Source organism: Rhinatrema bivittatum, chromosome 1, assembly GCF_901001135.1.
Source record: "Rhinatrema bivittatum chromosome 1, aRhiBiv1.1, whole genome shotgun sequence".
NCBI classification, from domain to species: domain Eukaryota; kingdom Metazoa; phylum Chordata; class Amphibia; order Gymnophiona; family Rhinatrematidae; genus Rhinatrema; species Rhinatrema bivittatum.
Genome location: NC_042615.1, coordinates 771,081,268 through 771,325,060, shown reverse-complemented (window position 1 = coordinate 771,325,060; position 243,793 = coordinate 771,081,268). Strand labels below are relative to the sequence as shown.

The following is a 243,793-nucleotide window of genomic DNA, read 5'->3' as shown; positions in this document are numbered from 1 at the left end:
AATTGTGAAAAACACTGTTGTATCATTGTTCTCCTGAAAAAAATGAGCACCCCCCTTTCTTTTCTTCCCCATCTTGGAATATAATTGCAAAATGCAGCAAGTGCAAATTTATGCATAGGGTACATCCCTTAGGATTTGATGCACTGCCTCTTACAGCCCCCACCTTAGTGGAAAGAGCATGGCATCTAAGTGGGCAACCACAGTCAGGCACTGATGGTAAACAACACACGCCCTTTTTCTTTTTTTTAATGGATTTTTCTTGGTTTATGTCCTCCTGTGAGGATTTTGACAAAATTATGGTCATTATTAGTTACTATACTGCTGGTACTTAGTTTATTGATGCAATATAATAGTGATTTCTATTTCATTATATCAGACTATGATCCAAATTTGGAATTGTGATTGGGTGAAGCATCAATAACCATATTCCATAGATTGTGACTTGTGAATCTTTAAATCCATTTCTATCAAATATCTCACCTCCAGTTATTTGCTCTTTCATTTGCTCATATACATTTCTTTTTCTATTTAGGAGGCATGAAATTGTTGTAGGCAAATTTTCATATCTTTTGCATTAAAAATCTCCATAAAATTGGTCCAGCACTTCTCCTCCCCCCCCCATGCAGCTGTCTTCAATACTGCAAGGCAGTGTTTTTGTGGATATGATGAGCTGAAACAGGAGCTGGGATCCTTGGGATAATATGTATAGCACATTTCTGTACTGATAACGCTTTAAATAAACCCAATATTTTATACCCCTTCATTTCCTCTGCTTCCTGAACCGACATTATTCAGCTGAGTTGACAATCACATCAGAAGGAAATGGAAAGTCTAAGCATTGTATCATTTTTCAGCAATTAAGTTTTGAACTAATGTCTTTATCCAATTTCAGAGACAAAGACGATCATTATAGAGACAAAGCTACTAACATTATAAGCTCAATATGGACTTTTATTAATGTCCATATATATTATCCTAAAATAATTCTAAATTCATGGTGCCAAAGTAAAATGTTACAGTAATAAGGGGTCAACACATCATCTATTGATAATAAAGAATATAAAAAATAATGTGGACTCACAATTAAACAATGCTTATTACAACAAATGATTTTTACATTTTTTGAAGGCATCAAATCTGGAGGAGGAGGAAGGAGAAGTGCTGGACCCATTTTATGGAGATTTTTAAGATATGAAAATTTGCCTACAACAATTTCATGCCTCCTAAATGGACAAAAAACTTATATGAGCAAATAACTGGAGGTGAAATATTTGATTAGAGATGGATTTAAAGATTCACAAGTCATAATCCACAATCTGTGGAATGTTGTTTGATGCTTCACCCAATCATAATTCCCAATTTGGATCATAATCTGATATAATGAAATAGAAATCACTATTATATTGCTGACGTGCGCATAGTATAAAATGCTATGTCCGCACACACATGCGTGCTGGATTGTAACATCCGCATGCGCATGTGCAGGCTGTCTGTGACTCACACATGCAGGGGAGGGATTTTACAACCTAAGCACGGTGACGCAATTGGCCAGTTCCCATTTCCACTCAGTCTGCTCCAATTAAGGAGTGGACTGGGAGGGAACTTCCCTAACCCTATCTTTCCTCCCTCTTCCTCTCTCCTCCCCAACCCCTAACCTAACCCTACCTACTTTTGCTCCAAAGGAGTAGTATCTTCTGCGCACCAGCTGGCTGCCGGCACACCAGAACAAAGTCTAATGACACTGTCCAGGCCTGCCCCACCCCACCCTGCCCAGACCACACCCCCTGGCCCGGCATTGCTGTGCATAATTGGGGTTATGCACATTGCTGGGCCCTTTCAAAATGTGTGCTGTGCGCGCAGGGCTTGGCCATGCTCATAACCTCAATTTTTTATGCACACAGGGCTCTTAAAATTTGGGCAAAAATGAATACGTACACTCTTTAAAGAAGAACTTCAAACATAGCGACAACAATCACATGACAATAAGCAACCAATCTCATAATGAATAGCCAATGATGTAAGCATGTATGTATAAGACAGAAACATCAAGCATATAATGAAATCAACAGATCCAATTATAAAAACACAGACCAGTCAATATTATTTATTTATTTATCGAATTTTATATACCGTCGTTCGGTTTCGCCATCACAACGGTTTACAAAGTTTTGATGTTTAACAGAGTTTCCAAAGATTCAAGTGATTGTTAGCATGAATATTGTAGGCTTTATAAACATAGCTCGGATTTCAAACTATACAGTTTCAGTTATGTGTTTTATTACGTGTTTACATTGGTTCCATATGTTTGTATAGGGCCAGTAGGAGTGAAGTAATATCTGAGAGTCATTGGGTGTTTTGGTAGGCTTTGGTAAACATCCAGGTTTTTAGTTCTTTTTGAAGGTTTTAAATTTTGTTGTGTTCTAAGTTCGGTTGGGAGGTTGGTTCAAACCATATGGGGTCACAGTTTTTAATGTGGGAATCCATTTTTGTTTGAGATGCAATAATAGCAAATCCAAATTGCTACTTTGAATGGATGGTAACACAATATCCAGGATCCCCTATGTAACAGGCCGATACAGTACAGTGCGCTCTGACGGCGCGCACTGTTAACCTGCACTTGGATGTGCGTTTTCCCTTATGCCTTATTCAGTAAGTATAGCGCCTTCAACATGCAAATGCATGTTGATGGCCCTATTAGTTATGCCCGCGGGATACAGTAAGTAAAATGTGCAGCCAAGCTGCACATTTTACTTTCAGAAATTAGTGCCTACCCAAAGGTAGACGCTAGTTTCTGCCGGCACAGGGAAAGTGCACAGAAAAGCAGTAAAAACTGCTTTTCTGTGCACCCTCCGACTTAATATCACAGCGCTATTAAGTCGGAGGTCCCGAAGGGTGTAAAAAGCAAAAAGAAAAAAGAATTTAAATTGGGCCAGCGGCTGTCGGGCTGAAAACCTGACGCTCAATTTTGCCGGCATCCGGTTTCCGAGCCCGTGGCTGTCAGCGGGCTTGAGAACCGACGCCGGCAAAATTGAGTGTCAGCTGTCAAACCCACTGACAGCCGCCGCTCCAGGTCAAAAGGAGGCACTAGGGATGCACTAGTGTCTCTAGCGCCTCCTTTTGCTCGTTTCTACCGCACCACCTAATTTACATACTGAATTGCGCGCACCGGTGAGTGGCTGGTGCGTGCACCGGGAGAGCTGGCATTCGTCCGCTCTCCCGCGTTTTTACTGAATTGGCCCGCAAGTGATGTGCAAGAATGCTGCTGATCCATACAATGTTGGAGAATTGGGGACTTGCGGTGTTGTGAATTTTTCCTATATGTGAAAAGATCCTCACCTTGGGAGAAGTTAAGTACTTTGCTTCACTGACACTGGGGGCATCAATTCTTAAGTTTTTGAATTTTGTTTGAAACATAAGGATGCATGTTTTATCACTATTTGAAAAAAACAGTAAAAAGGACTGGCATGTGATGAAAAGGGGTGGAGATCTTCACCGTAAGAAATTATTGGGCTGAAGCTCCAGGTCTGATGCCTTCAAAAAATGTTTACATTATTTGTTGTCCTAAGCATTGTTTAATTGTGTATCCACGTTATTTTTGCTATTGCTAAAATAAAATAACCATATATTTCAGTGGTTCCATTCCTTTCAAGTGGCATGAGAAAAGGACAACACTAGTACATGGTATGAAAACATAATTAATTTGCATCCGTTATCTGTCAATGCAATAACACAATTGGCACACTTCCATTAAAAAAAAATAAGATGCAAAAAAAAAAAAACAACTGGATTGGCCTTTACTTATTTCTTGTGTTATTAGGCCACTGCTAGCAGCATATGATAACCCTTAAGATGTGAATGAGTATTTGTGGATCAGTGAAACACTAAATTACTTCAGGAACACTCTTAGAAGGACTGTGTCAAAAGCTGAGAAAGTGAGAATTATAAATTTGGGGACAGATATAGGCACAACTACAGCTTTTCTTGGAATGCTCATCAAAGCAGGCCAATCTTGTTAATTCAGTCTGCATACTATTGCCACTGTACTACATGTGAAAATATAAGTATAACAGGAAATTCAAAAAACACTGCATAATATATTAAATGGATTTTATTCATGCACTTGCATAGAGGATTAACATGCAGAAAACTTTACTTATTTCGCATGGCAATTTAATTACATTTGGTCTCTAATTCATACAGACCTGATTACTTTTACATGTTTATTTTAGGGTGATGTTAGAAACATTGGCCCAACTCTAGGACCTCCAATGCGGATCACTCAGCAAACTTCAATCTCTGCGGATGCCACCATCCCATGCCGCTGTTGAAGTGTGCCTAGGACGCGTGAACATACGTGTACTTGTATGCACATACAAGAAGCTGCCCCAGAGTCTCGCTGAGATGACATCGCCCATATAGGGGATTTAAACGCAGCGTGCCTGGTACTCCTTGCCTCGGCAACAGGTACCCTAAAAGTGCTTGGTCCCTCAGTGCATGTTGCTTCCTTGTTTCTGGTGCTTCTCTGTGCTTCCTGTATCTTGAGGTTCTTTTTCCTACTTGTTTTTCCTCTCCTTTGTATTTTTTCTTGTGCTCTTGGCTCCTTTGGTTTGGCCCTGTTCGTTCCCCTCTCTGTTGTCTGTCCCTAACTGTCTCTTCTGGATTTTGACCTCAACTTGGATTTTGGACTTCCCTGGATTGCTACCTGGCCTTGACCCTCTGCCTGGAACTGGATAATTCCATATGCTGCCTGTCCCAACCCTTCGCCTGTCCCTCTGTCTATGCTGTTTGCTGTTGGCCCTGATTCTTGCTGGAGAATGACTTTGCCTGTTTGTTGACCATCTGGACCCACCAAACAAATGCTGGCCGTCAGAACCCAAAGGCCTAACCTGTGGGGGAAACAGTTGGTAAAGGTGAAGCTTAAGCTCATCCCACCTCGGGGTAATTCAACCTGCTGTAGCATGCTCACTACAGCCTAACGGTTCATGCTCCTAATAGTTTGCAGAGGCTAAGAACCCCGTGGACCGGGCAGCATTACAGGCAGTTCCCAGACTGGCCTCTTGGATTCAGCAAAAACAGAGCATCTTGGACTAGGTAACTGGGGTTCTGGAAAGACTCGCTCTTCACATGAATGCCCTCACAGTGCCTGCTCCCATCCCTGCAGCCATACCTCCGCCGAGCCTCCCCCCTGTAGGGGTGCCAGCACTTTGATTACTACTGCCAACCCTCTTCAGTGGGGACCCTCATGAGTTTGAGGCTTTATCAATCAATGCTGTATGCCTTTTACACTTCAGGCTGTATTCTTCCCAACAGATAAGAACAAGGTCATGTTTATCCTGTCCCTTCTTGTGGGTACCAGCCTAGCCTGGGCATCCCCTCTTTGGGAACAAGAAAACCCGATGTTAGAAGACCTGGATTGTTTTCTTCGAGATTTCCAATTGGTCTTTGATGAGTCTGGCCGATCCACCTCCACCAATGCTGAAGTCTTGCAGATCCAATAGGGGCCTTGCATGGGGGGTGGGGGGGGGGAGATATGGAATGCATTTCAAAACACTAGTATCTGAACTACAGTGGGGAGATGATAGCCTCATGGCGATGTTCCATCAGGGGCTGATTTAATTAAGTATGAACTCGCCAGATGAGATCCACCCATTTCCTTGGAGGACCTGATCCACCTAGATCTGCACTTTTGGAAGAAGGCAAGAGGAGAGGTCCAGAATCATCGGCCAGTATGTCTGGCTTTCAATTTCCAGTGCCCAGTCATCCCTGCTAGGCCTCTGGAACCAAGGGAGCCACTCGAGGAGCCCATGCAGGTCGGCTGACTGTGGATATCTCCCAAGGAATGCCAATGTCGCTGCCAGCGCAATCTGTGCCTCTACTATTCTGGCCCAAGGCACTATGCAGCCCATTGTCCCCTCAAGGTGGGAAACTCTCAGACCTAGGCATGGTGGTGGGGGCCAATCTATATCACTTGGGTACCTCTCCGCAGATTCTACTCCTTATCTGCTTGGTCCTTGGGGAAACTAGAATACACCTCCAAGTCTTCCTGGACACTGGCACCGCTGGAAATTTCATTGAGGAATCTATCATATGCAAATGTCACATCTCCATGGAGGCCATATGGCCAGCCCTTACTGTTTCCTTGGTTTCTGGAGAACCTCTACCAGGGAGGATTACTCAAACCACCATACCTCTAACCATGAGCACTGGCCTCCTACATCAGGAACAACTCCAGCTGTAAATCCTACCACCAGCAGTCATTCAGATTATCCTGGGTTTACCATGGCTGGTTCAACACTCCCCCAGATTGACTGGAGAACACTGCAACTAACCAAATGGGGCCCCATTTGTCATGAACAATGTCTGGCTTATGTCCGACCCTCAACCATTAGTCTCTTGTGTTCTGTGCCTGTGATATCCGGGATACCAGGGGCCAACCTTGATTTCGCAGAGGTCTTTAGTAAAAAAAAAAAAAAGGCAGAGACCTTACCACCACATCAGTAATATGACTGTCCTATCGATCTTGTCCCAGGAATGATGCATCTAACACCCCCCCCCCACCCCCAGAATTGGAGGCCATTTCCCTCTACATCCAAGAGGGGCTTTATTAGACCTTCCTCATCCCCTGGAGCAGCGTTCTTCTTTGTAGGAGAAAAGAACTGCTCCTTGTGCCCCTGCATCGATTATCGGGGACTCAACACCATTATGAAGAAGAACCAGTGCCTCCTATCACTTATCACCAAGCTTTTGATAGCTTGAAGGGGGCTCTTCATTAAATTGGACCTAAGAGGGGCTTATAACCTGATTTGTATCCAGGAGGGTGGAATGGAAAACCACTTTTAATACCCGGGACAAACTTTATGAATACTTGGTTATGCCCTTCGGGCTGTGTAATGCCCTAGTCGTTTTTCAATCCATAGTGATCAAAGTATTCTGGGACTTCTTTTACTCATATGTTGTTGTGTACTTGGATAACATTCTCATCTTTTCCAGGTCACCAGACCAGCACTGAAGACATATCTGACAGGCCCTGAAATGCTAATGGGAACATCGACTTTATGCCAAGTTGGAGAAGTGCTCCTTCAACCAAGAAAATTTACCTTTTCTCAGTTATATCATTTCATGGGCAGGACTATACATGGACCTTGATAAGTTGAAGAATCTGCAACTGGCCCTAGCCAGTGGGGCTCAAAGCCCTACAAAGGTTCTTGGGTTTTGTGAATTACTATCGCCAGTTTGTCCATGGATACTCTTCAGTGGTAGCTTTGCTTGCTGCCCTAACCAAGAAAGGCATTAATGCCCATAACTGGACTCACAAGGTAATGCAGGTCTTCCAACAACTAAAACAAGAGTTTACCAAGAATCCATGTATACGGCACCCAGATCCCACCCAGCCATTCACCCTCAAGGTAGATGCCTCCATCCTCAGAGTGGGGGCTGTCTTTAAGTAACAAGATGATGAATAGCGATTGGCAACCTGTGCCTACTTCTCCAAGAAGATTCCCCCAGGGGAGAGAATTTACACCATATGGGATCATGAATTCCTCGCAATAAAATTGGCTCTGGAGGAGTGATGTCAACTTCTGGAAAGAGTCAGACATACGGTAACCATTTTTACAGACCTCAAAAATCTGGAGTATTTAACATGGGCTCAACACCTGAATCCATGTTAAGCTAGATGATCCCTATTCTTTTGTCATTTTGATTTTGACCCACATTACCGACCAGCCAAGAAAAATAGATGGACCGATGCCCTGTCTAAATCCTTTGACACAAACAGCTCCCTAGACCCAGGGTGTTATGTCATCAACCCTGCCAGGATCATGATTTATGCTACCAACATTGTACCTGCAGGGAAGACTGTGGTCCCCCGATATCTGCGGGAATGAGTTCTTAGGAGGGCGCACAATTCACGCTTGGCTGGACAACCAGGAGTTCTTCACACTAAACAGTTCCTTTTCACCACTATTGGTGGCCCTACTGTAATACCGATGTAAAAAAGTATGTGGACTTCTGGCCCATCTGTGTGGTGAACAAGAGCTCGAGAACCCGACCATGAGGGCTATTTCAACCCTTGCCGGCCTCTAAGGATCCTTGGACGCATCTAGCTACTGACTTCATTACAGATATCCTTTTCTGAAGGTAATATCATGGTTTGGATTATCATGGACCGATTCTCCAAGATGGCTCACTTTGTTCCTCTACTGGACTGCCATTGGCTCCTGAATTGGCCCAACTGTTTGTACAACACATCTTCTGTCACATGGCCTTTCACAAACCATTCTCTTGGATCAAGGAATCCAGTTTACTGCTCTGTACTGGAGAAGCCTCTGTAACAAGTTTGAAATTGTCCTAGATTTCTCCTCCCACCCTCAATCAATTAGACTAGCAGGATAATGGGCTTGATGGACCCTTGGTCTGACCCAGCAGGGCAATTTCATATGTTGGAAGAATGTACCAACCAGTCTTTTAAAACCTTCCTGCATTCTTAAGTAAACCAACCCCAGGATAACTGGGCTTCTTTGCTCCCTTAGGTGAAATCACATTAATCAAGCTTTCTACCTGGACTACGGGCACCACCCTCGAATGCCCATGTCCATGGCAGTTTCAGTAGATTGCTCTGAAGTGAGTCTCAATGCCCAGGAACTACACAATCTCTGGCACATGACTCACCAACTCTTGGAGCAGGTCGCTACCCAATCAAAGAAATAGACAAGAAACGGCACCTGGCACCATAGTTTCAACCAGGAGAGTCAGTGTGGTTAAGAACATGTCACCTTAGGCTTCGAATGCCCTCTCTGAAGTTCACTCCTCACTTTGTAGGACCCTTACCTGTGGTATACAAGATAGGGAATGTAGCTTATGAACTTAAGCTATCACCTACGTTTCAGATCCATGACGTGTTCCACATATCACTTCTGAAACCAGCCATTCTATCCTGACCATCAAGGTCTCTGCCTCAAAATTCAACTGTCCCTTTTAAGGACAACACTCAATATGAAGTGGCAGAAATTCTAGATGTTTGGAGAGTGAGGAAGACTTCAGTACCTCATCTCATTGAAGGTTACGAGCCAGAAGAAAACTCTTGGGAACCTGTAGCCAACATTCAAGCCCCCCAACTAATCCAAAAGCTCCATTGGTAGTTTCCCTCGATGTGTGTCGAGATGTGCCTAGGGCGAGCGCGTGCATAAGCACACTTATACGCACTTACGAGAAGCTGTCTCAGTTACACTGAGATGACATCACCCATATAGAGGATTTAAATGCAGCATACCTGGTGCTCCTTGCCTCAGGTCGGCAATAGGTTTCCTGAGAGCTTGTTCCCTCAGTGCTTGTTGCTTCCTTGTTTCTGGTGGTTCTCTGTGCTTCCTGTGTCTTATGGTTCCTACTCGTGTCTCCTCTCTTTTGTCTTGTTTCTTGTGCCCTTGACTCCCTTGGTCTTGTCCTGTTTGTTCCCCTCTCCATTGTCTGTCCCTAACTGGCTCTTCTGGATTTGGATCTTGGCTTGGATTTTGGACTTCCCTGGATCGCTGTCTGGCCCTGACCCTCTGCATGAAACTGGATAGTGCTTTCTGCTGCCCACCCTAACAATTTCTTCTGTCCTTCTATCTAAGCTGTTCACTGCCAGCCCTGAATCTTGCTGGACATTGATTTTTCCTCTTTGATGACCCCTGGGACCCACCTAAGACTTGCTGGCTTTTAGAACCCAAGGGCTCAACCTGCATGGGAAATGATTGGTGGAGGTGAAGCTCAGCTCATCCCACCTGAGGGTAAGTACACACCTGCTGTAGCGTGTCACTACAGCCCAAGGATCTATGCTCCTAACAAGTGAATTTTAAAAGTCTGGCACATATCAAAATTGGGAGATGCATGCATAAGTCAGTGTCACATACCCACAAAATTTTAAAAGCTGCCCAGATTTGTGCATCTCTCTCACTGCCTGGACATCTCTCACTCGATTTCAAAAAGGATGTGGATAAGAGATATGCACATAAATACTTATACACCCCAGCGCATACCCGAGTCCATTGTCATCTAAACGTACTTCTGCTATAGAGGGTTTTAAAAGGTCTAGAACAATAATTCTCAAATCTGTCCTGGAGGACCCACAGCCAGTCAGGTTTTCAGGATATCCACAATGAATATGCATGCGGTAAATTTGCATATGCAACCGCTATTGTATGCAAATTTTATTTCATGCATATTTGTTGAAATTCTGAAAACCTGACTGGCTGGAGTCCTCCAGGACAGGTTTTGGGACCCTCTGGTCTAGGGTAACTGGGGGAGTACAGTCTATTAAACCAGGGGGGGGGGGTTGGAGGACCTAACAACACTGGGTGAACTGATGGACAAATGGTGAAATTAATCATGGCATGGGCGCCTGCTGGTTTTAAAATACCCTGACTTATATAGTAGAAATGAGATTTATGTACCTAGGCACGAGCCCACTTAAAAGTAGCACATATAATGTGCACACATTCAGGCTATTTTATAACATGTGCGTGTATGTGCATGCCAGTTATTAAATTGCTAACTTACAGGGCGTACTGACGGGAAAGTTACTGCCTTTATGTTTATCTCTCATTATATTGCAGCACTGAAGAAATGCAAATTGAAGAAGCAAGATTGGTCAATCCCACTGAGCAATATTAGTCTTCTATAAAACCATAAACAAATGTCAGTCAATGCAACATTATTCCAAAAACAATTAGGAAAAAAAACCTCCAAAAACTAAAAAAAAATAGCATGTCACTCAGGACCATCTTTAGGTCAGAACAAATGGTTAAAGGGCCTCATTGCAATCACACTACAGAGGCCTAAAGATGATCCTGTACTGGATGAAGAAGTGGGTCCAATTGAAGAAAGAGGAATCGGAGCAGGAAAGAGAAGATTGTGTGAGGCTAGCTGCAGAAGAAGGGGGTCATAAACCAAAGAGCAGGGTAATGACAGAGAGAAGGCATGAACATAGGTCAGGGAGAGAAATAGAAAGGTAATGGGAGGGGGACAATAAACAGGCAGGAATTAGAAGGGAACAGGTGGGAGAAAGAAAAAGGTGTAGACTAAGAAGGGGGAGAGAATGCAGGAGGAGAGAAATCGAAGTATACAAAAAAGAGGAGGGGATAGGGAGGGAAACAGAAGGCGAGAGAATAGAGAGAAAGAACAGGAGAGTAAAAAAAGGAGGGTAACAAGGGACATGAAAAGTGAGAGAGGTTGGAAAAACAGTGAGGTAAGAAAGGAAGATCAAGCTAGAGACACAAAAGAAAAGAAAAGAAAAATTAAGGGGCAAAAGAATAGCATGGGGAGAAACAGGGTGATTGGAATAGAGCATGAAGAAAAAAAAAATATAGACCAGAGGAAGTAGAATGGTAAAGAAAGATATCAAGAAACAGGGAAGAAAACATATAGAAACAAATAGAAGAAAACATTTGAGTGAAAAATACTCTAAATGTGGACTCATTTGTAAAAAAATGAAAAAGAGAATAAAGAAATATACAAGAAGCTGAGAAAAAAAGAAGATAGGACAAAAGAGAAATACAAAGAATGCATTAGAGAACATTACAGGAAGAGAAGGAAACAAAGATTGGAAAATGTCTATTTTATTCTTGAATATTAATATCATGTTAATTACATTATCAAGGACTAGGGAGAAAGAGAAAGAAACGTGTAGGACCAGCTCATTCATTAGAGGGCAGCTGAAAGTGCTAAGAGTTCAAATGGCCATGAGTGAAATGGAGGAGTTGAAAAGAAATAGTAAATTCGATCTCTTTCTCAATCAATAGATGCATAATAGGTAAAGAGAATCCGCCACCAGTCCCCAGAATACTGATCCTTCTTTAGAAAACTATGTCCTTCTAAACCCTGATGGTCTGCCTCTAAAATAATACTCTTCTATCCCTCCTGGTGGCCATTTTATATATTTATGCACAATGCAAAGGAACGAAATACACCATTTTCTATGTAAATGAATCACATCATCTGTATTGAGAGGAACTGTCAGTGAAAAATATATTTACAAGTACAGTGGATTTCAAGAACATAAGACACATAAAAACAAAAAGCGAATGCATGATCCATATGAGGAAATGCCACGTGATTGTATAAATAGCTTAAAAATTCAAAAGTAATAATAATTAAATTAATATTTTAACAGACCGGAATGAGTGTTTATTACTGCATCAGCAGGCATTCTCTACTTTACATAGTGGAATGTTTCCAAGAATTGCTTCTCCCAATTCTATTGTTTGTGGGCATTGGGTGAGTCAAGGGGTCCTTACCTACTGATCACGACTATGTTGAATTGTTAATTGTTAATTCAACTAGATGATGTTCTTCAATATATATGTATGCACTTTTCACACACTGAACTTCGTAAATAAATTAGCCAGTAAATGTACGCATAAGTTTAACTTTCAAAGTAGACTAATGCGCATACTTTTGCTTTGACAATTATCCAGGCAAAACTACACTCACACAATTACACCCAGTATTTGATGCACAGAGTATGAGTTAGTTAATTTTACTTGATTATTCATATTCCTTTAAAAAGAAATTCACATGCTTACTTTTTAAAATAAAAAAACGTGCACATGAGTCCCAGCCCTGCCCAGATTTCACCCTTTGGAATACCTCTCTCTATGCATGTAAAAGGTATACACATAGAGGTGAATTTTAAAAGCCTGATGCGTGCATTAATTAGGGGATACATGAAGAAGTCAGGCTTGTGCGTGCAGAGCGGATTTTAAAAGCTGCCGAGATGCCCGCATATCTCCTGCAGCGCACACATCTCAAATGTTTTCAAAAAGGGGCAGGGCATGGGTGTTTTGGGGCATGAACATGGAAATGTGCGTGTAAATACGGAGACAACCCGGATGCGCCAAGGCCCCTTGCTGCGTAACTTTAATTCTGCTATGGACCCCGTGTAAGTTCAAATTTAAAGAAAACTAGGCAGATCTGCAGGGTTTTCAGGGTCAGGGCTAACTGGGGAGAGCGAAGGATATCAAAGCAAGGGGGATTGGAGGACCTGTTTCTTAACTGGGCAAACTGGGAATAAACTGGTAAAATTGGGAATGGCACTGGTGCGTGCCCCTTTTAAAATTCCCAGGATTTACGTGGTAGAAGCGGCATTTGCGCCCACTTAAAATTTGTCACACTTGTGCGCAAGGCCAGGCTATTTTATAACGTATGCATATGCATGCGTATGTTATAAAATGGCAGCGTACCTGGGTGCGGGCAGATGTATGCGTGCAAATATTCACATGCGCACCGGTTTGAAAGTTACCATCATACAGTGTGCATGCATGTACGTTCATATGTGTATTGTTCACAGAATTTTCAAAGGGCCATTTCTGCGGTTAAAGCACTGCCAATACCAGCAAAAATCCTTGGAAGATTAGGCTCGGGGTATAGAGGAGAGGTATTCCAAAGGGTGAAATCTGGGCAGGGCTGGGACTCATGTGCACGTTTTTTTGATTTTAAAAAGTAAGCATGTGAATTTCTTTTTAAAGGAATATGAATAATCATGTAAAATTAGCTAACTCATACTCTGTGCATCAAATACTGGGTGTAATTGTGTGAGTGTAGTTTTGCCTGGATAATTTTCAAAGCAAAAGTATGCGCATTAGTCTACTTTGAAAGTTAAACTTATTCATAAATTTGCTGGCTAATTTACGCACGAAGTTCAGAGTGTGAAAAGCGCATTCATATATATATTGAAGAACATCATCTAGTTGGATTAGACTTTACATGTTCAATCCTGGCACCCACTTCAAGTTATATATGTTTAACCTGCCAGAAAATGTAAAGATTCCGGCTGACAGATTAAATTTCTTCCATCACATTAATCTCAGCTGCATAGGGGAAGCAATTGAAAGAACCAGGCCCCATTTTGGTTCCCATATGACATATCTAGTTCATTACAGACAGCGCTAAATTCATCTTTCATACATAAAATAATTGTTCAAATTAGTAAAAAAAAAAGTGTTTTTTGAATTACTAAGATTAGTTTGCTTGTTAGAAGTCTCACAGGAATCGGAAAAACAAGGTTAAGGATGGCTTGAAATAGCAAAGGGACGGTGTCCTTAGATGATCATGGACTGGCACAGGTCTTCATTCCTTATGCCCCTAGCAGGCCTTTACATGATCCATAGGGTAGGGTTGGCATGGAGATCACACCTAGCTCTTTTGCTTTCGCAGATTAAGTAGCATAAAGTAAGGTGACATGATCTCAAACGCAGATTCACTGCAAAATAAAGGCAAAAGAATGTCATCCACTATGAGAGCTGTAGGTGTTTTATTTACATAAAACAGAACCTAGCTAGCCAGATTTAAAATTGCATTTTATTCTCCTTCTGTGTTTTGAACTGAATTGAGCGAAATGTGTCTTTGATGTATCATGTCAGTGGTTTACCTTTTTCCTGGAAAAAAAAAACCACTTGAAATAAGTGTGAAGGTAACATTTTAGCTGAAGAGCATCTGATTAAATAAACTGTGATTTTACTAGACAGCAGGCAAATGTTGTAGCGTGACACTGAAACAATATATCTGGGATACAATATTTGCAGCACATAAAAAACAAATCAACGTGCACATATGTCCCAACCCTGCCCAGATTTCACCCTTTACAATACCTCCCCTCTATGCATGTAAAAGTATACACATAGAGGTGCATTTTAAAAACCTGATGCGTGCATTAAGGGATACAGAAAGAAGTCATTTTAAAAGCTGCCGAGATGCACGCTTATCTCCTGCAGCGCGCACATCTGTATCTTACTTGGTTTCAAATAGGTCTGAAGAAGGTGATACCCTGAAATGCTTATCATGTGCTCTCATAGGATGAGCTAAACCTATGTGAAAAGTTACAGGCTTGCTTTTTTGAGAGTTTTAGTCTGTTTGGTTTGCTGTCTTGGAGCCACAGATGAGAATGAGCTGACGTCAACTAGAAGATTTAGCACGAGGGTTTTTCAAAAGTTTTTTTTTTTCCATGGGTAAATACCACTTTACAAATGGAAATGCCTTTGAGAGTTGTTCCCTTCCCACCAACCTCGAACTCCTTCACATTTTATGTTAACTAAGCATGGACTAAAAAAAGTAAGAGGCTAATCGATATGCAAGACTCCATTTAAGTGATCTGAATAATGACACTAAAGATATTATGATCCATTTTAAACATATTTCTTTCCCATGTAATCAGATCTAATGATGTCCCTGTCCAGAAAACAGGTAAGTGTAGGTCCTCTTCTGCCTAGGAGTCAGGGGAACAGAAGAGGGAATTTACTCTTTCTCTGCTCCTCTGATCACTTGCTTCAAATCACCTTGAGAATTAATGAAAGTCAACATGCATAAAGGGTTACTTTATTTCATACTAACAGGTTCATTCATCAAAATGTATTAGGGTCCTAATGCCTGCGATAACACTATAATGCATGCGTTATTTATCACAGTGCACAATGTGTAATTGCAAAATTTATTCAGGTGGGTGGATTTTGGGAGGAGTTTGGGTGGAGTAAATGAAAATGAGATGTCAATATCAGTGGAAATAACTACACCTTTTTTCCTAGTGTCAATTTATTATTTATTTATTTATTTCAAGACTTTTTTATACCGGTATTAGTGAGGACATCATACCGGTTCACATTTGAACAGCAGGTTTGAAAGTACATATTAACAGGGAGTAAAAAACGGGGGAGGGGATCACACAAGTACAGAGTAGAAGTACAGTGCAACAGCAAGATAAAAACTCCTTAACATAAGGTGACTGTCCAAAATTGTCAATATAGGTGACAATATAACATCGTAGTAATATATGCACGGGTAAACATCTTAACTGCATGGTCAAATATACATGGGACAGAGACAGACTAGGTTGCTAAGGAAGAATAGGGGGAAAGGTTGACTAGTCAGGATATGCTTGTTTAAACCATGTTTTTAAATTTGAAGGAGCATGGTTCAAGACGGAGACTTGTAGGCAAGGAGTTCCAGCGTGATGGGCCAGCAATTGAAAGGGCACAATCTCTTGTGGAAAAAAGGTGTGCTATTTTCAGGGAGGGCACAAGCAAGGTTCCTTTGTTAGCTGTTCTGGTGGGCCGATTAGGCTGAGCAACGCTAAAAGGAATATCAAGCCAGTTGGAGTTGTGGGAGTGAGTGGATTTATGTACAATGGTCAGGAAGGGATAGGGAGCCAGTGAAGGTCTTTGAGGATGGGGGTGATGTGGTCTGTTTTGCGGACATTTGTGATGATTCTAGCAGTTGCATTTTGTAGCATTTGCAGCGGTTTTATCGTGGAGTAGGGGAGCCCTAAGAGAAGTGAGTTGCAGTAGTCCAATTTAGAAGAAAGGGTGGCTTGGATCATTGTGTGGAAGTCTTGGGGGTGTAGTAAGGGTTTGAGTTTTTTTAGGATATTGAGTTTGAAGAATCCTTCTTTGAGTATAGAGCTCATATATTTCTTCATACTTAATTGTTGATCAAGGAGAACTCCAAGGTCCTTTACGAAGGGTTGTGCAGCGATGGGCTTAAAAGCTGAGTCAGTAGACGGGGGAATTGGGGGAGAGCGAGGGGAAATGAGTAGAGTTCAGTTTTGTTAGTATTAAGTGCGAGGTGGAGGTTGATGAGTAGGGAGTTGATTGATGCGAGGCAGGTTTCCCAGTGATTCAGAGCATCGGAGATAGAGTTATGAGTAAGTATGATGATTTGGACATCGTCAGCATATAGATAGAACTTAAGATTGAGTTCAGAGAGTAGATGGCAGAGTGGAGTAAGGTAGATGTTAAAGAGGGTGGAAGAAAGGGAAGAGCCTTGTGGGACTCCTTGTTGGAGAGGGTGGGGGGCAGATATGGCATTACCTATTTTAACAGAGAATTTTCTGTTAGACAGATAGGATTTAAACCATAAGAGGGCTAAGCCTAAGCTGCCGATGCCTTCTATGCGGACAAGGAGGTGATTATGGCATATGGTGTCAAATGCCGCAGAGATATCAAGAAGGGCAAGGAGGTAGCTGTGACCCTGGCCATTTCCTCTGAGGAGATTCCGTATTGAAGTTTTTCTGGAAACCAAATTGTGAAGCATGGAGGGTCTTGTGATTTTCAAGGTAGTCCATGAGTTGTGAGTTGACAACTCTTTCCATTATCTTGGCGATAAACGGGAGATTAGAGATGGGGCGGAAATTAGTGATGTCTCTTGAGTCTAAAGAGGGCTTCTTAAGGAGGGGTTTGACCTGTGGAGAGAGAGCAGTTGACGATGTCTGCTATGGCTCTGGCTATTGAGTTAGGGATGGCTAGGAGCACTTTAGGGGGGATGGTGTCATTGGGATGAGAGGCGGGTTTGAGTTTTTTGAAAATGGATTCAACTTCTTTGGAGGAGGTAAAGTCGAGGGAGACCAGTGAGGGAGTAGAGGGTACAGTACCTGAAGGGGAAGAGAGCGGAGAGATGGGGAATCTAGAGAGGAGATTCGCTGATTTGCTATTTATTTATTTATTTATTTAGAATCTTTTCCATACCGTCATTCAGTATATTACCGTCACAACGGTTTACACAGAGGCACATATAGTAAATTGTACATGTTTCTGTTCCTAATATTAGGGTGGTGCCTTATAAGTTCGGTAACATAGTTTCATAATAAAGGCTATATGTTCAGTGTTGTTTAATCTGTCCTGTGACTACAATAAAATACTTATTTATACATTTCAATTAAGGGTGTAGTAAACAAACCATGACGTACATACATATACTGTGCTAGTGCTGTATAAAGATTTTGTGTGTACAGCTTTCAGCGTTTCTCTCTTTCTCGCTCTCCTTGTGAAAAGGCTTCTATAAAGAGCCATGTTTTTAAGCTCTTTTTGAAAGTCTTGAAGTCTCTCTGTAATCTTACCTCTGTGGGCATGGTGTTCCATAGAATCGGCCCAGCCAATGATAGTGCTCTTTCTCTGACTTGTTTTAGTTTTGCAGTTTTTACTGAGGGGATAGTTAGGAGGGCTTTGTTGGCAGATCTCAGGTTCCTGTGTGGGACATGGACTCGGAGAGCTGTGTTTAACCATTCCGCTTTCTCATCGTGGATTAGCTTATGTATAGTGCAAAGGGTTTTATATTTTATCCTGTGTTCAATTGGCAGCCAGTGTAGTTCAGCCAGTGTTTCAGTGATTTGATCTCTTTTTCTTTTTCCTGTTAAAATTCTTGCGGCTGAGTTTTGTAGAATTTGGAGTGGTCTTATTGTCATGTATGGTAATCCTAATAGTAGGGCATTACAGTAGTCAGTGCTGGCAAATATTAGCGCTTGTAGGACAGTTCGGAAGTTAGTTTGATTTAGTAACGGTTTAAGTTTTCTGAGGACCATTAGTTTGGCATATCCTTCTTTGACTTTTAATGATATGTGTTGTTTGAGGCTGAGTTCAGTGTCTATTATTACCCCGAGGTTCCGTACTTTCTCGGCTATTTCAATTTTCTGATTGTTCTTAGGCGGGGTGACTATGTGGGCGGGTTTGAGGTTTAGGAGTTTCTTGGCTGCAAGGAGGAGGCCTCCTCCTCTTTTTTTGGGTCTTGGGATAGAGAAAATCTCACTGGATGGCCTGCGCCATTTTTAAAGATGGCACCGGCGATCCAGTGCTCCCTCCATGTGACAGGGGCCGGCCAATGGCACGGATACCCTGTCACATGGTAAGGGCAAAGGGCCATCGGCGCCATTTTGATTAGTGGCAGCCGACAGCCCGAGAGCGGGAGATCGCTCCTGGGACCCCCACTGGACCACCAGGTACCTGTGAAAAGTTTGGGGGGGGGTCAGGAGGGGGGGGGAAGCTAAGGGATTAATTTCAAAGGGTTGGGGTGGGTTTAGGGATTATTTTTGTGTGCCGTTTTTCCCGCCCGCCCCCAAAATGATAAGAGAACCCCACGAACAATATCGTGGGGTTTTCCTATCAGTTTTGGGGAGCCCCCGATTTCTGACGATTTTGAAAATATCGTACAATATTTTCAATCGTCCAAAATACGATTCACATCCCTATCAGCGAGTAACTCAAGGTGAGGTTTTGGTACTGGTCTAGGGTCTGGGGGGAAGTTTTACATGCAGAATCAGAGGTACGAACAGGACAGTACACATCAGTGAAGATTTGATGCAAACTAGGTCGAGAGTACAATGAACAAATCTCATCTTTGTGTATCTTTCCTCACTCCAAATCACATCAAATCTAACCTGATATGTATCGTGCTGTTCGTACCTATGATTGTGCATGTAAAACTGCTCCCCAGACCCTAGACCACCACCAAAATCTCACCTTGAGTTACTAGCTGACCCTCTAACAGTGATATAACTAGTTTGCTTATAGGAGAGCCTTATAAAGAATCTCTCTCTCTCTCAGAAAATTTGCCTGTTCAACTGTTAGACCTGAAAAATGATGAATCTAGGCCTAACAATATTACCATACAGACATACTAGGGAGAGAAATTCTCAGTCATTAATATAGGGGTACTTGCTTTTAGGCAAGGATGTATTTAGTAGTATAACAAAACGCTTTTTAAATTGTCCCAGGTATAGTGTTGATTATCTATTCAGAATAACCCAAATATAAATGTATTCTGCCAATTTAGGGAAAAAAGTAGTACTGAGATACTTTGCTAAATATACATTATTAAAATATACATTATTAAAATATACATTCTGAAGACTAATTAAAATTTGGAGTGAGATAATAACATCTTAGCATGATGATAGTTCCAAAGAGTCTTACTTTACAGAGACTGCTTTTGAATCTTTCAACTTGTGATGACTGGACCAAAATTCAACATTGTCTTTAAGTTCTCTATTCTGTAAAAAAAAAAAAAGAAAAGAAAAGAAAAGAAAAAAGTATACAGTTTTTACTTTAGCTTTTCTATGGTTTCCTAACCTAAGGCACTATATAATTTCATATGGACTTGATTTACTAAGGCTGTTCTTCCATTCTGTGTCTAAGAGAAAAAATATTGATAAATCTGGCCTTATATCTGAGTAAATAATATAAACCCCTTCTCTGAAAAGTTTGCAGTCCAAGGATGTACAGGTGGCCATGTAAGTTAAAGGAGCCCATTTACTAAACTGTGATATCAAGAACACAGGTGTTAACACCTGTTAAGGGCCTACATTACTGCTTAATACATGTGAAAGAGGTGTTAATGCATTCATGTTAACAGTAATGCTTTTTTCCCTGTAACATGGGGGGGGAGTTATTATAATTTAAATGAGTTGATTAAAATGTAAAATAATGGTAATCGCTTCATTTAAATATTATACAGATCATGTTAACATAAAAACTTGCATTAATACAAAATTTTAACTATACCTCTACAAGTGTAGCTTAGGTTTTGGGGTTGAAACCACATGGTAATGCTTTGTATGGACATTGCTATAGTGCTTTAATGGACTATTCACTAAAGGGCATAAAGCTTTACAAGTGAATTTTCAAAGGAGTTACTCATGTAAATGTAACATTATCAGAGCAATTTTCAAAAGTCATTAACCCACATTAAGTGTATTCAATGTGGATAAAACCTATGGACAATACAATGGCATATATTGTAGCAGTTTTCAAAAGCCCAATTACAAGGATAAAATACATTTACACATGTAAAACATGAATTTTAAGTATGATAATGCTTTTGAAAATCAGGCCCTTAGTGATTAGCCTTTTAAGCACACGATGATAGTGCACATTACCATGTGTTTTTAATGTAATATACTAAATAAGTAATGATGAATTTTTTCTCTGATCTCATCAGAACTTACTAGAAAATAAGAGATCAAACATGGATAACATGAATCTTTAACAATGCTGATCTGATCGCTATGCTGCTAGTTAGAATTGAATAGTGGAAACATTTAAAACAACTCAAATATGAAATTGTGGATCTGTTGCAAGTAATCTGTAACTTATCATTAAAAAACTCACAGTACCTGAACACTGGAGTGATGCCAATTTGAGAAAAGGGCTCCAGGGGTGATCAGGGAAACCAAAGACTGGTGAGCCTGACATTGGTGCCAAGCAAAATGGTAGAAGCTATTCATAAAAACAAAATTACTGGCCATATGATTAGATCTGAATGAAGAAAACAGGAAACAGCATAAGTACTGGTAAGTCAGGTGTAAAGATTGATAAGGAAGACAAAGAGAATTTGAAAAGAAGCTTGCAGTGAAAAAAATATATAAAACTTTCAGTACATTAGAGGTAAAAAGCTTGCGAGGGAGACAGTTGAACTATTAGATGATCAAGGGATAAAAAGAGCATTTAGGGATGACAAAGCCAAAGTAGAGAGACTAAACAAATTCTTTGCTTCAGTATTCACTGTGGAAGATGTAAGAGACTTACCCATGCCAGAAATGATATTCAAAGGTGATGATTCAGAGGAACTGAAACAAATCTCAGTGAACCTGGAAGATGTACTAGGGCAAATTGACAAACTAAAGAGTAGCAAAGTACCTGGACCAGATGGTATACATCCCAGAGTGTGGAAAGAACTGAGAAATTAAATTGCAGACCTGCTACTGGAAATTTGTAAACTATCGATAATATCATTGGCAACCCTCCTGAAGACAGGAGTGTTGCCAATTTAATGCCAATTTAAAAAAAGGGATCAAGGGGTGATCCCAGAAATTACAAACCAGTGAGTCTGATGTCTGTGCCAGGCAAAAAGGTAGAAACTATCATAAAGAACAAAACTGCTGAACATATAGATAAGCAAAGTTTAATGGCACAAAGACATCATGGATTTAGCCAAAGGAAGTCTTGCCTCACAAATTTGCTACATTGTTTTGAGGGCATAAATAAACATGTAGATAAAGGAGAACCAGTTAATTCAGTATATCTGAATTTCCAGAAAGCGTTTGACAAAGTCCCTCATGAGATACTTATTAGGAAATTAAAAGGTCAAGGAATAGGGGCAGTGTCCTAATGTGGATTGCCAACTGGTTAAAAGTTAGAAAACAGAGAATGGAAAAAGGTGAATAGTGGAGTGCCCCAGGGATCTGTTCTAGACAAAATGGTCAGACAGATGATGAAATGCTAAGAGAAATCAGAGAAGATAACCAATTTGAAAATGCAATAATAATGGGAGATTTCAATTATCACTGAGCAACAAGTGCAAGCAAAAAGATAAAGTTCCATTCACAGTTCAAAAGTGTATTTATTGTATATGCTGGTAATCAAAATTCATTCAATCAGGCAACTCCTTTTCGTGAACAGAAGCAATTTTTAAATATGCCCCCCGACACGGTCCGTGTTTCATGTTAACTGCATCAGGAGGGACCACGGCATACTATAATCTTAGCGAGGAGCGCTAAGATTATACTATGCCGTGGTCCCTCCTGATGCAGTTAACATGAAACACGGACCGTGTCGGGGGGCATATTTAAAAATTGCTTCTGTTCACGAAAAGGAGTTGCCTGATTGAATGAATTTTGATTACCAGCATATACAATAAATACACTTTTGAACTGTGAATGGAACTTTATCTTTTTGCTTGCACTTGTTGCTCAGTGGACTTGCTTATGTGCAAGGTTTGCCTCTGTTGACTTTCAGATTTCAATTATCCCAATATTGACTGGATAAATGTAACATCAGGACTTGCTAGAGATATAAAGTTCCTGGATGTAATAAATGTCTGCTTAATGGCGCAATTGGTTCAGGAACCAACTAGAGAGGGAGCTATTTTAGATTTAATTCTTAGTGGATCGCAGGATTTGGTGAGAGAGGTAACTGTGGTGGGGCCACTTGGCAATAGTGATCATAACATGATCAAATTTAAACTAATAACTGGAAGAGTAACAATAAGTAAATCTACAGCTCTAATACTAAATTTTCAAAAGGGAAATTTTGATAAAATGAGGAAAATAGTTAGAAAAAAAACTGAAAGGTGCAGCTGCAAAGGTTAACATTATTCAACAGGCATGGACACTTTTTAAAAATACAATCCTAGACACGCAGTCCAGATGTATTCCACGCATTAAGAAAGGTGGACAGAAGGCAAAACAATTACCATCATGGTTAAAAGGTGAGGTGAAAAAGGCTATTTTAGCCAAAAAAAAAAATCCTTCACAAATTGGAAGGATCCATCTGAAGAAAATAGGAAAAATCATAAGCATTGTCAAGTTAAGTATAAAGCATTGATAAGACAGGCAAAGAGAGAATTTGAAATGAAGTTGGCAGTAGAGGCAAAAACACATAAAAACTTTAAAAAATATATCTGAAGCAAGAAACCTGTGAGGGAGTCAGTTGGACCGTTAGATGACCGAGGGGTTAAAGGGGCTCTTAGGGAAGATAAGGCCATTGCAGAAAGACTAAATGAATTCTTTGCTTCCGTGTTTACTAATGAGGATGTTGGGGAGATACCAGTTCTGGAGATGGATTTCAAGGGTGATGAGTCAGATGAATTGAACGAAATCACTGCGAATGTGAAAGATGTAGTAGGCAGATTGACAAACTAAAGAGTAGCAAATCACCTGGACCAGATGGTATACATCCTAGGGTACTGAAGGAGTTCAAAAATGAAATTTCTGATCTATTAGTTAAAATTTGTAACCTATCATTAAAATCATCCATTGTACCTGAAGACTGTAGGGTGGCCAGTGTAACCCCAATATTTAAAAAGGGCTCCAGGGGCAATCCAGGAAATTATAGACTTCAGTGCCGGGAAAAATAGTGGAAACTATTAGAGATGTGCAAAGCCCGAACCTTTTGGTTCGGGCTTCATTTTCAGCCCTAACCTGCGGTTCAGGCTTTTTAAATTCGTTGAAATTGCCTAATTCGTCCTAGACGAATGCACATCTCTAGAAACTATTCTAAAGATCAAGACTGTAGAGCATATAGAAAGACATGGTTTAATGGAATACAGTCAACATGGATTTACCCAAAGGAAGACTTGCCTAACAAATCTGCTTCATTTTTTTGATGGGGTTAATAAACATGTGGATAAAGGTGAACCTGTAGATGTAGTGTATTTGGATTTTCAGAAGGTATTTGACAAAGACCCTCATGAGAGGTTTCTAAGAAAACTAAAAAGCCATGGGATAGGAGGCGATGTCTTTTCGTGGATTACAAACTGGTTAAAAGACAGGAAACAGAGAATAGGATTAAATGGTCAATTTTCTCAATGGCAAAGGGTAAACAGTGTAGTGCCTCAGGGATCTGTACTTGGACCGGTGCTCTTCAATATATTTATAAATGAGCTGGAAAGGAATATGAAGAATGAGGTTATCAAATCTGCGGATGATACAAAATTATTCAGAGTAGTTAAATCACAAGCGGATTATGACACATTACAGGAGGACCTTGGGGACTGGAAGACTGGGCATCCAAATGGCAGATAAAATTTAATGTGGACAAGTGCAAGATGTTGCAAATAGGGGAAAATTACTCTTGCTGTAGTTACACGATGTTGGGTTACATATTAGGAGCTACCACCCAGGAAAAAGATCTAGGCATCATAGTGGATAATACTTTGAAATCGTCGTCTCAGTGTGATGCAGCAATCAAAAAAGCAAACAGAATGTTAGGAATTATTAGGAAGGGAATGGTTAATAGAACGGAAAATGTCATAATGCCTCTGTATCGCTCCATGGTGAGACCGCACCTTGAATACTGTGTGCAATTCTGATCGCCGCATCTCAAAAGTATATAGTTGCGATGGAGAAGGTACAGAGAAGGGCAACCAAAATGATAAAGGGGATGGAACAACTTGCCTATGAGGAAAGGCTTAAGAGGTTAGGACTATTCAGCTTGGAGAAGAGATGGATGAGGGGGGATATATAGAGGTCTTTAAAATCACGAAAGGTCTTGAATGAGTAGATGTGAATTGGTTATTTACACTTTTGGATAATAGAAGGACTAGGGGGCACTCCATGAAGTTAGCAAGTAGCACATTTAAGACTAATTGGAGAAAATTATTTTTCACTACACACAAGTAAGCTCTGGAGGTTGTTGCCAGAGGATATGGTTAGTGCAGTTAGTGTAGCTGGGTTCAAAAAAGGTTTGGATAAGTTCTTGGAGGAGAATTCCATTAACTGCTTTTAATCAAGTTGACTTAGGGAATGGCCTCTGCTATTACTGGCATCAGTAGCATGGGATCTTCTTGGTGTTTAGGTACTTGCCAGGTTCTTGTGGCCTGGTTTGGCCTCTGTTGGAAACGGGATGCTGGGCTTGATCGACCTTGGTCTGAGCCAGCATGGCAATTTCTTATGTTCTTATGACTACTGTTTTTTAATATATCTATAAACAACCTGGAAATGGGAACAACAAATGAGGTGATCAAATTTGCAGATGACATAAAATTTTTCAAAGTTCTTAAATCACAAGAGAATTGTGAGAAATTGCAAGAGGACATTGCAAAATGAAATTTAATGTGGACAAGTGCAAAGTGATGTACTTAGGGATGAGTAACCTAAATTATAGCTACATAATGCAAAGCTCCACATTAGGAGTCACCACTCAGGAAAAGGATCTAAGTGTCATTGTTGAAAATACGTTGAAATGTTTTGCTCAGTGTGGAGCAGCAACCAAGAAAGCAAATAACATTCTAGGGATTATTAGGAAAAGAATGGAGAATAAATCAGAAAATAACATAATGTCTCTGTATTGCTCCATGGTGCAACCTCATCTTGAGTAATGTATGCAGTTCTAGTCACCACATCTCAAGAAAGATACAGCAGAAATAGAAAAAGGTAAAGAGAAGGGTGACCAAAATGATAAAGGGGATGAAACAATTCCTCTATAAAGAAAGGCTAAAGAGGTTAGGATTCTTTAGCATGGAGAAGAGACAGCTGAGGGGAGATATTATAGAGGTCTATAAAATAATAAGTGGAAGTTTACTCTTTTGAAAAGTACAAAGGCCAGGGGACACAATGAAGTTAATATGTAATACATTTAAAACTAACAAGTGAAAATATTTTTTTACTCAATGCAAAATTAAGCTCTGGAATTCATTGCCAGAGCTTACTTGTGGTGAAAGCTATTAGTGTCACTGCATTTAAAAAAGGTTTGGACATGTTCCTGGAGGAAAAGTCCATTAACCATTATTAAGGTAGAGTTGCAGAAATCCACTGCTTATTCTTGGGATAAGCAGCTTGGAATCTGTCTACCCCTTTGGAATCATGTTTGGCTTGGCCACTGTAGTAACAAGATACTAGGCTTGATGACTCTTGGTCTGACCCAGTATGGCAAGCCTTATGTTCTTATGACATGGTTTAATGGGGAAGGGCCAACATGGATTTAGCAAAGGAAAGCTTTCCCTTCCAATCTATTAGGTTTTTTGAAGGTATTAATAAGCACATGGATAAGAATAAACTGATCAACAGAATGTATCTGGAATTTCAGAAGGTATTTGTCAAAGTCCCTCATAACAGACTCATATAGAAATAAAAAAGTCATAGTATAGGAGGCAATATCCTATTATGTACTGCTAACTTGTTAAAAGATAGGAGATAGGGAACAGGAATAAATGGTTAGTTTTCCCTTTGAAGAAAGGTAAAGAGTAGAGTGCCCCAGGATCTGTATTGGGACCACTAGTGTTTTCCATATTCATCGATTATCCAGAAAGGGAAAAATGAGTGAAGTAATCAAATTTGCAGATGACAAAAAATTATTAAAAGTTTTAGAAACATGAGCAGATTGTGAGGAACTGCAGAAGGATCATGAAAGACTGAGGAACTGGGCATATAAATGACAGATGAAATTCAAAATGGAAATTCGCAAAGTGATGCACAGGAGAAAATATAAAGCCTTCGTTTTTGGTAGGATTTTTTTTCCACGGATTTTGTTTCATGGATATTTTGATTTTTTTTCCATTTGTGAGAAAAAAGAAATCAAATAAACAGCCAAAAAATGAAAATGAGGCCTCCCACCTGCCCACCCAAAAACATGCCAGGGCTGGGATCCTCCCCCCAGCCCCCACTTGCCCGGTCAAGCGGGGATCTGCCTGCTTTGGTCTGGCCCAGGCCGAAGCCATGGTCTTGGGTAGGCTGAAGGTGCAATAGGTCAGTGTGACCTCAGCCTACTCAAGACTAAGGCTTCACCTGACCTGGAGGCTAGGTCCTGATTCCAGGGCCTCGGACCAGAGCCAAGCCCAAGGTTGTGACCCAACTCGAAAGCTGGATCCTGACGCTGGGGCCTTGGGGGCCTGGACCCAGAGAAGACGCTGCAACCTGACCTGAATGCTGGAGCCTGATGCCTGGGCCTTGGCCAGGCCCCGAACCCAGGCCTGATGTCATAACCTGACCCGTAGCCTGGGTCCCCATCCCGGGACCTCAGCCAGGAGCCTCTTCTTCAAGTGCTAAAGAAAGAAGAGGACAAAGAGGCGGCTCTGAGGCCTGGGCTTGATTCTGGGCTGAGGCCCAGATGTTGGGTCCCAAGGTCCCGGTGTCAGGACTAGGTCCAAGCCTAGGCCCCAGCATCAGGACCCAGACTCTGGGTCGGGTTGTAGCGTTAGGCCTGGGTCTGGGTTGAGGCCCCGGAGTTGGGACCTGGTCTACAGTAGGGGTGTGCATTCGTTTTCGCCATATTGGCGATCCGCAACGTATATTACACTATTCATAGTATTCGTGGGGAAGCGAAATGTATCGCGATTCCTAAGAATACACGAATCTTCCCCGAATTATATGGCCACCTAAATAAAAATTTAAACAAACCCCCCACCCTCCTGAACTCCCAAGACTTACCAAAACTCCCTGGTGGTCCAGCGGGGGTCCGGGAGCCATCCCCTACACTCACACCCTCGGTGCTGGTCTCATCATGGCGCCGATAGCCTTTGTCACAGGGGCTACCGGTGCCATTGGTCAGCCCCTGTCACATGGCCATCGGCGCCATCTTGTGCTCCTACCATGTGACAGGGGCTGACCAATGGCACCAGTAGCCCCTGTGACATAATATGGGCAAAGGCTATCGGTGCCATTTTGAGTACTGGCATCGGACGGCCGGAGTGCAGGAGGTCACTCCGGGACCCCCATTGGACCCCCAGGGACTTTTGGCCAGCTTGGGGGGGGCCTCCTGACCCCCACAAGACTTGCCAAAAGTCCAGCGGGGGTCCGGGAGCGACCTCCTGCACGCCGGCCGGCCGATGCCAGTACTCAAAATGGCGCCGATCGCCTTTGCCCTCACTATGTCACAGGTACCGACGGTCGGCCCCTGTGACATAGTGAGGGCAAAGGCGATCGATGCCATTTTGAATACTGGCAACAGATCACCTTTGCCCTCACTATGTCACAGGGGCCGACCGTCGGTACCTGTGACATAGTGAGGGCAAAGGCGATCGGCGCCATTTTGAGTATGGCATCGGACGGCCGGCGTGCAGGAGGTCGCTCCCGGACCCCCGCTGGACTTTTGGCAAGTCTTGTGGGGGTCAGGAGGCCCCCCCAAGCTGACCAAAAGTCCCTGGGGGTCCAAAGGGGGTCCCGGAGTGACCTCCTGCACTCCGACTGTCCGATGCCAGTACTCAAAATGGCGCCGATAGCCTTTGCCCATACTATGTCACAGGGGCTACCGGTGCAATTGATCAGCTCCTGTCATATGGTAGGAGCACAAGATGGCGCCAATGACCATGTGACAGGGGCTGACCAATGGCACCGGTAGCCCCTGTGACAAAGGCTATCGGCGCCATGATGAAACTGGTACCGAGGGTGTGAGAGTGCAGGGGATGGTTCCCGGACTCCCCACTGGACCACCAGGGAGTTTTGGTAAGTCTTGGGGGGGTCAGGAGGGTGGGGGGTTGTAATTAATTTTAATTTTAGCTGGGACACGAATAGAAATCGCCGTATTAAGGCATCGGGGCGCCATACGGCCGAATGCAACGTATTTGCTCCCCAACGAATCCGAATCACGAATGCAATGTATGGCGTCCCTCTGCACATCCCTAGTCTACAGGTCGGGTCACAGTGTCATACTTGGGTCCGGGCCGAGGTTCTGGCGACGGATCCTGGCTTCTAGGCCAGGTTGCGGCATAAGGCCTGGATCTGGTCCCATGCCTAGGCTGAGGCCCTGGCATCGGGACCTGGCCTTTGAGTTGGGTCTCCGTGTCAGACCTGGGTTCAGGCCTAGGCCCTGGCATCGGAACCCAGCCTTTGTCGGATATCCGATGGATAAGGTAAGGGTTTTTGTTTCTTGTTTAATTTCTGAGGATCTCAGTCGAGACTCCGGTGTCATGCTTGGGCCTAGTCCACAGCCCCTGCTTTGGGCCTTGGCCTATGCTCTAGGCGAGGCTCCGGCTTTGGGCCTAGACCTAGGCCTGAATCATTAGTTTAAAATGAAACAAACAAATTAGCCTTATTTGTCACGATTTGGAGTTTCATTTTAAATGAATCCATAATGCAGGATAGGGACCAAGGGGAGGATGAAAAGCCTGCAAAATTTATTGATTATAGCCTGATAGGATTTCAACCAGACTAGTACACTGTTGCTTATCCTAGTCTCTCTGAGCAGTGAGAGGAACATGATCTGGTCTACCATGTTGAATGCCTTTGAGAAGTCTATAGCTCTAAGATAGAGATAAATAGAAGATGGTTAAATACCCTTTACAATAGTATTAGGACTAGATGACATTAAGTGAAACTAACAGGTAACAGAATTAAAGCAAATTGGAGAAAGTATTTTTTTCAGTCTATGGACAAATGAAGGTGTGGAATCTGTTACTGGAGGACATGGTCAAGACATCCAGCATAACTGGGTTTAAAAGGAGTTTGAACAAGTTCGTAGAGGAAAAGATGAAAAAAACATTATTACCCAGGTAGATTTGGGAAAGCTACCATTTATCCTTGGGAGCAAACAAGAAGAAAAGGATCTACTCTTTTGGGATCTGCTGGGTACTTGTGACCCAGATTGGACACTGTCAAAGACAGGATGCTGGGCTCCATTGAAATTTTGATCTGACTCAGCATAGCATATTTTATGTTCTTCCAGGATGATAGAAATGAACATCAATCTCTGCTTTGATGGTGGGGGGAAAAGGGGACTTGGATTCAGAAGACTGACTTTTATAGTGTGGGTACTGATATGCAGACAGTGAAAGCACAAAACTGCTTCTATGGCCAAGTCCAAAAACAAAGCATTTTCAAGCAGCATTGTCTGAATTATCAAGAAGGCTTCTTACCCCGTAAAAATGTTGCTAGCACTAATTTTGTTATGGGTTTGACAGTTGTTTGGTTTTGATTATAAATATTACTACCCTTAAGAAAACACATGGGATAACCTGCACGAAGCATCCGTTATTTATTTATGGACAGTTACTACTTTAAGAAACTTGCTGAGCAGATTGGATGGACCATTCGGTCTTTTTCTGCCGTCATTACTATGTTACTATGACAGAAAGCATCGGTGGCAGAAGATGAACTGGAACAAAGTTCTCCTGGTTTCCAGTTCACTACTCTAACCATGAGGTCATTTCATCTTCCATATTTGTGAGGATGTAAATGAAGCTAGTCTGGGTTTTGCCTAATGACATCTATTTCTATTTTTCTAGATTTATATTCCGACTTTCAGACACTTCAAAGCAGATTACATTCAGGTGCATCTATAAACTTTTAGCCCTGCTTTTATTGAGAAACTGAAACTACAAGTCAATAGATCAATTGGGATAAAACTAATATAAGTTCGGTCTGTTCCTTATAACATGGAGCCATCCAGTCATTATATATGCACCTAAATTACTATGCACGATAGTTTCAATACTTTCATTTGTATTTGCAAAAATATCTAAGTTATCCATTTCATATCCAAAAAAATAACATTCATTTTCTCTTTTACCTGAGCTTCAAGTGCCATAATTCTGCCCTTAAGATCATCTATGGTTTGATCCTGACTTTGTAGTTCATTGTTCAGTTCTTCAGTCTAAAACAAATAAATTAGCAATTACTTTAAAAATGTGTTGTGATACAAAAGATAAAATTAAACTTTTTTTTTTTTTTAGAAATTCCATCTAGAGTAGCTCTCAGTGAAACCTACCATAGATCTGTAAAAATCAAGCATTGCTTTATTAATGTGATTATATGGAATATTTAGAAAGACTAAAATGTTGACAAAAATATTAAAATATAAACATTTTTTTTTTTACCTAGATCAATATATTTTGTAGAAAGAATAAGAAAAGCTTTAACAAAAATATCTTCTCCAAGTAAAAAATGCTTTCCCATAGATCACTGAGTTTTCATTTATAAACCAATTTTCTTGATATTTGGCCCAATATGAACAGTGGAATGTCAGAGCTTAAGAGTTTTTCTTCTCTGCACTTAAAATCTGAAGGACTGTACGCATAATAAAGCTGATTGCATCTGAAGCAGAGGTTTCTTCTTGATGAAGAAAAGGTCTCATCTGGCAGGGCAACTCTTATATTTTCACTAGCCTATAATAGCTATAAAGTTCTCACCCAAGATATACTTCAAGTCTACAGAAAAATACCTTGCTCAAATCTTCTGCTAAGGAAGGAATTCTCTTAGCCTTGAAGCCTATACTGAGACCTCTCAAATTCAAAAGTTAGAATTCCATTCCAGCAACTCTGTGTTTGAAACTTTGATCAAGTCATTCAACCTCTTTATGTCCAGCCTCAGGTTCTTTATGTTCCTTCTTTAATCTATCATTGATTTTATGTTTTTAGGTAGGAATTATTCAACAATTTTTGTCTAACTATATTGCTTTATACAAAGAAAATCCATCAGAGACAATTATATGTGAGAAAGGTCTTAGATATTTCATTGAAGAGTAGGTTTCATGGCTGTTGAACCTATTAGTGATTTAGGTTTCATAGAGCAGAGAAAAATCTACACAAAGAAGGAAGGAAGGAATTTTATGCCGCCATTACCATGCACATTAAACTGCATATTTTATGGATCACATTCACAAAGTATTGCAGTTTGTATGCATACAATGATGAAATACAGCAATCAGGCCAATGTCAACTCATTCTCCCAAGTACAATGCAAGAACCAGTCTCTATAGCTGTACAAGCAATCTGCAGGCCGGACAATGGGGTAAAGCTATAATTCTTCGATAACGTGAAGTGATTAGTCAGGAAACAGGGGCACACACCCTTAGCTTGCAGCAGGCATCTTGTCTGACTTGACACAAGGAAGATGATTGACATATGAGATTAAGGGAGAACATGGGTAGTTTCCCTTGTGACTTGGGGTGGAGTAGCAGAATCCAGCAGACAGGGGTATACATGTAGCAGGAATCATAAATATTACTCAGTTATTGCTCTCCCCTGACGTGCTTACAAAGAAGAGAGTTCTGGGACTCAAGCTGGCCAATTGATCCTGATAATTGTATAAATGCTATACTTTGTCACTGTTTCTAGATCTAGGTCTTAGGTGGATTTGCCTAAGAAATATACATTTCAGTGTGTTTTATACTAAAGTTACTAGAATTTGGTAATGGTTCTGCTCTGTGGTCTATATAAAGTGTAGTGGTTACATTGGTTACACCAAGCCTAAATCTAAAGAGTCAGAGGTAGAAGAACAGAAAGAGACTGACAATTGAGACTAAAGCAAAGGGTAGTCAGAATAGCAAATAAAATTACATAGTGTTATCCAGACAGTGGATAAAGACATTAATATAGAAAAAAACTCTCTTCTTCCTAGAGACAGAATAATAATGGATGAGAAGGGGGCAAAGTTTTGATTAGATTGGGTAGATAGGTAGAAGGAAGATTAGGGAGAGTTGGAAAATAAAATATTTAATATATAATTTGAATGTGATCAGCTCCACTCTAATCTTCACTACCCCTCTTCTATCCTAATTGAACTAAACATTGCCCCAGTTTTCACAGAACAGTGAGAGTGAAATACTGGGTGGAGACTTTAACCTGTATCCTGGATGAGCAAACACCGAATGAGAAGGGATCAATTGCAAATAGCTTTAATGCAGAATGAACCACCACATCTCCTCCACATGTTCTTCTGATTCTTCTAGGAGGTGACAACCTTGCATCTGTATGTACATATGCTGCTTCTTCCTCGCAAGCGGGGGGATTTTAAGATACGCGCATCGACACCATTAGCTATTTTCCCAGTTCTTTCCCAGTTTGTTCAGTTAAGGGCTAGGACTTCCAAACCCTCCCCCACCCCCTAGTTTAATAGCCTCCCTTCTCCCCTGTTAGCCCAACCTTTAAAAACCTGCTGATATGCCTATTATTTTTTGTTTTACTACTTACACGTCATCCATAGCAGAAGTAAAGTTGCACGGCAGGAGACGCCAACACCCGCCAGAGTGCGCAAGTATTATGCGCTAATTTCAAGTTAAAACCCAGGAACGCCCAATTCCCTGCCCAGATCACACCCAAACCCCACCCCTTTTTGGAAACATATTCTTTGTGCGCATAGCGGGAGATTCGTGCGCCCTCGGGCTGCTTTTAAAATCCGCTGGGCGCCCGCTGGCCCAACTTGTGTTTTTGGCATGCGCTGGGCTTTTAAAATTCACCTGTCTGGGAGCAGGAAAAGATGTTAATACCTTTTTAGCATCTAAAAAAGATTTAAGTAGCTCGAGGGAAAGGAAAAGTAAGCAATCTGTACGATATTTCACAAAGCATGTACAAGGATATTTTGGGGTGAGTGAAGCATCCAATGTCAAAGTATCTTTCCTGAGAGCCAAAAAAATCCTGTGTCAGCCTTGATAAATCTAGGTATATGCTCACTTTTTGACTAAGAAAGTTTACAGTTAAATTCCTAAAATATGCATCCATCACTTTGCTTACATCAGACTCATTTATAAAAGAAACACGGAGAGTAGCGCTCTCTATAAATTTCAGGCCTAGATGATTCCAAAATCTCTGTTAAGTTTAATGAAGTTCAATTAAAGCATTAGAACAGGGAGAAGATGGCAAAAAATATGCTTTACTTAAAGAAGGAAGCGTCTCAGAGGGCAAATGTAGAGCACCCACAAGATATTTTTTTTTTTAAGTTACCCAAGAAAGCTCCCCCATTATTTTGGGGAAATTTAATATGCAAAGATTAAGCTGCCTAGAAAAATGTTCTAAAGTCTCAATCCTGCATGACCTCTTTCTTGAATCCTAGTTGACTGAATTCCTTGCATTTTCCCCAAATATTTTTTTTTTTTCATGTTCCTATCTGGAAACCTATAGATCAAGCTTCAGAGGAAAAGAATCCATTTTTTATGGCTGAAACAAAAAGAATCTGACTAAGCATAGCCATTAATTCTCAAAGGGAATCCAGGGTTACCACAGCCGTTTCTATCAGCAGCTGAGCAAACTCACTCGCAATGAGACCCTTCTGCAGCTCCAGCCAATTCAGAATGCAAACCCACAGAGCATCCAGAATTCGCTGCAGGGAGACACCCCATGTGCTGATAATGTTGGGACAGATGCTGAATCCTCCTCAGCCCCCTCCTACACAGGCACTGACATCATCATCAAGTGCCAGTGCAGTTTCCTGGGAGGGTCACGTCTGATAACCAGAGGGTAGTCTAGATCCCGGGGGCTGAAGGAAACCTCCTTCCCTGGCTGGGCTGGTGCTCCTTCACCTTGCCCTACACAATGGAGGATCTCACCTCTGGGTAAAGCAGAAATCGGAGACATGAAGGATGTAATCACCTGCCTGCCTGGAAGGTGAGTCTGCTCGGTGGGGAAAACCCTCACCTTCCCTTTATGTTTAGTAGCCATAAAAAGAAGCCTTTAAAGAAGAAACTAACAGGCACGGCAAAATGTCAACGTCTAGGTGCTTGCAGACATCTTGCTCTTCCCCACGCTACCCCGAATGGATAGAATCGAAAGATTCTCCAGCTCTTCATGTTTAACAAATTCCTCCAGATTCTCTAAGAAAGATGAGTCTAGATCCGCCAGGGACAAGGACACTATATAGTGCCTTAATTGCACATAAGAGAAATAACTTTTATTGTTCAGAGTATATTGATTTTTCAACACTGAAATGCCATAATCATACCATCCCCCTCCAACATATATTGTAATTGTGTTATACCCTTTGACGCCCACTGTTGAAAATCCACAGTATGATTGCCAGGAGGAAAATCTAAATTCCCCTGAATCTGTAATAATTGTGGGCAGTGTGGTGACCTCTTAAATACCTTTTATTAGTCTCACCTAAGCCCATTTAAGTGGGGATATCAGAATACACTTTGACCACACTTTAGGCAATTTACTGAAAGAGGTCTGTAGGACAAAACTCAAACTGAGAGGCACAATCAGTGTTTTTTTCTCCCACCACATTAACATATATAGATCCTTTATATAACCAATCCTGGATGATCCTCAGTAATTTAGCCACATTATAGGCCTCCAAATCAGGAAGTCCCAAACCTCCATGGGACCATAAGAACATGCCATAGTGGGTCAGACACAAGGGTCCATCAAGCCCAGCATCCTGTTTCCAACATGGCCAAGCAAGTCTCAAGTACCTGGCAAGTACCCAAAAACTAAGTCTATTCTTGCTACTGTTGCTAGTAATAGCAGTGACTATTTTCTAAGTCAACTTAATTAGTAACAGGTAATGGACTAATCTTTCTTCAGGCATATAAGCGGGAATCGTGACTTTCCCTCCCTAAATAAATGTTAATATTAATTTGTCTAGAACCCTCAGGTCCTTCTTCAACAAACGAAATGATAAACTTTGGAGGATGTAAAGCCATTTTGGAAATAGCAACATTTTAAAAAGATTAATCTGTCCCACTAGGGACAGTGGTGAATCCTGCCTAGCATGAAATTTACGTTTAGTTTGATGTTATAGCAGGTATATGTCGAGGCCATATAATGTTCCCAGGTCAATAGGATCTGCAAACCTAAATATCTAAAGATTCCATCAACCCTTCCACTCCATCATTCTTTTAGTGAGTTTAGGAAAGCTCAGGCTTCAGAGTTTTCTTTATTGAGTTTAAAACCTGAAAATTCTCCTATCTCCTCAAAAAGGTGCAAAAAGGCCCCAAGGGATGACTCGGGCTTAGTAAGAAACACCAATATATCATCAGCAAATGCCACCTATTTAAACTCTTGAGTGCCCATTTGCATACCCGCTATCTCCTTTACCATTTGAATATAGCACAACACCATTCTATGGATAGAAAAAATAACAGTGAAGAGAGGGAGCATCCCTGCCTCGTGCCCCTCCCTAATGTAAATAAGTCAGACTGGATGCTTTGCAGTGATACTGGCCATTGAGTCGCTGTGTACAGCTGTTAAAAAAGGTCTGTCAATCCCATATGATGCTCGAGAGCAGTTTAAATTCCTGTGTATGTCTCCAAAGATATACCATAGATATTTAAAAACTGGTACAATATGTGATAATTGCTATAACAATATAAGGAGCGATCACATATAAAGTGAGTGTTATGACGTATTAAACCCTCATATTTCTGAGCATACCATACATATATGCTGAATAAGCATCTTAATATTCAAAACACTTTGAAGATTTAGTGTTTGCTTATTCAGCGTATATGTATGGTATGCTCAGAAATATGCTCCAAAGATATACCGGCACATTCCAGGAATTTTCAAAGTGAATTTACATGCATAAGTCCACTTTAAAAGTTCTGGATAAAGTTTGCAGATACATTGTACCTTCAGCCTTTAGCCCTATACGAGCTGTTGAAAATTAGCCTCTTAGGGCCATATTTCTATGCATGTTTCCCATGGACATAAAATGGGAGAAACCCTTTAGTAAATAAGCCCCTTAGTGCATGCTAACATGATTTAATGTGAAGTAAGTCAATTTAGTGAATGCTAAAAAATAATTTAATGAAAAGAAAAATGACAACATATTCCTACTTCAAATGCCAACAACTTCACACAACCACATATATCCTCTCCACAAATACCCCAGATGCCCTAAGGACACTACCCTTCCACCCATAACCAACTTATACACGACCTCCACCCGACCTCCTGCCGACTTCCTGCCGACCTCCTGCCGACCTCCACCCGACCTCCTGCCGAGCCGCGCAGCCTACCCCCGTTCCCTCCCCTCACCTTCCCCTCCCTTCCCCTACCTAACCCACCCGCCCGGCCCTGTCTAAACCCCCCCTTACCTTTGTCGGGGGATTTACGCCTCCCAGAGGGAGGCGTAAATCCCCGCGCGCCAGGCCGCGACCTGGGGGTGGGTACGGAGGGCGCGGCCACGCCCCCGGACCGCCCCGGGCCGTAGCCACGCCCCCATACCCGCCCCAAAACGCTGCCGACACGCCCCCGAAACGCCACGATGACCGGGCCCGCCCCCTGACACGCCCCCGACACGCCCCCCTCGGAGAACCCCGGGAATTACGCGAGTCCCGGGGCTCTGCGCGCGCCGGGAGGCCTATGTAAAATAGGCTTCCCGGCGCGCAGGGCCCTGCTCGCGTAAATCCGCCCAGTTTTGGGCGGATTTACGCGAGCAGGGCTCTGAAAATCCGCCCCTAATTGTCTAGCACGCTGAAAATTACTCTGGATATCTAAAATTTGATACAACTAGTGATCTTTGAAAGTTCACTCCACTTATTTGTCTGACCTAAAACACTGAAACTCAATTTTAGGAATATAACTATATAGGCTGTGAAATTTTAGCACTAAAACAGAGTTGGTGCTTTCAGACAGATTAAACAAAAAAATGTTTCTTGAGGGTCTTTGAGGCTCTCCAGCAAATGTCCTCCTTGTCAAGTAACTGTGCTGATCTGTAAAAAAAAATGCATTTCCCATTGAAAGCATGCGACTTACACAAGTGGCTATGGAAAGGCAGAAACAGTCCCACTTAAAGCAAAAGAGCCACCATGGGTTTCTTGCCAGTTTCACAGATCTAAATCTGCATGGATCATTAAATTCAAAGCTTGAGTTATTCGCAAATAGATGTAGAAGAGGGAGCACTGACTTTTCTCCCAGCATAACAAAAATGGAGTTTTCCTTGTAAAGATTTTGTATTCGCATCAGTGATTTAACAATAGTTGGTTTTAATGACTATTAATTATCTCTGACACCAGAAAACACATTAATGGAAGCTAATTGACTGCAACTTCCTCTTTAAGGCCTGGAATTGTCTGCTTACAGATCAGGTGTTTCATATCTTACCTCTTGTATCACATTGCGGAGGAGCTGATGTTGGTACATAATAACTTTCTGCAAGTGATAAATTTGTTCCTGTAAAGTAGAAATCTCCACTCTGAGGGCCAAACAGCTGAAAAAAGAAAACAGTCACAAACTGTAAGAATAGAGCTTAGTGCATTCAGAATATTGCATCAGGAATGGGCAGACTGAATGGGCCTCAGGGGGTCTGATGTTTTCTCTGTTTAACATAGCCTAAAGCTAATGGGGTGGTTTTCAAAAGTGGCGTGGAAGAGTAGCCTGGTGGTTAGAGCAGCGTTCAAATCCTGCTGCTGCTTCTTGTGACCTTGGGCAAGTCACTTTACTCCCTTTTGCCTCCGGTACAAACTCACCCCTAGATTCACCAAGCAATAATGTTATTTTTCATGCAGGGGGTGGGGGGTGTCTTTTGAAGATTTTGAAGTTGTACTCACCTATTTTGTAATTGTGATGAATGAGATTTTTGCTAAATTGGATTGTTATTTAAGTTTTGTAATTGTTTCCCCTGAAGAAGCTTTGACGTGAAACATGTTGGGAATAATGATATTTTAAGAAGTTTGAGTGAATGGCTTGTGGATGTTAGGTCCTTTTTGTGGGTATGTTAGGTCCTTTTGTGGTGGCTGTGTGATATCTGTGAATGTGAGGTGTATTTTATTATATTTTACTGTTAAGATGGTGATTTGTGTAATTGGTGGCTTACTTTGTAATAAAGATTTATTGATTTTAGATTTAAGTTTCTTAATGTATCATTTATGTTTTGGGATTGTTTTGTTGATAAATCTTTTGCATTATTTCATTTATCTATGGTTTTAAAAATAGCATGCACACATGTATTTGCTGTTTTATGTGCTTGAATACAAATTTTTAAGCACACTTTTGAAAACTCACCTTTATGATTGTAAAGTATCTGGGGACAGGAAACTTTAATATACTTTAATATAATCTGTGAGCTAAATCTGAAAAAACAATAAAGTCTCATCTCATTCCAATTACAACACCTGGAGACTCAGATTTGAATTTTCACATTATGAATCAAAGTTTTGTGAATTTATTTGAATTCCTTGTTCAGAAAGTGAGATTATAAACTATTCATCCCTAGGACCTTGTAGCCATGTGATTTCCAGTGTTGTGTCAATCCAATATAAATATCATCACAAAATTATGAAATCATTACTGTTACTGTTGTTCAAATAGCTTGGTTTCCTATTTCATCTTACTCCTTAAACCCATAATTTTTTAGCCATGTAATTTCTCAGCACCCCATCCTGCAGTATTTCTGTTTTCAGGAACACTGCATAAAGGAGAACTGTGAAAAAGAAGTTTAGTCAGTTAAGCCAAATGAAAAGATGGACATGACCATAAAAGAGCAGATGAAATACCTCTTACATTTGCAGTATGATATCTTCTTTTCAGAAGCTACCATGACGGACCCCCCCCCCCCCCCCCCAAGACTTGCCAAAAGTCCCTGGTGGTCCAGTGGGAGTCCGGAGCGATCTCCTGCACTCAGACCGTCAGCTGCCAGTATTCAAAATGGCACCGATAGCCTTGCCCTTATGATGTCACAGGGGCTACGGTGCCATTGGTCAGCCCCTGTCACATGCTCCTACCATGTGCCAGGGGCTGACCAATGGCACTGGTAGCCCCTGTGACATCGTAAGGGCAAGGCTATCGGTGCCATTTTGGGTCATAGCAGGCCCGACGGCATGGAGGGAGAGATCGCTCGCGGGACCCCGCTGGACCACCAGGGACTTTTAGTAAGTCTTGGGGAGGGATCGGGATGGTGGTGGTGGTGGTGGTGGTGGGGGGTATAAGAAAGTAAATGTGAAGGGTTGGTGTGGGGTTTTTTTTTATGATTCGTTGTTTGTTTTTTTTTTATTCGTTTTTCCGGTTTTGGGTTCGGGTTCCAGTTTCGTTTTTGGCAAAAAACGATCTGTGGGAAAACGGGTTTTCCCACGAAGCGCCCGAACTGAAACCCAACCCGAGCCAGAAAAATGAAGTTCATCTCTAGCCTCTATTGGGCGGCTCAGGGACACTTTGCTAGCCGTTGTCCCGAGAAGTCAGACAAGTTTTGAGCTTAGGGTTGGTCAGAGAGTCAACCCTAAGTCCATCTTCATCCTCTCCTCAGTTGCTCGTTACACTTTGCCTCATCTCCCACCATAGTGCATAGCCAGGATTCCTGGACTCAGGCACTGGAGGCAACTTTATCAATGAAGCATTGGTTTGCCAGTACAATCTCCCCACAGTAACCTTGGTCGAGCCTGTTACCATCTCTTCTGTTTATGTTGAATCCCTTCCTGGCTGATTGGCCCTGGTCAATGCACAGCAGAAATGCGGAGTAACCAAACACACATGTAAGTCAAAGCAGGAGGAATAATGTGTGGCTCACAAAATTAAAAGGCACTGTTCAATATGTGAAACCATCAATTTTATTTAATTATAGGCAACAAAGGAGATTTTCAGATAACAATTCATTCCTTGAACAGGGAACCCTGGCTTTGCCAGTTACTACTGGCAGTTCTTACAGAGATAATCTGCATTGGCAGCTCCCCTCATGGCCCTCATTAAAAAAGGCACTGACAGCAAAAATTGGGCAGAAGATGCTACTGTAGCTTTCCACTGCTTCAAGCAGGCCTTCCTTAAGGATCCCTGTCTCAGACACCTGGATCCATTTAGACCCTTTATTATGGAGGTAGATTCCTCTTCCACTGGGGTAGAGGCTGTCCTCACTCAACATAATGGTAAAGGAACCCTCATGCCTTTCTGCTTATCATGATTCATTATAGGTGGATAATAAGTACTGTAATCAATTAAATAAATAAATGCCTTGCTTTTTCTTCTACAAAATTCACACCTGCAGAAAAGAATTATACCATCAGAGATGGAGAAGTCCTGGTGGTAATACTGGCCTTGGAAGAGTGGCACAATCTACTGTAGGGAGTTAGACACCCAGCCTCGATTTTTACCGACCATAAGAACTTACAATATATCCAGCAATCCTAGTGGTTAAACGCACGTCATGCCTGATGGTCTCTCTTTAACCCTTTGAGTTTGAGCTCCGATACCAACTGACAGAAAAGAACCAGCGGGATGATGCCCTCTCACAGTCTTTTGAAACTGAAGACTTGCCAGAACTGCCTGATCACTGCAAGAATCATGATAACCACAGTAGTTCCCACCATCAGGGAAAACAGTGGTTCCCAGACACCTCTGGGAGAAGAAACAGATGTGGGCCCACAATTCCCACCTGGCAGGCCACTCTGGGGGTAACCAAAATCATGGAACTGCTTCTCTACCACTACTGGTGGCCTTGAATAAGAAGTGATGTATGGTGCTATGTGGAGTCCTGTCCTAATTATGCAATTAACAAGAGCTCCCATGCTTGCCCTTGGGGGCTGTTACAACCATTGTCAGCCCCTGAGAAACCATGGACTCATGTGACCAGGATTTTGTCACTAACCTGCTTCTCTCTAATAGCTGTACTTTAGTTTGGGTTGTGGTAAACCGGTACTCAAAAATGGCTCATCTTATGGCACTCCCTGAGTTCTCTTCAGTCCCAAAACTGGCGCCCTCTTTTATCAACATATCTTCCATCTCCACGGCTTACCAGAACATATTCTATCCTATTGAGGATTTCAGTTCTGGAGAAGCCTGTGCAAGACATTCGGAATTTCTTTGGACTTATCTTCAGCATATCACCCACAAAGTAAAAGGCAGATGGAGAGAACTAATCATATTCTCAAAGGATTCTTAAGAGCCTATGTAAACGAGTTTATCTGCATTTTAGATCCTGTACAGCAGATTTCTATGGGTACCACTTCCTATATCCATGTTCTGCAGCTGATGTCATGGGCCAAGACCTCAAGGATTTGTGGAAAAAGATTTGCCAATTTCTCACTACTGCTGCTGAAAGGTACAAAACATAAGCAGATAGGAAACACTGGCTGGTGCCTCCTCTCAAACCTGGGGATTTGTTTTGGCTCAAAACCTGCAACTAACAGCTAAAAATTCCTTGTACAAAGTTCTTTGCTTGCTTAATTGGACTATTTCTAATTACTCATCGGATTGGACCAGAGGCATGTCAATTAAAGATTCCACCTGCTCTTAAGGTCCACAACATTTTTCAGGTCTCTCCTTAAGCCTCTACTTCTGTCTTGTCCCTCACAAGCCAATTCAGATGACTTCAGAAGAGGAGTGCATGTGAAACAAATTTCACTACCTCATCTTCTGGAAGGGTGGGGCCCGAGGTGAATTCTTGGGTTGCAGCTTCAGCTCCCCGTCTTACCCAGGAGTTCATCGCTTCTTCCCACGTAAGCCTAATCCTAGGACACTAGGGAGGGGGCTTAGGAGAGGGGGGTAATGTAACATTTTGGTCAGCCACGGGATGTCCAGCCACTGGCTGCACTTACACCAAATGCCGAGGCGTTGCCATACAGCCATGTTCCCTGGCTCTCCCTAGGCACACGCCACACCTGTAGTTAAAGGCCCTATAGCAGGAAACTGAACTGTCTGCAACTGCTGCTGATGTCATGTGGTTGGATATTTAAACCCCAGCCACGCTCCTACCCTTTGCATCGCAACTAGTCCTCTTTCCCAGCAGTGCATGCTGCCTTCTGTGTCTTGCCTCCATGTTTCCTTGCCTACTTTATCTTCCCTTACCTGGTCAGGCTTGTTGCTTGGGTCCCTTCTGCCCTCTCCCTGTCTAGTTCATTTGCTCTGCCTGACCTTCTGGTTCTGCTACAGATACTGACCACTCTCCTGGACTGTCATCTGCAGCTTAGGCCTCAATCTGCCTTCTTGCTGCCTGCCCCGCCCTTGACTTGGACCCAGATTCTGCTTTCTTGCTGCCTTGCCCCGACCTTGGCCTGGTCCCGGATACTGCCTGCCCCGACCTTGGCCTAGACTGAACCTTGGATTCTGCTTGCTTGCTGCCAGCTCTAACCTCTTTATGAGATTTGACCTCACCTGACTGCTCCATACGGAATTCTCACCAAGCCCTGCCACCCCCTGGAACCCATGGGTTCAACCTGTGGGGAACGGGGCTGGTATAGGTGAAGCTCCTGCTTCAGTCCTAGTAGAGCAAGTCCATGAGATGTCGGCATGGGCCTAGTAGGTTGGCCTGTTAGCTGCGTTAAGCACGCCCCAGCCCAAGGGCCCACATTCAAGACAATGGTAGAGCAAGCTTTTAACTTTTTACCCTAAGACAGGCATATATTCTGAAACATGCCCATGCCGGGTATCCTCTAACAACATAGGTTATTCAACAACAACATGTTTTAATTTTCAATACTTTTTTGCATGTGAGTCTTTTCTGTAAGGACTGTATATGATTTGATTTATACATACCAATGGTTTCATGTGTATTTTTAATGGGTTTTTTTTTTTTTACTGTATCGATGTGATAACCCTTTAATCTAGCTCTGTTTCTATGCTAGAAGTCTACCATTGTATTACTTCCGTTTATATGAATGTCTATCAAACTTGTAACATTCATTTTATTTATGAATGTTTTCCTGTAAACCGTTATGAAGCAGAGATCCTCACATGGAATGACGGTATATAAAACATTTAAGTAAATAAATACATAAATAAATACTACTATAAAATATACCAAGTAGGCAATTTTCAAAGGAGTTACACGCTATTGTAGCCATTTTCAAAAGCCCACTTACTCTAGTAAAGGGCATTTATACACGTAAACCCCAGTTTTACGCATGTAAATGCTTTTTAAAATCACATCCTATATTTGAATTTTAACTTTTTCTATTACTTTTTCCTTTATCATTTATTATTCATTTTTATTTAATATTTACACTTTTATCTATCATACCTTCCTCTGCTCCCTATATCTTAGCTATTAAAGTGCCGTGAGCTGACCCTGTTGCTTTTTTTTTTTTTTTTTTGCTGTACTCTTGACACAAAAGGGAGAGGAGAGACAGTAGAGCTCAGGCCCATTCGGCTCAGTCATGCAGATAAGGCACTGGTGCTTCTGGAAGTGAGGAAGAGGAGCTACTATTACCTCTGCTGGTGGAAGAGCAGAACTGAGAGGAAAAGTCATAGAAGACACTTTCTAAGCAGCCCTCAGCCTGCAAGTGAACTTGCATCACCCTTACAGACTCCCTGAGGAAGCGTATTTCACTGACAAAAGAATACAAAAGATAGTCAATCAAGGCCATGCACAAAACTAAACTGCCTCTCTTTCCAAAGCAGGTTTTCAGGTCCTTTTCATTCTTAGACATTGTGGACTGGAAATGTGGAAACTGCCTTGTGATTACACTGGCTATCTCTCAGCAAGACTGCCTCTATTTTTTGTCTCACATAATTTCATGCTATCTTCAACTTCACTAGCATTTCAACTTGAGCCGCTGCTGGAGATTTAAACAGACAGTTCCTTTTCTTGGAGGAGTGAAAAAAATGTAGGCTGGAAAGAAAGGATAAACAGGCTTTTGAAATGTTTTCTTCTTTAGTAGAAATATCAGACTGATGGTAAATGTTTTATTTCTACTTATAACTACTTTACACCTTTACAGTAGGTATAAGCTAGTTCAGAAAGGAATACTTGACATGGTTGATATACCCACTTTCTTCAAATGCCCATGAATGCCCACTTTCTTCAAATGGTGCTCCAAGGCCAGCATCAGAGCCTGAATAAGGTCCTCATGGTCCTCATACATAATATTTATTTATTTATTATTTTTATATTCCGATCTCATAAATATGTATCTGATACTTTTATATTTGACACTAGATGCGGGTAGGCAGCTCTGGCCCTAGAGTACCTCAAACAGGTCTGATTTTCAGGACTTCCATAACAAAGATGAATGAGATTTATTTACTTACAATGGAGGTAGTGCATGCAAATTGCCTCGTGCGTATTCTTTGTGGATAGCCTGAAAACCAGACCTATTTTTGGCACTCCAGGACCGGAGTTGCCTACCCTGGCTTAGATAGTAAAATATGCAATAACTATGAGGTCTATATTCATTACTATGTTAAGTTACGTTGCACATTTATTGGACTATATTTTAATATAACCAACTAGGTTTAATAGTTATCTGGGCACATGTTCTCAGATAACTTAAATATTAACCAATCAACTATATTCAAAATTTAGCCAGTTAAGTAGTTAAGTCCCCCCCCCCCCCCCAAACAAAAAAAAAATCCTTCTGGGCCAGCAGGTCCAATTCACCAACCCTCCAAAATCTGTAAAATTGATGTTGGGCATAGCATTTGATGGGCCTCTCCCCAAGAAAATTAAAATAAATTGAGGGTCATAGTGGCCTGAAGAGCCTCCATGCCCCCATCCCCCGATTTAGAAAATAACAGGCAGCCTCCAGGCACATTCTTAACCAATGTGCAACCCTCCTCCTACCCCCAAGAAACCTCCCCACCATAAAATACCCCATGCTGCTGAGAACCCGGTATATTTGTGCCAGGCCTGGCGGTGTCCAGTATTGTCAGATTGTACTCTGTTACCACCAGAGACGATACAAATGTAGTTCATTTTTTTTTAAATGTATTTATTTCCATTTGATATAGGCAAGGCACAAAGCAGATTATAAAGAAAGATGTAAATTGCATAGGTCTGAGGGTGGAGGGGACATAAAGAACATACAACTTGGAACTGAACAATGGAAAATTATAGAGGCAGCAATGCACAGTGTAAACTGATTTCAGAGCATAAGGAGGAAACCTAGCAATCAGATAAACAAACCCGGCACATATAAGTAGAATACTGTTGTCATATTTGAGGGAGGATATCTAGCAGTAAGATGGGCAGAAATGGAGAAGGCTTGACTGAACTGCTTTTTCACTCCTGGTGACTTGGGAGATTTGTGGGAGTTCCAAGAGGGGCAGGAAAGTTGGGATAGTGACTGCACATAAGAAGGGGATTAGGAAGGGGCCTGGAGGCTGCCTGTTATTTTCCAAATCAAGAAGGGGAGTGTGGATGCTTCTTGGGTTGCTCTGGCCCACAATGTACTTTGCTTTGCTTGGATGGCTTAAGGGGGCCATCAGGTGCCATACTTGACATCAATTCAACAGATTTTTGGAAGTTAGGGAGGGGGTGAGGAATTGAACATATTTGCCAAGAAGGTTTTTTTGTTGGGGGACGGGGGGGATACATGACTGACTATATTGAACATAGCCGATTAAGATTTAAATTATTTTATATATGCTGTAACCTGATAACTTTAGGGATACTCAGAGACAGCCAGATAAATTTGCCAAAAAATGCCGGATATTGGCATTATCCAGCTAAGTCATCTGACTAACTTTGCTCTGCCCCATAACACCTCCAGTCTACCCAGTTATCTGGCTAAGCTAATGACTTAGCCAGATAACTCAAGGGCAGTCAAATAGTTAGCAGTTTCAAAATTCATTTGAATATGAACCTCTATAAGTCCTAGTGGACAGTCACTTGCATAGCTGGGTTTATCTTGCAGACTGCAATAGTAGTCTTAATTAGCAGCTGGGTCTGTTTTTGCTGTTCATGCAGTCTAGCTGACTGCATGAACAGCAAAAGCCAGAAATCCATGTAGATAACTCTATCTCCTGTGTTGACTGAATTGGTGAGGTAGGTTTTTGATGGCAGTATGCCATCCTTAAAATGCCTCAGTAATCTAAGAGGTGGAATGCTTGCGTGACAGCTGCACTGGTGTTGATGGCTGGCAGATCATTATCGGGCCTTCTGGTAGGACATGGGAAGGAAAGGGTACTGGGTACAAACCAAAAAGGGCTTCTTGCATTCTTAACTACATAGAAGGGTAGAGTACAATAGAGGATGAAGACAAAACATGTCTTTGATAAGAAATGATATCCTTCAGGCGGTCACACTCTATGACTGTCAAGTGGGATGTATCTTTAGCAAGGTAGACAGAAACAACTAGGCAGAATGAATGGCCCAGTTAGTCTTTTTCTGTCATGTATTTATTTATTTCAAAACTTTTATAGCCTGCCTATAATGAACCTGCTGAACTAACTCACCCGAAGTTAAAGTGCCGCCTTGCAATGGTCCAAATATAGAATATCAGACTAAGCCCTATAAAGAGGCGCTCTCTCTCCCACCCCCCCTCCCATTCTCACCGGATTCTTTGTTTAACGCTATAGCAAAGCAGCAAAGTGGAGCTACGTGCATCACTGCTGGCCCCACCTATAGAACATCCATACCCTGCCCCTTTTTCCACCTACATTTTTTGGGTGTGCGTTCCTTAATGTACGTGCACCCTTCCCGGCTATTTAAAATTTGCATAGCTCCTGCACGGCCCACTTACACGTGTATTTGGCCATTTTTGCACCATGCATAAAAAGCAGTCATTTTATATTTCTCTCTCAGTTTCAATATATTTATCCCCTTGTTATTTGTAAACTGATGTGATATGTTTATGAACGTCGGTATATAAAAAGTTTTAAATAAATACATAAATTTTTACACACAAATAGTTCTGTTTTGCAGTCTCTTTCCAGTAAGGAGCAGGTTGCAGGCTGAATGTCTTAAGACTCTTTGGGCAAGCTTAAAATACCAGTTTAGGAACAGTCTCAATTGCTTGTCCAATTGCTATGCTCAGTGCATGGCACAACACAGATCTTAGAATTATGAAGCGCGAACTCCGTAAACTGGAAAAGAGATGGCGTAGAAATCAAGATCAAACACATCTACAGAAATTCAAATCCCTACTCCACAAGTATCATAAAACGACAGATGAAGTCAAGAAAAACTACTACACAGCAAAAATTCATCAATACCAGTTCAACCCGCGTGCTTTATTCCAATATATTGCTAACATTATTACCCCACCATCAAACAGCAAACCAGAAAATGATGATAAAAACAAATGTGAGAAGCTAGCTACCTATTTTTATGACAAGGTTTCTAATATTATGGCGCGCCTTACCTCACATTCTCCACCGGTATCCCTTCCACCCACAAGCACCATGATCACCTCACCCTCACTCACTAATTTTGAAAACACGACTGCATTGCACCCTATGGATATCATGCCTACAAAAACACTCCTCTCCATCCCTACTAGGATTGCACCTCCCATCTCCAACATCATCAACAAATCTATATCGACTGGTGTTTTTCCTACGCAACTCAAGCATGCAATTATAAAGCCGACTCTCAAAAAACCAGACCTGGATCCATCTGAACCGGCCAATTATCATCCTGTCTCGAACCTCCCATTCTTGTCAAAAATCATAGAAAAAGTAATCAACAAACAACTCACTGACTATCTAGACGATAACCGATTACTATTCCTGTCACAATATGGTTTCCGTAAGAACCATAGTACTGAAACGCTGCTAGTATCCCTATCAGACTCTATCCTAAAAACACTAGATTCTGGTCATTCATACATTCTTGCCCTTCTTGATATTTCTTCGGCATTTGACACAGTCAATCATAATATCCTACTAGCCCTCCTCTCTCAAATCGGCATCACTGGCACTGCATTATACTGGATCCAATCTTTCCTGAAAGACAGGACATACAGTGTCAAGTTGGGATCCCAAATATCTAAACCAAGAAATCTGCTACAAGGTGTACCACAAGGCTCATCGCTATCATCAACCCTGTTTAACATTTACTTAGCTCCTCTCTGTCGACTCCTAGCAAAGCTGAATCTCCGTCACTTCATATATGCTGATTACGTACAGATTCTCATCCCTATTAATGATTCCCTTTCTAATGCTCTGAAAACCTGGGAATCAGCCCCGGCTGAAATAAAAAAGCTTCTCACAGAAAACTTCCTAGCTATAAACACTTCCAAAATGGAACTCATCCTCATCACGCCACACAATAACATCTCCTCCAACACATCCCATCTTTCAACTTCAGTTCTTCCCCAACTACAGCAAGTCCGCAGTCTTGGCGTCATAATTGACAACCATTTTACATTAAAGAAATTCATCTCTGCCACAATAAAAAATGGTTTTTTCAAACTTCACACGCTAAAAAGAATTAAACCTTTGCTTCATCCACAAGATTTCTGGACGGTATTGCAAGCTACCATACTACCAAAAATTGACTACTGCAACGCATTACTCTTAGGTCTCCCTAAAAACTCAATTCAACCTTTACAGATGTTATAGAATGCAGCAGCTCGACTAATCACCAATACCTGCCACCATGATCACATTACACCAGCTCTCATGTTCTTGCATTGGCTTCCAGTAGCATCTAGAATTATCTTTAAAGTTCTCTCCCTGATTCATAAGTCGGCCTACACCCAAGAGATGCAATGGTTCTCGGAGCAGTTTGTTTTCCATACCTCTAAGAGACCAATAAGAAATATCCATCAAGCTAAATTTGCAGCTGCGCCTATTAAACATATCAAACACGTGAACACAAGAGACCGCTCTTTCTCCATAGCGGGAATCAACCTATGGAACAAGATGCCCACTGACTTGCGTCTGGAACCCTGCCATAAGAAATTCAAACAAGGCCTCAAAACGTGGTTATTTGAACTAGCTTTCACACAATGATATCCAATTAAACTGAAATGCCATTCAATTTGCAACCCCCTTTTATCCCCTGCTCCTTGTCCCTCCCACCCACTATCCCTCCCTAAATTCTTCCTCTCCCATTCGCCCGCACTATCCCCGATTATGTTATTTTAATTGATTTTATATAATAGAATTATACTCTGTTCAATTTAGAACTTGTATTCCCTCTCAGCACCGTTATTGTATTATATGCTCTATGGTTTTAGTGTTGGTTCGTAAATATTTTTAGTTACTTCAATTTCATTATTGTATGTTAAACAATAATGGATGGTCCACGGTCTGTACAGCCTGTTTTTCCATCAATCCTGTTATTTGTAATTAATTCTAATTAATACTTATTAATAATGTCAATTGTAAAGCCTGTTGCTAAGTTATTGTTAAATGTAAACCGCGGTGAATTATATCCTTACGTACTGCGGTATATAAAAATCTCTAAATAAATAAAATAAATAAATAGGCTCAGGAGGAGAGGGATGCAGATTTGGGGAGCTTGTCACATCTTTATTTCTATTGTGATATGTCTTGTTATCTTGTTTTTGTTTTATTAATACATGTTTATTCACTTTTGCTGTATACTGCTGTGTAGCCTATTTCAAAGGAGCATTCTAGAAAGGAATAATAAATAAAATAAATTCCAGCAAAATAAAGTTATTGACTCTAGATATCTCCTCTGCTCCTCTTGAAGACTTCAATTGATTCTGAATAACCCCCCACCCACACACACATCCTCTCAATAAACCCTGAGGTCCATAGCACGGGACCAAACTAAAGATGGAATCCCACATCACAAAAGTTTGCAAGAAATAAACACCTTCTACTACATCCAGTGAGTAAATCAGATAAAATTATACATGGCAAGACAAAAACTGTGATGTAGGCATTTGTATATAAGGCTCCCATAAAAACTCTTAAACCATCCACAGCTAGTGAGGATGTTATCTGACTGCAGCCACAGGGACCACATTACCCTAGTCCTCCAGAATTTCCACTGGCTACCAGTTCCCTATCAGACCCAGTTCAAAGCTTTCTGCATTACTTTCAAATGACAACATGACCAGAGCCCAATCTACTGTATCTGAAGGATCTCCTGTCCCCCTACAAATCATCTTAAAGATCCAAAAAAAAAAGAATTAGAAAAAAAACCCCTCCCTGCTCCTAAAGAACCCCTAGTGTACCGTCTCTGTGTTCAACAGGCGGCTCTGGAACACCCTCCTAGCAAAGGACAGATTGACCACTGACATACAGACATTCCACCATATGCTAAAGACCTAACTCTTATATGAACCCTTTCCTTCTTAGCCAGGAACATACATACCCATGGTTGTTTCTAGTAAGCTATAACACTAGCTCATAACTCTGTCTTCCCTCATGCCAACAATCTGGCCCCCTACTCCACTGCTTTTTCCTTCAGGTCTTTGGTACTCCATGTATTTATGCCTTGTTATATAAGATGGATTATGCTTATGGACCATGTATTACATAAATCATCTGGTAACCTCGTACTTCCATTGTTCTCACTTATTCAGTAATCCTGTACCTTGTCCATGCCTCTTTCCATTTGGTTTGGTGTGTCATGTTTATTTACTGTGTATCATGGATGTAAATTGTTTGATAATCCTGTACACCATTTTGAGTACTCTGGTACGAAAGTGAACAAATACTAACTGACCTTTCAGGATTTTCAGAGTTTGCCATCCTCTGTATAATCTCCTTTTCAACTGATTCTTTCTTGTCTAACAATGTTCTCCTCTCCTACATAAAGAGAAAAAAATTAAATAATTAGTAATTCATGAACATATACAAATAAAGACTATAATAGCAGTGAGAACAAGTGCAGAGTCCTCACTTTCTATTGCAGTTCCACAGACCCTACTTGTTCTCTAACTTCTCATCACTAAGTACCCCCTATGCCTGTCCCATATTGTCATGCTTGCATTACCTACTCCATTAAGAAACTATTCAATGCATCCGACACCCTTTTAATGATGAAATGCTTCCTTACACTTCTCCTAAGTCTAGTCTCTCTAAATGATAAGCAAGTGAATTTATTTAACAGTGCCTAGTACTGCCTCAGGCATAATCACTGCTAATACACTGAGGCCGATATATTCAACAGAGGGATGTGCATTCAAAACAAAATGATGGAAATAAACAAAAAAATGTTATGCTTTTTCTTCCTTTATTTTACTGTGCACTATTTCTGAATGGTGTGTACTATTCATAAACAGTGCACATTATTTTTCAAATAATGCACACTATTCAGAAATTGTGCTCACTCTTTCCAAAATATAAAAAAAAAAAAAAAAAAAAAGGGAAAACATTAACAAAAATGAAAATCAATCCCATTGAATGAAAGAACCTGTTTTCGCCTGCACACCTCTATTCATGAATTATGGTTGATTTAACATGTGCTGTTTTTCAGCTGGGACTTACATGCTAATAAACTTGGTAGAAAAATAGCAAGACATTTTTCCACAGGAAATTCTGCAAAAACTTTATCTCTCATTAATGTGTAGTTCATTTTGTGAAATCGATACTGAATCAAATTTGGTGAATAATGTTGCTATGTGCTAAAGTAATGAGATGCTGTACAAGTGTAAAACTATTTGGAAACGAAAAATATTTTTTAAAATTTGCTTTCCATGCTAAAACGGCAAATAGTGCAAGTTATCTGAGTTAATGTACACCAAGGTTTGTGCATGAAAATGGACTATGTGGAATTTTTCTGTTCATTTGTTTTATTACATCTGATATTCTGTATTTTTATTGAATAGCACATTGGCTTCCTTGAATGAGAAAAAAATACATGAGTTTTTTACAAATTTTCATACAGGCACTTCATGCCAGTTGAATCTGGCTGCTCATATTTAAAGACGTTTTTATTGTAATTTTCAAAACAGAGGTTTGCAACCAGAAAAACAAGGCATAACAAATAAAGTTTGCTGGCACTAGACGTTCAGCTATCAGCAACATAGAATATGCAATGTCACATGGCAAAAAAAACTCAACAGCCAAATAGAGATAGCCACACCGAAAACTATACAATTTCAAGGATGCAGCCCCTGTTCGAGTAGTAAGTGCATTCATTGGCCGGCGCGCATGCATTAATGTTATTCTTTTTTTCTTTTTAAACACGACTTCAGTAGATACACACGAAGTGCAAACATATGAGGCAATTTTTATAACTACTCACGTCGGCCCCAAAATCTGCAGATCCTTTTACACAAGTTTTTCAACAGTTTTCAAAGCGTACCTTGTCTTTGAAAACTGCCTAAGGAAAACGGACCCACAGAGGATCTGCAGGCACTTTTCCCATGGAAAATGGTTGTTTTGAAAATGAAAACCGATGCCCGTTGTCACTCTGAGCCCGCTGGTAAAAGTATGCAAGGGGCTGAGATTCCAGTGTGGACTTTGACGTAGGCAAAGGGTGGGCAATTTTCAGACAGTGCATTTAACTGGATAACTATTGATGAACCTACCTTTTCCATCCTTTGTACCAACCTCTCCAGGTCTAGGATACGACTATGTTTTTCTTGGAGTCTGTCGGCTACTTTGTTTATGTTTTCAATACTTTGCTTGAACCTCTCTTCTTGTTCCATATTATAAGTCTTAAATTAAAAAAAAAAATGCATAAAATGCACAAAAGCTGCCAATCAGTAAAAAATAACTAATACAAATATTTAAGAAATGGAAAACAGAGAAGATACATTTTCAGACAGATGGCTGCTAAAGGACAAAAGAACTTCCCAAATAAACTCTTCCTTTAAAAATTATTATGGATTCATACAATATTGTGATTGCAATGCAGGAGTAGGTAATATTCAAACCGCACAGTCTAGCAAAAGTTCATAGGTAGTTTATACCCATAGGGGCAGATTTTAAAACCTATGCTACCCAGCGTGCACAAATGTATGCCCGATTTCATAACATGCGTGCACAGCTGCACGCATGTTTAAAATCAGGGAATGACACGCACAAGGGGGGTGCACACTAGTGCAACGTGCGCGCGCCGAGCTGGCTTTCCCCGTTCCCCCTCCCACCTTCCCCTACCTGTCCCGCCCCCAGTCCGAAAAAAAAACCCAACCTTACCTTTGTTGTCGAAATTACACCTGCCAGAGGCAGGCACAACACGTGCGCGCTGGCTAAGTGCCAACGCGCAATCCCCCGGCCCAGAGGCCTCTGGCCACGCCCCTGCCCCACCCATTTTTTCAAGCCCCGGGACTTATGCGCGCGGCCGGGCCTTTTGAAAACAGGCCCGGCGCGCTTAGGGCTTTTAAAATCTGCCCCATAGGGTTAGCCACAATAATTAAAGCAAAACTACAAGGGTAGCTTTGCTTTCATTTTTCTCTTATCCAAAGTACACTTACAAATATGCATCTGCTTTTTTGTGTAGTTTTAAACATCCAAAACTCTGCATGAAGTTCTCTCTCCTGACCTAAACCTGCCCCAGGAAAGCCTAAAGAAAAACATGGGTAAAAGTACCTGGGTTGTTGACATACGTGCATACTTTTACCTGTTTTAAAGGTTGGGTAATAATCAAACAGGCCTTGGCTTTTATTCATGTCCTCAGTGTAAATGGGCTGTTTGATTATTGCCCAGCCTCTGCGTGGGTAAGCATCCATGCATATGTCAACACCACAGCTACTTTTAACCCACATATTTCTATAGGCACTCCTGAGGTGGGGTTAGTTCAAGGGAGGCAAACTACACACAGTAGTTTTGGATATCTAAACCTAAGTGCTTTGGTTTGCCTTAAAAAACATACCCACACAAAAAAGCAGGCACACATTTGTGCAAGTTCTTTTTTTTTTTTTTTTTCGGGGGGGGGAGGGGGAGCAATAATAAAATCAAAACATTCCATGTAATTTTGCTTTGTTTATTGGGGGTTTGCCAGACCATGGGTAGTTTCATCATCTGTCCCTTAATATCTATCTTCAAATCAATACTCCAAAGTGGTGTTGTCATTGATCTAGAATAAGGGTTGCCAGTTAGGTCCAGATTTGTCAGACGGGATTGATCCAGCCCAGGGTTTATGCCATTGCACGCGGGGACTTGGAGTCTTAATTTTCTTAGGTTATGCAATAGGGAAATCAAAACGACAAGCCCCTGCATGCTACGGTATAAACTCTGGACTGGATCAATCCCATCGGACAAAGCTGGAGCCAGCAGGCAACTTCTCTGGAATTAATTCTACAATTAATTACATGCTACTAGAGAGGATAACTTTGAAACAGCTACTCGGGCGCACATGTATGCACGTATGCCAACTCGCGTCCAGAGACACATCCATTTTATAGCATGCGTCTCTGCATGTAAGTGTGCACACGTTTTTTGGCCAGTCCCGACACTCCCAAACCCACACTCTACCCCTTTTTAGAAATGTTTCACTGGTGCCTGCAGCGGGAGATACGTACATCCATGGGAGGCTTATAAAATCCGCTTGGTGCGTGCCACCCAAATTGTGCACATCTCTCATACTTTTGGCGCGCAAAGGCCCTTTAAAAATCCACATAATATGGGGGAGAAAAAGTATTAAATATAGAGAAAGAGGGCTAATTTATGCAGAAAAATGTAATGTGATATGGGAAGATCACACAGGGAGCAATGTAGCAGATACAAAAATAATATGATAAACATTTCTCCTATTGCCTGATTTGTACTGGAATTTTTCCTTATTTGTAATTGTGAATTTTATTGGGTGCGCTTATGAGCTGAGCTGGACTCTTCCAAAGTGTAAACTGCAGTGGAATTAGGCTGTTTCATGAATAACCAACGCCCGTTGTAAGAAAAAGGGTCTTCTTTATGGCAATTTTAGAATTAGCATGCTAACATAGGTAGTATTGTGGGGAGCAGTAAAGTTTTCACACCTCATGAAATGCAGAGAGAGAGAGAGAGACTATTTAGAAGGCCTTTATACTACTCAACTAGTTATATCTCTATAAGAGGGCCAACTAATAGCTCGAGGTGAGGAGTTGGTGATGGTTTAGGATTTAGGGTCCAGTTTTACATGCAGAGTAAGACATACGAACAGCACAGTACACCTCAGTGAATGTCATTTGGAGTGAGGAAAGTCTCACAAAGTTGAGATTTCAACTATGTTCTCTCACTCTAGCTTAATGGAATCTATAACAAGGTACTATCAAGCAAGGGTGAGAGAACATAGTTGAAATCTCCGTGAGACTTTCCTCACTCCAAATGACATTCACTGAGGTGTACTGTGCTGTTCCTATGGCCCCTAAACCATCACCAACACCTCATCTCATCATTGTGTGAGTTTCCTCACTCCAAAGGACATCAAATCTTCCCAAGTGTACTGTTCTGTTTGTACATCTCACTTTGCATGTCAAAGTGGCCCCTAACCCCTACACTACTACCTAAACCTCACCTCGAGATACTAGGTGGGCCTCCTATAGAGATATAAATAAGTAACTACTACAAGGGCTTTGTAGATTCATTCTCTCTCTCTTTCTCTCTCTCTCCTGGATGTGAAAAGTAGAGTTTATTGCACTGTGGGATAAACTTAGGGGTAGATTTTAAAACATTACGCATGCATCCATGTGCATGCACATGTATAAAATGCAGGGTCGGCACACGCAAGGGGGTGGACTGGGAGGGAACTTCCCAACCCCCTAGCCTGATTTCTCTTGCCCTCCCCCTATCTTAAATCCCCCCAAAATTGTTAACTTACCTTTTGCGCCTGCTCCTGAGCAGGAGCAAGTTGCGCGCACCAGCACCCTGCCAGCACGTGATCCCTCGGCACAGCAGCAAATGGCCACTGTGCCGGGTGCCTCTAGCCCTGCCCCGCTCCCTGGACCGCCCCTTTCACTAACCTCAGGACTTACACGCATGACCGGGCCTTTGAAAATTGGCTCAGCACGCATAGGTGATTTAAAATCCAGCCCTTACTGTGCAGTGTGATAATACTGATGCAAAGTGGTAACGTACTGCGTGGTGTGGTAACTCCCAAATTTCCCTAAACATGCCCCTTTTTCTTAGCGCTGGCGCTATTGATGAATCTCGGGGATAGTGATATAAATAGTTGAATATAGTGAAGGCCTCCCCAGAGTCTCTCTTTCGGGCATATTGCACAGCTTAAAGCCAGGGAAAAAGGAGTAGTTAAAACCATGCAATAGCATGCGCTGTGCTATCACAGAGTGCAATATTGCCCCTCATTTTAATTAATCCCGCCCCTTCAAAAAATGTACATTCGCACTGTGCGGTAACATGATTATCGGATATGTTAACACGTTATCACGTGCGTTAAAGCCATAACACATTTTGATGAATGACCCTACAAGGTTGCAAAAAAATAGAAGCACTACATTATTTTGAGGCTTTAAGTCAATTTTGAGCATAAGTAATTTGTTTGAGGAATTTTTTCTCCATCCTGTGCTTCCCTCCTCTTTCGCTCTCTCCTCCTCCAGCTGCCTGGATCAGAGGTCTTCAAGTAAGCTCTTGCTGACGAGGTAAAATGTGCGGATTAACTTCCCTGTTTTCTTGATCACAAAGGCACAGGAAAAGGAGTTTCTCTGTGATCTGCTCATATTTAGTTCTTGCTCAGATGCCTAAGCACTTTTTCTTCCGCTGCCTAAGCTATTTAATATGGGGTAGATTTTTAAAAAGTGCGCCTTCGCGTACTTTTGTTGGCGCACCAGGCGCAAACAAAAGTACACTGGATTTTAGTAGATACGCGCGTAGCCGCGTGTATCTGCTAAAATCCAGGATCGGCGCACGAAGGCTGCCGATTTCGTGTAGCCGGCGCGCGCCGAGCCGCGCAGCCTGCCTCTGTTCCCTCCAAGGCTGCTCCGAAATCAGAGCGGCCTCGGAGGGAACTCGCTTTCGCCCTCCCCTCACCTTCCCCTCCCTTCCCCTATCTAAACCCCCCCCACCTTTGTCGGGGGATTTACGCCTCCCGGAGGGAGAAGTAAATCCCTGCGCGCCAGCGGGCCGCTAGCGCGCCGAGATGCGACGTGGGTGCGGTTCCGGAGGGCGCGGCCACGCCCCGGACCACCCCGGGCCGAAACCACGCCCCCAGGCCCGCCCCCGAAATGCCGCGCCGATCGGCCCCGCCCCTGACATGCCCCCCCTCGAAAAACCCCCGGGACTTACGCGAGTCCCGGGGCTCTGCACGCGCCGGCAGGCCTATGGAAAATAGGCGCGCAAGGCCCTGCTCGCATAAATCCGGGTGGATTTACACGAGCAGGGCTTTTAAAATCCGCCCCTATATGTATATTAGTTTCATTAAATCTATGGTAACCCTCCGCTACCCTCCCCCCCCCCACCTTCCAACCCCCTTCCAATCCCTCATTCCTACCCCCTCCCTCGGAATACCCTGTTACCCCAAAAAGCCAACTCTTATCAGTTCTTACTAGGGATGTGCAGAGCAAAATTTTATGTTCATATTTTTTATGTCCGAAAGGGGGTCCCACTTGCGGCCAATATGGACATAAAAAAAATCCAATGAGTTGGGTATATGTACATATGTGCAAAAAAAAAAATTTAAACCCCCTCACCCTCCTTAATCCCCCCCCCCCCGACTTACCACAACTCCCTGGTGATCGAGCGAGGAGTGAGGACGTCATTTCTGCAATCCTTGGCGAGAAGCATGTGACGTCGGTGGCACGTCGAGTGACGCGGCGTCACGTGATTCCCGGCTCGTTCGCGCCAGACGGCTCGTTCGGCCCAAAAAGAACTTTTGGCCAGCTTGGGGGGGCCTCCTGACCCCCCCAAGCTGGCCAAAAGTTCTTTTTGGGCCGAACGAGCCGTCCGGCGCGAACTCGCCGGGAATCACGTGGCGCCGCGTCACTCAGACGTGACGTCACGTGATTCCCGGCAAGTTCGCGCCGGACGGCTCGTTCGGCCCAAAAAGAACTTTTGGCCAGCTTGGGGGGGCCTCCTGACCCCCTCAAGCTGGCCAAAAGTTCTTTTTGGGCCGAACGAGCCGTCCGGCGCGAACGAGCCGGGAATCACGTGACGCCGGCGTCACTCGACGTGCCGCCAACGTCACATGCTTCTCGCCAAGGATTGCAGAAATGGCGTCCTCACTCCTCGCTCCATCACCAGGGAGTTGTGGTAAGTCGGGGGGGGGGGGGATTAAGGAGGGTGAGGGGGTTTATATTTTTATTTTGGCTCAACAATCGCGATTTCCCACATATCGAACATATCTATGTTCGATATGTGGGAAATCCGATCGTTTATGTCGAATCAATTTTTTAAGTAAAAAAATAATATGAGTTGCGTTTTACTAATGCGGTCAATCCGAATGCACACCCCTAGTTCTTACCAGTTTTGACACGTTACTCCCCATGCTTAAGCTGTATCCAAGTTTTTCTCTCCCCTTGTTCTATGTAAGACAACTTTGTCACTGTTTTATGGTTGCAATGTAAACCGGAGTGATAATTAACTCAGTTATTTGAACTTCGGTATAGAAAAGTTATAAATAAATAAATAAATAAGTATCGCCGCAGAGCTATTTAGCAGTCTGCATGGCTACATTCTGTGGCTTGATTACCAGGGCAAATGGATTGCAGTTTGTTTCCCTTTTGTGTGTTAAAAAAAAAAATCCATTATAGGATCACTTGCTGTGTTTTTCTGTAATAATATATCAAACTAATCCCTACGCTACAATATACTCTTTTAGTTTATCAAAAGGTTTTGTAGGACTGTTAATTATAAGAGCAGTGGGAAAATTGTTATCAAGAATCTATGAAGTCATTTCTGATCCCAGTTTTTTTTAAATTTTCGCATGCAATAAAATAAAGTGCAAAAAAAGTGTTCCTTAACTTTTTAGTCCATATCAAAATTACTTCACTGAAATAGTTGCAACTTAGTCATCTCCTTGGTGTCATCCTCTCCCTGAGGATGTCTAATGGTACAGCCCCAGGTCCAGAACGGAAGGTTAGGGCCTTCGATAGTGTATATACTATTTTTATTCTGCTACATCCAAGTAAAATTTATTTTTGAACACCCACACTGTGCCCTGCCTGTTCCTGCAGGCTAACATTATTAAAGGGGACAGTAACACACCTCTGAGGGATACAGCTACACCGGCTGGGCCTAAAAGGGAAATTTAATGTTATAAGTTCCTAGGAAATTGGGCTGGCATAAACCTTACTTGTAAGGTACCATTCCGGGGTGATTCTGCTGTCGCGAGAGAGAAATTGCAAAGTGGGAATGCTGAAACACGACATAAAGCTCTTTTAGTGTAAATGCCTGTCTCTGAGCAGTCCGTGCCAAGGAGCTGTCAGCAGGTTGTGCAAGGCAAGGCTGTGACCTGTGACAAGTCTTCAGAGGGATAGCCGTGTTAGTCTGGTGGAGCAAAAATGACAGAAGTCGAGTGGCACCTTATAGAATAACTAATTTATTAAAGCATGAGCTTTAGAGGACAGAGTCCACTTCGTCATATGTGACAAGACTGCCAAATTAGAACAGCAGATGGACTATGTGAAGTTGGTTAATATAGCAACTGTTAAAGATTTAGTAGCTGTTCAGATTAAATGGGACATGCTGGAAAATCATTCAAGGAAAATAAATTTGGGTGACTCTGCATTATGTTGGATTGCTTCTTTCCTATCATAAAGCTAAGATATCTGCGAAGGGTAATCTTTTGGCCTCAGTAGAACATAAATGTAGAGTTTCTCAAGGATCCCTGCTATTGCCACTCTTATATAACAATTTTCTACAACCAATGGAAAGCCTTTTTCTAAATCTTGATTTAAGGACATATTTTTATGCAGATGACATTCAAATTGTCTCAGCTGGTGAGGATAGGTTGAAGTCTATTAATAGCTTTAACTAATGTGACATCTGCAATTTTAAAAAAGGAAGTTTTAACTACAAAATTAACATGGGCCTGTAATGATAGATCCAATTCTAGCATGACACTTAAATTATTCATATGGTTAATAATAGGTATATCAAACCCTCAAAATTGAAAACAGAAGGCCTATTTCTAGATGGAAATCTGTTCAAAATAATCACCTTTACTTTCTGTACAGTGAGGGCTAGTTTGTTGTGGAATAACCACTTTTGAACAGATGACAGACAGATGGAAAACATGCTAAACGTTGAGGCCCATATTGCCATGGCCAAGATAAAAACTGTATATCATGCGCATACCGCCAATAACCAGCATGTAGTCCACACAGTAACTTGCACATTGGTGACATATCAACTGTATGCCATGAGGATATCGTCAAGCTAATTTTCAACTGTTATTAGCGTTCGCTAAGATAAGATAAAAACCAGCTCAAGACGGGGTCTAAAAAGCCAAAATCACTCAACCAAGATAAAATTTCGTGGTTGAGGGTATCAGATTAATCTGACACGTCAAACAGGACCAGAACATAGTTTTGGTCACCATCAAACCCTCATCTGAAAAGATCCAGGCCTGACTACAATGAAGTCTGTGCTAAATGGGTGTTGGGAAGTAGCCTCATCCTAAAGCAGGGAGACCAGGGTTCAAATCCCACTGCTGCTCCTTGTGACCTTGGGCAAGTCACTTTACTCTCAGGTACAAACTTAGATTGTGAGCCCTCTGGGGATAGAGAAATAACTACAGTTCCTGAATGTAATCTGCTTTGAAATGACAAAAAGCAGACTGTTAAAAAAAAAAATCTAATAAATAAATCATCTATGGAAACCAAGTAGCCCCTGCAAACATATTTCAATAAGAAAATACTAATATAAAATCAGATTCAGTCTGTTATCTCAGAGGATAAATTAATATATATTGATTATATTGTTAAGTCATGAGCTGCCTCTTACCAGTCTTATTAACATGCTTCACAAAATTACCTTTTTTCTTGACCTCAGCTGTTTAGGTCATCATGCTAAAACGTGATACCCAGCTCAAATACACGGTTAAAAAGTATAACATTTCCAGCTGATCCACTAAAGACCTTTCATGTTACCTGTATTATGAGTTTCTCATCTTGTTGCTGCTTCTTGAGTTCATCTGACCGTTTGCGGTAGCTGTCGTACAATTTTCGTGTAGCGGTTCGTAAAGCTTCTGCCCCGGCTTCTCGAGTCGCCTCTAACTAGAAGAGAACATGGCAATACATTTCAGAAAATTGACAGCACTTTAGAAATGACAGAGCACCATCTGATTACAATACAAAAATACTAAATATAGCTGTACTCCTTTACTTCCATAATTTGATGACTGCAGTTGCTGCTTTCTTATCTGAGGTTTCCTTCTATAAAATGCATTTCCAAGACAGTTAGTTTTTCCTGCTTGAAAAAATATTGTAGCAACTAGGGATGTGAATCGTTTTTTGACGATTTAAAATATCGTCCGATATATTTTAAATCATCAAAAATCGTTAAAGGCGATATATAATAGGAATTCCCCCGATTTATCATCAAAAATCGTAAATCAGGGGAAGGGGAGGGGAAGGGGGAGGGCGGGAAAACCGGCACACTAAAACAACCCTAAAATCCACCCCGACCCTTTAAAATAAATCCCCCACCCTCCCGAACCCCCCCAAAATGTCTTAAATTACCTGGGGTCCAGTGGGGGGTCCCGGTGTGATGTTCCACTCTCGGGCCACGGGTGCGTTGATAGAAATGGCACCGGCGCTACCTTTGCCCTGTCATATGACAGGGCAAAGGTAGCGCCGGCGCCATTTTGGTTCCTGTCCCCCGACGTCACGAGCGTAGGAGATCGTTCCCGGACCCCCGCTGGACCTCCAGGGACTTTTGGCCAGCTTGGGGGGGGCCTCCTGACCCCCACAAGACTTGCCAAAAGTCCAGAAAGGATCCGGGAACAACCTCCTGCACTCGAATCGTGTTGCTGTAATGCAAAATGGCCATACGGCCGGCGCCATTTTGCAACGAGTATTGCAAAATGGCGCCGGCCGTATGGCCATTTTGCATTATGGCAACACGATTTGAGTGCAGGAGGTCATTCCCGGACCCCCGCTGGACTTTTGGCAAGTCTTGTGGGGGTCAGGAGGCCCCCCCAAGCTGGCCAAAGGTCCCTGGGGGTCCAGCGGGGGTCCGGGAGCGATCTCCTACGCTCGTGACGTCGGGGGACAGGAACCAAAATGGCGGCGGCGCTACCTTTGCCCACAGGGCAAAGGTAGCGCCGCCGCCATTTCTATCAACCCGTGGCCCGAAAGTGGAACATCACACCGGGACCCCCCCACTGGACCCCAGGTAATTTAAGACATTTTGGGTGGGTTCGGGAGGGTGGGGGATTTATTTTAAAGGGTTGGGGTGGGTTTTAGGGTTGTTTTAGTGTGCCGGTTTTCCCGCCCTCCCCTGATTTACGATTTACACGATATTTTAAAAAACAAAATTGCGACGATCCGATTCCCTCCCCCCCCCCAGCCGAAATCGATCATTAAGACAATCGATCACACGATTCACATCTCTAGTAGCAACCATTATTTTCTTTCTACCTTTTACAAAATAGCAGCTTCCATGCTAGGGATCTGAGATATAATGGGTTGCAATTTGTTCCTATGCAAAGATTAAATGGATATGTTTTCCTAATCACTGAAATGTAAAGGGAAAAGTCACTGGTATTTCTAAACCGTAGAAATTTCTTTCTCCTAAAGGCCCTTAATTTTGTGACCCAGGAGAGGTGACAGGTTCATATCAGCAGTGTGTGTGTGTATTTTGTTGGCGGGGGGGGGGGGATGGAGAAGAGGAATTAACAATTTGGATGTTTTTAAATCTAAAGATAAGCCTGCCTATGAAAACAAATAAATCACAGATAAAGACATAATTAAGATACAAAAGTTGACGCAATAATGTATATGGAGTCCCCAAGAGCAGGTGTTAACTTACAAAGCACCGGGAAAAGTGTACAGAAAAGCAGAACAAACTGCTTTCCTGTACACCCTCTGACTTAATATCATAGCGATATTAAGTTGGAGGCATCAAAAAGTTAAAATAAAATTAAAAAAAAAAATCTGCCGATTTAATAAAAAGTGCGGGAGAGCCGCTGCTCCGAGTTGAGCGCCCGCTCTCCCGACGTGCGCCCAGGCACCTCTCCTGGGCACGCAATTCTCTATTCAAATTAGGCCAGGAGCTAATAAGGAGGCGCTAGGGACAACAGCGCATCCCTAGCGCCTCCTTATTAGAGGAAGAGTCGGCTGTTAGCAGGTTTGAAAATGGATGCTCAATTTTGCCGGGGTACGTTTTCCGAACCAGTGGCTGTCAGCGGGTTTGAAAACAGACTCCGATAAAAATTAAGCCGACAGCTGACTCTTCCACTAATAAGGAGGTGCTAGGAACGCGCTATTGTCCCTAGCGTCTCCTTATTAGCGCCCGGCCTAATTTGAAAACAGAAATTGCGCGCCCAGGAGAGGTGCCTGGCTGAATGTCGGGAGAGCGGGCGCCGGCAGAATTGAGCGGCTGTTTTCAAACCCGCTGACCAGCGGGCAATATATTTTTTTTTTTTTAATTTTTGGTGCCTCTGACATATCACTGACATTAAGATGCAGGGTGTACAGAAAAGCAGTATTTTTCAGTATTCAGAGGGAATAAGTAATAGACTAATCAACATTCATTTTCATGTGGTGAGCGCTATTAGTTTCGGGAGGGGTTGGCTGCACGTTTTCCACACGTTATTACTCCTTACAGTATAAGGAGTAATAATAGCGCGTCAAAATGCATGGCCAAACGGGGGCTAAACGGTGCGCTCAGCTGAGCGCACCTTTCTGTATCGGCCTGACTGTGCACAATCTTAAAAGTGAGAGGAAGAGCGGGCTATGTATGAGCCCCTTCCTTCTTCAGTGCCAAATCTGCTGAGTCAGTGGTGCGCCACAGAATGAGCATCGTGTCATCTTCTGATCTGTGCACCAAGAATTGTCTCCATTTACCATCTAAATTTCTTGCTGCAAAAGTTTCAGTGTTTTCAGAATAAGAACCAGTTATTTTACTCTTCTTTGTTCTCTGCGCTGTTAAAATCATTGCAAGTGCATATTTATAACAATATAATCTGTTGAATTACTAAAACCATAGAAATTTGAGCACCTTAATTTGTAGTGCTTGGTTTTCTTTGTTAATTGATAATAGCTGTAGTTCTTTGTCTTTCATCTTCTCAACAATCCGATGGTATCGGTTTTGAAAGGACTTTTCTGCCTCTGCCACAGTTTCATCTTGGGATGTCTGGAAGGAATCCTGGAATTCACAAAAAAAAAAAAAGAAAAGTGAATGAGAGATAAAGTTGTTTTTTTTTTAAAAAACCTTCTATTTATTACATTTTGAAAGATATACAAAGCAAATTAATCGTTATGTACAGAAACTTATTGGAAAACAATACAAAGAAAAACATTATAAATCCCTAAACTTGGAAATCACATGTCTATTTATATGTTGAATTATAAATGTAGTTTTCTTTGTATTGCTTTCCCAATATGTTTCTGTATACAAATATTAATTTGATTTGTTTGTCTTATAGATTTAAGAAATAAAGTTAAAAAAAGAAAAATAGATTAAGCAAGACTTAGTAATTCAGCAGGCTATGAAGATAGCCAGGCTGGGACCAGCCGGGTACAACTCAAGAGTAAGGACGACAGGGAAAAGCTTGGTAGCTGGGTTGGTCTGGCAGGGCTACAAGTTAGGGAGTCAGCTGGGTCTGCCTGGTTGGTTGATCTGACTGGCAGACAGCATAGAACTAGTGCTAGGAGGGCAAGCCTTTCACACATCAAGAGCCACAAAACCAAAATTCACAGTAGTAGAGAGTCACACTTTTGTGGAACAGTAAGAGATGAATTTTAAGACCCACGCTTGTGCACACGTATGCCAGCTCGTTCACGTGGATGCGGTGATTTTATAACATACGCACTCTGATATGGATGGTGTGAAAGTATTAAAATAAAAAGTACTAGATGAGTCAGCAGGGTTTTAAGTGACAGGGTTAAAAAGGTAAAAAGGGAGGCTAACATTGTGAATGTGATATTGCCAAGCGCCCTGATCAAACCTATTTGAAAGTGCGGTATATAAAAATTTTAAATAAACAGGGGGGAGGTTAGGAAATCTAATCTGTTAACTAGGTAAACTGGGAGCGAACTGGGAAAAATGGCTATTGTGTCGGCACGTGTTTCTGATAAAATCTCCCACCCCACTTAGGCGGTAGAGCTGGCATTTGCATATCCATATAAAATTGTGCCCACATGTAAATTAACCCACCCTAAAGCTGATATTAATTACATAAGTTCAACCAATTTGATGATCATTACCCGATTTGATTCCAGTTATACCCTGTTTGTATCAATTGTTGAAAAAATGTACTAAGTTGTTATATCTGTAAACCGGAGTGAAGGCAGCTAGCTAAACTTTGGTTTAGAAAAGCATTTAAATAAATAAATAATTAAATAAATAAATATGTGCATACAGCCAATTTTTATATCATACACACATATATGCGTTTATGTTATAAGATGGTCATGTCTCTGGTTGTGAGCCAGCATATGCACGTACACATACACCCACATAGCTGTTTGAAAGTTACCATCTTAGTTCTTAATTTTAAAAATGGGAGTCTTCTGATGAAGCTCAGGAAATTAACCCACTATGTAATGGTTTTCTGTAGGCAGAAAACTCAAAACCTATAGAATGAAGCATCCTGCTATAGAGTCAGTTAGAAATAGCAACATTCTGGACTCCCTTGAAGGAGCACTTCTCAGATAAAGGGTAATGGACTCCAGAGTGAAGGGAAAATACTGGTACTGGAACGTTTTTCAGGGCTTCCTCACACATATAGGGGTTCCTCCACTCAAAGTTTTATGCACTGAAATCAGGATTTTAAATTTAATTCTCTTGCTGGTCAGCAGCCAATTTAATAAACATATGACTGGGGTGTTGTGATCTTAATGCTGAATTCTCTTCAGTATCCTCACAGTCCAGTTCTGCACTATCTGCAGCACTCCTTTAAATACTATATCAGTGTCTTTTTCCTCCTCCTTTTATTGATTTTCCTAATATAAAGGTTCCTTGTTCTATTAGTTTAGCAAACTGTTCTACTTCACATAGATTGTTTAAAAAGAGGAGAACCTTACGAAGGTGCTAGCAGGATAGAACAAAGTCAATGCCATTGAAATCCATGACTCGGACATTTTTGCACTCACTCTTACATTACACCACACCATTTGTTGATCACTGGAGCTCAGGCGAACACCTGCTGGAAAATAAGAAATGCTTTCCCCATTTTTAAGTACATCTGTTCTTCCTGAATAATCTCATGAACAGGCACTGGCTCAATATTATTTGGGGGTTCCACAAACTGAAGGATGTCAAGCATCTTAGCCCTGTGAACTCTTCCTCCTTTTGCAATGTAAATGGATGGAATCCACCATTCTCTTCATAAAATTGGCAAAGGAGAGGTCCCCAGGAGGGCATTATTTGCAGAGGAGAAGGGGTCCTAGGAAAGACCTGTTGGTCAGAGAAGTCCTTTGATCTGTAGCCATACCCCCAAAAATATTCTGAGTCTGAACCCAACTGGTAAATTAGGGACATGAACCTGTACCTCACCCATCTAGCAGACAAGGCATCAGAGTATGGAGCACTTGTCTGTTGGGGCCTAGACTTTGATGGGCTGGAGATTATCATTCATGTTTCAATACCCAATGTCAATATTTTTCCAGAAACTGGTTTTAGGGCCCTTTCCCCAGGACCCAGCATGGGTTCCAGTACTGGATGGGCGTCCAGCCGTGGTGATGGTGGGGGAAGGGGGAAAGGTTTTCCAGTTTAAGAACATAAGAAAATGCCATACTGGGTCAGACCAAGGGTCCATCAAGCCCAGCATCCTGTTTCCAACAGTGGCCAATCCAGGCCATAAGAACCTGGCAAGTACCCAAAAACTAAGCTTATTCCATGTTACCATTGCTAATGGCAGTGGCTATTCTCTAAGTGAATTTAATAGCAGGTAATGGACTTCTCCTCCAAGAACTTATCCAATCCTTTTTTAAACACAGCTATACTAACTGCACTAACCACATCCTCTGGCAACAAATTCCAGAGTTTAATTGTGCGTTGAGTTTCTAGCTAGTAACCATTTGGCGGATAGTCTTAGTTGTAAAATCAAATTTTGAAATGTACCCAGTATCTCTTCATCTTCTATTACATACAACAAAAGCAGTTTAGGATTTAATTTCATTGAGATATTAAATAATTCAGAGAACTGAAAGAATTTCTCTTTCTAGAACCATTTAACATACCAACATTCCTACTGCATGTGATAAAAATTCCCTAAAGTGTTATGTGTTCTCCAATAATTTGGGGCCAACACCGCTGACACAGCCTATGGAAAATGGGAGAAATAATAATTTCCAATGCAGAGAGCAGCATCAGAAGGAGAGTTCTCAGAGGAAAGCCAAGTCTCGCAATGAGAGAGAAAGAGGTAAGAAATGTAGGCAAGCTTATTGGAAATGAAGTGGGCATTCCACAAGGAACATGAGAAAGGGAAAGAAGAGGCAGGAAGAAGGGGGTTAGAGTTGAAAGAGTAACAGGTTGAAACATTCAGATTGGGTGATAGTTGCCTATGATTGAAATTGATGTCTGTAGCTGAAAGGGGAAGGAAGAAGAGAAGAATAGGAGAAAAACAGAGATATGTTGACAATGACAAGCATAATGTGCCCTCAGGGATCTAAGTAAAGACAGAATGTACAAGGTCTTGATTGAAGGAAAGATACTGTTTTCGTGGTGAGCACTTAACACCTTTGCACTTGGTTTGTAATTTGTGATCCTTTTTTCTATGTCCTCTTTAAATATCTGTTTTCGAATCTTCTTTAATGTAGTTCGAATCTATGGGGAAAAATAATATTGCTATTATACAATTTTTTTACATTTTCTAAATTTCATTTTGCTTTTCCTTCTCTTTCTCTTTTTGCTTGCTGATGTCAACAATTATTCCCCTTATGCTATAAATACAAACAAAAAAGCATTGCAGTATTTTTCAATAAGCAGAAATCCTATTTATTTATTTGCAGATTTCAATTAACCTAGGACCTGACAAGGCAAGTCAACCAGTAAATTGGAGATATTTACTGCAATGTATCAAGTCAACAGTTAGAAAATTTTGGTTGTGAGAATTTCAATGATTTTTCCTCAGTAAATTATGAAGTTTTTCTCTCTATTGGCAATCAGAGAGCTGGTTTTCAGGATAATCAAGAATGCTAATTATAATCCAATTATATCACCATCAATGAATGTTAACATTGATTTGTGAATTTTAATGATGTGAAACTTGAAAAATACACTATTTCAAGGTCTTAAGGTATTTAGTCATGTCTAGTCCCAAAAGGCCTCCAAAAATTCAGCAATGCCCTTAGCTGGCCCAGTTGTCATGAACTGTGAACCTCAATATACAACTTTAATTAATCTGCACATTTTCTGCAATTCCTTTCCATAACAATACAAGAGAAGAGTGGAAGTTATTACTTTCACAGTGAACACTGGAATGGCATCTGAAAGTTTTAGCCTTCATTATAGCTTGGAAAATCTCATCTAAAATGGCCTCCAAAACAGGCTCATAACCATTCTATGCTTATGCAAAAATCTTTGTTGAATACATCTCAAACTACCTTGGAAAGTTTGCAGTTGCCTTGTATTTCTACCACAATACTATGTACTAAATCATCCAGTTGAAGAGATCTCATCCTTTTTTAATGTTACAAGGTCTAGTGCTTACTTATTAAAATTCAGCATTATAGGAAATGAGAATTAACACAAAAAAGAATTTGAAAAAGACATGAGTGTAATCCTCTTCAGTTTCTGCTACCTTTTTAACATATTCAGTTTCTTCTGTGATTTGGGCAGAAGTCGATCCATAAAAAAGGATGTGATTTTCATCTGTCTGTTTGTTCTTTCCCAAAACATCATTTTCGATTAGTTGCAGTGTTGTCATTTCCAGTATGGGCTCCTGTATATAAGAGAGACAACTTTATTTTCCTTTACTGATGCAAAAGAAATATAACAAACACATGGCTCGACCAACTTTGCTCTGCGCACACTGCAATATTTTAATTTGTCTTCGTTAGTGGTTAATGAAAAATATACAATGGTTTACAATCTATAAAATAAAATGTCACATCCTTCCATATCAATGTGGTGATATGAAACAAGAAAAGAATCTAATTAAGCAATAATGACATGAGAATAAGCGCAGTTATTTAACCAGGCTTATAGAAATAAAGATTAACAAAAAAAAAGTGTAGGTGCTACCTTTTTATTGGACTAATACTAATGATTAGTTTTCAAAAGTTATACGCCCTAGGTTTAAATAGTACTAAGGATAGCATTAATTTGAAATGAATGGGTAAAACTTGACACATGAGTCCATAATTGTTTCATTTGCGGCTTCCCCGGAAAGAATAATCTTTGTCTCATTCATGTATGTTTCCCATTTCATTTCTATGGTCCATTGAAGTTTGGGGCTGGGTACTGCTGAGAAAAAAATGACAATTACAGCAATCAGCTCTTGCCTCTGTGACCTGACTGCTTTGTCAGAGCTGTATTAGACTATCAAAAACACAAGCCTCTGTGTCGAGCGGGCATGAGACTCAACTAGAAAATGAACAATTTTGATAACAATGGCGTCAAGCAAGATAGGTTCCATGACATGTTGTATTTACCAAAGCAGAATCTACATCAGGAGAGTTGTTATTTTTGTACAAGTACTCTATAAGAAACCAGAATGCTTACTTGATGAGTTTTAATCTGCATAGAAAATAAACAAAAATATTTAGCTATTTAAGTAGCTGCATACAGATCAAAAACGGTACTTATTCACCAATTGAATTATAACCAAAGGAGTGGTTATCACCCACAGAAAATATACTGGTCATCAGAATTCGGCAAAGAAATATTGACTCCCTGTTGTGTTGTTTGTTTAGAGCTGTATTAGAGCCAAGGCAGGACAAGTTGGCATAGAAACCATACAAAAAACAAATCGTAGGGAGGCATTTTTCCAAAATAGCCTATAACTGTTATTTGCATCAAATTACACTGTCATCCCACTCTAAACTCTAAGCATGTGCAAAAAGCCTTATATTTTCTCTAGTAGTTATTAGGGAAATACAGCACCTGTGCTGAGAAGCTGTCAGTTTAAAAAAAAGCTTTAAAAGTTTTTAATTTGGCACTGGCTTATAGTTGCTTTCGATCTTTTCTGTGCTGCAGTGTTCTCATTCTAACTGTGCCAGAAAAAGAGGCAGTGCACTGTTGACGGCAGTTGTAGCATTGCTAGTAATAGTGACTTTTTCTGTTTGGTCACCAATGAGGTGAGCAGCCAATGTACCCTCAGACTGAAGAGAAGAGTCATACCAGTTGCAAATATTTTTGGTGCTCTTAGGGGGTCGATTTTCAAAGCAGTGTGTGGCCATCCATGTGCATGCGGTTCCCAGCGCATGCACATAGATATGCCAATTTAATAACATGTGTGCGCTAGCTCACACATTATAAAATCTGATCACTGCGCACACATGCTCACTGGATTTTAAAATCTGTGCACGCATGTGCGGGCAGCATGCGTGGGGGTGGGGGTGAATTTTCAAGTAATATGCACAGCAACGCAATCAGGCCTCTCCTAGTTCCCTCCCCGTTTGCTCCAATTACAGAGCAGACTGGGAGGGAAGTTCCCTACCTCCTGCCTAACCTTCCTTCCCTTTCCCCTCTCCATCCTGACCCCTAACTCCTACCTAGCTACCTGACATTTTTAAAATTTTATCACTTACTGCTCCTCCGGAGCAGAATTAGTTTCCGCGTGCTGCCTGGCTGCTGGTGCGTACTTCCCCAGGTCAGCAGCTAATAGCCGCTGTCCCGGCCAGCCTCCATCCTGCCTTTCTCCTCCCCACCCAGATCCTGCTCCCCAGCCCGCCCCTTTTTCAGGGCCCGGTACTTGTGCATGTACCTGGATTTACCCATTTAAAAATGTGCCTGGCCTTTTTAAAATTGGCTCATTAGTGTTTAACAGTTGTATGTGTAGAGTTAGTTAACACTAGAACACACAGCACAATACACATACACTGTATATGTGTCTGTGTGTGTGTGACACAGTTCTATATACTGTGAGTGGTGGTAAAGTATGTTAAGATTTGCAGCTCACAAGTCAGCCCCATAAGCTGCTTCAATTTTTCCCGATGCCACCATCTGATATAGTCTGGATGCTGTCGGCACACCATTGTCATCTTCCTCTTCAATGAGGCCTCATAGGTGTTTATGCTCAGCGTATGCTCACACTTAAAGGGGCCGTGGTGGGAAACGTCCATGTGATATCCTTTGATGATGTCACTGGCTCCTTGTATAAAAGGTTCCCTAGAACACTGACCCAATGCCTCAACAACAGGTCCCCTGATGTGCCCTGGCCATCAGTGAGTGTTATTTTTGTGTTCTTGTTTCTTCCAGCCTTGCTGCGTCCTCGCCCAGCCTTATCTCTCTAGCTTGTCTTGTCTTTTCTGTGTGTCTTTTCTCCCCTTGGCCCAAATCTCCAGAACTTGACCTCTTGTTTGGACCTGACCACGATTTCTTGCTGCCTGGATCTAACGTCTTGTTTGGACTTGACCATGATTGCCTGCCATCTGGCCCTGTCCTCTTGCCAGGACCTCACCACCCTTGTCTTCTGCCTACCTCAATCTTGGCCTACTTCCAACTCTGTTAGTTTGCTTCCTGCCTTGATCATGGCATGCCACTGGACTCTTGCTATTGCCACTATCCTAGGACCCATCTTATACCTGCCAGTCACCAGAACCCAAGAGCTCAACCTGTGGAGGAGGTGGCTGGTATAGGTGAAGTTCCAGTCTGTCCCTCTACAAGGTGTGTTTATCAGCTAACTGCATAGGCCTCGTAGGTTTGCTTATGAGGCTGCATCAACTACACTGCAACACAAAGAGCTCACACCCACGCTACCCTTTACACAGTAATAATATCACTAAATACATTTTTAACATCTAAACCCTCCATAGGCAGTGCACTTGAACAAATTCCATTATGTCAGGAAAAGGGAGAAGAGAGGATGTTGGCAGGGTGAAAACAAGTGGTGCAAAGGCAGCCCCAACATAGTAGCAGTGATAAAATAGTCAGTTTGTCCTCAAAATTAAAGAGAGGCATTTTTGGCGACAAAGTGGCATGAGTTGAAGGTAACAAGGCAGAAGAAATTTAAATTTGGAGAGCATAAGCCACCATCATCTGTTCCTCTCCCTCATGCTTGGAGCAGAGGGAAAAGGAGCAGAGGGAAAAGTCAGCCATTCAAGACAGACAGTAGACTGGGGCAGCAGAAGTACAACAGTCAAAACCAGCTGCACATTCCTCTATATTGGTTACTGCTTCTCAGGCAATAAAGTCAATGTTTTTGACACTGATTCTGAGGAAGAATCTTGTCTAGGATTCCACAAATCAAAACTTGAAGACTTAGTAGTTGAAGAAAATTTGGGAGTAATAGTAGTGTTTTAGCCTCTACTTCAATGATTGGGGGATAAAGGTTATGATACTGAGGGTGGTGAGTGCAGGCACACTGGTGGGACCTAGCTGAGGCAGGGGCTGGCAGCATCTCTAGCAAGGACAGAGCCTCAGGATGCAGGTGGGCTTTGATCACATCCAGTTGATGTATAGTCCCTATATCTCATTGAATATTCTTTAAGCCAGAAGAATGATGGTGAAGGAAACAATTATATCAGAGTGGCAGGTCTTCAAGCAATTTCTTTGAGGCAGACAGTGGTCAAAAAATGGTATTGGCAATAGAAAATGGGAGCTATCTGGGTATCTGTTGCTTTGCACGCTTGCTGTACCTGGTAGTAAAGGATGCCCTGAGGCTGGCGACCAATTATGACAGGAATCCATTCCTGAAGGACCTGGCAGTGTGATGTAGGAAAATAGCAGGGCACTTCCATCGAAGCATGAAGATAGGGCAGTTTTTCAATGAGAAGTAGGAAAAATTTGAGATGCCTTACAAGCATCTGATTCAAGATGTTAGCACCCACTGGAATTTCTCCTATATGATGCTGTAGAGGTTAGTGGAGCAGAAGACACGCATTCATGATCCATCTCTGGAGTCAGACATAGGTGTGCACTGCACCATGACTGTAGAGTGATGAGGCAACTAGTATAAATCTTGAAGTATTCAAGATGCATGGAGGATCTGAGTGTCTGAAGCAGCAGTCTAAGTGGGTTCATACCTACAGTAAATATTCTGGAGGAAATGCTAGGAAGGCTTCCATGAGCAAGAGGGAAGGGAAGCAGAGGTGTGTCAAGTTTCTGGACTCCTTGCAGCTGTAGGTACAAGAGAGTCTGAAACCTCTGAATAAAAACAATACATAAAGGCTTTTTATACTTTGTCATCCATGGGTGAAAGGAAGCCTTACCTTCCAGTCCCAGCATCTCACCTTCATGAAGGAGATGCTTGTAGCTAAGGTGTGGTGATGTAGCACAGGAAAGACTAGCCACCTCAGATAGTAGTGCAAGTAAGAGCAGCGCTCTGTCAGGTACCAATTCCTTCCCTACCTCAACATGCCAAAGTTATGTTGCCCACAGATAACCATCTCTCCTGACAAAGGCCACATCTAAAGCAGCTGGCAAGAGAGACCCTGTCCAATCCAGCAAAGAATATCCCACCTCAAATTTCTGTGACAGGCTATCTCACAGGGCCCATTGAGAAGATGGACACAGATTTGCTGGCATGTTTCACACAAGTCCTCACTCTGGTCAAATGTAGCCAAGGTGGCTCGGTGTTATCTTTCAAGTCCACCAACCAGCATGTCCAATGAACATGTCTTCTCAATGACAGAGTACATTATGAGCTCATGTCCCTCAAGGTTGGTGGAAAAGCTGGTCTTTTTGAAAATCAATCTGCCTTTGCTTGGGTTTCCTGAATTGCCATGTGAGTGGCAAGATAACTGAAAGCATCTTGAAGGTCTTGCTGCCACTCTGCCAGCCTGCCAGTCCCTAAATACACCAGCATACGAATCTTGCAGCTACCACTCTGCCTACCTGCCAAGAACCTGATGCACCATCTTAGGGTTTTGCTGCCACTGCCTACATTCCATACCCCTCTCATATACCATCTTAGAGATCTCTGCCTACCTGCCATACCCTGATGTACCATCTTGGGAGTGTTGTTGCCACATGCCTAACTGCCATGCCCCTCATATACCACCTTAGAGGTCTTACTGCTATTGCTCTACCTACCTGCCATGCTCCAGATGCACCACCTTAGGGTTTTTACCACTACTGCTCTGCCTAATTGCCATGCCACAGATGTACAACTTTAGGGGTCTTACTGCTACTGCTTTGCCTACATGCAATGCCCCAGATATACCAAGTTAGGGCCTTGCTGCTACCACTCTGTTTACCTGCCATGTCCCTTATATACCACCTTAGGGACCTTGCTGTCATATACCTACCTTCCATGGCCCAGATGCACTACCTTAGGGGTCTTGCTGCTACTACTCTGTCACTACATGGTTAACCCTCTATAGTTTCACAAATGAAATGACACAATGTGAAAGAAGTATCCAGTGTCAGAAGACTGTTGCATGCTGAATCTTCTATATTGCATGTGTATTCTACAGGATATACAAGCATATCATGATCTTTTAAAATCTAACAAATAATAAGAATGTTACTATTCAAAGACTCAATGAGTAATGTTACTATTCAAAGACTCAATGTTACTATTCAAAGACTCAATGAGTAAGTAAGTCACCCAGATACACCCAGATACATATTCAGCAGCACTTATACAGGTAAAAGTGCTGCTAAACATACCCAGATGATGTTAGCCAGATCAAATTATCTGGGCAATTCTAGGATAGCAATTTGACTAAAGTTAACCCTGAAAATGCCCTCGGAGCTGCCGCTTTTTACTCAGGTAAATTTAGTGAAGATTTAATACCCCTCTGCTACTGGGCCCATGGCTTCCTCGCTATGGTGACCGAGATGTTATAGCAATATGGGGTTTGAGATGTTATACCGGAAGTCACTGCCTCTACAAAAAAGTGGTGATAAGAAAAAAAATGTGCCCTTCTTCCTGTTGGGGCTTCCCTTTAATAGGAATCTAGGGGACTGGAACCCACCCAATTAGTCTCACAGGAGTAGGGAGGGAAGGCAGGATCTTTTAAAATTAATAATAATAAACATGTCAGATGAATGCAAGATTTGACACAAAACACAGTTTTTCAAATTTTATTCTTAAAAAAAAAATGGTTTGATGAAGCCAACAGTTTAAAGTATTTGCAACATTTTCAACTATCACATTTAGCTCAAACAAATGTTTCTTTCAACATAGATTGTGTTACAATACAGAAGTTTTGAGGGTTGTTGGTGGTTTCACCCTTATGATGGTGATAAAAGGGTATAGCCAGTGACCAGAAAGGTTTACCAGTCTGTAGTTTGTAAGGTCTGAAGAGTTTAAAACAGAAATGGATTCTTCAAACAAAGAAAGGCAGAAGTCTGGATTTATTAATAAATTGTCACTCACTAAACAGAGGCAACAAAGAAAAATGAAAGGTGGGTTAATAATTTTTTTGTATCTTTTTTGTTTTTAGATAAATAAAAAAAATAAAATAAAATATTTTTAATTTTTATATACCGAAGTTCTTGTGAGAATGATTTTAAATATGTATTTTATTTATTATTTATTATTTTATATTTTTTATTTATATATTTATATTTATTAAATATGATTTTAAAACTGTAGTAAAAAAAAAGTGTTTGTCTGTTTTATTATTAGAACAAGAAAATATCGCAAAAACAGATACATTGTTGAGCACAGACTAACAACCGGGTTGTAGCAAGACCTCAGAACAAAAAACAAAACCCCAAGACATTTCTGACAATAATACAAATGAAGGTAAGAAAATGTTTTTTCCTTAATGTCTATGCCCAAATGCTCTTTTCCTCCATAACAACCAATGAAGCAGAGAGCTATGTTGCAAAGACATCAAAAGCATGTGTGACCCAGTATTTTTTTATTTTGTAATTTTTAGAACATGAAAATGGTGCAAACAAACCTATATCCAAAAGAAAGAGAAAAGACAGTAACATCTTAACAGAGGGGGAACTGGTTGACGGTAAGGAAGCATTTTTTTTTTTATATCTATATGGGGAAACCTCCAATAATTTCACAGCTGTGAAATGAAAAGGTATTACCATGTGTTTTTTTACATAACAGACCAATATCAGGGTCCTCTGAAAATGCATCTGCAGAAAATGAACCGGATAATTTTGTGCAATTTGTGAGAAGTGGAGCCATGATTTAGAAAAATTTAATGGCGTACTTTATTCAGAGGAATTTTGTTTTATTAATTTAGATAGAACAGATTAATTCATAGATGCACAAAACATTGTGAGGCAAGGCATACAGCACGTTCTAAATGAAATAAGTAATAGAATGTTATCTAATGATTATGTTCAGGTACATTTACATTCTACAGGTTTTCATAATTCTTTGTATTCAGGAAAGTTAAACCCTCAGGATCTGAATGCTGATGATTTCTTAGATCAAGTTAGTAAACTTCTGCAGAGTTATAGAGAGATACAGTTTGGTGAGATATTCCATATTGTCGTTCTTGTTATACGGAACAGTAGGGGAGGGGCACGAAGGGTTTTAAGGTCTATTCTATACAGCCAAATCATAACTAAAAAGAGAATGTATTTAATAGACTTGAATAACACAGGTAACACTATGTTTTGCAGGGAGCCTTGCAGCCCTCATGTCACCAATAAAGCTCACAGACGCAGAGCTGTTAGACCGTGCTAAAAAACTGCACACAGAGCTAGGGTGGTCAGAACATAAAAATATCATGCTAGATGATGTCTCAAAATTTGAACAACATTTAGGTATAAACATAAGGGTTGTGCTTTATACAAAAGAATGGGGTTGCTTTAAGACAAAGGACAGACCTGAATTCCATAAACTGTTTTTATGTTGCTACATGATGACCATTTTTATGGAATCTTAGATGTAAAAAAGCTGAATGGGGAGCGAAACATCTGTAAATTTTGCCAGAAACCGTACAGTTATGATCATAATTGCACACTGTAGTGCCGTCTCTGCTTAATAGCAACATGTATAGACAATGTTGGTGTACAACAGAAATGTCCTAAATGCAGACTGTATTGCCGTTCTAAAGAGTGTTTAGAAAGTCATACAGTTCTGGCTTTAAAAAAAAGAATTTGAGTGCTTGTTTAAAATACTGTGTGAAAAATGTGAAGCATATGTGGACAAGAGGCATAAATGCAGGGGCAGACATTGTAAGCTGTGTTCCGAACACTTAACAGCTGGCAACAAGCATTTATATTTTATGCCTCCTATTGATCATGAACAAATATTTGAAAAATATATATTTTATGATTGTGAATGTATGCAGGAAACAGGCTTTCATGTTCCAAATTATATATATATGCAACAGATTTAAACAACACAAGAAACTGAGAGTTCAAAGATCTTGAGAGTATTTCTGAGTTTGTTAAGATTTTTTGGGACAAAAAGCTCAAAGGATACACCTTTATAGCACATAATTCTAAAGGCTATGATGGTTATTTTGTAGTTAGAGAGCTGCTAAAGGAAAGAATGGATATGTGCTTGTTAGCTCAGGATGCTAAGCTCTTACAAATCACAATAGAACCCCTGGGTATACAGTTTAAAGACTCTTTAAATTTCCTACCCATGAAGCTTAGCAAGCTTCTACAAGCCCTGGGGTTTCAAAGCTGCAAGGGCTATTTCCCACATTTTTTTTAAATACGCGGGTTAATCAAAATTATGTGGGGCCTATGCCTGGTGTTGAGTATTATGGAGATGGGAATATGATGCCTGGAGAAAGAGAGGCATTTTTAAAGTGGTACAGGGACAATCAATATAATACCTTTGATTTATAAAAGGAGCTTGCCTATTATTGCCAACAGGATGTGAACATTCTGAGACAGGCGTGTATCTTATACAGAACTGAAATCATGGCCATGACAGAGAGAGGTGGTTGTAGAGCAGGATGGCAGATCTAAAACTGTGAAAATATGTATAGATCCCTTCCGATATATAACACTGGCATCTATGTGCATAGCTATGTACAGGTTTATGTTTTTAGAACCCAAGACCATGGCACGTCCCTCCAGACAACTATCATAGACACACAAAGAGACATTCAATGCCCTCTATCCAGTGGCTGATGTATACAGTGTTCCAAACTCAATCAGTTGTGGACCCTTGGTCCGGAGGGTACTCACCGGGGAGATGTCCAGATGAATTCCCTTCCGGAAGTTGGAGCAGTAACTCGATACAGGCGCCAGGCAAGACAAGGTCCAGTTCCGGGCAAGGGCAGGCAAGACAAAGTCCAGTTCCAGGTAAAGGTCAGGGCAGGCGGCAGGCAAGGCAAAGTCCAGTTCCAGGCAAAGGTCAGGGCAGGCGGCAGGCAAGGCAAAGTCCAGTTCCAGGCAAAGGTCAGGACAGGCGGCAGGCAAGGCAAAGTCCAGTTCCAGGCAAAGGTCAGGACAGGCGGCAGGCAAGGCAAAGTCCAGTTCCAGGCAAGGTCGAGGCAGGCGGCAGGCAAGGCAAAGTCCAGTTCCAGGCAAATGTCAGGGCAGGCGGCAGGCAAGGCAAATCCAATCCAGGCAGGGTCAAGGTAGGCAAAGATAAGACAGCACACCAACAGCACCAGAAGAACCTTGTTGCAAAGGCAAAGAGCCTTCTGTGGTTAATTTCTATCACCTTGTCAAAGACACCATACACAATCATATTCACCGTGTGTGGCAAAGCTTTGGCAAAACAGCTCGCAGATTACATTTTAATCAAAGAGTAGTGGTCCGTGCACTCTTGATCGGGTGATAGGTCAAAGGCCAGTAAGGTATAACCTTGGTAAAACATGAGACGATCAATCAAGAGAGCACTGTCTTTCAAATGTTTACCCGTCGCTTGAACCAGTTGCATGTATTCTCTGACACAACAGCCATTATCGAAATCCGGTTGGAGAGGTTTCCCAGGGACTTGCTCACCTTCCATTCACAGTGCAGCAAAGTTAATATCGTAATGTTTAAAATTGAAAAGTTTTTTTTTTTTTAGAGTAATTACCACTGAAAGCATCATTATCCACAAAGCCCAATTTTATAATTTTGGGTAGCTGCCCCAAAAAGAGGTTTTCCTGGTTAGTCATACAGGGGCCAGCTGGTATGCTAAAGACTTTCAGACCTACACGGTCCATGGCGTACTTGACAATAGCTCTCAGCAGTGCTTCTGCATGCCCCAAGCGCACTCCTGGGGACACTTTCACTCTCCTTACTAAGAGGGCTGCAGATAAAAAAAGGAATTTGTACTTCTCATTGGCATCTCCGCTCATTAAGCAGAACGTATCTTTGTCCCGCGTTAGTTTAATTTTCACATACATGCCATTTATGAGCAGCTTTTCTTGAAAAAACAGATCGCTATATAAATGTCCCAGAAGCTCTACTTTATGGCTAACTGCTGTAAAAAAAAAGCTCTTTCTGTAAAACCGGTATTACAGAACCCCACATCTCTCACTTCGTGGTTTCCAGCTGTGTCTTTATAAAACAGACCACTTGCAAACTGTGTTTTGAGAGGGCCCTCACCATAATTGAGAAGCAGTTCTATGAGGTCTCTTTAAGGATAACAGTTCTTGCTCTGACTAATGAATCTGTCTCATAGAGTGACATCCAGCTGGCTAAAAATAAAGGCTATTGGATAGTTCATGAGAGCTACTTTGGCTCCTACATCAAGATCGGACCCATCTTCTTTCACAATTTTACAGGTCAGGTACAACAACGTGTTGTTCAAATCCAGGTAATCCTCGCCATGTCCGGCTATATAAAAATCTAAAGGGGCTGTTTCTGACAAGGCAGATAATGGCGGAATCTCCACATAAATACTTTTTTCTATGCTGGTTTGTATGGGGGCCAGTTGAAACAGATCCAATTCTGATTTTAAGCACTCTTCAGACCCCTGATGTACAAAAGCCATAGTTTTTTAGAATATATCTTAAGAACATAACAACATAAGAAAATGACATACTGGGTCAGACCAAGGGTCCATCAAGCCCAGCATCCTGTTTCCAACAGTGGCCAATCCAGGCCATAAGAACCTGGCAAGTACCCAAAAACTAAGTCTATTCCATGTAACCATTGCTAATGGCAGTGGCTATTCTCAAAGTGAACTTAATAGCAGGTAATGGACTTCTCCTCCAAGAACTTATCCAATCCTTTTTTAAACACAGCTATACTAACTGCACAAACCAAATTCTCTGGCAACAAATTCCAGAGTTTAATTGTGCGTTGAGTAAAAAAGAACTTTCTCCGATTAGTTTTAAATGTGCCCCATGCTAACTTCATGGAGTGTCCCCTAGTCCTTCTACTATCCGAAAGAGTAAATAACCGATTCACATCTACCCGTTCTAGACCTCTCATGATTTTAAACACCTCTATCATATCCCCCCTCAGTCGTCTCTTCTCCAAGCTGAAAAGTCCTAACCTCTTTAGTCTTTCCTCATAGGGGAGTTGTTCCATTCCCCTTATCATTTTGGTAGCCCTTCTCTGTACCTTCTCCATCGCAATTATATCTTTTTTGAGATACGGCGACCAGAATTGTACACAGTATTCAAGGTGCGGTCTCACCATGGAGCGATACAGAGGCATTATGACATTTTCCGTTTTATTCATCATTCCTTTTCTAATAATTCCCAACATTCTGTTTGCTTTTTTGACTGCTGCAGCACACTGAACCGACGATTTCAATGTGTTATCCACTATGACACCTAGATCTCTTTCTTGGGTTGTAGCACCTAATATGGAACCCAACATCGTGTAATTATAGCATGGGTTATTTTTCCCTATATGCATCACCTTGCACTTATCCACATTAAGGGGTAGATTTTAAGAGGCGCGCGAACAGCCTACTTTTGCTTGCGCATCAGACTCAAGCAAAAGTACGCTGGATTTTAGTAGATACGCGCGGAGCCGCGCGTATCCACTAAAATCCTGGATCGGCGCGCGCAAGGCTATCGATTTTGTATAGCCTGCGCGCGCCGAGCCGCGCTGCCTCCCCCCGTTCCCTCCAAGGCCGCTCCGAAATCGGAGCGGCCTCGGAGGGAACTTTCCTTTGCCCTCCCCTCACCTTACCCTCCCTTCCCCTACCTAACCCACCCACCCGGCCCTGTCTACACCCCCCCCTTACCTTTGTCGGGGGATTTACGCCTCCCGGAGGGAGACGTAAATCCCCGCGCGCCAGCGGGCCTGCTGCGCGCCGGGCCGCGACCTGGGGGCGGGTACGGAGGGCGCGGCCACGCCCCCGGGCCGTAGCCACGCCCCTTACCCGCCCCCAAAACGCGGCCGACACGCCCCCGAAACGCCGCGTCGACCGGGCCCGCCCCCGACACGCCCCCGACACGCCCCCCTCCGAAAACCCCGGGACGTACGCGAGTCCCGGGGTCTGCGCGCGCCGGTAGGCCTATGTAAAATAGGCTTACCGGCGCGCAGGGCCCTGCTCGCCTAAATCCGCCCGGTTTTGGGCGGATTTAGGCGAGCAGGGCGCTGAAAATCCGCCCCAAAATTTCATCTGCCATTTGGATGCCCAATTTTCCAGTCTCACAAGGTCTTCCTGCAATTTATCACAATCTGCTTGTGATTTAACTACTCTGCACAATTTTGTGTCATCTGCAAATTTGATTATCTCACTCGTCGTATTTCTTTCCAGATCATTTATAAATATATTGAACAGTAAGGGTCCCAATACAGATCCCTGAGGCACTCCACTGTCCACTCCCTTCCACTGAGAAAATTGCCCATTTAATCCTACTCACTGTTTCCTGTCTTTTAGCCAGTTTGCAATCCACGAAAGGACATCACCACCTATCCAATGACTTTTTACTTTTCCTAGAAGCCTCTCATGAGGAACTTTGTCAAACGCCTTCTGAAAATCCAAGTATACTATATCTACCGGTTCACCTTTATCCACATGTTTATTAACTCCTTCAAAAAAGTGAAGCAGATTTGTGAGGCAAGACTTGCCCTGGGTAAAGCCATGCTGACTTTGTTCCATTAAACCATGTCTTTCTATATGTTCTGTGATTTTGATGTTTAGAACACTTTCCACTATTTATCCTGGCACTGAAGTCAGGCTAACCGGTCTGTAGTTTCCCGGATCGCCCCTGGAGCCCTTTTTAAATATTGGGGTTACATTTGCTATCCTCCAGTCTTCAGGTAGAATGGATGATTTTAATGATAAGTTACAAATTTTTACTAATAGGTCTGAAATTTCATTTTTTATTTCCTTCAGAACTCTGGGGTATATACCATCCGGTCCAGGTGATTTACTACTCTTCAGTTTGTCAATCAGGCCTACCACATCTTCTAGGTTCACCGTGATTTGATTCAGTCCATCTGAATCATTACCCATGAAAACCTTCTCCATTACGGGTACCTCCCCAACACACTCTTCAGTAAACACCGAAGCAAAGAAATCATTTAATCTTTCCGCGATGGCCTTATCTTCTCTAAGTGCCCCTTTAACCCCTCGATCATCTAACGGTCCAACTGACTCCCTCACAGGCTTTCTGCTTCGGATATATTTAAAAAAGTTTTTACTGTGAGTTTTTGCCTCTACAGCCAACTTCTTTTCAAATTCTCTCTTAGCCTGTCTTATCAATGTCTTACATTTAACTTGCCAATGTTTATGCTTTATCCTATTTTCTTCTGTTGGATCCTTCTTCCAATTTTTGAATGAAGATCTTTTGGCTAAAATAGCTTCTTTCACCTCCCCTTTTAATCTTGCTTCTTGGTGGAGAGGTTTCTCTTCTTAGCCTTGTTGTTAGTCTTTTGAGACTTGACACATTTGGTCTTCTTTGTTTTAAAAGTTTCAGGAGGCCCCTGTTGATTGGTTCACTTTCTTTTAACAGCTCTTCTAATAACCACTAATCCTGACCCCTCCTGCTCTGTGTTATTGTTCATTTTATTCAGAACGGCTGACAATATAACTATGAAAGATTTATGGAAATTGCTGTCTAATGTTAATTATAATATTATACAACTGAATGATTCATTGTCAGCTGTTGTAAATACAACTAAAGTAAAGGTAGAAGAACAAATGAAGGAAGTAGCTACTCTGAAAGAGGAAGTGGGAAAAATTACATCAAAAATTAAGTTACTTGAAAATATTGACTCTGCCCATATTAGAGATAGTCTCTCTGTATATAGAGAGCTAGAAAATATAGAGAATATAATGCGATATAAAAATCTGCGAGTGATTAATTTTCCGCAGACTAGATATTTGTCATCAATTGAAATGTTTAAAAAATATTTAAGGGAGATTATGCAATATGAGGAGAAGGAGATACCAGTAGTTTCAAAAAATTTTTATTTTTCAAAGAAAATGGGAGAAAAGGAAGAGGGAAACTCTATATCTTCAAGTGTGGGAGTTTTGACTTTTTTAGAAGAGTCCATAGATATCATCCAAAGGAGAGCCACTTTATTTGTGTCTTTTCAGTTAGAAGCTGATAAAGATAAAGTGTTTAGGGATTTCCTTAAACACAAAGAATTAAATTTTTGTGGTCAGAGGATCTTAATTTTTCCTGACATCTCACGAGCCACACAGGCAATAAGGAGACATTTCCTCTCCTTGAAGGCTAAATTAATTGCCATGGGAGCAAGTTTTGTTTTTTTTTTTTAAAGTATCCATGCTTATGTTTAGTAACCTATCAAGGTAATAAGTACAGTTTCTCAGACCCATTGCAGTTGGAGACATTTTTTGTTGGATAAAAATGTAATAAGAGGTAGTCTTGATGATCAATAGTATTCCATTGTCTCTCTCTCCTTTAAAAATGTTTAATTTTATTTTGACTATTATGAAACAGCTCCCCCATTTATAGGTTATGTAATGGAGATGTAGATGATTATGGAAATTGTTATTATGTTAAGTAATTACATCTGTATTACTTTCTGATATTTTTGTTTGAAAAAGTTTTAAATGAAAATTCAATAAAGATAAAATAAAAAAAACCATGGGAGAACAGCCATAATGAATCTGGCCCTAAGTGAGAAAATAAAAAGATAATTGGTCCCACCTTAAACTTTCTCACAGAGGGAATGTATGATGTTCTTTGCCACTCTAAAGAAGATTTTTATTTCTATTTCACTCATACTCACATACAAAACTCTTCTGTTGATACTCTCAGTCACTGTTTATTTTCTGTGAGCAAACTTGTACACTTACAGTATAACTGAATAAAAGGAAATGAACCTCTCACACTATTGAACCTTTTTGTGGTTTGCACTGTGCTGACTCAGAGTTATATGTTTTTAGAAATTAAGACTGCCAACTATTGTACACAGTAAGTATAGTACTTGTAGGAATTTTATGGGGAATGTTCCTAGTCATTAATAAGTGACTCTTACACAGATTCCTCTTCAATCTATCACATGTTAATAGAAATGCTGCAGAACAGAAAAGCTTATTTTACACTTTTGCAATAATGGGGAAGATGTGCTTCTTAATTTATTTTCAAATTTTCAACAAATGAAAATCACCCGAGGTGCCTCTATAGCCCTTTTTAGGCTATTTCCTTCTGCACCCAGCAGCACCATGCTACCGGTGAATGTCCCCATGCAAAAAAAAAAAAAAAAAAAAATGCTGTTCCAATGCTGCAAGGGCCAAAACAGTCCCAAAGCCAGTATGCAGCCTCCTCCAGCTAGCATCCACAGCACCCAGGTACGAGTTATGACAGCCCTTAGTCCCAACAGATCCCTAGCAGTACTCTCTCTCCAGGAACTCAGGATCCAGGTCAGTTTTATATTTTTTTATTTTAAAAAATTGTATTTTAAATGTTATTACTGTTTAAACAGACAACAATGTTCTGGGACAATATTTAGCTGGGGAATTGAGAAAATTTCAGATCTCAGGGGTTTGTTCAGCTAACTCCAAAGGTTAGTTGGCCAGCTCTTTGCATAGGGACCCAAAGGTATCAACTATTTCCTGCATTTCTGAAGCAAAAACAAACCCCATGTAATGGGATGGAAACCAATTAAGTGCTGCTTGCATGTTATCTATTTTTTATTTAATTAAATTTTATTTTCCACCCAACAGTTCCATGCTCTTAGCAAGTTACGAGATTCATAAAATAAATATATATAAGAAACAAAACCTTAAAAATCCACTACAAACCAGTATGATCGCTATAAACAACAAGCATCACAGGAAGCATCACAAAAGCAAACATCATACTCAGATACAGCACATTTAATGTGCCATACTCAACACTGAATGATAGCACAGACATTAAAAATGGCAGCCCCATTCCTGGGATCCCAGAATTAACCAGAACACAAATCAAAAACAACCAATGGTGCTTTTACAGAATATAATTCCTAATTACACTAACAACTAAAGACTCTTTGCACTTCATGTCCCCTAATTACTCTCACTCTATTTCACTAGTATGCCCTACCACTCTACTGATATCTATTTCTATAGAAAGCATTCTGAAACATATGTTTTCAGGTTACATCTAAAAAAAAGTATATCTCACTAGTCCTGATGTCAAATGTGATAGAGCACAGCAGTGCAGAAATAACTACACCTTTTTGTACCTGCATTAGTTGGCATAGAGAGAGAGAGAGAGAAAGTTGATTTATAGAATGCCCTCTCTACCTAACTTGAAAACAGCAGAACATCTTCAGTGAAGTCAACTTTGCTGTTTGTACCTCCTACTGTGTATGTGAAACAGCCCCCCCCCAAAAAAAAAAAAAAAAACCTACCCCGCTCTGAGTTAAAAGTGCCCCCTCTTACAGAGGGAGAGAGAGAGAGAGAGACTCTTACAGAGTCTCCCTTTTCCCGGGTGATGCTGTCATTTTTTTTTTTTTTATCATGGGCGCTATTTCCAATATATTTATAGCATTTTGATAAATCTAGACCTAGGAATATTATTCCAGTGTTTTGGAAACACGCATTGAAATGCTCTGTCTCTATGGTGGAAAGTAACCTCCTTCATTTATGGGTTGATCAGCAAAGCCCCCTGAGATGATTGCAGCAATTGACTGGAATGATACCATTTTAACGATGTTTTCAGGTATCTCGCATCCTCTACCCGTTAACAATTTAAATCTTAAGCAACAGACTTTAAATCATATCCTGTACTCCACAGAACACCTATGCAACTTTGCCAGCACAGGGTTCATTCTCTACCACCTCCCACAACCCTTACCACATGTGCAGCCACATTCTGAACCATTCACAGGCTATGGAAGGTCACTCATCACTGCATTACAATAATCTAACGTGCTAGCAATCAGTTCATGTACCCTTTTCAGAAAATCTTTCTGCACTGACAACAAATGAAGGTGATGAAGTCTCAATGGAAAAAAATAACTATGAATCAAAGAATGCACATGTGCAATCACTAACTATTCTTTGTCAGACTGAACAACCAGATTCCTAACCTCATCCTGAATCATAACAAAAACTTCATCGGATAGCCACACCTCATTCAAATCCATGGGACCAGGTTTACCAACTGTGAGGACTTCACTTTTAGTTATATCCATCTTTAACCAGTTTCTTACTATCCAATTATAGGGTTTGATTCATCAAGGTCTTTTCCCATAGACTCAGAATGGGAGAAAAGCCATAGGGGCGGATTTTAAGAGCCCTGCTCGCCTAAATCCGCCCAAATCCAGGCGGATTTAGGCGAGCAGGGCCCTGCTCGCCGGTGAGCCTATCTTACATAGGCTCACCGGCGCGCGCAGACCCCGGGACTCGCGTAAGTCCCGGGGTTCTCCGAGGGGGGCGTGTCGGGGGCGTGCCCGGTCGTCGTGGCATTTAGGGGGCGTGTCAGCAGCATTCTGGGGGCGGATCCGGGGGTGTGGTTACGGCCCGGGGCGGTCTGGGGGCGTGGCTGCGCCCTCCGTACCTGCCCCCAGGTCGCGTCCCGGCGCGCTAGCGGCCCGCTGGCGCGCGGGGATTTACGTCTCCCTCCGGGAGGCGTAAATCCCCCGACAAAGGTAAGGGGGGGGTTTAGACAGGGCCGGGGGGGTGGGTTAGGTAGAGGAAGGGAGGGGAAGGTGAGGGAAGGGCGTTAGAGGATTCCCTCCAAGGCCGCTCCTTTCGGAGCGGCCTTGGAGGAAATGGGGGTAGGCTGCGCGGCTCGGCGCGCGCCGGCTATACGTAATTGATAGCCTTGCGCGCGCCGATCCAGGATTTTAGCGGATACGCGCAGCTCCGCACGTATCTACTAAAATTCCGCTTACTTTTGTTTGCGCCTGGAGCGCCAACAAAAGTACGCCAACACGCCTTGTTTGAAAATCTACCCCATAGTGAATCAGGCCCATAAATTGCATTATTGCAATTTAATAAGTCTGCCAATGTGATATTATGTTTGGTCTCCATTGGTATACTAATGCTGTATACTTATCGACACAGAAAAGATATTTGATCCAAAACTGCTAAATTAACTTTCCCAATGGTCTCATTAAGCTCTATAGGAGAGACAATAGTTCCTGCAGTATAGGGCCTGAACTCAAATAATCTATCACCACTACTTGACTGCTGTTCATTGGAGAAGACCTAAATTATGCCATTGCCTTTCCAACTACTCCTGCACTGTATTAACTAATAATTTCAGAAGGCAATGTCTGTTAGTAAAACACAAAAAAAATTGGAAATATAAATCATACAAAATAAATGATGCAATTTGCTTATGAAGCATAATCATCTCAGATTTATTGTATTTTAGTATTTTCAGTTCTTTCATACTCTAATTAAGGGGGTATACCGTAGTTACATTTTTTTGTGTTCCCAATGGGTTAATACAATTTGTGTTACCTAACCTATTTCAGTATTAATGAGATGCTTTGCATGAATTTGTATGTGACAGCACATTAACATTATTATTGCATCAGTCTGCATTAACAATAATGTAGACTAATAGGCTGAAGTTTGATAAACAATGCAGCATTAATGCATATCAAACAGGTGTTAACACAGGTTTTATGTGCATTAATGCTGCATTAGTCTTGCGGCATTTTAGCACATTGATCCCTTATGGATAGTTGTAAAGAATTGTATATTTTTTATGAGATAATTAAAGGCAAATGATTTAATTCAATGTAGACCTTCTCATTCAAGCAATCAAAGTTAATGTCTTTCCTGTTGACACTTGTTGATGTGCTTCACATTGTATCTTATAATAGATCGATATGTATAGTGTTGGTACGTGTTTCTGTATTGTGCGGATGCAGAATAAAGATTTAAAAAAAAAAATTGAATGAATTTTTATCTTCCCCGAAAAACATTTATGAGGATAATTTGCAAACATCCTGCATACCTCATGCCACAAACATACATAAGTTAAACCAATTTTCAAAGTGAATTTATATGCACATATTTGCTTTGAAAATTGTCCCCCATAATCAGTAAACCTAAACAATCAGAAAACGCAGGCAAATCTCAAAAAGAAACAAAACCAATATAAAAGGTAACCAGTAAAACCTCAACAATATATGTAAACAGACACAAAACTTAAAAAAATTAAAAAAAATTGCCAAAAAATGAGGATATCTGATAACACACGGGGAACAAAGTTCATCCAGCTGTCACAATGCTTGAGGGCATTTGAGGAATCATGGTACGACATACATTCTTTTCAATCATCTTTAATTTTCTGGAGAGGGTATATAGATGACATTCTAGTTTTTTTTGGCAGGGATCCAGGATTCCTTGGAAGCCTTTCATGGTTGTGTAGGGCGATATCTCATGTTTACCAATGATGAACCAGTTATGAATTATAATAGCCATGCACAGGATACATTTTGACAAGCCCGGAACCCTGCTACAGCAAGAGAAGGACTTTTACCCAGGTGAACTTTAAACCAGCTTGCTTCTATGGAAACTAAAGGCCTTGTTTCAAGCAATGTTAGAGGCCTTGTTTCAGCAGGATAGAAGGTGTTATCAGATGTTCCTATTTGCAGTTCCTGTGCAAATAAAGAAACCATACAGAAGAGACAATATGACCTAAGATCCTAAGCAGAATGTCAGGGACAGGCAAGCAGACCTCCAACTTTGCAAAGAAGAGCAGCTTGAGACACTGATGCAGCTTGGGATGACTACAAAGAAACTGGGAGGGGGAAAAAGGACCTGCCAACGTGGCAGTACCCCCCCCCCCTCGAAGTATAGAAAAGACCTGCAATGCGGCAAGAGACCCTCCACACACCACGAGAGTATGCATGAGCTTAGGCATATTTATCAACTGGGAAGTTTAAGACTGGGGGGCAAGGAGGCTGAAGGGGGTTTCCAAGAAAGAGTTCTGTTGGAAGGGTGTGCTGTTCTGAAAGAAAAAAGAAGGTTTGAGTCTGGTAAGAAGAGGCCTAGTTCCAGGAAAGAAATGTCGTTCAATTCCAGAAAAGAAAGAGGCCTGAAAGAAGAAGAACCTCCTGGCAGAGCAGCCCAGATGCCAAAAAGGGAGCAGGGAGGCAGGCATGGACCCCCAGAGGAAGAGGAGTTCCCAAATCCTGAATACAAAACTGTTGAGAAAATCCTGATAGCGAGAACCGGTGCTGAGGAAGCGAAAGGAGAGTCTGAAGCCGACCAGTTCTCCCTGCGATCCAGAAGGGTGAGAACCAGCCCCGTCAGTTCTGCAGCCAAGCCCGGAAGCATTTACGTTTACATTTATTGAATTGTTTAATCGCTCAACACAATGAAGGCCTGAGTGATGAACATAAAATACATACATAATAAAATTAACATAATAAAAGACAGAGAAAATAAAAAATATAAAATCAAATAAAGTACTGACTTCAAATTAAATGATACATGGTAAAATAAAATATAATAAAACTAATTGCAGATCAAAACAAGGTAAACTAAAATAAAAAATCAGAAGGTAAAAGCAATGAAAAATTATTAAAAATAGCATCATTTAAACAGATATGTTATTACTAATTTTCTGAAGTCTTTAAGTGAGTCAGATTGTCTTAAGTCGAGTGGGAGAGTATTCCAAAATGAGAGTCCTGCTACCGAAAATGCACCCTCTCGAGTAATGTGTAGCCGCACCACCTTTGGGTAAGGAATCTCAAGAAGATCACGATGTACTGACCTTAGGGCTCTTCTTGCTGGTTGATAAAATTTAAGCATTGAGTTGGCCCAGTACGATGAGTCATCATTTAAAAGTTTATATATTAGCATGGCAATTTTATATATCACTCTTTCTTGTATTGCTAGCCAATGAAGATTTACCAGAACTGGTGTAATATGTTCTGATCTTTTCAAACTGGACAGCAAGTGGGCAGCAGAGTTAAGCAATAACTGTAAGGGATGTACTGAAGTAGTCGATGATGGGGAAACTGGAGGCATGAAGCATTGTATGAAAATCATTTTTGTGGAGCAGTTTTTTAGACCAGCAAGAACCCGTAATCTGTAAAAACCCTGCAAAATTACTTGTTTGATCTGAACTCGAAATGACAACGTTTCATCTAAAATAGACACTCTTTTGCACCCACCTAACCTAGTAAATATGTTATCTTCCATATTATTTTGTATAAATGCAATACTTTGTTCTATGTTATATTGTATTATTTTGCAAGCTATCGTTCCTTTTAGTTAATTACCTGTCCTTTTTTCCATCTCTCATGTATATTTGCTCCCTACCTCACCCGCTGCTCCCCACTCCCCGTCCCTGTTTTTTGTATTTTCTTTCTTTCAGTTACATGTAAACCGATATGATGTACTCACGAATACCGGTATAAAAAAGCTGTTAAATAATATAAATAAAATTACTCCTAGACGTTTTATATTCTTGTTGATCATGATGGCATTTTCATTGAACACTGAATATGAACTATGAATTGCAAGGAACTCACTCCAGCCGGAACCTGTATCTGAGGTGAACAGAAGAATCGCCTGAATGTTAGAATCACGGGTAAGTAAGTTAGCCACAATTATGTATGTCAAAGCAGGCTAAGGTTTATTGTTGCGACCGTCGCTGCCCGACATCTCCACTACGCCCACCTTACCTCTTTGGCGACTCCCTCTTTGCCTGCTGGACGTTTGGCTGCCACGGCGTCATCTTGCCGTTCTCCTCCGGCGTCCCCGGACCAGCTGGATGCTGCACTCTGCCATGTTTTCCAGCAGCCTAAGGGCACGAGTGTGGCGCAGCCCTGACTCACGTACCAGCAGTGGTGCGAACCTCAGGGGCGTCCCCCTGAGGTGACGTCATCCTCACCGGATATTTAAGGTCTCTGAAATCGCTAATGAATCGAGTTAGCAAGGGCTTTCCTCCAGGTATCGGAGGATGGGATTCGCTCTCCACATACCTTGCTACTCTGCCTCCTCGGACTGCCCCCTGAGGAGTGGGTTCCAAGGGTACCCACTCCTCAGGGGCCTCGCTTTCTCTTTGCTTTTCAGATTGCAGTCTGGAACCGGTACTCGCTCCTCCAGGGCCTACGTTCCCAGACATGCTACTGAATACCACTTCTGCCAGGAAGTCATCGCTGCCTCCAACACCAGTGAGTTACCATCTCTCTCTCAGAGCATTTCCTGGAACCAGGTACTGGCTCCTCGAGGGCATACTTCATTCCAGCTCCTGGGTTGCTTCTAAGAGACTATTGTGTGAGTGTTACCATCAAGGTTCTGTTCCTGAACTCTGCATACCCTGCCTACTCACTATCTTCAGTTTCTCTACAGCTCAGATATCCAGGATCGCTGTTCCAGTATCTGAGGGACTACAGCCCAGCCGGGCACTTCCAGCTCACTACTGCCACCTCTGGTGGTTCGATATACTGTTTAATAAAAGAACTAGTGTGTGTCTGTCTCCATACTCTGAGCCTGACCGGTGGTCACTCTCAGTATCTTCCCCCGGGGGCATGGTCATCTGCTACCGGCCCAAGGATCCACCCACAACTACCATGAACACTAACATTTATGGCATGTTTTGTTTCCAAAAAACGAAGAGGGAGCACTACTGCACGCAAAACAATCAAATAAAGCAGGCAAATGTGCAGAAAAAATATTCAATGCCACACATAATTTTGAGTGAAAGAATTATATTTTTGAGATGGCAACACCGCAGTGTTATAACAGGGTATGATTCAGGACAGGTCCCCCGACACGGACCCAGTGACGCCGTTTGTGAAACCGGTCTCAGAAAATATAAAATATTACATAAGAACATAGCAACATAAGAAAATGCCATTATGGGTCAGACCAAGGGTCCATCAAGCACAGCATCCTGTTTCCAACAGTGGCCAATCCAGGCCATAAGAACCTGGCAAGTACCCAAAAACTAAAGTCTATTCCATTTTACCATTGCTAATGGCAGTGGCTATTCTCTAAGGGGTAGATTTTTTAAAAAAGCGCGATCGCGTACTTTTGTTCGCGCAGCAGGCGCAAACAAAAGTACGCTGGATTTTATAAGATACACGCATAGCCACGCGTATCTTATAAAATCCTGGATCGGCACGCGCAAGGCTGCCGATTTTGGGAAGCCTGCGCGCGCCAAGCCGCACAGCCTGCCTCCGTTCCCTCTGAGGCCGCTCCGAAATCGGAGCAGCCTCGGAGGGAACTTTCTTTCGCCCTCCCCTCACCTTCCCCTCCCTTCCCCTACCTAACCCACCCCCCGGCCCTATATAAACCCCCCCCCCTTACCTTTGTCCTTCGATTTACGTCTGCTAGAAGCAGACGTAAATCTACGTGCGCCAGCGGACTGCTGGCGCGCCGTCATCCTACCCGGGGGCTGGTCCGGAGGCCTCGACCACGCCCCGGTCCCGCCCCGAAAACACCGCTTCATTCGGCCCCGCCCCCTTAAAAAAAACCCGGGACTTACGCACGTCCCAGGGCTCTGCGCGAGCCGGCGGCCTATGCAAAATAGGCGCGCGGGCGCGCGAGGGCCCTGCTCGCGTAAATCCAGGCGGATTTACGCGAGCAGGGCATTTAAAATTTGCCCGTAAGTGAACTTAATAGAAGGTAATGGACTTCTCCTCCAAGAACTTATCCAATCCTTTTTTAAAAACAGCTGTACTAACTGCACTAACCACATCCTCTGGCAACAAATTCCAGAGTTTAATTGTGCGTTGAGTAAAAAAGAACTTTCTCCAATTAGTTTTAAATGTACCCCATGCTAACTTCATGGAGTGCCTCCTAGTCTTTCTACTATCCGAAAGAGTAAATAACAGACTCACATCTACACTTTCTAGACCTCTCATGATTTTAAACATCTCTATCATATCCCCTCTCAGCCTCTCAGTCCTAACCTTTTTAGTCTTTTGCGCAGCCTGACGGCGAAACACGGGTCCGTGTCGGGGGACCCGTCCCAAATCATACCCTGTTATAACACTGTGGAGTCGCCATCTCAAAAATATAATTCTTTCACTCAAAATTATGTGTGGACATTGAATATTTTTTCTGCACATTTGCCTAATTTATTTGAATGTTTTGTTTCCACCCATGATACAGAATTTTATTTAGGGAAATCTGGTGCATGGTGCCTATGCCCTACATAGGTATTTGAATCCCTATGGGAGGGCTACCTACTAACTCGGGGTGGGGATTAGGTATGAGCGTCGGGGGTTGGGGGCCACTTTCGCATTCCACATGAGACCTACGGACAGAACAGTGGTCTCTAGTGCAGATTTGCTGGCCGTCGGAGTGAGGACGCTCACTCCAAGAAGTGGTTTGGGCAACGTTCTCTCTACCTAGCTTGATGGACACTCTACCTGGGCAACAACATGCTAGGTGGAGAGAATGTTGGCCAAATCTCCGCTTGGAGTGAGCGTCCTCACTCCGACGGCCAGCAAATCTGCACTAGAGACCACTGTTCTGTCCGTAGGTCTCATGTGGAATGCGAAAGTGGCCCCCAACCCCCGACGCTCATACCTAATCCCCACCCCGAGTTAGTAGGTAGCCCTCCCATAGGGATTCAAATACCTATGTAGGGCATAGGCACTATAGTAAGTCAGTCTGTCTGTCTCTCTCTCTCTCTCTCTCTCCCCCCCCCCCAGGGAGCCTGAAACAGGCTGTCCGGAACTATCGTGGATGGCGATAATCCTTTTCTGGCCCGTAGCGAAGTCCATAACGCGAAGTTGGAGTTGTAGTTATTAGCCGCGATAGCAGCCGCGCTAACACTGCGGCTGTTTCGCCGCACACGATACACAGGTTCCCGCTTTACATATGCTCCGCCCCAACTCCGCCCCCTGAATACCAAATGACTAATTCGCGTTAACAGCTGTTGCAGAGGAGTGTACACATTGTCTTTTGCCTTACTTAGGATCGCAAGGAAGGTGGGGGGCAGCTAGCAGTGTATTTAGCAGACACCTCCCCCCCCAACCTCCCTACAGTTGAATTCCCTGGACTTATATTTACATTTTGCCATGCAGGTGGGCAAAATTTGAGTGTCTTTTTTGAATTTAAGGACTATAAAAAATATCAGTGGTTTTATATTTCCTTATACAGAAAACTGCTGAACTGGAACAGTCTCCTTCATTTTGACAGCCCTTATATGAGGCGTTTTAAAGAAATCTACCTATTGGGTAATTTCTTCATCTTTGACGATTCTAAATCACTAAGGAAGATTTTGTTGTTGCCGATCTGAAGTTTCACTTTATTAATCAGGTGTATCCTAAGGCTTGTGTGAAACATGCTCTTATACATGCTTATCACTGCCACAGTGGTTTTCCAGTATATTGATTGATTTTAATTAACACTTAATCTTTGTCCTCATGCACCCATTAATCATATACAAATGTTAAACTGTGAGCTTGATTCTTCAGCAATGTGATTGGCCTAATACCTGAAAATATTAATCCTGCAGCTTTTTATTTATGTTGCAGAGCAAATAACCAGGCAAACTAGAGAAGTAGTGATTGGATATATTCAGCTCTGTCTCGCTGAATTTTACTTCTTCCACAAAGTGAAGACCAACCCAGCCACTTCATACTAATGTCTCACACTCTTACAAATTCCACATCCACCTTCTTCACTCACCCATTTTCTTTAAGTCTTACCTAATAAGAACATAAGAACATAAGAAATTGCCATGCTGGGTCAGACCAAGGGTCCATCAAGCCCAGCATCCTGTTTCCAACAGTGGCCAAACCAGTCCATAAGAACCTGGCAAGTACCCAAACACTGTAGCATCCATCCCTTCCCGATGGCTTCACTCCGCCTACCTTTCTTTCTTTGCACCTCCTCCTGCTGTGGATGGACGCCTGGCTGCCATGGCGTCTGCCTGCCGTCCTCTCCAGCGTCCCCGGACCAGCTTAGGCGCTGCCTCCCGCCATGCTCCACTTGTACCTTAGGGCACGCGTGCTGCGTGGCCCTCACTCTTATTCCCTACTTGGCGCGAACCACAGGGGCGTCCCCCTGTGATGACGTCACGCTGCCCGGATATTTAAAGCCTACATTGTTTGCTAGCCTTTGAGTTAGCAAGGGATACCTTATGGATGGGATTCGCTCTCAGTACCCAGCTACTCTGCCTCCAATTCCACTGGACTCAACGATAACGGGGTACCCGCTCCTCGGGGGCCTCACTTGCTTTTCAGGTCGCTATCAGGAACCAGTACTCGCTCCTCGAGGGCCCATGTTCCCTGACTCGCTGCCTGGAAGGATTCGCTATCTACAACACCAGTGAGTACTACCATCTCCACCTCAGAGCTTTCCCTGGAACCAGGTACTCGCTCCTCCAGGGCCTGCCTCCATTCCAGCCCTGTGCCATCTTTGTGAGTACAATACCTTCAAGCCTCTCAGGGATCAGGTACTCGCTCCTCGAGGGCCTGCTCTCCCAACCTGGGGTTCTCCATACTGGGGCTTGTTCATATTCCACTGTACTCATTATTCTCAGTTCTTTCCACTACAGCACTGCTACCAGAGGAGTCGCTGTTCCAGTGCCTGAGGGATACTAGCCCAGCCGGGCTACTTCATCTGCTCACTACTGCCACCTCTGGTGGCTTCATCACATTGGGGTACATTTAAAAAAAAAAATACTCGCGCGCGAACAAAAGTACGCCGGATTTTAAAAGATACTCGCGTAGCCACGCATCTTTTAAAATCCAGGGTCAGCGCGCGCAAGGCTGCGCAAAATTGGCAGCCTGCGAGCGCCGAGCCGCGCAGCCTGCCTCCGTTCCCTCCGTGGCCACTCTGAAAGCGGAGCGGCCTCGGAGGGAACTTTTTTTTTGTCCCCCCCCCCGCCTTTTTCCCTCCCTTCCCCTATCTAACCCACCCCCCCCCCCCACACCTTGTTCGATGGAGTTACACCTGCCGTAACTTGCTCGCGCTGGCTGGCCAGGCCCCGACACAGCCCGCTGTGTCGGGGCACTCGTCCACACCCCTGGACCGCAGACACGCCCCCCCCGGACCACCCATTTTAGCAAGCCCCGGGACTTACGCATGTCCCAGGGCTTTGCGCGTGCCGGCGGCTTATGCAAAATCTGCGCGCGTAAATCCAGCAGGATTTACGTGCGCAAGGCTTTTAAAATCTACCCCATTGTCTAATAAAAGATCAATCTCTGTGTATATGTGTCCTAAGATGAGCCTGACCTGTGGCCCCTCACGGGACTTCCCCCCATGGGCATGGTCAACTGCCAAAGTGTCCAAGGTCCACCCAAACCTCACTAATTATAACAAACACCAAGAAGATCCCATGCTACTGATGCAATTAATAGCAGTGGCTAAGTAAACTTGATTAATAGCAGTTAATGGACTTCTCCTCCAAGAACTAATCCAAACCTTTTTTGAACCCAGCTTCACTAACTGCACTAACCACATCCTCTGGCAACAAATTCCAAAGCTTTATTGGGCGTTGAGTGAAAAAGAATTTTCTCCGATTAGTCTTAAATGTGCTACATGCTAACTTCATGGAATGCCCCCCAATCCTTCTATTATCCGAAAGTATAAATAACCAAGTCACATCTACTTGTTCAAGACCTCTCATGATCTTAAAGACCTCTATCATATCCCCCTCAGCCATCTCTTCTCCAACTTGAACAGCCCTAACCTCTTCAGCCTTTCCTCATAGGAGAGCTGTTCCATCCCCTTTATCATTTTGTTTGCCCTTCTCTATCCCTTTTCTATCGCAACTATATCTTTTTTTAGATGTGCCAACCAGAATTGTACTCGGTATTCAAGGTGCGGTCTCACCATGGAGCGATACAGAGGCATTATGACATTTTCCGTTTTACTAACCATTCCCTTCCTAATAATTCCTAACATATCTTTCCTTTTCTTTCTATGTTTATCTCTTTCCTTTCTATTTTAAGATAATGCTGGCACCTCACATCTTGTCTTTTTTCCTACATATTCCATGCCTCTGCTTCCCTTCTTCCATTTGTTTTCCTCTACCCAACATCATGCACTTGGTTTTCCTCTCCATCTTCTTTACTCATGCTCTCTCTAACATACCTTCTTCACTCTGTGCCTGGCAGCTCTCTGCCTATTTCTCTTCTACCACTTATTGACTTTGAATCTGGAGGATTCTTGAGATGCTTCTCCTTTCTCCATGGCTATGAAGTCTAAGTGTTGGGCAATGCTATCCCAGAAAGCAGCTTCCCATAAAGGTAAATTTTAAAAACTCGACACGCGCATCAATCAGGGGTTCGTGATTATGTCAGGCCAATGCGCACTGAGCGGATTTTAAAAGCTGCCTGAATATGCGCGTATCTTCCGCTGCACGCACAAATTAAATATTTTCAAACAGGGGCGGGTGTGGGCATGGTTTGGATGGGGCATGAGTGTTCCAGGATTTTAACCTGAAATTTCCACATAAACACTTTTGTGCACTGGCGTAAACCTGGGTCCCCTGCCACGCAGCTTTACTTCTGCTACGGATAACATGATAAAAGAAAAAAATCTAGGCAGCTCAGCGGGGTTTTAAAGGTCAGGCTAACAGGGGGGGAGGGGAAGGAAGGCTATTAAATTAAGGGGGATTGTAAAACCTATTCCTTAACTAGGCGAACTGGGAACGAACTGATTTAGTGGCAATAACGTTGGCGTGTGCATCCCTTTTAAAATCCCCCCACTTACATAGTAGAAATGGGATGTGTGTGTACATAGCCAGGTTATTTTATAACATGTGAGCATGTATGTTATAAAATGGCTGCGTCCCTGGGTGCAGGCCAATGAACGCATGCGCACGTGCCCGCATGCCAGTTTAAAAGTTACCATCCTTTCATCTGCTATGCCTGTCGGTCGCAGATGGCTGCAACTGCGAGTACTCACTTCTTGTACCACTCTCCTGCCCTCCCTGGGTCTGCTCGCAGCGCGGGCCTGCCTACACCGCCGCATTCCTCGGGACTCCTTGCGGCGGCATGGATGCCGCTACTTCCTACTTTGATGTCGGGCCTTCCTAGACGTGCACGCGCGTCACAGGCCACACCTTTGAAGCCTCTTCGGCAGGAACCTCGGGGGCATCCCTGATTGATGATGTCATCAGACTCCTGAACTTAAGCTCCACCTTCGCCCTCAGCTAGCCGACTTGGCAACAAGTTCCGTGCGAGTCCTCAAGTCCTGCCTTGTGTTCCTGAGACGTCGCTATGTGCTTGCTCCTGGACCCTGTCTGGCATCCCCTCCTCGAGGGTCAGTGTGCACTCCTACGAGGACTTGCTCCTCTAGCCTATCCCGCTCCTCAGGCTGGCTCTGCGCCTCTTGGGTCCTACTCAGCAACAAGCTCCTGCCACTCTGGTCTCCCTTGGAACACTGCGGCAACCTGTGAGTTCCTTGGCTAGCCTTCCCTGCTCCTCGGGGTTACGCCTGTGTTCTAGCAAGACTGCACACACTCTCCCACTCCTCAGGCTGCGCTCTCTACTCAAGAGACTACCTAGAGCCTCCCCGCTCCATGGGGCTTGCTCCGGTTTATTCAACGACTTGTCAATTGTCCCGCTCCTCGGGCCTGCTTCTCTATTAGACTGCCGGCTCACCTCCGCTCTCCGGGTTCCTGCCTACGTCAGCAGCTGAGGCTGGCCCCGGGCTTCCCTGCCTCATGGGCTGGCCTGCGCCTCCAAGTCTACACCCACTACGCTGCAGTTCCGCCCTCAGGGCTGTCCTCCTGGAGAACCTTCTGCACTGCTAATCCTGTGCCTACCATTCCGCAGCCTGTCTGGCGCCTCTCTCTTCAGGGTCTCGCTCCAGGTACTACCAACGGTCTGTCACCCTATGGGGGTCACCCTCCTGGTCCCTGGAGATCTCTCCACTATTGTGCCCAGAACTCCCCACTGTGCCTGTACGTCGGCTCCTGCGGTGCGGACCTGTGGGGCTCCTCCCCATGGGCTTAACAACTTGCACATACCCACAAACCATAACATCATCTATGTTTTTATTTATTTATTTTCTTATTTATTTCAGTTTAATATTCTTATTAAGGGAATACTCAGAGTATGAAAGTAATGACTATGTTTGTTTGTTCTAGATATATTGCTTGAGATTAGGGTTTGGGGTGAGTGAAATCATAATCCAGAGAGGATGTTTGTGTGATAGTGACTAGGAGATGTCAGGGTGGCCCCGGGAAACATAACATTTCTTTTCCCTATATGCATCACTTTGCACTTGTCCAAATTAAATGTCATCTGCCATTTGGATGCACAGTCTTCCAGTCTTGCAAGGTCCTCTTGCCATTTCTCACAATCCTCTTGTGATTTAACAACTTTGAGTAATTTTGTATCAATCAGCAAATTTGATCATTTCATTCACTGTTCCCAAATCTACGTAATTTATAAATATGTTAAAAAAAACAATGGTTCTAAGTACAGATCCCTGGGGCGCTCACTATTCATCTTTCTCCATTGATAAATTGACCATTTAGCCCTACTCTGTTTTTCTATCTTTTAACCAGTTTTCAAACCACAATAGAACATGGCCTCCTATCCCATGACTTTTTAATTTCCTCAAGATTCTCTCATGAGAGAGTTTGTCAAATGCTTTCTGAAAACTCAGTTACCTATATCAACGGGCTCACCTTTATCCACATTTATTCACACCTTCAAAAAAATGTAGCAAATTGGTGAGCAAAACTTCCTTTGGCTAAATCCATGTTGACTTTGTCCCATTAAACTATGTCTATCTATATGTTCAGTAATTTTGTTCTTTAGAATATGTTTAACCATTTTCCCCGGCACTGGACAACAAGCTCACTGGTCTGTAATTTCCCCTGATGACCAGTGAGAGAGAGAGAGACAGAGGCAGCTTGGTGTGTGTGTGTGTATATGTGGTGGTGATGGGGGTGACGATTGGAGTGACTGTTTGGGGTGATAGATCACCCCCCACACATATGAAGCTGTCTTTCTCTCCCCAGTCATCTGTCACCCCATGAAGTCTCACAGTTCACCCGAGTCACTCTCACCTCACACCAGTCATCCCTCCCCCCCGCCCCCACACAACAGGCTGCCTTTTTCTCACCAGCTACCACCCCATCCATTCTCTCTCCTACCTGTCATCCCTGTTACTTCCCCTCTCTCCAGTCACCACCCGCACACACCAGGCTGCCACTCTCAGTCACTACCCCAACCAGTCTCTCTCCCACCTGTCATACAGTCACCCGAGTCACTGCCTCTCTTACCAGTCACCCCACCTCACACCAAAGGAATTCAAAGTATGCATATCCCAAAATGCCAGGGCCACTTTCTTAAAATTGAAAGTGATTGGCAAATTCAAAATGTACATAGCATTACATGCTTTTGCTGACTAGAACTTGATGCAATTATTATATCATTTGTTTCTTACACTTGTTACCAGGAACTAAACATTCCCCATAAACACCATCTTGCAACCCTGGCAACACAAAGAAGAAACTAAAGAGACAGCCAATGGGAATGTAGAACCATACCTCTAACTAACGAAATGTTCCCCCAATTGACAATTTTCTAACTTAACTAATATTTTCATTTAGTGAACGCTAACGTCTCATTAGTGCACACTAACACAAAATTCCAAATATTATGAAATTTTGTCATTTTTAAATTTGTTGCATTTGCTATTTCATTTAAAATGCTTGTACACCCCTTACATGTACACTTATAGGCCAAATTTAAAACAAACACACGTGTGCCCATACACTTAAGTAAGCTCCTAATTTTAAGAGGTTATTCAAGCAAACCTACTTTTCATATCTTCCATACGACTTTACCGGCTAAATTTACCACATGTACATAATCAGAATTTTAAACATGCTCATGTGAGGGACTTTTCCAGTTTTTCCAATTAGTCCACCAATTTGCCCAGTCAATATCAAGTTCTTCCAGACCCCTCTGGTTTTTCATCCTGCATGCCTGCCAGTTGATCTGGCCCCCTCACCCTGTAAGCCCTAAAACGTGAGGTCGACATACTTGCTCGACATCAGGAGCAGCAATTTACACTGCTAATAAGCTGACATGTGCTGTGAACTAAGGTTTTAAAACATGGAGTTATACACGTAAGTGTTGGCCCCACCCTGCCCTGGACAGGGGGCACTCCATGAAGTTAGCATGGAGCAAGTTTAAAACTAATCTGAGAAAATTCTTTTTCACTCGATGCACAATTAAACTCTGGAATTTGTTGCCAGAGGATGTGGTTAGTGCAGTTAGTGTATCTGGATTTAAAAAAAGGTTTGGATACGTTCTTGGAGAAGAAGTCCATACCTGGTATTAATCAAGGTGATTTAGAAAATAGCCACTGCTATTACTGGCATCAGTAGCATGGGATAGACTTAGTGTTTGGGTACTTGCCAGGTACTTGCAGCCTGGATTGGCCTCTGTTGGAAACAGGATGCTGGGCTTGATGAACCCTTGGTCTGACCCAGTATGGCAATTTCTTGTGTTCTTACGTTCATGCCCAACCCCTTTTCCACCTCCTGATTTTTGGCACACACACGGGTAGATATCTGTGTAAATGACTTTTTAAATCTGCATTGCTTGCACATGGCTCACATATGCACATGTGTGAGTATTTCTGCCCTGAGCAATGCTTTTAAAATTGACCTTTTAGCATTCTATCTTCTTCCTTCCTAACCTCGCTCAACTTTCCTACCTGATGAACCAGCACATACAGACAGAAACAGTTCTTAGTTCTTCATGTTCAGGACAACCTGATTATTATGAACCTAGGCAACAGGGAGAGAAATTATATAAGGTGGCAAGGCAGGGAACACAAACAGAACTATGTGATTAAATGCTCGGCAATTTGCCCTCGAAAATGATAAATTCCTTGCTGCTCTTTTCAGAGTCCCTTATTTAGTTTCTTTCTTTACTGTGGTTCCATAATTACTTTCTTTTTTTTATCTCTCAGTGCACTGCAGGTTAATAAACTGAACTAGAGATTTGAACAATTGCCTCATTCATGCAGGAGAGAAAGGGCAATTTTGAGTAGGGATTGACCACTTTCACCTAGTAATCTTCTCTAATTCCTTTTCCCCATACCAATACATAAAAACCATCATCTTTCAGTGATACAATGCCAAAATATCAGAAGTGAAGAAAAGGTTAATAAATATGTCTTAGAAATAAGTGTGAACAAAGCTGCAGAACTGGATGGATTACACCTCAAGCTGCTCAGGGAACTGAGGTAATATCAGTGGCATTACAGATTCTTTGTAGTCAGGGGTTATACCAGCCTTTTTGTTGATAGTTTATGTGATCAGGGGATAAGAAAAAAAAAACAACATATAGCTATTAACCAGTCAATCTGACATTGGTAGCATGAAAACGTTAGACGCAGCTATAAAGAAGGAAAAGATAATGTAATGTCCTTTAGAAGGAACTGGAACTCAGCTGGGAGTCAAGGAAAAGTAGTCCCGCTAAGTCTTGAATTATAATGTTTTCTTAAGAGCATCACAAAGGACATAAGCAATGGAAGTGATGTTGAGTTTGTAACCCTGGATTTTGCCAAAACATTTGGCACGGATGGGTTTATTCACTTGGGAGGGGAATTCATTTTCAAAGGTTTTTCCAAAGGTAAAACAGTGGTTTTTTTTTTGTTTTTTTTACCCAGGGAAATGGTTTGTTATAAAATTACTTATTTGACATGTGCAAATATCCTGTAGGTAGGTAAGCTTACCTGGACTGAGCAGAGGTGTTTCCGGACTGGATTTGGGGGGGGAAGGGTGTGGATCCATGAAAATGAGGGAAAATGGGCAAGTGGCTAAAAATTGGTTGAGCAAGATGTAAATTGCCACAGGTTACAAACATAAAAGTACAGTAGGTGGGACAGATCTAACAAGCAAAGTACCATTAACTCTGTATTGGTCCAATTACTATCTGATATGTGTTATGATTTCAGTCACTAAGAACATAAGAAAATTAGGGATGTGAATCGTTTTTTGACGATTTAAAATATCGTCCGATATATTTTAAATCGTCAAAAATCGTTAGGGCCACGATACAATACCAATTCCCCCGATTTATCGTCAAAAAATCGTAAATCGGGGGAAGGGGGAGGGCAGGAAAACCGGCACACTAAAACCCCCTAAAACCCACCCCCGACCCTTTAAATTAAATCCCCCACCATCCCGAACCTCCCGCCCCCAAATGCCTTAAATTACCTGGGGGTCCAGCGGCACACTAAAACACGGCACACTAAAACCCCCTAAAACCCACCCCGACCCTTTAAATTAAATCCCCCACCCTCCCGAACCCCCCCTCCCAAATGCCTTAAATTACCTGGGGGTCCGTAGCGGCGGTCCGTAGCTTAAATTACCTCCGTAGCCTTAAATTACCTCCGTAGCGGCGGTCTGTAGCTAAATCGGGGGAAGGGGGAGAGCAGGAAACCGGCACACTAAATCGTGTAGTCTTCAGCCGGCGCCATTTTGCAAAATGGCCGCCGCAAAATGGCGGCGGCCATAGACCAAAACGATTCGACGCAGGAGGTCGTTCCGGACCCCCGCTGGACTTTTAGCAAGTCTTGTGGGGGTCAGGAGGCCCCCCCAAGCTGGCCAAAAGTTCCTGGGGGTCCAGCGGTGGTCCGGGAGCGATCTCCTGCCGCGAATCGTTTTCCGTGCGGAAAATGGCGCCGGCAGGAGATCGACTGCAGGAGGTCGTTCAGCGAGGGTTCCGGGAGGGTGGGGGATTTAATTTAAAGGGTCGGGGTGGGTTTTAGGGGGTTTTAGTGTGCCGTGTTTTAGTGTGCCGCTGGACCCCCAGGTAATTTAAGGCATTTGGGGGGGGGGGTTCGGGAGGGTGGGGGATTGAATTTAAAGGGTCGGGGGTGGGTTTTAGGGTGTTTTAGTGTGCCGGCTCACGATTTTAATGATTTTCACGATACTTTACACACCCAAACGGCAACAATACGATTCCCTCCCCCTCCCAGCCGAAATCGATCGTTAAGACGATCGAGGACACGATTCACATCTCTAAAGAAAATGTCATACTGGGTCAGACCAAGGGTCCATCAAGCCCAGCATCCTGTTTCCAACAGTGGCCAATCCAGGCCATAAGAACCTGGCAAGTACCCAAAAACTAAGTCTATTCCATGTAACCATTGCTAATCGCAGTGGCTATTCTCTGTGAACTTAATAGCAGGTAATGGACTTCTCCTCCAAGAACTTATCCAATCCTTTTTTAAACACAGCTATATTAACTGCACTAACCACATCCTCCGGCAACAAATTCCAGAGTCTAATTGTGCGTTGAGTAAAAAAGAACTTTCTCTAATTAGTTTTAAATGTGCCCCATGCTAACTTCATGGAGTGCCCCCTAGTCTTTCTACTATCCGAAAGAGTAAATAACCGATTCACATCTACCCGTTCTAGACCTCTCATGATTTTAAACACCTCTATCATATCCCACCTCAGTCGTCTCTTCTCCAAGCTGAAAAGTCCTAACCTCTTTAGTCTTTCCTCATAAGGGAGTTGTTCCATTCCCCTTATCATTTTGGTAGCCCTTCTCTGTACCTTCTCCATCGCAATTATATCTTTTTTGAGATGCGGCGACCAGAATTGTACACAGTATTCAAGGTGCGGTCTCACCATGGAGCGATACAGAGGCATTATGACATTTTCCGTTTTATTCACCATTCCCTTTCTAATAATTCCCAACATTCTGTTTGCTTTTTTGACTGCCGCAGCACACTGTACCGATGATTTCAATGTGTTATCCACTATGACACCTAGATCTCTTTCTTGGGTTGTAGCACCTAATATGGAACCCAACATTGTGTAATTATAGCATGGGTTATTTTTCCCTATATGCATCACCTTGCACTTATCCACATTAAATTTCATCTGCCATTTGGATGCCCAATTTTCCAGTCTCACAAGGTCTTCCTGCAATTTATCACAATCTGCTTGTGATTTAACTACTCTGAACAATTTTGTGTCATCTGCAAATTTGATTATCTCACTCGTCGTATTTCTTTCCAGATCATTTATAAATATATTGAAAAGTAAGGGTCCCAATACAGATCCCTGAGGCACTCCACTGTCCACTCCCTTCCACTGAGAAAATTGCCCATTTAATCCTACTCTCTGTTTCCTGTCTTTTAGCCAGTTTGCAATCCACGAATGGACATCGCCACCTATCCCATGACTTTTTACTTTTCCTAGAAGCCTCTCATGAGGAACTTTGTCAAATGCCTTCTGAAAATCCAAGTATACTATATCTACCGGTTCACCTTTATCCACATGTTTATTAACTCCTTCAAAAAAGTGAAGCAGATTTGTGAGGCAAGACTTGCCCTGGGTAAAGCCATGCTGACTTTGTTCCATTAAACCATGTCTTTCTATATGTTCTGTGATTTTGATGTTTAGAACACTTTCCACTATTTTTCCTGGCACTGAAGTCAGGCTAACCGGTCTGTAGTTTCCTGGATCGCCCCTGGAGCCCTTTTTAAATATTGGGGTTACATTTGCTATCCTCCAGTCTTCAGGTACAATGGATGATTTTAATGATAAGTTACAAATTTTTACTAATAGGTCTGAAATTTCATTTTTTAGTTCCTTCAGAACTCTGGGGTGTATACCATCCAGTCCAGGTGATTTACTACTCTTCAGTCTGTCAATCAGGCCTACCACATCTTCTAGGTTCACCGTGATTTGATTCAGTCCATCTGAATCATTACCCATGAAAACCTTCTCCATTACGGGTACCTCCCCAACATCCTCTTCAGTAAACACTGAAGCAAAGAAATCATTTAATCTTTCCGCGATGGCCTTATCTTCTCTAAGTACCCCTTTAACCCCTCGATCATCTAACGGTCCAACTGACTCCCTCACAGTCCAACTGACTCCCTCACAGGCTTTCTCTCTTAGCCTGTCTTATCAATGTCTTACATTTAACTTGCCAATGTTTATGCTTTATCCTATTTTCTTCTGTTGGATCCTTCTTCCAATTTTTGAATGAAGATCTTTTGGCTAAAATAGCTTCTTTCACCTCCCCTTTTAACCATGCCGGTAATTGTTTTGCCTTCTTTCCACCTTTCTTAATGTGTGGAATACATCTGGACTGTGCTTCTAGAATGGTATTTTTTAATAATGACCACGCCTCTTGGACATTTTTTACTTTTGTAGCTGTTCCTTTCAGTTTTTTTCTAACAATTTTTCTCATTTTATCAAAGTTTCCCTTTTGAAAGTTTAGCACGAGAGCCTTGTATTTGCACACTGTTCCTTTTCCAGTCATTAAATCAAATTTGATCATATTATGATCACTATTGCCAAGTGGCCCCACCACCGTTACCTCTCTCACCAAGTCCTGTGCTCCACTGAGTATTAGATCTAAAATTGCTCCCTCTCTCGTCAATTGCTCCATAAAGCTATCATTTATTCCATCCAGGAACGTTATCTCTCTAGCGTGACCCGATGATACATTTACCCATTCTATATTGGGGTAATTGAAGTCTAAGAAGCAACAATGAGCAAGTACTGCACCTCAAGCAAAATCGCAAAGTACACACAGTGCAGGTGAATATTCAATCCTGACAAGATACTTTGAAAGTCATATAAAACATAAAATGTTTTATTATTTCAGTAAGGCAACTCCACAAGTTTATACACACACCGACTTAATGGCGTCCCCCGACACGGTCCCGTGTTTCGCCGCGGGCTGCATCGGGGGGGGATCGCCACCGCAGGGATTCACAAACAAGCTGACAGCAGCATTTGAAAAGTGACAGGGAGCGCTCCCTGTCACTTTTCAAATGCTCATCGTGTACCAACCACTTTTTTGTTTGCTTTGGCAGAATTGGCGCTGAAAGAAAACTATTTTGTCTTTAATGGATGCTTTTATAAGCAAATTCATGGTACTGCCATGGGCACTACCATGGCTCCCAGCTTGGCTAACCTATTTATGGCTCATTTTGAAACAACACATGGATATTCTTCTCCTTTTTTTTCTCACATTTCTAATTGGGTTCGTTACATTGACGACATTTTCTTTTTATGGCATAGCAGTGTTCAACATTTACATCAATTTTTGGATTGGTTGAATTTGGTTGATAAGAATATTTTTTTTACTTTGCATTATCATCATTCTCATATTAATTTTTTGGACATTTTGATCACGAAAACAAGATGATCATTTAATTACTTTGTTATATAAAAAACCTTCTGATTGCAATACTTTACTGCATTTTTCAAGCTGGCACTCTTACAGCCTTAAAATGAATCTGCCTATAGGACAATTTTTCCGGCTACGACGCTTATGTTCTGAAAAATTTGATTTTCATGTACAAGCACAACATTTAGCCACAAATTTATTACAACGTGATTATCCAGCTCACATCATTAAGAAAGCATGGAAACGTGCATCTAACGTACATCGCCAATGGTTACTGTTAGATAAGCCGTCTACTGCTGATGAACATCCGCTTGTATGTACTATTCGTTTCTCTTCAAAATCTGCCACTATAGCGACCATAATACGGAAATATTGGCATGTATTACAAACGCACACGATTTTTGCTGAATTGCCGATAATCACGTATAGCCGAGGCAGAAACTTAAGAGAGATACTCACTCATTCATTTTTTTCACCTTGTCATGCTGTTGCACAGGATTTACCTATTGGCCATTGGCCTTGCCATAAATGCTCCTTATGTTCACTTACCTTAGCAGGTCCTGATTGGACGGATATTCAAGGAAGAACATGGTCGGCTAGAGCTCATTCAGATTGTCAGACTACTCACGTGATTTACATTATCAAATGCCCCTGTGATAAACTATATGTTGGCCGCACTAAACGCTCCATACGGACAAGACTTATTGAACACAGAAGTTGCCTACAAACTGAAAAAATTCAAGCTCCTATTGTATCACATTGTCTCTCTAAACAACATCAGTTTATGGATTTAAAGTGGAGGGTAATAGATCGCATTGTATTATCAGGGAGGGGAGGTGATCCACAAAAGATATTGAACATTAGAGAACAACAATGGATTTTTAAACTAAATACCACACAACCGCAGGGGCTCAATATTGCGGTGGAATGGTTTTCTTTGGTTTAAATGCCACCTGTTGACAGCTACGTCACCATTGACGCCGTGTCTCATGATTGGCCACGAGCACGTTTAAGTAAAGGCGCGCTCTCAGTTTGACTTTGTTGAAGAAACGTATGATCGGCAGACGCCGCCATCACAAGCCGCTCCGTATCAAGTTGGTGTACTGATGTTGCCCGCTACAATCAATAAGTATTAAATTATTTTTGGATTAATGTTTTGAGTAATTGCGCATTTCTGTATTGACAGCTATTTTCGGCCCCCGACGAAGGCATGAGCCGAAACACGGATCCAGTGTCGGGCTTTGTTCCATACTAGCCTCACAGGAAGAACATGGCGTTTCTTCACCATTCATTAAGCTAAGTCTAAAAAAGACATTGAATATTTATTAATTAATACAAAAAAAGAGACAACTTTTATTCTCACCGTTGGTGCAATGGTTTTATGAAAGCACACTTGAAAAGCACATTGAAAAAAACTATCAATGACCTGTGATTATAAACTCTGGCAAACTTGAACACATGCTATTTAGCATTACAATATATGCCTGTTTATGAGGTCTGGTACAATTAAAAAAAATGTTCCTTCACATGTGGTGATTAGTAATTTTCAGTATATAAATTGTGGTGTTACAGCATTTTCTGTTTTGATCAATGTGTAGCTGTTTCCACATTCAAAACATTTTTGAAGAGAGTCTTTTTTGATTACAATCATTTACTGCTATACATTCTAATTCTCCCATCTTACTTCTTAGACTTCTGGCATTAGCATACAAACATTTCAAAGTTTGTTTTTTGTTTGTATTTTCATTCTGCTTTTTAATTGATAGGGATAAGTTAGAATTTTTTAGCTCAGGTGAGTTTTTAGTTACAGGCACTTGGACTACTTTTCTAATTATTGGAACCTCACTGTCGGGATGCCCTAATTCTAATGCATCATTAGTATCCTTTAAAGATACCTCTCTCCGAACCATGCACTGCTGAGTGACTGTCGGCTTTCCCCTTTGTTCTAGTTTTTCCCAATCTCAAGATACATCTTTTAGATACACACACATTCTATGTATAGGAGGTTTGATTTAGGGAAAAGATCTTGGTTTTGTGAGAGGAGAGAGAAAAAGAGGGGATATTGGAGATGGGGAGGAGAGATTGGAGAGGGAGGGAAGGATCATAGAGACAGAAGATAGAAGGATCAAGAAGAGGGAAGAATATAGATGGAGGGGAGGAACAAGCTCCAGGAGGGAAGGAGAAAGGAAGGGAAAAGAGATCAGGGACTGGGAGGAGGAGGAGAGTGAGAAAAGATGGAGTGTGTGGGATTTGGGCCTGGAAGGAGGAGAGGGAAGCTACATTATAGGACTACTCAGTCCATCATTCAAGCAACATCTCAGGATTCTAAAACAATGGAGAAAGAAACTTCTAGAGACATTCCTGATCTGTTTTGGAGCATCCCCAGCAGCACTCATGTCTTCAGCCAGTCCTCAATCTCTCTAGATGCCCAAGCACAAATATAATCATAGGACGCATACTCTATTTCCAAAGAATGCCCCAAATGCAAATGTGGGAGGAAGGCAATGAAGCCTGACATTGAACATAAAGAGGTGGAGAGCTTGGTCCTGAAAAAGTGAACGCACATTTCTACAGCATTATGTGGAGCAGATCAGGGCCATCAACGATATTTGGAAGCAGCAGATACAGAAACAAATATGGACACAAGCCAGGCCTTCAGGAATCTTGAAGATGTCAAGCCTAAATGAAGACAAGCAATCGCAGGTGGTCTACCTGGTAGGCAGAGTGTTTCATCATCTTAGTAGCACTCTATTCACAAAATTAGAGTAGCTCACTATCATTGCCTTTATAAAAACGTGAATGTCAATGAATTTTAGATTGGATACTGCTATGTGTGCTGGAGTTTGCAGAAATGGGGGAATGAGGAGAAAAAAGGGTAAAATATTGGCGTGAAGGCAGACAATAAGGAAAAGGCATGTGCGGGCTGTTTAGAGGAATATAAATGTGTCTTCCACAACAGTAATCTTTTATTGCACAACACAGATTCAAAACAGCAGTAAAGGTCAATAAATAAAATGTATCATGAGGGCAGTTTTCAAAGGCATTTCTGTAGCTAAAACAGTGCTTTACCCACAGAAATTGGGTCTTTGAAAGCTCTTTCTACTCTATCTGCAGATAAAAGTATATGCGTAGTGGGGCCTAGCCTGGGCAGGGTTAGCACTTATACAGGCACTTTTTAAATTCAATAAGGATGTGTGAACATTTCTGAGGAAAATTACCCCTACAAATAGCAAGTATAGGTTTGTGCATGTATTTTATCTGACTCAATTTTCTAAGATTACTATTTCCCTTTGAAAATTGGTAAAAAGTCTGTGGGTAAAAAGTAACCTCAGATTTTACATTTCTGTGCAATTTAAAAAGAGTTACCTTCTACATGTATAACAGGGAGGGCAAATTTCAAAAGGATTTACATGCTTAAAACAGGGTTTTACATGCAATGCAATGCAATGTGTAAAGTGGGCTTTTGAGAATTTCTGCACTATATGCCATTGAATTGTCCATAGATTTAAATGTGTGAGCGCACAATAGTATGTTACACTTACAAGTGTAACTCCTTTTACCTCCTAAGGTTTCAAAAACATTACACAAACAAGTGATGTAAATCATTGTTATCCACTGTAAGAAACTGCTGCTACAGAAAACAAAGCACAAACATTTCAGAGGATGGAAGTAATGATGCACAGGATGGTGACCATGAGATCTCCAAAAGTTAATTCATGAGGGACACCATAGCAAGGAACTGTAGGGAAAACAGGACTAAAGAATCCATCAGAGGTATTATCTTTTCCCTCTTCAAGGATGTGTTGATTGAAAACCCAACCAGCTCTGGTTTGAGGGCCTCAGCATCTTGGGCTACTTCTGTATTTAGAAAGGGTCTATATAGATTTGGTTGAGATTGTAGAGGGTAACTCCAGTGTTTGAGGGCCTCTATCTCCTGCCTCATTATACTGCCTAAATCATACATTGAGGAAACTAAGTTTTCCCCAATCATATCCAAGTGTTCACACATTTGGGGAGGGCAGTGCACATCTCAATTATATTTTGGTTCGACTGCAGGATATCCTTTCGCAGATAATTGATTGGCTTTTCTCCTCTATGGAACCTAATTTTGAAAGTCTCTTCCAATGACAACCTGAGGTTCCTTAAGGAGGCTACTTGGGGTTCCAGAGATGGTGCTGTGGGGATTCCAAAAGAAGGAATGGGAAGAATATGTGTCAAGGGAGTGCTGGAGGAGTTTGTCCTCAGCATGACTTTCTGAATCCTCATATTCTATGTCCTGCTCAGACTCATTCAGGAGCAGCCTGAAGACTCTGAGGTTTTGTCCTTCAGCTTCTTAGAACATAAGATTTCCCATACTGGGTTAGACCAAAAGTGCTGGAGGGATATCCTGATTCTTGCTAACAGGAAAAGCAGCTAAGATGAACTCTCTGGTGTCAGAAAAAATTGACATTTGCCTGTATGGCTTTCTGCAGCCAAATGCAGAGATGAGAGACTTTGCAGTTGCTGGGTATGTGATCAGCTTGAGATATTTTCTGGCCCCTGCCAGCCTAGAAAGTACCATGTTGTGGCAAGAGAAAACAAAAGGACAATTGGTGCTATGTAAATATGTAGGGTCCTCTTTTTATGACTCTGGGGCCACTCCCCAGAGCAGAATTTATCAGTTCACTGTCAGATGTAAATAACTGGCAGTTCTCATACTGGATCCTCTCTGAATCTGAAAAAAGAAACAAAGAACTATGAAAAGCATGTGAAGCCACAGCCTATCAAAACCTTAATTGTGTATTCACTTTACTATGCATGAAGCTGCTGAATTTTGCATAGGTGAGCCCTTAAAAGCAGCAGGGAGCAAGAATTCAAGTTTCGTCGGTTGACCATTGCTCATCCAGAAGAGGAAGACAACCCAGCCGAGTGCTTCTTGCGCTTCCCTGCCCCTGGGGTGAAAGAGAGACTGATCCAGACTGAGATATTCATGAGTGGGGTTGCTGAGCGCAGCTTGTTGCTGGCCAGAGATAAGGTGAAGCCCTCCTCAGCTCTGGACAACCTTGCCAATGAAAAGCAGATCCGGCCACTTCAGAGTCCAGAGGCCATTTCACAGAGACTGTGCTGAATATCAATTGCAATGGTCAGAAACTAAGGGTTAAAATATATCCCCTATCAGTGGATCAGAAATATAGGCTTTTTAGCTCTGGTATGCAAGTCTATGCTAGGGGATGTGAGGTTAGCATTAACTCTGTAATCTGATAAACATTGGTTGTCAAGCATTCATTTCTAACTAATGTTTTCTTATATTTGTTTCTCTAATAACTGTCTCTGAATTAGTGTCATTAAGATAGCTATGTGTATTTCACAGCAATTGGATGGATCACTAGAAAACGGAAGCAGTGGGGAGGGAGGTAAGACCCCCAAATTTCCATATAGTCCATCAAGCCCAGGCAAGTATTCTGCTTCCAACAGTGGCCAATCTAATTCACAGCTACTTGGCATGATCCCAAAAGGTAGATAGATTTCATGCTGCTTATCCCAGGGATAGGACAATGAAGAAAAGGCATGTGAGGGCTATTTAGAGGAGGGATAAGCAGTGGATTTCCCCAAGTCTATCTTAATAATGGTTTATGGACTTTTCCTCCAGGAACTTGTCTAACATTGTTAAACCCAGCTACATGAACATCTTTCACCACATCCTCCATCAATTAATTCCAGGCTTTAATTATGCATTGAGTAAAAAAATATTTTCTTTTTGTCTTAAATGTATCACTTAGCAAATTCTTGAATGTCCCCTAGTCTTTGTTCTTTTTGAAAGAGTAAATAATCAATTTGCATATACCTGGTCCATTCCACACATTATTTTATAGACCTCTATCATATTTCTCATCAGCCATCTCTTCTCCAAACTGAAGAGTCCTAACCTCTTTATCCTTTCCTCATAGGGAATCGTTCCATCACTTTTATCATTTTGGTCACCCTTCTCTGCACGTTTTCTAGTTCAGCTACTTTTTTTTTTTTATGTAATGACCAAAGGAATTATCTTTTGGAGATCTTCTCAGTCACCATCCTATGCATCATCACTTCCATCCTCTGAAATTTTTATGATTTGTTTTCTGTAGCAGTAGTTCCAAATAACATTTAACTGCACACAATACTCAAGTATCAGTCGTACCAGGGAGTAATAAAGAGGCATTATGATTTGCTTTCTTGCATGCCGCCACACACTGAACAGAAGATTTCAACATATTATCCATGAAGACGTTTGGAATCTTTTCCTGAGAGGTGACTCCCAATGGGGAATCTTGCATTGTGTAGCTATAGTTTAGGTTGCTTTTCCCTACATGCATTAATTTGCACATGTCCACATCATATGCCATCTGCCATTAGGATGCCCAGTCTTCTGATCTTGCAAGGTCCTATTTCAATTTCTCATACTTGTCTTGTGATTTAACAACATTGAATAACTTTGTTTCATTAGAAAATTTGATCACTTACTCTTTGTTCCTATCTCTAGATCATTTGTGACTATGTTAAAAAGCAGTGGTCCTAATACAGATCAAAGGGGCACTCTACTATTCACCTTACTCCATTGAGAAAACTGACCATTTAGCCTTACTCTTTGGTTTCTATCTTTTAACCTATTCTCAATCCACAATAGAACATAGCCTCCTATCCCATGACTTTTTAATTTTCTCATGAGGTACTCTGTCAAATGCTTTCTAAAAATCCACTATATCAACTTGCTCACCTTTATCCACATGTTTATTTACCTCTTTTGGCTCCATCGTTAAGGGTAAATCTACCTCTAGTACATCCTGGGTCCCAGCTGCAGGGTATGGTGTCACATTCTGGTTGGCCAGTGTATCACATAGTAAATATTTATCACACTTTATTGAGTGGTGTCTCGGATGCCAGAGAGTAATGTAGTAAAAATATTGTACAATAATTTTGCATATCAGAAATGAAGCATAATATTATATTGGCCTTTTTCACATAGTAAGTTTGATGCTTGAACAAAATTATCACATTTTAGTTCAACTACCCCATAGTTAATCAATCATCAGCTCATGTGCCTACATATATGAGTGTGCCATCCCCCAGGTTGGTAAAGTTTTTTATACTTCAAATTTAGCTGATATTATAAGATTGAGTTACGGGAATAAGAAAGACTATGCTTAGCAATCTGAATTCAGTTGTGTACATAGGATCAGATAAGGGAAAGAGGCCTACCCATCTGGTCTGAACAGAAATTTTTGAAATAAGTATCTTAGGGCCTGTTATACTTAGTATGTTTCACAAAGACATAAAGATCCTGTTTCACTAAGGCTCTTCTCCCATTCTGTGTTTTTGGGAAATTACCTCGATGAATTAGGTCCTTAAATGGGAAAAAACATTTAGTACAACAGACCCTTAAGACAGCTCATCTATGCGTGCACCTGGATATAAAAATGAATAGATAAAAGGATCGCTGGAATTTTCATTACAATTTTGGCAGACTTTCCTTACTCACTTCCTCTTGCAAGCATGACAAATATGATCACAGCATGCTAGAACAAGGCATCTGTACAAAGGAAAGGCAGTGCCTCAGTATGCCTGTGTCTAGAGTACCACGGGCGAGATGAATGAAAGGAAATCAAATGTAATTGCTTCAGTACAAGAAGAGGAGAAAAGAAAAAGGTATGAATAAAGAAGGATTCCAAATGAAGAAAATGTGAACAAATGAGAAAGGAAAATTATTAAGGAGAGGCTAGCACTAAATGCATCTTTCGGGTACAGGGGGAAAAAAAACCCCTCCTCTCCCCAGTTACCCCCATGTTGAGATGCTTTTTGCTTCCATAACCACTGGAAAATCTCTGATAAAGTCATACAATCGTGCTTTCATCAATTTTATATAACAAAAAAGGAAATCTCTGTGGGCCCTCTAAACATTATGGATCTTCAGAGACAGCCGTTTCAAGCTTATTTCACCTTCATTGAGCCATTTGAGGAGAACATGTACTTACTGTCTCTTAGCCAAATGCAAGACTATACTGCCACAATGCATGTATGGATATACTACAAAGTCTGCATGTTCTGCAATAGTCACACTATTAGACTAGGAGGAAGGCATCACGTGCACATATACATTACTTCACCATATTATGATTTTTCCATGGGAAATAGGTTGTTGCATCTCTGCAGAACTGCTAGTTCAGACCTGAAACCCCCTAGAATATCCTGCTGCTTTGGAAAGATTTCCCTGACGGCTTTGTGTTTTTGGAGTAAAGGAGCAGCCTAGTAGTTAAGAACAGCAGGTCTCATTTACAAAGCCACATTAGGCTGTTTACCAGCTAAATGGCAACTGTTTAAATATTTTGGGCATTTATCTGGCTAAATTATACATGGATAACTTATTATCCATGTAAAATTTAGCTGGATAACTTAACATAAGGGTTTTCCAAGGCAAAATTAAGTTAGCCCAATAAGTTATCCAGCTCTCTCAGATATTCAGAGTAAGCTGGACTGATCTGACAGAATTCAAGGAAAGAGTTGTTTCACCTGTAAAGCTGGAGAACTTATCTCGATATTTCTGGTTGTGCCAAAGAGTTAGCCGGATAAAGTTATCTGGCTTTTTTCTACATAGCCAGCTATATTTGAACATCCCTCCAAAGTTAGCCAGATGCATTTATCTGGCTAAGGGCATGATTCACTAAAGCATTTCCCCCATGCGGTGTCTATGGGAAAATGCCTTGATGAATCCGGCCCTATCTTTGCAATCTGGCTAGTGGCTGAATATCAGGGATGTGCATTTGTTTAAAATGAAACTGCAAAACGTGATGAATAAGGCTAATTAATTTCATTCCAGGGACCCGAAACAAATTGGGGGGCCCCCAAATAAAACAAACTTTATTTGTTCTTTCATTTTTAAAAAAGGCTAGGCCTGAAACCAGGGTCTCGCCTAGCGCATAGGCCGAAGCGCATAGGCCGAAGCGCATAGGCCTAGCGCATAGGCCGAAGCACCTGCTTTGAGCCTTGGTTTATGCTCTAGGCTTGGTGTCGGGACCTCCATAAGCCCTCTAATCTTCTTCCCACTTGAGAAAGAGAAATCCAGGGCCTATACTCAGCCGAGCCCTCCCTGGGTCCCTCTGACACCAACACCTACAGATTAATAATCCAGCTCGGTGTCTGGCTGGACCTCCTTGGGCCCTTCTGACTCCCACTCCTTCATTAAATATTTCCAGGGGGCCAGGATCCTCCATAGTCCCCATTTACCCCTTTCCCAGCAGTCAGAAGGGCAGAAGCAAAGCCAACTTGTTCCTGAGCTTGCATTTGGCACTATAGAAATGATGACAAAGGCCCATTGGATGATGCCAAAGTGATGTCATTTTGGCATTTGTATCAGGGAAGACCATTCCATTTCTATAGTGCTGAGGGCAGGAGTCAGTGGACTTTGCTCCTGTCCTTCTGACTGCCAGGCCCAAGAATAGGGTAAGTGAGGGCAGGAGAAGATATTGGCCCCAGAAAAAAAATATAATGGCTGGGAGCAGGGGTCAGGGAACCCAAGGAGGCTCAGCTGGATTTGAACCCATGGGGTGGGAGGTCAGAAGGGCCCTTGGAGAATCTGTCTGGGCCCAGAGAGGCCCATAAGGGTAGAATCAGGCCTGGGTTCCTCTTTCCCTCGGCAAAAGGGGGTTAGAGGCCCAACAAGAGGCATAAATTTTGCACAAAAAATAAAAATACCTGAACATTTTCAGGGTCTGTGAGAGGTGAGAGTTTGTATAGAGAAAGGCCTGGAGGGAGGGACTTCTTTATATATTATTTATTTAGAAAATATATACTGTTAATGTATAACAAATACATTCACCGATGCTTAGACAAACAGAAACTAAAACAAAATCATTTATTAAAACTAAAAATCTTCCAATTTTTCAACTTTTCCATCCTGTCTTCTGGTAACAATTATTCTGAAAATGTTTCCTTGAAAAACAATGTTTTCAATTTTTTCCTAAAGCTTTTTCATCAGCTTCCATATTAACTTCTATCAAAAGACCAGTCTAAAGTTTGGAGCCAATGACTGAAAATGCATTATGCATGTTTTTCCAACCTCCATTCCCTGAACAATAGAACCTTAGGGATATGCAGAGGCAAAATGTTTGTTTCAGTTTGTTTATTCCTTTTGTAGGCCACCTCAATTCATTTTATTTGTTTCAAATAAAAACATTTTTAATGTATTTCTTCCATTCATGCTTTTTGTTTCCCATCAAAGTCAATGGGGGAAACAATGCAAACTATTTTGAGCTTCATAATTGGAATTTTCTAATCAATTCTAATGAAACTTCTGGGTAGACATCATTAGAAGGAGGAAGAGAACTCCAAGGCACTTAAGCTGTAGGAAACTGGCACCAAAGTTGGCATGAAGAGCCGGAGACACCAGAAAGGGGCAAAAGGGTACCAGCAGTGGCAGGGGTTCTTCAAGGCACCATCAAAGGAGAAAAGCAGGAGTGAGAGTAGCAAGAACACCCACAGGCTTCAAAAGAAGGCCCCGGTAACAGTGGCAGGAACCAAAAGGCAGCACAAGAGGGGCAAAGTGACACCATGAGTGGCATGAATATCCCAAGGCACCATGAAAGGGGAGCAAAACAGCAGAGGTGGCAGGAAAAAAAAAACTTGGCGCTGATCGAGAGACAAAGCAGCACAAAGAATGGCATGAAGACCCCAAGACAACGTTAAAGGTGCAAAGCAGAACACCTCCAGGTGTAGGTCTGGGGTAAGGCAGCAAGGCTGAGTGACAGAAAGATCTCCTGGGTGATACATCAGGAGAATGACAGCAAGACCCCCAGGGTGTTATATCAGAGGTGTGGAAGCAAGGCCACCAAGCTAGAGAGTCTGGGGTGGCAGGAAAACCTCCACAGAGGTACATCAGGGGCATGGCAGCAAGAACCCCCAGTCTAGTGTCAGAAGCAGGACATCTAGGCAGAGTGTCAGTAGCACTGTCAAAAGGTAGCCTGAGCAGAAGGGCCGCAAGGCAGAGAGGTAGCAAGACATCCTATTTTCTACTCCTGCCATTCCCTCCTTTCCCCTTTGCTCATAATGGCATAATGGAATTAGAAATGGCTACTGGGGTTTTTAATGTCACAATTTTCCTTATTGATACTGTATCAGAAGGCAACTGTAATAATGATTGAACTTTTGTCTGTCACTCATAAATAGTCAAGCTGACAGATTGCGTTCACTTCAGTGCTTAGTAAGCACAGCGCCAACTTGCCGAGCAGAGTTAGCAGCTTACTATTTGCATAAACCCACTTTCTGTCTGGCTAGTGACTAAGGCTATCCCTCACTGTGGAGTGAATTTTAAAAAAGAATTGCGTGCATTAGAAGGCCCATATCTGCATCGAATGAGTGCGAGCAACTCATATTTTGAAACGGCCCAATTATGTGCGTATATAGGCATGCGTGAGTAACCCATCACGAGTGAGAAAAAGGTGGAGTTAGGGTGGGGCAAGGTGTTTTGGGGTAGGGGGCCAACATTTACGCTTGTAAATACAGATTTTAAATCCCACACCCACAGCATGCATCAGGCTGTTACCCATGCTTATTTACGCCTGCCCTTGATGAGGTGTAAGTCTGAATAAAACGTGTTATAGCCAAAGACTGAATGGGTGAAGGGTCTGGGTAAACTGGGGGGAGTGCAATAGGGATGTGCAGAGCAAAATTTTATGTTCATATTTTTTATGTCCGAAAGGGGGTCCCACTTGCGGCCAATATGGACATAAAAAAAATCCAATGAGTTGGGTATATGTACATATGTGCAAAAAAAAAAATTAAACCCCCTCACCCTCCTTAATCCCCCCCCCAGACTTACCACAACTCCCTGGTGATGGAGCGAGGAGTGAGGACGTCATTTCTGCAATCCTTGGCGAGAAGCATGTGACGTCGGTGGCACGTCGAGTGACGCGGCGTCACGTGATTCCCGGCTCGTTCGCGCCGGACGGCTCGTTCGGCCCAAAAATAACTTTTGGCCAGCTTGGGGGGGCCTCGGGGGGGGGGGGATTAAGGAGGGTGAGGGGGTTTATATTTTTATTTTGGCTCAACAATCGCGATTTCCCACATATCGAACATATCTATGTTCGATATGTGGGAAATCCGATCGTTTATGTCGAATCAATTTTTTAAGTAAAAAAAAAATATGAGTTGCGTTTTACTAATGCGGTCAATCCGAATGCACACCCCTAGAGTGCAAGCTGAAGAACCTGAGGGGTCTTGATGACCTCGAGATACACTGGGCAAACTGGTGGACTAAGTGGTGAAACTGGTTATTTACTTCATGTGCGCCTATTTTAAAATTGACTCACTTGTGCATGTTAAAGCCGACAAGTACTAAAGAAAGATATGCAAAGAATATTTCCTCGTGTCACTGCTTAAAATTAGGAGCATACAGTAGATAAACAAATTAGGGGTATTTTAAATCTGCACAAACTTGAGCGGACAATTTAAAATTCCAGCATATGTGGACACGTGCACCCTTGTTTGAAAGTTATCACCCCTGTGTGCAAAAATGTCTCTTATACACACACACACAAACACAGGGCATGTGTGCACACTGCAGATTAACTCTTTTGCACAGACCAAAAAAATCCTGTGACAGAAAATATACAGGCAAGGCAGCACTTCTGTTCTTTCCCTGCCAGTCAAGCAGTGCACACTGTGCATTTAGAGACAAGAAAAATCACTATCACTGCTGTTTGGTTTTTTTTTCTATCAACATTCATTCCCCTTTTCCTTGCTCCAGTTAACAAATAAAATGCAGCACCACCTCTGTCTTTCATTCATAATGACAGCAGTGCACTGTGACTGCAGCAGTGAGGATTTAAAAAAAAAAAAAAAAAAAAAAAAAAAGCCCTTTGTCAATGCCAAAATTCCTCTCTCTCCTATTAAGAACCTTTTATTTCACTCTAAGAGAGCTTCTGAAAAGACAAGCTGATGCTCATACCTCTCAGTGGGGGGATGTCACTGTCACTTCATCCAGATGGCAGCTATAGGCTAGTTAAAAAATATGCTTCACCTTAATTGGTTCTCTGTCCTGTCTATTTTCCTAGGTCTATCTCATTGGCACTGGCCTGGTTCCTATGTCACATGCAAGGGTTAGTTGTTATAATTACCAGTTAGTCCCTGCAGCTTTCTGACTAAAGCAATTTTGAATATGTTAGAAACTTGAATGGGGACATGAATGAATAAAATTAAAATTTTTCTTTAAATTCATTTTGAGGGTGTCCAGAAATGAAATCAAAATGATCTCATTTGTTTCATTTTACCCATTTGTTTCAAACAAATGCACATTCCAAGTAAACAGCTGTATATATTGCAACCAGAGGAACTAAGAAGGATCATACAGTATTCCTGCAATATATAGATGCCCTTTCTTGTAAGAGACACAAGCATCAAGATTTTAAATATTATCCCTTAGGGCCAACAGTAACCAATGGGTTTCTTTTAGGAAAGGGGTCATAATTTCACCCCTTCAACAGCCCATGATCAACAAAGCTGCTGCATTTTGAATTAGTTGTAATGCGCTTATTTGTCCCTTGAGTAGCCCTATAAGCAGGCCGATGCAAAACAAAGATGCCAAAAATGTGCGTCCGTTCAGGGTGCCCACTGTTTCACCCTGCACACAGCCACCTCTCCTGGGCACGCGGTGCACTACAATAGTCCAGTCTGCTTAGATCTTTGCTCTAAGATCTTCCTTTGACAAGAGATATTCTTCTCAGCGCATCTTCCTGCCATCAGCATATATTTTACATTCAGTTTCAAAAGACTGCATGATTTGTTCTAACTGACTTAACTACAAGGTAAATAATATTGCTGACAGAGCCAAGTCTTGGGTCACTCCAGAAATAATGCTCATTATATCGGATATAGATTCTCCTATCAAACTTGGAAGGTTTATTATGGAAAAAAAAGGACCAAACCATTGTAATACAACTCCTCTTATCCACATTCTCTCTATTTAATTCAGAAGTAACTCATGATAAAGTGTTAAAAGCTGCTGTGGTTATAAAAAATTGTACCAAAACTACAGATTTTCGTTTATCCAGCTTGTTTAGTACAAAATCAGAAATTAGATACCTGTCGAGTCTCTGTACAGTGCCTGGCCCTGAACCTGCACTGAGATGCATAAAGCATATTGTCTTCCTCTATACATTATTTTAATTGAGGTAAGGCATGTTTCTCCACTGTCTTTGCCAGGTTTGGGAGATTTGAAAAGGGTCTAAAGTTAGCTAGATCATGGGTCCTTACTTACGGGGTGAATAGTAGCTTGCATTAACACTGGGGGAAGATAACTTTCCTTCAGTGAGATATTCACAATTTTTGCCACTTCTTTAAACCTTACACTATCCAAAGGGGGAAGAATCAAGTGGTGAAGCCATAGACTTTGAAGCGGTGATCATCGGTGCCACTTCAGTAGTAGTTATTTCAGTTTCTAAATTGTGACAGCATTGACACTAGTGTTTTTCAGCCATGGGAGGAGGACCCTAGCACCTTCCTTTGGTTTTGGTGGGGTTTTTTTTTTTTATCAATTACTTTATTTTGTTTCAAATAAATGAAACAAAACAAAAATGAAAGCAAACAACAAACAAATAAAATGCACACCCCAAAGAAGCAGGGAGGTGGGCGAGATGGGAAAAACCAGCCAAGACATCAAACCAGATGAAAAGGTGAGTGAGTGTATGTATGTTGGGTAGGGGAGCTAGAAAAAGGGTGATGGAGAGCTGGGAGGTTTTGGAGAAGAGTCAGGGAGAATAAGATGAAGGGCAAGATATAGGGAGAGGAAGAGAAAGAGCCAAGAAGAGGGCTCAGAGGGGTCAATGCGGAAATAATCAGGGAAGTGGATACATGGAAAAGAGTGTGAGATACAGGCACCTATACTATGTGTCTGTAATTTGTTTTGATGTGCCAAAAGGTGGAATACAAACAAACATTAAAAAAAAGGATGAGAGAAGGAAGAAAGAGCAAGAGAGAAAGATAGAGCTAAAGTACTGTTAAAAAAGTGAAAGAGGTAGTTGAAGAAGAAGAGTTGAAAAAAAGGATTATAGAAAAATATTTGAGACACAGAAAAGGGAGAGCTGGATGAAGAAAGGAGAGGAAAAAAGAGAACAAGAAAACATAGAAAGGAAACCTGGAAACAAACAGGCCGATAGAGTACAGTGCGCTCCAATGGAGCACACTGTACTATATCTATATATGTACTATATATGTTAACCGGCATTTGGATGCGCTAGCTTTACCCCTTATTCAGTAAGGGGTAACAGCGCATCCAAAACGCGCGACCACCCCCCCCCCCCAACCTAATAGCGCCTGCAACATGCAAATGCATGTTGATGGCCCTATTAGTTATTCCCGCGCGATTCAGAAAGTAAAATGTGCAGCCAAGCCGCATATTTTGCTTTCAGAAATTAGTGCCTACCCAAAGGTAGGCGCTAATTTCTCCGGGCACCAGGAAAGTGCACAGAAAAGCAGTAAAAACTGCTTTTCTGTGCACCCTCCGACTTAATATCATGGCGATATTAAGTCGGAGATCCCGAAAGTTTAAAAAAGTAAAAAATTTAAAAAAAATTTTTTTAAATGGGCCCGTGGCTGGCGGGTCGAAAACCAGACACGCAATTTTGCCAGCGTCCGGTTTCTGAACCTGTGGCTGTCAGCGGGCTCGAGAACCGACGCCGGCAAAATTGAGCATCGGCTGTCAAACCCGCTGACAGCCGCCGCTTCCGTCAAAAGAGAGGCGCTAGGGACGCGGTAGTGTCCCTAGCGCCTCTTTTTACCACCGGGACTAATTTTAATAAATTAAAATACTGAATCGCGCGCACAGGAGAGTGGCCTGAGCGCTCACCCGCTCTCCCGCGTTTTTACTGTATCAGCCCGACAGTATCTAATTTAAAATTCTTCTATTCTGCCTATATAACAATGTTAGACTAAGTAGATTCAAATTAAAACATCAATCACATTGAAGCATAAGCTTCACTAAAAAGAGCTGCTTTTACATGTTTCCAGAACAATTTAAAATCCCCTTCACATGCATGGAAAAAGATTTTAGCAAATTTAGGAAACGCCTCAACAATTACAAGCATTTGACACTTGATTCAGACTTATTCATTTCAAGGTCAAACAAATGAAATCTATCATATCTACAACAATAAATATATAAAAACATGTACAAGGTACAATCAAATTTTTCAGTTGTAGAGAACTGTTTTATAAATAACAAGGCATTGGTCCTTAGTACACCAGGGCACCTCCAAAGTGTAGTCCTGGGGGAATTCTGTGCTATTGCGCAGCGCAGAATTTGCGAAGAATTTCCCTCCTGTGCAAAATTGCCAAATTCTGAGCAGAAAATGGCAGAGGAGACCCCGGCATGCCGCAAACAGAGCATACACTGTTCGCAGGGAAGACGAAGGTCCCGGCACACCATTCGCGGCGAAGAGGAAGGCCCTGCCGCACCATGAACGGAGCGTGCATCGTTCACAGAGAAAAGGAAGGCCGCCATAGGATGCGCTCTGCTTGCAGTGAAGAGGAAGGCCCTGGCATGCCACGCTCCGCTCGTGGCGAAGAGGAAGGCCCCAGTGAGAGTGAATGTGTGTAGAGAGTTGTGTGTGAGGGGAGGGGGAGGGGGTGAGAGAGCAGGGGGATGAGTAGGAGCGTTTGAGAGAGGGGAGGGGGTGTGAGAGAGAGAGGGGGAAGGGTTGGTGAGAGAGCATGGGGGTGTGAGAGAGACCAGGGAGGGTAAGCAGGAGGGTGTAAGAGAGAGCCGGGGGGGGGGGGGGGGGTACTTGAGTGTGGATGTCAGAGAGAGGGAGCCTATATGAGGAGATTGTAAAGGAGTGTGTATGTGTGTGAGAAATTGGGAGCTCATGTGTATGAAAAAGGGATCATGTGTATGCGAGGGTGCTAGCCTATGTGAAGGGATTGTGTGTGTGTGAGGCAGAGCCTGTGTGAAGGGGTGCATGAGAGAGAGAGAAAGGGAGCTTGTGTGGGTGTGTATGCAAGAGAGAGGGCCCTGTATGAGGGGATGTGTGTGTGTGCGAGAGAGTGATGGAGCCTGTATGAGGATGTGCGTATATGACCTAGAGCGAGGGAGTATGTGTGTGAGAGATGGAGGGACAGAGGGAGCCTGTGTGAGGGGCAGTACTGAGAAGTGAGAACAGGGTCAAACACTGAGAGTGGAAGGGGTTGAGCCTAGAGGTGGAGGGGAGAGATACTGGCAGGTGGAGGAACTAGGGCCTGAGAGGGCAAAGTGGCCAGGGGAGTAGGGAGAGTGAGTGGAAGGGACACTCTTACAGTGAATTTCTAGGGAAATTCTGCTCAAAATATTTAAAATTCTGCACTTTTAAGTAATAACTTTTTTTCTGTATTAATTTAAAATGTCATTACTTAAAGACTGTCATGTAAATTGTGTTATTTTGACCAATATAAAGTTTGCAGAATTCCCCCAGGAGTACCCTTTTGGTTGCCATGGCAGTCTCCTCCCACAATCTGTTCCTTGCTATCCTGGACCTTTTGATGGATTCTCTTTCAGTGAGTACTGGGTGGGGTTCAAGGACAGGGATAGGCAATTCTGGCCCTTGAGGGATAACCCTAATGAATATGCATGAAATAGATTTGCATACAGCTAAGGCAATGCACATGCAAATTCCTCTCATGTATATTCATTAGGGATATCCTGAAAAACCCACTGACTTGCAGCCCTCGAAGGCCAGAGCTGTCCGCCCCTGCTCTAGAACCTTGAAGAGAAGGTGTGGAATCAGATGCTGCGGATCCTGGATCTGGGTTGGAGGGTCTTCGTGCTGTTTGCTTCCTGGCAAGCCACTTCCATATACAGTGGTTTAGGCTGCTAAGCAAGCTTGCTCCTTTCCTTCCTCTCCCTGTTTCCAAGTATGGTATAAGATCTGGTTGCCAAAGTGGCGTTACTACCTTTAAATTCCTTGTATAAAACCACAATGCCATTTGAGCTCAATTAATACCTAAGGGGTAATATCTGCCTCAGAAAGAAAATCTTGGCACTTCACTATCTCTTTGGCAATGTGTTTCCTGAGGCTTCTTCTTTTGTCTACATTATTGTTTCTAAACAATTTTCCCTCTTTCTTTCTCTCCTTCCCTTCTGTATTTCTATTTCTTCCCTTTGCCTCTGCTACTACAAATCAGAATACAATAAGATGCTTCATGTTAGTAAAAGAAATAGTCCTTTGACATGTGGGGTTTTCACACCTGCAATTTGCACTTAACGTAGCCTCTATCAGGTTGATACAGTACAGTGCGCTCCAGCGGAGCGCACTGTTAACCCGCATTTGGACGCGCGTTTTCGACGTGCTATTACCCCTTACTGAATAAGGGGTAAAGCTAGCAAACCCCCCCCCCCCCGAAACTAATAGCGCCCGCAACATGCAAATGCATGCTGAAGGCCCTATTAGTTATTACCGCGCGATTCAGTAAGTAAAATGTGCAGCTAAGCCGCACATTTTACTTTCAGAAATTAGCATCTACCCAAAGGTAGGCGTTAATTTCTGCCGGCACCGGGAAAAGTGCACAGAAAAGCAGTAAAAACTATTAAGTCGGAGGTCCCACAAGTTAAAAATAAAAAAAAAATTAAAAAATTAAAATCGGCCCGCGGCTTGAAAACTGGACGCTCAATTTTGCCGGCATCCGGTTTCCGAACCTGTGGCTGTCAGCGGGTTTGAGAACAGATGCTGGCAAATTGAGCATCGGCCGCCGCTCCTATCAAAAAAGAGGCGCTAGGGACACCCTAGTGTCCCTAGCGCCTCTTTTTACCGTGGGCCCTAATTTGAATAATTTTTTTTACTGAATCGCGCGCACAGGAGAGTGGCCTGTGCCCGCGATTTTTACTGTATCGGCCTGTATGTCTGGGGTGGTCAACTCCAGTCCTCAAGAGCTGCAAATAGATCTGATTTTCAGGATATCCACAAAAATCATGCATGAGATAGATTTTCATCCATTGAAAATGGTGCATGCAAATCTGTCTCATGCATATTCAATAGGGATATGCGAAAACCAAGCCTTGAGGACCAGAGTTGGCCACCACTGCCCTAGATGTCAAATTTTCCAGCACATTTATTTTGCAATAAATATCACATCATTTATTGCACTTTAGTACATACATAATCAGTTCACTATTTTTTTATTTGCACATCCATTACCATATTTATATATGAAGTCACAATAAATATCATGACTACGATAGCATCATTATATATCTTAAGAGATGTAATAACTTATTTATACTTACACTGAGTTGTTTATCACACTTTCCTACATCTACTCTCATAGGTCTAGCTCAAGAAAAGATTTTTTCCAAAGGCCCAAAAATGAGAGAAGCCCTTTTTGAATAAGACCTTAATGAAGCTAATTAGATGTATTTCTAAACAACAAACTTGGTAGTCTTTGTTTTGCAGGTACTACTTTGTTCTGAAGTGATGCAATGTTTGATTAATATCCAAGTAAATGTTACACCCATCTTGGGTCTGACCCAAATGCAAACAAACCTGCAAGCCTAATAGGGCATCCAGCAAACATTTAAATAGCTTTAATAAATAAATAAACATTGCAACTAATTCTTGCACTCTTGTTAAACAAGCAAGTCTCACGTGCAACACTGATCAGAATTTCAAATTATAAAAGACAAATGAAAAAAGAAACACATGAAAAGAAGGCCTCAATGTGGCTTAACTTTCTCCACCGAGAAATCAAGTGAATCAAACCTAGTCTCGTCAATGCCATGCTATTGGAAACAAGCAAAAGTGAAATTAAACAGGTAAGCTCGCTACCTCAACCGAACGCATTTAGGAGGTAATTTTTGAAAGCATTTACACTCCTAACATGCAGATTTATGCACGGAAATAGGCTTATTGAAAACTACCCTGGGGTTGTGAATAGAACAGTATGCGCAGAAACAATTTCAAAATGTACTTTTAATCGGATTGCAAAGAGGCCCTCCATGGGGTGGAGATGGGCTGGGGGGAGTCATTTGCACGCATACTTTTCATTTTCGAAAGCATGCACGAATAAAGTTTGTGTGAACAAATACGCTTGCTGCTCCCTGGCGGCGCGCCTATGCTGCACTCAGATACACTCAGTCCTGCTAATTTTCTGAGAGGATGTACGTGCAGAAGTCCACTTTGAAAATTCAGACTGAAGTCTGTGTGCACCTTCTGCACGCAAACTTCGGCCTACGTGCCCTGTTGTAAAATTGGGCTCTAAAAAGGAAGCATATATGTGATGGACTGCAAATCTGTTTTCAGTAGTCAGTGAGCCAAGCCTGTAAAAAGTATTAGGGTCAGGTAGGGGTGTGCACAGACATTTTTTTTTTTTTGTTTCCTTTTGGGTTTTTTTTTTTACTTTGGGGTTTTGTTTTCCATTTTTTTGGTTTTCGTTTCATTTGTTGTTCATGTCATTCTTTTCATTTACTTACAATGAAAAAACAAACAAAACTTTTAAACAGAAACAAAAAAAAGTTGGACCCATCTCCCCTCCCCCCTCAAAACCCCAACCACTACTGTGCACTCCTCCCAGTTCTCCCCGCTCCAAAATTCTCTTACCAAGTTGACGTTCTTCACAGGAAAGGCTGGTGCCATTGTTAATCTTGCCATACAAAATGGAACATGTCAGGCTCAGGCCCAGTCTGCTGGCTCAATGTTTGGCTGCAGTACTGGTGGGGCAGAAGGGACCAAGGATCACTTTTGCCCCATGAAAAGCATCAGCTTGGTAAGTGATTTTGGGGTGGAGGGTGAGGATATTGGGAGTAGTGGGGGTTTCGGCAGCATAATTTTTTGGAAACAAAAGAAATTCAGTTTCATTTATATTTTCTTTTCATTTCATTTAAAAAAAACAAATTGAAATGAAACAACAAATTTTGTTAACATTTTCCATTTTGTTTCAACCCTAGTGTCATATCAAGGTCCATGGATGGCATTTCCATCGTTTTCGCCAATCAGGATTGCAAGCTGTGGCTGTGCTGACTGTACAAAGGGGCCTTATCCAACTTAGAAACCGCTGGTCTGCTAGGAATATGCACAACCACACTCACAGTACTAAGCCTGGAGTCACCAGCTAAAGGAGTCCCAAATATTGCCAACTCATTTTCAATGAAACATGCTTACCCCCAGGTTGAAAGCATATTGAGAAACTATCATCTGCCAACTGAAGTCCATGCAAATCTCGTCCACGAAGGAATCAAAAGCATTTGTAAAAAAAAAAAAGAAAAAAAAAAAAGGCTTTGATTTGGAGGTGATCTGATCTCTATTTGTGAGCATATAATTTAATTGGTGCTTTAATTTCTCTTTCTCAAGCAGCCTTAATAGCCCCAAAGGCATCTAGCTATCAATATTGTCTATCTTAGGAAAGTATCAAATCTTCCCAATTACCTCCTGGTTTTCTTTTCACAAATTTTATTTATGGCAGACTAATAATTCTCACTCCCGCTTTTTCACCATCGACTGTAATTATATTGCTAAACATAGCATTACTGGAGTGTATCAAACAATGGTAATGAAACAGTTTAGCAGTGTAATAATGTGGCACAGTTTTATAATGTAGTCATAAAGGATATACAGGGTGTTTGACAAACCTGCATTTTCGTTTTTCAGATATACTGTATACTGTGGTCTCAATGATTTACCCATACCACATCTACTAACACAGTTTAAAACGTGGGTCTTTTTCATTCTTTTATATTCCTGTGCCTCAGTTTGCTCAATTAATAAAAATATTATTGTTTTTGCTCTTTCACTCAGTTGGGATTTTTGATGTAGTCTAGGTCGGGGGGGGGCAATGCTGGCCCTTGAAGCCCTCCCTAACCTGCTGGGTTTTCAGGATAAGCCTTAGGAATATGCATGAAATTGATTTGCATATAATTGAAACAGTGTATATGCAAATCTCTCTCATTCATATTGATTAGGGATGTCATGAAAACTCTACCGTTAGGGGTCCTGGAGGACTGGAGTTACCCACCTCTGGTCTAGGTACTGGGTATGTGATGCCTGATCATGCATTGGGTTCCATGTTAATTGAAAGCAGAGGCATCTCTAGACAGTAGTATTTTTTTTTGGGCGGGGGGGGGGGGGGAATAACATGGGGGCAAGCTAGGTATGGAGAAGGGCAAATCAAAGTTATAGTTTCATACATCACATCCACCCTCATAGCAGAGCACTCTGCCTTTATATTGGTTACAAAAACCTGCAAGAAGTCAAAAGTACATAAGGACATAAGTTGCCAAACTGGGTCAGACCGAGGGTCCATTAAGCCCAAAAGCCTGTTTCTGACAGTGACCAATCCAGGATACAGTTACCTGGCAAGTACCCAAACATTAAATAAATCCCAGGCTAATAATGCCAGTAATAACCAAAGGCTATTCCCTGAGTCAATTTAATTAATAGCAGTTTATGGACTTGTCCTCCAGGAACTTGCCCAAACCTTTTTTAAACCCAACTAAACTAACTTCCTTAACCACATCCTCTGGCAATGAATTCCAGGGCTTAATTTTGTTTTGAGTGAAAAATAAATTTCTCCAATTTGTTTTAAATGTGCTATTTTCTAACTTCCTGGAGTGCACCTTAGTTCTTTTATTAGCTGAAAGAGTAAATAATTAATTCACATTTACTCCCTCTAGTCCTCTTATGCCTTTCTAGACCTCTATCATATCCCCCTCTCAGCAGCTTTTTGTCCAAGCTGAACAGCCCTCACTTTTTCAGCCTTTTCTCATCGGGGAACCATTCCATCCACTTTTTCATTTTGGTCATCTTTTTCTGAACCTTTTCCAGTGCAATTATATCTTTTTAGAGATCCACTGACTATCTAGGGGCCTTCTATGTAATAATGAAACTACCATTAAAATTATTTGATAGCATCATTCAACCAGTTATTGTACATGGGAGTGGTCTATTTTGAACATGCTTTTGCTTAAATAGTTATGTTAATTATGTTTTATGTATTTATGCAAATTTTATGATTATGATTTTTATTTGTTCTAAACAGGAAGGGACAAAATTTCAATACAAATCTTGCACCTTCAGTTCTGTAATACACTCCACTTCCATAGAAACTCTCCCAACTATGGATACACAGCAGAATTAGGATGTTTCACTTTACAACTCAACAAACAAAAAATTCTGTTCAAATTCTGGGATCACCTCAGTGACAGAAGCACAAACTCCCTCCTCTTCCAGACACATTCAGGTGAATTTTCAAAAAGCATTATACATGTAAAAATTTGCATATATGTGGTTCAAACTGCACACGTATTTTCAGTTTCACATGCATATGTAAGCGTGTTAAAAAGTAGGGTTGATCTAGGAACGTTCCTGGGCAGGGCCAGCAGTTAGGCACGAAAGTTACTATTTTAAAAAAGAAACTTACCTGCAGACGTTTTCCAACTTACTTGCGTATTTTTACACCTGCTAATTATCTGCTGTAAGTGACAAACATGCTTGTTGTGTAGTACTGACTGGGTGGGAACAGGGTCGAGTTTCCCATAAGGCCAACCTAGGCCATGGCCGAGGGCGCAGCAGTCAGGGGGGCGTATATACAGCAGAAATAATCAAACATTTACAAACTTTTCAGTATTATTTTGAACAGGCCATATGAAATGCTGTTTTTTAAATTTACATCCATATACTTTAAATAAATTGAGCGGTACATTTACGTTCCCCATCTCTACAGTTTGCGCTGTCTTGCTCAGTCACAGGAAAAAGCATCGAATATGCCATCTGGGTGAATAATTTAAACTAACCAAAGAAGTAATCGTTGTACTTCGTATTGGTTATATAGGCAGACATCTGCATTTTGCGGGCTGGCCCGACTCGAACCTGCGGGCCAGGTTCAAAATATTTCAGCGCAGGTCGGGTCAGGTCGGACAGAATAATTTCCGCGGGGCGATGTGGGTCCCGCTGGCTAAAACATTTTTTTTTTTTTACTGGTTTTGGCCTGTTTTATTTTGCTTCTGGGTTCACTCGTTGCGAGTTTAAATATTTTTCGAATAACTGGCAGGGAATAGTTACTGAATATTTCATATTTACAGCCTGCATCATGTTCTGACTCTGAAGAAAAATTGCCTTCGTGATATACGAAAAGACGGTTTCTGTATATAGACGGCGACTATAGATTCCCATTAATAACATCACGCTGACTATTCAAATCAGCCTAAAAATCGGAATCCTCAAAAGTCGCTAAAATACTGGGTTCAGGAAACGTCGAGAAAGAATTTGCATTACAGCTGGAGTATCCTGAACCATATCTGGACATTTTGGTCCCGTAGAATCATCAAAATTTACCCACTGATAAACTACACCTCAACTTTTGAGGGGGAGGGGGCATAGAAATGTGTAAATCCAGCCCTGGGTGGGAAAGTCGTGTGAACTGGGAGGAGTTCAGGCTGGGAGGGTCTCGATGACCTGGAGAAGGAATGGGCAAACTGGTGGACTAATTCATTATAATTGATAATTTCACCCTCGTGCATATATTTTAAAATACAACAATTTACGTGTGTGAATACAGACTCACGCAAGCAAGGTCTACTTTAATTTTGTGCAAAAAATATATGCGCAAATATTTTAATAGTAAGGTGGGTAAAGTATGTATTGAGATACGTGGTTTCAATGCATTGTATGTATTCACGCATTGGCCTACATACACACGTATGTTTTGGGGTAAACGTTATAAAATACAATGGTAAAACTAAACACGGTTAAAAGCACACGCTGTGCATAGTTGTTTCAAAGTTATCCTCCCTGTGGAGTAACACAATCTGTGAAAAAGACACTCAGAAACCTTTCAAACCATATCATAAAAGCAACAACACCCAAAACTCAAACAAATACCAACTCTACCTATGAAAATGCAAATATTTCACCAGGCCCTAGAATACAAATACACCCTCTATTGTGAAAACAGAACATGCTGGACTGCTACAGATCCTTACACAGGAACCTCGTGCTTGCAGAATCTGAACAGAGGCTACAAATTAGAACAAAATACACAGACAGAAAACTAAATTGAAAGCCGGAGAAACCAGTCCCTGTGAGCAGTGAAACACTAAATAAAAAAACAGAAATGCATTTTCTCCTGTGCTGAGCAAAATACAGAGATATAAGAAATGCACATTCCAACAGTTGACATATTCCCCTCTAAAAGTGGAAAATAAAATGCTTTTTTGTACCTTTGTTGTCTGATCATTCAAGTTTGTCAAATCGGGAAGGTCCCAGTCTCTCTTTTCCACTTCTTTTTTGTAAGTCTTCTCAATCCTTTTCCAGGATTTCATTTAAATTTTTTTTCTCTTCCAGTCTTCTTCCCTTCCTCTTCTATATCTGTCTCTGACATTGCTCTTTCCATTTCTCATTTTCTCTCGTTTGCCTCTCTATCCACTCATAGTTAGATTTTACTTCTTTTTCTTCTCCTCCAGTCCTGAACTTCCCTCTTTTTACCTCTAACCTACCTCCCCAGCCCTCCTATTCTCCCCCTTTGACTCTCACTCCTTTCCCAGGCTCCTAGTGCTCCTCTGTCCTTCACCCACTCTCTACAGTCTCCCATTTCCACCTTCTGAACTCAATCCCTCTCCAGCTCATTTACTTCTCTCTGAGTTTCATTCTTTCACCAGCCCCAGACACATCCCTGTCACTCATTCTCCTCTCCTGCCTCCAAACCTCTTCTGTCTCCTACACCCAGGGCCACTTTCACCTACAGGCAAAATGGGCAGCAGGGGCCCCCTTCTATGAGCACACAGGGCTCTGCCCCTTTGGCTATATTAACCAGTGCCCATCTCAGGCATCAGAGAACAGCCCTCCCCCTCCCAGAAAGTGCGAAGGGAACAGAAGGGAGGTTTAACACAGAGCACAAAGCAGAGCAAAACAAGAGCCACTTTGCTCCCTAATCCAGAGATTCCAGACCCTCTCCCTCCTGTCATTCAGGGATAAGAGCTTGAAGCAGACCCTGCAGATAAAGAACAGCCCTTCTGCTTCCTAATAGAGCACCGTATTCTCTTGTTCACCCCTCTCTTGTCTGCAGGCAACAGGAGGGGGACTGGTGATACTTAAAGAGCAGAGCACAGCAAGGAAGAATTTGGTTTGTGTCTAATTCTATTTTTAATTTATGGTCATTTATTCTGTATTTGGTGAGGGTCTGTGTTCTTCATGTGTGGCCGAGGTGAGGTAACCTGCTAGTGTGTAGAGTCTATGGAAGGATCTGAAGCAGTCCAGATTGTTCTATTTTCCCAACTGGAAGTATATTGGCATTTTTGGGCCTAGTGGAATATTTTGCAGTGCTGCCTTTTTCATGGGCAGGGTTGTTGCTGTTTTGAGCTCTGGGAATCAGTACTCTTTCAGTGTGGTAGGTTTGCCTCATTCCTCAGTCCCTTCTCTTCCACCCTACCCAAGCTGAGTTCCCACTTGCACTCCCTTCCAAACTCTGAGTCTCCAAGTGCATTCCCACCCAAGCCCTGGGTCCCTAATCTCCTTCCAATACCCAGCCAATTCCTCAGTCTGTGCTTTTCTGCTTTCCCACCCAATCCTTGAGTTTCCATCTAGCTCCGAGTCCCTGCTCTCCCCCTCCCTTTGTCCCCAGTATCTGCTCTCCTACCTCTCTCTCTTTTTCCCTAGCATCCACTCTCCCCGCCTCTTCCAATTCCCTAGCATCTTCCCCTGACTATTCCCCCCTCCCAGCCTACTTCTCACCCCAAATATCCATACCCCTGCCTCTCCCTGACTCCACCTTCTCATGCCTCCCCTCCCTCCACAGTATCTGTCCCCATCTCTCCCCTTCACTAGCCTCTGCCCCTACCTCTCCATTCCCAGCATCCACCTCCACTTCTTTCCCCAGCATCCCACCCTCTTTCCTTCACCTTCCCCAGCATTTTCCCGCTTCTCCCTTTCTCCACAACATTTGCCCCTTGCCGCTCCCCCTCCCTTTACAGTGACTGCTCCCTGCTTCTCCCTCCTCTCCAACAATACATGCCTCTTGCCTCTCCCATTCAACGTCCCCCAGCATTTGTGCCCCTCTGCCTCCCTCCCCAAGCTCCAGCATATACCCCATGCCTCCTGTCTCTCCACCCTCCCTCAATCTGGTTAAGCATTGAAGCCTGTCCCTCCGCTCCCTACTGCTCTACCATCTCTGTCAAGTAACCACACAAGATCAGCTGCATTTACTTGAGGTGTTGGCAGGTTTTTTTGACAGAGGCAGAACAGTAGAGAGAAGAGAGATAGGCGTGCTCCTCCTGCTTACAGTGCTGGATCTCTTTGGCTGGAGGGGCCTGGGGATCCCCACTGATTAAGCAACGCTACTTGAGGGTAACGCTTCCAGCAAGGTATGCCCTGAATAGAGTGGCAAAGGGTAGCAAGCAATATTGGGTTTTTGTTTGGGGGGGGGGGGGGTGGAGAATTTGCAATCCTTTGCCACCATGTAGCAACATCTATAGTTGAAAGCCACTACAAAACTTTGAATTATTATGATACTGTTAGCACAGCATTCATCCTAAGATAAAGAACATCAGATGCAGCACCTCATTCCAAACTAGTCTAGAAGGAGAAGAACCTGAAATGTTGCTGTAGGTGCAGGATGAGAAAGTCCTTTTTTATTTTTTTTAAAGTAGGGCAGAAAATGTAGGAGTGTGCACTGGAAAATGCCTTTTTATTTTGTTTTTATATTTTTCATTTCATTTGTTGTTGTTTTGTTTCATTTATAAAAAAAAAAAAAAAAGACAAAAAAACAGCAAAACAAAATGAAGCAAAACAGGACCTGCTCACAAAACCTGCAAAAATAAAAAGGCTCCCTTACACCCCTGGACCTCTCTGACCTCCTCCCCCACACCTCCAACCCCTTCTTGCCCCATTGGTTGGTCTTCCACAGGCAGGATCGAACCTCAGTTGCTGCCGTTGACATTTCCTATTTGATTTCAAATGAGAGCACATCCCTAATGAAATGTGAGTGACAGCATTAGAAACTGGGTGGCCTAAGAACAGGGACGGTGGCTTTTAAACAGGCGCGGGCTGACATGTGAGCGTGCTCATTGACCCGGTCCCGAGATGGGTTGGTTTTATAAAATGTATATGCGTATTATGTGCATGTCATAAAATAGGCTGGCCGCATGTACTTGTGTGCTCAATTTTAAATGGACGCACGCATGTGCATGCAAATCCCACATCTACCGCGTAAGTGGGGGAGTTTTACCAGGGACCTGCGCCGACGCCATTGCTAGTTTTCCCAGTTCATTCCCAGTTCACCCAGTTAAAGGATAGGCGTTCCGAAACCCCCTAATTTAATAGCCTCCCTTCCCCCCAATCCTCAAAGCCCCGCTGATTTGCCTAGATTATTTTGCTGTAATACTTACATACCATGCAGAGCAAAAGTAAATTTATACAAGCAGGGGACCCGGCATGTGCAAAGATGCACACATTTCTTGGCCAGGACCCGACATGCCCACAGCTCACCCAGTCCATGCTCACGTTCCGCCCCCTTTTTAGAATCTTTTTACTTATGCACACAGTGGGGCCGATGCAATATTTTGGCGCAGAAAGCAGGCACCTTACAGACGGAGCCCGCTTTCTTAACGCGGGGATTAGTTAGTGCCTCTACAACCACCCGCGTCCAACTGCAGGTTAACAGTGCGCTATTGCACGGTCCCCAGTGGGAGGTACATGCATCCATGGGCAGCTTTTAAAATCCTCTCGGTGTGCGCCGGCCCAATTTGTGTGCAGATCTCCCAGTTTTGGCACGCGCAGGGCTTTTAAAACTAGCCTTTAACAGAGTCGGAAGCAGAAGACTGGGGTTCAAATCCTGCTTTTTGCCATGGGCATTCTTGGTGACCTTGAGCAAGTCACTTTATCATCCATTGCCTCAGGTACTCAAACTGTAAACTCTCTGTGGTTCTCTGTATTGCAATTTGTCGCAGAACACCCTAGTTTAGGGTGCGGTATAAATATCAAAAGAATAATAAAAATCAGTTAATCCTTGAACTGTTATGCCAGAACAGAGAACTGACTCACTCCACACCCCGGAACAATGCAGTTAGTTCCACCTGCAGGGCGCTTTGATTCAGTAATGCTTAAAGAAGTACAGTGAACCGGTACTCACAATTAGAATAATGCTCGAGGAAATGCAGGATCCGTCTCTGAGAAGTTTAAAAGTCATTTATTCCAGTCATCTCAAGCGTGAAACTCCCTGGTGGGTAAAAGAGAAAAAAAAAAAAAAACAGTTTCAGGCAACAGCAGAAACACGATTCTCTTGTGTAAATTTCCCAGGACTGCTCCTTCCTACCTGGATTTGTGCCACCCCAGAGAGTTAAGGCACCTGAGACGTTTCTCTCTCTCTCCCTTTAAAATGATTATGGAGCAGAATGCTCGGATACGTCCATGCCGAGCCGGCTGGGCCCCTTTCCCCCTTGGAAGTCCGAGCTGTGTGCAGCGCTGCGGAATGCGCCAGGAGTTTGCTGAGGTGCAACAAGCAGAGAGAGAGAGGACTAGGGAGGGGCTAGGCAGGCACAGCCGCAGCGTCAGACTCCTAAAACAGGAAGCACTCGAAGGCAGAAGTGCAAAGTTTCAGCCCTGCCTCTTTTCTGGCTCACCTGTCAGGTTCCTGTTACCTCTCTGTCATATACACACACTCTATCAGCGTGTAAGCAAATTATCTGCATTTATCATCGAACGTCTAGTCCCTTACTCCTCTCTAATCCTTTCCTCATTCCTCCTTTTTCTTTCAGTCAGGTTTAAGCCCAACCCCCATCTATTCTTCTGCTCCATTGTTCAGTTTCTATAGGTTATATTGCACTCTCTCTCGTCTAATTGCTGTTTCTTTGCATCTGGTGTAAAATGAAGCTTTGTATATCTTAAACATAGAACTGCAGATGAGGACGCCATTAGCCTTATCAGGTGAGACTCAAGGATGCAAATATGTATATATTAGAGGGAATCAGAAAGCAACATTCAAATACCATAAAGTTATAAATATAAATAATGCACAAGGAGCAAACAGTTTTCGATGGGAAGGAAGTTCAAGAACAAGAGGTTATAGCATAAGGCTGAATAGGAGAAGACTGAAGAGCAACACGAGGAAATATTTCTTTAAAAAATGGATGGTGGATATAATTCATTGTACCCAGTGGTGGAGTCCAAAACAGTATCAGAATTCAAGAAAGCATGAATAAGTACAAAGGATCCCAAGTTGCAGGAAAGTGAAAGAAGAGTAGGGTCCTTAATATTTAACAAAGGGAATAATAGGCAGCCCAGAAGGGCCTTACAATCCTTTTTTACCATTACATTCTGTGCGTCTATAGTTTTCTATTTGAAAATTTGTTTCATATCCATTATCACTCAACTATCAAACAAGCCAGGCTGAAAGTATTGTTAATGAAAATTTACAAATGCCAGATATGATACAAATATGGACTGATGCACTAAGCCACACTAAACTTGGAAGTTTACCACCCACAGTAAAAGTAAGTTTACCGTATCATGCCCTTTAAAAAAGGTTATTAATAAAATCCATGGCAATTTTCCCATAGTAACAGATACTGGGTCCATAACCATGCAGACTACGGGCACCATAATATTGTAACCACAGAATGTACCCTTTCTTTTCCCCCGTCCATAGCAACCAGCCCTGTACCTCACGGTTGGGATGCAAGAGGTTATAAAAAAAAAAAAATGTGCCTCTTCCTGGCAGGATATAAGAAGCATAGTTCTCCCCTCTGCTTCCCGTGCCAGGTCATTAGAATGCGAATTAGCCCAGAAAATTGAGAAGGCCTAATAGGTGCAAGGATAGTATAGCACAATCCTCTCGCCAGTGAACATGTTTTCATGCTACTGACCCTCCAAAAAATTGTGACAGTGCAGAATGAAATAATGGATAATATGGTCATTATCCCCCATGTCTTTACACATCTGTACTAAAGTTTAATACAGTTACAATACGGCGATTTAATGCTCTTCTAACCTGCTATAAATCCTTGGTGCACACAGTATGATCTTTAATAAATGCACTAAAACTTGTTAGCATTCATGCTAAAGATGAGCGTGATCTTATGTATTGATTTCTTAATGAACTGAAAACAAAATCAGAGATAAAATTAGGATAGTAAGACAAAGAAGGGAAAATTGCTGTTAAATTTGTAGAGAAAGAAGATTTGATGAAAAGGAGTTCATTTTCAAATACTTACACGGGGGTTATGTATGTAAAATTGCTCACACACACATGAGTACACTGTGTGGAAATTTATGCATGAACAAAGAGGGCATTTTAAGGGTGTCCCGGGGCAGGGTTTGGAAGTACACAAACATTTATGTATTTTATAAATAAAGTACATGCATACATCACAGACACACTATTATACCTGCTAATCAAGTCACAGAAATTAAATCTGATTAACTTTAGGGACACCTAAATATTAAGGGTGAGCAGGCCAAATTTTGCATTTTTTTTTCCTATGGTTTTATTTTAAAACTGACATGAGATTATTATTTATTATTATTTCGTAATTTTTTATATACCGCAGCACGTTAATAACATCACCTCGGTTTACAATAAAACAATAAACCAGCAACAAGCTTTACAGTCAATAAGAGATGTCAAATATCACATGAGATGTCATGTGATGCGGTGAGCCTGAGTGGTTGTGGAGCTGTGGAGCTCTGGGTGCCACCCCTATAAAGCAACTGCACTTATCCACTGCAATCTCTTTAAAAGCACGTTTTTTGGGATGCAAGGAAATCCTGGAAGTCAGATAAATGGTGTGATCTGTTTATTTTTTTAAAGTGAAGCTGTGATGACTGCTATAATTATGAATAAAGAAAAGGACAAACTATGGCCTAGATTCATAAAAAAGCTATCAATATAGTGAAAAAAAAAGGGGAGGGGGCTAGGTAGAGAATACATTATACAAATCAACTTCTCTTTTTACCTTTTATCGCTCCAAATGACAGAAAATCTTCAGTGATGTCAAATATGCAGTTCGTGCCTCTGACTGTGTATGTAAAATTGTCCCCCCCAACCCACCTTACCCCCAAACCCCACCCAAATTAAAAGTGCCCCCTCTTTAATAAATATATTGAAGTATTCGGAGTCTGTGATTCCGGCTATTTCAAGAATATATTACCTCCCCTTAAGGGGAGAAGAGAAACAGCAGTTGGAGGAACAATCTGAGATAAATTTAGATCTAACAGATATATTGGAGAAATCATTTGAAGTCAATATAAAATCTAGGGCTACCTTGATTGTGCAATTTGCATTCTTGATGGAAAGGGATTCAGTATTGAAGTTATATTACTGAAATCAAAAACAAAACTTCTATGGTCAAAATGTAAGGATTTTTCCAGATTTAGCCCGTCGTACTCAGCTTCGACAAAGGAAGTTTATTTCAATGAGGTCTGAAGTTCTTGGAAGAGGGGCTCAATTTATACTTGTTTCCTTGCCGTTGTTTGATTTTATATCAGAACACTAGGTATATTTTTAATTACCCTGAACAGTTGAGATTATATCTGGACTCCCACTCTTGAGAACCCCATAGATTTGGGAAAAAAAAAATTTAGAAGATGACGAGATAACAAGGTTGTTCTTATCATTACCTAAATGACTGCTCCAAGTGAAATACCTGTACTGTCTCTAAATTTTAGGTATTAGTATATAGAAGGAGTATGATGAATCTTTGATTGTTGGTTAAATAAGAAATGAATGCAATACCTTCTTGTATATTGTTTTACTGTATTCTGTAAAAATATGAAAAGTTTAATAAAAATTAAATTTAAAAAAAAGTGCCCCCTCTTATAATGGTATAAATAATAATGTTATATATTGGTCTCTACAGAGGTTCTCTCTCTATCTCTCGCTCGCTCTCTCCAATAAATTTATTGCAGCTTGTATGAGTCCATCTGAGTCTTATGAACTGTGGCACAGTGTAGTCAGGCTCCTCTCCTTCTGTTAGCTTTGTGCTTAACAGTCTTTGGAAAATTATAGGCTTGGAAACCATTGACACATGTACACATGCCATGTGAATGCTGTGTAAGAGCAAAAGCAAAACACAGTTCATTTCCTGTACTGCAAACAAAAGATAACAAACAAATATTGGATCTAGTTTGTATAGATGTTTGTGGCTCCTGTCAGTAAAAAACAAAAGGTGGCAAGAGCTATTTTCTTATTCTTGTGGACTTCTATTCAAAGTACACTAACACCTATCTGTTGTCAGATAAAAGTGAAGTTTTTGAAAAGTTTAAAAATTGCTATATCTACGTTGAAAATAATTTTTCTGAGAAAAATTGATAGATTTAAAACTGACAGTGGAGAGGAATTCTGCAGCAAAGAAATGGAGGAATTTCTATGAGAAAAAGACATAAATCATGAAACGACTATAAGCTAAAGGCCTGAACAGAATGGACAGGCCAAAAGAAAGAATCAGAGCTTGCTAAGCATGACTAGATGTCTACTGTTGGATGGATCTGATGACTTTTGGGGTGAAGGAATCAGGGTTATTATCTATTTATAGAATTGTCTACCAATTAAGGATGCAGATAAAACACCTGTGGAATAGGCACAAGCCTAATTTATCTCATCTGAGAGTATTTGGCTATAAATCTTATGTGCATATTCCCAAAGAGAAGAGAAACAAACTTCAATGCAGGAGTGAATTAGGAATCACGCTGGGTTATACAGTAGGAGCTAAAGATTATAGAATCCTGGATCTCAAAATAAAAGAAGTAAAATATGCAGTGTGGCATATTTTAATGAAGAAAGAATGAATCATTAAGCCTGGGATCTGAAATAACAAAAGCAAGATCCACAAGTAGCACATAGCTCTACTTAGTAAGAGAGCAAGAAGGGGCTACTGAGACAGAGGTTGTTGATGTTATCATGCAAGCAGAGGCATGTACAGCTGCCAGTGATACTGACCTACAAGAAGAAGAATATACAGTGGCTGATGGTGTTTCTTCTCAAATAGAGAACTTCAACAGTTTCAGAACCTGAGGCGCATGACAATGAAAATCATATAGAATGAGATACAGCACCTATAGAACAAGAGCAAGATCAAATAATTAGGAAATCCACCACAATTGCTGCCCAATTCAAAAACAGAAGCGTCTGACCTGACTTCATGAGAGACATTGAGACTATGATTCCTGCTGAGGCATAAAAATGGAGAAATGCAGCAAAAGAAGAACTAGAGACTCTTCATAAAAATAAGTCATGGACGCTGACTACATCACCTTTTAGATCTTTTTAGAAATTGTATTGTATGGCTACGATTTGCTATTTCCATGTACACTTTCATTTTATTTATGGATGTCTTTTATAAAATATTGTAAACCGTTGTGATGGCATGTCTGAACACTGGTATAAAAAAATCTGACAAATAAATAAACAAATACATTTCCAAAAGCCAAGCAAACTGTAGGATGCTGTTGGATTTTTAAAACTAAGTATGATGCAGCGGGAAATGTGCAAAGACACAAGGCTAGATTGTGTGTGTGTGTGTGTAAGAGAGCATGTGTGAGATTATCTGTTTGTATATGTAAAAATGCATGTGAGAGACAGCATATGTGAGAGCATCTATGTCTGTATGAAAGAGCATGTTTGAGAACATCTGTGTGTATATGTGTGAAAAGAGGTGTAACAGCATGTGTGTGAGTCAGAAGAGCATACATCCACAGAACTCTCAGGGTGACTGGAAATCAAAAGTTCCCAGATATGGAAAGTGGGGATTTTTTTGTTATCCTTATTAGTTTTCATTCGGGCAGATGCAGTAAAGTGTGCTCAGGCCAAGCACACCGTTATCCCCCATTTGGATGTGCGTTTTCCACGCGTTATTTTTACCCCTTATACAGTAAGGGGTAATAGCTCGTGAAAAACGCGCGTCCAACCCCCCCGAAACTAACAGCGCCCGCAACATGCAAATGCATGTTGATGAGCCTATTAGTTAGTCCCACGCGATACAGAAAGTAAAATGTGCAGCCAAGCCACACATATTACTTTCAGAAATTAACGCCTGCCAAAGGCAGGCGTTAATTTCGGCCATCACCGGGAAAGTGTACAGAAAAACAGAAAAAAAACTGCTTTTCTGTACACCCTCCGACTTAATATCATACCAATATTAAGTCGGAGGTCCCAAACATAAATAAAAAATCTGCCCGCGGGTTGGAAAACGGACGCTCAGTTTTGCCGGCATCCGTTTTCCGAACCCGTGGCTGTCAGCGGGTTTGACAACAGACGCCGGTAAAATTAAGCGTTGGCTGTCAAACCCGCTGACAGCCACCGCTTCTGTCAAAAAGGAGGCACTAGGGACGTGCTAGTGTCCCTAGCGCCTCCTTTTTACCGCGGGCCCTAATTTGCATACCTGGGCTTTCTGAATTGCGTGCCCAGGAGGGTGGCCTGGGCACCTGTTGGGAGAGTAGGTGCTCGCCAGCTTTCCCACGAAGTTTTCTGTATCAACCCGATTATTGGGTGTCATTTGATGTCTGCTATTTTGAAACATTATTGATGTTTGAGAACTTTATAATTTTTATGAGTTTTAAATTATTAGCTGTTATTCTATTCATCTGCTGCTCTGAAATATTCTTTTTATTAGTATGTTTGTTGCACTCTGCTGTGCTCGCGGGCCCATCCGCGAGCAGCCTCACTCACCTCCTTTCAGCGGACGCTGGCGTAGTTCCACTCCTGCGGCCTGGAGACGTCACCAACGCTGTCCATCTTCTTGAAGCTGGAAACTTCCTGCCAAGGAGGCCTACTTCTTTGTAACTGGAGTGCCGCTGATGCTACTGCCACTGCTGCAGTCTTTGCGTTGGGCCCAATGCTGCTTCCACCTCTTTACAGCTGGGAGTTTCCACCACGGCTGCTCCTGCCATCCTATATGCGGCCGGGAGCACCACCAACATGATCTTCTTTGTGGCTGGGCCGCTGACCATCTCCTGCACCTGACGCCGAATTCATTAGGCACGCATGCACCTCTCCTCTGAATTTAAAGGGTCCATGGCGGGGAAAGTCCCACGGACCTCTTTGATGATGTCATCATCTCGTCACATCCTCAGCCCTATGAAAGAGCTCTCTGCCAGTTCCTTGGGGTCTTCATGTTCCTTGGGGAATCCTCATGTTCAGCCATGGCTCTTCTTCCTGCAAGATCTTCCATGGTCATCTCCTTGTCTTGATGGTCTTCATGTTCTTTGTTGGATATTCCTAATCTTCTTGTTCCTGTTCCATGTTCCAGTTCCATGCTCCTTGTTTCCTTGTTCTTCGTCAGAGCTCCTCCATGTTCTACGCTCCATATTCCTGGTTTCTTTTCAATGTCTCATCCAAGTTCTCTGAATCTTCGCCTTGTCTGAATTTTCAATGAAGTTCCTGATGTTCCTGTCTTCATTCCAAGGTCAGCCTTCTAGATCCTCCCTTGTCCTTCATCCAGGTGTGTCAGTATCATGGTCTGTGACCAGCCCATGGGGGCTGCATATGGCACTTCCTGGCACAGAGCCTGTCTCCAAGTCCTTCTTTGCTGGATCAAGTCCTTGAAGTCTATCCTTGTTTTTAGAGTTCCAATTTCCTAGTCATGTTTCAAGTTAAGTCTCGAGTTCCAAGTCATGTTCCTAGTTCCAGGGCTCGTAGAGCTTGTCCAGCCAGTGGATCTCCATGTTCTGCATTTCAAGCCATGTTCCTCATTCCAAGCCATGTTCCTTGTTCCAAGGGATATCTTGGCTCCTGTCCTCATTCAAGTCTCAGTCCTGAGCTTCTCTCACTCCCAGCGTGGTCCGCATCAACTTGTGGCAGGTTGTGTAAGGCACGCAGTAGGACAGCGTGGTCTGCAACCAGCCCACCATGGGCTGTGTAGGGTGCACTGAGGTGCAGTGCCCATGAAAACTAACCTTTTATCTGTACCAAAGCCTTTGTCCATGTTCCTCGACTCCAGAGCCTTCGTCTAGGTTCCAAGCCTTCAGTGTCTTCATCTATGTTCCTTGTCATGCCATTCCTGTCCTCAGCCTTCTTCTGTCCTGACACATTTGCCGTTCAATGCAGCAGGTCCAAAAGGGTTATCGAGTAGCCGGAGGGTTATCCTAGAGACTAGCAATGGATTGCTGGGTCTCACTTTGTGCGTGCAGGTTCACCAGAGGCCTGAGAGCGATGTTCCAAGTCCTGCCCATGCCTGATTACTCTCACTTCCCATGTTGCATATCTTGCAGCTCCGCCCTGAGGTTGTGCCATGATTCAAGGGCTCTCTCTCAAGCAAGCGACCGTACCTTGCACTCACAACATGTTTTTTGCTATTATGACATATTTTATATTCCTTGATTTTATTGTTTTGAATAATGGCATTTCTGTTTTACCATTATTGCTCTGCAGACTGGCTTTTTGAGGTTTCCAGTTCATTTCTGTTTATATTTCATGGACTCCTTATTGTGTATTTGGTGAAAGTCTGTTTGTGTTCTCATGTGTGATCGAGGAGAGGTATTTTACTGCCATGCCACGCTCGGCATGTTCTGTTTTTCTAATAGGAGATATATTGGTGTTTTGGATCTGGTGTAATTTTTACATTGTTACCTTTTCATAGATGGGATTTTTACTGTTTGAGGACTGATAGTTAGTGCTCTTGTAGTATGGGAGGTTTACAAATATTATAATTGTAATTAAGTTTATTCTGGGCTTTCTGAAGGCAAAACCCATCATGCAGTAGTATAGGCCTAATACCATATGCATTCCAAGTGTGTTTTTTTGCAAGGTTCTCATATTTTGTGATATTTTTACCTCAGAAGACTGTACTCTCAATGTCCTTTTTCATATAAAATTGATTATTATAACTGCAAATTGTTTAATTGTGTGATGAGGGCAGGGGAGCACAGACACAAGGCTGCAAAGCTCGTCTAGATTACCTTGTGCCCTTGCACCAGCCCGGAGAGTATGCCACACAAAGACCCCCACCATTCACCCATCTCCCACTTCTCCAGGGGAAAATGCAGAGGGAAAGGTAGGAGGCAGGGTTCCTGGGAGTGTGGCAGGAGACATTATCACTGGCACTATCTGCCACTCCTCTGGGAAATCTGATTCCTGTTTCCCCCTTCCGCAACATTTGAAATCACTGAAAGTGCCAGACTATAAAGAGACCTTCTTGCCCCCCTTGATGAACTGACCTGTACCATGCTGGGGGGGGAGGGGGGTCGCCATCTTATCTCTTGCCTCAGGCAACAGATTGCCTTGAGCAGCCCCCAAAAAGAATGACAACAGCTCAGAGATCATAGACTGTTTAAACAAAGAACATAAGAAATTCCCATGCTGGGTCAGACCAAGGGTCCATCAAGCCCAGCATCCTGTTTCCAACAGAGGCCAAACCAGGCCACAAGAACCTGGCAAGTACCCAAACACCAAGAAGATCCCATACTACTGATGCAATTAATAGCAGTAGCTATTCCCTAAGTAAACTTGATTAATAGCAGTTAATGGACTTCTCCAAGAACTTATCCAAACCTTTTTGGAACCCAGCTACACTAACTGCATTAACCACATCCTCTGGCAACAAATTCTAGAGCTTAATTATGCATTGAGTGAAAAAGAATTTTCTCTGATTAGTCTTAAATGTGCTACTTGCTAACTTCATGGAATGTCCCCTAGTCCTTCTATTATCCGAAAGTGTAAATAACCGATTCACATCTACTCGTTCAAGACCTCTCATGATCTTAAAGAAGAAAAACTGATAGGAAATAAAGGTTATTATTTAGGGACTCAGATACAACAGGATAAAGATGGACACTCTGTGTTGAACCAAAGGCAAAAGATCAAAGATCTTGTAGATTTTCAAAGTCTTATCTGAAGCTAATGAAACTAGCATGCCCATGGAAACCAGCTACCAAAAGGGAGGTGGAAATAAAAACAGATTAATCAATAATAATCATTTCAGGACAGCTACCGGGAAACTTCTCTGTATTGCAACAGTGACTTGACCCGACATATCCAATGCTGTGAGCCTGGTTAGTAGAAAAGTAACTAATCCAACTCAGGAGGACAGGACAGCAATATAAAGGCTGAGAGGATACCAGAAATGTACAATGAACTTAAAGCAAGTTACCAGCCCCTAAGAGTTCAGACCTGACTGGCTATGTGGATGCAAATTGGGGAGGAGACAGGATGGATAGAAAATCATTGCTAAGATGTGTTTTCTTTTCCAAAGATGCAGCTATCATGTAGTCAAGCAATAAACAGATTGTTATGGCTTTGTCTTCTACAGAGGCAGAGTGCTCAGCACAAGCTGTTAGAGATCTTGCATGGCTGTTTAAGTCATTCTCAGACTTTGGGCTCAATCAACCAACTCCAATATAGCTTTTTGAAGACAACCAAGAGTGCATCAAAATGGTGGACACAAAACAAGTCAGGCCAAAATTGAAATATGTGGACATAAAAAGAACACTTCATGAGGGATATGTGTGAAAAGGGACTGGTTAAGCTGAAATACTGCCCCACAAAGAACATGCTGACAGATAAATTAACTAAGTCTTTCTCCAGGAATAATTTCTTTGCCCTGCATGATGAATTGTGACTAGAGTAATAATGGACAGAAAATGTGTGAAGTTGCTGAGATGGGGAATGTTGGGAACATTAACTCCTAAAAGTGTGAACAGGAGGGAAGGTTTTTATGTATGTTTATGTGTATTGAACTAATGCACAGTTATGTAAAATAAGATATAATGTTCCCTTTTTCTCTGTTAGTGTTTAGCACTTACTACTTGTCATTGGATAAGGGGGTTGAACCAATGTCATAAGACACACAGAACCATAGAAACAGAAAATGACAGCAGAAAAAGGCCAAATGATCCACCCAGTCTGCCCAGCAAGCTTATGCCAGTATCTGCTGCACTGTGCAGGTTTCCCCCATGCTTATCAGTTTACCAGACCATAAAAGACAGGGCCCTCAGATGCTGTTTGAATCTAATTACCCACTGGTGTGAAAACAGACAGCAATGTTGGAGTTGCATCAAAAGTATTAGGTTTAGTGATTAAGGGTAGTAAGCTCCTTATCAGCTAGTTACCCCCTTATTTATTTGTTCCCCTAACCGTAAAAGTTGGGACCCTCGTTGGTTGCTATCTGACTCCAGTTCCCCTTTTCTCACTGCCATTGAGGCAGAGTTGCATTAACAGTATCAAGGCTTAATTGTTAAGGATAGTAACTGCCACCCCAGCAAGTTACTCCCAGTTATCCCCATGCACTCTTTTCTTTATTTCCATCCTCTGGTCTTTAGGGATTCACAGTGTTTATCCCATGCCTCGTTGAATTCCTTGACTGTTTTCATCTTCACCATCTCTTCAGGAAGGGCATTCCAGGCATTCACCACCCTCTCTGTGAAGAAATATTTCCTCCAGACGAGTGCAGAACAAAGAACACACCAACAGATAAAACCAACAAAGAGAGGGGTGTGTCCAATCAGGTGAGACATCTATAGGCACAAAAAGCCATACTGGAGTGAAAAAAAAAGCTTTTATTCACTCAGGGGTAGATTTTTAAAAAATGCGCGTTCGCGTACTTTTGTTGGCGCACCAGTCGCAAACAAAAGTACGCTGGATTTTATAAGATACGCGCGTATCTTATAAAATCCTGGATCGGCACGCGCAAGGCTGCCGATTTTGGGCAGCCGGCACGCGCCGAGCCGCGCAGCCTGCCTCCGTTCCCTCCCATCACCTTCCCCTCCCTTCCTCTACCTAACCCACCCCCCCGGCCCTATCTAAACCCCCCCCCCCTACCTTTGTCCACGGATTTACGCCTCCCGGAGGGAGAAGTAAATCCACGCGCACCAGCGGGCCGCTGGCGCGCCGAGACGCAACCCGGGGGCGGTTCCGGAGGGCGCGGCCACGCCCCCGGGCCCGCCCCCGAAACACCACGTCCCGCCCCCAAAATGCCTTGTCGATCGGCCCCGCCCTCGACATGCCCCCGACAAAAAACCCTGGGACTTACGCGAGTCCCGGGGCTCTGCGCGCGCCAGCAGGCCTATGAAAAATAGGTGCGCCGGCGCGCAAGGCCCTGCTCGCGTAAATCCGGGCGGATTTACGCGAGCAGGGCTTTTAAAATCCGCCCCTCAATGTAGTTAGGCAGACAAATCTTGCATTTGGAAGCAGAGGAGCACTAAATTATAAAACATTGTTGGTCCCCCGACACTGCCGTGTTTTGCACTGGCTGCATCAGGAGGGACAAAACAGGAGATCGAAATATCTTCAACAATATGAGAACATATACATCTGTGAAATATAAAAGTAGATGATAAATGGCAAACACCCACAAAAACATTCATAAAACATATTCCCCAAGGTAAACAAAAGAAAACTAAATGTGGATACTTGCTTAGGGAAAAATGTCTCTAGAAGAGACTGAGGTAACAGCCAAGCAGAGCAACGAGCGCAAATAAAAATATGCGGTGGTAAAACTCAGATATAGTGACAGTCCAGGGACACTCAAAGACAAAATCATGAAAAAATATTGCCCAAGGTGAAAATATAATGATGAAAAGTGACATCGCTGGAAGAGGCCAAGGAGACAGCTATGCCGAGCAATAAGCAATGGTCAAAAAATGGTGGTAAAACTCAAATACAGTAACAGCCCAACTATAATAAAGCAAACAGGAAAAGTTGCATGTACTGGATCTATGTATAAATAAATAAATAAATAAATAAACAGTGGAGGGGATAGGGAAGGAGAAACAAATGTAACAAGTAGTACGAAATACCTTCGTGTAACCAGGACTACAAAGTTTCAAAAGAACCCCGATATAGGCGGTCAGGGCTACGAAGTTACAATGGTCTGTAAAGGTTAAACATTAATAGAGAAATACCATTAAAAGGATATTGCAAACAAGATAAAGTATGAACAAGAAGTAAAAATGAAAATAGACCAGTGCAAAGGGCATATCTTAACAACCAAGCTTCTAACTGACGTATACAGTTATTCACTCCTTCAAAAAAATGTAGGAGATTTGTGAGGCAAAACTTCCCTTGGATGTGTTCCATCAAACCATGTCTATCTAAATGTTTTGTTATTTTATTCTTTATAACAGTTTCCGTGATTTTTCCCAGCACTGAAGTCAGGCTCACCGTTCTGTAGTTTCCTGGATCACCCTGGATCCCTTTATAAATATAGGGGTTACATTGCCCATCTTCCAGTCTTCAGGCACATCGGATGATAGGTTACAAATTAATTGAAATAGGTCTGAAATTTCATTTTTCAGGTCTTTCAGAACCCTGGGGCATACACCATCTGATCCAGTTGGTCATTAGAATACTGACACACAAAAGGTAGAGAGATCATTAAGGAAAAAATAAAAAGTGAGTGTGGGCAGAGAATCAACATGGAAGGAAAAAACGAAATAAAAGCATTAAAAGGCTTTAATTTACCGACACACAAAAGGTAGTGAGATCGTTAAGGAAAAAATGAAAAGTGAGTGTGGGCAGAGAATCAATATGGAAGGAAAAAACAAAATAAAAGCTAAATAAAAAAATATAAATAATAAATAAAATTTGCAGACAAGAACTCAGCAAACATAGGGCCTCATTTTCTAAAGCTATCGCTACTTTAGAAAATGAGGCCCATAAGAACATGCCATACTGGGTCAGACTAAGGGTCAATCAAGCCCAGCATCCTGTTTCTATCAGTGGCCAATCCAGGCCATAAGAACCTGGCAATTACCCAAAAACTAAGTCTATTCCATGTTACCATTGCTAATAATAGCAGTGGCTATTTTCCAAGTCAACTTAATTAATAGCAGGTAATGGACTTCTCCTCCAAGAACTTATCCAATCCTTTTTTAAACACAGCTATACTAACTGAACTAACCACATCCTCTGGCAACAAATTCCAGAGTTTAATTGTGCGTTGAATGAAGAAGAACTTTCTCCGATTAGTTTTAAATGCCACATGCTAACTTCATGGAGTGCCGGCATCATCTTGTGCTCCTACCATGTGATAGGGGCTAACCAATGGCACCGGTAGCCCCTATGATATAGTGAGGGCAAAGGCTATCGGCTGCCAGTATTCAAAACACAAGATGGTGCCAGCCATCCATTGCTCCTACCATATGACAGGGGCTGACCAATGGCACCGGTAGCCCCTGTGATATAGTGAGGGCAAAGGCTATCGGCTGCCAGTATTCAAAAAGCACAAGATGGTGCCAGCCATCCATTGCTCCTACCATATGACAGGGGCTGACCAATGGCACCGGTAGCCCCTGTGACATAGTAGATCAAAGGCAATTGGTGCCATTTTGAATACTGGCAGCCGAGAGTGTGAGTGCAGGAGATGGCTCCCGGACCCCCGCTGGACCACCAGGGAATTTTGGTAAGTCTTGGGGGGGGGGGGTCAGGAGGGTGGGGGGTTTGTTTAAATTGGCTCCTTTATATGGGCTTGGGGCCTATTTAAACCTGGCCCAGCCCATGGGACCTCGCCTCGGCAACAGGTCCTACTCTCCAGAGCGTTCGTTGTCTGCTTCCGGTTTCCACGCTCCTGATTCCTGTTCCCGTTCCTGGTCCTGGGTTCCTGATTCCTCCTCTTGGTTCCTGCATTCCTGTTCTCCGCTCCTGGCTTCTGTCCTCTCCTTGCCCTCTCGGACTGATCTCCTGGCTCTGACCACTGCTTGGCCCTTGGATTTCGCTCGTCTGCCGCCTGCCTCGATCATCTGCCTGTTTCTGGTGCTCCTTGACTGCTGCCTGCCCTGACCTCTGGTATGTCCGGCCCCGCTTCTTCGCCTCTCTCCTGGGAGGATTATTCCTCAGTGACCCGCACCTAGGTCCTGCGTACCCAAGGGCTCAACCTACGGGGAACAAGGGCTGGTAAAGGTGAAGCTCCTGTTGGGTCTGCTCTCCTCAGCTGCCTTCCGATGATGAGGACCTGCAGGGGCCTTCCCCTGGAGGTAGCATCAACCTCATCTCGGCCAGAACTCCACCAAACAACAACCACCCTCTCTGTGAAGAAATATTTTCTGATAGTTCTGAATCTTCCTCTCTGGAGTTTCATTTTGTGACCCCTAGTTCTACTGATTTCTTTCCAAAGGAAAAGGTTTGTTGATTCTGCATCATTAAAACTTTTCAGGTATCTGAAGGTCTGTATCATATCTCCCCTGCACCTCCTCTTCTCCAGGGTATGCATATTTAGGTCCTTCAACCTCTTCTCATAAGTCATTTGATGGAGATTCCCCACCATTTTTGTCACCCTTCTCTGGACCTCCTCCATCCTGTCTCTGTCCCTTTTGAGATATGGTCTCTAGAACTGAACACAAAAATCTCACAGGAACTTGTACAGGAGCAATATCATCTCCCTTTTTATGCTGATTATTTATCTTCCTATGCAGCCATTGCTTTATCCACCTGTTTGGTCACGTTAAGATCATCAGATATAATTTTCCCCGGATCCTGCTCTACTTTCATGCTTAGAAGAATTTCACTACCAATACTGTACCTCTCCTTGGGTTTTTGAAGCCTAAATGTATTACTCTCTATGTTTTAGCAGTAAATCTTAACTGCCAGACCCTAGACCATGCCTCAAGCTTCACTGGATACCACACTTTCCTGGCTGTCAACCCCATTGCATATTTTGTTATCATCAGCAAAAAGACAAACTTTTCCCACCAATCCTTCTGTTATGTCACTCGTGAAAATGTTGAAAAGAATTGATCTATGGAACGATCCCTGAAGTACCCCACTTGCAATGCCCCCTTCCTTACAGTAAACTCAATTTACCATACTACCCTTTGTTTCCTCCCACTCAGCCAGTTTCTAAGCCAGTTAATTCTAGTTACCTTAGGTTTCATAGCAAGGGTGTTCAATTTATTTATAATTCACCTATGCAGAAATGTGTCAAAGGTCTTATTGAAATCTAAGTATACTACATCTAGCACTTTCCCTTGATCCAATTCTCTAGTCACCCATTCGAAGAAATTGATCACATTTGTCTGACAAGATCTACCTCTGGTAAAACCATGCTGCCTCAGACCTTGCAATCCATTGGATTCCAGAAAGTGCACTATCTTCTGTTATAGCAGTGATTACATTAATTTGCTCACCACATAGGTTAGACTAACCAGTCTATAATTCCCAGTCTCCTCCTTACTTCCACTTTTGTGACTATGAATCGCATCAGCATGTTTCCAGTTTTCCAGAACTACCCCCAAATCTAAAGAAGTATTAAAAAAGGTCAGCCAGCTGAGCAACCAGGACTTCTCTAAATTCCCTTAGTATCCTCGAATCATTCCCACCCAGCCCTATTGCCTTATCTTCTTTAAGATTAGTTAGCACCTCTTGAGCACACTTTTCTGAAAATCAATGGAGGTTTACCTCACTTTCAATCTTAATTGAGTTAGGATTGTATTCAGTCCTGCTCCAGGCCCTTCCACAGTGAACACCAAACAGAAATATTTGTTAAGCAATTTCACTTTTACTTCATCAGTCTATACATATTTCTTCCTCTCACCTCTGAATCTCACACTGCTACTTTTGCTCTTCCATCTATCAACACATCTAGAAAAAGTCTTATCCCCCTATTTTCCGTATTTGCTATTTTTACTTTCATTTGAATTTTTGCATTCCTAATTAGTTTCCCAGCTTCTCTTAGCTTTGTCTCAGAGTTTGTAACTTATCTTCTTCTGTCTGTGATCTTTTGTAGTTGATAATCCCTTCCTTTACTCCCTTACCTTTTCAGCTACTTCTTTAGAAAACCATAAGGGTCTCTTTTTCCTCTCCTTTATTTACTTCCTTAACAAAATGGTTAATTGCCCTTATAATATTTCATTTTAGTTTTGCCTACTGCTCTTCTACTTCTCCTAGATTTGTCCATCCAGCTAATGACTCTTGAATACCCCTCATTTTATCAAAGTTAGATTTCATAAAGTCTACGATCCTCACCTTTTAATGAACCTTCATCTCCTGTGCTCTAATACTAAATCACAACATCTGGTGATCACCGGATTCCAGATGATCATCCACTGCAACATCTAAAATACTGTCCCCTTTGGTAAGCACCAGGTCCAGTATTTCCCCCCACCCACCCCCACCCCCTGAGTAATTTCCATTACCAGTTGACATAACAATTCTCCTTGCAGAAAATGCAGGATCTCCATGCTTCTAGAAGACACCACAACAGGGATGTACCAATCAACATTCAGCAGACTGAAATCCCCTAGCAATAGCATTTCCCCTATCATAGCAGTTTTGTGAATGTCATCCATTATATCTTTATCCATGTCTTCGGTCTGTGATGGAGGTCTGTATATTACACCAATATGTTCCATTCCCTTTTTCCAAATTAACCTACAGGATCTCCTCCTTACCCGATAAGCCCTGCAATTTTGTTTCTTTAATATTATTTTTTAATTATAGTGCCATGCATCCTCCTTTTCTTCCTTCCCAGTCCTTCCTGAATAGATTGTAGCCTGGTATAACCTTATCCCAATCATGGTTTTCCATGTATCATGTCTCTGAGACAGCCACTACATCTTCTTCCAGAATTGCCTCTGAATCCAGGACTGTATTTCCTATATTGTGAGTATTGGTGTTCATAGATTTCTAGATGTTGCCCTTTTTCCCATTTCTATACAAGTATTTAATGTTTACTTACCTTAGGGGATAACACTAGTAAACAAAGGTTTTGTTTCCTTCAGGCTTTTTGGTGTTACAAATAGATTTTTTGATGCTGATCACAGATATTACACTGAAATTTGTACATCACATATGAGTTTTGAGAAATGGCCAATTTTGTGAAATTTTAAAACATAATCTCGCAAACATATAGGGGTAGATTTTCAAATAGCGCAATTTGGCGTACTTTTGTTGGCGCATCAGGCGCCAACAAAAGTATGCTGGATTTTAGTAGATACGCGCGTAGCCGCTAAAATCCGGGATCGGCGTGCGCAAGGCTATCGATTCCATATAGCCGGCGCGCGCCGAGCCGCGCAGCCTACCTCCGTTCCCTCCGAGGCCGCTCCGAAATCGGAGCGGCCTCGGAGGGAACTTTCTTTTGCCCTCCCCTCACCTTCCCCTCCCTTCCCCTACCTAACCCACCCGCCCGGCCCTGTCTAAACCCCCCCCTTACCTTTGTCGGGGGATTTACGCCTCCCGGAGGGAGACGTAAATGCCTGCGCACCAGTGGGCCACTAGCGCGCCGGGACGCGACCTGGCGGCGGGTCCAGTGGGCGCGGCCACGCCCCCGGACCACCCCGGGCCATAACCACGCCCCCGGGCCTGCCCCCGAAACGCTACGGCCCACCCCGAAAACGCCGCGTGGATCGGGCCCGCCCCCTCAACACGCCCACGACACGCCCCCCTCGGAAAACCCCAGGACTTACGCGAGTCCCGGGTTCTGCGCGCGCCGGTAGGCCTATTGAACATAGGCGCACCGGCGCGCAGGGCCCTGCTCGCCTAAATCCGCCCGGATTTAGGCGGATTTAGGCGAGCAGGGCTCTGAATATCCGCCCCATATTTTCTTGCTGGACAGTAGTTTTTATGATTTTGAAATTCAAATCGTATTTTTGACGGCCATAAGCAATGTAACATTGGCCGGCGCCATTTTGCGCAAAATGACGCCGGCCGTACGGCAACACGATTTGACTGCAGGAGGTCATTCCGGACCCCCACTGGACTTTTGGCAAGTCTTGTGGGGGTCAGGAGGCCCCCCCCATGCTGGCCAAAAGTCCCGGGGGGTCCAGCGGGGGTCCGGAACGACCTCCTGCAGTTGAATCGTTTTTCCATATGGAAAAACGATTCACGGTAGGAGATCGTTCCGGACCCCCGCTGGACTTTTGGCAAGTCTTGTGGGGGTCAGGAGGCCCCCCCAAGCTCGCCAAAAGTCCCTGGGGGTCCAGCGGGGGTCCGGGAGCGATCTCCTATGCTCCTGACGTCGGGGGACAAAAAAACAAAATGGCGCCGGTGCTACCTTTGACCTGTCATATGACAGGTCAAAGGTAGCGCCGGCGCCATTTCTACAATGCACGGAGGTCCGAGACTAAAAGATCACACCGGGACCCTTCCTCTGGACCCCAGGTAATTTAAGGCATTTTGGGGGGGTTCGGGAGGGTGGGGGATATATTTTAAAGGGTCGGGGTGGGTTTTAGGGTTGTTTTACTGTGCCGGTTTTCCCACCCTCCCCCTTCCCCTCCCCCTTCCCCCGATTTACGATTTTTTGACGATAAATCGGGGGAATTGTTATTGTATCGCGGCTCTAACGATTTTTGATGATTTAAAATATATCGGACGATATTTTAAATCGTCAAAAAACGATTCACATCCCTAGTCATTTGTAACTTTCTAGGCAACTATAAGGCAGCAGACTATGTCGAACAGATTGAAAATCTGCTTCAGGCATACAAGTTGATGAAGTGCAACATGTCATTGAAGATACATTTTCTTCATTCCCACGTGGACTTCTTCCCAGACAACCTTGGCACTGTGAGTGACGAACATGGTGAAAGGTTTCATCAAGACATTGTCAAAATTGAGAAACGGTATCAAGACAAGTGGAACCCCTCTATGCTGGGTGACTATTGTTGGACTCTCATCTGCGAAGTGTTGGACAGTGATTATAAACGAAAATGTGCGGCAAAACATTTTTAGTTTTGTTTTCTGATGCCAACATTGCCATTATAGCTTATGCCACTACAGACACGTAACAATGCTTAATGTATATCACACTTTTCTGGCAAACGGTACGTGATGCAGACATAATAAATGCATATTTGTGTTCAGATTGTTAAAATGTACTTGTTTCACTGAAGGTTGTGGAGGAAACAATGTTCCCAGAAATTTGTTTACAGGATTTACATGCTTAAAACTGGGTTTTAAGAATGTAAATGCATTTTACCCATATGTTTGCATTTGAAAATTGCTACAATATAAGCCATTGAATTGTCCATAGGTTTTGCACATGTAAGTGCACTTTATGTGTGATATGGCTCTTGAAAACTACTACAACAGTAGTTACATTTACAGTTGTAACTCCTTTGAAAATTACTTCCTTAGGATTTTGTTAATCAATTTCCAACAATCCTAGTTTAAAGCCCTCCTGTCCTCACTAGGTTTGCCAGTCTGTGTTGGAAGATGCTGCACCTGTTCTTCAACAGGTGGACCCAATCTCTGTTCGGTAGTCCTTCAAACATTCTAATGCAGCCATTCATTTATCTCCAGAATGTGAGCTTCCCTGCCTGAGCCTTTTCCCTTGATTGGGAGGATGGAAGTTAATAACATCTGCTTTGCCCTCTCTCCAAGAGCCATAAAGTCATTTTTTATATGATCTGTGTGGTACCTAGTAGTATCATTCATGAGCAGCATCGGATAATAGTTTGTCGTTCTGAGGATTTTTGGCAATCTCTCCGTAATGTCTTGGATTTGGCACCTGGCAGACAACACATTTCCTGGGACAACATTTCTGTTTGGCAGATGGATACCTGCACGCCCCTCCGAATTGAGGTACTACTCTCTTTCTCTCCAAGGTACAGTAGTTGTTGAGACCAGAGCCTTGGGGCTTCATGTTTTAGTTCCTCCTCATCCTGAGATGGTTTCTCTTCCTCAACTTCCATGCTGCATACTGGTTCTGTAGCTCAAGGAAAATTGAAGTCATGGTATAGAATCTAATAGCTGTAGTAATCTGAGGCCAGCTGTCATCTCATCATTCAGTTTCACCTTCCCCTTTGAGTTTTCCATTTTTGACACCTCAATAAGCATTATTTGATGAAGTCCTCAGTCTCTCTGATGCTTTTCAGTCTTGCCACTTTCTCTCTGAGTTCCGCTACCTGTTTCCTGAGGGAGTCGATCTGTGGACAACTTTCACAATGAACCAGTTCCTCACTGCGGATCAGTACATCTGTCTGGTCAGCACTACAAGTAATAACAGCGGTGACAACTTTAGTGATACAATGTTTGCTGGCCACCTTTCAGTTGTTGGGAGCTTCTGGTACCTGTTTGTAGTTCAGATCCTCCAAGAATGGCAGATTTTTCTTAGCTTGGATGACCTATGTACATAACTCAGATCCTGATACAATTAACATAGGTATCAAGCTCCTTTCGGCTCCCAAGGCTTTTAAGAAAAACTTTCCCTTTGAACTACTAAATTCAAAGGCAAAAAAAAATCATCACTAGAGTAAGGCAACTCCTACTCTTTCTTTCTAACCTAAACAGTAATAATACCTTAGAATCAAAAAAACTATGCAAAATGTCCTTTTTTCAAAAATAAAAAGAAAAGCAATGAAGAAAAAAATATCCTTCTTCAAAATAAAGTCTCAATGGTTGAATTCATGCAGAAAAATTACCTGTTTATAGTTTAGCTCCTCTGCTACAAATCAAAGTAGCCTAGGATATTGTGGCCTTCAGGAAAGGAGTGAATACATGATTTTTTGAGGCAGCCTTTAGTCTAAACTAGAGTCACAAACATTTTCAAGCCTACCACACACTGTACTTCAGTATGTAGGCACATTGAACTATTTGTATATAATAACAACTAAAGACACAAACTCTCCCAAAGATTCTAGCCCATTATATATACAAATTTGCTCTACTGCACTATTAATGTGATACACCTTACCCTAATAATATTATTTAAGCAATGTAATCCCTCAGCTCTCTATCTACTGTTTATCTAAATAATTATTTTATGGTTACTATTTTTAGGTTGGACCTTGCTCCAGCAAGGGCTATTTAACTACTGTTAACTTCCGTGAATGACTTACCCTATAAGCAATAAACTACACACTGTATATAGAACTAAATGTAACATGCTTTGAACTCCCTAATGGAAAATCAGGTCAGAAATAAATGATTTATTTATTTATTTATTTATTTATTTAAAGGCTTTTATATACCGGTATTAGTGGGGACCTCATACCGGTTTACATTTGAACAGCAGATAGAAATTACATGTTAACAGGGAGTTACAACTGGGAGGGGGATTCACACAAGTGTAGAGTAGTTAACAACAAGTGAATAAAAGCGTCCTAATCAAAAGGGAGCATGGGGGTTCTCAGTATAAGGAGGGGATGGGGTAGTTTATGTAGGGGATAAAGAGTGCAATTAGGGTTGCTTATGAGGGGGTAAAAAAGTGCAATCGTTATGGGGAGGAAAATGGACGACAGCTAGAATGATGGACCTTTATGGGGGCGTGAGGTAGAAGAGGTGTGGGGGGGGGGGGGGGTTAGTCTGGGTAAGCTCATTTGAATAACCATGTCTTTAACTTCTTTTTGAATTTGAAGGTGCATGGTTCGAGTCGTAAGTTTGGAGGCAGGGAGCTCCAGAGTGAAGGGCCCGCAATTGAGATGGCTCAGTCGCGTGTGGAGGAGAGGTGGGCAGTTTTGAGTGGGGGTATAAGGAGGGTGCCTTGGTAGGCGGTTCTGGTGGGCTGGGAAGAGTGGTGGGTGTTAAAAAGAGTGTCTAGCCATTTGGAGTTGTGAGCGTGGATGGATTTGTGTACAATGGTCAAGGTTTTGTAGTGAATTTGGGATAGGATGGGGAGCCAGTGTAGGTTTCTGAGGATAGGGGTGATGTGATCGGATTTAAGATGATCCTAGCAATCACATTTTGTAACATTTGTAGCGGTTTTATCGTGGAGTAGGGAAGCCCTAGGAAGAGTGCGTTACAATAGTCCAATTTGGAAGAGATAGTGGCTTGGAGCACTGTGCGGAAGTCTTGGGTGTATAATAATGGTTTAAGCTTTTTTAGGACATTGAGTTTGTAGAAGCTTTCTTTAAGTATGGAGTTAACGTAGTTCTTCATGCTTAGTTGTTGATAAAGGAGAACTCCAAGATCCCTTACGAAGGGTTGGGCTGTGGTAAAATTAAGCTTAGGGTCACTAGACAAGAGGGGGGAGGGGGGAGAGTGGTCAGTTTTGTTGGTATTGAGTGCAAGGTGGAGGTTGGTGAGTAGAGAGTTGATAGATACTAAGCAGTTTTCCCAGTGCTTCAGAGCATCAGAGCTGGTGTTGTGCATAGGTATGATGATCTGGACATCATCTGCGTAAAGATAGAACTTAAGTTTGAGTTCGGAGAAAAGTTGGCAAAGTGGGGTGAGGAAAATGTTGAAGAGGGTGGATGAAAGTGAAGAACCTTGTGGGACTCCTTGTTGAAGGGGATGGGGGGCAGATGTAGCATTACCAATTTTAACCGAGAACTTTCTATTCGAGAGGTAGGATTTGAACCAAGCAAGGGCTAGGCCTGAGATGCCAATGCTTTCTAGGTGGGCAAGGAGGTGATTATGGCAGATGGTGTCAAAAGCCACCGAGATATCAAGGAGGGTGAGGAGATAACTGTAGCCTTGGCCCATTCCTATAAGGAGGTGGTCAGAGAGGGTGAGAAGTAGCGATTCGGTATTGAAGTGTTTCTGAAAACAGAATTGTGAATCATGGAGGATCGAGTGGTTTTCAAGATAGTCCATGAGTTGTGTGTTTACCACTCTTTCCATTAGCTTGGAGATAAATGGGAGGTTAGAGATGGGACGGAAATTGGAGGGGTCTTTCGGAACAAGAGAGGGCTTATTTAGAAGAGGTTTGATGACTGCATGTTTGAGTGTGTCTGGGGCAGACCAATGAGAGAGACAACAGTTTATGATGTCTGCTATGGCTCTGGCTATGGAGTTAGGAATGGCCAGAAGTGCTTTGGGTGGGATGGTGTCATTGGGATGGGAGGCAGGTTTGAGTTTTTTGAGGATGGCTTCAATTTCTTTGGTAGAGGTATAGTCGAGTGCAGTCATAGTGGGATGGGAGGGGGCAGGATATGAGGAGGGAGAGGAGGGGGGAGGGTAAGGGGAGGAAGGGAATCTAGAGAGGAGGTTTGTTATTTTGTTCTGGAAGTAGGTGGCAAGTTCTTCACATTTGGCAGCTGCTTCAGAGTCTAGTATGGTGGGAGGGATAGATTTAGTGAGACTTGAGACATAAGAACTATAATATGCACTATTGCATATGTTCGTTAACAAGTTTATTGTTTATTGTAAATGTTTATTGTTTATTGTAAAGCACTGTTGCACATGTTCGTTCTATTTGGCACAGCTGCAATGTTTCTGTTAATTGTGAACCGATGTGAGGTTACTAAACAAATGTCGGTATATAAAAACTGCAAATAAATAAATAAAATAAATAAGAGAAGAGCGCTTTGGGGTTGAATCTGTAGTCATGGATTTTCCTAGCGTAGAAATCTCATTTGTGTTTTAGTGTTGTAAGACTGTAAGAGTGTAGGGCAGTTTTGTAGACGGCGGAGTGCTAGGAGGTTGGATCCTTACGCCATCCATTGTCTCTCTTTTTGTCTGAGTTTATTTTTTAGGGTTTTTAGCTCAGGTGTATACCATGGCTTGGCTTGTTTGGAAGTGGTGTTTATAACACACTTGGACGTAGGGCAAAGTTTGTTGGCGATGTCAGCTGTAACGTTAATCCAGGATGCTAGCGCTGCGTCAGGGTCAGAACAGACTAGATTGGGAAGGGCAGTCGATAATGCAGCAGCTAGATCATTGCTGGGGCAGGATTTTCTGTATATGATAGTAGTGCAATGGGTGTTACTGTGTGGGGGGTGGTATTGATGGAGAGAAGGCCTTCTATTAGGTAGTGGTCAGTCCAGGGAACTGGGGTGCAGGTAGGGGTGGTGGTAGCGAGGACATCTGAGTTGAAAAACATCAGAGCCAGGGTATGCCCTGCTTTGTGGGTGGGAGATGCAATAATTTGTTGGAATCCTATAGCGTGGCGGGACTTGATGAAGGTTTCACAGGACGATGACTGGGGTAGGAAGTCTCCATGGAGGTTAAAGTCTCCGAGGATAACAGAGGGAATATCAGCATTGATCCAGTCTGCAATGAATTCAATAAGAGCCGAGGTGAGGGGTTGGCATCGAGGAATGCAGGAGGGGAGTATACTAAGCAGATTTGGAGTTCAGCTGACCTGAAGAGCCCTATTTCAAGTTTGGGCGGGGTGATTATGTGAATGGGTTTGAGGTTTAGGTATTTCTTAGCTGCAAGGAGGAGGCCTCCTCCTCTTTTTTTAGGTCTGGGTATAGAGAATATCTCATAGGAAGAAGTAGGGAGTTGGTTGATGAGGACAGCATCAGTGTCTTTGAGCCACGTCTCAGTGACAGCACAGATGTCAGGTTTGCAGTCAGTTAGCAGGTCGTTGAGGATAGGTGTCTCTTTTGAGAGAGATTGAGCATTAAAAAGTATTATGGAGAGGGTGGTGAGGCCTAGGAGTTGCGTCAGGGGAGAGGTGAGGATGGGGATTAGGGTTTTGCGCAGGGGGGAAGGATAGTAGGCGGGAGAGGGTGCTAGTCTGGCAAGGAGATGGTGGATGTGGGGGATGGGGTATGTTGCCATTCCAGAGGGTAAGTGTTGGCTGAGGGGGTAGACCGTGGAGGAGGTCTCAGGCTGAGCGGGTGTGGTAGTGACAGAGGCAGGATGGGCAGAGGGGCATGAAGGGGGATGGAGGATCTTTTGTGGGTGGCGGAGGTGAGAGGAGAGAGAGATGGGGGGTGGGAGGATAGGCGGCGAGATTGGTGTAGGTTAGCGGGCTAATGCTAGGCCGTATGTTAGTGTGTGAGATGGTGTAGCAAATAACACAGTGAAATGGCGCAGCAAATAGCACAGTGAGATGACGCAGCAAATAACACAGTGAAATGGCGCAGCAAATAGCACAGTGAGAGATTTTGGAGCTAGTGTTCAAAGGTTGAGAATGTGCGTGGAGAAGCCAAAAGTAGTCTGTGGTCCAGTGCGTCGTCCGGGGCAATGGAGGGAGGAGTAATACGGTAGCAATAAAATAAGGCAGTGGCGAAGGGAGGGATGTTAGAGGGTCGTGGAGAACCAAAGGAGATGCACAAAGGAGGGCGCTAAGGGGGCAGGCCCCTTAGTTGTACTCCTTCGGTGTGCGACGCACGGCACGCGGCACCTACAGCTCACCATCGCGGTATTTGTGTGTCCTCCCTCGTCGCTTCAGGTGACGTCGATGGGCATGGACTCCGAGGTGCAGCTGGCGAGGCAGGCCGATTCAGTGGTCAGCCTCTGGTTGGCTTCCTGTTGCTGGTGCTGGTGCGGCTTCGGGATGAGGTAGGCCCCGGAAGGTGGTAGGAGGTCCCGGACTGGAGGAAGGCCTGGGATCGGGGGGCCTTTTCCGTGGTCAGCCTCAGGAGGTAATAGGCCTCTGAGCGGAGCCTCTTAGTCACGGTCGGCCTCGGGGCAACGGGCGGCCACGGGCTCTTAGCCGTGATCGGCCTCGGGGCAGCGTGGCCGGGCAGAGGCTAGCGAGGGGATCTAAACGCTGGCCGCAGGCGAAGAGGCTATGATGATGATAGTGGTGAATTGTTAAGGGTGGTGAATTGTTAAGGGCAGAGAAAGTTACCTGCATTGATTAAACATTTTACATATGCCAATTCTTGCTGGTGAAGCATAATGGATAAAGAAGAAACCAGCAGCAAAATGAATAGATAAGATGAAGCAGCTGAATATGGACTCTGCTACTTAGCCGGATAAACCTATCTGGCTAACTAGCGCTGAATGTTCATGGCACAGCTGCACCACTGAATATACCCAGCTATCTTAAAGTTAAACACTGCTTTGTAGTATTGCAGTGCTCAGTTAAGGAGCTAGTATAGTAGATAGACCAATCTGCAACATTTTTAATGACATTAAACAGAAACATTTCCTTCAATAACCTTTGCGGCAAATTTATACAGACAGATCCCAATTTCAGTTCTGCTGATCTTATTTCCTCTGCCAGCATCTGACAAACACTACCTAGTGACTCAGCTCAGGAGCATGTTCCCCTACTTCTAGTTACACATTGATTTTTTTTGTCTAACTCTGGATTAATTTTCTTTTTTCTCATAGACACAAAATAGGAAGAATGCCTTAAATTAAGCCGTGTGTCTTGTTCTTGTTATAAGATAAACATTCTCTTTCCCATTTTGGCCTCTCCATTCTTTTCTTCTCAAGATTCAGTCCCCTCATCTGTTTCCTCAGTTTCCATCTTGTCTTTTTCTCTCCATGTGTGATTGTTTTATTGTATTCAGTGTAGGGTAAACACTCAGGAAACTCAACCACTGGTCCATCACCAGCACTGGTCTTGGGTAGCATTTCTGTTGATCTGTGGCGCATGATCATTGTAGGAGAATGAGAAGAAAGCAAGACCTGCTGAGCAGCTCACTGCACTCTGTACCACAGCCAGCAGAGACTTTTCCTAACCCTCTCTCCCCACACTGCCCTGTCCTGCTAGACGTTTGTTTTCCAGTTGGAAAGGGGAGAGGGTATCTAAAAGTCAGAACTTACTTGTCTATAGACTTCCTATAGAGACCGTGTTAATGGCCAGCTCTGTGATTTGCCTACTTTTTAACCTTGATTGCAAAAGCAAAAGTCCTCAATAGTTTATGACTTAAATACCTTCATCTGAATTGGGACATATATGGGAAGTACATAACAGGGTAATTTTATAACAGTCTACATAGCGGTAAAATCTGCAGGTTCCTTATATTTTCAAAGCAAACCTAGACACATCAGATTGCTTTGAAAATCCTTGGATAATTGGCGGAGTTCAAGCATAAATTATCTTACACTAAGCTACACTTACTTTAAGCAGAGTGTGACTTCTCCGAGGTAACTTACCTGCATATGTATTAAAATAAAAAAGTATACGCCAAAGTCATAACTTTGCCCCAAATCTGTATCCCCCTCCCCCCATCCCCCCACAGATGGCATCTCCCCAGAATGTGTATAAGTAATCATGAAACCAGGTCACAATTGTACTTTTTTGCACACCTGCCCATAACTGATTCTCAGAATGCCATTTTCATGCATAAAATATTTATTTATTTATTTATTTTATTTAAATTCTTTTAATATACCGATGCTCAAGACCAGGTCTTATCGTACCAGTTTACAATAAACTAGGGGGTGAACCAGTTAACAATGAGAGCAAACGTTACATTATAACAGGGAATGTGGAACTAGGCTGTTAGAAAAAAAAGGAAAGTTTAAACAATTTCTAACTGGAAAATAGGATTGTATGTGTGTAAGTTGCTTTGAAAATGAAGCCCAGCATTATAAGCTTTTACTTGCATGAAAAATGAAATAATATGAATGGACTCAGTAGGACCAAATAATTATAATAAAAGAAGCTGGGAGATTATGGAATTTCTAAATAACCTAGTATAAATTATGCAGCTTTATACAAATTCAAATTTGAATTTAATATTATAGAAATAATGCAATTATTAGCCACTAATTTCTGATACAGTTTGAAAGAAAGCGAGTGGGAGTATCTGGCCCATATACTTTTAAACCTCCAAGGTCTTCTTTTCTTTCCCTTTCACTGTTAACAAGGTTTCCTTTCTCTTCCCTTTTTCCTTATCAGCTCCATAATCAGCTAAGCTTTGTTGCTCAGCAACCTGAACCTGGAAAGGTGAGGAAAACCAATAAACCTTACCCATATTTACATAACCCTGGCCCATGCTAAGATAAAGACCTGATTGAATTACACATGTGCAGTAAAAAACTGGAATTTCAATGACGTTTGCCGGAGATCTGTATGTGTATTATGAGAATAATATATGTGTGTTTGTTTGTAATGCTATGTCCAGATTAAGTCCTACTCAGAAGGAATTATGGTATTGCTATTTCTCTTTTTGATAGTTTAGAAAAGTGGTTCTGTGTGCTGCAGGAGCGATGTCACACAAAGGTATCCAGCAGCAGCCTGTGTGGTGCAGGAAGGTCCCTGGAAAACTGGCTGAGAGTGGGTGCAGCTGCACTGAAGAGCGCCCTCTAGCTGGGAAATAATAGCGGAGGACCCAGGCACAGCCACTAAGTCAGGCCTAGCTGGAAAAATATCAGGCTCTGTAGTCATGAGCAAGTCTTAGTCTGCCTAGTGTTAACATGGCAGGCAAATGAAGGTAATTAGTAGGGTCTATTTGATTTGTGTATAAAGTATATATTCATATGCAGTTTTTCGGGGCCAGGAGAGGAGGGGGAGAAGCAATATGACAGGCCACACCTATCTATGATGATTAAGATAAAGCTAGAGTTCAAAAAGAACCTTCTCGGTACACAATCAAAAGGGAAAAATGGGCCTTGCAGTCTTTTTCTGTCATCCCTTTTCCAGATTTGTTTTTATAGAAATATATATACATGTACATCTTTGTTTAATTGATGAAAGCAAGGGTGGCCTTCTGTCCTCAAGATCCACAAACAACAGGCTTTTACGATATCCACAATGAATATTACATGAGATAGGTTGCATGCATTGCCTCCATTGTATGCAAATGTATCTTAAGCATATTCATTATGCATTATGTTTGCACTTCTTCCTATGGCTACTTAGATGCAGAGTGGGAGGGGACAGTCCGAGTTGCTCTTATAATTGTCCAACTCCCAGAGACACTGTGGCAGGGGCTATTTTATTTGCTCCTCAGGCATCCTGCCCCTAAGGGGGAAAGAATCAGGCAGTGAGCTGCCCCTCCTCATACAAGCTGTCTACAAGCTTTGGCCGCTGCAAATGTAGTGTTTTTGATATTCACTGAATCTAACATGAAGGGGTACCAGTTTGCTATATGAGATGTGATTTCATTCCAGTCAATAAGAGATGCAAAAAGGGTCAGATCAATTTTCCTTTGGTGACATTCAGTAATTTTAGTAAGTTTAAAGTAGATTTCACAGGCCATTCTCAAGTTAGATATAAATAAAACACACACACACACACACACACACATACACACATACACACATATATATATATATATATATATATATATATATATATATATATATATATATATAGTTTGATTATATATATATACCCTCTAGAAAGAGAGAGAAGTACAAATACACCCCTCTCCCACACACACACACGTAAATTAATAATAAATAGGTAGATGTGCAATTGCCCTCCATATATGAACTTTTGTGAGAGATAACGCCTGAGTTAAAATCAACCAGTAACATGCAATATTGGCTGATTTTAACACAACTTAGTACATTGGAAATTATTTCCAAAGTAATGCTTTGTATGCTTTTTCTACCTTTTATTTCATTTACTTTTCCAAGTGGATAGCTATCTTGTTGAAGGCTTTTAAGAATTCATAGCAAATTTTAGGACTGTAGAATACAAGTTAAAAGGCATGAGAAATAAGTAGTGAATGACAAGCATACCCTGGCCAGCTAACACTGGCATGCTCTGTTTATTACAGCTATGCTCCCTGAGGGCAATATTCAGTAAAAGCAGCAAATGGACAACTTATCTGACTAATGTTAACCAGGGATAAAGTTATCTGACTATATGAATTGGCTAAAGTTATCTGACTATATGAATCGGCATAATTTTGAGTTCATGCAGGCCTAATTCCCCATTCTTTAGCCTTTAAATGAAAAACCGACAAGCGCCTGCGGGGAGGTCCCCCTTAAAAGGGAGCTTGCCGGAGTGGGTGCCCCCCCTCCCCCACTTCGCCTTACCTCGGTGAGGGGTCCGGGGGTTTCCGGGGGGCGGGACGAAGTGGCCCGACCTGATGTGGTGTCGTCATCCAAATTGATGCATCGATGCACGATGACATCATCACATCGGTGCACATCGACCAGCCCCGGGGCCCCATGAGACCCCGGGCTTTAAATCTGGGGTGAGCGCCGGGCTAGGCCTCTTTTCACTGGCCAGCGCTCGCGTTTTCCTCCCACCCACCCAACAAAGAGAAGAGGGAAGAAACAGTAACCAGGGATAATAGGGATGGATAGTCAGTAACCAATAGGGATGTGAATCATGCTTCTGACGATTGAAAATATTGTACGATATTTTCAAAATCGTCAGAAATCAGAGGCTCCTCGAAACCGATAGGAAAACCCCACTAAATTGTTCGTGGGGGTTCTCTTATCGTTTTGGGAGAGGGCGGGAAAAACAGCACACAAAAATAACCACTAAACCCACCCCGACCCTTTAAAACTAATCCCTTATCTTCCTCCACCCTCCCGACCCCCCAAAACAACTTTTTCAGGTACCTGGTGGTCCAGTGGGGGTCCCGGGAGCGATCTCCCACTCCCGGGCCATCGGCTGCCACTAATCAAAATGGCGCCGATGGCCCTTTGCCTTTACCATGTAACAGGGTATCCGTGCCATTGGCCGGCCCATGTCACATGGAGGGAGCACTGGATGGCCGGCACCATCTTTAAAAATGGCACCACTGTTGGCCACTGTTGGACACAGTTGGCCACTGTTGGACACAGGATACTGGGCTTGATGGACCCTTGGTCTGACCCAATATGGCATATCTTATGTTATTATGCGCTTATTCTTAGGCAAAGCAGCAAATTCCCCCTACAGCCCCCTTAAATATTTGAAAAACATTGTGAGCCTATTGGCCAAAGCTGCCTCCCTACCCCATACCCTATAATTTAGCAAATATATCAGACCTCCAGGCCCCCTTCTCACAACATCCTTCCCCTTCCCCCTACAACATCAACCCAAAACCTCCCGCCCCATCAAGCACTTCCCAAATACCCCATCCTACTGGTAGTGCATTACAATTGTAGCACTCTCAATGCTGGATGACAGCAGGAATGCTAGGCTCGTACTGCATTCTCAGTGATAAGGGGGATTTCAGGTGGTTGCAGGAGGGGGCATGAAGGTTCAGGTTAGAATTGCAGGGGGAAGGGGGAGGACGTATAATCCGGAAAATGACTGAATATTATCCCCATTACCAAAAACTTGCCCCGTTATTGAGTGTTAGTCTGGAGACTCCCTGAAGTCCGAATTGGAGGTTACACTTAATACAATTGCTTTGAATCCAATGAAATTATCTGTTATGTCCCTGATTTGTTCCTCTCAAAGGTCTGAAGTAACAGTATTTCTATTGTAATCGAGATGGCTATTAATACCTGTTTCACTAATGTACAGTATTTCCTTGAGGCAGTAGTTGTGACATACCAACGTTAGTACATAATTTCTTTTCTTTGCTGCCAAGTTCCTTTACATGCATACAAGGCTGTTTATTTTTATATCAACCTTAGGGCCTGATTTACTAAGCTTTTTTTTCCCATAGACCCTTTCTTTGCTAAGTTTTTAGTGACTGCTATAATGCTGCACTTTATTTGTTTTTTAGGTTGGGCCTTGGGCTTGTTGTACTATGTGAATATTGGCTTAGCCTTTTCTGATACCTGCTCAGTGGTGCAGAAAGATTTTTTCCCCCTAATTCATGAATATATTTAGCCTAATGTAAAATTTGTTTAGCAGGGATTGTGTCAGTTTACATAGACTCTTAAAGCATTAAAAAGGCTTTATTTTCTAGGGATATACAGCCCCAAATTTTTTGGTTCAGTTTGTTTCTTGTTTTCTTGGGGGGGGGGGGGGGAGATGCAATTTTTTGGTTGTTTAAAGTTTTTTTCAGAGCAGTTTGTTTGCCAAATTGAAAAAAACAGTTAACTGCATCCCACTCCGCCCCAAAAATGAACCATTTATAAAAAGGGCCTGCTGCAGCTTGTTACATTTGGCAGGTCCTGGAACAGCCCCAAGACCGGCCTCACTCACCCCATCTGCCACGAAAAGACTCTACAACGTAGCTGGGCCACCACAACCATCTTCCTTCCTCCAGCCTCCATAGGTGCACTGCATGCGCGCGGCATGCACCAGAACTTAGAGGCCCCTGCAGCGGGAAACTGTCTTAGGCGCCAGGAGATGACATCAGAGCCAGCTGGGGACTTACACCCCAGACATGCTCCCAGTCAGCATCTCAGAAACAGGTCTCCTGTCTTGAACAGACTGTGCTGCCAGGGTTCCTGCCCTGCCTTGTCTCTTCATCTCCAGCCTGCCCTGCCTTACCTCTTTGTCTCCAGCCCACCTTGCCTTGTCTTGCCTAGCCTGCCCTGCCTCGCCAAGCACCTTGTCTTCACCTCATACTGACTTCTGGATCTGAACCTTGCCTGGATCTTGACCACTCTTGTTTGCCACCTGCCACTGACCCTTCCTTGGACCTCGACTACATTCGTGTGCTGCCTGCTCTGACCCAGTCTGATCCTGGAATCTTTGTCTTGCCCTGAAGGACCGTTGCCTAAGTCCTGCCAACCCCAAGAATCTAAGGGCTCAACCTGCGGGGAAAGGGGCTGATATAGGTGAAGCACCTGACCAGTCCCATCCCAGCTATCAGTCAGGCCTATCCTGTAAAGTGCGGCCGTGTTTACCCTGCTCCTAAGCCGCTTCTAACTCACGTTTCGGCCGCGTTAGCCCTTCCTGCGATCCCGAATCCCCTTTAACCTACTCCTACCGCGTCCTAAATTCCCCGGGTAACCCCTTCCGCCCGCGGCATGCATATTGCATGCAAACGAGCAAATTAGCGCGATATTGCATGCAAACGAGCCAATTAGCTATTCCCCTAGCATCCCGTAACCCGCGCCCCGACTAACGCTACCTTTCCCTGCCGTTTTGTCGCGCGTTTAACCTGCAAATTTACAACCTACCCTGACCCAGGCGGTAGAGGCATGGGTAAGGGTAGGTGGCAAGCTTTCCCCCAGCCCCCGCTCACCTGCCTCGGCCGCGATCATGGGTGCCGGTCTCCGTGGCAGCCCCAGTCCTCTCCCCTCCTCCAGAAGCCAAAAAAAAAAAAAAAAAAGCGAAAAAAAACGTGGCAGCCCCCCTCCGATGTCCGGACTGGGGCTGCCACGGAGACTGCAACGGCAAAGCGAGTTTTCAGTGTCCCCCCTCCTCTCGGAGCAGGGCGCGAAAAGCCGCCTTGCTCCGGGAGGAGGGGGGACACTGACAGCGGCGAAGCAACGCAGAAGCAACGGCGAAACGACTTTTCAGTGTGTCCCCCCCTCGGAGCAGGGCGCGAAAAGCAGCCTTGCTCCGGGAGGGGGGGGGACACTGACAGCGGCGAAGCTTTCCCCCAGCCCGGACACCGGCAAAACTTGCTGTTTTGCAGCCATGAGCCACGAGCAGGAACGCGAAGATCTGGCTCCGATAGCTCCTCCCGACAAGATGGCCGCCTGCATGGGGAAAGAGTACAATTGGCCGCTGAAGACGTGACATCACGACATCACGTCTTGAGCGGCCAATTGTACTCTTTCCCCGTGCAGGCGGCCATCTTGTCGGGAGGAGCTATCGGAGCCAGATCTTCGCGTTCCTGCTCGTGGCTCATGGCTGCAAAACAGCAAGGCTGGGGGAAAGCTTCGCCGCTGTCAGTGTCCCCCCCCCTCCCGGAGCAAGGCTGCTTTTCGCGCCCTGCTCCGAAAGGGGGGGGGGGACACTGAAAAGTCGTTTCGCCGTTGCTTCTGCGTTGCTTCGCCGCCGTCAGTGTCCCCCCCCCCTCCCGGAGCAAGGCTGCTTTTCGCTCCCTGCTCCGAGAGGAGGGGGGGGGGGACACTGACAGCGGCGAAGCAACTTACTTTTGCACCCGATCGGACCAGACTTCCTGGTATCTGTCATTTCAAATGACATTTGAAATGACAGATACCAGCGTGGCGTGAAGCCTTAGGCCCGCGCACCCAGGATCCTGTATAGGCGCTCTATCCAGTATCCTGGGTTGCGCGGGACTAAGGCTTTTCGGACGCGGCTTACATTTACATATAATTAGGCTTCAGGATCGAGCGGTAGGTGAGCTGCACTGTGCGGGCGGTAACCGCGGGTGCCGTAGGCACTAACGCAGCTCTTCCTACCGCTCGGTACTGGATCACCCTGAGTGTGTGCCTAGAGGGTTAGCTCTCCAGACTGCATCAAACATACCACAGAACAGGGGTCCACCTCCCTTACAGATTGTTGAGGCCACGGACCCGGCAGACCTGTCCATCCTCAAGCCATTCCAGCATTGGCTCAGCATATATAACAGCAGCAAGGCATCCTAGATCAGGTCACCTGTGTTCTAGAGAGACTAGCCATCAGAATGGATGCCATGCAGCTTCCACTCCCATTGCTGGCTCTGCCCCCCATGGCTCCATTCCGCATTTGCTGTCTCCTCCCCATTATCACAGAGACACAAAGGAATACAGAAGATTCCTAAACCAGTGCAGGATGCACTTCAAGTCTGCTCTGTTCCCTATAGACAAGGCCAAGGTCACTTACATCGTATCTGTTCTGGGGGGGCACAGCCCTAACCTGGGCCTCCTCACTGTGGGAACGAGAAGATCCTATGCTACAGGATTTATAGGCGTTCCTCTGCAAATTCTGCCTCATCTTTGATGAGCTGGGCCATGCTTCCTCCATGGCAGGCTGACTTCCTCTGCATCTGGCAGAGTACATCTGTCGGAGTTTGCAATACAGTTCCTTACCCTTGCCTTGGAGCTTTATTGGGGAGAAGGTAGCCTGACAGCCATTTTATTGCAGGTCTTATCAGGCTGAGTTAGCCAGTCGTGACTTCCTGACCACCCTATATGCCTTCATCGCCCCGGCTGCCTATGTAGTTTGAAGATTCCAAGAGCGAGCTCAGGAAAGTAGGACCTTCCAACCCCCCTATCCAGTTGACTCCCTGCTTTCAATAATCTCGTGTGATTTTAAGCAATGCAGAGATGAACATTTTGGCAAAAAAGGCATATCTCTTGGTGCCTCTTTCATGCTCAGGCTCCCATGCAAATGTGTTCTTAAGTATGGGAGGGACAATTATATTTTTTTCCAGCCCGAGCAGCTAAGGAGCTTTGTTGATGCTAAAAAGTTGAAACAACAGATGGGTGGTAGTTTAAATGGTCCAGATAGAGATACCTGATGTTAGTTCGTTATTTCCTGTAGCTATTGTTTTTTCTCCCTTGATTTTGCAGTACACCACCCCCCTTCATTCTTGAGGTCTAATGAGGTGTAATTAACCTGGGATATTTAATTCAGATAATATTTCCTTTTGTTAAAAAGTTTCCTGTGATGAAAATCACCATGTTTCTGTAACAAAGATAAGCTTTGTATATTATTGATTTAAAAAACCTAATAAAGAGAAAATAAAAAAAAAAAGACATATCTCTGAAACACTGTATTAACTATAGGGGCTTAAAACCATCACTAAGAAGAATCGATATCCTTTGCCACTTATCTCCAGGACTATCAAGGATTTTCACCAAACTGGATTTATGGGGGAGCATATAATCTCGAACATATATGTGAGGGAGATGAGTGGAAAATGGCATTCAATACAAGAGCTGGTCACTACGAATATTTACTCATGCTATTCGAGCTTTGTAACATCCCCACCATATTCCAGAATATGGTAAATGTGATTTTCCGAGACATTTTATACTCCCATGTGGTCATCTATCTTGACAATAACCTCATATTCTCCCAGTCCCTGAAGCAAAACAAGGAGCATGTCAAGCAAGTACTACAGAGGATGCAAGAACATCATCTCTATGCTAAACTGTAAAATGCATTTTTGAGCAAGATAAGCTTCCCTTTTTGGGATATATCATCTTCCAATGTGGCTTTCATTTGGATTTCTCTAAGGTAAAAGCTAACCTAGGCTGGCCCCAGCCCATGGGACTTAAGGCATTGCAATGATTTCTCAAGTTAACGAACTACTATAGACAATTTATACCTGGGTATTCCTCTCTCAAAGCTCCACTTATGGCCCTTACTAAAAAGGGTATGGACACCAGACGGAGAGGCTATACAGGCCTTCTACTCTCTCAAATGAGCATTCTCATATGAACCTTGTCTGAAACATCATGATCATACTCAACCCTTTGTCGTGGAGGTAAATGCCTCTACCCTTGGGGCAGGGACTGTTCTCACTCAACATAATGACCAAATGACTCTTATACCATGCTCCTTCTTATTTATTTATTTTATATATACCGACATTCAATCTGAAATATCACATCGGTTTACATTCAGGTATAGTAGGTATTTCCTTATCCCCAGAGGCTTACAATCTAAGTTTTGTACATGAGGCAATGGAGGGTAAAGTGACTTGCCCAAGATCACAAGGAGTGACAGCAGGACTCGAACCCTGGTCTCCTGGTTTGTAGCCCACTGCTCTAACTACTAAGTTATTCCTTCTCTCTTCTCCAAGAAGTTCACACTAGCGGAGAAAAATGATACGATCAGGGATTGGAAGCTTTTCACTGTCTAGCTGGTGCTAGAAGAATGGTGCCACTGCCTTGAAGGAACCAGATATCCAATCACTATATAACCCACAAAACCTAGAGTACCTACAACAGACACAGTGTCTCAACCCATGTCAGACCAGGTGGTCACTGTTCTTCAATCGCTTCAATTTCAAGCTTCACTATCAACTGGCAACAAAGAACCAGTGAGCAGATGCTCTATCATGTTCCTTCCAGATGGAGAATATCTCAGAGTCCACTCAACACATCATAAATCCGGCGAGGATAATCACCAGTATTGTAATGCCATTCCCATCTGGGAAGACGGTAGTGACCACATGACTCCATGAAAAGGTATTGAAATGGGCCCACAACTTGCGTATGGCAGGACATCCTGGAATTGCCTGAAGCCTAAAACTGCTTCTTTGCCACTACATAGATTCCTGACCTACTTGTGCCCAGTCTAAAAGTCCTTGTGCCTGACCTTGGGGGCTGTTACAGCCATTGCCAGCTCCCAAGGAACCCTGGATCCACTTGTCCACTGATTTTTATCATGGACATCCCTCTCTCTAATGGCAACACCACGATATAGGTTGTTGTAGACAGATTTTCTATAATGTCTCATTTCACATCACTCCTGGGATTGCCATCTGCATCAGAACTGGCCCATTTTTATGTATAGCACATTTTCTGCCATCGTGGATTTCCCTCATATCCTTTCACACTGAGGCATCCAAGTCACAGCTAGATTCTGGAGGAATCTCTGCAAAATGTTTGGAATCACTCTAGACTTTACCTCTGCCTACCACCCCCAAGGAAATAGGCAAACAGGATCAGTCAGATCTTTATAAACTGCTTGAGACTATATGTCAATGAAAGACTTTTCTTCCATGGGAGGAGTTCTCTCAAAATAATCCCATTGGCAGCTCTACGGGCTCATTGCCCTTTCAGATAGTCTATGACAAGGAACCACGAGTACCACTCTCTGTCCTGCTTACTGTACCTTGTCCAGCAGAAAACACTTCCAGTCAAGATCTCAAGAACCTGTGGCAAAGAACTAACCAATTACTCACCATGCAACCAGCTGTTTCAAGAAATAGGCAGATAAGAAAAGAAGCCCAGCTCCTCAATTTCAGCCAGGGGAATCTGGTTTTGGTTCAGTACACAAAGCCTCTGACTAAAAATACCATCAACTAAATTTGTGCCCCAGTTCATTTGGCCATTTCCCATCCTGCAGTAAGACTGAGTAGTTTACCAACTGAGGCTACCTACATTAAAAATTCATAATGTATTCCATGTATCCCTGCTAAAACTGCTTATTCTCTTCTGGCCATCATGGCGAGCCCCCAAACTCACAGAAACTGAATCCTAGGCCAAAACATAATTTGAAGAATCAGAAATCTTAGACTCCAGAAGATGGCAAAACCAATTGAAATACTTGATCACCTGGAAAAACATTGGTCCAAAGGAAAATTCTTGGGAAACTTCGGCTAACCTTCAGGCTCCTCATTTATGGGCTGATACAGTAAAAATGCGGGAGAACGGGCAAACGCCTGCTCTCCTGTGGCGCAATACAGTATCTTAATTTATTTAAATTAGGCCCGGCGGTAAAAAGAGGCACTAGGGACACTAGCACGTCCGTAGCACCTCTTTTTTGATGGAAGCGGCAGCTGTCAGTGGGTTTGACAGCTGACGCTCAATTTTGCCGGCGTCAGTTCTCGAGCCCGCTGACAGCCACGGGCTCGGAAACCAGACGCCGGCAAAATTGAGCGTCTGGTTTTCGACCCGACAGCCGCGGGCCCATTTTAAATTTTTATTTTTTTTTATTTTTTTACTTTTTTAAACTTTCGGGACCTCGGACTTAATCTCATGTGTACTCTCCCGGTGCCGGCAGAAACTACGCCTACCTTTGGGTAGGCGCTAGTTTCTCAAAGCAAAATGTGCGGCTTGGCTGCACATTTTGCTTACTGAATCGCGCGGGAATACCTAATAGGGCCATCAACATGCATTTGCATTTTGCGGGTGCTATTAGGTTCGGGGGGGGGGGGGGTTGGACACGCGTTTTGGACGCGCTATTACCCATTACTGAATAAAGGGTAAAGCTAGAGTGTCCAAATGCCAGCTAACAATGCGCTCCGTTGGAGCGCACTGTACTGTATCGGCCCATTTGTCAGAGAGTTGTATCAACAATTTCCCAAAAGCCGAAGGACAGAAGCCTGGGAAGGTAACTTGTGGGGGGGGGGGGGGATACTGTTACATTTGGCTGGTCCAGGACAACTCTGAGACTGTCTGCATTCACCCCTAGCTGCCGCCGATTCCAACAGACTCTGCAACATAGAAACATGACGGCAGAAAAAGACGGTATGGCAAATCCAGTCTGCCCATCTGTCCAATTAATCTAGAATTATAATTCTCATCACTTCTTTAGAGATCCCCCATATTTATCCCATGCTTTCTTGAAATCTGATACTGTTTTGTCTCCACCACTTCCACTACCCTCTCTGTAAAGAAATATTTCCTAAGATTGCTCCTGAGTCATTTGGCCTTCCTTCCACCTTTCTTAATGTGTGGAATACATCTGGCTGCACTTCTAAGATGGTATTTTTAGACACTGTCCACCCCTGTTGTACACACTTAACCGTTGTAACTGAACCTTTCAGTTTTTTTCTAATTATCTTCTTCATTTTATCAAAGTTTCCTTTTTGAAAGTTTAGTACTAGAGCTGTAAATTTCCTTATTGTCCCCCTACCAGTCATTTATTCAAATTTGATCATGTTACGATCACTGTTGCCAAGTAGCCCTACCACTGTTCTCTCTCACCAAATCCTGTGTTCTACTGAGAATTAGATCTAAAATAGCTACCTTTGTGGTTGGTTCCTGAACAATTGCTCCATAAAGCAGTCATTTATTCTGTCCAAGAACTTTTCCTCTCCTGATTTTACATTTACCCAATCAATATCGGGGTAATTGAAATTTATTGTTGTGGTTTACCACTGACTCTTTTTGTGTAAGTGGTAATTGAAATTTCCCATTATTACTATATCGCCAAATTGGTTAGCTTCCCTTATTTCTCTTAATATTTCATCGCCCATCTTATCATTTTGGCTAGATGAATAATAGTATACTCCTATCACTATAGTCTTCCCCAAAACACACTCTCCCAGTTCTGACAGCTACACATGTTCTGTAGAAGAGATAAATAAAGAAGAGAAAAAAAATGTAACTGAAACTAGAAACGGCAGTATAACGGCAGTGCTGTACAGGTCATTTCAGAGGTACAAAATGATTCAGAGTTTACTGATTTTCATGCTTCTGTGTTTTAAGGTACAGGGGATCTAGACACCATGACACTTGTCCTTGCTGTGAGTAAACAATGCACTAACTAGAGAGCAGGTCCTTCATACAGGATCACTTCCTGCTATACCAGGGAGATGCTCTCCAACCAGGTGAGCTTCTTCATTCAAAGCAGCACCAGGGCTGCTAGACTTGAATTGGAACTTCACTACTATGTCCCTGGAGGTCTCCTCTATATTTCTCTCTGTCTGCCTCAGTTCCCTCAGGTCTGCCACTCTAACATCCGGAGATAGGATTCATTCTCTGACTGCAAGGAGCTCTTTCCACAGAGTGCACACATACAACTTCTCACCAATGGGTAAAATATCATGCATGTGACACTTGATGCAAAAGAAGGAAGCCACCCCCCTTGCTGCTGGACTGCTGCCTTCATCTTAATTTTGTTGAGTTCTTACAGGTAGATTTTAAAAGCATTGATCGCTCAAAAATGGCCCCATACACTTGTAAGTGGGCTGCACATGAGCAACACGAATTTTAAGAAGCTGAGAAGAACGCGCTTACATACCTGTGCATGTGCCAAGAATAAGGAGGCACAAAAGGGGTGGGGAATGGGCATTCCGAGGTGGAGTTTTGCCAAGGCTGACCATAGCAATGTGCGCTATGTTACTTATATACTTGTCCTGATGAGGCACTAGTCTGGAGATTTTTGGGCCAGAGGAATCCTGAAAAGAAAGAGAGAGAGAGATAATCTGACTCTATATATCTCCCACTATAAGGGAGGCACTTTCAACCCAGGGTAGGTTTTTTGGGGGGTGATACATTGGTCTGCCTAGGGCACAAGGGTCTGTAGACCCTTGTAACACTGCCCCCCCCCCCCCAAAACCCACCCTGAGTTGAAAGTGCCTCTCTTATAGTGAGAGATATATAGAGTGTCAGATTGTCTCTTTAAAAGAGATGCTCTCACTCTCTCATTCTCTCTCTCTCACTCTCTCTGTCTCTCTCTCTCTCTCTCACACACACTTGTGAGTATACATGGTAGGGATATTTAAATGATACACATTTACTTGCATGCATGATATAAAATTGAGCATGTTTATGGGCACACATGCACTCCTTTTAAAATTTACTTGTTAGGTAAGTTAAGGTTGCTAAGGGAGTAGGAATGCATAAGTTAGAGTCCTTTAAATTTATGGTGTATTCCTTTTTAATCTGGTAGTGACCTACAAGGAGATAAATAAACTGGGGCAATCCTGTGTTTTAGATAAAAGCCTAATTGATTTTTATTGTGAAAGTGTCTCTCATCTATAAATCAAAGGATGAGCTGGAGTTAGAGCTTGCGTCAGCCTCGAGCTTGTAACGCTCAAGTCTTTGCAATCCTGTTGTGCTGATGATGGGATGGAGCGCAACCGAGAAGTCTCCAGTGTAGAACAAGGAGAATGTGTGCCCTTGCGGTGAAGACAGTTCAAGTCTGGGATTCAGGAGCCTCGAATCCTCCGCCGACTTGCACACCCATGAGATCACCAATTCTGACTACTCCTAGCCCTTTCGGACCTGCCATAGGGTGCAGCAGAGGTGACAGGCCGGACAGAGATCACAGTGGAAGGAAGCCGTAGGCACTGGAACTTGGAATGATGACTCTGATGTGGAGCTCGAGACGAAGACAGGAAACAAGAGGGATGAACAATATCCTCAGGCGCCCTACACAGCTCGTGGGGCTGGTTGAAGACCACACTCTCCTTTGCGCCCTACACAGCCGGATGGCTGGTCGTGGACCTTGAGGAGATTGGGACAGGATCAGAAAGTCTCATAGCGCAGGTTAGTAGAAACCCCTGGGATCCTCCAGAGTCGGAGCTTGGGAAGGCAAGATAAAACCTTGGAGCTTGGAAACTCAGATTAAAAGCAGGGAATCTCCGGAGGCACAGGTCCCACCAGACCTGAAGCATTAGGACCGGGAACATGAAGGAACTTGGGACATCAGGACATCAACCAGGAAGATAAACGAAGATCCATGGAAGAAAGTCAAGATGCCAGGAAGGAGCTGGAAACAAAAAGTCCTTGGGTGGACTAGCCCAGGAGGACTAGCTCCTTGCTGAAGCAAAGATGAAGTGAGCTCAGAGCCCTTTTGTAGGGCTGAAGTGGCAACTCCCTGGGAGGAGCTTGCGGGAGGAGTTCCAGGAGCTGCATTCTCACCATCCCTTTAAATAGGGAAGAGATCCCCGGGCCTGCCTCTTAGGAGGAGCTGTACAAAGGGGCAGAACCCTGGACAGTGACCATGCTGCTGCAGACGTACAATGGAGCTGGAGGAGGGCCTTGGACAGGCCCCGAGGAAGACGGCGGCGTCCAAGCTACTGAAGAATCACCGAGGGTGGCTCCAGCCACAGAGGTCCCGACTTCGACGGCCTCCAGGCTGCGAAGCAAACAAGGTCACCAGCGGCTTCCTGCCACTCTAGGGAAGGCCCGGCACGGCTCCTGCCATGCTGGCAAGATGGCGGCCGGGCCATAAAGGGCCCGGCGTCGGCAGCTCCTGCCATAGGCAGGAGAAGGCAGGCTGTGGCCTTACCGGGCCGTGGGGCGGCAGCGACGTCAGCGGTCCCACCGTGGAGGTAAGAGGCGGCTCGTGGCTCCAGCCATGGGCCACATTGCAACAGCTGGGGTGGGTTGGAGGGAAAAACAGACACTAGAATTACCTACCTTAGGCTTGTTTTTTATTATAGGCACACACACACAAGAAAGAATATACCCCACTATTTCACCTCTTCTCCAAACTTTTTAAGTCCTAAAATTTCCCAAAGTAATACTGACTGATCCTCTTCAGCCACCAGCAAGATGATCTTCTCCTCTCAAGGCTACACTGGAAAAGAACTTACCTAGCTCCCTGGTCTTCTTTTTTTAATCAAAAGGCACACACAAACACAGACACTAGAAAAGAACTTACCAGGCTCCATGGTCTTTTCTTTTCTTTTCTTTTTTTTTTTTTAATTAGGCACACACACAAACACATTAAAAGACATTACTTTGAAGTTAGTTTACCCCACAATTTCACCTCTCCCCAAACTCAAGTCCCAATATTACCCAACTAGCAATACTTACCAATCCTCTTTAGCTGTGAACAAAATCTTCCTCTCCTCTCTGTACTTCCTCACAGAACCATCTCTTCTGACACAGGCAATAGCGAAATCAGCCAGCAAGAGAGACCTTCAGCTCACCTTAGCAAAGGAGAACCCAGTAAAAATGTTGATGAGACCTTCTCTCACAAAGCTCATTGAAGACGTGGACACAGAGGTGCTGGCATATTGGGCACACAAGTCTCTGTAGTCTGGCCAGACCTAGCCAAGGTTGCTCACCACTATCTTTCTTGTCCACCAAATGGTGTGCCCAGTGAACATGTCTTCTCAATGGCAGGGGATATTGTAAGCTCATAAGAACATAAGAAATTGCCATGCTGGGTCAGACCAAGGGTCCATCAAGCCCAGCATCCTGTTTCCAACAGAGGGCAAACGACACCACAACAACCTGGCAATTACCCAAACACTAAGAAGATCCCATGCTACTGATGCAATTAATAGCAGTGGCTATTCCCTAAGTAAACTTGATTAATAGCCATTTAATGGACTTCTCCTCCAAGAACTTATCCAAACCTTTTTGGAACCCAGCTACACTAACTGCTCTAACCACATCCTCTGGCAACAAATTCCAGAGCTTTATTGTGTGTTGAGTGAAAAATAATTTTTTCTGATTAGTCTTAAATGTGCTACTTGCTAACTTCATGGAATGCCCCCTAGTCCTTCTATTATTCAAAAGTGTAAATAACTGATTCACATCTACTTGTTCAAGACCTCTCATGATCTTAAAGACCTCTATCATATCCCCCCTCAGCTGTCTCTTCTCCAAGCTGAACAGCCCTAACCTCTTCAGCCTTTCCTCATAGGGGAACTGTTCCATACCCTTTATCATTTTGGTTGCCCTTCTATGTACCTTCTCCATCGCAACTATATCTTTTTTGAGATGCGGCAACCAGAATTGTACAAGGTGTAGTCTCACTATGGAGCGATATAGAGGCATTATGACATTTTCCGTTCTATTAACCATTCCCTTCCTAATAATTCCTAACATTCTGTTTGCTTTTTTGACTGCTGCAGCACACTGAGCCGACAATTTTAAAGTATTATTCACTATGATGCCTAGATCTTTTTCCTGGGTGGTAGCTCCTAATATGGAACCTAACATCATGTAACTACGGCAAGGGTTATTTTTCCCTATATGCAACACCCTGCACTTGTCCACATTAAATTTCATCTGCCATTTGGATGCCCAATCTTCCAGTCTTGCAAGGTCCTCCTGTAATGTATCACAGTCCGCTTGTGATTTAACTACTCTAAATAATTTTGTATCATCCACAAATTTGATAATCTTACTCGTCGTATTCCTTTCCAGATCATTTATATATATACTAGCTGTTAAGCCCGTAACAACAGGCTACATTTGTTGCAATCCTGCCCGCGAGGAGCGCGGGCAGGCTCTTACCTTCTCGTAGCCAGTCGGGCTGCTGACGCTGCTGCTTCTCTTTCCCTGAATCAGCTGGGGCCGTCCCCGCAGCTGTTGCCATGCAGCCGGCTCCTCTGCTCCTGTTTCTGCCTTCCCCCGACGTGCTGCTGCGATCCCGGGACCTTCAGCCAGCAGGGAGGCTGTCCCTCTCAGTGCCTGCTTCAGCCTGGGTCCTCACCCGGCAGGGAACCGCCCCTGCCGGTGCCTGCAGCCTCTCCAGCTCCCTGCAGCCAGCCCTTCTCTCTTCAGCCTTGCAGCGTGGAGCAGTGCCTGCAGCCTGCTACAGCCCCTTGCTTCCCCTGCAGCCAGCCCTACCTCTCTCTGCTTCTTCCTGCTTCAGTCCTTGCGGCTGGGAACTGCTCCAGCAACCTGCCTTCACCCAGCTCCAGTCCAGGGCTGCTCCACGGCTTCCTTGGGCCCTCCATGTGGCTGAGGACGCCACCAGCTTCCAGCTCTTCTCTCCAGCTTCCTAGGGCGCGGGCGCGCGCCTCTCTGCTCCTCTTCTAGGGCTAGCCAGGTGTGGCCCCCTGCTGACCCCTCCCTGGGCGTTGTCCATCTCAGCTCTACTAAAGGGCTCAGCGTTCAGTCTGTCTTTGCCTTCGCAAGGAGTTGGTCACTCCTGAGATCCTTCGCTCCAGGAAGTCGTCCGTGTTCCAGCACTTCTGCAAGGTCCTGTGTTTCTTGTTACCTGTCGGAGCTCCTCGTCCAGTCCTGATGTCTGCCTGCCATTCCAGTCCCAAGGTCTGTCTCTTGATCCAGTACCTGTGTTCCAGTCCTGATGTTACCTGCTGTTCCAGTTCCATGTTGCAGCCCTGAGGTGTGACTCCTATTCCAGTATCTGTGTTCCAGTCCTGATGTTACCTGACTTGTACAGGTCCTTGGTGAGGCCTCACCTGGAGTACTGTGTTCAGTTCTGGAGACCGTATCTACAAAAAGACAAAGACAAGATGGAAGCGGTATAGAGAAGGGCGACCAGGAAGGTGGAGGATCTTCATCGGATGACGTACGAGGAGAGATTGAAGAATCTAAATATGTACACCCTGGAGGAAAGGAGGAGCAGAGGAGATATGATACAGACTTTCAGATACTTGAAAGGTTTTAATGATCCAAAGGCAATGACAAACCTTTACCATAAGAAAAAAATCAGCAGAACCAGGGGTCACGATTTGAAGCTCCAGGGAGGAAGATTCAGAACCAATGTCAGGAAGTATTTCTTCACGGAGAGGGTGGTGGATGCCTGGAATGCCCTTCCGGAGGAAGTGGTGAAGACCAGAACTGTGAAGGACTTCAAAGGGGCGTGGGATAAACACTGTGGATCCATAAAGTCAAGAGGCCGCCAATGAAGAGTGGGTGACTCGCCAGAATGATGGCTACTGCCTGGACACAATACCCTTATTCAATAAACATACACATGGTTACTGTGACTCCAACATCACTCTAAGCTTCAACAGCAAGAGGAAATGTGGAAAAAAGGATTTGCACTCACAAAGCTGGGAGTAGCTGGCTTGTTACGGCGGTTACTACCCCAAACCAAATGTGCCTGATACTTCACTTTAGATGCATATCCAGCATAGCTCTCTGCTCCAACGGCAGGGGAGAAGAAAAACTGATACTTCACGCATACCCAGCATAGCTTCAACGGCAGGGGAGAAGAAAAAAGGATTCACACTCACAAAGCGGGGAGTAGCTGGCTTGTTACGGCGGTTACTACCCCAAACCAAATGTGCCTGATACTTCACTTTAGATGCATATCCAGCATAGCTCTCTGCTTCAACGGCAGGGGAGAAGAAAAACAACCAATAAGGGCTGTATAACATAGTCTGGGTTAAAACAAATAAGCATGGGTGTAGCTTGCTTATTGCGGCGGTTACTACCCCTACTACCCCCTAACTAATCAAGCTTGATATTTCACTTGGATGCAGCTCCATCACTGCTCTCTACATTAATGGTGGGGGAGGAAGGGAAATAGAACCAAGAGCTAAAAGAAACAGATAAGTATGAGAGAAAAAATGTGTGAAGCTTGCTGGGCAGACTGGATGGGCCGTTTGGTCTTCTTCTGCCGTCATTTCTATGTTTCTATGTTTCTATGTTTCTATGTTCCAGATGTCCTTGTTCCAGCCCTGAGGTCTGTCTTAATCCTTGTTCCTGATTCTGATGCTTTTACCTGCCTTGAGCTGCCAGGAGTGCAGCGTATCCTTGCCTTGAGCTGCCAGGAGTGCAGCAAACCTGCTTCCTCTTTCTTGTGCTCTCCCGCTCTCAGCGTGGTCTGCGACCAGCCTTCCAGGGCTGAGTAGGGCGCGCATGAGGCAGGGTGGTCCGCGACTCAGTCCCGCGGGTGGTCTGAGTAGGGCGCCCTGGGGGACGGTGCCCGTGTCTTCCTTCAGCCCTCGTTCCTGATTCCACCTCTGTGCGTCCAGTCCTGAGTCCACGCCTGTGCCTGTCCACGTCTATGCATCCTGCACCTCGTTCCTGAGTCCACGTCTTTGCCTGAGTCCACGTCTAAGGATCCTGCACGTCTATGCCTGAGTCTACGTCGTTCCTGAGTCTCGTCTGAATCCATGTTCCAGTCTTCGCTGCCCTGGCCTCCATCTGGCCTGCCGCTTCGTGCCATACCCTGCGGCAGGTCCGAAAGGGCTGGGAACGGTCGGAGGACTGTTCACAAGACCAACATTGCGTTGTCGGGTCTTCCGAAGTGTGCAGGTCCGGAGGAGGGCCTGTCTTCCGGTCTTCACTCCAGCTTGCCTCCGTCCAGCCCATGCTCGGGCATGCCACGCCTCCTGCGGCACCTCTCCAGACCCCTCTGGCGTCGAGCCGCGGCCCAAGGGCACACACATCTCCCAGGAGTGGGATCGCTCTCCTAGCGCTCCACAACAACATTAACATTTTTCTTTCGGTCCATTTCCTTACCCCTCATTCTTCCCCCCCCTCCCCCCTCATTCTCCCTCACCCTGTAGTCTCCCTCCCACCTCCCACCTCCCCTCACTCTCCTCCCCCCTCCTCTCTCCCCTCACTCTCCTCCCTCCCCCTCCCCTCACTCTCTCCTCCCTCCCCCCACTCCCTCCCCCCACTCTCTTCCCCCTCCCCCCCTCACTCTCTCCTCCCCTTAGTCACTCTCTCCTCCCTCCCTGATGCTGCTTTGCTCCTCTGACGGTGCCTTGGATAACGCCTGCCATTGCTGGTACTGGTTTGTCCCAATGCAGGTCCTTGAGCTGTTCATGCTAGTTTTGGTGCCACATTGACATAGTCTTAATACATTTGCATGCTTTCATCGTTCTGATAATATCTACCCACCAGTTTCATTAGAAATGATTAGAAAAGCTCAATTTGGGAGCCCAAAATAGGCTGTATTGCTCCCCCCCCTTGACTATAATGCTGAACAACTGAGCAAATAAAGCAAACAAATGAAAATATTGTTTCCTTATGAACCAAACCAAATGAATGACTGTGACTACAACACAAATGAACAAACCAAAATGAATTTTTTGACTCTGCACATGCCTAATCATGCCACACCTACATGATTGGCTTTCTTTGCTTTTTAGGTGAGGTTGTTTTTGCTCCATTATCACTTTTCTTTTACTCTTATCTCTTTGCTGTTCTTTCCTGAATTCACAGCTGGACACAGTTCAGTGCCAAATGAACCTTTTTGTATTGGGTTAGCTGTGATATCAGGCAATAATATTTCATGCATTCGGTACATTTAAGAACATAAGAATTGCCATATTGGGTCAGACTGAGGGTCTATCAAGCACGGTATCCTGTTTCCAACAGTGGCCAATCCAGGTCACAAGTTCCTAGGACAGGACTTCACAAACCTGTCCTGGGAACCTCACAGTCCGTCAGCTTTTCAAGATATCCTCTATAAATATATATGAGATAAATATGCATAACATGATGGCTCGGTATATGCAAATTTATCTCATCCATATTCATTGTGGATATACTGAAAACCTAACTAGCTGTGGAGTCCCCAGGACAGGTTTGGGAAGCCCTCACCTAGGAGGATCCCAAATGGTAGATAGATCATGTAATGCTAACGTCCATGTCTAACTGGGTAATATGTTTATGGATTTTTCCTACAAGAACTTGTCCAAACTGTTTTGGTTTCTCTTCCTTGTAAATTCTTTTATGCATTTTAAGCTGTGATTTGTTTGCAAAAATGTTTCTCACAGCCAATGCATTAAAATGTTTCACTTCAGTGTGAAATATTTTATGAGTGAGCTATAAGAAAAATATATTTCAGGTGCCATATACTTAAAAGTTTTCTCTCCATTGTAAACTTTCTCTTCTGTCAGAAGAATTTTTGCTAGTACATTTTTTCTCACATTCAGTACTTTTAAATGCTTTCTTACATTTTCTGCAAAAAATAGAGAGATTGTGGATGCCCTGCAAGGGGCTCTGCTCAAACAAATAATAATGGAACCCATGAGGGAGAGTTTGATACTTGACCTAGTGCTCACTAATGGGGATAATGTCTCTAATATCTGGCCAGGTGCCCACCTAAGCACCAGTGAACATCAGATGGTATGGTTTGCTATCGCAAAAAAGATACAGAGAAGTCACATGAAGACCCGAGTTCTGAATTTCAAAATACAGACTTTGACAAAATGGGGATGTACCTGGAAGAAGAACTAGAAGACTGGGAGAAAAAGAGCAAGGTGGAACAACAGTGGGCCAAATTATAAGGAGCTAATACAAAGGTAACAAATCTATATGTTAGAAAAGTAAAAAAATGGACAAGGAAAAAGAAACTAATTTCATTCTCAAAGGAGATGGCTGAAAAAATAAAGGCAAAACGAACAGGAATGATATAGAATCCCAAAAAGAGGAACACAGGGAAGAATACCTGATGAAATTAAGGGAGACGAAGAAAGAAATCAGGGAAGCAAATGGTGAAGTGGAAGAAAAGATTGCAAAAGAAGTAGAGAAGTAACAAAACATTTTTCAGATATATCAGAGAAAGAAGTAAGGCCAAAATGGTATAGTGAAGTTGAAAGGTAATCGGATTGTCGCAATTGCAAATTAGTCATTTGGTATTCAGGGGGCGGAGCATATGTAAAGCGGGAACCTGTGTGGCGAAACAGCCGCAGTGTTAGCGCGGCTTATGGACTGCGCTACGGGCCAGAAAAGGATGAGAGAGAGAGAGAGAGAGAGAGAGAGAGAGAGAGAGAGAGAGAGAGAGAGAGAGAGAGAGAGAGAGAGAGAGAGAGAGAGAGAGAGAGAGAGAGAGAGAGAGAGAGAGAGACTCTTACTATAGTGCCTATGCCCTACATAGGTATTTGAATCCCTATGGGAGGGCTACCTACTAACTCGGGGTGGGGATTAGGTATGAGCGTCGGGGGTTGGGGGCCACTTTCGCATTCCACATGAGACCTACGGACAGAACAGTGGTCTCTAGTGCAGATTTGCTGGCCGTCGGAGTGAGGACGCTCACTCCAAGAGGAGATTTGGCCAACATTCTCTCCACCTAGCATGTTGTTGCCCAGGTAGAGTTTCCATCAAGCTAGGTAGAGAGAACGTTGGCCAAACCACTTCTTGGAGTGAGCGTCCTCACTCCGACGGCCAGCAAATCTGCACTAGAGACCACTGTTCTGTCCGTAGGTCTCATGTGGAATGCGAAAGTGGCCCCCAACCCCCGACGCTCATACCTAATCCCCACCCCGAGTTAGTAGGTAGCCCTCCCATAGGGATTCAAATACCTATGTAGGGCATAGGCACTATAGTAAGAGTCTCTCTCTCTCTCTCTCTCTCTCTCTCTCTCTCTCTCTCTCTCTCTCTCTCTCTCTCTCTCTCTCTCTCTCTCTCTCTCTCTCTCTCTCTCTCTCTCTGACTATCGTGGCCTGCAATGATTTTGTGCACTGCGATAAAAGACTGAAAGAATCATCGTGCACTGGGAAAACATTGCGTGCGGCGATGTTTCCCCACTGCACGAAAGAAGCCTCATTTGCATTGGTAATGCCCCCTAATGTGATATTGGAAAATAAGGCCCTTTGTGTAAATCTAAAACCCACCCCGACCCTTTAAAATAAATCCCCCACCCCCCCAAAATGCCTTAAATTACCTGGGGTCCAGAGGAAGGGTCCCGGTGTGATCTTTTACTCTCGGACCTCCGTGCGTTGTAGAAATGGCGCCATTTTGTTTTTTTGTCCCCCGACGTCAGGAGCGTAGGAGATCACTCCCGGACCCCTGCTGGACCCCCAGAGACTTTTGGCCAGCTTGGGGGGGCCTCCTGACCCCCACAAGACTTGCCAAAAGTCCAGTGGGGGTCCGGAACGATCTCCTACCACGAATCGTTTTTCCGTACGGAAAAACGATTCGACTGCAGGTCAAAGGTAGCGCCGGCGCCATTTCTACAACGCACGGAGGTCCGAGAGTAAAAGATCACACTGGGACCCTTCCTCTGGACCCCAGGTCATTTAAGGCATTTTGGGGGGGTTCGGGAGGGTGGGGGATTTATTTTAAAGGGTCGGGGTGGGTTTTAGGGTTGTTTTAGTGTGCCGGTTTTCCCGCCCTCCCCCTTCCCCTCCCCCTTCCCCCGATTTACGATTTTTTGACGATAAATCGGGGGAATTGTTATTGTATCGCGGCTCTAACGATTTTTGACGATTTAAAATATATCGGACGATATTTTAAATCGTCAAAAAACGATTCACATCCCTAATAAGGAGCAAGGTGTAGAGACAGATGAAGAAATGGAAGAAATATTAATCAAATACTTCATTTCTGTGTTCACTAAAGAAGACCCTGGAGAAGGACCGTTGCTGGTTGACAAGACATAGATGGGAATAGGGTAGACCCAACTCCTTTTACACAAGAGAATGTGTTCTGTTTGCTGGCTTGCAGGACAGGTCATGAGCCAGTTCATTCACCCCAATGCCTGCCTCCCTAAAGCATGGCAGGATGCTGTCAACACATGGCCGGACACCGCCACTCCTGCAGCCTTCTGATGCACCCCGAATTCAGACATATTTAAAGGGCCTGTGGTGGGAAAGGACACGCATCCCCCTCAGCTGACATCACATAGCCAGCCCTATAAAGGGCTCTCACTGCCTTTCCCTCACTGCCTCAGCAATGGGTTGATTACCATCCAGGTGTGAGTTACTGCTTCAGTGCTTTGCCTCTTCATCTTCAGCCTCATTCAGCCTTGCCTCTTTTTACAGAAGAGAATGTGTTACATGTGCCGGCTCTCAGGACAGGAAGTAAGCCGGCTGGACACTGGAACACGAAAGCAAACTCACTACACCAATGTCGATGCAATTGCCAAGGCAGGGATCAGGGGTTTGAGCCTTGCCTTATATATGGAGCCTCAGTGATGTCATCAGCATGCGCCTCCCGGGTTTTCCCGCACCACTCCCTTTAAGAGTGATGAGGTCGGCCGCACGCTCACCTAGGGGTGGAGCTGAGCCGGCTGAAGATGCAGAGCCCCGACGGGAGCTCTGCTATGAGGCTTGCAGGGACGGAGACGCCGAGGAAGGCCGCAGTGAGCGACGGGGACACCGGGGGTTCATGGCAGCGGGCAAGCTTGCGCTAGTGGATGGTAATGCCAGGTGAGCAAGCCCAGTCGCAGCACCCACGCGGCCAGGATCCATTTACAATGCTATTCTTGTAATTTTTCTCCTTGTCGTAAGACACAGGTTGGCCCTGAATTTTCACAGGGGAACTCCAAGGGGAGTTCTAAAAATTTCCTTCCTTGGAATCCCAATTCCTTTTTCCCTGCTACCTGCATCAGAACTTCTTAACTGCTTACTTACTCTATCAAGAACAGCATGCTTCACAATGAGGTCAATATTCAAAAGCCATTTAGACAGATAGCTGAAAAATTATCCATCTAAATGGAAAACTGACATATTTACAGCTAAATTCTAGCTGGATAACAGTTACCCTGCTAGAATTTAGCCACATAAGTCGGGGGGTGGGGGGTGGGCATTTCGAGGAAGAGTGGAGTTATGCGGCTAACTCTAGTAATGCCGCTGACCTGTCCTAAAAATGGCTGCATAAACATATCTATGCCACTGAATATACCCTGCTAGTTAGCTGAATAACTTTATCTGTCTAAGTAGCCGAGCCACTCAGCAGCTGAATATTGCCCCCTCAGCATTTTCCCTTAAGGTCTCTGCATTACCTTCTAGAGGTAGAATCCACTAATTGCATTCACAATACTGGAATATATAAAGAAGGAATTTACCTTTTTCAAAGGCAAATGAGTACATAGCAAGGCCAGAGTGTCCCTACAGTTAGTTTTCTTGTATTGGGAGCCTCTTGCTTGTTAAGTTTTCTTGGTATATTTTTGTGACTGGTGTATATATTGAGGTATTTAGTGAGTGGGTGTAGAGCATCAAGCTTGCAGGCACTCATATTTTGGGGCTCTTAACCAGTTATATATAGTAATTTGATTATAACTGGTTAAGATAAAGCTATTTGGGTACACATACAAGGAAAAATTTAAACCTAACCAGCTATATTCAGTCATAGCCAATTAGGTTTGAAAGTTATCTGGGAAATGCTACCCAGATAACTTTCTTAGACTTACAAGTATATTCATTGGGACATTTATCCCACTGAATATCCCTTTCAACTTACCTGGCTAACTTTAGTCAGTTAAGTTGTCTGTTACCTGCTTTTCTGAATATGGGCTTCTATTAGTCTACTACTGGACCTAAGGCAGGTGCTTCCGTTAGGCAGACTAGGGCGCCACCTAGAGCACCAATATGTTGGGGGTGGCAAACTTCTACCGGCATGAGACCCAGAGGAGTGCTGTGCCAGAGCCAGTACCAGTACCACCAAAGAAGGGAGTGCTGGGCTGGAACCGCTGCCACTGGTAGGAAGGCATGTTGTGCTGGAGATAACTTGGGGCAGGGGGCATGAATGGCCGAAAGTTCGCCTAGGGCACCAAATACTCTTGCACTGGCCCTGTGAGGACCTAAAGCAATAAAAAGCTTATAAGAGGGAAAAAATAGTAATAAAAATAATAGCTCATATGCAAGTTACTGTACTGGGAAAACTTGTGCCCGCTGCTAATAGTTTGGAAAACTAATCATAATAGGCTTGAAGAAAGAAACGTCTTTAAGGAATTTCTAAACTTAATATATTCTTTTTCGAGACATAGGGCTAATGGAAAGGAATTCCAAAGACTGGGAGCAAGGTAGAAAAACTAATCTCTCAGGTGTATTCTAGCCTTATCTTTGGAGAGGGCAAAGTTTGTAGCTCTTGCTGAGAGGAGTGAAGTGAGCAACATGACTGATAAGCTGCATGAAGATTGGAGAGGTATGGGGAATGCCCCGCCAAAATACTTTGAAAGGTTAAGCAGCCGATTTTGAACTGGATGCTTAGTGATATGGGAAACCAATGGAGCAATTTTAATAAGAGTGGTGTGGCTGGTTATACTTATTTTTGCCAAAGATGATCTTGGCTGCCGTGTTTTGTATGCTTTGAACACACTGTATGTGATTGGTAGAAAGACCATGAAGCAAGACTTTGCAGTAATCAAGTTCTCAATATAAGTGAGTCAAAACTTTAAAATGCAGGTATCTGAGAATGGCTTTATTCTGCATATATAACATAGAAAATAATAGGAACTTGGTTCATTGTTGGAGATATAGTGAAAAAACTGAGTGAAGGATCGACCTGCATTTCTAAAGTGGTGAGAACACTTTTCAGTGGAATCGGCATCCCTGCTATAGTGGTAGAAGGAAGGATCTTTGCTCCCAATAAACCACCTTATTTCTAAAGACCAGCAGGCCTTTAGAAGCTCTTTAACATGTACTTTTTAATTTGAATCTGGGGAGTTTTCTCTCCTGTTTTTAACTGTGTTGGAATCATTTTTTAGACTTATTTTCTATTTTTGTACTCCATTTTACTGGTGTTTAAAAAATTACAGCAGAATAAATAAACACATTAAAGTATATTTTAAACTTCCATTTTTTGTACTGCCTGAGGACTTATTTCAAGGGTAGGTGACATATAAAAGAAAAGCAAATGAGAATGAGAGCCAGTGTATATTGAAGAGAGAGAGACAGCATGTGAGAAAGAGACAGTGTGTGAGAATGAGAGCCTGAGTGTGTGTTTGAGAGAGGAAGGGAAGAAGACAGGTGGAGAGAGAAGAACAGAAAAAAAAAGAGACCGTGTAAAAGGAATTGGGAAAAGATCAAGAAAGGGAACGTAAAAAAAAAAAAAAAAAAAGCCTGGGACCAAATGATTAGAATATTAAGATCAGACAGCAAAAGTAAAAAAAAATTAAAATTTTATTTTTAGTGATTGGCATCTGATATCTTTGGGAATGTGCATTATATATTTGTATTTGTTCTTTCGGGCTTTCCATTTGATTTTTGCCTGCATGTTTCTGTTTCTAATTTTTAGACCTTTATTCTATATTAGGTAAGGATCTGTGTGTGTAACTGAGGTAAAATGATGGAAAAACTCTGGAAAAAGCTTTGTTGTCGTTAAAATAGTCTGATAATTCAATGTACCAGCGTTAGCTGTAACAGGATTTCACTGTAACTTTTCTTGTACTCCCTCTCCTGCGTATTATTCTAATACCTTCCTGCTCTTGCACTTTACCCCTGCTACTTGTATAATGTACAATTTCTCCTCGTAGTTCAAATTTGAGCTTTTGTTACTCTGTACCCTTTATAGTATATATTAGTCACTGTTTGTATGCCATATTTTTATCGCTTGTTAACCTCCTTAAACTTACCCTTTACCCCATTTATAGTGTATATTAGTTTCTGTTTCTTTTTGCCATATATTTATTGCTTGTCACCTTTCGTAAAGTTCCCTATTGCATTTCCATGGTTCTTCACTGTTTTCCCCGATCCTCCCACATTGTATTTCATTTAGTTCTCTGTAAATAAAATAAATAAATAAATCTGCAGGCCTGCAAAAACACATTATTTATTATTATTATTTAACAGCATTTGTGAATTGCTTTACAGATTGAAACAATTGCCCAAAGTGATGAACAAACAAAACCAAATACAAAATTCATCATTTAAAACATAATCATGCACTAACTACTGGAAAAAGGTAGTTCCTTGGTGAGTCAATGATATGCATCTAAAGGCTTTCTTTTAGTGCTCATTGCTTTAATATGACAGTTTGCTGCCATCTGGTGGTTATATTATAAAAATTCAAGGAATGTTAATATTTTGATCTACAACAAACATAAAAAGGGGTTGAACTCACAATTTTCAACTTGCGTTAATAGCACACAGAAGGAGCAGATTTACTAGGGATGTGCATTCATTTTAACCAAATTTGCAAATCGCAACAACTAAGGGACAATTTATTTCAATCGGAGAGCCCCAAAACAAATTGAGAGCCCCCTGAATTAAACAAATAAGATTTGTTTAATTTGGTTAAAACTTCCAATCAGGCCTACACCTAGGCCCGAAAACAGACCCTGGCCTAAGGCATAGGCCAAGGCCCAAAGCAGGGGCTTTGGCCTAGACCTAAGCATAATGCTGGGGTCTAGTCCTAGGCCTGGGCCAATGATGGGGCCTCGGCCGAGAACTAGGAAAGGTACCCAGGCCCCCCTGAAAAATTATCTACCTAGTCCATCAGGTATCCAAAGCCATGGCCAGGACAGGTCCCAAGGCCTAGCGCGTTGGCCCAGGCCCAACACCGGCACCTGACCCAGAGACCAGGTCCTAATGCCTGGGTCTAGGCCAGAGCCTGAGCCTGAGCCTATGCCTGATGCCTAGATCTCGGCCCAGTAGTCCCAGAACTGACATCAAGACCCCGGAGGCCGGGTCTTGATACCTGGGCCTCGGCCTAGGATAGAGCCCAGGCCCAGGTCTGACACTGGGGTTCAGTATAGAGGCCAGGGCCCAATGCCAAAGCCTTGGCCCAGGCCCAATGGCGGGTCCCAACACCTGGGCCTTGGTCTAGGCTGGAGCCCCTGATGATGTAGCCCAATCTAGAGGCCAGGTCACAATGCCTGAGCCTCGGTCCAGGCCCAATGCTACACCTGAGCCTCAGTCAAGGCTGGAGCCTCCAATGATATAGCCCAGTCCAGAGGACATATCTCAATGTCAAGGCCTCGGTCCAGGGGCAGGCCAGAGCGATGGCCAGAGCGATGGCCGATAAATCCTCATCTTTTGTCTTCACAAATGACGGCATCTGCTAGGGACACACTGGAGTAAATTAACTCCGGCACATCCTCCTTACTGAAGAGCACTATTTTGCTGTACCGCAATGCTTAGGCCTGTACCTGAGCTCTGGCCAAGGCCTAGGCATCGGGACCCTCTTCCTGGCTGCCTGATGGCTGGGTTGCTACTTCCAGAGGATTGCTGTCCCTTCTTTGCTCATTCTTACTCCCATCCCTTCCTCCTCCTCCTCCTCCTGTACTTGCTTTGGGGCCAATGCAATAATGTTCGCAGAAAGCAGGCGCTGACTTTTCAGCACCCGCTTTCTTAACGCATGCATGGTGCCTGCAAGGGGGGCACCATGCAATATGTAAATTAGGGGGTCACACTAGGAAGGATGTGCTAGGGTCGCTTGCGCGACCTTAGTGCCTCCTTGCTAACACGACCCACCATGGCTGCTGATTGAAATGAAGTTGGCCATAGAGGCAAAAACTCATAATAAAAACTTTTTTAAATATATCCAAAGCAAGAAACATGTGAGGGAGTCAGTTGGACCATTAGATGACCGCAGGGTTAAAGGGGCTCTTAGGGAAGATAAGGCCATTGCAGAAAGACTAAATTAATTCTTTGCCTCCGTGTTTACTAATGAGGATGTTGGGGAGATACCAGTTCCGGAGATGGTTTTCAGGGGTGATGAGTTAGACGAACTGAACAAAATCACTGTGTACCTAGAAGATGTAGTAGGCCAGATTGGCAAACTAAAGAGTAGCAAATCACCTGGACCATATGGTATGCATCCTAGGGTACAGAAGGAACTCAAAAATGAAATTTCTGATCTATTAGTTAAAATGTGTAACCTATCATTAAAATCATCCATTGTACCTGAAGACTGGAAGGTGGACAATGTAACCCCAATATTTAAAAAAGGCTCCGGGGTGATCCGGGTAACTACAGACCAGTGAGCCTGACTTCAGTGCCAGGAAAAATAGTGGAAACTATTCTCAAGATCAAAATCGTAGAGCGTATAGAAAGACATGATTTAATGGAACACAGTCAACATGGATTTACCCAAGGGAAGTCCTGCATAACAAATCTGCTTCATTTTTTGAAGGGGTTAATAAACATGTGGATAAAGGTGAACCAGTAGATGTAGTGTATTTGGATTTTCAGAAGGCATTTGACAAAGTCCCTCATGAGAGGCTTCTATGAAAACTAAAAAGTCATGGGATAGGAGGCGATGTCCTTTCGTGGATTACAAACTGGTTAAAAGACAATAAATAGAGAATAGGATTAAATGGTCAATTTTCTCAGTGGAAAAACGTAAACAGTGGAGTGCCTCAGGGATCTGTACTTGGACCGGTGCTTTTCAATATATATCTAAATGTTCTGGAAAGGAATACGACAAGTGAGGTTATCAAATTTGCGGATGATACAAAATTATTCAGAGTAGTTAAATCACAAGCAGACTGTGATACATTACAGGAGGACCTTGCAAGACTGGAAGATTGGGCATCCAAATGGCAGATGAAATTTAATGTGGACAAGTGCAAGGTGTTGCATATAGGGAAAAATAACCCTTGCTGTAGTTACATGATGTTAGGTTCCATATTAGGAGCTACCACCCAGGAAAAAGATCTAGGCATCATAGTGGATAATACTTTAAAATTGTCGGCTCAGTGTGCTGCAGCAGTCAAAAATGAAAATAGAATGTTAGGAATTATTAGGAAGAGAATGGTTAATAGAACGTAAAATGTCATAATGCCTCTATATCGCTCCATGGTGAGACCGCACCTTGAATACTGTGTACAATTCTGGTCGTCGCATCTCAAAAAAGATATAGTTGCAATGGAGAAGGGACAGAGAAGGGCAACCAAAATGATAAAGGGGATGGAACAGCTCCCCCTATGAGGAAAGGCTGAAGAGGTTAGGGCTGTTCAGCTTAGAGAAGAGACGGCTGAGGAGGGATATGATAGAGGTCTTTAAGATCATGAGAGGTCTTGAACAAGTAGATGTGACTCGGTTATTTATACTTTCGCTCCATGGAGAGACCGCTTCTTGAATACTGTGTGCAATGCTGGTCTCTGCTTCTCAAAAAAGATATAGTTACACTGGAGAAAGTGCAGAGAAGGGTGACCAAATGATAAAGGGGCATGGAACGGCTCCTCTGTGAGGAAAGGCTGAAGAAGTTAGGGCTGTTTAGTTTGGAGAAGAGACGACTGAGGGGGGATATGATAGAGGTTTACAAAACATGAAAAGACTTTGAACAGGTTAATGTAATTCCGTCTCTTAGATAATAGAAGGATTTAGGAGCACTCCATGAAGTTAGCAAATAGGTTTTTCACTCAGCGCATAGTTAAGCTCTGGAATTCATTGCCAGAGGATGTGGTTACAGCAGTTAGTGTAATTGGGTTTAAAAAAGTCTGGATAAGTTCCTAGAGGAAATATCCATAAACTACTATTATGGTAATTAATAAGCAATATTAGCTTGTGATTTATCTAATATTTGGGTAACTTGTGACTTGGATTGGCCACTGTTGGAAACAGGATGCTGGGCTTGATGGACCCTTGGTCTGACACAGTATGGCATATGATATTTTCTTACGATCTTAAGTCCTTACCTTCTAATGCGGAACTCAGTCATTACTCCTCATAGAAGATTATCTACACCTGGCAGCATGACAGCTATCTGTCAGAAGCATATATGATATGTAATTTGTCAGAGTTCCAGACATGGGCTCCTCCAGCCCTCAGGTGGCCCTAAATGCTTGTCTTTCTACATAACAACACTGAAAGTGCAGAAGCAATCATGTCTAACACACAATACATCTGGGATCAGTTGGCCTACAGATTTAGCACTGTGCCAGGCTTTGGATAGAGGGTGGTTGATGATGGCTCATGAGGTAATCAGCTGACAACATCATCTCTAGCCTTTATTCTGTGCAGAGCTGAGGAGTGAAAGTCTATCAATACACCTTTCTCAGTATCCACAATGTCCAAAATGCTCAAACACCATTAGAGATGTCTCCTATAGGACAGCTACTCTGCTATGTTGGCCACAAGTGTTTCCAGCCATGTGACCAAGTAAGGGTCTTTAACCATTAAATACCAGAAAGGTGGCGAATCTGCTTGGAAAATGGCCATACTGCAAGCTTCCTGGGATTTCTGAGCCTTTGTACTTTAAGGGTGGCCACAGATAGGATGAGGTGTGGAACTGCTACTACCATTTGGAACAAACTACACTGCCAATTTCCCATGTCCTGACAAAAAGCTGGCCAACATGACTAGCCCTGAGCTGGACAGACAAAGAGCCATACAACACACTGACATCTCTATATTTCCCAATGGCTACTAGTGACATGTTAAGCTAGGGAAAAAGCTTTTAAGACAGCTTTGCCTTGGGTTCAGTGAGGTGAACCTTTTGTTAGCAGACATGTCAGTGGTATTGTAGTTCTCACTAAATATATTCTGACCTATAAATTTCTGACATGACTTTGTACTACAAGTGAAGGCATGACAACATCCTGTTCCCGATCAGCCTTCAGATAGTCATACCAGAACCCTTGTCTAACCTCCCCCAGGAGCTAACATAACATCTGAAGGTCCAATGCCCTGACCATCAATACTTTTGACTGTTTGCTTTGCTAAGTGGAGCAGGGCTCTGCCGTATATGGTTGTGAGATATGCTAGCTTCCAATGACCAGTGATTGGTTTTGGGTTGCCACTGTCTTTGAAATGGGCTTTCCAAAAGGATGAAAGTGAAGAGCTGATAGGTGATGTCAGCACTGTCATCCGTGACGTTGCAGGCCCATGTGACACTATGCATCCGATGTACATGTGGATATGTTAAGATGCACACAGATATGAGGTAGGGAATCAGGCTACAAATCTGGATTCTGTAATTGATGCCTGTAAGTGTAAACTTGTAACTTCAGCGTGTGCCTTTAAGCAGCTGAGTTACTAGTGATTTGTTAGACTTCCAGAGGACTTGGCTCCATGTCCTAGGCCCTGCTGGAGTTCTATCATACCTAGGCCACTACCTCACTAATATGTGAGAGCTATGATAGGATCCAAGACGAAGCCAAGGCAAGCAAGAAGGTACCGGCTATGGCAACCTCTGTACATTGTGTTGCCAGTCCTGCACAAAGGCTATGGCAAGACATTACTCTTTTGGACTGCCAATCACTATGAAAAGATTAGGCCAGCCACATCTCAATGGCGTTAGGTTTATTTAGTGTGTGCATTGTGTACTAAAGTCTCTTACTTAATGGTTTTTATATACCGATAACCGTTTTCACATCGTATCGGTTTACAGGGAACAATAAACAGGCCTAGGCATATGGCACAAACAATTACAGCGAATGGAATAAACTAGAAAACAATCCTAAGTAAATGATGATACAAGCAAGAGCAATATTATATGCGGTAGAAACAGTGTAACTAAATAAGTATAAGGGCAAAGTAATAACAAGTAGCATATGTATTGGAGATGTAGTAATAATAATAACAAGGTAATAACAGATAGCATATATATTGGAGATGTAATAATAAAAATAACAATAGGTGTAAGGATAGAATAAAATCCAGTATATAAAAAATATGTTAAGGGTTAAGAGGGAGAGTGGGCGTGGGAGGGACAAGATGGCCTGTAGGCAGATGGGAATACTGGAATAAGTACAACAAGTCGGCTGGGGGAGTGAAGGAGGCTATGATGCAGACATTCTCTGTTTACCTATTACATTCTCTTGCACCTATTGCTCCTTTATGACTAGGTGGCCTAACTAGGCCTATGTGGTTGCTGTGACACACTGACCCAGACAGAGGACCTGTGATTATAAGATAGAGATGAGACCAGTTCAAAACATTCTGCTCAGCTGTCTTCCATGGAAGGGAAAGAAGTAAATGAGGACTATCACGCAAAGTAGTATTGGATGATGCTTTGCCGAAGCTGTCTGCCAGTCTGTGTGGTTCCCCAGCTTCTGCGGAGGGACATCGGAGTTCCTGGGGGACATCGGGAATGATGTCTACTGGGAGACCATGGAATAACATCAGATTATGGAATACACAGCAGAGCAGCACTATCTCAGTGACTCTGGGTGGAGCATACATTAAACCTCCCCCGATTTGCCAAACAGCAAAATCTACTTTTGAGAACTCCGAAGGTGCATTCTGTGATACAGCGGGTAGAACATAAGGCCTCATTGTACCTCATCTTTGCCAGCATGTTGGGAATAGAGATTGGTGTGAGAAGCCATGTTCTGCAACCGTATCCTGAATCTCCTGTGGTAAACAAAGAATGTCTGCGTCATTCACTCCACCCTGGCTTGGTGATCTCGCTGCCAGCACACAGCATGCTATCAGACATTAGAAGCTAAACTAAACCAGACATTAAGCCTGACAGAGCCTTAAACAAAGTTTTTGTTTCCTTCAGGCTTTTTGGTGTTCCAAATAGACTTTTTGATGCTGATCACAGATATTACTTCGAAATTTGTAAATCACGTAAGTTTTTTGAGAAACAGCCAATTTTGTGTTACAATAATTGTGAAACTTTAAAACAATCTCGCGTACATATATTTTCTTGCTGGACAGTAGTTTTTATGAATTTTAAAATTTATGTCGTATTTTTCATGGCCATAAGCAACGTAACATGTAACAGTGACTAACTTTTTATAAAAATGCACCTAGAAACTCTGCCTGATCATGCCAGAACTTGCTCGGGCAAACCCCAGCTCGGCTGCAAGATTCCAACTTGTTTCCGTGAAGACGCAGCCTTATATAAGCAGCAGCAATGAGTAGTCTCCTATGCAACGTCTGTGTGAATGAGCGAATCATATCGCTAAAACTGAGTTTAAAGCTTATGGATTTAATTTCACATACTTTATGAAATGTCACGTCAATGTCATCATAGCTGTGACACGTTTTGTTACAGCTGTGATGAGTTTACTCTGAAAGCACAGAAAAGGAGTTTGACTGCACTCATTAAGAAGGCATACGAGTTAAGTTTCGGGTGCAAAATTAGTGACCAGGACAGAGTATGGGCTCCTCCTATATGTTGCACATCTTGCGCCAGTAGTCTGCGAGCTTGGCTGAAAGGTGTGCGACATCCATGCCGTTTGCCATCCCAATGACATGGAGGGAACAGAAAGATCATATAACTGACTGTTTCTGGTGCCAGCATTGCCATTATAGCTTATGCCGCTACAGACACGTAGCAATGCTTAATGTATATCGCACTTTTCTGGCAAATAGTATGTGATACAGATATAATAAATGCATATTTGTGTTCAGCTTGTTAAAATCTACTTGTTTCACCGAAGGTTGTGGAGGAAACAAAATGTTCCCAGAAATTTGTTTACCAGTGCTATTGGCAAGCTCTATGTCCATGGGCCTTGTACTAGGACACAATGTGAATGCTCTAATGCTTGCTTATGCTGCGTCAGATCTTCCTGATTGGGAAACTGCTTCAGGGGTTCCTACACAATGTGTCCATCTCACTCACAAGCAGGCTCTAGTAAGCCATTTCTTGCACTCCTCTAACACAAAAACTGTACATCACAGCTGCCACAAATGTCATGGTAGAAAGACTGCAACCTCATGGTATGATTGTGCATGTCCCTGGCTGTTCTGCAATGTCCTCCAGAGATACACGTTTGTCTGATATGACAAAGTGAGTCTGATAGGGCCAAGATGTACAATCCCCAACTTCTCTTTAACCTGTGTGATGGTTAAGACTTACTGTGGCTGAGATCCGGGCTGACAGATTACTATCAGGGCACACCTGACCTGGAAGTCCTTGCAGTGTAGACACCAAATGGGATTGATTTACAAGTGACCTTTCAACTCCTTCAAATGGGAGCATTTGATAAGTCACTGGTTTAAAGTGAACCAGTAAGAAGTATGTAGTCCGTGGTCATATATAGAGTTTTGTGACAAGTGTATTGTTTGGGAACACAACATTAGTAGACCTCTCCGGCAAGGAAGAAAGCAGGGCTTGCTGTCTTGTCGACCGACCTGTACAAGCCACTTGTCATGTCACCTATTGCTGTCACATCCCCAACTGCTCCCCCCCCAATATCATTGCCATTTGCTGGAAATACATAGCAGGAGAGGGACTAGAGAAAGAAGCATCAGAGTTAAGTTAAAGCTCGTGCCTGGAGACCGGTTTTGCTAGCATTAGTATGGTTGTTCCTGCAGCTCTGGGATAATCATAGACGATTACCTTCACTTATTCCAGATGTTTGTTTTATTCTATGAGTCAGCAGAAAAAATCTCTGCTGCATTATTCATGCCTATTGGCCTCCACAGGAACAGCTGCCACGCGGTCGGAGACAGAACATGAAGGGAATAGACATTGCTCTACCCATTTTCAGTTCCACTCCCAGACAATACATTTCTTCACTGTTTTATTGAAAGGGGAAGACTCCCCCCCTGAGAATCACTTGCGGATCACCACATTAATGCAAGTATTGGCGCCGGTTTGTGCGTGTTTCAATACTTAGGGCTGTGAGCGCGTGTTTGTGTTTTTCCATGCGGGTTTAACATCAAGCTGTGGTAGTGCAGGATATCATGAGGTATGCGCAATATTATGCATGGCCCTGCTTAGGTTGCCTCCCCTATTATAATGACCTGCTTTGCATGTGATTTGCATGCATGGATAAGGCAAATGCATGCAAAGAAAGTCATTAATAGGCAATTTTATACTAATATTTCATTGCAGGTGACCAGGGTTAGGGAACACCAATGAGGGTTTTTGATACAATGGGGGGTATCCCCACTGAACCCCAGTTATGTTAAGTTGTACCTATGATGTAGGGCATGTTGGGGGGCCACTATACCACAACAAGATAATTTCACTATTGGAGGTGTGGGGGTCACCCTGAATCCCAATGACTTTTATGTTAATCTTTGGGGGGGGGGTGGAGGGGCCATCGCCATGCATGGCATTTAAACTTTTTTTGCCACAATGCATTTTTGCTTTTAGCAATGGCTCTTTAAGGCAATGGCAGTCCCTTGAGATTGGGGATCACTATTGTACCTAAAGAGTTGCTAGCCACATTCTTTTGTTCCACGGTATTTGGCCACAAACAAAAGAACAGTCTATAGAGCCACAATGTATTTTGGGGTGGAGAGTCCCCACTATCGTGGATACACACCCCTGCGATAGTGGGTCCCCTCCCATGAAAAAACATTGTGTTTTAGTGGCTCCTGGTGTTAGTTTATGAGCATTTTGGGGACAGGAAAAATACCTACAGTACCTGAATCTAGCTCACCTTGAGCTGCAATGAAAAAGCATGAGCTAAACACACTAAATAAAATAAATATTGATGAATTCAAAACTGGCTCCTCAAAATCTGAGACTTACAAATTTGCCACATCTGGTGCCATTGAGGCCCCCATAACCAGTTGCTGGGTCTGTAAAGAAAATTACCCTTCAAATGCAAAATAATGATTGTGAAAGGTTAATTTTAAAAGCCCTACGTGCATCAAAGCCGGGAGATAAGAGTATTTCGGGCTGGCGCACACCATGTGGATTTTAAAAAGCGCGCGAGTATGCGCACAAATCAAAAACTTTACAAAAGTGGTGGGGCATGGGCGTGGTCTGGGCGGAGCATGAGAGGGACATGTGTGTTCTGGGAACTGGCCTTGAAATGTGGGCATATTTCTATGCCCAAGCATATGCCAGGATCCCCTACCGCATAACTTTACTTCTCCTATGGAAGGCATGTTAATATTAAAATTAAAGAAACTAGGCGAGTCAGCGGGGTTTTAAGGGTCTGGTTTAAAAAGGGTAAGAGGGAGGTAGGGAATCTGATCCATTAATTAGGCCAACTGGGAGCCAACTGGGAAAAAGGGCTTTTGCATTGACATGCGTTTCTAATAAAATTCCCCCCACTTACACAGTACAGCCGACATTTGCACACACATGCGCACATCCATATAAAACTGCATGCAGATGTATGCGCATACAGGCAATTTTATACCATACACGCAAATGAACGCATATGTTATAAAATGGCCACATTTCTGGGTACAAGCCAGCATACACATAGGCCCATGTGCTTGTTTGAAACTTACTGTCTTAGGTATGAATTCAGTTCCACTGTAGGGGCTTAGAGCCTTCGATGTACACTGATGATATTTTCACATTTTGTAGTAAAAGTTATATTAATGTTTGACTTTTCAGTATCAGGCATCTGTGGTGATTGGATTTGTCAATCCTATAAGAGGTGCGGAGCCCTATTTTGATTGTAGTTGACAGTTTACATGTCCATTCACACCAGCTAATCCTTGGCCCACTGTTAGAAAGGCTCTTCTCTGTCCCCTCTGACATCAATATGTGCAGTTCTGCACTTTTGCTGTTCTCCTCCCCTGCTCCTGTTTACTGGTGATCTCATTCTTAGCGAAGAGATGCTGAAACGATAAATTACTGCTCCTCTGCCAAATCATGAACTGTGGCAGACTCAGGGCAAGCCACCAGGATACTCAGCAAATTTGATGGGCGGGGAACGAGGCAAGGGAGTAGACCTTATTCCTCTGGGCAACCAGAGAGCTTTGAAAGGCGAGGGAGGGGTAGGATGTTTTAGGGCTTTTCAGCCTCTTTAATTGTGCTGGCCCCACTCCTATTTCCAAATAATGAAGTGCCTCCGCCTAATTGCTACACTGTCCTAATTCCTTGCACATAATTCAAAATGGCTTCCTACTTCTTCCCCCGCCCATTGACGAACCCTCCTCTTGCCTCTCAACTAAAAATAAACTCCCTTCTTCATAACTCCCACTCTTTATCACCTAGGATCCCCTAAAGTCAGCCAACAGCAAACAGTTGGCGGATAATTTTAGAAACTGTTTCTGTGGGTAAAGCAGCAATTTATCCCTAAAAATAGGCTTTCATAAAATTGACCACCTATTTATATGAATAAAAATTAATGTGTATAGCCTGTATTTGTATATCTGTAGTTGCAGAGCAGAGCGGTTTTCCTGGGGATGATTTTAGGGAGGGATTCTGAATTATGTGCATAGTTTTTAATTTTAAAAAGTATGTATTTATTTTTATATTCCACAATTCTATTACTATTCAATGCGAATCATGTAAAATCAAGGGCAGCTCAAGAGAATCTTCTGCCTGAGGCGAGGGATGAGATGGAACTCTCCTACCCTTTCCCTCCCCACCCCACTCCACCAGAGAACAGCACAGGTCAAATCATCAAGAGGGGAATCTCTTTGTAGTCTGGCCCTTTGAAATGCTGCAGAAGGTGGAACGTAGGGGGCAGAATTCCCAGAGGAGTGGCAGATAGTGCCAGTGATAATGTTTCCTGCCACACTCCTAGGAACCCTAAGACCTGCCTCCCACCTTTTCCTCAGCATTTTCCCCTGGAGAATTGGATGACTGGTGGTGATCTGTTTAAGGTGCTCTCTCTCCAGGCCAATGCAAGGCAGACCAGGCCCTTTACTGCCTTGTGCCCATAAATCCCTGCACTCACCACATACAATTAAAAATTCTGCATTTGTAATATCAAATTATATATGAAAAAAGGTCATTCAAAATAAGTTTCCTCAGGTAAAAATATCACAACAACATATATATTATTTGTACAAGCATTGCTGTGGTGCCAACCAGCAAACTCTGCAAAAAACACACTTGGAATGCATGTGGTATTAGTGCTGTTAAAATGCATGTTGGATGTGGGCTTTGTCCTCTGAAAGCCATGAGTAAACTGAATTATAATTACAATATAGTAAGCCTTCCATACTAAAAAAGAATACTAATTCAAAAAGAAAATTTTTATTTATGAAAAGGCAAAACTGCAATTATTACACCGTGCCCTAAAACAAATATACCTCTACTAGGAAAACAGAAGAAGCCAGGCTGCTATAGATTTATTTTATTTATATTTATATTCGGCTTTTCGTACTTTTTCAGTACTTCAAGGTGGATTTCATTCAGGTACTGTAGGTATTTCCCTATCCCCAGAGGGCTTACAATCTAAGGGGCAGAATTTTTAAAACAGTGTGCGCGGGGTACATTTGTGCACACTACCCGGCGCGCACAAATGTACACTTGATTTTATAACATGCGTGCGCTGCCGCGCGCATGTTATAAAATCCGGGGTCGGTACGCACAAGAGGGGTGCACACTTGTGCACACCGAGCCCTAGGGGAGCCCCAATGGCTTTCCCCGTTCCCTCCAAGGTGGCCTCGGAGAGAACATTCTTTTTGCTCCCCCGCCCCCACCTTCCCCTCCCTTCCCCTATCTAAACTGCTCCCCAACCCTACCTAAATCCCCCCGTACCTTTGTTATCTTCTTTACGCCTGCCTGAGGCAGGTGTAACTTGTGCGCACCGGCCCGCTGCCAGTGCACCATCCCCCGGCATGGCCACTGTGCCAGAGGACTCGGGACCACCCCCGGACCGCCTCCCCACCCCTGCCCCCTTCCCGCCCCTTTTTCAAAGCCCTGGGACATACGTGCATCCCGGGGCTTGCACATACCACTGAGCCTATGCAAAATAGGCTCAGCGTGCGCAGGGGCAGGCTTTCGAGGTTACACATGTAACCCTTTGAAAATCTACCCCTATGTTTGTACTTGAGGCATGGGGGGCAAAGTGACTTTCCCAAGGTTACAAGGAGTGACAGCAGGACTTGAACCCTGCTCTCCTGGTGCATAGCCCACTGCTCTAACCACTAGGCTACTCCTCATACAAACTACACACTAACAGGATTCCTTACCTCGTTCACATATGCAGAACACAGACAGACCTTCACCAAATACAGAATAAAGAGACCATAAAGCATAAACAAACATGTTGACAAACACTGAACTGGAAAGCACAACAAGCCAAACTATATGCAGTGTAATGGAAAAATAGAAATACCATTCCTCATAGCACATCAAACAAAATATCAAAGAATATAAAACAATTATAATAGTAAAACCATATTAATAAAAAGAATAAATATTTCAAAACAGCCAATAATTAAAATCTCTAATAAAAATTATTAAAATATTTCCCAAACACCAAGAAAATATTGCGAGAGATCAGCATGAAAGAAGTGCTAGCTCAATGAATTTTGAATATTCAGGGGCCCAGCCCAAGAGAAGGAGCAACAGCTGAACGGGCTCCCTCCTGCTTCCAGCCGGATCATGCACAGGCCTCTTCTTGTCTTCGCAGCCAGAGGGATGGGTTCTACCGGTGGTGCTTGAGGCCTACTTTCTTTGCTCTATCTTCGGTGGTCATGAAGCCTCTTCTTTTCCTCCTGCTGCCAGTGGCCATGAAGCCTTTCTTCCTCCTGCCACCGATGATGCACAGGGTCGCCTTCTGTTTTGTTCACCGGTGGCGGGTGGGAACCCTGCGACATTTAGCTAAGTATGTATCAAGAAGCAGGGGGATGCGGCCACCTGGCTTTTTAGAGGGCACTTTTCCTGCTTCAAAATTTTGCTGCCTCACCCTACCTCATTATAGAACTTGCCCATACGTAAAATTCACTTGGAAAACTACAGCCATATATTACCGTGTAAATTTGTGTAGGTAATTATCCCAATGTAACTATCAAATTGAAAGTAGACACATACTTTTGCTTTGAAAATCAGTCGAAAGTTAACAGGGAAAACCACCCACAGACTTTGTATTCTTTGAAATGTACCCCTTCGATGTCAGTCATTACTCTGACAATGATGTGAGCAAGTGCACGGTGATGCATATAGGAAAAAATAACCCTTGCTGTAGTTACACGATGTTAGGAATTAGCCTCCAGGAAAGAGATTGTGTCAGTTCAGTGTACTGTAGCTGTCAAAGAAGCAAACAGAATGTTAGGAAGGGAATGGCAAATAAAACGGTGGTGAAACCGCACCTTGAATACTGTGTGCGATTCTGGTTGCCACATCTCAAAACAGATATAGTTGGCTGCACACTGGAGAAAGTGTAGAGAAGTGTGACCAATTTCTTTCCCCTCTATCCAAAAAGAATCCTCTTTTTTCCTCTCACTCTGCAGCAGCTGCACTGATTTGATTCTGCTTTTCTCCCTGTCTCTCTCCATCTGCCCACAACAGATTCCTTTCCCATGCGCCAGAGTTTTTCTGGATCAATATACCTCCAGGCGTCCCAGACACACATTCCCAGACCTTTATAAGAAAGTTCTTTAGCTGCCCAAAAATACATTTCTGAATATAGGGACAAACTCACTTTTACCTTTGTAAAGATCAATGGAACGCTTCGATGTCTTCCCTGTCACTCACCTGGTGTTCTTATACTTTTTCTTTTACGGATTTCACAGGCACATACCTCATCAAATAACACAAGACACTGATCAGCTGTAGCCCACTTTGGGGTGTTTCACAGCTCTATCTCCCCCCTCTATAACAGGGAGCCATGGTTGCCACTGTGATCCCTGAACCTGTTACAGGGAACCAATATGTCGCCTACACATGTTGCAGGTGGGCCACGCAATTTAAAACATGCCATTTGGGTTGAATTATTTCTTTTATTTTTGCCTGGCTTTATTTTTTTACAGTGCAAGGGCTCCCCACTCCAATTGACCCCTGAAGCTCTCCCTTCCCTGGTGGTGGCAGCACTGCAGCGACCTGGTGATCTCTTCCAGGTTTGTGGCAGCCACTGACGTCACCGCAGCATGCGTGGACCTACAGCGGCACAGAGACAGTGGTGAGAGCCAGCGAAAGTGCTCCTGACCGCTCCTTTTCACTGTTGGCCGGTCAGCCCCTTTACTGCAGCTTTGAGCTTTGCTCTCTGCTGCTTCCCTTGCTGCCCAGCCTTCAGGGTGGGAGCTTTCAAATCTGCTTCTGGCCGCTTCCTCAGGCCAGTCCCATACTTACTGCTGCTGCTGCTGCAACAGAGGCACTTGGTAGCCTCCTTCTACTGCTTTGATCTATCTTGTTGTCTCTTGCATTGCCCTAAAAGGCAGTCAACAGATCTCTCACTGTTCTGCCCCTCTCCCTCCCAGGTAATTGGGTGTTTTTATTTTAACTCTGTTATAGTTGTATTTTGTCTGCATTTTGTTTAAAAATCATTCTGTTTGGAAAGTTATTTTCTACTGGATCTAAGGGCAACATGCATTTTACTTTACTTTGCTTAAGTGTGCATGGTTTCCTTCTTTGGCTTATCACTGGGGAAGCTGGCAAATGGACAGAGCTTGAAAGCTCAGAAACTGTCATTGCATCCAGGTTATGTTAGTAAACCAAAATGCCAATCATTAAGCAGAAAACCACTAGATTAGGTATGTATATTTGTTGGGCCTGATGAGGTTCCTTATTCCATCAATGTCGAGGAATAAGTGCTACCCAGTTTCTTCTTTATTTTGAAATTGTTTTATTTCTAGATCTGATGAGCAAAGAAGACAAAAGAGCAAGCATCAAGTATACATATTAGAAATTATAATTCTGTCTACTTTTTGCCAATTTTGTAATTAATAATCTGCCTCTCAAAATAGCAGAATATAACAGATAATGCACTTAGCCAACAATGACAGAAACAGATCATACTGTCACAAAATGTGGAACAGTTTCTGAAATTAATTATTCAGTGTCAAAGAAAGGCTAAAGGATTTTATTTTAGTTAGGATCACAGTGACAGCAGGATTTGAGTTTTTATTTCACCTAAGTGGTACTGGAATAACTATAATTTTTCTCTTAGAATTGCTGCCATGTGAAAATCAACTTGTATGGTATGAATCAGTCTATAGATCAAATGTCCAACTCCTGTCTTCAAGACCATCAAGCAAGTCTTGTTTTGAAGATATCCACAATGAATATGCATGAGCTATATTCTCATACAATGAAAGCAGTGCCTGCTATCTCATGCATATTCATTGTGTACATCTTGAAAACCAGATCAGTTTGTGCCTCTTGAGGACTGGAGTTGGCCAACCCTGCTATAGATTTTAAGAAACTTTATTTCTTCTTTGTTTCCTTTGATTTCCACCCTCCTCTTCTTCTGAAATCCAAGCAGTACATGCCCTAGAAAGAATTATCTAGTCATCCAATTGATAAAAACAATTGTTTGACATTCTCTAGGGGTGTGGATGTGTTTGAAACGTATTGGCAATCAGCAACGTATATGTCCATATTTGTTGTATTTGTGGGGTCGTGAAATTTATCGCAATCCCCCACGAATACAACATATCATCCGTTCCATACGTTTGGCGTGCTTGCAGTGATTTCTTAGTGGTCATTTCTAATAGGGAGAACGCCATTTGGGTGTATCCATAGCCAAAAACCAGCCCCTTCCTGTGAGTCATCAGTGACCTCACAGCCCTGTCAGAGGGGGTCAGACAAGTTGGCAAGGAGACCAGAATGCAACGTATCAGTGGTAAGAATTTTTGCAATGCAGCCAATTGTGCTCTCACTCAGTGGTCGGTGACGCTTTTGCTGATGACCCAACACTATATATACTTAAGCACGTGGCAAGCCACGCACTTTCTTTGCAGGGGTGGTGTGGGGAGGTGGTCTGCAGAAGGTGGCTGCACTCAGAGCTAGTCTGAGTTCTCAAATCTGTATTATTTAATTGCTAGCTAGCTACTTCGATAGAAAAAGATATTTGTTCTGCATTTGGCTGCAGTGCCAGCTAGCCCTGGTTTTTTTTAAAGCACTTTTTTTAGTTGATCTGAGATAATCTCTCTGTGCCACGGAGAGAAACTGCTAGCACTAGCAGTGACATTTTGCTGCTTAATTCACCCCCTGGGGTAGGTTGCAAGCCACATTTGGGTGTTGTGGGTGGGAGAGATATATTCAATTTCTAGCTAGTTTGGTAGAATTTCCATTGAAAAATATATTTCATCGATTTTCCTGCTGTGCCAATTCCAGCTTTTTTATTAACTGCATTTTTTTTATTTGAACTCACTCAGTCTCTCTGTGCACTGGGCATCAGTGCCAGTAGGCACTGGGTAGTTTTGCAGACTCAAGTATATTGGGACAGTGGGTGTCTGTGAAGCCAAATCCCCAGTGGGCCTCTTTTGCATATAAGCTTGGTGTGTGCATACACATTACATTAGTGCACATCAAGGCACTGTGCCCGTGGGCAGCCAGTTTTGCAGACTCACATATATTGGCACAGCAGTGCTCCTCTGTAAAGCTCCCAGTGGGTCTCTTTTGGAAATAATTCTTTTAATTGAAATCCCTAGTAGGCAGTGACATTAAATCCATAATATCAGGGAAAGCTAGACATGGTTGGGTGATTGGGACTGGGAAAGGAGATACCTCAAAAGGGAGTGCCTGTCCCCCATTAAAGTTAAAAAGGGACCTGTTGCAATCTAAACTCTTTGGAGGGGTAGGCAGTTCCATCCAGAAAAAAATGAAATCTAAACATGATGCATCGCCACCACATGTTTCTGACCCTGTAGTTTTGGAGGTGAGGGAAGGGGAGGCAGAATCATGCAAGACAAAATGTCAACACCCAAAAGCAGCAGTAAGATAGCAGTCTCAACTTAGAGTTGACAATATAGCGCAGGCACTGTTTGATTCTGATTCCGATGAAGAATCATCTTGTGTGGGATTCTCATCAGAAACAGAAGAAGTAATAGCTGATGAAGTTTTAGGAGGATCTTAGCCTCCACTTCAGTGCAGCAGGGGAGAGATTAAACTGATGATGATGATGAGGAGGAAGAGCAGCCAGCACAGGCACAGAGTGTGACTGATGCCCCTGGCATTGCTTCTCAGCTCCAGTGCAGCATCCACCCCCAAGGCTATACAGAAGGGAGGATCACGAAAGACATCTGCAATCTGGAGCCACTTTAAACTGACGGATGACCCATGTTTTGCTCAGTGTAATTACTGTGGCAGGGCTATTAGCAGATGCAAGCAAATGGGACATCTATCTAATTTTGGCATGACGCATGATATGAAGAGGCAACACCCAACAATAGTACTGCCATGTGGGGATGGTGGCAGTACCAGACAGGGGACCCCTTTTTCCAGGCAGCGTAAAGTGGTTGAAAAGGAGCAGAGTCACCCCATGCTCTCAGCCCCTTCTAGGAGTCAGGTGGTAGGCCAGCAACCCCCTGATGTGTGGCAGAAGCGACAACCCACCATGGAGGAAATGGGGTGGTGTTTGGTAACGCTATCCCGGGGAAGGAGGCAGGCACTCTCAAAAGTTGTAACCAGGAGCATTGGGGAAATGATTGCCCTTGATGACCAGCCCTTGCAGGTAGTGGAGAATGTGGGTTTCAAGCATTTGCTGAAGGTCTTAGTTCCAAATTACAAAGTCCCCTCCAGATCCACAATTAGCAGAAAAGTCATCCCCAGCCTGTACAACCAGTGTCGCAGTCACATCCAAGCGCTGCTAGCTAAGGCAGAGAGGAGTGTGCATTTCACCTGCAATATCTGGACCACCATGAATGCTGCACACTCTTACCTCTCCCTGACAGCACACTGGTAGGACCTGGCTAAGGCAGGGGCAGGCAGCAGCTCTATTAGTGAACAAGTATCAGGGTGGAGGTGGGGTTTACTGCATACCCACCTGATGGACGATGCCCATACCTCAGCCAATATTCTAGCATGCATCAGATAGATGCTGGCATGCTAGCAGCTATATCAGCAAGACAGGAATCTTCAGGCAGGGTTCTTAGTCACAGACAATGGTGCAAAAATGGAAAGGCAATATCCAACAGGTGCTTTCAGAACATCCGATGTTTTGCACACACTCTGCACCTGGTAGTGAAGTCAACTCTGGGGTTAGAATCCAAGCACCAAGAGAATGAATACCTGTAGGACTTATTACACAAGTGCAGGAACATAGCAGTGCACTTACACAGAAATGTGAAGGTGGGGCAGGTTCTCCGTGAAGATCAGACTCATTTGAGGATGCCTCACAAGTGTCTCATTCAAGACATTGGCACCTGGTGGAATTCCATATATATATGATGCTGCAAAGGTTAGTGGAGTAGCAGAAACCCCTTCATGAACTTTCTGAGGAAATGGACATAGGTGTGCAGAGTCCCCTAGGGCATCATGATTGGTTAGTCATGAGTCAGCAGGTAAAAATCCTGCAGCCCTTCAAGGATGCCACGGAGGAACTGAGTTCCAGAAGTGCCATCTTGGCTGACATCATCCCTATAGTTAATTTTCTGGAGGAAAATTTGTAGGGATTTAAACAGAAAGAGGGAAAGACAGTAGAGGTACTGCTTTGTCTGGACTTTATGCAGAAGCAGGTGCAAGACCTTTAACAAAAGACCACAGATTAGAGATGTGAATCGTGTGATCGATCGTCTTAATGATCAATTTCGGCTGGGGGGGGGGAGGGAATCGGATCGTCGCAGTTTTGTTTTGTTAAATATCGTGTAAATCGTAAATCGGGGGAGGGCAGGAAAACCGGCACACTAAAACAACCCTAAAACCCACCCCGACCCTTTAAAATAAATCCCCCACACTCCCGAACCCCCCCAAAATGTCTTAAATTACCTGGGGTCCAGTGGGGGGGGGGGGGTCCCGGTGTGATCTTCCACTCTCGGGCACACTAAAAAAAACCCTAAAACCCACCTGACCCTTTAAAATAAATCCCCCACCCTCCTGAACCCCCCCCAAAATGTCTTAAATTACCTGGGGTCCAGTGGGTGGGTCCCGGTGTGATGTTCCACTCTCGGGCCACGGGTGCATTTGATAGAAATGGCGCCGGTGCCATTTTGGTTCCTGTCCCCAGACGTCAGGAGCGTAGGAGATCGCTCCCGGACCCCCACTGGACCCCCAGGGACTTTTGGCCAGCTTGGAGGGGCCTCCTGACCCCCACAAGACTTGCCAAAAGTCCAGCGGGGGTCCGGGAACAACCTCCTGCACTCGAATCGTGTTGCCGTACGGCCGGCGCCATTTTCAAAATGGCGCCGGCCATATGGCCATATTGCCGTACGGCAACACGATTCGAATGCAGGAGGTCGTTCCCTGGACCCCCGCTGGACTTTTGGCAAGTCTTGTGGGGGTCAGGAGGCCCCCCCAAGCTGGCCAAAAGTCCCTGGGGGTCCAGCGGGGGTCCGGGAACGACCTCCTGGACTCGAATCTTGTTGCCATACGGCAATATGGCCGGCGCCATTTTCAAAATGGCACCGGCCGTATGGCAACACGATTCGAGTGCAGGTCGCTCCCTGTGACAAGTTAAGGGCAAAGAAGATCGGCGCCATACTGGCAGTCGATCGCCTTTGCCCTTAACTTGTCACAGGGAGCGATGGTCGCTCCCTGTGACAAGTTAAGGGCAAAGAAGATCGGTGCCATTATGAAACCTCCAGCGCAGCACCCTCACGGCACGATTGAATGGATGGCTCCCGGACCCCCCGCTAGACCACCAGGTACATGTAAAAGGTTTTTGGGGGGGTTCGGGAGGGTGGGGGAGGGTAAGGAATTTCTTTTAAAAGGTCGGGGTGGGTTTAGGGGTTGTTTTGGTGTGCCGGTTTTCCCGCCCTCCCCCAAATAATTCCCGAGAGCGGGAGATCGCGCCAGGGAACCCCCCCCCCCACTGGACCACCGGGTAACTTAACATTTTGGGGGGGTTCGGGAGGGTGGGGGAGGGTAAGGAATTTCTTTTAAAAGGTCGGGGTGGGTTTAGAGGTTGTTTTGGTGTGCCGGTTTTCCTGCCCTCCCCCAAATAATTCCCGTGCCCTATTTAATGATACAATATAAATGCTCCTGACGATAAATCGTGGGCATTTGTATTGTATCGTGTACTCTAACAGTTTAGAAAGATTTTAAAATTATCGGACGATAATTTTAATCGTTCAAAAACGATTCACATCCCTACCACAGATACATGTTCGCCACAGTGAGATCCCCGTGTGAAAGGGAAACTCACCCTATAGCCGATTGTCTCACATTTGTGAAGGACCTGCTGTTAGTAAACGTCTGTGAACAGGAGTGCCATAGGCAGAGACAGATTAGGCATGAAGCAGAGGCAGAAACAGCGGGCACTTCAGAGAGTAGTGTAAGCCCAAGAAGGAGCAGCACTCTATCAGCAACAGCTAGTACTTCCTCCTCCACTTCAGTACAAAGCCATGTTGCCCCTAAAAAAGCATCTGTTCTGGAATGGGCTAGAGCTAAAGCAGCTGGAAAGAAGGACTCTCAGCCCACCCAAGCAAAGGAGACACCAGCACAAATGTCAGTGACACAGTATCTCACTGAGCCCATAGAGGACATGCAGACAGATCTGCTGGCATATTGGGCACACAAGTCCACTGTCTGGCCACACCTATCCAAAGTGGCTCAGCGATATCTGTAATGTCCACCAACCAGTGTGCCCAGTGAATGTGTATTTTCAAATAAAGGGGATATCATGAGCCCTCATCGCTCAAGGCTGGCACCAGAATTGATGGAAATGCTAGTGTTTTTGAAAATAAACATGCCTTTGCTTGGGTTTCCAGATTTTCCCTGTGAATGGCAAGATGAATAAAAGCAATTTAAACCCTTCTAGCAGCTCCAACTGCCTCATATGCTGCAGATAATATCAGCACATGTACCTGACCTCAACCGCTGTGCCTGTCCATCCAGCCCTTACGTCACTACAAGGGCCTGACCCCAAACTCTGTGCCTGTCTGTCCAGCCCTTACATCACTGCAAGGGCCTGACCTCAACTGATGTGCCTGTCTGTCCAGCCCTTACGTCACTACAAGGGCCTGACCTCAGCTGAAGTGCCTGCCCATCCAGCACTTATTTCACTACAAGGGCCTGACCCCAAAACCTGTGCCTGTCTATTCCGCCCTTATGTCACTACAAGTACCTGACCCCAAACGCTGTGCCTGTCTGTCCAGCCCTTATGTCACTACAAGGGCCTGACCCCAAGCGCTGTGCCTGTCTGTCCAGCCCTCACATCACTACAAGGGCCGACCCCAAACGCTGTGCCTGTCTGTCCACTGTCCAGCCCTTACGTCACTACAAGAGCCTGACCTCAACTGATGTGCCTGCCCGTCCAGCCCTTACGTCACTACAAGGGACTGACCCCAAACGCTGTGCCTGTCTGTCCACTGTCCAGCCCTTACTTCACTACAAGGGCCTGACCCCAAACGCTGTGCCTGTCTGTCCAGCCCTTACATCACTACAAGTGCCTGACCCCAAACGCTGTGCCTGTCTGAGTTTAGTTCTAGTATGTCTAATTTCAGTTTCATGTATTTGTGCATCACTTCTTTCCAGAAAATTCTTTTTCCTGTTTTGGAACATTTGGAATGTAGGAACATAAAAAGCTGACTTAAGATGTTTGGAGCTTGCATATTTCATATGCTCAATAGTTTTCATGACCTTCATAATATGGGCCATTTTCCCTAAATCTTTCTTAGGTGCCAACATTAATATTTCTAGTACTATAGAAAACTGGTGGTAGTTGTACTCTAGTTCATCCTCTGTGTTCCCATAGTTTACAGAACACTGTGTAGGGTACAAGGTCAACACAGGTTGATATGGTAGAGTTGGAGTTGAGTAGCAGTTTTCTTATTTATTTTTATTTTATTTATTTAAGGGTTTTTTATATACCGTGGTACGTTAGTAACATCACCTCGGTTCACAGTGTAACATAACACAGCAACAGGCTTTACAATAAATTCCAAGTGTAACAAGTATATCAAGTATAACAAAAATTGAGATAACTGGGAACATTTCGATATATGGAAGCAGGGATAAAAATTAAATATTTAGTTAATATTTGCAACTCAACAAGGGGATTTAACCAGGAAGAAGAGGGTTTATGCATAGCTATGGAATTATTCCGTGGGGAAGTAAACAGAAAAAGGTATAAGAACGGTGAGGGGCGGGATCCTATTGAAGGGGGGGGGGGAGCAGAGGAGCAGGATGTGGGGACAGAGGGGCGGGAGGGAATGTTTTATTCTTATTTCTGAGAGTTCTTTAAGTTCCTTTGTCATCACCTGGAGTGCATAAGTACAGTTAATAGCTTCTGGGTATTCACAAATAATCTCCAGCTCAGTTCTTGCTTCACAAATGGCAGTATCTATTGCTCTAAAAACATCCTCTGTTCAATTATCTTTCACAAATGAAAAAGATGCCATTTTCTTCTGGCAGTGAACCAGTTCAAGAAGAAGTGACAGATCAAACCACAACATACCTGCACAAAGGAAAGAGAACTCTCACCAGGTGTAGCCTATCTCTTAGTACCCGCTGACACATGTTGAACCAGAACTGCTGTTCACATGGAAACCTCCTCCACTTTGCCACACTTTGAAGGCTCGTGCCTCACTCTTGGGGTGAACCCATTTCAGGGAGCCCTTTCCTGTGCAAAGGAAAGGGAACTCTCCCGGGTGTAGCCTATCTCTTAGTACCCGTGGACACATGTTGAACCGCTGTTCATATGGAAACCTGTTCTGGCTTCCGGCTGCGGGCAGCCACGGCCGACCCTCCCTACCTTGTGTCGTAGCATCGGGGCCACCGCCACGGCAGCGGCAGGGAAGTGCTCTGGTGCCGGCCTCCTGCTCTCCCCACTCGTCCCCACTCTTTGGGACGGGCCGCCGCCGGATTTGCTGATGGGGGAGACGCCCCCTGGGCTTCCTCTCATGGCGTCGGGCCACTCTACAGACACTTCCGGGAACAGCCTTGGCTGCCCTGCTCTTAGGCGTGAGGCTGTGCCTCCTGAAGATATTTAAAGGGGCCTCGTCCTCTAAATTGCATTCACCTGCTCCAGATGGGCTAGGTGCAGGGAAGTATTTAAGGAGACTTCCTCCATTTACTCTTTGACTTGGCAACGAGTCTGCTCACTTCGGTGAGTCTTCTGGTGCTGTGGATTTCCTGGTACCTGCTTCTATTTCTGGACAATTCTCTGGTGTGTGACCTCGGACTGGCAAGTGACGATTCTTTGGTGTGTGACCTCGGACTGGCAAGCAACGACTCTTTGGTGTATGACTTCGGACTGGCAAGCAAGATTCTTTGGTACTCGACCTCGGACTAACTTCGACGGACCTTCCATCTTCAAGGGCCCAGCTAAGTCCCAGCCATCCGGGTCCCTCAGGCTCCTCACAGGGGGGCCGTGGGCTTCCAGTGGTGAAGATCCAGCTGGCCCTTGCACCAGCTTCATGTCTCTTCGACCTCCCAAAGGTCCACCTAAGTCTCAGCGGTCCGGGCCCCTACAGCTCCTCCTGGGGGGCCGCAGACTTCCAGTGGCGAAGATCTGGCCAATTCCTGCTTCGATTCAGCCTCGCCACCCAACAGGAGAACCCAAGGAGCCGTCTCCTCAGGTGGTACCAACTCCCCCTCGGTCCAAGGGTTCACATCTTCTTCATTTCATAACAGATTTCCAAGTCCATGAATCTGGTAAAAGCTTCTGCCCATCAGGCCATCCCAGGGATGGCCCAACAAACGATGGACCAGCAAAAAACCTTGGATGCCCTTGTCTCCGCTGTGGAGAACTTCAATCAATGCTTTGAGTCTTTAGGCCCCATGAATCCTACCTTGCCATCTCCACCTGCAACTTCCGATGCCCATCCGGTAATTCGCCTACCGACACCTCCGCGTTTTTCAGGTGAACCCCGATCTTGTAGGGATTTCATTAATCAGTGCAATATGCACTTTTGCTTGCAGCCAACCCTCTTTCCGAGTGACACCACAAAAGCAACCTTCATCCTCTCTCTTCTCGAAGGGAAGGCCCTAGAATGGTCATCCTCCTTATGGAAACGGGATGATCCTGTGCTACGCAATTTGAGAGAATTCTGGGAACTTTTCCAAGTCAGTTTCGGTGATCCCATCGGGCGGTATCTACAGGATCCAATCTCCTCCAACTATGCCAGGGCTCGCTTGCTGAGTATGCAATTGAGTTCCGGACCTTGTCTTCAGAGCTCGGTTGGGACTCTGATTATTTGAGAACCATCTTCTTACAGGGACTTAGTTCAAGGATTAAAGATGAACTCACAGGCTGAGAACTACCTAGGTCTTTGAATTCCCTCATTGACCTGGCAGGGCGCATTGATAGACGTCATCAAGAATGCTCCCAAGAGGTTCAGATGTCCAAGAAAACTTCTAACACCTTTAGACATCCTCGACGCTCACCTTCCCCCAAAGGTGAACCAGGGGCCTCTCGAGCACCAGCCGAAGAACCCATGCAGCTGGGCTGAGGGAGACTCTCCACTCAGGAACATCAAAGACGAATGAGGGACGGACTCTGCCTCTACTGTGGCCCCGCGAGTCACCGATTAGCCGCATGCCCGGTGTGTCCAGGAAACTCCAGGGCCTAGGATCTGAAGGAGGACTCTTCTTGGGCCTGACATCACCTACACCTCCACTAACTCTGCCAGTCGCATTGACATCAGGGGACTGCGAAATCAACACTTTAGCCCTGATAGACTCGGGAGCCGGGGGAAATTTTATCATGAAGAGTTTAGTGGATCATTTAAAAATTCCACACCTTCGCGCCCAGGTTGCATTGGTCCTTTCATCCATCCAAGGTGAGCCCCTCCCAGGTCGGGTGACACACCTCACTGAAGCCGTCCAAGTTTGTACTGGACTACTTCACGTCGAACGAATTTCCTTCCACATCCATGAATGATCTATACACCCCTTCGTCCTGGGGCTCCCCTGGCTTCACAAACATTGTCCCCAGTTTGACTGGAAAACTCTACAACTGGTTCAATAGGAGCCGGCCTGCCAAGGCGCTTGTCTCTGACCAGTAGTTCTGGTGCAATGCTCAACCACCATCGCAGGTCTCCAGGGCCTACCAACGGCCTACGCGGCTTACGCTGACGTCTTTTCCAAGCGAATGGCGGAGCGCTGCCGCCTCATCGGCCTTTGACTGTACTATTAAACTCCTTCCCGGCGCAGAACCCCCTCGGGGATGCACCTATGCCCTCTCACCCTCGGAGACTCAAGCCATGTCACGTTTCATCCAGGCAAATCTGGATCGAGGATTCATCCGCAAATCAACTTCTCCAGTGGGGGCTGGCTTCTTCTTCGTAGCAAAGAAGGACAGAACACTCCATCCTTGTATCGACTACCGGGGCTTGAATGCTATTACGATCAAGGACCGGTACCCACTTCCCCTAATCTCCCAGCTTTTTGACCGCATTCAAGGTGCTAGAATCTTTACCAAATTGGACCTCAGGAAAGCCTACAACTTAATCCGTATCAAGGAGGGGGACGAATGGGCAGGGCCGGTCGCGCTAGTCACGTGGTCTGCCGAGCGAGGTCGTGACAGAGCTGCGCTCAGCAGACCACGTGGTATCTCCTGGGTCGGCCTGGGCAGTGAATCCCCAGGCCAGTCTTCATCGGGAATCCACCGCTGCGAATGGAAGATGGCCTTCAATACCAGAGACAGCCACTATGAATACCTAGTGATGCCATTTGGACTCTGCAACGCCCCTGCTGTGTTCCAAAACACCATGAATGAAATCTTCCGAGATTTGCTATACCATTGTGTAGTCGTCTACCTCGACGATATCCTAATATTCTCCAAATACTTCTCTGCTCATCGTCAACATGTCTCCCAGGTGCTACAGCGACTAAGAGAAAATCAACTCTATGCTAAGCTCGAGGTGTCTTTTCAAGCGGGAAGCTCTCCCATTCTTGGGATATATCATCTCCAGCAAGGGGTTCAGCATGGACCCCCAGAAATTGAGAGCAATTCAAGAATGGCCCCAACCATCCTGCTTAAAGCCACTACAGCGATTTCTAGGTTTCGCTAACTATTACCGTTCATTCATATCCAACTATGTCTTTATTGTCGCACCCCTAACGGCCTTAACCCGGAAAAGCGCTAACCCCAAGCACTGGTCCTCCGAAGCTAAGGCTGCCTTTCTTCGCCTTAAAGAGGCGTTCCTTCGTCGGCCATGCCTTCATCACCCTGACCCTCAACGCCCCTTTATTCTTGAGGTGGATGCCTCCTCTGAAGGCATAGGAGCCGTCCTTAGTCAGAACTCACTCCATCACACATTACACCCTTGCTCCTTCCTTTCTCGCCAATTCACCCCAGCAGAACGAAATTATGCCATCAGTGATAAGGAGCTCCTGGCCATCAAGATGGCCTTTGAAGAGTGGTGGCCTTGCTTGGAGGGAGCCCAACATCAGATCACGGTCTATACAGACCATAAAAATTTGGATATCTGCATCGGGCACAACGCCTCAACCCCCAACAGGCTTGGTGGGCGCTATATTTTACTAGATTCAATTTCATCCTACATTATCATCCAGCTGCCAAGAACCTTAAAGCAGATGCACTGTCTCGAGTCTTTGAGACTGTGGATACCCTTGAATCTTCCTAGTTCATAATTGAACCATCACGAGTCCTGCTATCCACTACCACGACCATTCCTCCTGGAAAGACCTTCGTTCCACCTTTCCTGCGGAAACAGATTCTGGCTTGGGCCCATGACTCCCACTGCTCAGGTCACCCATGACAACATCAGACATTGCACGTCCTTCATCGATACTATTGGTGGCCAGGGATTGCTAAAGATGTTCGATCGTATGTGGAATCGTGTCATATGTGTGCCCATCACAAGAAATCTCCAGGATTGTATCCAGGCTTGCTCCAACCCCTGCCGGTGCGTACTGAACCGTGGACTCACATCTCAACGGATTTCATCGTTGATCTACCCTCGTCCAGCGGCAACACCGTCATCTGGGTGGTCGTTGACCGATTCAGCAAAATGGCACATTTTGTACCACTTCCAGGGTTACCCTCCGCAACCCAGCTAGCTCAGTTATTTGTCCAGCATATCTTCATACTCCATGGGTTATCCAAAAGCATCCTGTCTGACCAAGGACCCCAATTTACTGCGAGGTTCTGGAGAGCACTCTGCCAGAAATTCGATGTCACACTGGACTATACATCCGCATACCACCCCCAAACTAATGGTCTGGCGGAGAGAACGAATCAAACGCTCAAACAATTCCTTCGCATCTATGTCAATAATAAACAAGATGACTGGGCAAACCTGCTTCCATGGCCTGAGTTCGCCCTCAACTCACACCCGTCCACTGCCACCAATTCATCCCCATTTCAGCTAGTCTATGGCAAGCAACCTCGACCACCACTACCTGTTCCTGTAACCGTGGCGTCTCCCGTGGCCCAACTCTCTGTAGATGAACTACATCAACTCTGGATCTCCACCAGACATGCCCTGCTCAAAGCCAATCATATGGCAAAGAAATATTCCAACCGTCGACGAAGACCTTGTCCTCCTCTTCGACCCGGTCAAAAGGTAACGCTGAGTACACGATTCATCCGGTTAAAGTTACCATCGATGCGACTTGCCCCTTGGTTCATCGGGCCATTTCCCATCCTCCGTCATATTGGCATGGTGGCCTATTAGCTTCAACTACCACCGTTGCTCAAAATCCACAACACCTTCCATGCCTCCCTTTTGAAACCCTTGGTGTTGTCCTGGCCTTCTAGTACAATACTTCAACCTGTCTCTTCGGAAGACGACACCACCTACCAGGTCTGAGAGGTGCTGAACGTTTGGAAACATAGGAAAAGATGGGAATACTTGTTGGCTTGGGAGGGGTTCAGCCCTGAAGAAAATACATGGGAACCCCTTGCCAATATTCTGGACCGGAACCTTCTTGCTCAGTTCCATACTGACCATCCATCCAAACCCAAACCTCCTGGGAGGAGCCCTAAAGGAGGGGGTACTGTTGTGGCTTCCGGCCTCAGGTGGCTGCGGCCAACCCCCCCCCCCCCCTCACCTCGTGTCGTGGCGTCGGGGCCTCCGCCGCGGCAGCAGCAGGGAAGCACTCTGGTGCCGGTCTCCTGCTCTCCCCACTCGTCCCTGCTCTTGGGACGGGCCCCCGCAGGATTTGCCGGCGGGGGAGGCGCCCCCAGGCTTCTTCTCACGGCATTGGGCCGCTCTGCAGACACTTCCGGGTATGGCCTTGGCTGCCCTGCTCTTAGGCGCGAGCCCGCGCCTCCTGAAGATATTTAAAGGGGCCTCTTCCTCTAAATTGCCTTCACCTGCTCCATATGGGCCAGGCGCAGGGAAGTATTTAAGGAGACTTCCTCCATTTAGTCTTTGACTTGGCAACGAGTCTGCTCACTTCGATGAGTCTTCTGGTGCCATGGATTTCCTGGTTCCTGCTTCTATTTCTGGACAACTCTCTGGTGCATGACCTCGGACTGGCAAGCGACGACTCTTTGGTGTATGACTTGGGACTGGCAAGCGGTGATTCTCTGGTACTCGATCTCAGACTAACTTCGACGGACCTTTCATCTTCAAGGGCCCACCTAAGTCCCAGCGGTCTGGGTCCCTAAGGGCTCCTCCCGGGGGGGGGGGCCGCGGGCTTCCAGTGGCGAAGATCCTGCTGGCCCTTGCACCGGCTCCATGTCTCTTCGACCTCCCAAAGGTCCACTTAAGTCCCAGCGGTCCGGGCCCCTACGGGCTCCTCCCGGGGGGGGGGGGGGGGCCACGGGCTTCCAGTGGCAAAGATCTGGCCAGTTCCTGCTTCGATTCAGCCTCGCCATCCGACGGGGAAACCCGAGGAGCCGTCTCCTCAGGTGGTACCAACTCCCCCTCGGTCCAATGGTTCACATCTTCATTTCATAACAAAACCTCCTCTGCCTCGGCCTTCAAAATTCTCATTTGTAAATCTGCTACATCCACCAGATTTTAAAAGACAAGCGAGAACTCACTAGTTGCCAACAGAACCACCACACTCTAGGGGCAAACCCATTTTAGGGAGCCCTTTCCTGCACAAAGAAAAGGGAACTCTCCCCAGGGCTCTTGTTTGAATATTTGCTACTACCACCAAGATCTGCACCCGCAGCAGCTCCACCCCACCCAGGCATAGTTCATCATGTTTCAGGTCCTAACACACGTGTTAGACTCCTTGGTCCGTGTTTCAAGATGGGTTGGGTGGACAGTACACCTCTGTTGACAGTTGCACCACATGCAGGGGGCCCCGTCCCCCTTCATCCTGCTTGGGTTCTATGTAAGAAGCTTTTTTGCTGTTTGAGCTCTCTCATAGTGTTTCAAATCTTTATTCACTTGCTATTGCTAGTTTGCTACAATTCATTTTCTATTGCTGAAAAGATATTTGTTCTTTTTGCTACTGTGCCTGCCAAGCAGCCAGTCTTTTTTTTACTGCACTTTTTTTTTAATTGAACTACTTGTTGACTAACGGTCTCGTGCCGGTATTTAGCCTTAGATGGAGTTTACCACCCACTTTCGGCTGCATTCACAAACAACCTGACTCTGAGAAGATCTGGTCCCAGCATGCCAGGGGCCACTACTACCGGCCTAACACCATCCGCGGGCTGAGCCTCATCTTGTCTTGCTTCCTTGTCTTTCCCCTATCAACACCACAGGGACCAGCCTATCTTGCCCCTATCAACTTTCTGCCACTCTGCCTTGGTGCCATACACCAGATGACTCACTGTACTCCTTGTAGTGTTCTTGCCACTATCATGGTTCCTCAATGTGTTGGTGCTAGTCTTTCTGCTGCTTTGTCCTTTTATTGGCACCTCGTGATTTTTTCTGACACTCTTTCTGCTTGCTATGTTCCCCCTTCATTATGCTGTAAGATGTTGATGCCACTTGCTTGCCACTTTGCCTGTCCTGCTGCCTTTGAGGGTTCATGCAACTGTTATCGGTGTCCTCTTTTGAAGCTGTGGTGTGTTTTTGATACTCTCGCTGCTGCTTTGCACCTCTGTTAAAGCACTCTTGCCACTCCTGGTACTCCTTTGCCCCTTTATAGTGCCTTAGGCTATTCATGCCACTTTGGTGCCACTTTGCCACAGTCTAAGTACCTTGGAGCTCTTTTCTCATTCTGATGATTGCTCTCCAGAAGTTTCATCAGAATTGATAAGAAAACCCCAATTCTGCAGCCAAAAATAGGCTGCAAATACTTCCCCCATTGACTTTAATGGCAAACGAAAAATGAATGAAACTAATAAACGAATTGGTTTTTCCCCCTATGAAACGAATTTGGGTCCCACAAAATGAAAAACGAAATGAAACAAATGTTTTCCTTCTGCACATCCCTACTAAATATCCCAGCTAAAATTGCCTGAATAACTTTATCTGGCTATATTTTTCTCACTATGTCGGTTTATGAGTTCCAAGTCCAGTATCGACCCTCCTCTTGTTGATTCCATCATTGTTTATTTGAGCAGAAACCCTTGAAGAGTGTCCATAATCTTTCTACTTCTTGCTGATTCTGCAAATGGAATATGCCAATCCACATCAGGCAGGTTAGAGTAAAGAACTGGAAAAAGATGTAGCAAACTCTAAGCCTCCAAATGATCATCCTTAGGAATAAGGCATGATTTATTTATTTATTTATTTATTTATTCATTTTTATATACCGTCATTCGGTTTAGCCATCACAACGGTTTACAGAATCAAAACAACAATCAGATAAATTATACATAGTTGCAAAAGAAGAAAACAATAACAATAGTGAAATGATAGGTAGAGGAGGATGGTGGGGTGAAAGAGGGGGAGAAGGGAAAGATGTAAAAAGGAAAGTAACAAAAATAGTATTAATTTATGATGATTATTATACTGAATGAAAGTCATTTTGTTAATCGGTTTTGATATAGAACACCTGTATTATCATCAAGAATTTCAAAGAATTTAAAAAATCCCTTTTATTACCGCCTAATTTAATTGAAGAACAGTTTTGTACCCCAGCATATCTTCCTCTCAGTCCCCTTAACTACATTTCTATTTACTATAGGATTTGGTATTAGTTATAACAAATGTAGGTGATGTGTCAAATCTATTCAATGTTCTATTGACTGTGTAAGCATTAATGGACTCTCTACCTGGGTAACATCAAGCTAGGTTGAGAGAACATTGCACAAATCTCATCTTTGGGTGAGTTTCCTCACTCCGAAGGTCATCAAATCTTCACAAGAGAGCACTGTTCTGCTCGTACATCTCACTTTGAATGTCAAAGTGGCCCCTAACCCTAACTCCCATAGAGATATAAATACCTATCTAGTGTGAGGGCATTATGGCTAGTCTCTCTCTCTCCTACAGCTAGGCTGGCTCTCCAGGAGCTTAAACCACTAAACATGGTTCCCCCAGTGGTTGTATGTAGGAAATACAACAATTCTGGCACTTTTCGCAAAGTGCAAAAAAGTTATCGCAATTTGCGCTAAGATAGCGCTTTGCATAGGTAATAGCACAAATTGCGATAAACTACCTATTACCATAAAACACACCCCTTTTCCTATCGCATGCGATATTTAGTGCATTTTGATAAATCCAGGCCTAAGTTAGCTGGACAAATGGTACACCCTCCCCCCAGAATGCCCCATCCCATCTTGCCCCTCACATGTCGACTAACTTTTTAGCTGGTTAAAAAAATTAGCTGGCTAAGTGGTAGCCACTGGCAGTACCAACATTTTTAAATCCCACCATTTGTCCAGTTAAGTCCAAATTTAGCTGGATAAATGGCATTGAATGTGGACCCTAATTATCCATTATCATTTTGTGTAGGTTTCTCATATTTTACTTTGGGGAGAGAGGAGTACTTGTGTTGTTCAGTGTACTGGATGGATTGTGTTCGTCATAGTATGATTAGCTTTCCTTTCTATCTTTGCTGCACACACAATCTAAAATAATTGGTTATTGTATATTAATTTTGATGTTACGATTTCTGTTTTTCCCTAATGGAATGTTCTTTGCTACTGTTTTGTATCTCACACCTGAAAAAGGAACACATTTATTTAGATATGAGAACTCCAGGAGATAAATAAATTGGGCATATGTATTTCAATGAATCATTCCTTGAGGGCAGGTGCATGGAGGGTTTTAGTAGACAGTTTGTGGAGGATCTTCCTAATGAGTGGCCCAAATATCTATTTTTAACACTAGACAAATATTTTTGACCAAATATCTGCTTTTATGATAGTTGATATTTGGCAAAGTCCCACTGTTCTCCTACCAATGGTCAAAACATAATTTAGCAAAATCAAGCCCATAGAGATTCTAGAGACCAAAATGAAGAGGACATTTGTGAAGCACCTAAAGTAATGCAGAAAGCAAAAAGTCAACAATAAGGAAACAAAGCTTTTGGTAGGGCTGTGTGGCAAAGTGTCCATCATAAAGAACCTTGACACATGCCAGGTGGCTTTTATTTTATAGATCAGGATACATTTTCATGACTGTACCTCTTCTGCTAAAATGTGATGCCCAGACACTTCAGCAGTTTTCCAAACTGCGTGTCGCGACAGGTTAGTGTGTTGCCTGTAGTGTGCAGGTGTGTCACGCAAGCCTGGTCATCTCCGATGCGAGTTTGAGCTTTTTTTTCTAGAGATTCACTTTTCTTTTTTTTCAGTTCATGGGTTGCTTATTATTGGGCAATTTTTGCTGTCAATCGTGGGTTTTTTGGGTTTTGTGGGTGGGACTTGAGCCCAGCTGTCCCTGTCATTGGCTACTGCTGCCGATGGTGGGCATTAGGGGTGAGAAGGGGGGAACATTTCATTTTGTTTTTTGTTTCGTTTTTGAGGTGGGTTTTTTCCCACAAATTTTGTTTCATGTAATCTTTATTTTGTTTCTTTAGTTTAAAAATAAACATTGAACCCCTCCGCCCCCAAATGGAACAAAAAAGAAACAGAGCTTCTCAGGGCCTCGCTTATCCACCCCAAAAAATGCCGGGGCCAGGATCCCCCCCAACCCTCACTTTCCCAGCTCATAGGGCATCTGCAGACGAGGCCTAGACTCCAACCCAAGCTTGGGCCTTGCATGAGGCCTAGACCAAAGTTGCGGCGACCTCCCATGGCCTAAGTCTATGCAAAGTCGATGTTTCGGCCTGGGCCTAGGCATCGGGGACAACTAGTCCTGAGACTTTGCTCTTCTGTAGGCCTAGGACGTGGTAGGTCACTGCAACCTCAGTTTAGGCTTAAGCAAGTCCCAGGCTTGCTGGCCTGGACCTGATGCCATGGCCTCAACCTAGGCCAGAGCCCAGGTCCAGGCCCCTGCACAGGGCTGATGCTGCAGCTCAGTCCAGAGGCTGGGTCTTGATGCCGCGGCCTCAGCCCGGACCCAAGCCTGACAAGGGTGCCATACCTGAAGGTCGGGTCCCAATTACTGGGCCTTGTTCTAGGCCAGAGCCAGGACCATCATCATCCTATGCTGTGCAGCTCCTCCCCTCAGAGTTGCCCTCCAGAGTACCTCCTGATTGGCCAAGCCTCACGCCCCCTGCTCTGTGGCCTGTCTGGCACTCTCCCCTCAGGGTCCCTGCCCAGGTATTACCTCCACTCTACTCTCCACAGGGGTCCACTCCTGGTACCGCGAGACCTCTCCATTACCTCACCCAGAGCTCTCTGCTGTCTCTGACCTCGCCTCCCGACGGTGCAGACCTGTGGGGGTCCTTCCCACAGGTAGTAGCAACTTGCACTTCGGGCAAGGGCCCACATACCCACATACCCACAAAACATAACTCACTGTGGGGGGAAGTATAATTTCCAGGCCCTTTTGCATTAATCAATGTACACAGCCTTACTGGTAATCTCCACAGTCTTCAGCAGCAAAAATCACACAGAAGAGCAATTTAGATTCCTACTTCTTTTGTGAGAGTTGATACATTGAATGAAGAACCTTTACAGCACTTAGATTTAAAATAAAGTTGATGAATGTTAATGAAGAAGAAAGATTTAAAAATGTGTGACCTCAATCTTCTAGTAAATTCCTTGAATTTATGGAAGCCAGTTCTTTAACAATTGACCTCCTCCTCCTTTCAATTACTCATATTGAAGAAAGCAAAGTCCTTCTAATTCCCAAAGTTATATCAATCTTCTCTACACTGTAGAATGGTTAGAATTTAATCCCCAAGTATTAATCAGAATTCAACAAGTCCCAGATCTTGTACTTCTCCTGTAGTCTTCTTAAATATCTTAGAACTCCTTCTGAAAGCACTAGTGGGCACTGTACTCTCTGGGCAGCATCTTTGAGTCAATAGAAAAGATAAGAATTGAACATTACCTCCACCTCTGGTAATGGACAGAGATCCATTCCTTTCGGATGAAATCTCCACTCTTATATATTTTCTTATGTGAAAGACACCACATCTTTCAATGGATTGAAAACTGGGTCCCTGGATCCAAGGAACTGGTACCAGTTGCAAAAGGAACAAATACAGACTCAAAAGGGAGAAAAACAAAACAGAGACAGAAAAGGTATGTTCTGTTTGTGGCATACCTGAATATAATCCACTTTGAAGTGCTGAAAAAGTGTGAAAAGTGGAATATAAATCTAAATTAAAAAATATATATATTATGTAATATTTTACCCAAAAAATGCCCCATATTGAAATGAGCTGCTTTGCAAGCATAAAATATGCACATATATGCAAAACAGCTCATCTATAACTTATTTAATGCTATTAAAATAATACAGCCTGCTTCAAATAATGCAAGCCATAGTATTTCCTGAAAAATAAAGCTACAACTTAGATGTTGTAACTAACTTTCTGCAAGAGCACTGGGGCACTAACAGACAATTTAAAGTGTAAAGGGCCACAATGGCCTGGAAAAGCACCCTCCCTCCCTGTTAACACCTCCCTGGAGTCTTGAGAGTCTCCTGGCCACCCCGCACTGCCTCTAGAGGTGGCCCAAAATAAAGTATACCACCTGCCCCAACCCCTCCCTTTTCAAAATAAACTCCTCTATGATTCAAATAAAAGCCCCCATTTCCAGTAGCAGCCCCCACCCCTGGACCTCCCTTACATACAACATAAGTCCTGGTGGTCTAGTGGACCTCTCTCCCCCATACCTAAAAAAGTCACCTTGGTGGTCCAGTAGGGGCCCAGAGTGCCCTTTAGGCTCTGGGACCGAGCAACAGCCATTTTTTAAAATGGCACCACCAGGCCTTTGCCCCATCACGTCTTATAGTTCCAGTTCCAACTGACCTAGGAATCCAAAGGAGCAGGAAGAAATTGCTGGGCCCTCTCACTCCACAAAAAAGGACCATAAAGTGATAAGTAGGATTAGTAAGTGCCCTTTAATATATTGCCATTAGATACGGGAGGGGGTAATTTTGTAATGTCATGCAAAAAGTCACCAAGTTCACACATAAGTTAAACTAATTTTCATTTTTCAAAATGAACTTACACATATGTCTGCTTTGAAAACTATCCTACCAAATCTTCCCGCACAAGTTACACATGCTAAATTATCCACAAGCATGTTTTTTGTGAAAATTTACATACCTGCTTTTCAAAATCCAAAAGTGTATACATACGTTCAAACCTTTCCCCCAACTTCATCCCCAGGAATTCCTCTGTGAGTTCAATTAAATTTACATGCAGACATGATATAGACACAAAAGGCATAAATGACAGATAAGGCAACTATTACATAGGTCAGTGCCAGTCAAGCAAAATGTGTGCTAGATATAAGATAGAAATATTTACAAAATGTGTTGCATACACATTAGCCTTCCTTAACCTCTTAGTTCGAGCTGATATAGTTAGAGGATGCTCAGTATGTCTTCAGCCCAATTCCAGATGTTTATGACTTCAGCAGAGTGCACATTTGTTGAGGAATATTGACATTCAGGCATATTGCAGTGAGGCTGCTAATATATTATGTAAATCACAGTAAGGGGGCTGGAACATTAAGGCTTTATGCTTTATTTCACAGTCATATTTTTCTAAAGGAGGATGTGCTTATTTGCTGAATATCTTTTGACTGCAAAGTTTTTGAAGTCCTGATGTTGGGTGAATGTGGTTCTGTGACTTAAATAGTTTGGTCCAATGTGATTGTTAGCAAATGATATTCCCCTCCCCCAAATTATTGTTCTCATTCTACAGACCTTCTGTATAATATGATAAAATAATTACTGCAATTTAGTCTTTTAATTTGAATTTAGAGGCAATTTGTATCTTTGTTTTATAAATCTAAATTAATTCCCAGAGAAACTGATGAGAATTTCTCAAACTGGAAATAAATGTCTGCAATATATCAAGAGCTAAGGGAAGATAGAGAGATTATTCTGCAATTAAAATTTGCAAAATTAATTCCTCTGATATTCCTTAGAAATTAATGTGAAGACAATCTGCTTCGTAGCATTCCTGTCCTAAAAATGAGAACCAAAGTCTTACAAGGCAAAGGGTTCAAAAGAACAAAGTAACATTTCTTCTATTTTCAATAAATATCTATTGATAATATAAAGCATTGAAGTTAGACTTAAGTGGAACTTGGACAGGTGACTAAAAGTGGAATGCGAATATTTGTTTTGCCCACATGAATGTAATTTTCATTAGTTGATAATTAAAAGGAAATTATACAGACATTACAATTACTTCCAATGGCATAAATTATGAGACAGTATGGCAAAACAATTTAGGGACTCGCATTGCTTTTACTATTGTCAGTTTGGTTGCCATAGAAACCAAGAATAAATAATATACTCAGTGACTATGTAAATGAGGCCTTGATGTGTTGCTGGGCTTTAAAAGCTAATGTCATTGTACAAAACAATGATGTTCAACATTATTAGTTTTTTAATTATGTCAGTTAATTAGAATTGTTCCTGTTAATTGCCTATGATTCATCTCTAGATGAAAAATGTATCAGCAAAAGCTTCTTTTTTTTTTTTTCCTTCTCAATACAACACCTATTAAAAGGCCCCGGTTTTCTACAATGTTGAATTTTAAAGAAAAACATCAATACATGCAACAGCAATAACGATGATCAAATGCAGGAAAACAGTGTTCCAAGGAAACATTAAATAAGGTATGTAACAACTGTGGCATTAAACTATAAAACCTAACATTCTATAAAACCAAATAGAAATATAGCTTTTAACATAGAAACATAGAAATGATGGCAGAAAAAGACCAAATGGCCCATCCAGTCTGCCTAGCAAGCTCCCACACTTTTCCCATACTTATCTGTTTCACTGACCATCAAGTTCAGGGCCCTTGTTGGTAACTGTGATTCGAATTTCCTGCCACCCCCTGTCGTTGATGCAGAGAGTATTGTTGGAGTTGCATCAAAGGTGAATCATAAGGCTTAATGGTTAAGGGTAGTAACCGCCATATCAAGCAAGTTACCCCAATGCTTGTTTACCCAGACTGTACAGATCCATGCCTTGTTGGATGTTGTCTGAATGTAAATCCTCTTTTCCCATTTCCCCCAGCCGTTGAAGCAGAAAACAACGCTGTATATGCATTCAAAGTGAAGTATCATGCTTCATTGGTTTAGGGTAGAAACCGCAGCAATAAGCAAGCTATCCCCACACTTATTTGTTTACCCAGACTGTGTAGTTCAGTCCTTGTTGGTTGTTGTCTGAATGAAAATCCTCTTTTCCACATTCCCCCTTACTGTTGAAGCAGAGAGCAATGTTGGAGTTGCATTAACCGTGTGAAGGCTTATTGAGTAAGGGTAGTAATCACCAGGTAGTAGCCACCATTCCAGCAAGCCACCCCCATGGCTCATCTCTTCATACCCATCCTCTAGCCTTTATGGATCCACAATGTTTATTCCATGCCCCTTTGAAATCCTTCACAGTTTTAGTCTTCACCACTTCCTCTGGAAGGGCATTCCAGGCATCCACCACCCTCTCCATGAAGAAATACTTCCTGACATTGGTTCTAAGTCTTCCTTCCTGGAGTTTCAAATCGTGACCCCTAGTTCTACTGATTTTTTTCCAACGGAAAAGATTTGTTGTTGACCATGGATCATTAAAACCTTTCAAGTATCTGAAAGTCTGTATCATATCACCCCTGCTCCTTCCCTCCTCCAGGGTATACATATTTAGGTTCTTCAATCTCTCCTCATAAGTCATTTTATGAAGACCATCCACCTTTTTGGTCTCCTTTCTCTGGGCCACCTCCATCCTGTCTGTCCCTTTGGAGATATGGTCTCCAGAACTGAAAACAGTACTCCAGGTGAGGCCTCACTAAGGCCCTGTACAAGGGGATCATCACTTCCTTTCTCTTACTAGATATTCCTTTCTCTATGCAGCCCAGCATTCTTCTGGCTTTAGCTATCGCCTTGTCACATTGTTTTGCCGACTTCAGATCATTAGACACTATCACCCCAAGGTCTCGCTCCTGCTCTGTGCACATCAGTCCTTCAACCCCCATCAAATACAGTTCTTTCGGATTTCCACACCCCATATGCATGACTCTGCACTTCTTGGCATTGAATCTCAGCTTCCATATCTTTGACCACTCTTCCAGCTTCCTTAAATCCCATCTCATTCTCTCCACTCCTTTCGGCATGTCCACTCTGTGGCAGATCTTAGTATCATCCGCAAAAAGACAAACCTTACCTTCTATCCCATCCACAATGTCGCTCACAAAGATATTGAACAGGGCCGGTCCCAACACCGATCCTTGTGGCACTCTGCTTAACACCGCTCTCTCTTCAGAGTAAGTTCCATTTATCATCACACATTGTCTTCTGTCCATCAACCAGTTTGCAATCCAGGCTACCACCTTGGCACTCACTCCTAAGCTTCTCATTTTATTCACAAGCCTCCTGTGTGGGACCGTATCAAAAGCTTTGCTGAAATCCAAGTAGATGACATCGAGCGCTCTTCCTCGATCCAATTCCCTAGTCACCTAATCAAAAAAGTCAATCAGATTTGTCTGACAGGACCATCCCCTGGTGAATCCATGCTGCCTCTGGTCCAGCAATTCTTCTGACTGTAGATAGTTCACTATTATTTCTTTCAGCAGCGACTCCATTACTTTTCCCACCACCGAGGTGAGGCTAACTGGCCTATAGTTTCCAGCCTCTTCTCTGCTCCAACTCTTGTGAAGCGGGTACACCACCGCTTCTCCAATCACTCGGCACCACTCCCATTTCTAGGGATCTATTGAACAGGTTATGCAGCAGACCCGCCAGCACATCTCTGAACTCCCTCAGTATCCCAGGATGAACTTCATCAGGCCCCAAGGCTTTGTCCACTTTTAGTTTTCCTAGCTCTTCCCATATATTCTCTTCTGTAAATGGAGTTTCATCTACTTCACTCCTCTCCAGTTTCTTGTTAACTAGCAACGGTCTTTCTCCAGGGTCCTCTTTAGTGAACACCGAACTGAAGTATTTAATATTTCCGCCATTTCTTTGTCTCTCTCTCCACACATTGATTCTTTTCATCTTTCAATTTCACTATACCACTTTGGGCTTTTCTCCTTTCTCTGATGTATTTAAAAAATGATTTGTCACCTTGCTTTACCTCTTTGGCAATCCTTTCTTCCGCTGTTTGCTTTCTTGATTACTTATTTTAAGATAAATCTGATCTGTTCTGATAGACCAAAATTTTAGGAGGAAACAAAGTGAAAACTTATATGACCATTATGGTTTTGCAATTTGAATGTATTTTTGGCTCAAACTTCTATTTTATATATGTATTTAATGGTGAATTTTAAAAGCCGGGCATATGCCAAAATCGGGAGATAGTTGCACGTCCAAACTTGTGTGTGTCGATCTGATTTTATAAGATGCCTGGATGTGCACACATCACATATTGGCCAAAAAAGGGGCGTGGTGTGGGTGGGATATGTGTGCTTTGGGGTGGGTCCAAGAGATGTGTGTGCAAGTACCTGTGTACATAGACACATGCCCAGATCCAGTGGGGGGAGTGCAGGCTAAAGAACCAGGGGGCTTGGAGTACCTAGCGCTAGACTGGGCAAACTGGTGGATGAACTGCTAAAGCTGGTCATGTCATGGAAGTGGGACAGTTATAAAATAAGCTCACTTATGTGGCTCAAACCCGACCTATGTGCTGGGCACGAGTAAGCTTAAAATTAGGTGCACATATATGTGCCTAGGCTATTTTATAACATGCATACATATGTGCGTGCATGTTATAAAATTGCCATGCATGCTGACGCACATGCAAATATGTGCACCCGTATGCCCGTTTGAAAGTTACTGCCCCTTGTTTTATAATTGTTACAGCAGAAATAAAGAATGAAGGGACCACATGATGCAATGAAGGGAGTAGCAGCATGGAATCCCAGTTCTTGCTTGGCCCTATTCTTTCTTTCTTTTTTTATTATTATTATTTTGGCTTGCTGACTATTGTATCAAGGTTAAAGAGCTTTTGCAATGATACATACCTGAAATGTGGGCAGATAAAGCTGACAAACAACAAGGAGCAGTTAGCAAATCTAGCTCCAGAAAATTCAAAAGTGCACAGTGATGAGACTTCCTCAGAGGAAGAAGAATGGAATAGGTCTCACTCCTTGAGTGACTCGCCAGACCTGATTGAAAGGTATTTAGACTGTTTCTCTACAAAGATGGCTAAAAACATTAACTCTAAACTTGAGATAGTTGTTGAGAAAGTTGCTCAACTCGTTTCCTCTGTTAAGGAGCAGGAGGAAAGAATTAATACCATTGATTTGAGAGTGTATGTCCTTGAAAATGCACTGACTAGCTATGGTAACAAAATAGAAAGGAAAGGAAAAGTGCTAGATAATAAGATCGATGATTTAGAAAATCACAATCTGAGAAACAAGTTATGGATCCTGGGTCTGTTCGAATGATCAGTGGGCTGGGACCCTATTTGATTCCTCTCAAAATGGCTGCCTGAGCTGCTGGACCTCATAGTGAAATTCAATGCATTTAAAATTGATTGTGCTCATTGGGCGATAAATGACATATATTGGAAGTTGCAGGTCAGTGGAGAATTGTTTCATCAGGAAAAAACTGTTTTTATATTCCAAGATTTCTCTCAATTGGTACAAAAACAGCAACAGAGCTTCATAGAGATAAAGCATCAGCTCCAATAGAAAGGCCTTTCTTAAGTTATGGTGTACCAGGCCAAATTGTGGTGATGTACAATGGAGAGGCAAAAATGTTCAAGACACTGAACATCTGATGATGTTAGCAAGATTGCTGAAGATTATACTACTGTTTATAATCAAGAGGCATAATGCTATTATCTCAGTCAGCAAGCCCTATATTTGCAGGACTGAGTGGAGCACTGAGAGACAATGTTTAATGGTTTCTCTGTCTCTCATGGCTCTCGCTTTTCTTTGTCCTTTATTTAGTTATACAGAGTGGCCCATGGAAAAGTAGCCCACCTCTAATACCAATGCCACGCAGGCAGGCTACTTTTCCATGGATCACCCTGTATTTGTCTTGCTTTTGATGGGGTTTTTTTGGACCCTTTTGTCTATGGGCAAGATATTTGATTGCCTAACTTACTGTATTTCTGGCCCGATCTTTGAGAACACTATTTTGGATATGTGCAGTTTGGGATCTTCAGTTTTCTATATTATATTTTTACCATCACTAACAACCCGATTTTAAATGGCCCACGCGTGTAAAATACAGGGGTTATGCCCGTGGCTGGGCCTTGTGCATGCTGCGCGTGGCCCGGCCACGTGTGTAACCCCTCTTATGCGCATAAGAGCCAGGCCTTGGCAGAAATACCTACCCTTGAAAAAGGACTGATACAATGCAGCAGCAGTCCGAAACACGGTCCTGTGTCGGGTTACTAGCTTCTTGTGAATTACAGCAAGACCGTCATGAAAGAAGTTGAAAATGCTCAAAGATAAGTGTGGAACATTTTCACGTTTGAGATTTTACTTCTCAAGAATTTAATTTTAAGTACAGTTCAAAAAATCTTTAAAAAATTACATGCTAAAATTGCAGTTGTAGGCAGAACTGAAATGACCTATGATTATACATAAGGCTGAGTCCAAATACGCGAAAGCTCACACAATGAAGCCTATTATGATGGTCATGACATAAAGACATTGCTTATGTATTGGCTATAGCGTCTGAAATTTTGAGGATAATTTACGGATCAGTATTGGCATCTAGTTATACCTAAAAATCTTAAACATGCCATTGTAAAACCTATTTTTAAAAAACCCACCCTAGACCCCTCCGATTTCGCCAACTTTCGCCCTATCTCCAACCTGCCCCTCTTTGCAAAAATCTTAGAAAAATCAGTCAACCGCCAATTATCAGACTATCTGGATGAACATAATATCCTCTTACCTTCCCAATACGGTTTTCGCAAACACCACAGCACAGAGACCTTGCTCATTTCAATCTCTGACCACATCCTTAAAAGCCTAGACAAAGGTCTCTCACACATCCTGATACCCCTAGACATCTCTTCCGCTTTTGACACTGCCAGCCACAACATATTAATAGAATGCCTCACCAACATCGGCATTTCAGGCTCTGCTCTACAATAGTTCCAATCTTACCTGCATGATAGGCAATATAGTGTCCAAACTGGAAACTGCATATCTAAACCTACCACACTAACCCAAGGTGTTCCGCAAGGCTCATCCTTCTCCTCTACACTTTTCAATATTTACCTCCTTCCCCTCTGCCATCTCCTCTCCAAGCTAGGCCTTCCGCATTTTATATATGTGGATGATGTCAGATCCTGATACCTGTAACTGACACACTACACAAAGCCATTGAGACCTGGAAATCTGCCCTCGCTAGCATCAGCACCCTGCTAGCAAACAACTTCCTCGCGCTCAATACCGCAAAAACAGAGCTCCTCCTGATCTCACCCCACAATATCAAGGCACCCCTACCGTTGGTCAACACACCCCCTTTCAGCATTACCTTCCCTCAACACGTGCACAGCCTCGGCATAACCCTTGACAATCATTTTAACCTCAAAAAATTCATTAACGCCACACTAAAAGACTGTTTCTTCAAATTGCACACCCTAAAAAAAACTTAAACCCCTTTTACACCTCAATGACCTTCGTACAATACTCCAAGCCTTCATCCTATCGAAAATTGATTACTGCAATGCATTACTCTTGGGCTTACCCAAAAGCTCAATCCAACCCCTCCAATTACTCCAAAATACAGCAGCTTGTATCCTCACCAACACCCACAAAAATGACCACATTACCCCTGTCCTCAAACACTTGCACTGGTTACCCGTTAAATCAAGAATCACTTACAAAACCCTCACTCTCATCCACAAATCTCTTCACAACCAAAACATGTATTGGTTTAAAGAACATCTAGAAAAACAGTTAAACCAGGTAAGAAAAACAGTTAAACCAGGTACAGGAGGTTCAAATAGGATTAATAAAAGGGGAAACAGCAAACTCTAGAAGAACAGAGATAATTGAAAATAATTCACGATATAATAATGTTAGGATTTTGAACTTTCCTTCTGTGAAATTCATTTCTCCTATGGAACAATTTAAAAGATTTTTAGGTGAAAATTTATCAATTACCCAGGAAAAAATTCCTTTAATAGAAAAAATCTTTTACATTGTAACAAAGAAAGAGAATAGAATTGTTTTGAACCAATCTCAACAATTAGATAACCTCACAAATTTCTTAGAACAGACAAAGGAGGAACAAATTGAGTCAAGAGGTACTTTATGTGTAAGGTTTCAAAAAACTGAAGATAGAGATATTTTGAAACAAATTTTGAGAAATCGAGAAAAATTATATCTTGCTGAGAAAATTTGGATGTATCCAGACATTACTAGGAACACCCAGATAAGAAGGAAAAGTTTCCTTCAGATGGGCCCTGAAGTAAAACATCTGGGAGCCCAGATGATAGTTTATTTCCCTTGTAAATGTGTTGTCAAACATATAAATGAACGTTATGTATTTTTTGAACCTTCAGAGCTTAGGAAATTTTTAGATGCTAGATTGTCCAAATAAAAACTCCAGGTTGGTCATAGGTACAATAGTATGAGACATTTAATCCACCTAACTGAATGAAAATGTTTCTTTATATTTGCTCCAGAATTGAATGTATGTGTTGTGCTCCGCGGCCATGGCGCCCCACGACCGTGGCCCCCTACCTGATTCGCGGGCGCTGCGGGAGCCCCAGGGGAGGGCTCCAACTTGGGCCATCGCGCCCGCGCGGCCTCCGGTGCTGCCCGTTGCAGGGGAAGCCATCCTTCTTCCCCCCAGCAGCGTCTCCCCTCCACAGGGGAAATCCAAAATGGCCACCGCCATGCTTAAGCACGAGGCCACGCCCCCTCCACAGAATTAAAGGGACCCATCCCTTTAAATGGCCTCACCTGTTCTCTATCAGCCAGGGCAGAGGAAGTATAAAAGGCAGCTTCCTCTACTCATCCAGTGACTTGGCAACGTCCTCCAGCGCTGTCCAGTCTGCTTGCTTCGGTGAGTCCTTGAGCTTTGGGTCCTGTTCCGTCTTGGTGTTCCTGGTTCCTGACTTCGGATTGGCTTACGGTGATTCTCTGGTTCCTGACTTCGGATTGGCAAGCGGTGATTCTCTGGTGCACAACTTCGGACTGGTGAGCGACAACTCTCTGGCACTCGACCTAGGACTCCTTCAAGACTCCGTCTCCAAGGGCCCACCTAAGTCCCTACGGGCTCCTCCTGGGGGGACCGCGGGCTTCCAGGGCGAAGCTCCAGTTGGCCTTTGCACCGTTGCCCTGACCTCCCTAGGTCCACCTAAGTCCCAGCAGTCGGGTCCCTACGGGCTCCTCCCGGGGGAACCGCAGACCACCAGTGGTGAAGACACAGCGCCTTATCTCATCTCTTCATCATCTCCGTGTTCGCCTCAGACTCCAATGCCAAGGGTCAGCCGGTCCTGCCTCCTGTTCTGCCTCGCCAGCCGACGAGAGAGCCTACGGACCCTCCGAAAGGTATACCATCCTCTCGTCGGCCAAGGGTCCACAAGCCTGAGCATAACAGTATGTAGGTTCTCCAGTTTCTTTATAATAGGGTAATATAGGAAAAAACAAAAAAGTTACTTTGTAAAATGTTGAATTACCTGTTATGGAAGCCCTGTCATTGACATGTATAATTACTGTCTAAAATATGTAAAAACGCATAAATAAAAAAAAAAAAGAACATCTCACCTTCCGTAACACAGACAGACCTACCAGAAAGCACCACCTAGCATCTCTACATACCCCATCACCCAAATGTACTAAGTTTTGCTCCCCCAAAGACCGGGCATTCTCCTTAGCTGGGCCCACTCTATGGAACAAGTTACCATCCTCCCTCCGCCAAGAATCCTGCCCAAAAACATTCAAGCAGAGCCTGAAGACTTGGCTCTTCAAACAGGCTTACACCTTACTTCACACACACACACACACACACACACACACACACACACACCCCATCTAACTATATCCACTCCCTCTACAACTGCCCCTTTTCCCATTGTTCATTATAACCATCACACATTCTCTTTTTGTGTATCATAATCATGTGTAACTCTTGGTAATGTATTTTGTATTTAATTCCTCCTTGTAAAATATTTGATTCTTAAATGTATACTCTTGTAAATAGTTGATGTTAAAATTTATGCCCTCGTATCTTCCAGTTACTTGTTCTATCCCTGCCCCCACCCCCCCCCCCGCCTCCAAACTTCACCCCCGCCCCCCTCCTCTAATTTCTTTTCCCATCCCCTCTCTTCTATTTTCATCAGTTCTATGTCCACTGTAAAGCCTGCTGCTGATTTTTGTTTCTTGTTAACCGATGAGATGTTCCCAACGATCATCGGTATATAAAAATTGTTAAATAATAAATAATAACAGTACAGAAGAAGCAAAAAGAAAGAAGAAGCAAATACAATAAGGAAATAAACAGCCACTGGCTTCCATGTTTGCATTTTATATATTTCTTTATTTCAAACAAATTTAGTCAAAACATTGACATCCACATTACACTAGTTAAAATGGAGATAATACTAAGGAAATGTGTATACCAAGAATTATTGTCCATTACAAAGACCTCTAACTTTGGGGGACAGCAAAAGAAACAATCCAAAGAAACATTTCATTAGCACATAATTCAATTAATCGAATAACCTAGAAGATTATTCCAGGTTATTCGAGTAATTGAATTACTAACAAGGTAGAACCACTGTTACCTCTCTCTTTTGTAAAAAAAACTTCTAATTGATCCTAATCAAGAAAGCAAGCATTATTATTATCCAATTTAACCAGGCATTTGCAGGGACACTGTGATAGAACTGATGCATCAAGAGTATTCACGCTGCTTCTTTAACAAAAAAGCCTTTCACCTCCTCTGAATTGCTCTAGCAATGTCAGAAAATAAAGCCAGCTGATGACTTAAAATGATTTATCACGTGTTACATCAGAGTACTATGCGCTCAGAGGACAGGATCTCTTTGGATCTGGCCCGAGTTGCCTTGAATAATTTGCTCCATATTCGTGCCTCGAAATCTATGCGGTACTATCGGTACCAACTGTATAAGTATGGCAACCGTCCTAGTAGACTTATGTCTCACCTGCTCCGGCCGAAAGGAGTCAAATTGTCTATTCCGGGGATTCGTGACGGACAGGGGATACATCGTACGAGCCCTGCGGACGTTGAGGCTAGATTTTTAGAATATTTCACACGGCTCTACGGCGGGAAACCTATGTCCAGGGAGGGGGGCGGGAGGCCCTGTTTCAAGGACAGTCTTGGCCTCGAGTGACCCCGGAGGACCTCTTAGCGTTGAATTGCCCCATTTCTACGTCGGAAATTTACTCTGTCATTCAGGGTTTGAAACTTGGTAAGGCAGCGGGACGAGATGGGTTTGGGTCTGAATACTACAAAATTTTGGGTTTTCCTATTTTGGCACCCTTGCAGGGTTATTTTAATGGTTTGCTGGAGGGTCCGCCACTTTCGGATGATGCGAATGGCTCGGTTATTGTGGTCCTCCCTAAGCCAGGGAAGGACCCCTTGGAGGTGGGCTCATATCGACCCATCTCGTTGATCAATGTGGATATAAAAATTTTGGCCTCTGTTCTGGCAGCTAGACTACAGAGTTTCCTTCCCACTTTGATACACGAGGACCAAACGGGGGTTCGTGAGGGGGTCGCCAGGGCGTGAGAAACATCCGCCGTCTTTTAGCAGCACTTAGTTACCAATCATCGGAAGAGGCCCTTATACTGAGTCTCGATGCTGAAAAAGCCTTTGACTCTATATCGTGGGACTACTTGTTTTGGGCTCTGGACAGGTATGGCTTTTCCGGTCCGTGCCTGGGCTGGCTGTCTGCATTATACAGTAATCCTAGCGCTACCATTTTACTGAATGGCCGACCTACGTCTAGCTTTCCCATTCGATGCGGAGTTAGACAGGGTTGCCCTTTGTCCCCCCTATTGTTTGTCTTGGCGCTGGAGCCCCTGGCTAGTCGCCTGCGCGGGGACAGGACTTTCTATGGCCTCAGTGTGGGCGGCCACCCTATGAAAACTGCATTATTTGCAGATGATATTTTGTTATTTGTAGGTCGGCCGCGCACCAGTGTCCCGGTCATTGTGCAGCTGTTTAACCAATTCGCCCTGGTGGCGGGCTTACGCATTAATTATGCCAAATCAGAGGCCCTCGCACTGAATGAACATCTGCCTGCTAGCTGGAGCGCGTCTTTTCCTTTCCACTGGGCCCCATCACGTTTTACATATTTGGGAGTTTGGGTCCCCAGGGATCTCAAAAAATTATACGCTCTAAATATTACTACTTGTATAGCTAACCTGCTCACTCACTTGGCAGCTTGGACCTCTCTTCCGCTGTCTTTCTTTGGCCGCTGTGCTTTGGTGAAGATGGTTCTGGTGCCCAAACTTCTCTACTTATTACACATGTTGCCTTGTTGGCTGCGGGGGGTGGACATTGGGCGCCTGCGCTCCGGTATACAGAGGTTTCTGTGGCAGGGGAAGCGGGCGCGCCTTCCTTACTCTGCTTTGGAGATGCCGAATGACCGTGGAGGGCTTAATATGCCCGACTTCAGACTGTACAATGTGGCCTGTCAGTTACGCTTTGTGGGGGAATGGCTCACAGGTAAATATAAATTATGTGCGGCGGGGATGCTTATGTGTATGTCAGCCCCTATTTCTCCCGTGAGCATTATTCAATCTCGAGCCACGGTACGCTATACTACCCCGTATCCTGCAGTTTTGCTTTCTCCCTGTATCCAGGCCTGGAAGTGGTGGAGACGGTTGAATGCACGATCGGGGATCCGGTCTCTCCTGCTTCCTCTGGTCCACAATCTGGAATTTCTGCCGGGGCGGGAAGGTGGGGCCATATTTAAGTCTTGGGCATCTCAGGGGTTACTGTTTTTGTATCATATGTTCAATGAGGAGACGGGTCATCTACTGGATTTTGCAGCCCTACAGCGTACGTACCATGTTCCAGCCAAACAATTTTATGCTTTTCTTCAAGCCCGCCACTATATTCGCTCTTGTGTATGGACTGAAGCAGACATTGTAGCAGAACTCAAATTCGCTAATAGTACCTTTGATACTGCTTACCTTACTAATACCATTACCGCATGGAAAATCAAGGGACAGAAACTTCGTACCATGGACCGGGCGGCTCACTTGGCGGGCCGTTGGACTGAGGCTCTCAATTCTTTGGTCACTGCTGCCCAAATCCTGAATGCCTTTGCACGCTTACAGAAGATTCTTCCCGATATTCGTCTTCGGGAAATACAATTTAAAATTTTGCACTGGCTTTATTGTGATGACGTTCGGAGATTTCAGATGCGCCTGGCTCCCACTACGTTGTGTATTAAATGTGGCCTGCAACCTGGGACCTTGGCCCATAGACTATTTGGTTGCTCAACGCTTCGGATTTTCTGGACAGCCATAGAGCACGCATTGAACACATGCCTTGGCGTGGTAGTTGGCTTTACAGGGAGGGTGCCTTGTGACAAGCTCCCTGCCGCACTCCTTACTGGACAGATGCTCCAAACTGAAATTTGAGAGAGTGGCAGTCATGCAGGCGTGCCGAACTATCTTGAGCGATTGGCTGGTTCCGGACAGCGCACCCACGTATACAGCTTGGGTCCGGCGCATGGCTGAAATGGTACAACTGGAACGAATGGACTTTTTGTTGGGCCGTCGCAGCCCGGATAAGGTTTATTGTGCTTGCTGGGCAGCCTTTGTGTTGATAATGCCTAAAACTATGCAGGATGACTTACGGGCGAATGGGTACACGTCTGACTGGGCAGTTCAAGGGGGGGGGGGGTTTCATAGGGTGTGTGTGTGTGTGGATGCTTGTGGAGTGGATGTTGGTTGGGGGGTAGGGTGGTAGGGAGGATGGGTCTTAGGGTTTATGGGGGGAAATTGCGGAAAAGGTGGGTCAGGTGGTGGCACACCAGAGGTTTTCCTTGCTCTAATGTTCATTGAATTTCTTTGTTTACTGTCATTATTGTTCAGGATGGTTTGTGAGCAATTTGGTTGCTTCCTGCTTGACGTTACCAATAAAAATACTATTCTGATAAAAAAAAAAAAATGATTTATCACTAAAACAAAAAATATTTTCATCATCTAGCTAATATTATGGTCAAGAATATGCGTAACTAATAATGTGGCTCTACGCTGTACCTGAACCCCAGAATCTTGTAATAAAGTAGTCAAATCAGGGTTAGCAAGTAAAAGATTTGAACACACAAAACTACTAGATCAGGGATGCGCAAACTACAGCCCGCAGGCCAAATTCGCCCCATTACTAAGTTTTATTTGGCCCACCTATAAATAAAACAAAAATGCTTTATGTATGGCCCGTGCTGTGTGTGTGGGAGGTAAGAGGGCCTGTCCTGCACCGTGGTGCCATTGAGTGAAATGCTGGCGAGATTCCTGCCAGCGGCATTGTGGTCCTCTTCCTGCTGGCTGGAAGCTGGAAGCCAGCAGGAAGAGGACCACAATGCCGCTGGCAGGAAGGGTCAGTCACATGATGGGGAGGGAAGGGGTATGAGGAAGGGAAGAGGTAAAGGTGGAAGCTATTGAGGTGACAGAAGGGAAGGGAGAGAAAGGGGGAGAGATAGAAGGGAAGGGAGTGAAAGGGGGAAGAGAGAGAAGGGAAGGGAGTGAAAGGAGGTAGGGAGAGTGACTGACAAGGAAGGGAGTGGTGGAGGGAGTCTTCATTAAGAGGGAAGGTAGTGAGTGGGGAAAGAGAGTATCTGACAAGGGAGGGAGTGAGTGGTGGGGAGGGAGTCTTCAATGAGATGGAAGGGGGTGATTGCAGGAGGAAGGAAGTGAGTGGGGGAGCAGGAGGCCTTCACTGAGAGGGAAGGGATTGGGTGGGGGGAGGGAGCCTGACTGAGAGGGAAAGGGGAAGGGAAGAGGAATGAGTGGGATAGTGAGTGACAGAGGGAGGGGAGGGAGGGGTGACTGACACAAACAAAAGGGAGTGAGGGGTGAGCAGAGGCGGCTCAAGGCAATCTGCTGCCTGAGGTGAAGGATGAAATGTTGCCCCCCCCCCCCCCCCCCGCCCATGGTCCGGTGCAGCTGAAATCACAAAGGGTCAGGGCAGGAGGAAGACAATGGAGGGTGAAGTGGCTTGCCCAAGGTC

The 243,793-nt window shown here is 43.3% G+C and overlaps 1 protein-coding gene across 1 annotated transcript; it reads right to left on the bottom strand.

Moving 5' to 3' along the window:
• Positions 1–13,654: 13,654 nt before the first annotated feature.
• Positions 13,655–137,369, bottom strand: CCDC68 (coiled-coil domain containing 68). The gene is made up of 12 exons (XM_029579814.1): positions 137,134–137,369; positions 136,951–137,037; positions 69,236–69,376; positions 68,173–68,259; positions 64,489–64,635; positions 61,416–61,541; positions 52,983–53,111; positions 51,173–51,255; positions 37,987–38,092; positions 30,735–30,818; positions 19,710–19,786; positions 13,655–14,236 (listed from the first exon to the last, which is right to left on the bottom strand). The coding sequence occupies exons 2-12, from the start codon at positions 137,005–137,007 to the stop codon at positions 14,170–14,172; spliced, it is 1,104 nt and encodes a 367-aa protein (XP_029435674.1). The 5' UTR covers positions 137,008–137,037; positions 137,134–137,369; the 3' UTR covers positions 13,655–14,169.
• Between the last annotated feature and the right edge of the window lie 106,424 nt (positions 137,370–243,793).

Bases quoted from the DNA above. Each gene is read 5' to 3' on its own strand.
- CCDC68 (XM_029579814.1), bottom strand. From the start codon at position 137,007: ATGACTTTTAAACTTCTCAGAGACGGATCCTGCATTTCCTCGAGCATT. The intron at 69,377-136,950 runs GTGAGTACCGGT...TCTTATATACAG, and splicing joins CCTCGAGCATTATTCTAATT to GAGCCCATACTGGAAATGAC. The intron at 61,542-64,488 runs GTGCTCAAATTT...GTTCTCTTCTAG, and splicing joins ACCAAGCACTACAAATTAAG to TTAGAGGCGACTCGAGAAGC.